At 39.2% G+C, this 236,851-nt stretch overlaps 4 protein-coding genes across 9 annotated transcripts; 3 read left to right on the forward strand and 1 right to left on the reverse strand.

Moving 5' to 3' along the window:
• Positions 1-1,203: 1,203 nt before the first annotated feature.
• Positions 1,204-161,921, forward strand: KIAA1549 (KIAA1549 ortholog). 5 transcript variants are annotated; one of them, XM_058189915.1, is made up of 20 exons: positions 1,204-2,347; positions 80,284-82,932; positions 84,681-84,769; positions 101,532-101,709; positions 103,566-103,696; positions 104,130-104,313; positions 109,027-109,086; positions 113,269-113,414; positions 116,445-116,622; positions 120,596-120,777; positions 132,843-133,045; positions 136,387-136,511; positions 144,342-144,547; positions 146,515-146,738; positions 147,926-148,070; positions 150,184-150,477; positions 151,302-151,354; positions 152,079-152,227; positions 155,129-155,283; positions 159,022-161,921. In XM_058189915.1, exons 1-20 carry the CDS (start codon positions 2,170-2,172, stop codon positions 159,274-159,276), a joined length of 5,784 nt encoding a protein of 1,927 aa, XP_058045898.1. In that variant the 5' UTR covers positions 1,204-2,169; the 3' UTR covers positions 159,277-161,921. The 5 variants fall into 5 exon arrangements, with proteins under 5 accessions (XP_058045898.1, XP_058045899.1, XP_058045901.1 ...); XM_058189916.1 differs by having other exon boundaries at positions 152,082-152,227; XM_058189918.1 differs by having other exon boundaries at positions 1,204-2,149.
• Positions 161,922-164,634: 2,713 nt separating this feature from the next.
• TMEM213 (transmembrane protein 213) lies at positions 164,635-168,244 on the reverse strand. The gene is made up of 3 exons (XM_058189934.1): positions 168,170-168,244; positions 165,848-165,883; positions 164,635-164,904 (listed from the first exon to the last, which is right to left on the reverse strand). Exons 1-3 carry the CDS (start codon positions 168,240-168,242, stop codon positions 164,744-164,746), a joined length of 270 nt encoding a protein of 89 aa, XP_058045917.1. The 5' UTR covers positions 168,243-168,244; the 3' UTR covers positions 164,635-164,743.
• A 7,267-nt stretch (positions 168,245-175,511) lies between these two features.
• Positions 175,512-176,160, forward strand: LOC131201756 (uncharacterized protein K02A2.6-like; the record flags this gene model as incomplete). Its single annotated transcript, XM_058189933.1, has 1 exon — positions 175,512-176,160. A coding segment is annotated over exon 1 (582 nt), but the record flags the coding sequence as incomplete, so codon positions are not given.
• An 8,802-nt stretch (positions 176,161-184,962) lies between these two features.
• Positions 184,963-221,972, forward strand: ATP6V0A4 (ATPase H+ transporting V0 subunit a4). Of its 2 annotated transcripts, none has more exons than XM_058189924.1 (20): positions 184,963-185,079; positions 189,118-189,196; positions 190,807-190,901; positions 192,120-192,245; positions 193,353-193,447; positions 194,547-194,673; positions 194,817-194,899; positions 198,075-198,168; positions 198,931-199,143; positions 201,877-202,027; positions 204,370-204,509; positions 205,582-205,739; positions 206,844-206,937; positions 209,001-209,119; positions 210,984-211,200; positions 214,442-214,575; positions 218,028-218,133; positions 218,496-218,613; positions 220,627-220,798; positions 221,740-221,972. In XM_058189924.1, exons 1-20 carry the CDS (start codon positions 184,963-184,965, stop codon positions 221,828-221,830), a joined length of 2,529 nt encoding a protein of 842 aa, XP_058045907.1. In that variant the 3' UTR covers positions 221,831-221,972. The 2 variants fall into 2 exon arrangements, with proteins under 2 accessions (XP_058045907.1, XP_058045906.1); XM_058189923.1 differs by having other exon boundaries at positions 214,442-214,549; positions 218,002-218,133.
• The last annotated feature ends 14,879 nt before the right edge of the window (positions 221,973-236,851 follow it).

Below are 236,851 nucleotides of genomic sequence, written 5' to 3' on the forward strand. Positions count from 1 at the left end.
GTTTCTCCGTGTGATAGATGTGAGTATATGCATAATGTTGTATTTATTTATTTTGTCATGTTTATGTAGTATATAGTGGAAGTGGAGATCTTTTGAGAGCTGCATGCAACATTTCATTTTAATGTATGCCGATCAGTGTACATTCAAAGTGATAATAAAGTCATTCTACATTTAAGTCTAAGACAGGCACATTGGGATTTTTTTCAAAACATTAAGTGAGCAAGGTCCCAAAGATGCTTTTTCATAAGGCAATTGGTCTTACTTTGGGTTTTTTTCCTTGAAGACGTTTCGCTTCTCATCCATTCAGGACTGAAGAAACTTCTTGGATGAGAAGCGAAACGTCTTCAACGAAAAACAAAGTGCAGATGCCTTTTGAAAAAAAAAAGCCACTTTTGGGGCTACCATGACCTGAATGACAGACTCTCCATAGGCATTTAGCAAGGGGAGCGCTGTAAAGACGTCCATTCGGATGGTTCCGCCTATCCCCAGTTGCGCTCCGTCTTTTGTTCCTTTGCAAACCGAGGGGGCAGAAGAGCGAAGGCTTCGGATAAGATCTCAGGGGAAAAAAAGTGAAGCCTTCCCCACCCCAAACCAACTTCAACTGGCGGGCAGGAGGCGTTCTTCCTTCTCTTTCTATTCCCCCGCTTCCCACGCAGGCGCCCCTTTACTCCCCCTCGCTGAGACCCTGCCCGGCTTCTGGCCGCTGCGAAACCCGCTTTCCCTTTTCGCCGTCCGGCTTAGCGGACGGAACTGCAACGGGAAGAGGAAAAGCGAGAAGCAGGGTGGATGGGCGGAGTTCGGCCTTTGTGACGCCACCGCGATCTCGCCTTGCCTCGCCGGCTTCCCCCCCCCCTCCACCCTTGCTTTCCTCTCTCTCTGTCTTTTTTGTTCGTTTTGTTAATGAAAAACTGTCCCGCGCTCCGCCCCAGCGCGTGCTCGCCGGGAATTGCCCAGCCGAGGAGTTGGTGCGTCCGGCGCGCGCGCGCTCTCTCCCGCCTTTCTTAGCCACTGCCCGGTCTGCGCTCCCACTGTCCCGCTGCACCACCACCCCCGCCCAGCGCCGCGCGCGCGCGCTCGTCCAGCCACCAGCGCGCGCGCAGGTGCTTTCCAAGCCTCGCCTCGCCTCGCCCCCTCCCCGCCCCCGCCTCCTTGTCTCCGCTTTCTCCTCCGCCCCCTCCCCCTCGCCGCCGAAAAAGCGTCACTGGGAAGCTGGAGGGTGGGCTCTTGGAAGAGAAGGAGGGCGCAGGGAAGACAAAATGAGGGAGGCTTCCCGTTAGCTGCAGGAGCGCCGCCGCCGCTGCTCCATCCCACGTGAAGAGTCGGGAAAGGCCAAGAAGCAACCGCAAGCAGCCGGTCCTTCTCTCTCTCTCTCTCTCTCTCTCTCTCCTCTTCCTCGACTCTGGAAAAGCAAGAACCCTGGACGGCCGGAATAGATCCGCCGGCTGACTTTTTCTCCGGCCTCTGCCTCTCCCGCTTTTCCAGCTCCTCTTCTGGCATTTGCGGTCCCCGGCTGTACCGAGGAAGGGGCCTCGTCTCCCGCGCCCTGGCCGCTGCTTGCCTTCCGCCGCGCCGCTTCTCCCGGCTTTGGCTTGCAGCTCCCTTCCCCATCCCAGTGCGGGGGCTTCCTTTCTCTCTTCTCTGCCCTCCCCCCTCTCCACGCCCGCCGTCCAAGTCTGAATCCCTCCGGCTTCTTTCTGAACTGCCGCTCTGCCTTCTCCACCTCTTGCGAGTGGTCTGGCTTCGTCCATCCTTTCGCGCCGGTTCCTCCCTCCCTCCCAACGTCTCCTTGGAACGGGATACACGAATCCACACCCCGCCCTTTTAACGTAGGAGAAGCTCCTTTCACTTTATTGCTCTCCCCCCCCTTTATTTTTTTCTCTTTTCAATAGTGCAGGTTCTCCCTTCACTTGTTCGGATCCTGCCTGCTCCCTCCAAGAGGTTCCGTCTCTTCTCCCTTGGGTCACTTGCCAGCTTTTCCAGATTTGCGGCTTTCTCCTGCAATTTGACAGCCAAGGAAACGGGGGTAGATGTGGGGAACCCCCCCACCTCCCCATGCTTTCGATGACTGACTGCCTGACCGTTGGTTGTTGGATGCCCAGAGGAGAAAGTGGACAGCCCACTCAGTGATTTCATCTGAGAGATGCCGGAGGTGGCCGAGATAATGACTTGATGTTTGGTTTTGCCATGGATGGGTTGAGATGCTTCATGGTTGCCTTGGTCACACTGCTCCTCTATTGCCCAGGTCCACCTTGGTGCACTGCCCGACACCTGGTGCTTTGGACAGGGTTCCCGGTATTGCTGCCCATCTTGCTGTCGGTGCCGGCAACTCTGACTTCCCCAGTAGCAGGTAAGGGGACAGAAAAGGTTGTCCTCCAGTCGCAGGTTTCGGCTTCCAGGCTTCAGTATCTCTTTTCAGCTTCTTTTGTTGAGCCTGCAATTAAGGTTCCTTTTTATGTCTTAGGAAAAGGCTTGTTGTTTTACCTTCCCGGCAGAGATTGTAGCCAAAGGCTTTTTTAGAATCATTCCCATCTTTCCCATCCTGCCTTCATTTGCAGGACAGTTTTAAATGATGGTTTCTCCACCAAATAAAAGTATTTCTGGAATACCATATGGATTTGCAACTGTGAGGATGTAGAACAATTAGGGTTATGCCTCTCATTTTTTATGTGTATCGTGGAAAGGAAATCTATTTGCCTTTTGCTGGGCTTGTATGGTTAAATCTGAGAAATACTTTCTTTTGAAAATTGTTTTTACAAAGGCAATATATTCTTTCATTTGCCATCCTTCTGTGTGTGTGGAAAGGGTAGGAGGCCCTGTCTGTTGGAATGGATAAGGAGTGGCTTGCTGCTTGTAATTGAATTGTGTTTGGAAAATGGATATGCCCCTAAAAACTAATATATCTACATTAACAATGTGTTTGGTATTTGCTTTGTTTTATGGAACGGTGAAGGATTTTTCAAAATAAGTGCTTAGGTGTTTGGAAAGGTCTTCGTATTGGCTTCTACGATTCTGGGTGCATTTATTTTCAGCTCATTGTAGAATCAGAAGGGCTGGAAATGAGACCCATATATAACTGTACAATTAAACCTTGTTCACATTTGTGTGTTCAAATGGATCTGGTTTTGAAACCACTCATTCTAGTTTGTTAGCATTAAACTGCAAGGCTATTTTATTTTGCTTTCTACTTATAGTAGACTTTGAAATCCAGCTGGGTAATTGAATTATATAAGTGGTCTAAATAAAGTAAATAGATCATAAAGGTGGCAAACATATTATCTAAACAATTTCCATTTCTAGAAAGATTCCTTCCTTCTTTCCTCCTTGACTGCCTGTCTGCCTGCCTGTCTCATAAAAAGAAAATACCATAGGAAAACCTTATTACAAACTTTCACGTGAGCTGAAGTTCAGCACACCTGGAGGGTACTAAGAGAGGGCACTAAGATGGGGAAGTCTGATTTATCTAAAAGTTCAATTACTTCCAGGTACATTTGCTTGCCAATTGAAACAGTTTTTATTGGCATGTGTGTACTGATAAAAGTGATGTTGGTAAGATGTTGGCTTTCTCTAGAACTGAACTCCCGTCATCATATCTCCACTTGGAAAGTTCTTTTTCAGCAAATGGTAGAAAAAAAAGGTATCAGACTTTTATTGAAAATTGAATTATCGCAATACCTAAGCCTTCTCAGTTACAGTTGATGACTTGTTTGAATGTTATGCTTAATCACAGAATCAGTAATATTATGTCGCTGTTCTAAATACTAAGAAACAACATTGGAAGACAGCTGGGGAAATCAGAGTTGGATTCTCAGGATTTATAGTACCTTCAGGATTGAAAAAAATCAAGTTGGAACTCTGAGAAAGGGCAATTTCTTACTCTGGAAATTGAGGTGGATTTAAAAAAAATGTAACACCAAGGTGGATTGTGATTTGATTCCTAGGGAAGGAATCAGGTTGGGAAAGAGATCAAGTGGTTCAACATGTGTTGAGCTATGGTTTAGATATGAAATTGATATAATTGATTGAATAACCATTGTTAATTGCTGCAATTAATGCAATTAGGCATAACATATAGCATGATATAGATTAGAATAATGTGGTTCGCTCAACATGTTAAGCCAAAAGCAAGTAAACTTCTTGACACAATGGGTTTGCATGAACAAGGATTGTTCCTTGTGGACATTTGTACACTTCGTTAGATTCAGAGACATTCTTGCTGTCCCGTTTCTAGCTGAATAGAATATACTAAGTGAAAGATATGTCAAGAGATTCTGCAGTTTGGGGAGTATGGACATCTTTTAAAATCGCCTTGTCTTAATTATTATGCACATTTATCATTTGTATATACTATCGTCCCTTGGAAATGGTACATTGAGGCGGAACAGGTTGACTAAAATTTGGAATCTACAGATCTACCTTATCTGAAACCATGTTGGAGAAGGCTGACTTATATATCCTACTGTTTGACAAACTGACAAGACTTCTAAGATCTCTTGCAAAAAGAATGGCTGGCATTCTTCAGGTCTGCCAGACAATTTACTTCATTCAGGTTTTAACACGCTTCAGGTGTTGCAGTCATTATTCAACCGGTGCAGCCTTTACTGAGGTCTACTAGACAAGTTCAGCAAGAATGATTAAATTTTACCAGCACATTTATCCTAGTTCTTTCCTTTCTCCCTGTTATGTCAGGATTAACTGTTCTGCACTGACATTTTTTCCTTCTCCAAAGTACACTGTCTTCTATGTTGTTACACGTTTTCCTGTCTGCAGTCAAGAGAGGTGGAGCTGCAATAGGAGTTGAAAAGGTGATTTGTGGAAAATGTGTTTGGATGCATTCTGGGAATTAGTTTGACACCCGTTCTCAAATACACTCTCTTCCTTGCCTCCTTTTCTAAGCAGATCTGAATCTTTTTTCCATTAAGGAGGTATTGATATCTTTATAGTCATCTATTACTGGAAACGTGATTCTGTTTAGGAGAACTTGAATACCCTGATTTTGAAAAAAAATCACTTGATTTGCCCAGAGAAGTAGGTTTCAAAAAAAGATTTTTAAATTGACTGAAAAGCCTTATCTTAAAATGACTGAAAAGCCTTATCTACATTTTGAATTATCCTACTGATAATTTTTTCCAGACGTCACAGTTTTACTTTTTTCAGCAAATAGATTTTTTTAAATATATGCAGGTGGATTTTTTTCTCTTGGCTTTGTAAGTATAAACATGGCACTTGTTGAGTTATTACAATATCATTGTTATTAATATTACTTTAAAAAACTCTTCTGTGTTCTTGTTAGAGTATTATAATCATATATTTCTTTTGCATATTGTTCTAAGTGTTCTGCAAGAATTGTTCCATTATACAAGGATATTGTCAGTTTTAAAACAAGATATTTATTCTGCTATCTAATTTGCACTAAGGGTAAAATTATCTTCTGTTTTAACCTATTTAGCAAAAGTAGTAGGTTAGATATTAGATTGGTTAGCTTATCAATCCTTCAAGTTTTTCAAAACTAGTTGATATTGTAATAATTATAATGGCCTTCAAATGAAGCCATTGGTAGTAGCAATATTTCCTTCCTTCCTTCCTTCCTTCCTTCCTTCCTTCCTTCCTTCCTTCCTTCCTTCCTTCCTTCCTTCCATCCTTCCATCCATCCATCCACCCTTCCTTCGATTTACATGCCACTCCAATAGACTGTGTTGTGTGACCAACTTATGTTCCTACTTCTTTTAAAGATTAAAATCACTGGGAAGTAACTAGATCAGGGGTCGGCAACCTTAAACACTCAAAGAGCTCCAAAGGTTCTAACCGGAAGCCACCCCCTTCAATTCTTGAGGTGACCAGAAGTCCATTTCCCCCACCATAGAATCTCCTCCTAGCGCAGCGTCCTTTTTCCTCTGCCAACCAGAAGTCCGGTTTGCCCACCATAGAGTCTCCTCCTAGCATGGCATCCTTTTTCCTCTACCTGTCCTAACCGAAAACCCTATCAATTGTTGAGCTGACCGGCGAAAAGGAGCCGCAGCAGAGGGATGAAAGAGCCACTTGCAGCTCCAGAGCCGACCCCTGAACTAGATAAACAAACGATGTTATATAGTAAATATCCTATGTTGCAGGACCATTGTATGTCATTAATATATCTACTGAAACTGGACAGTACTTAGACAAATATTCAAATCAGGATAAGGAATATGTTTATAATATCAAAGTAACAATGTACGATGAGTGGGAATTGTATCTGTAGTTATGTTAAAATATTTATGGAAATGACAAAGCCAGATGGTCGCACTGTGTCCATTGTTTTAATGTTTATTTAATAAAAAAATAATTTTTTTTTTTAAAAATATTTTTTTAACCGGTACATAGGAATTATTTAACACAGGTAGTCCTCGATTTCTAACCATTCATTTAGTGATCATTCACAGTTACAATGGCACTGAAAAAAGTGAATTACAACCACTCCTCACCCTTAAATCCTTTACAGCATCCCCACAATCACATAATCATAATTCAGGTCCTTGGCAACTGAAGTATATTTATGATGGTTGCAGCAGGGTCATGGGCTAGCCATCTACTATCTTCTCATCCGGCTTTGGCACACAAAGACAGTGAGGGAAGCTGGATTGGCTTTGATTCGCTTAACTGCAGAGATTCGCTTAACAACCATGACAAAAAAGGTCACAGCATCAGGCCAGGCTCACTCAACAACCACCTTACTTATCAAGGTAGTTCTGGTCCTGGTTGTGAGGATAAGTACTACCTGTATAAATATTACAATGTATTTGGTCCAAAATCTATTGAAACAAAGCTATGCATATCTTTCATGGTGGAATTGTTTGCTTAGAAGAGCAGATTCTTTGCCTCTTTTTAGACTAGCAAGATAATTTAATTCGAAAACTAACTAGAAGTTAAGACATTTCTAAAGCAAAGGTTGGCATGTAATTAATTGAATGTAACAGCATGCCTCCCCTGACATTGACAGTAAATTTCCCTGCACTGGGTGCCTGTGCTTGTTATTTGCATAATAATATAATTTTGAATAAGCATGTGGTTATATGCTTTGAACATTAAAATATGTCCATATTGCACTACCAATCATTTCACTATTTTATAAAGACATATTTTTCTATTAACATTTGAACTGGAAATATGGAGTTTCTCTTCCCCCAGGGTTTTGTAGGAGAATAATTACTTCAGGACCAAACAACTTTTTAAAAATTACCTGTAATTTAGTTTTTCTGATTTTTTTAAAATAAATGAATTTTAATTTTGCAATTTGTTTTTAAGCATTATTGGTTTTACTATGATGGTTTTATTTAGGGCTGTTTTATTGCTCTTTTGTAAATTACCCTCAGCTTTCATGAAAGAAAAAGAATAAATTAGTAAAATAAACAATAATAATAATAATAGGAAGCAGTGGTTTGAGCCAAGAAAGAAATGAAACAGAGAATATGGGTGTTTAAAAATTACCCCAAGACTTAATGTGAATGATTAAATCAAAGGCTACTATTTATGGGTGAACCAAACCAATGCTTTTATTAGTTATATATGCAGTTTTTTAAAAATTACATGTGTAGTAGTTACTATTTATATGACTACAATGAATTATTTTAAATCAGATTAATTTAAAGGAATTAAATTTAAAATCCTTAAATAAACCTCTGATACTTGTTATTAATTTTTATCCATGGTTTTTAAACATTCAGTCTGGCCCTTGATTAAAAAAAATCCTGAACTTAGTTTGAAAACTTTTATTATACAGTAAAACAGATTATGGTGAACCATAATTAAGAGAAGGGAACATTTCACAACAATAAAGTTTTAAGGTAATGAAATCCCCTGATACAACTCTACTTTTGCTTTGACAATTATAAGTTGATCCTGTAGCCCAGGGGTCTCCAACCTTGGCAACTTTAAGACTTGTGGACTTCAGCTTTGCTGGCTGAGGAATTCTGGGAGTTGAAGTCCACAAGTCTTAAAGTTGCCAAGGTTGGAGACCCCTGCTCCAGCCCATGGGTGTTAAATTCAATCGCATCACGTGATGTATTGTGACGTATTGTGATGTTTTTTGCCTTTGTGGAGCCAGGGTGGGCATGGCCTACATGTGACGCATCCGGCCTGCGGACCACCAGTTTGACAGGCCAGCTCTAGCCTCAGGGTTGAGTCCTTTATAAACTTCGTATCTGATGTCTCCAGTACTTCTGTCCATCTCTATAAACTGCAGATCATTTCAGTGGGAAGATCCCATCACATTAAATGGTTCTCTCAGCTGAGCAAAGCATCCAGAGGGCAACTTAATTCAGAATGATTTTCATATGTATCTCTCCTTCCTATCAGTATTAGGAGGCATTTGAGCAAACTGACTGAAACAGACAATCAAAAAACAAGGTGGAATAGGCAGATTTTAGGGAAAGTTGATCCACCATCACCCAATCTTTGGTACTTCTGTTTCCAATGGAAAAGATTCACTCCACTGTCTGCTTATAGGCAGCTTTTATGTATGTTGAGCCTTTGATTTCATCTCTCAAACTAAACTGTGGGAAAAGTGGAAGCCTCTTTCATTGCCCAGTTCATGTTCGACTGATACGAAATCAACAGATGCTGCATTCGGTTCTGAGGAAATAAAAATCATCATATTTAACGAGCTAAATATAAACATTTCTATATCATTCCCATTTTAAAAAGCCCTCAAAAGTACTACACAATGGATCTTATTTCCAATTAAGCATATATTGTGCTATAATAAAGCTATCATTTAGGTCATTGAGTTATCTTTTGTTTCAAAGATAGTTTTATCCTCTTATTTATAATGAGCCACAATGTAGCTCTCAATTTTGATCTGTTATAGCAGTTTTGCTACTACAAGAGATCACCCCGTGATAATCAAGGTGTACATTGCTTAAGATGGGTAACTTAGATTGATCCTTGAGATGTCTAAAATACCCCAAGTGATATAAAATGCAATAATATCGCCAATTAATTATTAGGTATTCACTGTCTCCTCATGACACACTGCTGCTAATCTGTTTACCTAATAGTTGAGCCAGGAAGCATCATTTGAAACAAAAACAACCTTTTTTGTAAACTCTTACATTTTTGTTATTCTTCTGTGTATGATTTCTAAAGCTTAACAATCTCATAGCTGACTACTAATCTCTTGGCTTCATTTATATTCCATCTTTCTTCCAGCATCTCAAGACAATATACTTTTATATATATAGATAGTGATAGGTTTTATACATTGTGCTAAGCTATCATTTTGTTAACCTTGGTTGTTTACCAAGTCACAGCTGATTATCTTTGCATCTTTTACTATTCATAAACTGTAATTTAGAAACCCCCATGCTTGCATCCATGCACAACCTGGTAAAAACTAATTGGTGGTTCAACGAAACTGTAAACCAAATCAGTGATGGGCTCAAAGTGTCCCAGAAAAACTCTGTAGCTGAAGGGAGTTTTGAATCTGGATCTCCACAGTTCTAGATTGCAGCATGTATCTAGCTATGATTTTATTTTTCATTCTCCCCGTATTTTTGTCTCTGAATTTTTCAATCAGGGTACTTTATCAACCAGAATCACATGTAGAACCTCCTTTGTGAAAACAAATAACCAGTTTTGCTTTATGAAACTGACCTTTATATCCCGTTCAAATGGAAGGAAAACGAGAACTTGAAAGATTGCAATAAGGTATTCTTCATACACTCTTTGCTGAGTGTAACCCTGTTACATTAGAGCAATTGGTTTGTCTGGAGAATTTCCTACAGAGAAGGTCATTAACACAGCATGGAGCTGAGCTGTAGGATGGACCTTGCTTGGCATTAAAGGCAACAGCAAAATCACAGAAGTTTAAAGTAGTGTATCATCAAAAGTGTGTACCATCCCATTGCGTGTTCTGAAGTATCCATTCTTCTGAAGAACGTGGTGTCAGCATCCTTTGATTTGCTGATCTTAACAAAACATTCCATTTAAGGATCATTTTGATTTGCAAAGGGAGACAAAAGAATCATCAACAAAAGCAGATATCCTCTGCCCCCTTCTTTCAGTCATTGTCTTAGAGTCAAAAAAAGGAGCACCCACAATTCTTTTCTTGACAGCCATGCACACACAAAGCATCCCTGTCGGAGACTACAAAGCAAGATTTATCATTGACAGTTGGCTGTAGACTAATAAAGGTGCTCATGGGAAGTTTATATTTTAGGCTGGGCTTTCAGTTCACGAATGTCCATCTTGTTGGGGATTTGATAGCACCGAACTAGTTAAAATCCCTCTTTCTTTGACAAAGGGACCGCTGCCATCAAATCTATCTCTTGAACACATGGCATTCTTTTGTTTCTGCCTTGTTTGCATAGTGACGATAAAGTTAGGTTGTCAAAGATAGAATTTACATTTGTATAGATCACAGTGACCGGCTTGGTTTGCTGCACCAAAAATCAGGCTCTTGTTGGAAAAATTTAATTTCAGCATAATAAATGATTAAATTATTTCAGAAAGAATAGCTTGCTGCGCATCGGACTCTAAAGCGTGTGATTAGTCCTCACTTTTTTGTCTGAAACATGCACACATTCAAATGTATTTTCCCTTGATCATGGCTGAGTCCTCTTGATGTGGAGCGATCTATCTTTCTGAATCAAAGATACCCACCATAAGGGATTTTACATATTAAATGTGCCCTCAAAAATGTGAGACTGGGAAAAGAGCTGGCTGGAATCACAGAAGTCTAAGGAACAATTGCCACGTATTTGAAACCTTATGGCAAGATACAGTAATTGGCTGATATATATATGTGATGTATGTGCTACTACCATGTCTTTTTTTCTTCTGAGATTGGAAATAGAATGTGCATAGTTCCTGTTTTGCAGACAGATTCAACTCTTTAAAGCAACTGCAACTTTTCCTAGGTCATATAATCCCAGGAAAAGTGTTGAGGTATTGCAGAATGTCGCAGTGGTGAAATGTAAAATTTGTTACTACTGGTTCTGTGGGCGTGACTTGTGGGGGTGGGGGTGGGGGTGGTAATGTGACTGGGTGGGCATGGCCAACTTTATTATTTTTTTTACTTTTGAAAGCATTTTTTCTACAACCTTTTTGGCTGAAGAAGTTGTAAAAAATGCTTTTAAGAGGCTCTGATGATCCCAGCTAAGTTGCCTGATCGTCAGAGGTTTTTTTTTTACTTTTAAAAGCATTTTTTCGGCTGAAGAAAAAAATGCTTTTAAAAGTAAAAAAAAAAACCCACCTCTAATGATTGCATGGCTCAGCTGGCCGGGGGGGACGACCACCCGCCGCCATCACTACCGGATTGGGTGATCTGGTCTGAACCAGGAGCATTTCACCCCTGGAATGTGTCCATGCATGACTGAAAACCCCCTTTTTACTATCAGCCTAGAAGATTTTAAGCCCTGCAGAGCCCTAATGTGAATTCATTTGCCAGTGATTTCATACCACTTAAAATCAAATCTAGAAACATGAGACTTGAATTTTAGAACTTCCTGTGCATGTTTCCTTCTTTAAGAACTTGTAAATAACAGAACATATGCTTTGGTAGAACCGGTTTTGTTACTATTATTTTCGTTGATATTTTATTATTTGGATAAATTTTTGGGCTTTCTTGTCCTCTTATCTAGAATTTATTTATTTATATTTTGTACTTTTCAACTGCCCATCTGCTTCGGAGAGAGGCTCTGGATGGTGGACAGTTTAATCAATAAAATTAATCATTGAAATCAGAACAATTTAAGATAAAAAAGATTTTAAATTATGAAACAAAAAGTTTCAAAAGAGAAGAATTCCAAGATGGTTGAATGAGCAGTTGTTAATACAGGTGTGGTGGGGTTCTCATGGGGCAGGCCAACCCCATGGTTGTGTGGGTCCCCGTGTCCCCTCATGCAAGGCTACACAGCCCAGTTTTGACCCCTTTGCAGCAGAGCAAGAGACTGGGGACTTTCCTCATGTCTGAGGTCAAGATATTCCACAACGCAGTGGCAGTGGCAGAGAAGGCTCAGTTCCTAGACCCCAGCAGCTAAAATTCTTTGACTGATAGAGTCTGCAACATATCTTCCCTGCCTGAATGATTGGGACAGGCTATCAATATTGTAAAATTACTACATACATGTTGTTAAAGTAATGCCGTCTCTCTCCTATACTCAAAAAATATATGTGCGCACACACATGGTTGGTTGAACATGCCTAGTATTCATTGTACCTATTTATTTTTGAGAATATTGTTCTACCAAAACACCTGGATACTAAATCCTATTATTTATTTATTAAGGTATTTCGTCCATGTATGTCTTTCCCTTTCTTCTGGGAGTTCCAGGCACTATACAAACAGGTTTCCTTTAGTTTTCTCCCCCAAAGAAAAGATCTTTGAAGTGGACAGTGTCAAAGGCAAATGTCTGGCTCTAAGTTGTCCAGTCAGCTTTGTGGTCAAGTAGGGAACTGAACTTGGGTCTCTGCTATCCAAGCTGAACTATTTAATTGCTATACTGGCTTTCAGGAAACATCTTAGATCTCCATTTTAAGTAAGGATTGCATTGTGAGTCCTGTAATTTAAGTTCTATAGAAATTTACAAATCTGTGGAATTTTGTGGTGTCCTAACCTTTCCCCCTTCCAACCTAAGATGGCCAAAAGTAGCTTTCTGAAATCATGGGCTTTTCTAAATTTGTGGACATCATTCGCAGGCACAGCCTGACTATGCAGAGAATGCTTTTTGTCTTGGAGCAGATGAGTTTCGTAGAGAGTTGAGGCCAGCTGTGAAGTGTTTTGAGTAAAAGCAAACTATCCATCAAAGATTTCTTAAGTCTTCTATTACAGTGGACGGTGTCTAAAATAAATGGTATGTAACAAGGTTCTGGTATCATATGTGCACAGAACTTCTCAGCTGTCAGGATGGCCATCTTTATCGGTTACACTTTGTATATAGTGTATCCTGGTATGAGATTTCTTCTTAATTTAGTGGCTGCTGTGGGCCATGGGAAAGGATTGAATTACATACAATATAAACCATATTCTAGAGTTCAGCATCTGTCCAAATTCCAGATTCTGTTCATATAAATTACAATGGTAGGTAGCCTTTATTTTGAAAATCTAGCTTTTCACTTGTGTTTTGTAGTGAATTATTCAGCTTCTTATGTCAAATAAGGATGTGATACTGATATTTTGGCATATTTTAAAAGTTCGATCTTTTGCCTTCAATTTTATTCAATAAAATCAAAATTCACATTATTTTTTTAAAATCTGTGAAATTTGTATTCAATTTTTTTTTTTTTAGAAATTCAAGAGGAACTGCCTTTTGCATCAAAAAAGAAATCATAGCCATGTTGCCATGAGGAAAAAAGAACCCCAAAGCCATTTTTGAGTAATCACTTAATTAAGAACAGGAAGTGGCACAAAGGAGTGCAAGGTTTTGAGTTCTTCAGAATTGATCAGACAGGATTATATTTACTAGTGGACATTTCTGGTCCTGACTAGGTGTTGGAGGTAGAGAATATTTTCTGCTATAGGAGCATATAGTAAAGGTAAAGGTTCCCCTCGAACATACGTGCTAGTTGTTCCCGACTCTAGGGGGTGGTGCTCATCTCCATTTCAAAGCCGAAGAGCCAGCCCTGTCCGAAGACGTCTCCATGGTCATGTGACCGGCATAACTAAATGCCAAAGGCACACGGAACGCTGTTACCTTCCCACCAAAGGTGGTCCCTATTTTTCTACTTGCATTTTTTACGTGCTTTCAAACTGCTAGGTTGGCAGAAGCTGGGACAAGTAATGGGAACTCACCCCGTTACGCGGCACTAGGGATTCGAATTGCTGAACTGCTGACCTTTCGATCGACAAGCTCAGTGTCTTAGCCACTGAGCCACTGCATCTCTTTTAAGAGCATATAACAGAATGAAAAAAAAATTATGATAAAACTTTGATTCTCTATGGAAGCATTGAGAAAAACAATCAGTTTGGTCATGCAAAACAATATGATGTGCTCAGATTTCTCATTTATTTATTTCCCCCCCTTTTTATTTTTACAAATAATTCGAAATGGCAAATGTATCTAACACTTCCTCCTTTTATTTCCCCCTGATAACAACAACCCTGGTGGCACAGTGGTTGGAATGCAGTATTGCAGGCTAACTCTGCCTACAATCTGGAGTTCGACCCCGATGGGCTCAAGATTGACTCAGCCTTCCATCCTTTCAAGGTTGGTAAAATGAGGACCCAGATTGTGGGGGGCAACGTGCTTACTCTGTAAACTGTTCAGAGTGTGCTGTAAGTCAGTGTTCCCCAACTTTTCCGGACCGGTGGACCAGCAATGGCGGCAGTGGTAGGGTGGGGGGTAGAGGGGATGGTTTTGTATACCTGCTGCTTTCACAAATGTGCCCACCACTTCCATGGCCCAGTTCTGAATGGGCAGTGGCTCAGCACCGGGCCATAGACTGGGGATTGGGGACCTCCACTATGGAGAGGAATATAGGTAACCTGTAAGATGGTTTGGGCTGAAAAACTGGCTCAAATTCACCTAGCTAAGACTATATTACTCTTGCTAATGTATCTGTGTTAAATGTGTGGAATTCGCAGCTTGTTAGATGCTACTGACCCAGAATTTCCAGCACTTCCAATCATGATTGAGTACCAAAAAAACCCCTCTATAGTGTGGTCCCACACCTCAAGGGTCACATATTCTCCAGTCCTACAGTACAGCTGATTGCCTTGAGAACCAAGATGCTCTACCACATTACAGTACTGGTCCCCTATAAATAGAAATGTATAACATAGCCAAAATAATTCAGGTCTACCTTGTCTTTTTCATTTCAACAACTCCTGCTAATTTGAAAAGGCTAGGACTGACAAAAGTAGTTATTTTTCACTGGAGGATAGTCTAATTTAGCTGTATAGCTTGTCATCTCTTTTGATGTTCACTTCCATAAGAATCTCACATAACTTTATAGGCTGGAAATTTTATTGGTATATGACAGTATCTTGCTTTGAGCTACTTTCCAAATATAGTTGTTACTGATGACACAATTTTTGCCTGTGGTACAGAACAGAGTATACATAACACACTGAAGTGATCTAGGTTTTGGTAGTATGTAGAGTTTGAGGCCTTAATAGTGTTAATTATTGCAGGCAATTAATGTCACACTCATCAAATTGTAGATCATCTACAAGTTCAGTTTTTAAAAATGTGATGTATGTTGTTGTTAGTCGTGAAGTCATGTCCAACCTATTGCGACCCCATGGACAACTTTCCTCCAGGCCTTTCTGTCCTCTACCATCCCCCGGAGACTGCTTCAGCATCCAGCCACCTCGTTCTCTTTCGTCCCATTCTTCTTTTGTCCTCAATTGTTCCCAGCTCTTCTCCAGAGAATCCTTCCTTCTCATTAGGTGGCCAAAGTATTTGAGTTTCATCTTCAGGATTTGGCCTTCTAAAGAGCAATCAGGGTTGGTCTCCTCTAGGATTGACTGGTTTGATCTCCTTACAGTGTGATGTATGTTACACATATGTAAAAAGTTAACATAGAAGAAATCCCCATTTACTTCAACAGAGCTTACACTGCTTGGGTGAGCACATACTCCAGATTTAAATATGTGCTGATAATTGCAGGATGAATAATTGGAATTTCTTGACTATTTGTCAGGCTTCAGGCCATCTGATCCTGGAACAAGCAATGTTTCAAGAACACATCCTTTGATAAAGTCTTGATAAAGTCTTTTGTCATCTGTCCAATGTAGGAACTGAGAGCTTCTCTCTTTGAGGCAGGAGGACCTTTTGATACCTCTATAGTGTTGCTGTAATGGGCCACTCTTTATTTCTGACCTTACCTGATTGCAGGTGTTTGTTTGACATGAAATAAACAGCGCAAATCCCTGAAGTATATTGTAGTGCAGTCTTCCTCCAATCCAATATATGCAGCTCTCCACAACAAATGATCAAATTTTTTTATACTGCTTTGCATAATTCATTGTAAATGTAGCATCTGAATATTCATTTCCAACATACAAGAGGTGGCAAGTTGATTAAACTGCCAGTGTTTATTACAGGTGGTCCTTAGATAATGATCACTTGTTCAGTGACTGTTCAAACCTACAGTGCTGCTGAACAAGGGGGACTTATGATGGGTCTTAAAGTTTCATTTGGCATAGCACCCCCACAGTCATGTGATTGCAATCCAGATGTGTGGCATACAGTTCACATTTCCAACTCTCACAACATCCAGTGGTCACGTGACCACTATTTGCAAACTTCCTTTCCAGCTCCCCACAAGCAAAGTCAATGGAGAAATTGAGAGGAAGCTAAAAGATGTGATCAAATGAGGTTCTTGCTTAATGACCTGCAATGATTAGCAATGGAAATTCCAGTCTCCATTACCATCGCTAAGCAAAGAATTTTACTTCTGGCATTATTACATAAATACATATTCCCAGTACATCTCTGCCTAATGTTTTCTGAATATTCCAGCAATTGGTACCTGAAATGAGAAAGTTGTTATTGTGTTTGTCAGATTGAGCTGCAGTTGAAGCCATTTAAAATTCAGAACTGGATTTGAATTACTATGGAACTATTGTTTATTATAGAGTTTATACCTTTTTTTTTTGGTTTATTCCCATGCTCATGGTTTAATTTCATCATTCATTTCTCAATACAGAATTACAAACTTTTTCTAACGTCCCCAAATGCTTTAAATATGTGCCAAATAAATTATTGGATTAAAAAAAAACATTGGATGGCTGACACTGGCTTTTTAATAAATAAATAAATGCTGGTCTTGAAGCAAAAATAACTGGAAAATTATTCTCAGTTCAGGCTGAATTAGTACAAAGCAATCTATTTTGCCATCCTATTTTTTCTTGATGGTAGAAATAATCCCAATACTCTCTATGGATTACTTAGTGAAGTTTAAGTTATATGTTATATTTTAAACCATCCAAATCAAAAACCCCAGACAGTCATTTAACGTATTAAAGAAAATTCCCATTCATTACTTTGGCAATCTATTACAAGGGAATTACGGCCATCAAAATTAACTGGCCTCATGGATTCCCAGTGGCTTTTGTTGATCTGCAGCTAAATGAATTGTTTAGATTTGTATCCCTATATTTAGCAGGTTTTTCTTTTTTTTTCGCTGAGGTGGACAGTTTTTTTTTCTATTAGACATGGGTGGAATTTTTATTAGGCAGACCTAGTCTGGTTAATATTTTCCTTACCGTCAACTTAAATCTTCATAGTTACAGTGACAGCATTAAGAAGTATCAGCACTTCATAGGAAATTTGTTTGGCACCCTTATGTTTCATGGTGGGCTGTCTGCCTCTTCACTCACTCCTCCAATTAATTCTTCTCATTCTTTGCTGCCTTGGAATTCTTGCAATCAAAATATTGCAAATAAGGACTTATGTCAAAGCTCTTGCATGTTCTGAGAACAAAAGACACCATCAATTATCTAGTCAACATTCAGAGGGAGGGGCAGGCTGTAACAACACACCCTTCCCTTAAAATTATAAATATGGCTTTCACTAGAACAAAAAGAAGAGATGGTACAAATACTTTGTTGCTGATAACTATTTGCATCTAAACATAGATTCTGATAAATGACATCTGCATGGATGGTCAAAGCAAGGAGTGAGTCCTTTTCTCTCCTACTTTGTGTGTTCTCGTAGATTTGGCCACTTTTTACAAAAAAATATTATTATTATTTACTTCATTCATTAAGCATGAAACTCAGTCAACTGAACATTCAAAACTGCATCACAAATACCACTGACTGGTGCTGATGGTTGATACGGGTTGCTGCCAGCATCCTAGGTTATTATTATCATTATTAAAATTATTATAAAATTAGTACACAAAATTATCCACTCTAATGTCCTCCTACCTGTCAATGACTACTTCAGCGTCAAGCGCGATAATACACGAGCACACAATAAATACAAACTCAAGGTAAACCGCTCCAAACTCAATTGCGGAAAATACGACTTCAGCAGCGGAGTGGTCAATGCCTAGAATGCACTACCTGACTCTGTTGTTACATCCTCAAACCCCCAAAACTTCAACCTTAAACTGTCTACTGTCGGCCTCACCCCATTCCTAAAAGGTCTGTAAGGGGCATGCATAAGCGCGCCAATGTGCCTTCGGTCCCTGGCCTACTGTCCCCATTTATTCGTACCCATTTCCTGTGTTCATATCCATGTTTATACTTATTTCTGTTATCACATACATGTTTGACAAACCAAATAAATAAATAAAATAAAACTTTTCTGTAATTGTAACATGTTGCTTGGTACTCAGAGTTATCCTCCCAGTGTAGGCTTGAGCACCGTTTGGGAAAATAAAAGAGATTGAGTGGGACAGGGAGAAATCATAAGAAAAGAGGGATTTTTCTCTTTCTGGCCCTTTAGGCTAACATTGCCTTTCCTTTCAAAGAAAAACTGAAAAATGTTTCTGGTGGTTAAGTTTGGAAACTCCTTTTTACTAATGCCTGAGACTCAGGGATGTTTGGTAAAGGAGCCGCTGCTGATTTTTACTCCGCTAGTCCTTCCTGACTATAGGGGATAGTGCTGATTTTCATTTCAAGGCCATTGAGCCAGTACTGTTCAAAGGCTTTTCCATGGTCATGTGGCCAGCATGATGTCATAGAACACTGTTATCTTCAGTGGTGGGATTCAATTTTTTTTTTACTACCAGTTCTGGCTTGGTGGGCGTGGCTTGGTGAGCATGGCAGGGGAAGGATACTGTAAAATCTCCATTCCCTCTCCACTCCAGGGAAGGTTACTGCAAAATCCCCATTTCCTCCCAATTAGCTCCCAATTGGAAGGCACAGAATAGTCAGAGGTGGTATTTACCGGTTCTCTGAAATACTCAAAATTTCCACTACTGCTTTTCCAGAACTGGTTAAAACCTGCTGAATACCACCTTCCTACCAAAATGGTACCTGTTTATCTACTCACATTTGCATGCTAGGTTAGCAGGAGCTGGAGCGAGGACGGGAACTTGCCCCATCACATGGCATTCGGGTCTTGAACTTGGGCTACCGGCTTTCCAGCCAACAAGCCCAGTGTTTTAACCACTGAGCCACTGCACCATCCTTCTGGGATTTGAAAGAGAGACATAAATATTGTGCTAAAGAGTGAATTAAAAGATTGGATCAAATTTTTTCTAATTTGATCTAGCATACTAACACCGCTTAGATAATATAGATGACTCTAGTAGTTTTCTGTGAAACCCCCATGTGCAAACATGCAGCATCTTCTATATGCCTTCTGTATTCCTGTATTCCAGGAAATTCAGAATATTTGAGTCTTATGGCACAGAATATCTAGGTCTTTTTGCTGTAAAACAATTGATTCCCAGAGTTAACTGGCTATGAATTTTTGCTTCCATATTTAAGCATTGCTAGGCTGAGAATCCTTGGTCTATCCTTGGGGAGCTCCTGCAGCCCATCACAATGATCAGTCTTGTTTCATGTTCGTTATAAAATTAATGTACTCTATATTGAATAAAAGGCTTTGGAATGATGATAATCTTGAGCTGATCCTTGCACATAATGAGGGAGGTTGGCTCTTTTTCTTTCTCTTTATCCCATTCCCTTGTTATTGTTTTTTGTTCTGTTTTTGCCCTTTTTTTTAAATTTGGAGAGTGGCTGCCAGCATATCGTTCAAAGGTAACTTTTTGATCCAAAAACTTCACAACCTAGATTTAATCGAGAAGTTTGGCTGAATACCAAAAATAAAGCAAAGAATTCAGTGACAAAGGAAAAATTCTTAACCCCAGAGGTCATTGACAGCTTCAGGAAATTATTAGATAGAGAGTATTTCTCAGCAAAAATAATTTGACACGATTAGAGCTAGGAAATTCTGTCTGAACTCAGGGTACGTAAAACTGTAGGTCCCTTCACTCTGAGTTCTGTTAGTTTACTGGATGGCTGTAATAGACATTTGCTTTATATACTGAATTAGATACTTAACAATATGGCAGTGTTGCATTAAATACTATTATTGTTATAATACTTGTTCAACACATTTTAAAATTGCCTTTCAGACAGAGGTGTAGAGAGTAAATATTAGAAATTCAAGAGAAGGAAAGTGAAAATCACTGCTCTTTCCTCAGTTTTAGCAGTTAGAGATTGCCAGATATTAACAGAAGGTTTATTATAACCAAAAGGTTTAAATTACAGGGCTAATAATTATATTAATGTGATTACAGCTAGTCCTTTACCTATGACCACAATGGAGCCCAAAAGAAAAAAGCTACATTATTTCAACAGACTTCCTTGTACGTGTCTATTTTTTTCTTAATTTTTCTTAATATCACATAGTAATTAATTTTACAAAGTGAACTTTCTGTCTGTGATAACTCCATGGGCAGGTGTATGTTTCTCTTATTTTTTAAAAAAGAAGAGGCTTGTCCCTTTCCACTCACCCAAATATTAAATAAAGATTATTTTGATACAACTTTCATCTCTAAAAGTAGAAAAGCTACTTGTCTATAATGGGGCAACTGTTTAACAGAAGCATTACCAAATATGAACCTGGGCTTACAAGCATAGACATCCATTCCAATGATGGCAAAGTTATGGAACGTGTATCATGATGATACAGTGTAGTGTCAGGCCCTTCACATTTGTGTTGCAGTATCATACACCCATGCCTAAGGACTAGAGTTTGTATCACAACAGTCACCTCTGGCTACAGGTCACATTTACAATCCCAGCGGCCAAATATTTGATCAGACAGAGATTTCCAAACATTTCTAGCTGAATTCATTTAGAGGTTCTTTAGATCAGTGGTCACCAACTGGTGGTCCGCGAGAAAATTTTGGTGGTCCACTGAAAAATTATTTGCATTTTTTATATTGCACTAAATCAGGGGTCCTCAAACTATGGCCCCTGCGCCGGATACGTGCAATGAACGTTTTTGTTGCTGCAGAGAATCTCCTCCTTCAGGGTCTTTTTCTGTGGGTCGGAGGAGGGCAGAAATTCTGACTTGGGGTCTGCTTCAGCCTCCTGGTGCCAGGGTTTGGGTGAAGGCTGGAGGGAAGTGCCGCTGGTGACGAAGAGCCGGAGGTCCTCATTTCAGTGGGACTGCATCATGGCCTGGAACTGGCTGACCATCTCAGCCTGCTAAGCCTCCAGGTGCCGCTACTTGGCCTTACACTCCTGCAGGTCTTCCCTCTCCTTGGAAAGCCTATGCTCATAGTCCTCAGTGAGGTGCTTCTACTGAGCCTCCTTCTCGGTCAAATTCAGTATGAACTGAGCTGTTTTGCCAACTCTTTCTCATGGTGGCTGCTTTGTGCAACAACTCCTTGCTGTTGGGGCCATAAGGAGCCCGGGCAGGGAGGTGAGAAGTGGCTGGGAGGGGAGGGGCCTGTAGAGGCCGGCGACGCACCCCTCAATGTGAGTGACATCGAGTTGACCACACCCACTCAGTCACATGACCACCTAGCCACGCCCACCCAGCCAGTCATTAGGCAGATCATACTAGTGGTCCGCAGGATTTAAAATTATGAATTTAGTGGTCCCTGAAGTCCGAAAGGTTGGTGACCCCTGCTTCAGACAATTAATCTGTTTTTTTTTTACAATAATTTTTTTAAGAATTACAAATTAAAAGATAAAACTATTACAAAGTAAAAGAAATGAAAAATAGAAATGAAAAAAATAGAAAGAAAAATAGGAAAAAAGAACAGATTAAGAACACAGTAAAGAAAAGAAACATAAAAATGGTTTCTGTCCTCATCACAAATGTAAAGAATTTTAGTAACTTATCACTTTCTCTTAAAATACAGGTGGTCTTGTCTTCCCACATCCCATCTCTTGTCTATAAACAAATCCTTATTGCGTCCATCTGTTCAGACTTGATCAGACTCGGTTTTTTAGACCATCACTCTAAATGAATTTGTCTGAAGGTCCTCCCACAGAACTGAATATCATTAAGGATGGGGTTGATGTGTGTGAATAATAATCTCTTCACAATGTACGAAATGTCTAAAGGAGGTTTCTACCAATATGGTTAGAAGGGCTTTTTCTGCAATACAAAAGTAGCTGTCTTACTATGAGTTTAGGTCAAGAATAGCACTTTTCTCATGTGATTTGAGTGGATGAGGGACTAGAAAACAATGTGCCTGGAAGTGGACAGGGAAATGAGGGAAATGAAAAGGGAAACAAGAAAGGAAAGGGAAAGCAAGTGATAAAAGTGATGGATGAGATGAAAGGGATTATTGGAATGTTCTTTGAAGAGTTCAAACTTATTGCTAAAAGAAGGTCAACATTGATCCATACAATAATCAAAAGGGAAACTTCAGTGCTTAATTAACTAGCTGGGAAAACAAAGGCAGAATTTTAAATGTTCAAATCTTGCTTCCTGCTCATTTTAAAAATAGTTTCTTGAGAAACTGGATTTGCATGTTAAAAAAATCAATTTGGGTTTGACTTGGTGTTACTTTTAAATAAATCATCTACTTAGATTAAATATTGTTTTTAATGTTAAGCATAGGGGTAAATTATATACATATTTTTTTTAAAAACTGTTTTTGTGGTACTACTTTAAGAGTTGAGTCAGTTTCCTCTTACGTGAAATGAAATTTTGAGCAGATGGTTTTTGATTTTATGGAGGTTTTATGAGGAAAGGCAATTTTTTCTCTGCTGCTGTTGGAGGCTGATTGAACCATCATGTTATATGATCAGTAACCCTGCCAAGGAGTAAAATGTTGCTGTTTTTATAAATGATTTATGAAGTTTTATTTAAAAAATAAAGATCAGACTGACTTGGTCCTTGATGGCATTCAGGGAAAGCTAAAAACTGAACCATTTCCAAGAGAATTCTAACTAGCTAGGGAGTTTTACCCATCTTTTATTTTTACCTTGTTGCTTACTGATTTTTCATCTTGAATTACTATATTTTAAATTGTTTACTGTATTCTAAGACTTATACTGTGGATGATTTAATGTTTCTATCTCATATGAATTCTCTGCTGAGAATTGGTGAGATAGAAACCGAATGAATGGATGAATAAATAATCCCATCATGATGAATAGAGCTATATTGGTTTTCAGTTCATATATATGTTGTGCTTAAGAGTCTAATGAAAGTGCTGTCAGAATGGTATATTCAGTCTTCCATCCATAAAGTTCTCTGAGAGCTTAATGTGTTACTCACATCTGAAGAGTTCCAATAAGAAACTGGTCATGCGGTGCCTCCTAGTGGCCAGAGAAAGTGAGTGCACTGTAGTAAACTATTTTATTTCATATTTAGAACACTCCAAAAGATTCTGTTGGGAGATTTTGAAGTAGAAGAGACCTTTGATTTTACTTCAGTGTTTCCCAATCTGGACATCTTTTGTGAACTGTGGACTTCAACTCCCAGTAGGGTGAAACTGGAAAATATATGGCAACAATTATTGAATCAAATTAACTCAAATGGACTTACTTACAAATACCCATGATTCTTGTGGGAATGAAATTTGAGAATGTTGGTCTGCTGCAGTGCCACCATGCATGAGAACCACGTTGGTCTATTGGTTAAGGCAGCAGGTTAGAAAGCAGATTATGAGTTCAACTCCCATCTTAGCCATGAAAGCCAGCTGTATGACTTGGGAGATAAGTCCCAACCCAACTTATCTCCCAGGGTTGTTGTTGTTGTGAGGAAAATAGGAGGATGAAGGTGTGTTGGATATGTTCATCATCTCGAATTATTTGCAAAAATAATAAAGGTGGAAATATAAATAAATGCCTTCAAACTACACCTTGCAGAAACCCTTAGGTTGCATAGTACAGGGGAAGAGGGGAAGGTATAACCTTGCCCTCTTTCCTGCTCCCTGTGGCCCCTGTTCCCAATTGACTAATAGTCCTGATAGGTGAGCAGCCATCGGCCATTTTGGAAGCAAGATTGAAATTTAACAGCAGCGGCTTTTGAGACAAAGATGAACGAACAACTTGGATGCCTGCTGGAGAGGTAGCTCTGGTTGGTGGGTGTAACAGTCGATGCATAAGCCTTCATCCCCCCTGGAGGAGGCCCTTGGGGACATGGCAGAATAGGGAATGGGGGTGCAGTTTTCCTCGCAGTCTGTGGTTCTCTTGGAATGGGACATTTAGGCACCAAACATTGGTCATGCCCTCTTCACTCCCAGCCATCTGCCTCAGCCATGTCACAGCTGCCTTTCCTCCTCCTCTGCCCCTCCCTTGGTGATTCTCTACCGCCAATGGCCCCCTGGACATCCACCCCCAGCCTTTGGTCCCGGCTCATTTCCCCAGGGACCGTTTGATCTGGGCCTTTTCCACCACAGGACAACCGCGATCACATGCTCCCCAACAGCCCCATCAGTAAGAAGCAGCCGCAAGGATTGCCAGGAGGGCTGCCAGCCCCCCCCAGTCCCTGTGATCGTCCCACCCACTGCCAATTGCCCGCTATCCCCCTAGCACCATTATGGGTGTATGTGTGTTGATACCTATATCAGAATATGGCAGTCTAGGAGCAATTATTAACCAATGAAGTTGCCTTATAACAATTATTCCTTTTGATTTTTTCTGTCTCTCTATTGTCTACACTGATTGGCAGTAGTGCTCCATTGTTGAGATAGAGAGAGAAAAAATTGAAAATGGAATCCAATACAAAGCGTATGAGCTACAACTTTTGGACTGTACAATTGCAAAGCAAGCTTTAAAATTTGGATACTTTTTTATTTATGGTCACTTCTGTTGCGTGTGGTTATTACTCATTAAGACAACATTTGTTTCCATGCTGAGATAATCTGAGTTTCTCCACTGAAAATTCTTGACTAGTGTTTCTGCCAAAGCGTTCTTTGTTAGTTAATAAAAGAGTGGATTATTCTAAAGAGTTCTTCCTGCTTAATCCTGCAGTATCAAAATGCTTCTAGTTGCTCTTTGGTTTGAAGCAAAAAATAAAAAAAACAGAATTGAAATATATTAAATCGTTTTATTATTTATTCTGCATTTTGTGGTCATAGTCATTTACCTCTGGTTCAAGCTGCCAAAAATCAACATGCACATTGTATTTTTTAAAAGAATATATTTTTAAAGAAAATAACAGACATTGGAATGTAGGTATTTTAGAACATATTGTATATTTACTTAACTGGTGTGTTCCTACTGTTTGTTCATTATTTTAAACAGAGCATTTAAAAGAAAAGTGCACTCTTGAATTGATGAGTATGAATTACTTAATGGCCACAATTTCTTGTGAATTACCTCACTTAATGGCCACAATTTCTTCTCTTCCCACTGCGGTTGTTAAACAGAGTATGTAGTACTTCAGGAGATGGGGGACATCCCAACTCACATGCAGTCCTGGGCTTGCCCCCCTTTCAGGCACTTTTGTACAGCTGCCCACCTTGCTGGTTCACATACCGTTGGACTGAAAAACAACCAATCCACCATGCCACTTTGCTATATAGAGACCTTGTGCCATGCTGGAAGAGGGCGCCATTTTGACAGTTGCCAAAATTCTCAAATCATGATAATTGCAGCTACTCCAAAATGGTGTGAATCAGTCTCTGTATAGGTTGTCTCTGCGACAGTCTGCTGGTTCACTTTGGGAAAGGCGATCTTCAGAAAAAGTAAGTGAAGCAAGTGTAGGAGATGACCAGGGTGAGCCTGAGGGTGGAGTCAAATGTGTCATCAGTCATAAGTCCCTGTGTGCCCACAAGAGATCTGTCAGTCCACCTTGAATTCCTTTGATTCCTATCTACTGCCAATTTGTTTTGCCCGTTAATAGCTCAGATTATTATTTTTTTGTAAAAAGTTTTTTTATTGTTTTATATACAAACAAACACATAATACACCAGTCATTCCGTGTGTCATCTCGGTGTTTCTTCAGTGACTTCTTCTTGTTCTCCTCCTATCTTCCTTTTTTACAACATCACTCGCACAATACAATATTTTTATTATATCATTCTCTTATTTAATTATTCATTTATATCTATTTTCTAACCAATGATAAAATTGTCCCCATATCTTAAAATATTCTGTATCTTCTCTTTCTTTATCAAAATTAATCTGTTCATTTCTGCACATTCTAAGATTTTTTTTAATCACTTCTCCTTCCGAAGGGATTTTCTCTGTTTTCCATCTTTGTGCAAATACTATCCTTGCTGTAGTTATTCAAAATCAAAATCAAAATAATCAAAAATAGCTCAGATTCTTGTAGAGAACTTAAGCTTGCAATAAATCTTTAGAGTCATTTGAACTGCCTGAATCTCCTGATTTCCCCAGTGCTTGACAGCAAGGTGTGATAAGGGGGGAGGAGGGCATAGAGTGGGAGATCATTCTGGTTGGGAAGTAGGCTCAAAGGACCCAGGAAAGAGGTATGGGGACGGGGGAGATAGCAAGTGGGGGCAGCTGCAATATCGCTGCAGTTGGCAGGTGGCATACAAAGCACTCAAGTTTTCTTGATGTGACCATGGGTACAGATCATAAGTCTCTTTGTTCAGCACCATTGTAATTTTGAATGGTTGCTGAACCAATAGTCATAACTCAAGAACTACATGTAACCCTTTCTATAATCCTTTGAAATGTTAATAAAATGATCCAATCATCTCTAAAACAATTATGTTTTTTAAGCCATTACTGTTATCATCACTATTTGTTTGGTTTATATTATACCTTTCTTTCAAGAGTTTAAGGCAGCTTATTTGCCAAGTAGTCTTCATTTTATCTCCAGAATATCACCATAGTGAAACATATTAGGCTGGTAAGTCTGACAAGAGTTGACTCAGTGACTTTCCATAACTAGAGGTTAGCTTTTAGTCCTAATTCAACATCTTAACCCTTATAGTTGTAATTTTATTTAGTGTCTTATCTTACTTATTTGTTCTTAATTTTATTATTTTGTATTTTTAATTTGTTATAGTATAAATCTTCACAAAATAATTCATTCAGGCTCATTTACACACACTCGCTAATGTTCATAATAATGGGCTTCCGGTGGTTTCGTTTTCCCCGAGGAGGACGCCTGGAATGGCGTCCTGAACTGAGATTCTGTAAAAGCTGGTGAAACAGCGGGAGAACGGCTGTTAGCCAGCTTCAAAGCTTTTCTCTGGGTGAAAGAGATTAGCCAGAGTGGCTGGAGAGCAGAAGATTGCCCCAGGGGCTCTGCTTTCTTATGCAGAGTCTCGGAGGGCTGCCTGCATAACCCAGCCCCACTCCAGACTCGGCTCGATCCTGTTAATTAAGCAGGACAAGAGGAAAACGCCCACCTCTGCTCAATTGATTCCGTTTTGAATAACTTCAAGCAGACGGGACAAATACAAGTGATCGATTACTGGGGAAGCAAGAAGAGAGCTGACTTCTACTCCTTTTTAAAAGGGGAAAACTTTTTCTCACTTGAACTTAGTGAAGGAAGAAATGGCGTCTGAGAGGAAGTGGATTGGAGGCTGCTTGTGAGAGAAAGCGAAGTTCGTCTTTGTGGATTTTAGCTGAATAGAAGCTTTCCAGAGGAGGCAAGGTGAAAGTTTTTATTTTACAACTTTAATTGGAGACTTTTTGAGACTTTGAGATTTTATAATTCTAATTAGAGACTTTACTTAAATTAAAATGGCTTCTAAGCCACCAAAAGCTCCCATGACGAGAAGGGGGTCTGAAACTAATTTAGAAGATATATTAAAGGAACAGAACAGAGTTTCTGAAGAGCGATTTAAAGAAATTATGAATAATATTCATGGTGTGAAGGATCAACTTAGGGAAGAAATTAAAGAGACTAATAAAAAAATTAGAGAAGATTTATTGATGGTTTTTCAAGGTTTGGCAAAAAATTTGGAAGTAATGGAGGATAAAGTGGAAGTAATTAGTCAAGCAAATCAGTATTTGGATAATAAAGTTGGAGAGCTTCAAAATAAAGTGGATAAAAATGAGGATCATGTGGTGGTATTGCAATATAGAGCGTTGGAGAAGGCTTTGGGAAGTAGGCTCAAAGGACCCAGGAAAGAGGTATGGGGCGGGGGAGATAGCAAATCGGGGCAGCTGCAATATCCCTGCAGTTGGCAGGTGGCATACCAAGCACTCAAGTTTTCTTGATGTGACCATGGGTACAGATCATAAGTCTCTTTGTTCAGCACCATTGTAATTTTGAATGGTTGCTGAACCAATAGTCATAACTCAAGAACTACATGTAACCCTTTCTATAATCCTTTGAAATGTTAATAAAATGATCCAATCACCTCTAAAACAATTATGTTTTTTAAGCCATTACTGTTATCATCACTATTTGTTTGGTTTATATTATACCTTTCTTTCAAGAGTTTAAGGCAGCTTATTTGCAAAGTAGTCTTCATTTTATCTCCAGAATATCACCATAGTGAAACATATTAGGCTGGTAAGTCTGACAAGAGTTGACTCAGTGACTTTCCATAACTAGAGGTTAGCTTTTAGTCCTAATTCAACATCTTAACCCTTATAGTTGTAATTTTATTTAGTGTCTTATCTTACTTATTTGTTCTTAATTTTATTATTTTGTATTTTTAATTTGTTATAGTATAAATCTTCACAAAATAATTCATTCAGGCTCATTTACACACACTCGCTAATGTTCATAATAATGGGCTTCCGGTGGTTTCGTTTTCCCCGAGGAGGACGCCTGGAATGGCGTCCTGAACTGAGATTCTGTAAAAGCTGGTGAAACAGCGGGAGAACGGCTGTTAGCCAGCTTCAAAGCTTTTCTCTGGGTGAAAGAGATTAGCCAGAGTGGCTGGAGAGCAGAAGATTGCCCCAGGGGCTCTGCTTTCTTATGCAGAGTCTCGGAGGGCTGCCTGCATAACCCAGCCCCACTCCAGACTCGGCTCGATCCTGTTAATTAAGCAGGACAAGAGGAAAACGCCCACCTCTGCTCAATTGATTCCGTTTTGAATAACTTCAAGCAGACGGGACAAATACAAGTGATCGATTACTGGGGAAGCAAGAAGAGAGCTGACTTCTACTCCTTTTTAAAGGGAAAACTTTTCTCACTTGAACTTAGTGAAGGAAGAAATGGCGTCTGAGAGGAAGTGGATTGGAGGCTGCTTGTGAGAGAAAGCGAAGTTCGTCTTTGTGGATTTTAGCTGAATAGAAGCTTTCCAGAGGAGGCAAGGTGAAAGTTTTATTTTACAACTTTAATTGGAGACTTTTTGAGACTTTGAGATTTTATAATTCTAATTAGAGACTTTACTTAAAATAAAATGGCTTCTAAGCCACCAAAAGCTCCCATGACGAGAAGGGGGTCTGAAACTAATTTAGAAGATATATTAAAGGAACAGAACAGAGTTTCTGAAGAGCGATTTAAAGAAATTATGAATAATATTCATGGTGTGAAGGATCAACTTAGGGAAGAAATTAAAGAGACTAATAAAAAAATTAGAGAAGATTTATTGATGGTTTTTCAAGGTTTGGCAAAAAATTTGGAAGTAATGGAGGATAAAGTGGAAGTAATTAGTCAAGCAAATCAGTATTTGGATAATAAAGTTGGAGAGCTTCAAAATAAAGTGGATAAAAATGAGGATCATGTGGTGGTATTGCAATATAGAGCGTTGGAGAAGGCTTTGAGAATTAGGGGTCTTCAAGACCGAAAGGAAGAAGACCTTAAAAAAGTTATATCAGAAGCCCTAGCTGAAATGTTAGGCATGGACCCTCGAGAAGTTGATTTTCAAATTGATAAGGCATACAGGGTTAATTCTTGGGTAGCGAGGCAGAAAAAGCTCCCAAGAGATATTGTAATTTTTTTTTTAACTTCTACAATAAGAAATCAGATTTTGCAAGCTACATACCAAAAGAAATTGCAAATAGCAGAACAGGAGGTGTTGGTTTTGAAAGAGATCCCTGCTAAAATGTTAAAGGATAGAAGGATTTTAGGTTTTTACACAAGAGCTTAAGAAGCATCAGATTCAATATAGATGGGAGGTTCCAATTGGTTTAACAGTATTTTTTCAAGGCAGGAGATATCGAATTGATACTGAATTGAAAGCAAAAGATTTTCTTTTTAATGTATTGAAAGTGGATGTAGAAACAGTGGATAAAAGTCTTCAAGAGAAACAGAGTGGGAAGCTGAAACTGCACCTGTGATATCAGTACCTCAAGAACAATCTCAAGAACAAAGAGTGACAAGGGAGCTATTAGGCGTAAGGAGATGGAGGAACGACTTCAAAGACAAGAACGGATTCTACTACTGAAGCTGTGGGAGGAGCCAAGTCAAGAGTGAGGGTCTTCAGCTAATTGCTCAGAAGCTTCAAGAGGCCAGAGATGGCAAATAAATTTTGACATGGAATGTTAATGGTTTAAATTCAGCACAGAAAAGAAGAAAAATATTCCATTATTTGAAACAATTTAAAATGATGTGATATGTTTGCAAGAGACACATATAAAATTATCAGATCAGAAATATTTGATTAATTCAAATTAGGTAAACATTTTGTTTCTTCTGCTCGAATAAGAAAAATGGTATAGTTATATATTTGAAGAAAAATATATCAAGTAAATTAATTGAAACGGACATTCAAGGAAGATATATTGCTATTGAATTGATTTTAGAAGGAAAAAAGACACTTGTGATTGGCATATATGCACCTAATCAACAACAAGAAAATTTTATAAATTGTTACATGAAAATTGACTTTTGGGACTATAAAACATTTATTATATTAGGGATTGGAATGGTGTAATGGACATTAGAAAAGATAAAAGAACTCTTTCTAAGATAATTCCTATGCATGCAAAATTGCCTAAATCTTTTTTTGATTTGATGGAAGATTTTGAGTTGAAAGATATATGGAGAAGGCAGAATTTTGATGATAGAGATTATACTTATTTTTCGGATAGGCATCAATCTTTTCACGTATTGATTTTATATTAATTACCAATGACTTGCTTTCTAGGGTTAGGAAAACAAAGATATTTCCAAGGTGTTTAACTGATCATAGTATGGATGGAGTTGCAATATGAAGGTGGAAGAAGATCATGGAGAATAAATGAAAATTTGTTTAGATATGAGGATAATGTAAATCAATGTAAAAACAAATGAAAGAATTTTGATTATAATTTGGGAAAGGAACTTGATAGAAATGGTGTGGGACGAGCAAGGCCTTTATGAGAGGAAACTTGATATATATTAATAGTAGACAGAGGAGAAAACTACAAAAACAGCGTAGGGATTTAGAAGAGGAAATTCAGAGGAAACAACAATTATTGGTACATAATCCACATGATTTAAAAACTATTGAGGCGATAAAGATATTACAGAGTCAATTTAATATGTTAATGGCAGACCAGGTGGCAACCAATATACAATATGCTAAACATAATACTTTTTGTAATGCCAATAAATCAGGGAGCTAATGTTCATAATTAACTTTTTATATAAATAAAATAAGATGTTGAATTTACTGAAGGTATTTCTATTCTTGGGCCTTTTTCAGATCTTCTATTTCTTCTAAATATAGGTTCCCATTTCAACTATGTTTGTGGCATAATCCACCAGATGTTTATACTACAGAACTAACATTTGTTTTATAAAGTGGGCTTTGATGTGTTCCTTTGCCCTCAAACTATGGATTAAAAAAACATGCACTATTTTCACCTTGTGCGTTCCCTTGTGGTCAGGAGATTGTTCCAGAATAGTTACATTTTTATGTAGAAAAAAGCAGCTATTCAGAATTTGCCTAAATGTATAGTTTGCTTCCATTTCTTCCTTCACTGAGAATGTGAGAAAATAATGTTTTTAATACTGAATATGGCAATAAATTGATTGGCTATGTGCCATCAAGATTATGCTGACTCTCAGCAGTCACATAGATTTTCTCTAGAAGGATTTGTTCCCACCCTGATTCTTCATGTCTTCCAGTGGTGGAACTATTGCTGGTGGTCTTTGAAATAAGCTTGCTTGAATTTCTTTTTTTTTTTATAAACAAGACCCTTATATGAGACTGTTGCTTCCAACAAGTGAATAGGGCTGCCTCTTAAATCAGTTTGCAGACAGCTGTTTCTAATCAAAGATTTACTTCCTTGCTAGGCAAGGAGACTCATAGAAGTCTCTGCTCTGTTTTCCTCTATTCACTGGGTGCAGGGGTTGGAAGGCCTGATATTATCCTCATCTGACAGCTGTTCCATCTGTTCCAGCTGCTCAGGTGGTGCCTATGTTTGATCAGGCTGTGGTGATTTTTGTCTTTGTATGTCCTGGGACTGATATTCCTCAGGATCTGCTGGAACAGCTTCACATTCAGAGTCTGATTCCTGGGTCATGACAGCATGAAACCTTTCCTAGTATTTTTTGGTCCTCTTTTGAATTTGAGTATAATATTTGGTTTTACTGCTGCAATTTTATTTGAAGTTTTGTTTGGGCTGGTAGTTGTATTTTTTAAAAAAACTACTATATTTTTTGAGAAATAAAGCCTTCATTTTTGAGAACTGTCAGCATAATCCAGGATTATTCAGTCTGAGAACTTCAAAATGCATTGGATTATGCCTCCCAGAAGAAATAACATAATTGCCAGTTTTGTGGGAAAAATGTGGAGCATCCTAAATAAAATTTAGTCAAGGGGAATATTCTGCTAGATGGCATGAATAAATCTGTAGAGATGATATGAGTACAGGAAAAAGTGATTGGGCCTTTTTGGAGATTCCAACTAAATAAGGCGGCTAAAAATTTGGTGAATATCTGCTTATCTCTTTATTTCAAAATATATGACTGAACATATCTATTCATACTGTATATACAAATGGCAATTAAACAGACATTAATTATATGATTGTTATTAAATTTTTTAGAGCTGCTTGAAATAAAGTAAAAAGAATTATAGAGTAGCACTGAAAAAATATAAAGTTATGTATAATATGTGTCCTGAGAAAAAGATAGTTGCAAAGAATGTAAATAGAAGGACTAATAGAACAGTTAAGAATGAAAGTGGGAGAGAAAATGCAGAGTAATTTTGATAGAAATAAGGAATTGTTTTGGAAGACAGTAACGAGGGAAATAAATATAATTAAACAATTTGGTATGAAACTGAGAGAAACCTGTATTTAATTTTAAATGATACTATGATATATCAAATAAATTAAATGTATCAAAGTAGTTAAAGTTAAATATCAAAGAAGCTATTAGTGTAACTTTCCAAGGAAAACTGATGAAAAGAAAGACATGTTAGAAAGATAGTTATAAGATACTTGTTGCAAGGAATTAATATTTGTCAGGAGACACAAAAATGGCTCTGTATTGGATCATGTAAAGCCAATGCTCTCTATTTTCCATAATAGCAATAATAATAATATCTCAAGTAATCCAACAATGTCTTGCATAGAATTTAGACAAAAGAGTTTCTCAACTCTTTGCCAAGAAGCTACTGTAAATCATGTGCTTTTCCCACCAGAAAGGAAGGACAGATTTTTGGGGTTTCTTCTGTGATATAAACTTGTCAAACTGGGAGTAAAAATACTGCCAGAGTAATCCCTGGGAATATTGTATGCAATAGCTTGGCTCAAGCATTCAGAGGAGTTAAGAAAGGTTTTTTTTCACACTGCCTTCAAAGAAGCACCTGCTGCTTTGCAACTCCCTCACCCATTCAAGGCTGTGGAAGGAAGAAAGGAAAGCAGGCAAGGAACGGAGATAAACAATATACCGTATATACTGAATATAAGCGATCCGATAAGCCGAGGTCCCCAATTTTACCCCAAAAACTGGGGTAAACTGGGGACTCGAGTAGCGAGGTGGGAATGAGGCAGCTACCGTCGGGAAACCTCCTCCCTCAGCCGAGAAGGTTGGCGGCTCCCGCCCGCCCTCTCACTGCACCGCAGGGCTTCCCGCGCTAATGCAAAAGCCCGCCAAGTTTGCGCCATCCGGTATAATGTGAAAAAGAAGAAAAAAACCTCGATGAGTATATACTGAGTATAAACCGAGGACGTTTTCAGCACAAAACGTGCTGAAAACTCGCTTATACTCGAATATATCTGAAGCTGGCAATCAGCACTATTCCATAAATGGCTCAAGAAAACCTTCAATGAAGTGGACATAGACACATGGAGAAAATGGTTGCCAAAGACTCCTCATGCAGTCACTGTAAGACTGAAGTTAGTTTCCACACACCCATAAAGAAAATTGTTCCTGACATTAAAATTATATGAATTTTCTGAATATTGATAGTTCTTTTAATCTGCTCTTTAGATTTGCTTCTATTCTTCTCACTTCAGTCATTTGCCAACAATTATATCTTTTGAAGACTTGTTTAGTTTATTAAAGCCTTTTAAAGAGAGTATTTTTGTGGGATTTTGTGGTTAGTTTACCATAAGAATATGTTCTATAACAGGGGTCTCCAACCTTGGCAACTTTAAAACTTGTGGGCTTCAACTTCCAGAGTCCAGCAAAGCTGGCTGAGGAATTCTGGGAGTTGAAGTCCACAAATTTTAAAGTCGCCAAGGTTGGAGACCTCTGTTCTATAATGCTGGCATCTCCTCTTTAACTCCCTGCACTGAACAAATTGATTGCACAAGTGGGATGTCCAGTCTCTCTAGAAGTCAAAATTAGAATGTTGACCAAAGCAAATTCATTTCTCTAACAATTGCTCAACTCTTTTTTTGTCCAACTAGAGTTGAGTAATTTGTCCCAAGTTTCTTTTTGAAATGTCTGAAATCACCTGCATGGGAAGGTTATTTTGGGGGTCAGATGAAGGAAATCATTTCCCAACTGGTACAACTTTAAGTGATCTCAGCAGTAGGCTGTGGGTGAGATGGAGACAACATGATAAAGACATGGTCCTCCTCAGAAACATTCAGTGAAGAACCTTTTGTCCTGTGGAATAAGAATGCAAAGATAAGCCTATTGTTAGATCATATCTGGTCTTACATAAACCAGACATCCCCAATTCATTTTTCTGAGGTGATTTGTAAGTCAGACAATGGTTTGTTAACATGATGTTATTGGATGTTGTTGAAAAAGTCTCAGTGAGTCAGGTCTGGTTAATTCTTCAAGAGAAAACTTGTCAGGAGATTCCCAAGATCCCAAATAAACAAGATTGGAAAGTAAAAAGACAAAGAAAGCAAGAGGAAGCCACTCATATATGTTTGCTGAGAAAAGTATATGAACAGTGTCTGGGAAGTTCAACGTTACCTTTGAGTTTTATTCTTACTTTGGTCCTCCTACAAAGATAGTTTTAGCAGATTCCTGTGGTGCAGCTGCAGAGATGTGAATAAAAATGACCTGGCTTGATTTAGTCAGGGTGAGGAGAACCCAGAGCAATGATCCAAGAATCCTTTGCAAATAAGTCAGCCAACTGTGTATTCTTGTTCTCATACGTTCCAACTGATAAAGAAATAGCAGTTATTGGAACAGATTAAAAAGATTAATATAGATAAAATTTATAAGAAGTGACTTGGTCAACACTCTGTTCATAAAATACGTATGATGAAAGAAAAAAAATTAATAAAACTTGTTTACCAAAAAAAAAGAGAGAAAAGAAATAGCAGTTATCCAAACAGTGAGCAGAGGCAAATTGCCTTGCCTTCATAAAAGAAGCCAAAACACTCTCTTGAAAAAGCAGTAGAGAAAAGAAAGGGTTGAACCACCTGAATTCTTGAATTGTAACTTTAACCCTCTATTAATACTAAATACTATTAATTATAGCTCTCAGATCTTTGCTTTTGAGATGAACAATTTCCAGCAGAGACTTTTCAGAGAAATCTGAATTCATACCATACACTACACTAAGCCATGGTTTAATATAACCATAATTTGGTTAACAACCCATAATAGCATGTTTTCTTTCAATCACTGCTAATACACTGAGGGCCTCGTGGCTGGTAGATCTGAAACAAGAAGTATATGGGCCTGGAATTGTGTGGCACAATGCTTCAGGGTGATAAATATTCAGTGTATGGATAGTGCTAAATGGATTTTATCCTCAATATATCTTTGGTGATTTGCCAATGGAAAGAAAAATCATTTTAAAATTGTTATCATTCAGAGGTAATCTACATTATTTCAATGATCATCACAATCCATATTGTATTTTTGTGGTTAACTTTGAGAATTTTATGAGTTGGTTGCTCTTATGGATTTATTATAATATGACTTCTTATCTTTTAGTGTCCTTTAAAAAAAGAAAGACTTTAATATCATTTTTTATTTGAAAGTTTTTATAATGAAGCACTTCATAAGAAAACCATGGAAATGATCTTGTTCTACAATTATGAATTATAAATTTAGAACAACATTATTTTACGCTGCTATGTTTGAGATATAAAGATATATTAATTAAGAATTTATTCCCCATTGGTTGTATTTGTAGCTAAGCAATTGATTTGGGACAGTAACAAGGAAATAAATATAAATAAAATAAGATGTTGAATTTACTGAAGGTATTTCTATTCTTGGGCCTTTTTCAGATCTTCTATTTCTTCTAAATATAGGTTCCCATTTCAACTATGTTTGTGGCATAATCCACCAGATGTTTATACTACAGAACTAACATTTGTTTTATAAAGTGGGCTTTGATGTGTTCCTTTGCCCTCAAACTATGGATCAAAAAAACATGCACTATTTTCACCTTGTGCGTTCCCTTGTGGTCAGGAGATTGTTCCAGAATAGTTACATTTTTATGTAGAAAAAAGCAGCTATTCAGAATTTGCCTAAATGTATAGTTTGCTTCCATTTCTTCCTTCACTGAGAATGTGAGAAAATAATGTTTTTAATACTGAATATGGCAATAAATTGATTGGCTATGTGCCATCAAGATTATGCTGACTCTCAGCAGTCACATAGATTTTCTCTAGAAGGATTTGTTCCCACCCTGATTCTTCATGTCTTCCAGTGGTGGAACTATTGCTGGTGGTCTCTGAAATAAGCTTGCTTGAATTTCTTTTTTTTTTATAAACAAGACCCTTATATGAGACTGTTGCTTCCAACAAGTGAATAGGGCTGCCTCTTAAATCAGTTTGCAGACAGCTGTTTCTAATCAAAGATTTACTTCCTTGCTAGGCAAGGAGACTCATAGAAGTCTCTGCTCTGTTTTCCTCTATTCACTGGGTGCAGGGGTTGGAAGGCCTGATATTATCCTCATCTGACAGCTGTTCCATCTGTTCCAGCTGCTCAGGTGGTGCCTATGTTTGATCAGGCTGTGGTGATTTTTGTCTTTGTATGTCCTGGGACTGATATTCCTCAGGATCTGCTGGAACAGCTTCACATTCAGAGTCTGATTCCTGGGTCATGACAGCATGAAACCTTTCCTAGTATTTTTTGGTCCTCTTTTGAATTTGAGTATAATATTTGGTTTTACTGCTGCAATTTTATTTGAAGTTTTGTTTGGGCTGGTAGTTGTATTTTTTAAAAAAACTACTATATTTTTTGAGAAATAAAGCCTTCATTTTTGAGAAATAAAGCCTTCATTTTTGAGAAATAAAGCCTTCATTTTTGAGAAATAAAGCCTTCATTTTTGAGAAATAAAGCCTTCATTTTTGAGAAATAAAGCCTTCATTTTTGAGAAATAAAGCCTTCATTTTTGAGAAATAAAGCCTTCATTTTTGAGAAATAAAGCCTTCATTTTTGAGAAATAAAGCCTTCATTTTTGAGAAATAAAGCCTTCATTTTTGAGAAATAAAGCCTTCATTTTTGAGAAATAAAGCCTTCATTTTTGAGAAATAAAGCCTTCATTTTTGAGAAATAAAGCCTTCATTTTTGAGAAATAAAGCCTTCATTTTTGAGAAATAAACCCTTCATTTTTGAGAACTGTCAGCATAATCCAGGATTATTCAGTCTGAGAACTTCAAAATGCGTTGGATTATGCCTCCCGGAAGAAATAACATAATTGCCAGTTTTGTGGGAAAAATGTGGAACATTCTAAATAAAATCTAGTCAAGGGGAATATTCTGCTAGATGGCATCAATAAATTGATTGGCTATGTGCCATCAAGATTATGCTGACTCTCAGCAGTCACATAGATTTTCTCTAGAAGGATTTGTTCCCACCCTGATTCTTCATGTCTTCCAGTGGTGGAACTATTGCTGGTGGTCTCTGAAATAAGCTTGCTTGAATTTCTTTTTTTTTTATAAACAAGACCCTTATATGAGACTGTTGCTTCCAACAAGTGAATAGGGCTGCCTCTTAAATCAGTTTGCAGACAGCTGTTTCTAATCAAAGATTTACTTCCTTGCTAGGCAAGGAGACTCATAGAAGTCTCTGCTCTGTTTTCCTCTATTCACTGGGTGCAGGGGTTGGAAGGCCTGATATTATCCTCATCTGACAGCTGTTCCATCTGTTCCAGCTGCTCAGGTGGTGCCTATGTTTGATCAGGCTGTGGTGATTTTTGTCTTTGTATGTCCTGGGACTGATATTCCTCAGGATCTGCTGGAACAGCTTCACATTCAGAGTCTGATTCCTGGGTCATGACAGCATGAAACCTTTCCTAGAATTTTTTGGTCCTCTTTTGAATTTGAGTATAATATTTGGTTTTACTGCTGCAATTTTATTTGAAGTTTTGTTTGGGCTGGTAGTTGTATTTTTTAAAAAAACTACTATATTTTTGAGAACTGTCAGCATAATCCAGGATTATTCAGTCTGAGAAAAGATAGTTGCAAAGAATGTAAATAGAAGGACTAATAGAACAGTTAAGAATGAAAGTGGGAGAGAAAATGCAGAGTAATTTTGATAGAAATAAGGAATTGTTTTGGAAGACAGTAACAAGGGAAATAAATATAATTAAACAATTTGGTATGAAACTGAGAGAAACCTGTATTTAATTTTAAATGATACTATGATATATCAAATAAATTAAATGTATCAAAGTAGTTAAAGTTAAATATCAAAGAAGCTATTAGTGTAACTTTCCAAAGAAAACTGATGAAAAGAAAGACATGTTAGAAAGATAGTTATAAGATACCTGTTGCAAGGAATTAATATTTGTCAGGAGACACAAAAATGGCTCTGTATTGGATCATGTAAAGCCAATGCTCTTTATTTCCCATAATAGCAATAATAATAATATCTCAAGTAATCCAACAATGTCTTGCATAGAATTTAGACAAAAGAGTTTCTCAACTCTTTGCCAAGAAGCTACTGTAAATCATGTGCTTTTCCCACCAGAAAGGAAGGACAGATTTTTGGGGTTTCTTCTGTGATATAAACTTGTCAAACTGGGAGTAAAAATACTGCCAGAGTAATCCCTGGGAATATTGTATGCAATAGCTTGGCTCAAGCATTCAGAGGAGTTAAGAAAGGTTTTTTTTCACACTGCCTTCAAAGAAGCACCTGCTGCTTTGCAACTCCCTCACCCATTCAAGGCTGTGGAAGGAAGAAAGGAAAGCAGGCAAGGAACGGAGATAAACAATATAGCTGGCAATCAGCACTATTCCATAAATGGCTCAAGAAAACCTTCAATGAAGTGGACATAGACACATGGAGAAAATGGTTGCCAAAGACTCCTCATGCAGTCACTGTAAGACTGAAGTTAGTTTCCACACACCCATAAAGAAAATTGTTCCTGACATTAAAATTATATGAATTTTCTGAATATTGATAGTTCTTTTAATCTGCTCTTTAGATTTGCTTCTATTCTTCTCACTTCAGTCATTTGCCAACAATTATATCTTTTGAAGACTTGTTTAGTTTATTAAAGCCTTTTAAAGAGAGTATTTTTGGTCCTCTTTGAATTTGAGTATAATATTTGGTTTTACTGCTGCAATTTTATTTGAAGTTTTGTTTGGGCTGGTAGTTGTATTTTTAAAGAAAATAACAGACATTGGAATCTAGGTATTTTAGAACATATTGTATATTTACTTAACTGGTGTGTTCCTACTGTTTGTTCATTATTTTAAACAGAGCATTTAAAAGAAAAGTGCACTCTTGAATTGATGAGTATGAATTACTTAATGGCCACAATTTCTTGTGAATTACCTCACTTAATGGCCACAATTTCTTGTGAATTACCTCACTTAATGGCCACAATTTCTTGTGAATTACCTCACTTAATGGCCACAATTTCTTGTGAATTACCTCACTTAATGGCCACAATTTCTTGTGAATTACCTCACTTAATGGCCACAATTTCTTGTGAATTACCTCACTTAATGGCCACAATTTCTTGTGAATTACCTCACTTAATGGCCACAATTTCTTGTGAATTACCTCACTTAATGGCCACAATTTCTTGTGAATTACCTCACTTAATGGCCACAATTTCTTGTGAATTACCTCACTTAATGGCCACAATTTCTTGTGAATTACCTCACTTAATGGCCACAATTTCTTGTGAATTACCTCACTTAATGGCCACAATTTCTTGTGAATTACCTCACTTAATGGCCACAATTTCTTGTGAATTACCTCACTTAATGGCCACAATTTCTTCTCTTCCCACTGCGGTTGTTAAACAGAGTATGTAGTACTTCAGGAGATGGGGACATCCCAACTCACATGCGGTCCTGGGCTTGCCCCTTTCAGGCACTTTTGTACAGCTTCCCACCTTGCTGGTTCACTTTGGGAAAGGCGATCTTCAGAAAAGTAAGTGAAGCAAGTGTAGGAGATGACCAGGGTGAGCCTGAGGGTGGAGTCAAATGTGTCATCAGTCATAAGTCCCTGTGTGCCCACAAGAGATCTGTCAGTCCACCTTGAATTCCTTTGATTCCTATCTACTGCCAATTTGTTTTGCCCGTTAATAGCTCAGATTCTTGTAGAGGACTTAAGCTTGCAATAAATCTGTAGAGATGATATGAGTACAGGAAAAAGTGATTGGGCCTTTTGGAGATTACAACTAAATAAGGCAGCTAAAATTTAGTGAATATCTGCTTATCTCTTTATTTCCCATAATAGCAATAATAATAATATCTCAAGTAATCCAACAATGTCTTGCATAGAATTTAGACAAAAGAGTTTCTCAACTCTTTGCCAAGAAGCTACTGTAAATCATGTGCTTTTCCCACCAGAAAGGAAGGACAGATTTTTGGGGTTTCTTCTGTGATATAAACTTGTCAAACTGGGAGTAAAAATACTGCCAGAGTAATCCCTGGGAATATTGTATGCAATAGCTTGGCTCAAGCATTCAGAGGAGTTAAGAAAGGTTTTTTTTCACACTGCCTTCAAAGAAGCACCTGCTGCTTTGCAACTCCCTCACCCATTCAAGGCTGTGGAAGGAAGAAAGGAAAGCAGGCAAGGAACGGAGATAAACAATATACCGTATATACTCGAATATAAGCGATCCGAGTATAAGCCGAGGTCCCCAATTTTACCCCAAAAACTGGGGTAAACTGGGGACTCGAGTATAAGCCGAGGGTGGAAATGAGGCAGCTACCGGTCGGGAAACCTCCTCCCTCAGCCGAGAAGGTTGGCGGCTCCCCCGCCCCGCCCTCTCACTGCACCGGCAGGGCTTCCCCGCGCTAATGCAAAAGCCCGCCAAGTTTGCGCCATCCGGTATAATGTGAAAAAAAGAAGAAAAAAACCTGAGAGTATATACTCGAGTATAAGCCGAGGGGACGTTTTTCAGCACAAAAAACGTGCTGAAAAACTCGGCTTATACTCGAGTATATACGGTAGCTGGCAATCAGCACTATTCCATAAATGGCTCAAGAAAACCTTCAATGAAGTGGACATAGACACATGGAGAAAATGGTTGCCAAAGACTCCTCATGCAGTCACTGTAAGACTGAAGTTAGTTTCCACACATCCATAAAGAAAATTGTTCCTGACATTAAAATTATATGAATTTTCTGAATATTGATAGTTCTTTTAATCTGCTCTTTGGATTTGCTTCTATTCTTCTCACTTCAGTCATTTGCCAACAATTATATCTTTTGAAGACTTGTTTAGTTTATTAAAGCCTTTTAAAGAGAGTATTTTTGTGGGATTTTGTGGTTAGTTTCCCATAATAGCAATAATAATAATATCTCAAGTAATCCAACAATGTCTTGCATAGAATTTAGACAAAAGAGTTTCTCAACTCTTTTGTCCAACTAGAGTTGAGTAATTTGTCCCAAGTTTCTTTTTGAAATGTCTGAAATCACCTGCATGGGAAGGTTATTTTGGGGGTCAGATGAAGGAAATCATTTCCCAACTGGTACAACTTTAAGTGATCTCAGCAGTAGGCTGTGGGTGAGATGGAGACAACATGATAAAGACATGGTCCTCCTCAGAAACATTCAGTGAAGAACCTTTTGTCCTGTGGAATAAGAATGCAAAGATAAGCCTATTGTTAGATCATATCTGGTCTTACATAAACCAGACATCCCCAATTCATTTTTCTGAGGTGATTTGTAAGTCAGACAATGGTTTGTTAACATGATGTTATTGGATGTTGTTGAAAAGTCTCAGTGAGTCAGGTCTGGTTAATTCTTCAAGAGAAAACTTGTCAGGAGACACAAAATGGCTCTGTATTGGATCATGTAAAGCCAATGCTCTTTATTTCCCATAATAGCAATAATAATAATATCTCAAGTAATCCAACAATGTCTTGCATAGAATTTAGACAAAAGAGTTTCTCAACTCTTTGCCAAGAAGCTACTGTAAATCATGTGCTTTTCCCACCAGAAAGGAAGGACAGATTTTTGGGGTTTCTTCTGTGATATAAACTTGTCAAACTGGGAGTAAAAATACTGCCAGAGTAATCCCTGGGAATATTGTATGCAATAGCTTGGCTCAAGCATTCAGAGGAGTTAAGAAAGGTTTTTTTTCACACTGCCTTCAAAGAAGCACCTGCTGCTTTGCAACTCCCTCACCCATTCAAGGCTGTGGAAGGAAGAAAGGAAAGCAGGCAAGGAACGGAGATAAACAATATACCGTATATACTCGAATATAAGCCGATCCGAGTATAAGCCGAGGTCCCCAATTTTACCCCAAAAAACTGGGGTAAACTGGGGACTCGAGTATAAGCCGAGGGTGGGAAATGAGGCAGCTACCGGTCGGGGAAACCCTCCCTCCCTCAGCCGAAAAGGTTGGCGGCTCCCCCGCCCCGCCCTCTCACTGCACCGGCAGGGCTTCCCCGCGCTAATGCAAAAGCCCGCCAAGTTTGCGCCATCCGGTATAATGTGAAAAAAAGAAGAAAAAAAAAACTCAAGTATAAGCCGAGGGGACGTTTTTCAGCACAAAAAACGTGCTGAAAAACTCGGCTTATACTCGAGTATATACGGTAGCTGGCAATCAGCACTATTCCATAAATGGCTCAAGAAAACCTTCAATGAAGTGGACATAGACACATGGAGAAAATGGTTGCCAAAGACTCCTCATGCAGTCACTGTAAGACTGAAGTTAGTTTCCACACATCCATAAAGAAAATTGTTCCTGACATTAAAATTATATGAATTTTCTGAATATTGATAGTTCTTTTAATCTGCTCTTTGGATTTGCTTCTATTCTTCTCACTTCAGTCATTTGCCAACAATTATATCTTTTGAAGACTTGTTTAGTTTATTAAAGCCTTTTAAAGAGAGTATTTTTGTGGGATTTTGTGGTTAGTTTACCATAAATAGAATAAAATTCTATTCTATTCTATAAGAATATGTTCTATAACAGGGGTCTCCAACCTTGGCAACTTTAAAACTTGTGGGCTTCAACTTCCAGAGTCCAGCAAAGCTGGCTGAGGAATTCTGGGAGTTGAAGTCCACAAATTTTAAAGTCGCCAAGGTTGGAGACCTCTGTTCTATAATGTCGGCATCTCCTCTTTAACTCCCTGCACTGAACAAATTGATTGCACAAGTGGGATGTCCAGTCTCTCTAGAAGTCAAAATTAGAATGTTGACCAAAGCAAATTCATTTCTCTAACAATTGCTCAACTCTTTTTTGTCCAACTAGAGTTGAGTAATTTGTCCCAAGTTTCTTTTTGAAATGTCTGAAATCACCTGCATGGGAAGGTTATTTTGGGGGTCAGATGAAGGAAATCATTTCCCAACTGGTACAACTTTAAGTGATCTCAGCAGTAGGCTGTGGGTGAGATGGAGACAACATGATAAAGACATGGTCCTCCTCAGAAACATTCAGTGAAGAACCTTTTGTCCTGTGGAATAAGAATGCAAAGATAAGCCTATTGTTAGATCATATCTGGTCTTACATAAACCAGACATCCCCAATTCATTTTTCTGAGGTGATTTGTAAGTCAGACAATGGTTTGTTAACATGATGTTATTGGATGTTGTTGAAAAAGTCTCAGTGAGTCAGGTCTGGTTAATTCTTCAAGAGAAAACTTGTCAGGAGATTCCCAAGATCCCAAATAAACAAGATTGGAAAGTAAAAAGACAAAGAAAGCAAGAGGAAGCCACTCATATATGTTTGCTGAGAAAAGTATATGAACAGTGTCTGGGAAGTTCAACTTTACCTTTGAGTTTTATTCTTACTTTGGTCCTCCTACAAAGATAGTTTTAGTAGATTCCTGTGGTGCAGCTGCAGAGATGTGAATAAAAATGACCTGGCTTGATTTAGTCAGGGTGAGGAGAACCCAGAGCAATGATCCAAGAATCCTTTGCAAATAAGTCAGCCAACTGTGTATTCTTGTTCTCATACGTTCCAACTGATAAAGAAATAGCAGTTATTGGAATAGATTAAAAAGATTAATATAGATAAAATTTATAAGAAGTGACCTGGTCAACACTCTGTTCATAAAATACGTATGATGAAAGAAAAAAAATTAATAAAACTTGTTTACCAAAAAAAGAGAGAGAAAAGAAATAGCAGTTATCCAAACAGTGAGCAGAGGCAAATTGCCTTGCCTTCATAAAAGAAGCCAAAACACTCTCTTGAAAAAGCAGTAGAGAAAAGAAAGGGTTGAACCACCTGAATTCTTGAATTGTAACTTTAACCCTCTATTAATACTAAATACTATTAATTATAGCTCTCAGATCTTTGCTTTTGAGATGAACAATTTCCAGCAGAGACTTTTCAGAGAAATCTGAATTCATACCGTACACTACACTAAGCCACGGTTTAATTTAACCATAATTTGGTTAACAACCCATAATAGCATGTTTTCTTTCAATCACTGCTAATACACTGAGGGCCTCGTGGCTGGTAGATCTGAAACAAGAAATATATGGGCCTGGAATTGTGTGGCACAATGCTTCAGGGTGATAAATATTCAGTGTATGGATAGTGCTAAATGGATTTTATCCTCAATATATCTTTGGTGATTTGCCAATGGAAAGAAAAATCATTTTAAAATTGTTATCATTCAGAGGTAATTACATTATTTCAATGATCATCACAATCCATATTGTATTTTTGTGGTTAACTTTGAGAATTTTATGAGTTGGTTGCTCTTATGGATTTATTATAATATGACTTCTTATCTTTTAGTGTCCTTTAAAAAAAGAAAGACTTTGACTTCCTGTTTGGCACCGTAGGTGATGGCGGTGATCTTTACGATCACCAACCTCTGGATTATGTGGAATCGCTAGGACAGCTTAAATCTGCTGTCCAGCGGTTCGGAAAACCCCCTCTTCGGGAGAAGGAGAAGGGGTGAGCTGAGGGCAGAGGTTGAATTTCCCTAAAGCCCCTGAGAAAAAAGGGGTTTGAAGGGTTAAGTTCCCTCCAGCAACCCGAAGAGCTCCAGATCCGAGGATTCTTCTGCTTTGGCGGAACCAATCACCACGACCAAACGCCGAGATTTATTTTGGACAATAAAGGATTATACCGGACAGAACGAAAGTGGGAGAACTTTAAGCAAGTAGCCAAGCCGATTCCCCGATACTTTGTAACAAGCTTGAAAACAGCAAGAAAATGGAGGCGAATTGTTAACAAGTTAACGAGTGGAAAGCGAAAGTGATACTTTCAGCGTGTGCCTCTGCAGTTGGTAATTTGCATGTTACTTGCTGCTTTAACTCTTTGCTGCCTGCTGATAGAATCTAGGGAGATTTTTTAAATACTGCTTTAAAAGACTGTGTTTCTCAGAAGTTAAGAAGATTTAAAGTGAATATTAAGTTGGAAATAAATAAATAAATAATTTTATAGAAGATGGCAGCCAAACAATTAAAGTCTATTGTAACAAAGAGCTCTGGAACTTTATCAGCTGGTGCCTCTCCAGCTCATACAGCAGAGACTAGAACATTGAATTTAGAGGCGTTACAAGAGAACTTAAAAGGCTTTATAGAAAAAAAATTTAAAGTTATAACTGATGAGATGTCTGAAATGAAAGAGCAGATATCAGAAATTCAAGTGGGAAATAAAGAAGTTAAAGAAGGATTTGTAATGGCAGTACAAAGTTTGGCAACGAATGTGATTTTATTGGAAGAGGAGGTTGAAGTAATTAAGCAACATAATTCAAAATTAGAAAATAAAATGGATGAATTTCAAAGTAAAATGGAAAAGACAGAGGATGAAATAGTTTTGATACAATACAGAAATATGGAATTTGCTCTTAGAATCCGAGGTTTGAAAGAAAATAAGGAAGAGAATTTAAGGGAATTTTTCTGAAGTATTTGCTGAGATATTAGCAGCTCGTCCAGCAGATGTGGCTTATCAAATTGAAAAATATATCGTGTGAATTCTTGGATAGCAAGGCAAAAAAAGTTGCCAAGGGATGTTGTTATTTATTTTACAAACAGAATAGTGAGAAATCAGATTTTGCAAGCTTCATATAAGGGGGAGAAGATTCAGATTGCTGGTCAAGATATCTTGATATTAAAGGAAATTCCACCAAAAATGTTAAGGGCTAGGAAGGAATTTGCCTTCCTGGTGAATGAACTTAAAAAACATCAGATTGAATATAGATGGGATATTCCAACTGGTATAATAGTATATTATGCAGGGAAAGTACATCGTTTCAATACGGTTGGAAAAGCAAGAGAATTTTATGTTGAGGTATTAAAAGTTGGAAGTCTTCCCCCATTGGAAGCTAGAAGAAGGGAGGCTGAAGTGAAGGAAAGAGAAGTGAAGCAGGTACAAGAACAGATTGTGATGGAAGAAGATTTATTACAAGTGTTGGAAATACCTACGACGGGTTTAGATTCAAAAGAACAAAGGTTGACTAGAGCTGCTGCTAAACGCAAGGAACAAGAGATGAAGGCACAACAACAACTGGCAACTACTACAGTGGAAACAGTGGGAGGAGCAAGGCCTAAAGTAAAATGTGATCTGCGGCTGGTGTTCCAAAAGTTTCCTTTGGCCGATAATGGCAATTAAACTATTATCTTGGAATGTTAATGGCCTGAATTCACCGCAGAAGAGAAGGAAAGTATTTCATTATTTGAAATAATTTAAAATGACATTACCTGTTTACAAGAAACACATATTAGATCTTGCTAAATGTTGGAGATGCGATTGTGAAGATGCTACTTATTACCATATATGGTGGACTTGTAAAAAAGTTAAAGTATTTTGGATTAAAGGCTGGTGGATCATGCAGAATATTTTGAAAAAGAAGATTAATTCTTTCTACTAGGAATAATTATGGACTATACAGCTATAGAGACTAAATGGATTTTGAACTTAATAACAGTCGCAAGACTTTTGATTGCTCAGTATTGGAAGAAAGAAGAATTACCTACAATCGAAGAATGGACAAAACAAAACAACAAATGGACACTCAAAGTATCAAATCTGGCAGAGATGACAAAAATCTCCGCTTACTTGAAAGACTATATACTAGAAAAATATATTTTAGAATGGAAAATGTGGATTGATTATATTTAAAATAAGTATCAGATAAAAAAAAAAAAATATCGAATAGCATATGAGTAAATTTAGGAAATATTTTGTATTAGATATATTTTTGAAGGAGAGGGGAATTGAGAGTGTGACTAAGTGTGGTGTGACTAAAGATTATAATTTAGGAATTATTTTGGATTATGATTGTTAGTTTTGATACCCTGCATTTTGTTCTGGGAAGTCGGGGTGGGGGTGGGGGTAAGGGGAGGGAATTGGGGGTTTGGTAGAGATGGAGTGATGGTTAATGTACAGGGATTATTGAAGAAATATAATTAATGTAGGGTCGGGTCTGCATAGTTACCATTTTAGAACGGTGGGGAGGAGAAAAGAGAGAGTAGGAGGTAGGAAAGAGGAGAAGAGGAAGGAAGAGGGATAGTAGAGGGAGAAGGAAGGTGTAGGGTGGAGGGAGGAGTGGATGTAGATAAGAGAAGGAGAGGAAGGTTTGGAAAGTAAAAGAAGGTAGAAGAGGGAAGAGTGTTAAAAAGGGTGGTGGTGACTGGGCAAGCCCGACTAATTGTATATAACTGTACATTGGATGAATTATTTGATATGATTGTAAAAATAAAACTTTTTATAAAAAAAAAAAAAAAAAAAAGAAAGACTTTAATATCATTTTTTATTTGAAAGTTTTTATAATGAAGCACTTCATAAGAAAACCATGGAAATGATCTTGTTCTACAATTATGAATTATAAATTTAGAACAACATTATTTTCCGCTGCTATGTTTGAGATATAAAGATATATTAATTAAGAATTTATTCCCCATTGGTTGTATTTGTAGCTAAGCAATTGATTTGGGACAGTATGGACAATATTAAGTGGCTTGTTTAATGACATGCTCATGTTGCATTAATATTCACATAATCTTAAATTCATTCTAACTAATAACAACGTAAGTTGAGTGTGTAGTTCTCTGAATTACAGATCATACTGAATTCTTCTGAGTTACTTCATACTTCATTTTTATCTGTCCTCAGTAATAGTATTCCTGATCAGGGGATTTTCCCTTTTATGTTACAGGCAGTATTAATTCCTACATTGACATTGACATGCATTCTGCGATTTCCTGCATGCCGAATTAATTTGTGTTGGATTCATAGGACTTTGGCTTGTCTTATTAGGATGGATCAAACTGAGTTTATTTGAGGGTTCCGTTTTCTTCTCTTCTCTTCTTCTGCTGTCTCAGTATCTAACTTGGCAGCTTTTCAAAGTTTTATTATACCTTTATTACTTTGAAAGAGAGTTTCTTTAGATCTTATTTTAGAACATTTTATGACAGCCTTTCCCAGTTTAATGGTCTTCATGGGTGTCTGACTGTACCCTCCACTTCCATACCATACATTTGATGCTGATGTAGTTGTAGCTGTCTGCAGGGCAACTGGGAAATTTGGCATATGGGTAACATCTTGTGCCTTTACCATAGATTCCACTACAGGTAGTCCTTAACTTACGATCACAATTTGAGCCTAAAATTTATGTTGCTAAGTGATAAATTTGTTAAGTGAGTTTTGTAACTTAACATTCATTAAGTGATTCGTTGCAGTGGTTAAATTAATGACATGGTTGTGAAGTGAAGCTTGTTTCCCCCATTGACTTTGCTTGTCAGAAGTTTGCAAAAGTTGATGACGTGATCCTTGGACACTGCAACCATCATAAATGCGAGTCAGTTGTCAAGCATCCAAATGTAAATCATGACACCATGGGGATGCTGCAGCAGTCATAAGTGTGAAAAATGATCATACGACACTTTTTTTTCAGTGCCCTTGTAACTGAATGGTCACTAAGTGAACTATTGTACGTCGAGGATTGCCTGTATTAATATCTGTACAGAGGAAGTATAATTCTTGTCTTTCAGTTTGTCATTCACCATGCCTTGAAAACGTTCCTGACACCATTTTAGTGAACTTACTAATATAAAGAACTATGTTCAGGAGAAAATAGCACTTAGCAATAGCACTTAGACTTATATACTGCTTTACAGTGCTTTACAGCCTTCTCTAAGCGGTTTACAGAGTCAGCATATTGCCCCAAACAATCTGGGTCCTCATTTTACCGACCTCAGAAGGATGGAAGGCTGAGTCAACCTTGAGCCTGGTGAGATTTGAACTGCTAAATTGCAGGCAGCCAGCAGGCTGCAGTTGTAGCCTGTAGTACTGCACTCTAACCACTGCACCACCATGGTTTTTTTTAACCAACTGGGTTGTCTGAATATCAATAGCACATAGACTTATATACCACTCCACAGTGCTTTACAGCCCTCTCTAAGCAGTTTACAGAGTCAGCATATTTCCCCCAACAATCTGGGACTTCATTTTACCAACCTCGGAAGGATGGAAGGCTGAGTCAACCTTGAACTGGTCTTGCATCTGATCCCATCCTCAAAGAACTGTAGCTTCAGTTTTTAAAATGCTCTCTGAAAGAGTCAACAGATGGATGAGTAACACAAACCTGCTCTGTATATCATGTAAGGAATGCTACTAAGTGGTGTTAAAGAAAGACAATGCCTCTAGTCTTTCAGACCATCCTGGTAGGTATTATCTATGAGCAAAGAATAGTTACAGGTAATGCCAGCTGCTCTGCTTGATCTTGAATGAAAGAACCATTCAGTGAGTTGTGCTAAATTATCTTTGGCTTTCAATTTGATCTTAAATAAATTTTGCAGGCATTTATTTTGTCTTCAAATGAATATATGCATTGTTTATGCCTCATAGGGGACTTTGATCTTCTGAGTTTTCTGCCAGGATATAATTGTATTCTGCATTAAAATCTGTAATTCTTATTCTGAATAATTTTTCAATTATTGGATACTGGAAACAGTCATAAATGAGATGCAGTACTATCCTAGGGAATTACATTTTTAATTCCTGGTCTACACTTATTTACAGATGCCATGTTTCAAATTTGGTGTAAGGAAGTGTCACTCTAATGGTGTAAATGTTTGCATGGATGCAATTACTAAATAAAGTCTTTAAATTAGTAGAATGTAAAGATACACCTTTCATATATATTATACATCTGCTTTCAGAACTGATAGTAAAAAAATCCTTCTGACTTAACAGATTTCTTTAAATAATATCTTCAGCTCTTTGGAAAGTCAAGTTTTTGCAAGTTTGGATTCTTAGCGTCTGCCTTAAAGAAATATCAATATTAAAAAATCCTAAAATATTAAAGTGCATAACTCTCTGTAAATGGAGGAAACAGAATCTCTCAAGAAAGACAACTTAAAGTATCAGTGAGGAGTAAAGAAAATAAGTATTTCCACAGTTCCTGGAGTGTGTTCAATCAAGAGGAAAGCGAAAGGCCTGTACAATTAGTTCTCAGGTTACTACAGTAATTGGGACTGTAATTTCTGTCATTAAGCAATGCAGTTGTGAAGCGAAACAAAGCCACTGTACAAAAGCTGTTACACTTATCCACAAAACCACTACCGTAAAAATCCAAGCCACTTGTTCAAATGTATATATGTCATAATTTTTAAGTCAAGCGGAGTAGTTTTCATACAATACTAAACAGTATTGTGAAACATTTGTTGACATGCACCATTCAGTAGTAGTATGGATTCTGAAAAGGTACAAAAGAAGTAGTATTGAAAATAATGACTAATTTATGCAACTGTCTTTTTTGGAAGCGCTGAATCCTTAAATACTGGTACTTGACAGCTGCAATAAATTTAATTTATTTGGGGGTTTTAGTCAGCAGGCTAGACAGAACTTGTTGGGCTATTCTATAGTATTCTATAATTAAAAACCATTCTGAAAAACTAGAATAGTTTTCTCCAACCTTACTTCAGATGGATCAGACTTCTTTAATGGGCGCATTTAGAGAAGATTAAAATATAAAATTGAACAATAAAAATGGATGCACTCTTTATTGTTTTGATAACACAATATCCATCAGCCATCACCCATCTCCTTCCACTTATGACTATATGACTGTAAGTTTGTTGCCTATATCCTTACAATTTATATTGACTGTTTCCTAATACAATTTGATTGCTTATTTGTACCCTATGACTATCATTAAGTGATACCTTATGATTCTTGATGAACGTGTCTTTTCTTTTATGTACACTGAGAGCATATGCACCAAGACAAATTCCTTGTGTGTCCAATCACACTTGGCCAATAAAAAATTCTATTCTATTCTATTCTATTCTATTCTATTCTATTCTATTCTATTCTATTCTATTCTATTCTAAAATATCTGTAAAAATAAAATATCCCGCATAATTGGTTAATATTTGTTTCTTATGAATAACAATTATGTATTACTAAATTTGTAGACCACTGTTTTCCAGTGTTTATTTAGCATGTATAGACTCTATTCAAATTCTAAAATCTGCCTTTTAAGTTTATCTTTAAGTGATCCTCCTTTTGGTTCATCTGTAAAGGTTTAAATTACAAATAATTTGATCACAATTATCTTTCTCCCCAGGCTACAATGTAAATATGTTGCCAGCTTCACAATGGTCTTATTTTTTTGCAATACCTTGCATTAATGGCCTGCCAAGGGCATTGTGGGAAATTAAAAGGGCAACTTCTAACTCATTATATTGTTAACAAGGGGCTAAAGGAACTGCATAACTATTTTAATGTGAGAGACAAAAGGAGAGGCCAAGTAGAGAGTTAAATTGGCCCAGACAATTGGAAGGAGTTTAGTTGGTTTGCTTTTCTTAATTTATTCATTTGTGCCTCCTCCTATTATTCTGTTCAGCTTGTTTCTAAGAATATTTAATTGTACAAATTGGGCATAAAACAGAATAAAAGAGAAAGGGGGATCTGTATATTGCATGATTCTGATGGTACCTTTAGGCTGGTTCAGTGGTCGGCTTCTAATTTTATTTTATACAACGGCAGACATTGGAAGATAAACCCTCTTGATGTAATATCCTTATCTGCAGTTCCACTCCAGGGTGAACGTTTCTTCCAAATAACTGTACTTTAAGACTCTTACGACTGTATATTAGAGCATGGTGGGGATTATATTTTAAAATACTCTGAAAGATTTATTAAGCTGTGAATGAAAACTCACCCACTCTCACATGGCTCTTGATTTGAAGAAAGATATACAAGTAGAATAAAAAATAATTTGTAACAGTCTGGTGAGTTTGTAATCATTAATATACTGTCCCCATTTAAACACATTGTTATGTATGTTTGGTGCAACTGAAGAATACTTAATATTAAAAAAAATACTTCAGAATGTTTTAATAATAAATACTTTCTATAAGTATGCACTAAAAAGTATGCAATTTAGCATTAGTAAATTATCCATTATTATTGTGATAGCAGTTGGCATTTCACGAAAGCTTATGCAATTCCAGGCTTGCACTCTGGATATAAAGAAATTGCTTCATTTGTGCTGTGTTTCTGTTTTGTAGGAATCAGTAGAGTTTATATTAAATTATAGGCTACTTTAACCATTACATCTTGCAATTTTTAAAACATGTTGAAAATTGGTCCAAATCTGATACTTTAGGCGCAAAGCCAGATCTTGAGCTAGTCACACTCCCTCATCCCTAGGACGGAGGCAATGGCAAACAACTAATGAAGTTTTATCAAGCAAATTTAAGGGACTTGTCCAGGAAGTCTCCAGGAATCAACACTGACTCAAAGGCACACAAAAAAAATAGTTATGATAAATAACCTCAAAACAATAACAGTTATTATGTATGACAGAAGGGGTGAATTTAATTGTTATCCTCTTGATGCTGGATGAGCTATAACATAGAGGTCAGATGTGTAGATAATTGCAAGGTACATCCTGCTCAACAGCATAACCTTACTCACGTTTCTGGTTAGGAAGATGATGATGATTCCCTGTTTTTTTCTACATAAGCCTAGAATAAAAACAGTTTATCAAAATGAAATTCATTAATAAAACTCCAATAATAGAAGCAGTAAGGATCCAAATATCAGATTTGCATTTTGAAATGCTAGCATTTTATTATTAAACAATGAATGCTTGTTTAAGTTAATGCTCTACTTAAATGCTGGAAATGAAGGAATCAAATCTAGCAACCTGGAAGGTCATATAACATGGGGGCTGCTACGGAGGAGAAGATATTATCCTTATTGTTGGATAAATATCTGATGTTGGTAGAGCAATGAGGCTCTAAAGCAGAGGTGTCAAACTCGCAGCGTCACATTATCATGTGACATACTGTGATTCCCCCCCCCTTTTGCTAAACCAGGGGTGGGCGTGGCCAGTGTGCAATGCATCTGGGTTGCAGGCTGCAAGTTTTTTTTTGTTTTTTTTATTTACATTTATATCCCGCCCTTCTCCGAAGACTCAGGGTGGCTTACAATGTATAAGGCAATAGTCTCATTCTATTTGTATATTTACAAAGTCAACTTATTGCCCCCCCAACAATCTGGGTCCTCATTTTACCTACCTTATAAAGGATGGAAGGCTGAGTCAACCTCGGGCCGGGCTTGAACCTGCAGTAATTGCAGGCTGCTGTGTTCTAATAACAGGCTTCTAACAGCCTGAGCTATTACGGCCCTTGCTCTAGAACAAGGAGGAGAATGAGCAGAGAATAGCTTAAAATATTTGTCTCTGGCTTAACCAATAGACTTCTTAAATATTTACAGCATAAAGAAGCACAGGGAAAAAAGAATTTGAAGGGAATATTATAGGGCAAATCTGACAATATGTACATTGATAATAAAAGCCTAATTACATTCGGGCAAAAATGGCTGTCTTATATTCAACACATTACATAACAAGGCAAATTTTGAAATAGAGTTAAGAAACCAATCAAAACCAATAGATAAAATGATTTAAATAGCTACTACTGATAGCCTTCAAATGTTTAGAGTACCTATATTTGGGAGTCATTAACAATTGGAAATAAAGAGAAGGGAAGGGGAGAATGCATTTACCAGAATTGATTTTTCCCCAGAACATTTTTAGTTATATTTTATTACTAATTGTTTATCTTCTACTTTGCTTTTTTATCTTTATTCTTTTTATGATTGCAGTTTAAATAATACGTGAAAACCTACAGTTTATCATTTCCTTGACATCTTGACATTTTTATTTACTTAAGACACCAAGGAAAATGGTATCCACTCTCCACTTTCTTTCAGAAACAAAACAGAGGTGCCTTTTTATTCTTGTATGATTGAGGTTTAAATAATGTGGCAAGACTTATCTTTTTGGCATCCTGATATTTTTATTTACTTAGACACCAGGGAAAATAGCACCCACTTTCTACTCTTGTCCATTTTCTTTCAGAAACAACACAGATGTGACGTATTTTTCGGAGTATAAGACGCACTGGCGTATAACCTTAGTTTTTGGGGAGGAAAATTAGAAAAAAGTTGATTGGCAGGCGGATCGGCCTCCTGGAATTCCCCCAATCAGCTGTTCCAGAGGTGAATTTTAGCAACAGGTTCCTAGGTTGTGAGCTCTGTGTTTTGCTTTTTTTTTTTGCTTTTTTCTTCTTTTTTTTCTGCCTCTGAAACTTCTGAAACTCTGTTTCAGAAAAAACTTTTTTTCTGACTCTGAAAGCCTCCAAAACAGAGCTTCAGAAAAAAGCCTCTGAAGCTCTGTTTGGGGACTTTTTTTTCTGAAGCTTCATTTCTGATGCTTTTTTCAGCCTCTGAAACCTCCTTTTGAGAAGCTGGGTGGGGCTACATTTGGAGTATAAGACACACCCAGATTTTCACCCTCTTTTTTTGGGGGGAAAAAGGTGCGTTTTATACTCCGAAAAATACGGTACCTTCTTCATTAGAGCTTGATCTGTACTAACAGGTTTTATCATGATAACTATGGGCATTTTCTCCATACCAGCATTGTTCTGTTTATTGATGAAATTATTTTCTAGAAATTACAATCCAATACCAAAAAATAATTTAACATTTGGAAGAAATGGTGGCGTTCATTAGGTTTGCATGTTCTTCACTCTCTTTCCTTCTCCCATGTGGCTAGGAAGTAGATTTAGTAGCTATTGTTTCTACTTAACTGCTCTTTGCTAAACTGGGTTGTTCAAGATGCAGAAAACATAGCTTGAAGTTACTTGTTTGAAGTAAGTTGTTGTTATCTTTAATCTCAGTTTGTTGCACCAGATGGCACAGTAAGCCATGGTTAACTGAAAATTAAAATTTCCATCTTCCCTTTGGAAATTATGAAGCTTATATAAGGTTCTCCAAAATTTATTTCTGTGCACATGCACTCTTACCAAACTTGGTGCCTTCTAGTATACAGGAATATATCCAGCATCCAGTATAAAGCAGGGGTGAAATCCAGCAGGTTCTGACAGGTTCTGCAGAACCGGTACCGAAATTTTGAGTAGTTCAGAGAACCGGCAAATGCCACCTCTGGCTGGCCCCAGAGTGGGATGGGAATGGGGATTTTGCAATATCCTTCCCCCAGGAGTGGGGAGGGAATGGGGATCCCCTGCCATGCCCACCAAGCCACGCCCACCAAGCCATGCCTACCAAATCATATCCCCAAGCAATGCCCACAGAACCAGTAATAAAAAAATTTGGATTTCGCCACTGGTATACAGTATACAGGAATATATAGGATGGTATATTCCGTAACCATCCATGCTGATTATAGCTGGGATGATAGGAGTTTCAATAGAATATATCTGAAAGTACCAGGTTAGGAAAGACTGCACTAAATTCTGGTTTTAGTAGATACATGAACGGAATGTTATTAATATACCTTTACTTCAGCCATCCCAGTTTCTGAGAATGCTGTGATTAATTCTATTATATGCTTGATTTTCTATTTTTCAGCTATGTATTTTTCAGAGAGAGTAGTTCAGTCAAAGTTCATGAGTTAAATAATATTGACAGACAGAAGTAAATTCCAGGGAAATATTTAAAAATAATGCTTTGTCCTTATACCCAGATTGGTCAAGAGTATGTTAATCTTACTTTACAAGATCTGTTGCTTTTCTTTTGTTACTATTAATGTAATTCTTTAGTGGAATAAACTGATTCTGAAGATTTAAGGAAACTGCTCTGAACACAATGCTTGCTTCAGTATTCTTAAAAAAAAACCTTGCAAAGTGGCTTAGTGCTACTTTGTACTTAGTGCTTTGTACCTTGTACTTTATGCTACTAACCAAGTGCTCCATTGCCAAAGTAACAACCCAACTTCCCACAAGAGAACTGTGTAACAGCATTATTCAGACCAATAGAAATGCACTGAAGCAACTCAGGACACATACACACAAAAGGGAACAAACCACCTATACAACATTGTCCAACAAAATGGATACTATCACAATTTTTATCAAAAAGGGGCTACTCAGCTTACTATAGCACAGCCAAAACAAACTATGAAAAGAGTAACATTACATCAAAAACATTTTGAAAACAACCAACTGCCCAGGATCACTGCAGTATATAAATCAACAAACCTACCAGTTGCCTTAAGCCATAAAAAGGGAAGGAAAACAATGAAACAATGTTAAAAGCGCTTTCATAAAAGGATGCTTTCATTTTCTCTCTGTAGTTTGACTGACTTTAGCGGAATTTTTTAAACGCAGTTTGTCCCAGTCTGGTGATTTCTTGATACATTGAATAATTGGAGGGTGCATGGTTGAGGAACGCGGTCTAGTATTTCTAGATTTTTTTAAAACGCACACATGCACACAGTGGTATATTGTATATAATACATTGAATAAAAGATATATTTCCTGACTTTTTTAAAGAAGAAAATAGCTACTATGGAAAATGATTCTGTCTTTTAATTTTAATTGTTATGACTACAAGTTTTGCAAGCTGAAATCTGTTGAGTTCTGTGTGCTGTGGAGCACACAGGGAACCAGGCTGTCGAGGCTGTTTTTGTGATGAATAGAGTTGTAAAATGAACCATCTGTAAAGCTTTCACTATACAGACTTTTCTAATAATGAAGCATTATTTTGGAATCATGAAATTACTAGAGAAAAAGGCAATGAGTTTTTCTCTGTCTCCTTCATTTGCTAGAAAGTGATGTCATATTCCCAGTGATAGTGATACTGTCAGTGGTCTCTGAAGAGTCAGAACAACAGCCAGAACTTGCTCCAAAGATGATTTAAAGATGAGAAATAAAATCTATCGCAATCGTCTATTTTTAAAAAAAATATAAAATTCATGTTGCCTGCTGTAGAATGTTTGGGCTGGGTCTTTTCTCTTCTTCAGCCATATAATTTGTGTTTTCCAAAAGACAGAGCATTCTAGTGTATAATTCATTCCTAATTTTATGACTATAATAATATTATTTTATGATAATGATGATGATATTATGGTATATAGAGTTGGCTTTATTTAAAAAGAATCTGCCTTCCACCAGAGATCTTTGCTTGGAAATATTAAGAAATCACTGTTTTTTTCTCTGTTGCTGATGGCAACCTTCTAGGATAAAAATAAAAAATGATTACCAGATATGACAAATAGGAATTATTCCTAGATGATGTTATCACTTCTTTGTGATAATCTCTAAATCTACAAGGTATATTAGAAAGCCGAGTTATTCAGATGTCCTTAATGTCTTTGAGAAACCACTAGGTAGAGGATAAGAATATTTGGGAAGGGCTGCAGTTGAGGGAATTGTTTACAGAATAAAAGGAAGGCTAAAGGGTTTTTTAAAACCTATTTTTCCTTAAAGAACTTTGTCAAAGAAGCTTGCCTCTAAGATAATTCAGGAAATTCCAGGGAGGGCCAGAACATATGTACCACTCTGTGTGTAAAAACAACAAGAAGAATAAAGCAATTTACAAAACTGAAATGATACAAAGACTGTTTTACAATAGAAAGCCATGGGACTACGTTCTTAGCAATTGCAACATTGGAGATGTTGAATGCAGGCCAGGATTACAAAAGCCCATATCAAGAATGACCGATCTTGGGGTCCTGCTGTTGGCATTACATGAGTTACATCTCCATTTTGTTTTAACTATGGGTACATAGTAGTTGAGATGTTCCAACAAATAATTGGGTTTTATGCCATTTAGCACTTTTTTAAGTCAAGAGCAAACATTTGCAATAGGCTTAGAACTGAATTGGCAGCAAAAGGAAAGAATGAGTAATAATATGGATTTGAACAACACATTATTCAGCAATCAGGCACTGTCATTTTATACCAGATGATGTCTCCTGACCTTCTGTAAGGAGTCTATGCATTCTTTGTGAACCAAAGCTATAGAAAATCCTACATTAGTTCTGCTTAGGGACTACGTACATAGTACTAATAATTAGTGATGTTCAAAATGTTTCAGGAAACAACTGTTCCAATTTCAATGGAAATCTATCACTGATGATGTTACCTAGTTAGGGTATTGAAACGTCTGCAAGAAAACAAGCAAGCTCAGAGAGCACCAAGGACCCCTTAATGCAAATCTAGTACAAAAGTGAAATAGCCCTGATTTGAACTCTTACACAATCATTTTAGAACTTTAGTTGACACAATCAACTTAGAACTAAGGAGAAACTTCCTGACAGAACAATTAATCAGTGGAACAACTTGTTTCCAGAAGTTGTGAATGCTCCAACACTGGAAGTTTTTAAGAAGATGTTGGATAACCATTTGTCTGAAGTGGTGTAGGGTTTCCTGCCTAAGCAAGGGGGTTGGACTAGAAGACCTCCAAGGTCCCTTCCAACTCTGTTCTTCTATTCTATTTGCCACAGAACTGTTTGGAACATGGAATAATTCTTGAATAACCAAGACAGGATCTGGACCTTTCCAGTAACAATCTACTTCAAACTTGAAACATTTTGGAAATCTCTACTAATAGCATTCTGATTTATTGATCTATGAGCCCTTTACTCTTGGGGAGGATAGGCACTTAACAAGTTATCTTTTCCTGTCATGAGGATACATGTTCTCCAAAATTGTCAATTGATATATCTGTGATCCTCTTTTTCTCTAAATCAGGGGTGTCAAACTCGCAACCACACATTATTGTCATGTGATATGACAATATCACATGATATTGTCGCTAAAATTTCGCTAAAATGGGGGTGGTATGGCCAGCATGTGACCCATCTGGCCCGCAGGCCCTGAGTTTGACACCCCTGCTGTAAATAAAGCATGGATTTATGAACTCAAGTATTTTAGGTAAAATGGTGATTAATTGAAAATGTTATTCAGACCAGGCAAAATGCATTTCTCTGGAATTAAATGGCAGATGCTCTTTTCAGCGACTTCTACATATTATCTTTACATTGTAATTATATTCCTCATCAAGTTTACTTACAAATCTGACTGAACGGCAAAACGGCAAATTTTGAAAAGATCACATGACAATATAGCTAAATTTTAATGACCATCTTTGTTATGCCATCTGAGTCTTAGTAAATTATGAATAACTCGGAAAGGTACTAGTGAACTGAACAGGTATGTTAGGCCTCTAATAGCAGCTTCAATTAGAACTAGGTAATCCCTAAGAGCAAGTAGATAATTCCCAAGAGTTCTGATTAGTAAGATTTATTTATAAGGCGATTAAAGTAACAACAGCAATATTGAGCTCTCCGTTTTCAAATGTTCCAATTGGGATAGAAATGTTTTGTTTCTTTATTTCTTTTCCTCATTCACTTTTTACATAAAAGGGAGAAGCTGTGTCTTTCTGCAAAGCAGGGAGAAATCAACCCTACTACTTCTTTTGAAAGTGGCTATTTGACTTTATTTTCGTCAGGGAACCATCACCTAAAAATATTCTTACAAGTTTTCAGGTGACTTGGCAGAATGGAAGAATGTGGTTGTTCAGAACCAATATTATTTAATTGAAATAGCCATTGGATCATTGTCTTTACATATTTCGTGCAAAAGAGATTGGTGTATTTTTAAAAGTTCTGATATCTGTGCAAACAGTATCTGGTTGTCTGTATAAAAAGTGATTTTAAAAAAATTATTTAATGCCAGTAAAAGTATATGATAGCATGGAGAGTTTAGACAAGTCAAGTATTTGAAGTTGTGAATGCCAAAGTGAACATTACATTTACATGTAGTTCTTTGCTTACAACCTATTTCTTAATAACTGTTCGAAGTTACAGTGGACTTCAAAAATCTGCAAGTAATCCCCAACTTACAACCACATCTGAGCCCAGAATTATTGTTGTGAAGCTTCTTGGATGAGAAGCGAAACGTCTTCAAAGAGAAACCAGAAAGTCCAGTTCTCTCTTGAAAAAGCACCTTTAGGACAACCATGACCGGGATGACTGAGAATCTGCATAGACTAATACCTTATGTAATTAACTACTGCAGTTTGCTATCAGTACAGCAAAAAATATTGGAAGGAAATATTGAGGTCATGTAGAGCAATTCCTGCTTAATCTGAGATCTGGAAGATGTGATTCAAGCATTTTTTAAAGTCCAACATCTTCCAATTTGCCAAAAGTATTTATTGTTGATATATCTCATGACATTTAGCCAAAATCTGTTTCCTTGAAATTTTCTTCTTACCAGCTTTATTTCTATCTTCTGGAGCAATAAAATATTTGCTTGGCAGCCAGTCAGCAATCAGTTCATATCTCCTTTATCTTCTCTTTACCAGATTACCCAGTCCTTATTAAACTTGATCATTTAGAAACAAGTTTTTAAAATGCCACAAATGCTGAAGATTCTATATATAAAATTCCACCATATTTGCCCAACTTTGCATATAATCACATCCATAAAGCAGGGAACAATCATAGGAGATAGCTGAACTATCTTGCATTTTAAGATATCACACAAGGCATGGGGATATTAATATATTAAACAGCAGATGGGAATTTGATTTGCTAAAGGAAACATTTCACAATTTAAAAAAAAGTAATAATTCCACATTTGCTTAGATGTTATAAAAAGTAGAGAGAGAGAAAAGAATACACTTATCCTTCATTTTATACTTGTATCAATTTGGAATTTATTTCAGAGCTACTGGCTTATGGGGATATATATATCCTAGCAGAAGACAAAGAACTTCCATAATGCTTCCAAAATAACTGGAATTAAGCTCAACTTGAGGGTATCTTTACTTTTTAAATGAACCTTTGTGACACCTTTGATGTTTTAACAGGATTATTTTGTCCTAAAGTTTTCTCGACTACAGTTCACCTCGTTGTGTCTTGACTCCTTTGATTTTTTCCTTTATTTTAGGAATCTTTTTATGTTTTACAATAACTTTTCAGGCAGAAGCTCAAGTGAGAATTGCTTGCAAATTATTTATTGACTTGAAGAGAGACAAATTATTTGTTCCTGTTTTTTGTATTACTTCCTTAAACTAAACCTTTTAAAGCCTTAGGAATTTGAAGTACAGGTACATTTTCAAATGGTCATGTAAGTTTTTTGCAATTGCCTTGGACATTTTTTTTAAAGGTAAAGGTAAAGGTTCCCCTCGCACATATGTGCTAGTCGTTCCTGACTCTAGGCGGCAGTGCTCATCTCCGTTTCTAAGCCGAAGAGCCAGCACTGTCCGAAGATGTCTCCATGATCATGTGGCCAGCATGACTCAATGCCAAAGGTGCACGGAACACTGTTACCTTCCCACCAAAGGTGGTCCCTATTTTTCTACTTGCATTTTTTACATGCTTTCGAACTGCTAGGTTGGCAGAAGCTGGGACAAGTAACGGGAGTTCACCCCATTATGCGGCACTAGAGATTCGAACCACTGAACTGCTGACCTTTCAATTGACAAGCTCAGCATCTTAGCCACTGAGCCACCGTATCCCTCTATTTAAATGAAGTCAAATTTTCTTGTAGCAGTAGAGTTTACATTTCATTTACAATGTTTCCCCCCACTGCTTTATAAAAATGTTTATATATTGGTGCAAATTATAATAGACAGTTATTGAATCTTAAAAAAAAGAATAATGTTGTCAAGAAATAGCTAAAGTTGGGAAGAAGATTTGCCTATCATTTCATTAGTCAGATAAAGGAAGTTCTCATCACAAGCTTAGGACACCGCCTATGATAAAATGAAGATGCAAAGAATTGGAAGAAGAAACATTTCAGATTAGTAGAATACATGCAAAAATTATATTTATACCAGCATATCAAATGATCAGTATTGAGTTTTTGTATCTTTTTTTAAAAAAAACAAAATTTCCATCCTAGGGCAAAAGTTAACATTCTGAAGGAACATTAGGATGTTCCTTGTTCACCACATTGAAAAAAAATGAGAAATTCTGAGAAATTCTCTTCTGCTTTGAAATAATTTCTAAAGCAAATTCCCTTTCATCATGTTGGTTGAGAACTGATAGAAAAAAATCCAGGTATTTTCTGCATAGAGCTAATTTAAAATACATTTTTGTAATAAATGATAAGCAAACAATATAAAGAAAATAGCTATTTAAATCCAGAAAAACAAAGCAGTTCAGATAGTCATCACTTACAAACATAACTGAGCCCAAAATTTCTGTTGCTAGGTGAGACATGTGTTAAGTGAATTTGGCCCCATTTTATGATTTTTTTTGCCACAGTTGTTAAGTGAATTTCTGCAGTTGTTAAATTAGTAACTCGCAAGCTTTCCTGACCTACTCTCGAATTGCCATAGGCAGGAGGATGGGAAATAGCGCCTTGCAGCTGCACCTAGGAATTCACACCTCAGTCAAAACAAAACATACCCTAGCCAGCCGAAGTCAAGGCCATCTCAACGGAGACCTGCAACAGCCGGAGGGAGTGACTTATGACCCACGAAATTGCTTCATTGGGGAATCTGACTGGTGACACACCTTGGGGGGAGAGGGTGACGGGGTCATACGCAAGGCGCAAACTAGATGAAGTCAGAGCTGGCTTCACTTAGGTCGTGCCGACATGCCGCTCCTAATAAACAACTGGATTTTTCTTGCAAAGTGGCTTGAGGCTCCTGATTTTATTAGGGCATTGGTTGGAACCCTGGCATAACCTGGTTCTTAAGTGAACCCAGCCTCCCAATTGACTTTGCTCATCAGAAGATCGCAAAAGAGGATTGTGTGACCCTGGGACACTGCAACCGTCATAAATATGAAGCAGTTGCCAAGCGTCTGAATTTTGATCCTGTGACCATGGGGATTCTGCAACGGTCATAAGTGTGAAAAATCACTATAAGTCCTTTTTTCAGTACTGTTGTAATTTCGAACCATCACTAAGTGAAATGTTGTAAGTCGAAGACTACCTGTAATTTATGAGATTTATGAAATCAAAAGCTCTCTACAATGTGACTGGAAAGGAAGGGCAAATCTTTGTCAGGAATAAATTCTGTGATTGTTCCTATCAGTAAATAGAGCCTCTGTTTAGTGTTTGCTATTGGATCTTTGGTAAGAGTAGTGACCAGAATTTCAAGAGCTTTCTTGAGACCTGTGTAGTTCATATAAATGTAGTTATGCTTGGCAACTGTACATACATTTATTTGATTTTTGTAGCCACCCATCTCAACATGTGAGCCATGGTGATGCAATGGTTAGAATGCAGTATTGCAAACCAACTCTGCTCGCAGTCTGGAATTCAATCCTCACTGGTTCAAGGTTGACTCAGCCTTCCATTCTTTCAAGGTCGGTAAAATGAGGACCTAGATTTTGGGGTGCAATATGCTGACTCTAAACCGCTTAGAGAGGTCTGTTAAGCACTATGAAGCGGTGTATAAATCTAAGTGTTATCGCTATTGCTATTTTTCCTTTACTTACTATTCCCATGGTTAAAATTGAAGTGATTTGAAATAACTGCAAAGGCACACAAATCCGTTATTACAGTAGCATCTCCATCCCAGAGGTGCATTAAGGTATCCAGGAATATTAGCTGAGTGATCTGTGCTATGGTTCACCTTGAGGATCTTAAACTGGGTCAGTTCTGTTAGGAATTAAACTGAGAGCCTGTGATTTTATATATGACTCACCCACCCTCCAAGGGCTACCATTGATCTCACTCATCGTCCCTGGTTCTCTGTTGAATCTTTTAGAACAGAGTAAAAAGTGGTTTCAAACTCTTTTAAAAAAGAGTTTGTTTTTTAAACATCTTTTTAAAAAAAATATGTTTGTGATCTTCTATAGAACTTCTGATTGCACGTTGATTTTGAATGTTGGCTTCTTCCTTTCTGCTGATCTTGCTATGTGACTCGCCTTATGGTTCAATCTTGACAGATCGAACTAGTTAGTTTTCGTATTTAAATGGACTTCTTTCCAATCCAATCCATAAGGCATGCCTACATTTGCCAAGGTTGGCAGTGGAGTGGCAGAGGGATACTCCTCTATATATGTGGTTTAGCACATAAACTTTTCTCTAATGTATAAAGAGGGATTTTTGCATTCTTTTCTTCTTTATCCTCTTACTGAATTTTGTTTTGCTTTATAATACCAGCAGTTAGGCTTGCAAAAAAATAGACTCTATAACCTGATCAGAAACCTTGAGTAATTCTACCAAATCTTTCTGTACCAACACCAATTTTATTTCGTCAATTAATGGATGAGCACCATTCCTAAAATGCTTTTTGCATGTGGATGAAAACCTTTTAGTGCAGAACGTTCATTAGCTGTAGCCATGTGACTTGAAAGTGTATAAACTCTAAAATTAATAGACTGTGATATATTGTAGTAGGATTGTCAAGTTATCCAGCATTCTACCATTAATCATCTTTTTTTTAAGTAGAGGTGTTTGTCAGACCACCATGGGAGAATCAGATTAGTGAAGCACCAATATTAAATAGATAAGCATTTCCAAACGTCTTTCCAGCAGTTTTATTAAAGATTATATTATACAAAATATTTCCAAACTTTTTATGTCTTATAAGCAGTTTAAGCCAGCACACTTTACTTTGAAGCATGGCTGAACTGTCTACTACAGTGTTCAAAAAAGAGCTGAGCTACCAAAATTTCTTTTTGAATATTTCACATCAGTGAGGATTTTGTTAGGCATCCTTCTTGCTTTTAAGATTAGAAGTTAAGATTGCCTCTTCTGTAATATGGAGGGAATTGACTATAACAGGGGTCTCCAACCTTGGCAACTTTAAGCCTGGTGGACTTCAACTCCCAGAATTCCCCAGTCAGCTTTGCTCCAGGTTAAAGTTGCCAAGGTTGGAGACCCCTGGACTATAATATTTATGCATGGCTGGCTGAGTCTATCCTCCAGATCAGCGGTTCTCAACCTGTGGGTCGAGACCCCGTTGGGGGTCGAATGACGATTTGCCAGGGGTCGCCTAAAACCATCGGAAATATGGGAAGTATACTTGCGAGTTGAAGAATCACACTCCAATGGTTGACTTCACAAGCCAACCGCAGGCTCTTCAAATTGCTAGCCGAATTTGGCTTCAGGCGTGATCAATTAAAAAAGAGAGAAATCTTTGCTCTGATGTCTCCCTCTCAAGCCAGCTGCAATCCCTCCCAATCGCTAGCCTAATCTGGCTTCAGGCGCGATAAACTTAACAGGGGAGGAATCTCCGCTTTAATGCCTCCGTCCTCAAGGCAATCGCAAGCAGTTCAGATCGCTAGCCAATATGGCTTCAGGCGCGATAAATTCAAAACAAAAATAATTTTACGGTTGGGGGTCGCCACATCATGGGGAATTGTATTAAAGGGGTCGCCACATCATGGGGAATTGTGTTAAAGGGGTCGCAGCACTATAAAGGTTGAGAACCACTGCTCCAGATTCTCCAGTCACTCTTTACCATTGCAGGCCTTGGAATGCAGGAAGGAAATAGGGATTATCACTGCTCTCACTCTCTCCAGTTGACCACTAGATTATTTAGTAGAGTGGTTCCCAACCTTTGTGGCCTGTGGGCCTGGCTGGAGAGGGAGGGAGGAACCAGGCTGTGTGACATACACATGAACAGTCTCGCTAATGCAAGAGAAGAGACGACTTTGCAGCACAGGCTTGGCTCTTTCAGGCTTTTTGCAAAGGAACAGAAGGCCTAAAGCATCGTGAGATTGTTCCCCCGAAGCCTTTCGGCCATTTGCAAAAGCTTTTGGTATGGAGAAGAGAAGCCTTGGGACAGTAGTGAAATTCAAATTTTTTTTACTACCGGTTCTGTGGCCGTGGCTTGGTGGGCGTGGTGTGGCTTGGGCATGGCTTGGAGGGTGTGTCAGGGGCAGGATACTGCAAAATCTCCATTCCCTCCCCACTCCTGGGGGAAGGATACTGAAAAATCTCCATTCCCACCCCACTGTGGGACCAGCCAGAGGTGGTACTTGCTGGTTCTCTGAGCTACTCAAAATTTTTGCTACTGGTTCTCCAGAACCTGTCAGAACCTGCTGGATTTCATCTCTGCTTTGGGGGCTTGGTCTTGTGCTCCTTCAGACTCACTGAGGCTGCTCGGCACTCCAAAACCAGATGGGGTATCCTGCACAGGCAGCCTCAGTGTGTCAGCGAAGCTGAACAGGGTGCACTCATCCCTCTGCTCACTTTTGGAGATTGGGAGCGGGTGGCTTGGCGGCCCAACTGGGGGGAGAGAGGGGAACCGACCCGCCTGAGCAATGGGCCGGCGCACACGCACTGCTCCATTCACACAAGAGAGAAGCCCTTGGGGCACCGCTCACATGAGTGGTGCTGTGAGCACCGATGTCTGCCGCTCACATGAGTGGCATGCATGCACACCAGCATACCCCTCACATGGCCCAATTGTGAATAGGCCACGGCCCCATAGTGGGCTGCACCCTACAGGTTGAGGACCCCTGATTTAGTAGTTCCCTTGCAATATGCAGGTCAGGAAACAACAAAAGTCATATCAGCCCCGCCCCCCCCCCCAAGTAAAATCATCATCATCCATTGCTACCCACTATATTTCCAGAATATATGCTACACATTTCTCTGTTTGCAGAAAAACCCAAATGCAAGCAGTTTTCATAGAGGGTTACTTTTCAATGCCAACTGTGATGATGAAAAGAGAACATGCTTGCAATTTTGCAGTGAGTGGTTTTCCCAGTATTTGTGATATTGTTGCATATTCCTCTGTGGTGACTTGAATGAAAGAAGATACACACACACACACACACACACACATATATTCTGAGGTTTTTGCGGGTGTTTGTATGTAGGTCTTTGGTTATTCGGGTTTTCTTCCGCGTAAAATTGGAAGTGTCTTGGCGACGTTTCGACGAAGTCTCATTCGTCATCTTCAGGCTTCAGCTTCGTGCTTTTGGGATGTATGCAGCTCACCAGCTCAAATCCCCCTGCAACTCAGACTAATCTGAGCACAACCAAGCCCCCACCCAAATAGGACACACCCCCAGCCAATCAGAGCACACAAAAAACCCCATCCAATCAGAGCACAGCCAAGCTCCCACCCAATCAGTTCAAACCCCCACTAGCAGTTAAAAAGGAAGAAATAGCTGCAATCACATATTGCTCCCAGAAGCACGAAGCTGAAGCCTGAAGATGACGAATGAGACTTCATCGAAATGTCGCCAAGACACTTCCAATTTTACGCGGGAGAAAACCCGAATAACCAAAGACCTACATATACATACATACATACATACATACATACATACATATATATATATATTTATTTTCTAAGCAATGCCTACAGGTAGGCACCATAAATAAACGGTTAAAAGTTGCTTTGTGAGTAGGGGAGGAGATGGAGACATTTCTGAAGCAACAGGAGCTCCTCTTCACACAAAAGAGGAAAAAGAAAAATTGTTAGTATTCAACCAATCCATAAGACAATAATTTGAAGGGGGAGAAGCAAAATAAAGAAAAAATCCAGTAGTAACCCAACATTTTGCAGCCAGTTGTACACTACTGAAGAGAAGGAGAAATAGAATCATCACTTCATTTTAATTTCCTTCGTTGTGATTATTGGACATGCAGGAACAGTTAAGAAAGTGAAGAACTTCCCAAAAAAGTCAGAACAATCTCAGTTGCATTTAAAGTGGAATCAGAAGTATAATGGAGACTTTTTGTGGCTATTTGAAACAAAAATTCTGAATGATTGCTGTCATGGGAGTGTTATGAAGCGATCAAGTCTTTGTTCTCCTTTCGTTACATCCGTCGAAGGTGAAGAGCTGGGAGGTAGAATGAGGCTTCTTGACAAATAGGAAAACATACAATCCATACATTTTGCAGAATTTTATTGCTATAAATAGGGAAATACATTTTTTCAGCATTTTCAGCTAATTTTCAGCATTTTCAGCCATCACAACATACGTGCACACTTCAAACCCAAGAATACACTAAGGCAGAAGCTTGGCCACCCAAGGATAAAACATCCAGACACAAACTGAGCAACATGGTATATGCAGTACAATGCAGTGAGCCATGTGCAGATCTGTACTTTGAGGAAACAAAAAAAAAATCATTCATAAACACATGGCACAATTTAGGAGAACAAACCCAGCAGGACTAGATTCAGCAGTTCATCTGTATTTAAAAGACAAAGGCCAATCTTTTGAAGTCCACATTTTGGACAGAGAGGACCGCTGGTTTGAAAGAGGTCAAAGAGGCCATCTTTATCAAAATTGAACAGCCCTTTCTCAACAAAGGGGGAGGGATATGACATAATCTATCTCCAGTCTACAACACTGTCCTTTCAACAGTTCCAAGAAGGCTCCACACCCATTTGCACTACTCAGGTGACCTTGACAACACAAATAAACCTCCTTAACGACTCACTAAAAGAATGCAAATGGCCAGCTGCCTGCAAGGAGTATAAATCCTTCCATTCCTCACCATCCAGCCAGAGCTGAAGAAGCTTCTTGGATGAGAAGCGAAATGTCTTCAGGGAAAAACAAAGAAAGTCCAGTTGCCTCTTGAAAAGCACCTTTGGGACAACCAGGATCTGGATGACTGAGAATCTCCATAGACATTTTCAGCTAGAGCACAGCTCAGTTAGCTGTCAGTTAGCTCAGCTGCTGAACCTAGGGGATGGGATGGGAATGGAGTTTCAGAACTGAAATGATGCAAACTTGTGCATCAAGTGCCATGATAGCGCTATATCTTATAGGGTTCATATGACCTGCAGTGAAAATATCAAGGTGATAATAATAAGAGGCAATGGCAAGCCATTTCTGAAAAGCCTTGGAGAAAACCAGTTTGGTCAAGTGGCTAGACAGTGGGAGATCATGAATTCCAGTCCCACCTTAGGCGTTAAACCTGGCTGAGTGATTTTGGGTCAGTCAGAAGGGCCGCACATGTTCTGCCACATTTTCACTGGCAGAAGCACCGTGGGCTGGTCCTTTACTGTTTCCAGGGTAGCCCTGCGGGTCAGATCTAAGTACCCTGCGGGACGGATCCGGCACCCGGGCCTTGAATTTGACACCCCTATAGTAGAAGGATGAGGCAGCAGGTGAGGGAAAGACCTTGCTTGGTAGCCTAGCAAACTGCTGCTTGTGGAAATAAAAAAAATCAGAATAATCGATATAGTCTGAACTGTTGAGAGGACTGCTGTCATTTTGTAATTGAACCTTTTCGTCCAAGAATGCTACACATTCTGTGATTCAGGTACATGAATTAGGTTAGCTTTTGATAGGAACGAGACATGAATAAACACAGTTCCTTCCAAGTGTAGGAAGGCCTGTCTCTATATTTGTTCATGAAGAATACTTTTCCAATATAACGAAAGATCTATTACATGTCAGGTAAATAATTGAAGTGGTGCTGCTGGAAATCCTAAACCCAAGGTCATATTGGAGATGATGCAAGGAATGCAGGATAAAGGACAGGCTGTAACCAGTAAAAGGGACCGGCTGCGAAAGCCTCAAACAGTAGACATAGTCAAAAACGTTCACATGATACCTTGCCTGTTCCTGCTCTCATCACTGGGTGAAATAAGAGGCTATTATATTTCGCATGCCTACTAGCCATCTGTTATAACAAGACTGTATTGAACAGAGAGCAGCTTTTAAAAGGCATCTTTTATCCAAGGTCCAGTTAGCATTCTTTGCACAAAATTGAGGTGAATTAATCTATTCCTGACCATTTTCTCTATTGTTTCCTTCTCCACCCCCCCACAAATGCACATTCAATTAGGGCAAAGGTCTCTGTTTTCCTCAAACTTTAATCTATGATTGACAAGCAGCCATTTTACAGTCTCTACTGTTGTAAACATAAATATATATATCCATGGGAAAAATAATGAATTATTGTTGAACATGGCAAGCAAATATACACCTGGATTTTTTTTTCTCATTTGTCACATTAAAATAAATACAAACCCTATTAGCTTTGGGCTGATTATTCCATAAAACATAAGGGAAATACTTGTTTTTGAAATCTAGTTCGTTCTTAGAATGTGTATATTATAAGCTCTTATTACGAACTAGAAGTTTAAGCTGTTTATTCAAAGGACGCAACTAGTCCAAAGTATGGAAACACGAGATGAAGAATTAGTGTAGGTTATCTTGTTTCAAGTGGAAAATGCTGACAGCTGTGATCAAGCTCGCTTTAATGTATAATGGCAGGTTCAGGCTGGTTGAGAAGGTTGTGCTATTCTTTGGCAATTTTCTTTTCTATGAAATAACATGAAAAATAACCTTGTGTTTCCTTTTATACTTTTGAGCATATTATTAAACAAGAATGAAAGAAGCTGAAGGGGGTGACTAAAAACGACAAGAAGATCCAGTTCATGTTGGGTCCATCATGGAAGTTAAATCCCTTATGCTGTCATGGGATGGGGTGGGGATTTTAGGGTATATGGGTTTTTTATGTTGTGGATGTTACTGGTGTAAGCTTCTTGAAGTCACCTGTGCTTGAGTTGGGTGTCAACATATAATTTTATTTAATAAATAATAAATAAATACTTCATTCATCATGATCCAGATTTAACTGGCCTTTGTGTACCAATTATTGATTTTTTAGAAATCACAGATTCTAGTTTTCTTTTTTAATGAGCAATTTGGTGCAAAAATTGGTAAAGATGACCAAAAAAGGTACAAGCACTGGATATAATTGGTGTGAATTAAAATGTTTGGAGATAATTTGCTATAAGAAAGTGCTAAAAATAGGGGGAAACAGAAGGTAATCAATTGCACGTGCACTTTTCTAAAATGCATCTCTAATTTTCCTCCTCAAGTGTCTGTGTTGCATTGTACATCTATATAGTTATAATCTAGCTTCATGTCTATTTAGGTTTCTGTGCAGTTTGGCTATTAATTTTGAAAATGCATGAACAGGATTTGTTGAAACTCATGAATGTGGCAGTGTAGATGGTAGCAATATTCTTACAAAAATCTCTTGTGTTGAGCTAGGAGCACCTGCAGAGTCCTTAACTATTAGGATAAAATAAGACGGTATTTCCAAGTCTACTAGGTTACACCATTCCACTACTTTCCTTAACTGTTCTGTAATTTCAGACTGTAGGTAATTTGCAAAGCTGAAAAGAAGGCAGCAGCAATCCAATTCTATGTTATTTTCCCAGAAGAGAACATGGAAGTGTTCCATGCAGTCACCAGAAACTGAACTGAATTTGTAGGAGACACTCTCTTTTATTTATTAGCCTGTAACATTCTGTTCCCATAACTCATAGTTCTCTTTTGTATTTTGCCCTTAGACATAGTCTAAATAGAATAGAATAGAATTTTATTGGCCAAGTGTGATTGGACACACAAGGAATTTGTCTTGGTGCATATGCTCTCAGTGTACATAAAAGAAAAGATACGTTCATCAAGGTACAACATTTACAACACAATTGATGATCAATATATCAATATAAATCATAAGGATTGCCAGCAACAAGTTATAGTCATACAGTCATAAGTGGAAAGAGATTGGTGATGGGAACTATGAAACGATTAATAGTAGTGCAGATTCAGTAAATAGTCTGACTGTTGAGGGAATTATTTGTTTAGCAGAGTGATGGCCTTCGGGAAAAAACTGTTCTTGTGTCTAGTTGTTCTGGTGTGCAGTGCTCTATAGCGTCGTTTTGAGGGTAGGAGTTGAAACAGTTTATGTCCAGGATGCGAGGGATCTGCAAATATTTTCACGGCCCTCTTCTTGATTCGTGCAGTATACAGGTCCTCAATGGAAGGCAGGTTGGTAACAATTATTTTTTCTGCAGTTCTCATTATCCTCTGAAGTCTGTGTTTTTCTTGTTGGGTTGCAGAACCGAACCAGATAAACATAAACACATAAACACATAAACATAAACACATAAACATAAACACATAAACATAAACACATAAACACATAAATACAATATAAAAACAATTAAAAAACTTATTCTATAAGCCCGTTATTAAAATATAAAAATAAAACCCAATTAAAACCCATAAATTTAAAATCTAGCTCAGTCCTGCACAATTAAATAGGTATGTTTTAAGCCCGCGGCGGAAGGTCCGAAGGTCCGAAAGCTGACGAAGTCCGGGGGGTAGTTCGTTCCAGAGGGTGGGAGCCCCCACAGAGAAGGCCCTTCCCCTGGGCGTCGCCAGACGACATTGCCTCGCTGACGGCACCCTGAGGAGACCCTCTCTATGAGAGCGCACGGGTCGGTGAGAGGTATTCGGTAGCAGTAGGCGGTCCCGTAAATAACCCGGCCCAATGCCATGGAGCGCTTTAAAGGTGGTCACCAAAACCTTGAAGCGCACCCGGAAGGCCACAGGTAGCCAGTGCAGTCTGCGCAGGATGGGTGTCATGCGGGAGCCACGAGGGGCTCCATCTATCACCCGCGCAGCCGCATTCTGGACTAACTGTAGCCTCCGGATGCCCTTCAAGGGGAGCCCCATGTAGAGAGCATTGCAGTAATCCAGGCGAGACGTCACGAGTGCGTGGGTGACCGTGCATAGGGCATCCCGGTCCAGAAAGGGGCGCAACTGGCGTACCAGGCAAACCTGGTAGAACGCTCTCCTGGAGACGGCCGTCAAATGATCTTCTAGAGACAGCCGTTCATCCAGGAGGACGCCTAAGTTGCGAACCCTCTCCATCGGGGCCACTGACTCGCCACCGATGGTCAGCCGCGGATTTAGCTGACTGTACCGGGATGCCGGCATCCACAGCCACTCTGTCTTGGCGGGATTAATGAGCAATTTGGTGCAAAAATTGGTAAAGATGACCAAAAAAGGTACACGCACTGGATATAATTGGTGTGAATTAAAATGTTTGGAGATAATTTGCTATAAGAAAGTGCTAAAAATAGGGGGAAACAGAAGGTAATCAATTGCACGTGCACTTTTCTAAAATGCATCTCTAATATTCCTCCTCAAGTGTCTGTGTTGCATTGTACATCTATATAGTTATAATCTAGCTTCATGTCTATTTAGGTTTCTGTGCAGTTTGGCTATTAATTTTGAAAATGCATGAACAGGATCTGTTGAAACTCATGAATGTGGCAGTGTAGATGGTAGCAATATTCTTACAAAAATCTCTTGTGTTGAGCTAGGAGCACCTGCAGAGTCCTTAACTATTAGGATAAAATAAGACGGTATTTCCAAGTCTACTAGGTTACACCATTCCACTACTTTCCTTAACTGTTCTGTAATTTCAGACTGTAGGTAATTTGCAAAGCTGAAAAGAAGGCAGCAGCAATCCAATTCTATGTTATTTTCCCAGAAGAGAACATGGAAGTGTTCCATGCAGTCACCAGAAACTGAACTGAATTTGTAGGAGACACTCTCTTTTATTTATTAGCCTGTAACATTCTGTTCCCATAACTCATAGTTCTCTTTTGTATTTTGCCCTTAGACATAGTCTAAATAGAATAGAATAGAATTTTTATTGGCCAAGTGTGATTGGACACACAAGGAATTTGTCTTGGTGCATATGCTCTCAGTGTACATAAAAGAAAAGATACGTTCATCAAGGTACAACATTTACAACACAATTGATGATCAATATATCAATATAAATCATAAGGATTGCCAGCAACAAGTTATAGTCATACAGTCATAAGTGGAAAGAGATTGGTGATGGGAACTATGAAACGATTAATAGTAGTGCAGATTCAGTAAATAGTCTGACAGTGTTGATGGAATTATTTGTTTAGCAGAGTGATGGCCTTCGGGAAAAAACTGTTCTTGTGTCTAGTTGTTCTGGTGTGCAGTGCTCTATAGCGTCGTTTTGAGGGTAGGAGTTGAAACAGTTTATGTCCAGGATGCGAGGGATCTGCAAATATTTTCACGGCCTCTTCTTGATTCGTGCAGTATACAGGTCCTCAATGGAAGGCAAGTTGGTAGCAATTATTTTTCTGCAGTTCTAATTATCCTCTGAAGTCTGTGTTTTTCTTGTTGGGTTGCAGAACCGAACCAGACAGTTATAGAGGTGCAAATGACAGACTCAATAATTCCTCTGTAGAACTGGATCAGCAGCTCCTTGGGCAGTTTGAGCTTACTGAGTTGGCGCAGAAAGAACATTCTTTGTTGTCCTTTTTTAATGATGTTTTTGATGTTAGCTGTCCATTTGAGATCTTGCGATATGATAGAACCCAGAAATTTGAAGGTTTCTACTGTTGATACTGTGTTGTCAAGTATTGTGAGAGGTGGAAGTATGGAAGGGTTTTTCCTAAAATCTACCACCATTTCTACGGTTTTGAGTGTGTTCAGTTCCAGATTGTTTTGGTTGCACCACAAGGCTAGTCGTTCGACCTCTCGTCTATATGCGGATTCGTCATTGTCTCGAATGAGAGCAATCACTGTTGTGTCATCTGCGAACTTCAGTAGCTTAACAAATGGATCATTGGAGATGCAGTCATTGGTATACAGAGAGAAGAGAAGTGGGGAGAGCACACAGCCTTGGGGGGCCCCTGTGCTAATTGTACAGGTATTTGATGTGATCTTGCTTAGCTTCACCTGCTGCTTCCTGTTTGTTAGGAAGCTTGTGATCCACTTACAAGTCTGTTCCGGTACCTGTAGCTGGTTTAGCTTAGTTAGAAGAATGTCTGGAATGATGGTATTGAATGCTGAACTAAAGTCTACAAAAGGACCCTTGCATAGGTCTTTGGAGACTCAAGATGTTGTAGGATGTAGTGCAGAGCCATATTAACAGCATCATCTGTTGATCTATTTGCTCGGTATGCAAATTGCAAGGGGTCTAAAAGCGGATTCGTGATGGTTTTCAGGTAGGAAAGCACTAGCCTTTCAAAGGTTTTCATGACTACAGATGTTAGAGCAACTGGTCTGTAGTCATTCAGTTCCTTGATGGTGGGCTTCTTCGGCACTGGGATGATGGTAGAGCGTTTGAAGCAAGAAGGAACATAGCACATCTCTAGTGATTTATTGAAAATATGGGTGAAGATGGGGCCAATTGGTCAGCACAGACTTTTAAGCAAGAAGGAGTTATCTTGTCTGGGCCTGGAGCTTTTCCTGGCTTTTGTCTGTGAAATAGGTCCTGCACTTCCTTTTCTGTGATCACTAGGGGTTGTGAACCCAATGAAATGGGGTCAGTTGTAGGAGGCTTGGCTGTTGTTGCTGTGTCTGAGATGGGGGTTGTGGAGATAGGTGGCTGTAGTTTCCTTTCAAACCTGCAGTAAAACTCATTCAGGTCATCTGCCAGTTGTTGATTACCTTCAGCCTGGGAAGGAGGTTTGCCATAGCCGGTGATATTTTTAAGAGTTTTCCACATGTTTGCTGGTTCATTTGCTGAAAATTGATTCTTTAGCTTTTCAGAGTAGCTTCTTTTGCTGCTCTTATCTCCCTTGTTAGTGCATTTCTGGCCTGATTGTACAGCATTTTATCACCTTTTCTGTAGGCTTCCTCTTTGGAATGTCGTAGCTGCTTAAGTTTAGGTGTAAACCAAGGTTTGTTATTACTGTGTATTCGCAAGTTCCTTGTAGGTACATAGGTCTTCACAGAAGCTGACATATGATGTTACAGTATCTGTGAGTTCATCCAGGTCTGCAGAGGGATCTGCAAATATTTTCACGGCCCTCTTCTTGATTCGTGCAGTATACAGGTCCTCAATGGAAGGCAGGTTGGTAGCAATTATTTTTCTGCAGTTCTAATTATCCTCTGAAGTCTGTGTTTTTCTTGTTGGGTTGCAGAACCAAACAGACAGTTATAGAGGTGCAAATGACAGACTCAATAATTCCTCTGTAGAATTGGATCAGCAGCTCCTTGGGCAGTTTGAGCTTACTGAGTTGGCGCAGAAAGAACATTCTTTGTTGTCATTTTTTAATGATGTTTTTGATGTTAGCTGTCCATTTGAGATCTTGCGATATGATAGAACCCAGAAATTTGAAGGTTTCTACTGTTGATACTGTGTTGTCAAGTATTGTGAGAGGTGGAAGTATGGAAGGGTTTCTCCTAAAGTCTACCACCATTTCTACGGTTTTGAGTGTGTTCAGTTCCAGATTGTTTTGGTTGCACCACAAGGCTAGTCGTTCGACCTCTCGTCTATATGCGGATTCGTCATTGTCTCGAATGAGACCAATCACTGTTGTGTCATCTGCAAACTTCAGTAGTGTCGTGTCCCACTCCTCCGCTGACGGCTGGGTCCGGGAAATCCGAATCAGGCTTGCCTCTGCAGCTCTGCCCAAAGTCCTAGCAAAGTCCTCAGAGCAGGCAGGAGACCAGTAAGTGACTTCAGCAAGATAAGTTTGACTTTTGCCTGACTCAGAGACTGCCAGAAAGTAGCTCCTTTATATAGGCCATGGGGTGTAGCTCCATGACTCAGCACTCATTAAGGCCTGCCCCTCCCTTCCCTCTGTTGCCTCCGCCTCTCCAATCTTCTGATGCGAGGGTCACTCCAATCAGCTGTTCTTGGGAGTAAACCCTCCTCAGGCTCACCTGCTGTGGATGAGGGGGAGGTATAGGGCCTCATGGAGTCAGGGCTGGGGCAGGAGATGCTCCTTCTTCTGCAGTTTGTGGGGCATGGAGCCAGGACTTGGGCTCCTCAGTGTTGGGGAGCACAAGACACAACAAGTAGCTTAATAGATGGATCATTGGAGATGCAGTCATTGGTATACAGAGAGAAGAGAAGTGGGGAGAGCACACAGCCTTGGGGGGCTCCTGTGCTAATTGTACAGGTATTTGATGTGATCTTGCTTAGCTTCACCTGCTGCTTCCTGTTTGTTAGGAAGCTTGTGATCCACTTACAAGCCTGTTCCGGTACCTGTAGCTGGTTTAGCTTAGTTAGAAGAATGTCTGGAATGATGGTATTGAATGCTGAACTAAAGTCTACAAAAAGGACCCTTGCATAGGTCTTTGGAGACTCAAGATGTTGTAGGATGTAGTGCAGAGCCATATTAACAGCATCATCTGTTGATCTATTTGCTCGGTATGCAAATTGCAAGGGGTCTAACAGCGGATCCGTGATGGTTTTCAGGTAGGAAAGCACTAGCCTTTCAAAGGTTTTCATGACTACAGATGTTAAAGCAACTGGTCTGTAGTCATTCAGTTCCTTGATGGTGGGCTTCTTCGGCACTGGGATGATGGTAGAGCGTTTGAAGCAAGAAGGAACATAACACATCTCTAGTGATTTATTGAAAATATGGGTGAAGATGGGGTCCAATTGGTCAGCACAGACTTTTAAGCAAGAAGGAGTTATCTTGTCTGGGCCTGGAGCTTTTCCTGGCTTTTGTCTGTGAAATAGGTCCTGCACTTCCTTTTCTGTGATCACTAGGGGTTGTGAACCCAATGAAATGGGGTCAGTTGTAGGAGGCTTGGCTGTTGTTGGTGTGTCTGAGATGGGGGTTGTGGAGATAAATTTACTGAAAACCCAAATCTTTTGATGTCCATTGTGGGATTTTAGGCAAAGAGGTGAAAATGTATCATAAAGAGCCAGTGTGTTATAGTTGTGTTAGCTCTTTAGGTAGTCCAGACAAGAAACACTGCTAGGAATATCAGCACTATTTTTATTGTAAAACTGTGGGTCTTCCTCCTGTCTTCCAAGGTCATTCCTATATCATAACAATAGCACTTAGACTTATATACTGCTTCACAGTGCTTTACAGCGATTTATAGAATCTCTAAACGGTTTACAGAATCAGTATATTGTCCCCAACAATCTGGATCCTCATTTTACCAACCTTGGAAGGATAGAGGGCTGAGTCAATCTTGAGGTGGTGAGAATTGAACTGCCAACCTGCTGGCAGCCGGCAGTCAGTAGAAGTAGCCCGCAGTATTGCATTCTAACCACTGTGCCACCACAGCTCCATCATAAGTGGCTAAGGTGGATTGGCACCTGAGAGACCCAGATCCTATTTACCTTCAGCCACAGAAGTTCTGTAGATATATTTTGTTCAACCTACTTTACAGGTTTGTTGTGAGGGAAAAGTAGGCAGAGGCAATGCAATGTATGCCCCTTGAACTCCTGTATGAAAAATAGAATATAATTTTAACAAATAATTTGCTTTAGGAAATGAGTACTGTTTTTCCATCCTAATCTTTTTAATTATAAAATGAGCAATTTCTAATTTTTTTTAATAACTGAACCAATCACAGTTGGACTTTAAAAGATCAGACAAAACATGTATAGATTTTATTAAGAATGGACCTTATATTTAACTCTTCTTATAGACATGACAATATGTTCTTTCCATTCCCACCAGAGGTCTTAACAGAAGAGCGGTTCAGTGTAAGTTGGAATATATGCCATTGTTTTCCCATTCTGATTTTGTTCTTAAGTAGCAAATGGCTATTCCTAGGGAAACTTTTCCATATAGATTTATTTGCTGAGGAATCCAATGCATTTCTGGATTGCCAGGCTTCTTCTTCACTCCAAATGAAATGTTGCCTTTGAACAAATCCAATTCTTCCACCTAGACTTTTTTCCCCCCAAGGACAAAAATCAATACTAGTAGAACTGCTTTTCAGGGAGGTATTATTGACTTGTTATCCTCCACTGTCAGTGTGTGTAGTGGGAGAATAATAATGGGGGCTGGGGTGGGGGGAGAGAGAGACTAATTCCACCATAGAAGATAAAGTTGACCAGCTGAATTGTTAGTTTCAGACCTTTGCCAAACTTAGCAGGTTTCAAGAAAGACCAAATTGAAAACTATCAGACAAGCAGAAAATGACTAATAGTCCTCCAATTTCTCAGGATCTGGGAAATACTTTGTGTTTGCCATATAATCTAGTCCTGAAATCTCATTAGCTGAAGAAAGAAAGCCTACACCATTTGGAATATCTGCCTTTCTACATTTTCTTCACTCATTAATGCCAATAAATAACATGAAGCTAGAAAAGAAAAAGAATGTGTTGAATGTAGACTATGCAAATGAGACTATGTCATTTATGAGTTTGGAATTTTTCCTAAAATAGTTTAATAGTATTATGTAGGTTATAAAACGTATTTAAATGTACTTGCAAAATTCAGATACAAGTGATGTGTTGATTAGGCTTTCATCTTCTGCTATGCTCTCTCTTTTTTAAGAATATTTTTTTTCTTGGGAAAGCAGAAACTGAGTGGAGAAATATGTGGAATGGAGTATAAGCATACTTCCTGAAGTAGTAAAGCTCATATTTTATAATTACATCTTCAGCTTATGTGGAAGAGCAATGCTGATAAGAAGACCTGACCAATGCTAATTGTCAACTGACTGTATTACCTTTCAATGTAATACATCATATGTGACTCTGAAGATTCAAGAGCTCCCTTAATCTTTGCAAAAAGATTTTTTTTTAAATTTACATTTATATCCCGCCCTTCTCCGAAGACTCAGGGCAGCTTACACTATGTCAAGCAATAGTCTTCATCCATTTGTATATTATATACAAAGTCAACTTATTGCCCCCAACAATCTGGCTCCTCATTTTACCTACCTTATAAAGGATGGAAGGCTGAGTCAACCTTGACTTCATGAACACGGTAGCCTTGGAAGCAGCAAATTTTGAGGATTATTGCATATATGTATAATTTCTACATAGACAACCTAACAGCTCTTGGGTTAGTGAATCATTGTAGCATTTTGACACTTTAGAGTGACGCTATCAACTTTATCTAACCTAATTATTAACACTCTTGTTTTCTTTTTTTCTTTTTAGATGACATCTATTTGGAGCAGCAAAACTTTTCTTCTCTTTTGCTGAGTCAAAGCCCTGTGGGCAACAAGACACACACAGCCTTAACAGAAAGCACCAGAGATTCCAGGGCAAACACAGAGTTCCCAGAGTTGTCATCACCACTAACCACTCCTTTTGAAATGACCTCATTGGACCAAGAAGGGGGGAGCAGAGCCTCAGTTCAACAAAATGGACCAGCACTGGATTTTTCAGTAACAAGCAATGAAGCCATCTTAAGTGACGATAGTTTTATTAGTTTAATTTCAAATGCACAACAAACTCCTTCACTGAAGTCTTTTGTAGAAGACGATCATTTAGGTTCCTACCCAATAAAGCCAACTAAAGAAACACTACAGACGTTATTGTTAGCACCTTCACTAGCTGTCTCCTCTTTGCCACTTGATTATGTGGGAACATTGCAGGCAACATCACAAAGGGCTGCCTTTGTCCCCCATATTTCTCTCCCGCACTTGAAGTCTTTTGATGGGACGAGTATTAATCTGACTCCATACAGAGACTTGCTCATGCCTCAGACTGACTTACATTCTGTTGCATCAGAAACGGCAGATGCAAGTATTGCAAAAGAAGGGGAGAGTTTGCCATCTTATTTCTCTTCAGCTTCTTTGCTTTTTGATACTACTGTAGAACAGTCACCTACATATCACAACACACAAAGAACTTACACATATCCTGAAGCTCACTATAGTATTAATAGCAGTTTAACTGGAACACTGGGTCCAAAATATTCATCTGTTGTAAGCATTCCTATTTCATTAACAGGGGCAACTATGTTTTCAACCCACTTTCTTTTTGTTTATCCTCATACCATTTCCAACACAGAGGCACCTGCTTTCAATACTCCTTTTAATGAGATGTTTTTTACACATGAACTGTCCCAGAAATTCTCCAGAAATTCCGCATCAATTTTTCCCAGCTACTCAGAAAACAAACTCAGTGATTCCAAAAGTCCAGTGCCTTTCACTGAACCATATACATCATGTTTGTACTGTGACTTAATCTCGGTTTCTCCAGAATCATTTTTTTCAATGCGACCCACAGAAAATGAGGTGGGTTCAGGTGAGTACGGTGAGACACTCTCATTCATGGTCTCTGATGTAAAGAGTGTTGCAACACTTACATCAGAAATGAGTGATCTCTTCGACATGCCTGAACCACCTCCTGAAATCTTTGATACTAGTTTTCCATCAAGACCTGTTGTTTTACTTTCTTCAAGATTTACTGAACTCTCTGAGTCAAATTCTATGGAAATTAGCCTTAAAAGTATATTTACATCCATTTCCCCTTCCCAGTTCTATAGCCAGTCTTCTGAAATTATATCATTGGAAAACAGTCTGGTTAATTTCTCCTATCCTGTGTCCGAATTAGTTACAGTAGAATCTAGTACAGGTGTTATGGAAAAATCATTTTCGAAAGTGGCTACAATTTCTCCAGAATCTATCTTCATGGAGAATGTGAGTATGCCTTCCATGACAATGAGGAATTCAATCCTGCTAGAAACATCTGAATTTATGCCGTCAGAAACAACACATTTATTTGGCACTGCACTAGATTATTCTGCCATAGAAGATTCAGCTATCAGTAGGTCAGACATAGTATCCAGCCTTTCATTCAGACCCTTTCCCCCTGAGCCAACTAACCTGTCCCATTTATCATCTGCCACAGATACATCTTTTCTAACAATGCCAAGTGATTTATCAACATCTTTACCTCATATTTTGCCCACACTCCTTCCATCATCTGTGCTTTTTGACAATTCAGCTGGATGGAGTTCAGTTGAGCAACCAGCTATTAACATCACTAATGTGGTGTCTTCTCAAGTCTCTTCATGGCAAAGTTCATTTTTTAATTCAAGCTCATCTTCTTTTCCAGTTACGCACAGTTCTGCAATGATGCCATCATCACATTTCTATATGAACTCCTCAGTCTTACTAGAACCAACATCAATCTTGATGGTAGAATCTGAATTTTATTTTACCTCAGCTTTCACAGAAGCTACCTCTCACTTTGAGTCTTATTTCACTATTGATACCATGTCAACACAGCAGCTACCTGTGTCAGTTTCACAGCCTGTTTTCACCAGCAACATCTATGGGGATAATACACATGTGAGCTTGTGGTTCACAACATTGCAGTCAACCCCTGTCTTAACTTCTTCACCTCTTTTGTTAACTACAGCTATCATTGAAGATAGTGGTGCTACTGCTAATTTCAGTCCATTTTCTTCCTTCCATGAGATACCTTCTACCACAGATTTTTTAAAAACCACTCCTTATACACCGTTGTCCACAAATATGAACAGCAGTGTAATTTCACCTACTGGACCAATGGTTGTAGAGACATCTTCATCTGTGAATACTGCAGTTGAATCTGATGTTCTAACAAAAACTAGCATGACTGAGCATATTAGTATGACAGCTTTTACTGCCACCACTTCCAGTAGCAAAATAGGACTTACTTCAGTTACCAGCAGCACATTAAGTTCATCTACATCCTCTTCAACCACTATCTGGACCTCTACACAGGTCACAGTGGCAACCATTCCAGCTACCACAACTAAACAGCCTTATGTTTGCGACATTACAGTCCCCGATAAATATTTGGTAACAACTGGTAAGATTTTTTCTTATAGATATTTCTTATTAAACATATATTTATACTGGACTTCTATGGTGTTATAGTAGAGGAAAATGAACTGATATGATGGACTGCAAATCTCTTGAACAATGCTCTAACTTTGCTGCTGTAATAATTTGTTATTTTTTTCATAGAATCTATACTAGTATTTCTATTACTTAAAATAATGTACCTAATAGAGATTGACTGGAGAATAGAACATTCTGGAGAACTTTTAAAATATTCATTGAGACTATGCTAAACTTCTTTTGGACCAGTCCATTCCTAAAATGCTTCAGCAGTTTCTGGGAGTATATTAGAAGTACGGTAACTTGATTTGTCCTAGATTTGGAGTTCTGGATGAAATAAACTTGTTCTGGGGTTGTGTAACCTTCTACCCGCTTCAAACCAGTTCCAGTTTGGATGACTCGATTCCAGTTTGATTCACTTCCAAATGATAAACTTTCTTCCATTTAATTTCCAAAAAATCAACCTTCCCTAAGCTGCTATCCTCTGGCATGTTGGAACTGCAATTTCCAGAACTCTATGCTAACATTTTAGACACTGCAGTTCCAATACAATGGGATGGTTCTAAATTAATAAGGTTGCTGAAATGCATATTATTATCTTTTGTCTCATTTAAAAGTGTTAAAAATATATAGAATTCAATCAAAAAAAGGGACAGGCTTAGCTATCAGGATGCATTATGAAATGCTTCATAGAAGTAAGATAATTGTTAATCCTAAATTTGCAGTCTTGTTTAACTGGATGCTAGAGGAATAATCTCTAGCCCTATTTGTTTGTATGAGTGTTGAGGACTCGGCCAAAGCTTGCATGTTTAAATATATGTTTAGAAATCCAGTGGTGGGTGGGGGAGACCAATTCTAAGTTCAGTATGTGTCAGAAACAGGGATATCTTTGTTTAGCAGCTAATTGCTTTCCCAATTTTTCATTTCAGCAGCAATTTTTTATACTAAGTTATGTGGCTGCCTGAACAAACTTTGTGTAGGTAGTGCTTCCTTACAATACATCTATAGGCCTGTCATCAGGGAGGACAACTAGCTCTGGCTGACTCGCTCTGGCTGATTTGCCCCAGTTGTCTCACTCTGGTTGACTCACTATGGCTGACTTGCCACAGCCAACTCACTGCACAACAATTCACCATGAGACAATTCAAGACAGGATAATTCAAGACAGGGGCAAGTGAATTGCAGTGGGCCTTGTCTTCTTTAGGTTCAAGGTTCAAGCCTAAGCAAGACAAGGCCTACTGCAATTCACCTGTCCCTCTCTTGATTTATTATTCTGCATTGAATTGTCCCATGGTGAGTTAACCTGCAGCAAGTTAGCTGTGGTGAGCCAGCCAGGCAAGTTGTCCCATTCCAATCAGAGAAAAAGCAATGAATAGGAAGGAATAGAAGCACGGTAAAAGTGATGATACAGTCAGTAGCAGCAGCAGCAGCAGCACTAGTAGAACTTAAGAAATTGGTCTTTGTCCTGTCTCAGATGTGAGTCTTTTTGGATGGTTAGCACTTTGTGGTTATATATCTTTGTTTGGTCTCTAAAATGAGAAATAGCTCTAGGGCTTGCATTTCTTAACAGTAATGCTATTGTTATTTTCATAGAGAAAATTAATTCCTCCCAGTTCTCTTGTTACCCCACTATCTGAACTGTTGCATCTAAATCTATATATACTTCTGATTAGCATCTAATACTTCTAATGCTTCTTTATTGCTTTGTCTTTTCAGTGCTAGCACGGAAATCTGTAGTACAAAATATCAGTGAATCCATCAAAGAACTCCTGAAAAATGAATTTAGGAGAATGGTAGAACTAGAGGTAAGTGATAGACAGTTTGCTCTGTGAAGATCATTATATGAGTTAAAGACATTTTCATAGAAATAACTGATGAAGGTGATGGTAGCTTGGATATTAACTGATAACCGACAACTGAATCCTAAGGGCCTCTTCGGTTGGTGCCATGTATTATGATGGGTGTGGCCTATTCTTTGCTGATCCTAGAAACCTCAGAACAAGCTCTTGAATCTGCTTCTGTGAATATTATTAAAATAATCAATAAAATTAGTGAAGTTCTACTTTACAAAACAAACCATTGCTAGATTTTTCCCCCCCCAGGGTAGCAATAAAAAGTGGGATGTGATTATAATTTGCAGAAATATATAGTTGCAACCCATAGACCGTAGATTGTATCTACGGTTGAAATTCAGGGGCAAAAACATCCATTTTCAGTGGTATCATATTCCTGTCCTCCCCCCCTTTAAAATAATTGATTAGCTGCTTTCCAAAGTTCCCTTTTCTCTAATGAACTGAAATACTTTGGCTTTGCCTGCTTTGATTACACCATTGTGTCATTTGTTATACCTCCTGCAAATCTTGGTGTCTGAAAAAATGGTTGATCCAGTTTTGTGTAGAGGTTAAGGTACCAGGCTACAGACTGGGAGTCCATGAATCCTAGCCCTTCCTTAGCTACGATGCCAGTTGGGTGACCTTAGGCCATTCAGTTTCTTTCAATCCTAGGCAGAAGGCAATGGCAAACCACTTCTGAAATCTTGCCAGGAAAACTGCGGGACCTATCTAGGCAGTTGCCAGAAGGCACTGTCCCAAAGGCACACACATATATCTTGGTATCTGGAAAAAAAAAGATTTCTGATGTAGCACATTCACTGTTGTGTGTTTTGTTGCTTAGAGTTAAGTCTCATGGTAATGCAGAATAGTAGAAAACCACGGGGATTAGAGAGCACAGATAGAGGAAGTTATTTTTATAGGAGCAACAAAAGATGCTTCGTAAAGACCATTTGCCATCCTATATTAAGAAGAAGAAAAAAACAGGAGAACGGAGAACAATCTTAAGGATGCACTCTTTGTTGCATCAGTGCTTTCTTCATAAGAATGACAACTCTATCTTATAAGATAGAAAAGAAAGTAGATGAGAGGCATTTGAAAGTATGAAAAAATACTCTGCTTGAAAACAGCAAAGAATTCTGAGATATCTGGCAATTAAAAGATACATGTATTGAAATCTGATCACCAGTTCTTAGCTGTATTAACCATCTGATTCCCAATAGATTAAAATATTGCAAATACAAATGTTATTCTTAGTAGAAGTATTGAATATGGATATATTTTCCCCTTTTTGTATTGATAATGGGTAAGTCTGGATTCTACATAATACCTTTTCATTTGTGATTCAAACCTCAGCTGAACATTAAAATCTAAAAACCTGTTTTAGCAGGTTACTGATATCTTTAATGGCCAGAATCAGAACAAAACAAATGAAGCTTAATTTAGATGCTTCTGATCACCTGAGAAGCAGACTAGAGAATAGAAATTCAAATTACGTTGGGTGGAATTTCTTAAACTTCTGGATTTAACCTTGGGTGGAGTTCCAGATTTCAGAAATGTTTAGAAGTCTGTTTGCACAGCTAAGGTTAGCTCATTAGATGCACATATTTCTTCAATAATGTGTCAACATTACCAAGTTCTAATGTAACAAACACTCTTTGAAAAAGGTTCTTGGAAACTTCCTCTGGCACAAATGTCTATGGTCTAAATGTTAAACTGGGATTAGTTATAGGAAGGAAAGAAAAATGTCCCCAACATTTTAATTTACATCATTCTATTTCTGAGCAAAATTCAAACTCCTGGTTATAGGGTATTTGAAAATTTATGTTCCATTATATAAGCCTGGCTGCAAGTCACTGTCTCTAAAATTTGCCCTTTTTCTTTAATGAAAGCTGGAAATTGGTATTATAGTTTGGTTGAGGGTCATTTGTGCTCCTACTTATCTACCTTTATGGATGCTCATTATTGTTGATGATATTGCTGGAATTCCAACTCTTTAAAGCAACCTGATCCTTTTTTTTTCAAAAATCAAATCAAATTCAGGAATCCTGTACTGCCCAAATATAAGTAGACATGTATCTAACATTTATGTACGATATAAAAAGATACACAAATTAATGTAAGCTGCAGCAAGAATAGGTAGTGTGGAGTCCATTAGGCATTAGTGTAAGTCTTCCATAGCACTAATTTTCTGAAAACACTTGATGTATGTCCTGCCAGCCCTATAAGATTATCTGCCCTTGATCTCCCCTTGAGCACATTCCATCATTCAAATTTGTAAACAGAATTGAACAAATATTTTTGAAACCCTTGTTTGATTGTTCCTCGTGCATACCTGTATACCCAGTTTCCCCTTGATTTATATTGCAAGCTTCTGATGACTAACATTTGAGCTCCAATCAATTCACAGGTCTGCTGCACTTTTTAACCAATGATACCCATAATCTTCCATGCTTGGTCTGTCCTCTAGAAATCATTTATCTTAAAGCAAGAAGTCATATTTCTGTGCACTTAACTCATGTTTGCTATATGATTGAATGGTATCATTGCCTGCTTTCTCTCTTGGGCAGAGAAGAGTTTCCATTCCTAATTACAGCAAGGTAAATCTCGACTGCTCTCACCTCCCTCAAGAAAGAGACTTATGTCTTGCAATGGAATTTTGCCAAGATAGCTATGTTTTGAAATTAACTGCTGTGCAGCTTAATAACCTCCACTAATGACTTGTTGTCAGATGGCTTGGAAATGCATTCCCTAGTGTGAAACTCTTGCAAACAAAGTTGGCTTGCTGTTAAATTTTCTAGACGAATTGGTTTATGTAAAGTACAATTCAGTGCTAAATGTTTCTGTGGATTCCATGGTTTTGCTTTTCCATAGTCCTTTACATTTTGTGTGATGGCTTACAAAATGTTTTCTTTTATTTGCGGTTGTGCAAGAGAATCATATTTTTTAATGCAACACCAATTCATACTTTAGAAGACACAAACATGTGTGGCTCCAATTTACCATTAATGATTCAGCCTTAACATAAGAAGCATAAAATATGCAAAGTTGTAACCTTTTATTACAACAGTGCCGGGCAGAGAAAAGTAATGCAAATCTCTTAGACTCAGCAAGTCTTTACCGTGATTAAGAAAATTTATTTATTTATTTATTTTATTTATTTATTTTGTCAGTGTATATATAAGCATTGACATGTAACAACTATATAATATATAAGCATATATATGAGCATAAGTATGTAATAACTATATTAATTAGATATAATGAAAGGGAATAATAGGACAGGAACGGCAGGCACGTTTGTGCTCTTATGCACGCCCCTTACAGACCTCTTAGGAATGGGGTGAGGTCAATGGTAGACAGTTTTTGGTTAAAGCTTTTGGGATTTTGAGAAGAGACCACAGAGTCAGGTAGTGAGTTCCAAGTGTTAATAACTCTGTTACAGAAGTCATATTTTCTGCAATCAAGATTGAAGCGGTTTACATTAAGTTTAAATCTATTGTTTGCTCTTGTATTGTTGCAATTGAAGCTGAAGTAGTCTTCAACAGGAAGGACATTGCAATAGATGATTCTATGAGTTAAACACAGGTCCTGTCGGAGGCGGCGGAGTTCTAAGTTTTCTAAACCCAGGATTTCAAGTCTGGTGGCATAAGGTATTTTGTTGTATTCAGAGGAGTGGAGAACTCTTCTTGTAAAATATTTCTGGACACGTTCAATTGTATTGATGTCTGAAATGTGGTATGGGTTCCAGACAGGCAAGTTGTATGCAAGAATTGGTCTAGCAATTGTTTTATATGCTCTGGTTAGTAGTGTAGTGTTTTTGGAAAAGAAGCTACGCAAGATTAGGTTTATAACTCTTAGAGCATTTTTTGCTATGTAGTTGCAGTGGGCTTTGGCACTTAGATCATTTGATATGAAAACTCCAAGGTCTTTAACAGAGTGGGGATCATCTGTCCATCAAGCTTGTACTTAGTGTTTGGGTTCTTTTTTCCAATATGTAAGACTGAGCATTTGCTGGTTGAGATTTGGAGTTGTTTTAGACCATTCGGATACAAAGTCAAGGTCTTTTTGAAGGGTAGTTGTATTGCTGGTGGTGTTAAATAGTTTGACATCCTCAGCAAGGAGAACACAATTACTTGTGATATGGTCACAGAGATCATTAATGTATAATATGAAAAGCGTTGGTCCAAGAACGCTGCCTTGGGGAACGCCATTTTTGACAGGAAGAGCATTGCCAATTTTGACCACTTCTTGTCTGTTTGACAGGAAAGCAGTTATCCAATTGTGGAGGGGGTCCTGAAATGTCGTAGGATTTTAGTTTTAGGAGAAGTTTATCATGTACTACTGAGTGAAAAGCTTTACAGAAGTCTATGTAGATTGCATCTATTGATTTGCCTTGATCAAGATTTGTAGTCTATATGTTTTTGCAGTGGAGAAGTTGTAAGTTACATGATAATTTTTTTCTGAAACCAAATTGTTTATTAGAGAGTAGGTTGTTTGCTTCGAGGTGGAGGGTAATGGATTGGTTGATGATAGATTCCATTACTTTGCAGGTGACGCAGCATAGAGATATCGGTCTGTAATTTTCAACTAGGCTGGGGTCTCCTTTTTTGAAGATAGGGATGACTGTGGCTAGTGACCAAAGTTTGGAAAGGGAACTGGTTGTGAAAGCTTTTTCAAAGATTATGCTTAGGGATTCTGCTATATTAGTGGAAAGCTTTTTTAAGAAGTATGCACATAGTCCATCAGGCCCAATAGATAGAGATGGTTTCAGTTTGTGAAGAGCTTTTTCAACATTGTCTTCTGTGAAGTCTGTATGTGTTTTATATTATATTATATTATATTATATTCGTCATCTTCAGGCTAGGTGTTTACAGCCGTGCTTCTGGAGAAAAGCTGTAAACACCTAGCCTGAAAAATGACAAATATTCGTTGAAGCGTCGCCAAGACACTTCCAATTTTATGCGGAGAAAACCTGAATAACCAAAGACCTACATATATATATGTGTGTGTGTGTGTGTGTGTGTGAGAGAGAGAGGTTACATTAAAAAGTCATCAATTGATAATATGTAGAAATATTATTTTATTATTGTTGTTACTTGATTTATATACGCCCTATCTCCCAAAGGACTCAGGGCGGTTCACAGGCATATAAAACATCAATATCAATATACAAATTAAAATAATCCTTAAAAACTTATTCTAGCGCGGAATTATTAAAAATAGAAATATAAATATTAAATATAAATATTAAAATCAATTTAAAACCCTCTAAATTTAAAATCTAAGCCATGATCTCTTTTAAAACATTTATTGTAGCTGTTACCAGAGTTCAATCACCTGCAATGGGAAGTCATGACTATGAGAAAAGTGTGCCATAGTGTCAAAACACAAGAGTCTACAATGCAAAAGCTGCATTTAGGCATTAGTGAAAACATGTACAAAGTGTGCATGGAATGCTTGTTAATATAGTAGCAACTAACTTAAGCCATATGAGTCCAGGAAAAAAAAAATCACACTTCATTAAGTAGTTGCTATCCATCTTTGACATGAGCATTCCCCTGGATTCTAAAGTTGTGTTTTCCCCTTTGAACCTGGATTGCTGTATAGCAACCTTCCCTTTATGTTTAAGTGCAGATCCCAAACCTTCTGACAACACCTGGAAAAAACAGGGGATGAAAATTGAGAAGCCGCAGCAATATACTGAACAGATCGGCTGGAACGTTCTGGGGTGCTGATGCTAACACCTACAAATAACAGCCTTGGCTTTGGTTTATTCACAGCTAAATATTATGCCAGTATGTAGCTTAACAGTGCCCATGCCCAAATGATTGATATCCAACTCCGCCAGATAATGTGTATCATCTCTGGCACATTGCATCTCAGTCCTGTGCACTGGTTACCAGTACTTAGCAATAGAATACTGTCCCACATTAGAATACAACAAGCTCTCGTCCCGATATGTTCAAAGATGCTGTACAACAAGGCCCTCCTATTCACAGGACAATGCAGCCCATCAAAAGATAGACATCTTGTAGGCCACATGGAAAAAGGCTGTTCACTTAACATCTACCCAATTTAACCCTGAGAATGCCTAAAGAGAGGAATGGTCAAGGTACCTTCTTGTGACCTGACCATTGGTGATTCCTCTCTCAAACCACCTGGTTTTAACCTGCCTCTCTCTCTGGTTAATATTGGACAAAATTTGGTGTGATACTGGAAGAAGTGCCTCTGCTTCAGTGGGGATGGATATATTTTCCCTTTTGTATTGATAATGGGTAAGTCTGGATTCTACATAATACCTTTTCATTTGTGATTCAAACCTCAGCTGAACATTAAAATCTAAAAACCTGTTTTAGCAGGTTACTGATATCTTTAATGGCCAGAATCAGAACAAAACAAATGAAGCTTAATTTAGATGCTTCTGATCACCTGAGAAGCAGACTAGAGAATAGAAATTCAAATTACGTTGGGTGGAATTTCTTAAACTTCTGGATTTAACCTTGGGTGGAGTTCCAGATTTCAGAAATGTTTAGAAGTCTGTTTGCACAGCTAAGGTTAGCTCATTAGATGCACATATTTCTTCAATAATGTGTCAACATTACCAAGTTCTAATGTAACAAACACTCTTTGAAAAAGGTTCTTGGAAACTTCCTCTGGCACAAATGTCTATGGTCTAAATGTTAAACTGGGATTAGTTATAGGAAGGAAAGAAAAATGTCCCCAACACTTTAATTTACATCATTCTATTTCTGAGCAAAATTCAAACTCCTGGTTATAGGGTATTTGAAAATTTATGTTCCATTATATAAGCCTGGCTGCAAGTCACTGTCTCTAAAATGAGAAATAGCTCTAGGGCTTGCATTTCTTAACAGTAATGCTATTGTTATTTTCATAGAAATAACTGATGAAGGTGATGGTAGCTTGGATATTAACTGATAACCGACAACTGAATCCTAAGGGCCTCTTCGGTTGGTGCCATGTATTATGATGGGTGTGGCCTATTCTTTGCTGATCCTAGAAGCCTCAGAACAAGCTCTTGAGTCTGCTTCTGTGAATATTATTAAAATAATCAATAAAATTAGTGTTCTACTTTACAAAACAAACCATTGCTAGATTTTTTTTCCCCCAGGGTAGCAATAAAAAGTGGGATGTGATTATAATTTGCAGAAATATATAGTTGCAACCCATAGACCGTAGATTGTATCTACGGTTGAAATTCAGGGGCAAAAACATCCATTTTCAGTGGTATCATATTCCTGTCCTCCCCCCCCTTTAAAATAATTGATTAGCTGCTTTCCAAAGTTCCCTTTTCTCTAATGAACTGAAATACTTTGGCTTTGCCTGCTTTGATTACACCATTGTGTCATTTGTTATACCTCCTGCAAATCTTGGTGTCTGAAAAAATGGTTGATCCAGTTTTGTGTAGAGGTTAAGGTACCAGGCTACAGACTGGGAGTCCATGAATCCTAGCCCTTCCTTAGCTACGATGCCAGTTGGGTGACCTTAGGCCATTCAGTTTCTTTCAATCCTAGGCAGAAGGCAATGGCAAACCACTTCTGAAATCTTGCCAGGAAAACTGCGGGACCTATCTAGGCAGTTGCCAGAAGGCACTGTCCCAAAGGCACACACATATATCTTGGTATCTGGAAAAAAAAAGATTTCTGATGTAGCACATTCACTGTTGTGTGTTTTGTTGCTTAGAGTTAAGTCTCATGGTAATGCAGAATAGTAGAAAACCACGGGGATTAGAGAGCACAGATAGAGGAAGTTATTTTTATAGGAGCAACAAAAGATGCTTCAGAAAGACCATTTGCCATCCTATATTAAGAAGAAGAAAAAAACAGGAGAATGGAGAACAATCTTAAGGATGCACTCTTTGTTGCATCAGTGCTTTCTTCATAAGAATGACAACTCTATCTTATAAGATAGAAAAGAAAGTAGATGAGAGGCATTTGAAAGTATGAAAAATACTCTGCTTGAAAACAGCAAAGAATTCTGAGATATCTGGCAATTAAAAGATACATGTATTGAAATCTGATCACCAGTTCTTAGCTGTATTAACCATCTGATTCCCAATAGATTAAAATATTGCAAATACAAATGTTATTCTTAGTAGAAGTATTGAATATGGATATATTTTCCCCTTTGTATTGATAATGGGTAAGTCTGGATTCTACATAATACCTTTTCATTTGTGATTCAAACCTCAGCTGAACATTAAAATCTAAGCCAGTCCTGCACAGATGAATAAATGTGTCTTGAGCTCATGACGGAAGGTTCAAGGTCAGGAAGTTGACGGAGTCCTGGGGAGTTCGTTCCAGAGGTGGGAGCCCCACAGAAGGCCCTTCCTGGGCGTCGCCAGCGACACTGCCTAGCTGACGGCACCCTGAGGAGTCCCTCTCTGTGAGAGCGCACGGGTCGGTGAGAGGTATCTGGTCGCAGTAGGCGGTCCCGTAGATAACCCGGCCCTATGCCATGGAGCGCTTTAAAGGTGGTCACCAAAACCTTGAAGCGCACCGGAAGGCCACAGGTAGCCAGTGCAGCCTGCGCAGGATGGTGTTATCACGGGAGCCACGAGGCTCCCTCTATCACCAGCAGCCGCATTCTGAACTAACTGCAGCCTCCGGATGCCCTTCAAGGAAGCCCCATGTAGAGGCGTTGCAGTAATCCAGGCGAGGCGTCACAAGGCGTGGTGACCGTGCAAGGCCTCCCGGTCCAGAAAGGCGCAACTGGCGCACCAGGCGAACCTGGTGAACGCTCTCCTGGAGCGGCCGTCAAATGATCTTCTAGAGACAGCCGCTCATCCAGGAGGACGCCTAAGTTGCGCACCCTCTCCATCGGGGCCAATGACTCGCCACCGATGGTCAGCCGTGGATTTAGCTGACTGTGCGGGATGCGGCATCCACAGCCACTCTGTCTTGGAGGATTGAGCTTGAGCCTGTTTCTCCCCATCCAGACCCGTCGGCCTCCAGGCACCGGGACAGCACTTGATAACCGTTGGGGTGGTCCGGTGTGGAGTACAGCTGGGTGTCATCCGGCGTACAGCTGGTACCTCACACGAACCACTGATGATCTCACCCAGCGGCTTCATGTAGATGTTGAACAGAAGGCGAGAGGATCGATCCCCGCGGCACCCCACAAGTGAGGGGCCTCGGGCCGACCTCTGCCCCTGTCAACACCGACTGCGACGGTCGGAGATAGGAGGAGAACCACCGATAAGCGGTGCCTCCCACTCCCAATCCCTCCAACCGGCGCAGCAGGATACCATGGTCGATGGTATCGAAAGCCGCTGAGAGGTCTAATAGGACCAGGGCAGAGGAACAACCCCTATCCCTGGCCCTCCAGAGATCATCCACCAACGCGACCAAAGCACGACCACGACCACGAAGCCAAACAACAGCAATGCAGCGCACTAGCTCAAATCCCCCTGCAACTCAGACTAATCTGAGCACAACCAATCCCCCACCCAAACAGGACACACCCCCATCCAATCAGAGCACATTCCATCACTCAAATTTGTAAACAGAATTGAACAAATATTTTTGAAACCCTTGTTTGATTGTTCCTCGCATACCTGTATACCCAGTTTCCCTTGATTTATATTGCAAGCTTCTGATGACTAACATTTGAGCTCCAATCAATTCACAGGTCTGCTGCACTTTTTAACCAATGATACCCATAATCTTCCATGCTTGGTCTGTCCTCTAGAAATCATTTATCTTAAAGCAAGAAGTCATATTTCTGTGCACTTAACTCATGTTTGCTATATGATTGAATGGTATCATTGCCTGCTTTCTCTTGGGCAGAGAAAAGTAATGCAAATCTCTTAGACTCAGCAAGTCTTTACCATGATTAAGAAAATTAATTTTTTATTTATTTTGTCAGTGTATATATAAGCATATATATGAGCATAAGTATGTAATAACTATATTAATTAGATATAATGAAAGGGAATAATAGGACAGGAACGTTAGGCATGTTTGTGCTCTTATGCACACCCCTTACAGACCTCTTAGGAATGGGGTGAGGTCAATGGTAGACAGTTTTTGGTTAAAGCTTTTTCGAAGATTATGCTTAGGGGTTCTGCTATATTAGTGGAAAGTTTTTTTAAGAAGTATGCACATAGGCCATCAGGTCCAATAGATAGAGATGGTTTCAGTTTGTGAAGAGCTTTTCAACATTGTCTTCTGTGAAGTCTATATGTGTTCTATGAGATAGAAAAATGCCCATATAGCATGAACAAACGAGATGATACCTCCCGCCTACCAGCCATTTGGAAACCCGCCCTTATTGACAAACGAGTCCCTAACACGAGAAATGACACCAGACCCACACTCACGAGGTCCACACAGGATGTCACCATCGCACATCCACCCAGAAAGCAGACCCAAACCCACACTGATCATGAAGCATGACCAAGGACCAGAAGCCAGACCGCAGCTGCAACATTAGCCATTTCAAACCAATCCAATCCATACATGCAGCACACTGACACCCACTATGAAGATGTATTTATTTATTTTGTCAGTGTATATATAAGCATTGACACGTAACAACTATATAATATATAAGCATTGACACGTAACAACTATATAATATATAAGCATTGACACGTAACAACTATATAATATATAAGCATATATATGAGGTTACATTAAAAAAGTCATCAATTGATAATATGTAGAAATATTATTTTATTATTGTTATTATAGGAATATGACAGAGCCTTGGGGATTAGGTTAGTCTGCAAAAGGAACGGGGAGAGGGAGTAAGTAATTTAAGATGGATAATTATGGAATCATAATGGTCATATAAATCTATGGTCCTGTTGTAAGATAATTAATTCACAGATAGAGGATTTATTTATGTAAGTTTAGAAGAGGTTGAACATTCTAGATTTCATTTCAAAGAAAGAATGATGCAACAAAAATCTTAAGCCAAAACTGTTTACATATCAAACGGTTAAGGCATGATCCTTCTTTTAAAACATTTATTGTAGCTGTTACCAGAGTTCAATCACCTGGCTTAATGGGAGGTCATGACTATGAGAAAAGTGTGCCACAGTGTCTAAACCCAGGATTTCAAGTCTGGTGGCATAAGGTATCAGAGGAGTGGAGAACTCTTCTTGTAAAATATTTCTGGACACGTTCAATTGTATTGATGTCTGAAATGTGGTATGGGTTCCACACAGGCGAGCTGTATTCTAGAATTGGTCTAGCAAATGTTTTATATGCTCTGGTTAGTAGTGTTTTTGGAGAAGAAGCTACACAAGATTAGGTTTACAACTCTTAGAGCCGTTTTTGCTATGTAGTTGCAGTGGGCTTTGGCACTTAGATCATTTGATATGAAAACTCCAAGGTCTTTAACAGGGTGAGGGTCATCTGTAAGGTAATGTCCATCAAGCTTGTACTTAGTGTTTGGGTTCTTTTTTCCAATATGTAAGACTGGGCATTTGCTGGTTGAGATTTGGGGTTGTTTTAGACTATTCAGATACAAAGTCAAGGTTAAGGTAGTTGTATTCTTGGTGGTGTTAAATAGTTTGACATCGTCAGCAAAGAGAACACAATTACTTGTGATATGGTCACAGAGATCATTAATGTATAATATGAAGAGCGTTGGTCCAAGAACGCTGCCTTGGGGAATGCCACTCTTGACAGGAATAGGAGTTGATAGAGCATTGCCAATTTTGACCATTTGTTGTCTGTTTGACAGGAAAGCAGTTATCCAATTGTGGAGGGGTCCTGAAATGCCGTAGAATTTTAGTTTTAGGAGAAGTTTATCATGTACTACTGAGTCAAAAGCTTTATAGAAGTCTATGTGGATTGCATCTATTGTTTTGCCTTGATCAAGATTTGTAGTCCATATGTTTTTGCAGTGGAGAAGTTGTAAGTTACATGATAATTTTTTTTTGAAACCAAATTGTTTATTAGAGAGTAGGTTTTTACTTCGAGGTGGAGGGTAATGGATTGGTTGATGATAGGTTCCATTACTTTGCAAGTGACGCAGCATAGAGTATATATGTCTGTAATTTTCAACTAGGCTTTTTATAAGATAGGGATGACTGTGGCTAGTGACCAAAGTTTGGGAAGGGAACTGGTTGTGAAAGCTTTATCAAAGATTATGCTTAGAGGTTCTGCTATATTAGTGGAAAGTTTTTTTAAGAAGTATGCACATAGTCCATCAGGCCAAATAGATAGGGACGGTTTCAGTTTGTGAAGAGCTTTTTCAACATTGTCTTCTGTGAAGTCTATATGTGTTTTATATTATATTATATTATATTATATTCGTCATCTTCAGGCTAGGTGTTTACAGCTTCGTGCTTCTAGGAGAAAAGCTGTAAACACCTAGCCAGAAGATGACAAATGGGATTTCGTTGAAACGTCGCCAAGAGACTTCCAATTTTACGCGGGAGAAAACCCGAATAACCAAAGACCTACATATATATATATGTGTGTATGTGTGTGTGTGAGAGAGAGAGAGGTTACATTAAAAAAAGTCATCAATTGATAATATGTAGAAATATTATTTTATTATTGTTGTTACTATAGGAATATGACAGAGCCTTGGGGATTAGGTTAGTCTGCAAAAGGAACGGGGAGAGGGAGTAAGTAATTTAAGATGGATAATTATGGAATCATAATGGTCATATAAATCTATGGTCCTGTTGTAAGATAATTAATTCACAGATAGAGGATTTATTTATGTAAGTTTAGAAGAGGTTGAACATTCTAGATTTCATTTCAAAGAAAGAATGATGCAACAAAAATCTTAAGCCAAAACTGTTTACATATCAAACGGTTAAGGCATGATCCTTCTTTTAAAACATTTATTGTAGCTGTTACCAGAGTTCAATCACCTGGCTTAATGGGAGGTCATGACTATGAGAAAAGTGTGCCACAGTGTCTAAACCCAGGATTTCAAGTCTGGTGGCATAAGGTATCAGAGGAGTGGAGAACTCTTCTTGTAAAATATTTCTGGACACGTTCAATTGTATTGATGTCTGAAATGTGGTATGGGTTCCACACAGGCGAGCTGTATTCTAGAATTGGTCTAGCAAATGTTTTATATGCTCTGGTTAGTAGTGTTTTTGGAGAAGAAGCTACACAAGATTAGGTTTACAACTCTTAGAGCCGTTTTTGCTATGTAGTTGCAGTGGGCTTTAGCACTTAGATCATTTAATATGAAAACTCCAAGGTCTTTAACAGAGTGGGGTTCATCTGTAAGGTAATGTCCATCAAGCTTGTACTTAGTGTTTGGGTTCTTTTTTTCCAAGATGTAAGACTAAGCATTTGCTGGTTGAGATTTGGAGTTGTTTTAGACTATTCAGATACAAAGTCAAGGTTAAGGTAGTTGTATTCTTGGTGGTGTTAAATAGTTTGACATCGTCAGCAAAGAGAACACAATTACTTGTGATATGGTCACAGAGATCATTAATGTATAATATGAAGAGCGTTGGTCCAAGAACGCTGCCTTGGGGAACGCCATTTTTGACAGGAAGAGCATTGCCAATTTTGACCACTTGTTGTCTGTTTGACAGGAAAGCAGTTACCCAATTGTGGAGGGGTCCTGAAATGCCGTAGGATTTTAGTTTTAGGAGAAGTTTATCATGTACTACTGAGTCAAAAGCTTTACAGAAGTCTATGTAGATTGCATTTATTGATTTACCTTGATCAAGATTTGTAATCCATATGTTTTTGCAGTGGAGAAGTTGTAAGTTACATGATAATTTTTTTCTGAAACCAAATTGTTTATTAGAGAGTAGGTTGTTTGCGTCGAGGTGGAGGGTAATGGATTAGTTGATGATAGATTCCATTACTTTGCAGGTGACGCAGCATAGAGATATCGGTCTGTAATTTTCAACTAGGCTGGGGTCTCCTTTTTTGAAGATAGGGATGACTGTAGCTAGTGACCAAAGTTTGGGAAGGGAACTGGTCGTGAAAGCTTTTTCGAAGATTACGCTTAGGGGTTCTGCTATATTAATGGAAAGTTTTTTTAAAAAGTATGCACATAGTCCATCAGGCCCAATAGATAGAGATGGTTTCAGTTTGTGAAGAGCTTTTTCAACATTGTCTTCTGTGAAGTCTGTATGTGTTTTATATTATATTATATTATATTATATTCGTCATCTTCAGGCTAGGTGTTTACAGCTTCGTGCTTCTAGGAGAAAAGCTGTAAACACCTAGCCTGAAGATGACAAATGGGATTTCGTTGAAACGTCGCCAAGACACTTCCAATTTTATGCGGGAGAAAACCCGAATAACCAAAGACCTACATATATATGTGTGTGTGTGTGTGTGTGTGTGAGAGAGAGAGAGGTTACATTAAAAAAAGTCATCAATTGATAATATGTAGAAATATTATTTTATTATTGTTGTTACTATAGGAATATGACAGAGCCTTGGGGATTAGGTTAGTCTGCAAAAGGAACGGGGAGAGGGAGTAAGTAATTTAAGATGGATAATTATGGAATCATAATGGTCATATAAATCTATAGTCCTGTTGTAAGATAATTAATTCACAGATAGAGGATTTATTTATGTAAGTTTAGAAGAGGTTGAACATTCTAGATTTCATTTCAAAGAAAGAAATGATGCAACAAAAATCTTAAGCCAAAACTGTTTACATATCAAACGGTTAAGGCATGATCCTTCTTTTAAAACATTTATTGTAGCTGTTACCAGAGTTCAATCACCTGGCTTAATGGGAAGTCATGACTATGAGAAAAGTGTGCCATAGTGTCAAAACACAAGAGTCTACAATGCAAAAGCTGCATTTAGGCATTAGTGAAAACATGTACAAAGTGTGCATGGGAATGCTTGTTAATATGAGTAGCAACTTTAAGCCATATGAGTCCAGGAAAAAAAAATCACACTTCATTAAGTAGTTGCTATCCATCTTTGACATGAGCATTCCCCTGCATTCTAAAGTTGTCTTTTCCCCTTTGAACCTGAATTGCTGTATAGCAACCTTCCCTTTATGTTTAAGTGCAGATCCCAAACCTTCTGACAACACCTGGAAAAAACAGGGGATGAAAATTGAGAAGCCGCAGCAATATACTGAACAGATCGGCTGGAACGTTCTGGGGTGCTGATGCTAACACCCTACAAATAACAGCCTTGGCTTTGGTTTATTCCACAGCTAAATATTATGCCAGTATGTAGCTTAACAGTGCCCATGCCCAAATGATTGATATCCAACTCCGCCAGATAATGTGTATCATCTCTGGCACATTGCATCTCAGTCCTGTGCACTGGTTACCAGTACTTAGCAATATCATACTGCCCCATATTAGAAGACAACAAGCTCTCGTCCCGATATGTTCAAAGATGCTGTACAACAAGGCCCTCCCTATTCACAGGACAATGCGCAGCCCATCAAAAGATAGACATCTTGTAGGCCACATGGAAAAAGGCTATTCACTTAACATCTACCCAGTTTAATCCTGAGACTGCCTGGAAAGAGGAATGGTCCAAGGTACCTTCTTGTGACCTGACCATTGGTGATTCCTCTCTCAAACCACCTGGTTTTAACCTGCCTCTCTCTGTCTGGTTGATATTGAACAAAATTTGGTGTGATACTGGAAGAAGTGCCTCTGCTTCAGTGGGGATGAAAAGATTTCCCTTGTTGTGGTTGTGGTGCTGATATGCAAACTATTAAACATATTGTGCAAGATTGCTCATGACATGTGTTCTCTAGTTCAGGGGTCCCCAACCTTTCGGACCCCAGGGACCACTAAATTCATAATTTTAAATTCCGCGGACCACTAATATTATCTGCCTAATGACTGGCTGGATGGGCATGGCTAGGTGGTCATATGACTGGGTGGGTGTGGCCAACTTGATGTCACTCATATTGAGGGGCACCTCGACAGCCTCTATTCACACTTCCCCTCCCAGCCACTCCTCCCCACCCGGGCTCCTTAGGGCCCCAACAGAAAGCACTTGTTGGAGCTAAGCAGCCACCATGAGAAAGAGTTGACAAAACACCTCAGTTCAAATTGGATCTGACCGAGAAGGAGGATCAGTAGAAGCACCTCACTGAGGACTTCAAGCATAGGAGACCTAAGGGAGTGCAAGGCCAGGTACAGGCGCCTGGAGGCTCAGTGGGCTGAAATGGTCAGCCAGTTCCAGGCCATGATGCAGTCCCACTAGAACAAGGTCCTCTGGCTCTTTGCCACCAGTGGCACTTTCCTCCAGCCTTTGCCCAAAGCCCTGCATTAGGAGACCAAAGCAGATCTCAAGTTGGAATTTGATCCACACAAAAAGACCCCGAAGGGGGATATTCTCTGCAGCAACACAAACATTCATTGCATGTATCTGTCCCAGGGGCCGTAGTTTGAGGACCCCTGATTTAGTGCAATATAAAAAATGCAAATAATTTTCTGCAGACCACCAAAATTTTCTCGCGGACCACCAGTGGTCCAAGACCACCAGTTGGTGACCACTGCTCTAGTTTTCTAGAAGACCTGCACAAAGCAGTGCCAGAGGTGATCGCCTAGAAAACTGAATTGGACATCCAGTTACGAGACCACTGCCATACCCCTATAGAAGTTTTGTATAAAATTATGTGGATTGTGTGTTTACTTCTCTTCTGTCATGTTCTCATCATACGCTAATAGTGGCTGAAGACATTCATTACCACAACTATTGCACAGAAATCTTTCTATAAAAAGATGATGTGGTACAGAAAATAGTGCTACTTTTAGGGATTTAAAACTCTCTTATTTTTAATATAGGTGTATACACTTTCTCCCAAATTCTCTTTTCTGGTGACCTCGGGGCCTTTTGTTTACACGGCAATTGCTGTCATCAATGTATTGGTGAACAGCAGCCTTCTTTATGGTGAAACACCTCTCATTTCATCGCTGCAACCATCTCTTCCTGCTCCTGCTCTCCAGTTCCGAGTGCAAACTGGTAAGCCCCATCACCTTTGTACTGTTTCTGTGCTGATAAAGGATCATGGACTTTTGATGATCCAAGATTTGTTGAAGGGAAGACACTTGAAGCACAATTTAGGATTAATACACTTCAAATCTAAGATGTGTGCATCTGTTCAAAAATAATATTATTTAGATCTCCTCCTATTGGTAGGAAAATCGGTGTATACATGAAAAGTGGAGAATAGAAGTTATTTTCTCCATGGTGAGTTCCTATATCTGTGTTGGTGAACCTATGGAACGCGTGCTGGAAGCAGCAGGCAGAACCATCCCTCATGGGACATGCGGCCTTACTGGCTCCTCTTTCACATTCCTGTGCGCACATGTGTGCCAGTCAGCTGGCTTTCGTGCATGCGGGAGTGTCGTGTCCCACTCCTCCGCTGACGGCCGGGTCAGGGAAATCCGAATCAGGCTTGCCTCTGCAGCTCTGCCCAAAGTCCTAGCAAAGTCCTCAGAGCAGGCAGGAGACCAGTAAGTGACTTCAGCAAGATAAGTTCGACTTTTGCCTGACTCAGAGACTGCCAGAAAGCAGATCCTTTATATAGGCCATGGGGTGTGGCTCCATGACTCAGCACTCATTAAGGCCTGCCTCCTTCCTTCTGTTGCCTCCGCCTATCCAATCTTCTGATGCGAGGGTCACTCCAATCAGCTGTTGGTAATAAACCCTCCTCAGGCTCACATGCTGTGGAGGAGGGGGAGGGGTCTAGCTGCTCCGTTTGCCTGGGCATGGAGTCAGGGCTGGAGCCGGGAGGTGCTCCTTCTTCTGCAGTTTGTCTGGGCATGGAGCCAGGACTGGGGCCGGGAGGCATACATTCCTCCGTGTTCGGGAGCAGATAAGAAGGCCCCGGCTGCTCTGAGGGCGGGCAAGACACAACAGGGAGCATTGAAACCTGGAAGAGCAGTATTCTGTCATGCATGTTCGTGCCAGCACCCGAACTTCTGGGTTTCCGTTGCGTGCATGCACAATGGCCGGCTGTTTGTCGGGCCGCCTCCATGCCAGAAACTGGAAGTTTGGGTGCCGGCGCTTGCATGCACGATGGAACGCTGCTCTTCTGCGTTTTGGCACTCCTGCACACACGGTCCAGACGGGATGGTTTTGCAGGCCATTTCCGGCATGCATGTCGGCACACAGTGACGTGAAAGGTTAACCATCACTGTCCTATATATTAGTTCATTACCTGCAATTTTCATTCACCTGGTGATGATCTTTTTAACAACATTTGGAGGTCCCTAGGCTGAAGGCTTCATTAGCCCAGAGCATTCTTTTGTCCCTAATGGATAATACAAGCATGACTGATAGAATCAGTGGAAGGACATGCAGTAGTGTAACCATTAGTATAGATATAGCAAGATGCTAGAGAAATGAGGATGAGTCTACAATAACTTGCATTAGATTAGTTATTAGTATTCATTATCTTATGTACATGACTAGGTGACATAAATTAGATAATTAAAAACTGTGTTTTAGATTTTACTTGAGGGGTGAATTATAGAATCGGAATACCAAATAAAGTATTGATATTGCTTGGATTTCCATAATATACTGGACCAGAATGTGGCATGTTTGATTCTGGCTAGCATATTGTATGAACTTAGCCATTGCAGATTATAAATCATGGTGTATTATTTAAAATGTTATGCAGATCCAACCATTTGTGGGTTTTTTCCCATTAAATCATGATGTAACCATGATGTTTGAAACAGGTCACTGGGGCTAAAGACTTCTCCTACCTTCCAAACTTAAAATAGATTTCCCATTCAAGCTTTGTCATCTCTAGCCAGAATTACTAAACTTAAATCTAGTAACACAAACATTTAATTTTCTACTTCTAGTCCTTCAATTTGTACCTCGAAGTATTGACATTGGGTTCTGTAACTTCAGCCAGCGCATTGAAAAAGGACTGAGGTTTGCCTTTGAGGAGGTGAGAAAGCATCATCAGGATATTTCCAACTTCACTGTGCAGGTGAGACAAGCATCTCCTGAAATAGAAACTGTGTACTTCTCTTTTTTTTTTTTTTTTGCATTTATATCCCGCCCTTCTCCGAAGACTCAGGGTGGCTTACACTATGTCAAGCAATAGTCTTCATCCATTTGTATATTATATACAAAGTCAACTTATTGCCCCCAACAATCTGGGTCCTCATTTTACCTACCTTATAAAGGATGGAAGGCTGAGTCAACCTTGGGCCTGGTGGGACTTGAACCTGCAATAATTGCAAGCAGCTTCTGTTAATAACAGACTGCATTAGCCTGTTGAGCCACTAGGCTCAACTCTCTCCTCTGCTTTCCCCGATGCTGAATTTCACGGTGATACTAACCATAGAGATGTTGATGATTATTATGCCGGCTACATGCTGAAATGTTTTCAAAAGTTCTTTCCAACATGGTCTTTTCAGATACTAAATATAACTCTGGGTCAGCCTAAAGCAGTGTTTCGACAAGGCCCTGTGCAAATTATATTTGCCATTCGAGAGAAGCGTGGGTTCCTGAATGGGTCTGAAGTTAGCGAACTGCTAAGAAACCTGTCTGTAGTGGAGTTCAGTTTTTACCTGGGCTTTCCAGTGCAGCACATTGCAGAACGTGAGTAAACTTGAAGTTATTTTTATTTTATCTATTAATTAAATTTATGTCATCTCATAAGAAGTGCTCTGGGCAGCATACAATATTTAATAAAAAAAATTTGAAACAGTCATTTAAAAATCAGCATTAAAATAGAGATTAATTAGAACTAAACTATGTTAAAATCCCCAAGCACAGAAAGAATGAGTATATACACCTTAGTAGAGGAGCCATCTAACAAATCTTCAATTCCCTAGGCATAACCAAAGCTTAAGAATCTTCAGAACATCAAAAGGGATGGAGCTGACCAATTTTTTTTGGGAGGGGGGGAATGTTTCAAAAAGCTAGCACCATGGAAGAAAATGCCCACCACCTGGAACCCACCAAATATAGCTTCCTGGCAGATGGTATTCATAGCATGCTCTCTGTCAGATCTAATGGGCCAGGTTGATATAATTGGAGAGAGATGGTCCCTCATACAGCCCAGTCCCATGTCATAAAGGGCTTTAAAAGTTAAAATTATCAACTTGAATTGGACCAAGAAGCAAACTGGACCAATGTAGCATCACAGGGGTCCATTACTGTTGGAAGTTCAAATCTACATTAAATGAACTGTGTCAGTAATGATTTTCCACTCCCTGTGCTCCCCAGTGCATTCATTAACACCGATGGGGTTACTCAGGAATAGGGGAGACCATGGAAGGCCTAATGCAGGTACAGCCCACCTGAATTGGGGCCCCCAAGGCCTCCCCCACCCTCTGAAATATCCTGTGCTCTGCTTCCTGCCCCTTGGGTTCCCCAAGCCCTATAGGCCTTCTCCTACTCCACTCCATCACAGTCGCACACTTACCTTTCAAAGCTATCCAGAGCTTCAACTTCCTGAGCTTTGGATATCTTCATGAACAATTGGTTACTGGGGTGGGTGGGGAGGAGGGTCTGAACCAGGGATGAAATCCAGCAGGTTCTGATAGGTTCTGGAGAACCAGTAGCGGAAATTTTGAGTAGTTTGGAGAACCGGTAGTGGAAATTTTGAGTAGTTTGAAGAACTGGTAAATACCACCTCTGGCTGGCCCCAGAGTGGGGTGGGAATGGAGATTTTGCAGTATCCTTCCTTTGCCATGTCCACCAAGCCACACCACGCCCACCAAGCCACGCCCACAGAACTGGTAGTAAAAAAAAAATAGATTTCACCACCGGTCTGAACTCCAGTAGGTTGGTAACGTAGACCCAATGCCTGTGGGTACCCAGCAGCGCAGGATGAGGGAAAATAGGAGGGTGGGAATACCACAGAATCCCTGTGATCAGTCATAAGGGTGAATAATCATGAGGTACTGCAGGGGTTATTTGGAAATGGATATCCATATAACATTTTGGGGGGGGGGGCGTGTTGTAACTTTGAATGGTCGTTAAATGGCCTGTCGTACGTCAAGGACTACCTGTATGTGTCGTTCAAGGAGCACACATAACTGCCCCTTCCACTGAATATGGCATCAGCTGAAGCTTCTAATTTGTTTGTTTGTTTGTTTGTTTAATATCCTACCTTAATTTTATATATACATATAAACAACTCAAGGTGACAAATATATCTCCTTCTTCCTCCTGTTTCCCCCACAGCAACAATCTTGTGAAGTATGGTACGTTGGGTTGAGTGAGAGTAACTGGCCCAAGGTCATCCAACTGGCTTTCATGGCTAAGATGGAACTAAAATCTAAATCTCCCGATTTCTAACCTGGCGCCTTAATTACAGACCAAAGTGGCTCTTCAAAGATAGCTCATGTAGAACATATTACAATGGTCCAGTCTGTATATGATGAGCATATGAGTGACTGAGGAGACCCTCTTGATCCAGGAACAGACAACTGGGGCACATCCTAAAGCTGTGCCAAGGCCCTCCTAGTCACAACTGCCACCTGATCCACAACCCAGAGTCATGAGTCTAGTAGGACACCAAAATTGTGCACTGGCAAGTGTGACTCAAAACTGGCACCAAGGATATTGCCTAAATGAAATAAACTGAACAAATAAAAATATCTGGGATATTATTTGCTACGTTGAACATTTCTTACTCCTGGCATCTTAAATCATGAAGTTCTAAAATTAGGTTTCTATCTTAGCTATCTTGCTAATGTCATAATTTTAAAATTGCCACATTTGCCTTTAGCAAAGGTCAGTGTTCTTCCCTCTGCAGTTCTATTTGGAAGAGTCCACAAAAGGCCTAGTTTGCAACTCCTTGCCTTGTAGTAAGAGTGCTAAGCAAGGACACTTTGAGTCATGTATTTCACTGTTGCTCATTTTATAGGGACTGAGGAAGCGTAGCCAGTGGTGGGCTCCGAATTTTTTAGCAACTGGTTCTCTGCTCTAATGACTGGCTGGGTGGGAGTCATGTGACTGAGTGGGCATGGCCAACTCTACGTCACTTGTGTGGGTGGTACCTGTATGGGACAGGCAGGGTTGGGGAGGGAATCCAGGGATCTCCGGTGGGGGCGGGATGGCAGGAAAGAAAGATCCAACCTGTTTGTGTTTTTGTGTGTGAGAGAGAGAAAGAGAGAGAGAGTGCATCAAGCTAGATTGGGAAAGCTGGCTACGAGAGGAAGAGAAACTGGGTAAGATGGACCCAGACACTTCCTGGGTCCCCTCATCTCAGAAGCAACAACCTCACACTCTCCCCTCTCTGCTAGCCCCCTTCTTCACATAGGATCACCCAGAAGTGGAGACGGAAAGGGAGAAGGGGGCAGTGTTGTGACCCAAGCCCAGGTACATAGTAGGCAACTCAGTCAGTGTAAAAACAAACTTTATTCGAACAGCTGAGAATTGCTTCATTCTCAGCGTAGTTCAACTAAATTAAAGCAAATTCCTCCCAACACAGTTCCTCAGTTCTATCACAAACCTTGGTCCAATTAGGCAAACTGCCAAAGGTTTATCTTGGGAAAAGTTCAGAAGACACCAATACAAAACAAATGCAACAAGACGAAGCTATCAACGTTGTTTTCCGGCAAAGAGTCCAAATGCTGATGCTGGTCTTTTAAGCCTTATGGGAGGGGCCAATAATCTCTTGGCCCTACTCCTGAGTCGTCCTCTTTGCTTGAGTTGCTCTTGCCTTCTGGCAGATCTTCTCAAGTTTTCTTCTCTTCCTGTTCCTCTGCCTCACTACTGTCAGTCTCTGGAGGCTCTGGAGTCTGCACCTCACTCCCCGATGGCCCTGGCCCCACCTCAGCCTCTGACACAGAGCCCTCATCCGGGCTTCCCCAGACTCCAGGACTGGCCCACACTCTTCCTTAGCCTCATCGCTGTCTGACTTGGTTGTCAGCTCCGCAGGCTGCTGGTGGACCACAACAGGCAGTGGCAGTTGCTAGCATTGAGGGAAGAGTGCCACACATAAATGGGAGCACACAGAAACGCCACCCCCTTCTCCCTCTCTGTCTCTGTTGCTGGGTGAAGAAGAGGGGAAGTGTGTAAGGTTGCTGCTTCTGGGAGGAAGGGACACATCTGGGTCTGGCTCAACAAGCTTCTCTTCCTCTCACAGCAAGCTTTTTTGGACTGTTTTCAGGCAATTTTCAGGCAGTTTTGGGACCAATTTCAGGCCATTTGGGGGCTGATTTCAGGCCAGGAAAACAGCCAAAAAATGGCCTGAAAACGGCCCCCCAAATGAGCCAAAAATGGGTGGGGGCGGGGTCAGCCAGTGGTCCAATTTGCCGGTTGTCCGAACCTCTCAGAATCAGAACTGGTTTGGCCGAACTGGTCTGAACCTGCAGCAGCCCAACTCTGAGCATAGCTGATTCATCCTGTTCTTCAGAGAATTCCAAGTTGGAAGCCTTACCACATTATCTACTTGAAGCTAATTTGTATTTTGATATCACCTTTAGAGTATTGATTTTGTATCTCTTTATGTATAACATGCCTGTGAGATTATCTGGCTATAGTTTGTTATCTTGGTCTTCTGCTTTATTTTAGTTGTAAACTGGTTGTTAGCCATGAAAAAACATTACCAAAGTATATTTAATTACTTTTAATTGCATATAAATTAAATTAAATTTAGTTTATGTCCTAGCTCGGTCTAATTCTTGGCCCCAATTCCCAGCATGACCTCTAAACCTAAGTGCAGTCTTCATCCCAATAAGGACAGACAGCTGGATGCACAGCTCTGCTTAGGAACTGTGATGCATTAATTTTTCATTTTAGCCTTCGGCCCCCGAAGTACCTTTATCATTACATCACTTTGCCAGTTTTTTATTCCATTTGGGGGAAAAAATAAAGTAGTAAGATTAATTTTAGGTCAAAAAAAGGGAATAAAGAATACATTATTTCATCATAGAATTTTACACATTGAATCAGATACTATTAATGTTCAATGCCAATTTGTATATACACGTACCAAATTCCAGAAAATAATACGTTTAGGCAGCCACTGTGTTTGTCTAGACAGGACGCCTAGCCATTATGTGCAACTTGTTAATTTTATACAGTACAATTTCTTCCCCTCTCTGGTATTTCCTAATATGAAAGCATATAATAGCTCTGTGGGATTTTAATTAATTTAGTTTAATGGTCAGAACATAAAACTGGCGGTAATTATTATCTTGGTCAATTGATTTTTCCCTAGGATGGTGGCCAAGTTATTTCACTGTTTTACTATGAATTATAAAATGCTCTCTTGATTCTGGTTTGTTGTCTCTCTGGGTTTTCTTTTTATATGTATTTCTTTACCCCTTCTCTCACTTTTTTAAATTTTTCCAGCTGTTTATTACCCCCAACTGAACACATCACAATTGATGAAATCTTCCTGGGTAAGAACAGGTATGTAACATAACTGAATAATCTCTCCACGTGATACTATCAGAGTAATAGAGAATATATAATTAATATTTCCTTGTATTTTTCAAATGCCGATATGAATAGCAATGGCCAAAGTCTCCTTTGCTCTCTTTGAAGTTAATGCAAAGGTGATCAACTAAGATTTCAGTAATGGTCTCCATTATCCATCTTTCCTTTCACTGATTCTTCCTCTTTTACTGACCATTGGCCAAGGGAATAATGTTAGCCAGTTGGAGGAATAGCACAATAGCTGTTGTACATAGCCTTTTAGCCTATGATACTTTCTGAATCTGGTCCAATGATTGTCTAATTATGAAACTCCTTTCATAGATCAAAGTGACAGAGTGAAGAAACATTCAAAATTTATGGCACAAGAAGTATGCTTTAATTCCCTAGAAGAGAAAATTTATCCTGAACCTTCTCAGCTGAATTATTTCTCAGTACATATTATTATAATTTCTATTTTTTTCAGGCCCGATAATGATCAAACATCCAGAAATAGAAGATATAACTGTCTGTGAGGCATAGCATAAAGTACTTGCTGTAGGACCACTGCCAGATATTTTAATTTAGTTACAGATGCTCATTTGTCTCTGTAATGTGTAATTATGTGAAGTCACAATGTATACAGCGTATATATCTGCACTTTACACCATGTGAACAAGAGAGCTGATGATGCTGATGCTGAAGGCAAGAAGATTTTGATCAAAAAGCCTATAATCAAAATATTGTGCAGTTGCCTTTCACATCCTAGGTCAAAAAGGAAATGGAAGAAATCCATAATAACATAGGAGTGGGAGGAAGAAACATAACATTTAAACTCTGGGTCGGATATAAATATGACTTGATTCCAGATTGGTGATCTTCATTACTAGAGCTTCTTTGATATCTGTTATCAAAGCGGCTTATTTTTTTGGACCTATATTCTTCACTGTTCCTTTCCAAACTCCTGAATTTTCAGAAAATAAATTTTCTAGAATAGACATTTCTTTCTGTACATGAATGAAGCTTTGACAGCCTGCCACTGTGAGGGGTTGATGAAATCGATCATCATAATGTCAAGATACAGGATGAGTAATGCCACATCATGACAGAGGGAGAAACTGAGTAGAAACTCCTTATTCTTTGAAACGCGTAACTCCATACTCAAAATAACAAGAATCATTTTTGCTTTTTTTTTTTTTTGGTGAAGAACATCCTTTCACATGTAAAAAATGTATAGTGAAATATGTGGGTGTAAAATATTATTTTTCAGCACATAGCAGACTACATTTGTGTATCTTTGAATTATACTAGATATAGTATAACATGCTTTGAGAGAAAGACAGTGCAGTGTGATATGATTAGAATAAACATTAAATTTTAGGCTGACAATATATTTTTACCAAATCCTGGACAGCCCTGTGATCGTTTAAGAAGAGTATATAAACTCAAAAAATCATAAATTCAAAAAAAAAAATGTGGCAAATAGTAAATTCAGTACGTCAATATTTATTTACCTAAGCAGATAAATAGAATGACTATGGGCAGTCAAAAAAGCAGCAGGTGCGGAAGTGACTTCTGGCTTCCCCATTGACTTTGTTTATTAGAAATCATGATCGGATGACCACGGGGATACTGCAGTTGCCACAATTTTGCAAATAAAACTGGTCTGAACATTGTGAAAATTTCAATTCCACAGGAGTAATGGCTCCCAGAATTTTTATACATTTTTTAAAGTTAGCAGATTTTAGGTACCTTGATTCAAAAACTGTATGTATGTATAATACATAGTTTGGGCTAACCCAGAGGTCAGCAACCCGCAGCTCTGGAATCGCATGTGGCTCTTTCACCCCTCTGCTATGGCTCCCTGTTGCTCAATATATGTGTCACAACTGCCAATATGAGACACCTGCAGGCACACAATTTATTGAGCTTTTAGACCCCTGGTATGCCAAGCATGGATAAACCCAAGAAAAGAAAAATTTCAGAAGAAAACAGAATGTTTAATTCAACTACATATCCTAGTTTTGTGGCCGCTCAGGAAATAGTCAGGTACGGGAAGCATTTTGTGGCTCCCGGTATTTTCTTTTCTTTGGGAAATGGGTCCAAATGGCTCTTTGAGTGTTTAAGGTTGCCAACCCTTGGGCTAACCTGAGGGTACAGACAGACAAAAAGATAAATACAATGAGAGTTTTAGCTGTGTTATGTGCTCCTGGCTACTTTCCTTCATGATCAGAGGCAAGATCACTTTACCAATAACCAGCCAAAACACAGCAAAGGCCTTTTGTTTTGTTTATTGCAACAAACGGGGAGAGAAGCTTTTCAAAGCGTTCTCTCTAAAGTTCCAACCCAAAATATTCCCTTCTTTATGCAACCCTGTCCCAGCCGCCATATCCTTCCTCGTTCCCTATTGGCTGAGATACTATGAGGCTACTTTTTTCCCGACCACCTCCTACATATTTCTTGTTACCTTCCTTAAACATACTAAATCATACATCACGTGTACATCAAAATTAGCAGATAATACAGTATATGCAAGGTTTATCAAATAATATTAATCAGTTCATTAGTTGTCTGTTTTGAGTTATTTTATGGATTCTTAGAACAATAGATTTTTTCTGTTTTTCAGTTTTAGCTTTGCCTTTCCTGTTTTCCAATTTAGTTAATTTTCGCTGGCTAGCCATTTCCTCTTGCAGCTGTTTTTACAGCTTGTATTCTTCCATTTCTCACTCTGAAAACCCAGCTAATTTTTGCCTATATGTCTATCTTACATCCTCCTTTTATGCTACCATTTTTTGCTCACATCCATTGTAGATTCCTGGGCAGGCTTCATTTTCTACTCAGTAAGTTTCCATTACACACAGATTCAATTTTAAATTTTCCTTTCACTATTAAATTTTGAACACCATTCACTTAATCCTATCAGCAGTAAATACATAAGTTCTGAATAATGAATCATTCATTTACTGGGAGAGTTCCTGATATGAACAAATATGCAAGGAAGTATTAGTAAGGTTGAACTACTGACAGCAGTATTTGTGTTCACTCTTTAGTGGTCCTGTTTTGCATTAAACAGTTTCATGATTTAAAAAAGTAACTTGGAAGGCAGGCACTGCAAATGTCCCTACTGGTTTGCAAAAATCACAAAAATGATGAGGCAGGTAAATTTAAACATCTGCATGGCAGAAAAACATCTATTTCAAAGAGTAATTCCAATGATGTAATTCTTAGAGCCAAAGCTAAGAGCTAATTAGCTCTATGAAGGATCAATAGAGAAAATACCTAGTAGGTATGCAAAGTGAATTTTAGGAAAAAGATCTGAGAAGTAAAAAGTACAATTTATTATCCTTTAGTGCATGGTGTCAAATTGTATCACGTGATGTCACATGACATTGTAATATTCAAAACCAGATTCTTCATGAAGTACTTCCTGATGTAACAGTTAGCAAAGATATATTTGTCATTTCCCAAATAATAAATCTTTTTTTACCATTTTGAATATTATTCTAATGACAAGAAATTGTTCTGACCCAGGCTTCCCCAAAAACCACAAAGCAGAATCCTAGTCCTGACAAAACCCCTTTTATTAAACAAACAGTGAATTCCTCTCATTCACCTTCAGCAAAGTCTTTCAAGGGAGAATTTACAGTCACAAACCTTATCTGGCTTGGAGAGCTGCCAGGCCGATATCTTCAAAACTTGGCAAGGAGCCTCGGAGAGTCACAAACCAATTAGGCGAACTAATTGTCTCCTGCAAACTCCACTCCCCTTTCGCTCCTCTTTTATTCCCTCTGGGAGGGGCCATTCATTGTCCACCTATGGCCTTACTCCCAAGTCGACCCTTGTTCTTTAGCTGTTCCCTTCGTCTGGCAACTCTGCACATGCACACACTGGGAACAGACTCCAGCTGTTCATCTGCCACACTGATGTCTGACTCTGAAGGCAGCTGATGCCCTGGCCCCCTCTCTGCCTCCGACGCAGAGCCCTCATCAGAGCCTTCCCCAGACTCCAGGATTGGCCCATGTTCCTCCCCAACCTCCTCACTGTCCGAATCTGCTGCCAGCTCCACTGGCGGCCACAACAGAAATGTGTAGTTTACCTATGATGTCAAGGTGAACATTTCAAGCATCTTTTAAAACCATACTTTTTTTATTTCCTATTTGAATGCTTATTTCAACTTAGTTGTTCTGGGAGTTGTCAACCAGAAAGTTGAAGAGGAAGTTTTTCAGGCTGAGATGGAACGAAAGCTAGCCCTTTTGTTGAATGAGGCTACCGGCCGAGGGCGGAGATGGAGAAGAGCAACTTTTGCTGGAAAGAACGTTGTGCAGGTATTTCAAAGAAAATGGGAGTGAAGCTTAAGTTGGGAAAGACATCAATAGCAGTAATTTTTGGAGTAAAACATCATTATCATCACCATCAACTCTTTTTATCTTTCTCATGCCCCAAATGCTTTGAATTTCATTTTATTGATGCTGCTTTTTCGTTTTTTGGGGCTTAAACAGTATTAACTGAGACATGCGTAAGCAGAATTTGAATTAATTAGGCTGAATAGGGGTTTGTTTCACGTTGTTCTTTTATTAGTGTTCAGTAAATGATTTTTTTTCTTGTTATTCTTTGGCTTTCTCGGCTGTTATTCTCAACTCCTCTCATTCTCCAAAGATAGTAAGATGATGTCAGGATTATTTTTCTCCTTAGCACATTGTCATCTACAGTTGCATTAGAAAATAGAATAATGTGAATGTTTCCATGAACAGAAGTTGACAATCAGAAAAACTATAACTGTTAGTAAGATAACTGTAGAAAAATGTGGTTTTTCTTATTTTCCCCCTTAGCCATGGAAGAGGGAGAATGAAGAAAAGAGAGGGGAGGGAACAAAAGGTTTGGAGAATGGAAGTGTTTCCAGTTTTTCCTCTGGGTTTCTTGATGTGTGCAAAACTATGAGCAGATGGTTTTTTAGATTTCAGTCTTGGACCACAAGCCATCTTTCATATTTAAATTTAATGTCGGTATTCAGACTTGCTATTAAGTATTCATAACTAATTTGCAAATATTTCCACATTGATGAAACTTGGCAAATATTTTTGCATTGGTGTTTTTTTTTTTAAAGCCCTTCTCAATTTATTTCTTCTTCAGGGTTTAAGTTTCCATTTCTGAGTTGTGATGTTAGATTTTATGTTCTATTGACTCTGGATTTTACATTAGATTTGTTAGTAATTTGCCCTGAGCGTCTTAGGCAAACTTGGTTGAAAAACAGATGAATACTCTTCCTTTCTGAATTTTAACCAATTTTGCATCTATTCTTCTGACATTATCTTGTGTTTTATGTATTACCTGGGTAATTGTCTGTCATTGGCTTCGTCTAAACACAAAGATAATAGTTTAATTTTCTGTGAATGACCTTGCTCGCCTCTTCCCTCTCCTGCTCCTATGACAATATGAAGGAGACTGGAAGCAACCATTTTCAATCTTAAAGTAATTATGGTTCATAATTGCATCAAAACCAAGAAATGTAGTAAATCACAACTAGAATCTACCATTTATTTTTGATTCAATAAACTGGAAGGTCCTCATTTGAATATTGACCATATTTGAGTACAAAAGACAGTAATTTGTTTAAATCAGAAAGTAGATTATTGAAGCAACGTCCTTATAGTTTTGCTAGCATATGGAGAGGGGATTTAGAAAATTTAAAGCAGGATGTTGCATACCACTGCCAGCATTTTACCATTACATATTGTTTCCCTTAGCAAGTGAGTGCCTTCCATAAAGAACACTGAGGTATAGCCTCCCACTGTTGGTATTGTATAAGTATTGTATTATATAAATATTCCTATACACAGATATTCTTGAAAATAAAGGTGATGAAGCCTGGAGCTTTCCTCTGAAGCATACTAGCTTTTGCTTTTTAAAAAAAAGAGTATTAAAATATTTATTTCTTGTTTTAATACTAACACAATATAAAAGTCTTTGCCTAGAGCTACGAAATAAAATTTCACATGGAATCAATTGGGCATCAAAAAAATTATGTGTGGTCACTTGGTGTCTTAAGAAATAAATTAGGGACTCCAGCTTTAAAACAGTTGTTTCATATCAGCTTGTTTCAAACAAACCATACTTAATATTAATTGAAGTTGGACAAAACAAAAAATGGGCTAAAAATCAAATAAATTGAAAAGCTAAGGAGCAAAATAAAAATGGAAGTAAGAGTGCTCAGGTGTTCGGCTCAGCCATGCTGGAGAGGAGGAAGGCAGGGTAGAAGTCCAAGATTTTATTTACATGATGCTAAGCTCAAAGTGGCTCCTGGGTGCTTGTGGATATAATTTTTAGTGCCCTTTGGGCTTATTGCCTCACCTGATTTTTATATTTTTTAATTTGTAAAAAAATGGAAACCCTGGGACCCTGCAAAATTAGACATCCGTCTTTATCTTCTTTATTTCCAACCTAGACTGTTTTGGGATCCTAAACAAAAAATAAAAATGATGGGTGATTGTAAACCACTGCTCTCTTTGGCAGCACATTCACCTATCAAAAAGGGGGGGGGAAAGTAAGCAGTGATTGGTGTGTGCTAGAGGAGGTGTACAGGTAGTCCTCAACTTACGACCATAATTGAGACCAAAATCTCTGTGGGTTTTTTTGTTTTTTTTTTACATTTATATCCCGCCCTTTTCCGAAGACTCAGGGCGGCTTACAGTGTATAAGGCAATTTCACTGTTGACATTTGTTAAGTGTGCTTTGCCCTATTTTAGGACCTTTCTTGCCACGGTTAAGTGAAGAACTGCAGTTGTTAAGTGACTCACACGGTTGTTAAGTGAACCTGGCTTCCCATTTGATTTTGTTTGTCAGAAGGTCATAGAAGGTGATCACATGACACCAGGACATTGTTATAAATATTAATGAATTTTAATCATGTAACCATGGGGATATTGCAATAGTCATAAGGGTGGAAAAACAATCATAAATCACTTTTTTCAGTGCTGTAGTAATTTCAAACATTCACTAAAAGAACTGTTGTAAGTCAAGGACAACCAGTATTCCCTGTGATTTTATAAACAGATTAAACCCTCCTTCAAATTCTTTTTTTTTTACAGCAATCACAATATATTCTAAAATTCCAAAACCCTACCACTCCAAAAAGTGTTGTTTTTGTGAACCTTTTTGCTAAAGTATGTGACATTCAAACATAGCCAATGGCTATCATCCAAATAGACAATGACCTATCTCACCCCAAAGAATGGGGCGTCAGTGATCCAAGTCCATGACCCAAGTCACCCCAAAGTATGAGATGGCAAAACATAATGAAAATGGAGTCCTTCACATTTCTAGCATGGTTTTTAATTGAAATTCTCGTGCCTTTTCAGATGGTGAATTTGTCACGCTTAGAGGAAGCCGACAGCCCAATTATGCTGGTCTATTTTGTGGAAGATCAAGATGGGGAAAGACTCAGTGCTGCGAGGGCATCAGATTTGATTAATAGGGTGGATATCCAGAAGGCTGCCATCATCCTGGGTTATCGCATTCAGGGTCCAGTGGCTCAGCGTGAGTCTCCAAAGAAATAGAATAATAAGTAATCCTTGCAGTATGTTCAAGAAAACAGTCTATGTGCATACAATTTTGTGGGGAACTGCTTGTGTGTGTGCCAATGTTTCAACTTCTATGATGTGGAGAATTTTAACACCTCTGTTTCCCTGGACTCTGTGGAAGTGTAATATTCTCCTCACAACGCAAAGAGGTGTTACATAACAGTTCCCTACGTGGTTAATTGCTCACTATGGTAACTGTTTACTCAATGCTTTCTGGAGACACAGCAACCTAAATTTCTTGCAGCAACACGCACGCACATCATCTTCAAATGTTTTATAGTAGGTTGAGGATTACGTCATTAACATTAAGTATTATGTCCCCGTGAACTGTATTTTGCCATAATAGATTGGTTGGTTTTTAAGGCTTCACGGTGCTTTTGTTCTCTGTATTCGATTATTTTCTAATTTCACTCTGAAGTTGTGACTACAGTAGTACAAATAAGAGAGGAGGCATATGCAAAGCTGAGAAACTGAGCTATGTTCAAATTAAAAATGACTTTAAACATTAGGGATGTGTAGACTGAACAGATTTCCAAATTTGGAAGTGTTTAATATCATTGAAATCAGTGTTTCTCAACCTTGACAATTTTAAGATACATCGACATCAACTCCCAGGATTCCCCAGCCAGCATGCTGGTTAAGAAACACTGATTTGCAGTGTTTGGTTAGATAACTCCTTAAGGTAAACACTCCTTACTTATTTGTTCAGGACCTGTTTTCTTTTCATCAAGAAACTTCCTTTGAGAAAATAACTGCATATTTCCTGCAGTCTTGGGGGAGAAAGGGAAGGCATGGACAAAACCAATACGATTGTAAGAAACTCCCCTGCAATGTCTTCTGATCTAGGACGGTTGCTTCTTCTGGGTTCTCCAGCAAGGATCTTCCTCACTGGAAGAAAGGCATGTGCCAAACAAGCTGTTCTCTGTGTCTGCTACTCTTGCAGCAAGGAAAAACTAATAACGTCCAGGGTAGGAGTTAGAAAAGAACATTATTGGGGCTATTACAGAGGTGGTATTCAGCAGGTTCTGACCAGTTCTGGAGAACTGGTAGCGGAAATTTTGAGTAGTTTGGAGAAGCTGTAAATATCACCTCTGACTGGCCCCATCCCCATCTATTCTCTGCCTCCTGGGTCCCAGCTGTTTGGTAGAAAATGAGGATTTTGCTATAACTTTCCCCTGGAGTGGGGAGGGAATGGAGATTTTATAGTATCCTTCCCCTGTCATGCCCACCAAGCCACGCCCACAGAACCAGTAGTAAAAAAAATTGAATCCCACCACTGGGCTGTTACTTCATTAAGCAGAATTTCCTAATATCACTCCACCAGCTACGTGAGTTGGCTTGGATTTCCACCGGAACTGAATCTAGTCTCCCATGCCTGCTTTAGGAGATTTACTTTTCTTTTATTATTTTAGGCGGATACCATCCTTTCTTCCAGAAGTTCATGGTAGAGATATGGTTTCTCCTTCCCTTTGATTGTTAACAGTAGCTCTGTAATGATTGTCAGATTGATCGACAGTAACTCCTCCATAGTCATGACTAGCTTCCCAGCAGAAATTAATCTTACCACCCTAAACCAGCTTTCCCTCAGTGATGCCCTTCAGATACTATAGGTACCATGTCACACAACAAGAAGAGCATATAAAGGAAATCTGACTGTAGGCCCTTTAGCACCTTGTCTAGTTTGGCCAATGAGTATTGTTTACATTGATATGGCTAACTTGGTGGTGTGCATCACATTTTTATGCATAGATTTATTCTATCTTTCCCAGTAAGTCTGCATGAAAACTCATAAAAATGTTTGTACATATATTCTCACGATATATACATGCTGAGCAAGTACTTTCCCTAATATATGCCTTTTTGGTATATAATTTTTCTTAATGGATCAAAAAAAAAAATGAGGAAACCCAGTTCAAATAGCTTAGACTTTACAAAGATTCTCAAGACTCTTTGTCCTACAGCCATTGCAGTTACTTTGACTGATTCCCAGACACAGAATATTTCTGTTATGAGCACAATGGAACTCATTTTCCCATAATTCTGTTTGGTGGCTTATATGTAGATATTTACGAAAACACTGTAGCACTTCAACTTTTCCAGATATGGAAGGGGAGAATGAGTGTTATGCTTTTAGCACTGAATGCTAGCACTTATTATATCAGAACATAATATATGAAGTATTTATAGCTAGCTTATTTTTTCTTTAGGGACAGTAATAGATTTCCTGCAAGATTGCAATTTATCAGCATATGTTCTTATATAAACTATTGAAATTGGTATGGTATGTAGTTTTTATAAATCCTCTATTTGTATGAGCATTTAAGAAAAATAGCAAATATGTGCAATTTTTGTAAAGATATTGCAATGTTCATCTTGTTCAGAATTCTACAGGTTGCTTTCAGTCTTACAATACATTAATATTTATATAACATGGTTTTAAAAACAAGTTTATGTTATTCGATATTTATGAATTTCCCTTTGAGCAAATTCTTTAATAAGATGAGAAATTAAACCATTGAGATTATTTTCTGAGGTACAGTTTGCAACTTATAGCCAGATTTAAATCCTGTTGTAAAGGCTGCTAATAGGTATAAAAATTTCAGATAGAAATTCCTTCCCTCAATCCTTTTTATCCAATTGATTATATCTTAGTTGATCATACATTTTTGTACAATCTTCCAGATGTCTGTGAACTTTAAATCCCAATGTCTATGGAGATTCTCAGTCATGCAGGTCATGATTGCCCCAAAGGTGCTTTTTCAAGAGGCAACTGGACTTTCTGGTTTTTGAAGACGTTTCACTTCTCATCCAAGCTTGTGTCTTCAACGAAAAACCAGAACATCCAGTTGCTTCTTGAAAAAGCATCTTTGGGATTTTAAAGTCCCAATACATTCCAACCAGCTGAGGGCTAGGAATTCTGGGAGTTGTAACCCCAATTCATTTGGACAGGATGTGTTTCAGAAAACTGCTCACCCATATAAATATGGCATACTGTCAAAACCAAAGTATAAAATGCTGAATGCCAGGAATTTTCTTGTGTTGTTATGGCAAGTTTCTCTAAACTGACCTTGCTGAGAACTGATTGAAGGCTGGATATCTGCAAGAAAGCCATGTCTGAGAAGATAAAGGCAGTGTAAGAAACCACAAATATAAGAAAAGCTTTGTTGGATCTGACCAAGAACCCATCTAGTTCTATATTCTGTGCAGTGTTTCCAGTTGTAATGCTCAGAAGCATAAACTAAAACATAAGAACATTCCACTGTTTCATCCTAGCAGTAGGTAGGATATCACTTCCATGATAACAGATACTGTATTATAACAGATGTTCAGATATTAAAGAGACAAGCTCAGTTCTTTTGCCCCAGTTTGAGCTGTATATACCCATCTGTGCATTCACCTTCTTATATAATTGTCTATGGAGATTCTCAATCATCCAGGTCATGGTTGTCTATAGGTGCTTTTTCAAGAGACAACTGGACTTTCTAGTTTTTGTTCTTCAGCTTCTAGGATGGGAAGTGAAACGACTTCAAAGAAAGAAACAGGAATTCCAGCTGCCTCTTGAAAAAGCACCTTTGGGACAACCATGACTTGGATGACTGAGAATCTCCATAGACATTTAGCTTCTTATATAATTGTTAACAATTTACTGAATGTGAGAACTAGATGAAGTGAGATTGCAGTGGATAGCCACAAACTCTGGTTAGCTTCTGACCTTGCCTTTGACCTCAGGATATTTATCTCACTGGCAGTTCTCTCATATATCAGGAAAACATCAGTTGGAAAAGGTTGGCAGAGTGATTACATGAGACTGAAGTACTAAATGTTTATGCCTGATAAATGTATTTTATATGTTAACACTTTAACGCTATGATTAAACACTTCTAGAATTCAGTACATAAATGCTAACCTTTTCCCAATCCCCTTGATAGCTGTAGATCAAGTCAAAGAACATCCTCCTGAATCTCAGAATAATCTATGGATTATTGTTGGCGTTGCAGTCCCTGTAGCTGTGGTGCTGTTGATAATCATAATTTTATACTGGAAGCTTTGCCGCACAGACAAACTTGAGTTTCAACCAGATACCATGAGCAACATACAGCAGCGTCAGAAGGTATGGATTGGAGACATGGGAATGTTCTAAAATGCCTAGGTGTTTTGTGACTTGCTAACAACTATTAAGAGTATTCTTATAAAATGGCTGCCATTATCTGTTCATAAATGGAAGGACATAAAATGCTTATTTTGCAGAATGCAAGCTAGTGAAGCTAAGCATTTATGGTCTAGAGTTTGCAAGGCTGTTATGTAATAGATAATACCTTCTAAAAATTATTTCAAGAAAGTTCTTTAGGAATAAGGAAACCTACTGCATGTTAACAAAATTAGTTGTCATTAATTAACATTTGACATATAGAGGGAATGGACATACTTTTTGTGAGGTCTGTGTATTATTTAACAGCATAAATTTACAGTATAAATTTAATATTAATATTTGTAAGAAATTAAAAAAGAGTGAACACCTTCTAACTATATCACAAAATTTTGGCAATTGCTGAAAAACGATAGAACCAACTCCTGCCTTTTTATTGATTAAGTCTATTTTGAGAAGTTGTCCTCCAAATATCCCCATTATTATGTAATGTTTTATTATTTCTTCTTTTTATGTTTTGTATTCTGAACTACCTAGAATCACAAAATTGAGATGGTCAATCACTGTATTGTAAATTGTAAAATAGGAACAATACAGGTAAATCAAAGGCAATATTTTTTCTACAAAACATGGATTTTTTTTTTTATTGGCCAAGTGTGATTGGACACACAAGGAATTTGTCTTGGTGCATATGCTCTCAGTGTACATAAAAGAAAAGATACGTTCATCAAGGTACAACATTTACAACACAATTGATGATCAATATATCAATGTAAATCATAAGGATTGCCAGCAACAAGTTATAGTCATACAGTCATAAGTGGAAAGAGATTGGTGATGGGAACTATGAAACGATTAATAGTAGTGCAGATTCAGTAAATAGTTCAACAGTGTTGAGGGAATTATTTGTTTAGCAGAGTGATGGCCTTCGGGAAAAAACTGTTCTTGTGTCTAGTTGTTCTGGTGTGCGGTGCTCTATAGCGTCGTTTTGAGGGTAGGAGTTGAAACAGTTTATGTCCAGGATGCGAGGGGTCTGCAAATATTTTCACGGCCCTCTTCTTGATTCGTGCAGTATACAGGTCCTCAATGGAAGGCAGGTTGGTAGCAATTATTTTTTCTGCAGTTCTAATTATCCTCTGAAGTCTGTTGATGATCTTGAGCTCACTCATAAGTGACATGGCCTCGCCCACTTTGTGTAAAGCCTTGCTCACTGTTCTCCTCCCATCTTCCCCAAAAGTTTAAATATAGATGCAAAGGTTGCCTTGTGCAGATCTAGTTCATATTTTCAGACCAATCCTCACCTGCATCATAAGAGCATTATTATTACCTCTAGTAATATGGACTCTGGAGCCTTTCAGAATTGCCTTCTTTTTATACAGATTATGACTTATAGTGAGGAAGCTAGATCTGAGAGCTGTTCCATTTTGCACAATTTGATAGGTCTGGAAATATTACTGCCCTCCTGTTTACAGGAATTGGTTTGCTGTAGAAGTGTTTTCTCCACTTCGTATTTCATATTTTCACTATGTTTCATTAATCATGGGAAAAATGAGCGAAGTTGAAAGTGATTGGGATTTTGTTGGAAAGCTAGGTAGGTTTTCTTTTCAGAAGAGAAGAAGAAAAATCTACAATAACTTTTGCCTTTGATGACTTTTACACCATTGACTTGTGTAGTCTCTGCTTTACAATGCTTGTGCTAAAAATAGAAATCAGTCTAAGAATAAGGCTTAAATGCTAAAATGCAATTTTATGTTTATATAAGTTAAATACTATCCAAACTGCTTTGAGAAGTGCCCATAAGCCATCAGTAACATACATTAAATTCTTTGAAAGCAATAGCAATAGCACTTAGACTTATATACTGCTTCATAGTGCTTTACAGCCTTCTCTAAGCAGCTTACAGAGTCAGCATATTGCCCCCAACAATCTGGGTCCTCATTTTACTCACCTCGGAAGGATGAAAGGCTCAGTCAACCTTGAGCCAGTGAGAATCAAACTCCTGGAGTGAGCAGTGAGTTAACCTGCAGTACTGCATTTTAACCATTGCGCCACCATGGCTCTAGAGCACGGGTCTCCAACCTTGTCAACTTTAAGACTTGTGGACTTCAACTCCCAGAGTTCCTCAGCCAGCAGTCCTCAAATCTTAAAGTTGACAAGGTTGGAGACCCCTGCTGTAGAGTACTGCATTATGCATTTAATTGCATTTCATGAGCTTGTGAAAAGTCTTCCCACTTATGGTACCCATCAGTATAGCATAAATCAATGGCAGGTGGATTTCAGCCCTCTCAAGGTTGGAAAAATGTATTTAGTTTGAAGCATGACAAAATTGATATAGGAACTTTAAACTGAATCTTGCGGGGGTTGGAAATTAAAACCCCTGAAGTAAGACGCTCAGATAAAGTGGTTTCTATTAGAGAAAGAAATGGAATTATAAAGAACTTTAAATATATGATGTTTTGGTTATTTATACCTTTCCAAAATTGAACTGCTCTTTGGACAAACCATTGTCCTTTACTAACCAGTTGTCTAATTTTTAAGAGATGCCTGGCATACAAATTTGTTAATTATTCTTAAAATCGTCTGCTTGAATGATAATTGGCCAGATATAGTTGACTTTCTTTTTCTTTTTTTTTATAAACAGGCACAGTGATTGATAGAATTCAATCCTAGCGAAGTGGAAGAGAATAATCTATGTGTTTAAATAAATACTAGTCAAACCTGGTATTAACCAGTCTGAATGTGCCTTTAGTAGTTAGCCAGAATCAGTTCTCCCCAGTGCTTTATCCTTTTCAGTTATTGGATAAATTTGGAGGTGACATCGAGATCCAGTCTGGAATATATTCTAGATTTAGCTCTGGAGACGTTGAAATAAGGAAGGCATCACTGCAGGATTTGGCAGTGGGCACAGTCTTCTGGGTTGAAGAATATTCTCCAAAAAACCCTTTCAAGATTTTTTGAGACGATCAGTCAAAAAAGAATCTCGAAAGTGAATAATCACAGAATATATCTGCCTTTTAATTTTATTCTTATTTTCATGTTAAAGCAACAGGGAGTATTCGACATACTCTGTGCCTGAGTGTTGCTAAACTCTGCTTTGCAAAAAGAAGTAGAAACAGTCTTGAATCGCTTTCAGGACACAGTTGGAAGGAATAAGTTAAAAATAGTTCAAGGTGGGGAAAATGAGTCAGAATTATTTGGAATCTATTTGGAGGGAGGAAAGGCAGCAACATAAAACATGGGAGTGAGTTTCTGAGATGGAAGCAATGCAATGGTCCTAATTGCTTCAGTGATTTCATCACAGACCAATCTCTCTGAGCCTTTTTAGTTGAATAGTTGCATAAAAGGCACATAAAATGTTAATAATCCACTCTGCTGTGAGTCATCTTGTTTTCCCCCCCTGCTGAGCTTTGACTGGATGTGATCTCCATCGTCATACTGAATAAGAATGTTGTTTCCTTGGAAAATGAGAACAATTCAGCAGCAACATCTGTAAATAACCACAGTTTTATTTTCTCCATGTCTAGCTTGTAAATTGAATTTATTAAATTAAGGGGTCAATATAGGTGACTGTTTAAGTCTGGTTGTGCGTGTACACATCCATGCTTACGTAAAATCCTAACTTCAAAGGTTCTTTTTCAATTCATGAGCTTTCATTGGAAATCAGCTGTCACATATACCAAGGCTAATCTATCTATTCCCCCAGGTCCCACCTTCGAGTTGGTTAGGACTGTGACCTTCTTCCTCTAACAGTTTTTTTTTAAATTTATCAATTGATTAGTCTCACAAATGGGGCAATAAATTAAGTAATATGAAAAAAAAACTTGTCAAGTACTCGTTTAACTTTGTTAACAATATTAACAAAGTAAAAATAAGCACATAATTAGAGAAATCTGGAAATGGTAATTATTACTTTTATATAAAATAATCACTGATTTGTGAGTATGACCTCAGGTTTTTAGTTGTGTATGTATCATATAAACCAGCGGTCACCAACTGGTGGTCCGTGGACCACTGGTGGTCCGTGAGAAAAATTATTTCTATTTTTAATATTGCAGTAAATCAGGGGTTCTCAAACTATGGCCTCTGGGACGGATATGTGCAATGAACGTTTGTGTTGCTGCAGAGAGTCTCCCCCTTCAGGGTCTTTTTGTGTGGGTCGGAGAGGGGCAGAAATTCCAACTTGGGGCCTGCTTCAGCCTCCTGGCTTTGGGCGAAGGCTGGAGGGAAGCGCCAGTGGTGGCGAAGAGCTGGAGGGCCTTGTTCCAGTAGGACTGCATCATGGCCTGGAACTGGCTGACCATCTCAGCCTGCTGAGCCGCCAGGTACCTGTACTTGGCCTTGCACTCCCACAGGTCTTCCCTCTGCTTGGAAAGCCTATGCTCGTAGTCCTCAGTGAGGTTCTCCTGTTGAGCCTCCTTCTCGGTTAGATCCAATTTTAACTGAGCTGTTTTGCCAACTCTTTCTCATGGTGGCTGCTTAGCTCCAACAACTGCTTCTTGTTGGGGCCCTAAGGAGCTGGCAGGGGAGGTGCGAGGAGAGGCCGGCAACGTGCCCCTCGACGTGAGTGACATCAAGTTGGCCACACCCACCCAGTCACATGACCACCTAGCCACACCCACCCAGCCGATCATTAGGCAGATCATCTTAGTGGTCCACGGGATTTAAAATTATGAAGTTAGTGGTCCCTGAGGTCCGAAAAGTTGGGGACCCCTGATATAAACCAAAGCTTCATTCTTTTCTAGAACAAAAGGAAGGTGAGGGGAATCAGTATCAGTAACAGAGTTGGAAGGGACCTTGGAGGTCATCTAGTCCAACTCCCTGCTCACCCAGGAGACCTGTACTAGGGATTTGAACTGCCGACCTTTCTGATCGACAAGCTCAGTTTTTAGCCACTGAGCTTCCTAGTCAGGCTCACCATTATGTTTTCTTCTGACTCTGGCTCAAAGATTCTCATTGTATTTCCTACCAAAGGGATTCTTTTGGGTCACTAAGGAATGCATGTAATTATCTTGTTTTTTCATTCTTTCTTTGTTTCCTTGAAGAATTACAGCAGGCATCACCTGAATATACGGAAACCTCTGAAAAGAGGTCAACTTTATCTCTTGATACACAAAAGAGATCTACACACTACCTGAGTGGGTTGAGTACAGGGGTGAAATGCAGCAGGTTCTAACTGGTAGCAGAAATTTTGAGTAGTTTGGAGAACCAGCAAATACCACCTCTGTCTGGTCCCAGAGTGGGGTAGGAATGGGGATTTTGCAGTATCCTTCCCCTGGAGTGGGGTGGAAATGGAGATTTTGCAGTATCCTTCCCTTGCCACGCCCACCAAGCCACACCCACCAAGCCACACCCATACAACCGGTAGTAAAAAAAAATGGATTTCACCATGGGCTGAGTGGTATTTGTAAGGGTATATAGATATTATCCTCACTTCCCAAGATTTGAAGATTACCTTTGAAAATTAAAGAGACTAGGAACAGACTAGCAGTATTACGTTTGTTGTCTCTAAAAAGCCATGGAGGATGATTATCAAGAAATTCCTTTGGGAATTCTTTCTTTTGAGCAAACTCATGCAAAGATGGACTAATTCAGCATTAAAATCTCCAAGCAATATAATTATGGCTTGAGGATACAGTATGGATATATTACTTCTAATGTCCAATAGTCAGAATTATAATACAGGGCTGTGTTTGGAGGAATATTAATTCAAACTCCTGATATCCAAATTTCACAACTAGAAAGTATGAGAACTTCTCTTCGTTATATAGTTTCTCCCTGATACCATTGCAATTCTTGTTTAATATAGATACATAGTCTATCAGAGGGTCACTCCTTATTCTTTGTTTTTTCAAGTGAGGGAAGCCCATCCCTGAAAGCCTGGTATTTATACTAATTTATATTTATACTAATTTATATTTATCCTAATTCATCCTATTCTAAAGGGCATGCATAAGAGCACAAGCGTGCCTACAGTTCCTGTCCTATTGTTTCCTTTCATTATATCCAATTAATATAGTTATTACATACTTCTGCTTATATATATGCTTATATATTGTATAGTTATTTCATGCTTATGCTTATATATACTGTTGTGACAAAATAAACAAATAAAATAAAATAAAATAAAGTTAGCCAGGCTTCCTGGATGGCTATTAACATCAACTTTAGATAAGAAATTCATTAGTCAACCACTTCTTTCTAGCCAGCTATGTTTCAAGTTTCAAGACTCACTGGAGAAGAGCCTAATGCTGGGAAAGATTGAGGGCAAAAGAATGGGACGACGGAGAATTAGGTGGCTGGCTGGAGTCACTGAAGCAGTAGGCGTGATCTTAAACGGACTCCAGAGGATGGTAGAGGATAGGAAGGCCTGGAGGAACATTGTCCATGGGGTTGCGATGGGTTGGACACGACTTCGCAACTAACAACAACAACATTTCAAGTCACAATTTGTATGGGACTTCCGTCAGCAAGATATTCTGACTGGGTGGGTTATCTAGGGAATAAGGGTACCCAATGTCAAATTGTTTTTGGAGCTAGATCAATAATCACTATACTTCCTCTGTAAACACAATTATTATAGAGTTCAATATTCAAGCTAGGATATAGAATCATTTAGTGACTTTCCACTTATCATTTCAGTACTAGTACTTTGCTTTGGAAGCTTTAATTTTCTGAGGATGTGATTAAGGGACATCAAGAGTTAAAGCATCTCCCCTCCATCTTAAAAGCCCTCCCCCCTCCTCTTTTTTTTAAATATTCCTGCCTGACATCTCTCTGTCACCAGCAAACATGCACACTGGTCTTCTTCAACTGTGTGTACTAGCATTTTTGCCAGGTCATAAATTCACTAAGACAATTTTACTGGGTCTCTAGAGCTTCTCAGAGATTAGCTGCCAGAGCTGAAATATTACTATTCCTGTGATCAAACGTACAAAAGCTCTCTCATTAAGCAACCTGCTCTGGCAGTGTTTTTATCAGTATATGTATCAAAATAGAGTAAATGGTTTTTTCTATGTAACTGTGCATATAGTGTGTAGATAAAACATACACATTTAAATACACACAAACATCAAGGTACGCCTTTATAGGTAATTGTCTATATAATAATTATATATATAATCATGCCAAATTACTATGTATTGTCATGAAATTATGAAGCTAGTTTTTCCTTGGGAGTTCCCCATATCAAAACAAGTTATCTTATGTTCAACCGGAATCTGAAAATAACATTTAACACAGTGGTGTTCAGCATATGTGGGACTGATTGGGGTACATTATAGGGGTGATACTGCAATATACCCCGTTTCCCTGAAAATAGATCCCAACTGGAAAATAAGTCCTAGCATGATTTTTCATGATGCTCATAATATAACCCCCAAAATAAGCCCTAGTTAAGATTGTCAGCCAGATGGATGCATTTAGTACCTATTTCCCCCAAAATAAGATCTAACCAGAAAATAAGCCCTAATGCATCTTTTGGAGCAAAAATTAATATAAGACCTGGTCTTATTTTCGGGAAAACACAGTAATTTCATCATATTTTATTTATCTATATATTAAATTATTGTATTTTATTCCAATTTCATTTTAAATCATATTCCAATTTCATTTTAAATCGTATTTTATTCCAATTCTATTTTAAATTCTTTTTATCAGATTTTAGTAATAATTTGTGTCTGGAACTCTGCACTTTGTTATGGCCCAAGGGCTAATTAATAAAGTAAACTGAAACTTTCTTGAGGGTTCTGTGATCATGTGTGGCAAGGATTATCTAAAAGCAAAATTGCCTCCTAGCCCAGCTTCTGTATTTAATTTTAAATGGAGGTAGTCAAATGTTTTTGAAGGCTTTTGATAGTCATCTGAATTGTTATTCTAAATTCCTTTGGGGATAACAAATTTCTGAAAACTAAGCAGAGACCGGGTTGGTTAATGTAAAGTAGGAAAGCATCAATTTGGCTACCTTCAGATCCCCTTCCAAACATTGCCTGTGAATTACACTTCCTAATGTGAGAGAAGAGTAATATTAGTAAATAAGTGGAAAATAATCATAATAGTAAAAGGGGAGTGATGGCTCAGTGGTTAAAGATGCTGAGTTATCAGCTGAAAAGCTGACAGCCCAGGTTTGACGCCTGAGCGCCACACAACAGGGTGACCTCCCATTGCTTTCCCCAGCTCCTGCAAGCCTAGCAGTTTGAAAACATGCATATGCGAGTAGATAAATAGGTACCACTTCAGTGAGAAGGTAACAGCATTCCGTGTACCTTGGTGTAATGCCATGCTGACCATATGACCATGGAAGTGTCTTTGGACAACACTGGCTCCCCCAGCTAAGAAACAGAGATGAGCACTGCCCCCTAGAATTGGACAGCTTTAATCATAATACTGGTACTTCATTAAAAGTTTCTTCAATATCATTTTGGTTCTGACTCTGCCATTTTTGGCTACTCTGAGTTCAATTATGGCTGTCAGCCAGAGCAAGATTGTGCAAAGATTTAAGAAAGACTCATTCAAGGTCACTCATAAAGAGAAATTATACAGTAAAAAATTGTGAAATCACGAATACCTGGAAGTATATTTATGCATTTATTTGGAACTGTTAAGAGGCTTATGTGCTACTGATTGGTTCTCACCTCTCTGCCTTCCCCACTCCTGCAGATCTAATTCAATGTCCAGTCGTGACTCTCATGCTCTTTATCACATCTCTTTCAGAAGGCCCATTTCTCTGCATGTTTTATATTGCTTACAGGTGCATGCATTTCTTTCATCAGACATGATGATTCTGAATTGTTAATCCTCTATCAGACTCTGTAGCCTCAGATACGGGATTAGGGAAAGAAAGATATGTCATTGCTGAAGGCTTCTACAAAAGGCATCTCAGTAATCTTTAGTCACTGAGATACAGTACCGTAATCTCATTGAATTGCAATTTCTGTTTGAGCCATTTCAGCACTTTGAGTTACAATTTAATTTACAAAGCCCTTAATGGCTTGGGGCTGGGATATTTATACATAATACTTCCTCAACCTATCTAAATGTATCTGTCATAGGTCTTAAGTCTACCTGTAGATCTTAGTAATGCTGTTTGGGGGATCATGTCCTTTGTTTTAGAACTATATCTATGAACAGCTGCTCTGGACTCAGCTGACTATACAAAAGGATTCTTTATTATACATAGTAAGATCAACGTGTTTATGGATTGAGGTGACTGATTTTGGCAAAGCTTGAAGGGCCACAGATTGTTACAATTTGGGGAGTCAGCAGTCTATCTTCCTTTGAGTGCAGCCAATAAAAATGAGCAAGGGGAGATATACCTCTTTCCTAGCCAATACCATGCACAATATGAATCAAAAATGAAAAATGGAAGCAAGGGAGATAAGCAAATAGTTTTGCTCTACAATGGCCTTCTCTGACTTACTGCCATGTAGTAATTACTGCCATATTTTAGACTACAACTCCCATCAACCTCAAACTTTTTGGTCACTCATGGCAAGTACTGAAGTCCCTGGATTGGATAGCATTTTGATGGGAGAGTTTAACATATTATGTGTTCACTGTTTATTATTAATAGTAATAATAGTACATGCATGTATTATCTAGTATTGCATTGTGGTAAAGCTGTGGTGGCACAGTGGTTAGAGTGCAGTACTTCTACTGACTGCCGGCTGCTTGCAATTTGGCAGTTCAAATCTCACCAAGCTCAAGGTTGATTCAATCTTCTATCCTTCCAAAGTGGGTAAAATGAGGACCCAAATTGTTGAGGGCAATAGGCTGACTCTGTAAACCGCTTAGAGAGGGCTGTACGTAAGTCTAAGTGCTATTGCTAAAAGGATTGCTTAACTGGGACTCCCTGGTTCAAGTTCAGCATTTTAACTATACCACACTAGCTATTTGTATAGATTTTCAAATATAGTAGGCTGCCTAATTGGAAAGCCAGAAACACCACCACTGTCAACAGATGTAGATATGTCACAGAATTGTATTATTGTCTTGCTATTATCCTAAAATCATAATGTTTTGTAATATAACAGCAAATAGAAAGTACCTTTCCCTTCAAAGCTTTTTATCTCCATCTGCTGGTTTAAACTTGTCAGTAGAATGCCCTACAACTTGACCAGTTTTAATAACCTCCTTCAAGGTGGCACCTTCCACATACATTGTAATTTACTAGTATGCACAAAAAGCATTCTGGAAATTGCAGTCCCAGTGTCAGGTTGGAAGAGGTTGTGTGACAACATGATTATGGTGATATACTTTACTCAATAAGAGCAGTTTTGATGCTTAGCTGAGAAATAAACATTCTGCGTTTTATAAAAACAAATAGAACCTTTAAACTGAGCATTCTATGTGTTTATTTACATTGCTATGTTTTGGGGAATCTTAACTCCTCTTTGAACAAACATGGATTTTGTTAGTATAGGAAAAAATGGTGTGAACAAACGAAGGGCTACAGAAGCAAGAAATAACCAAAGCAGAGGTATTAGGCACAATAAATCAGGAAGCAATGAAGTTCAAATGACTACATATTGCATGTTAACATTCTCTACAAGAATTGGAACTACTAACAGTCAAAGCAAATTGGCAGTAGATGAGAGTCAGCAGAATTCAAGGTGGGCTCGACCAGTGGTCACCAACTGGTGGTCTGTGAGAAAATTTTGGTGGTCCGTAGAAAAATTATTTGCATTTTTTATATTGCACTAAATCAGGGGTCCTCAAACTATGGCCCCTGGGCCGGATACGCGCAATGAACGTTTTTGTTGCTGCAGAGAATCTCCCCCTTTAGGGTCTTTTTCTGTGGGTCGGAGGGGGCAGAAATTCTGACTTGAAGGCTGGAGGGAAGTGCCGCTGGTGACGAAGAGCCAAAGATCCTTATTCCAGTGGGACTGCATCATGGCCTGGAACTGGCTGACCATCTCAGCCTGCTAAGCCTCCAGGTGCCGCTACTTGGCCTTGCACCCGCAGGTGTTCCCTCTGCTTGGAAAACCTATGTTTGTAATCCTCAGTGAGGTGCTTCTACTGAGCCTCCTTCTCGGTCAGATCCAATTTGAACTGAGCTGTTTTGCCAACTCTTTCTCATGGTGGCTGCTTTGCTGCAACAACTGCTTCCTGTTGGGGCCATAAGGAGCCCGGGCAGGGAGGTGAGAAGTGGCTGGGAGGGGAGGGACCAGTAGAGGCCGGCGAGGCACCCCTCAATGTGAATGACATCAAGTTGGCCACACCCACTCAGTCACATGACCACCTAGCCACACCCACCCAGCCGGTCATTAGGTCCACAGGATTTATAACTATGAATTTAGTGGTCCCTGAAGTCCGAAAGGTTGGTGACCCCTGGGCTAGACAGCCTGAACTTCGATCTCTTGTGGGTTCAAAGGGACTCAAGACTGATGATGAGCTAGGCCCCACCTTTGGGCACCTTGGTCATTTCCTACAAGAGGGTGTACATTCAGGAGCACAATATTCACATTTAGTAGGAATCTCACTGAAACGGAGTCTGTTTCATCTTTTCAGTACAATTTGATCTATAAAGATCATTCATTTCAATCTTTTTTCCCCTATGAGATGTCTTTAAATGAGCCTTTCCTAAAATTGATGCTCTGCAGAAGCTCTAAACTACAGTTTCCAGGAAAAGTACCATAACTCTGGAAGCATCAAGCTGGGGAAAGCTTTGATCATACTAGGCAGATCACTCTAGTTTATGTCATTTTATAATGACACTGCTTCCAGGGATATTTCTGGACAATTAAATATCCTCAAAAAGCTGTCGATTGAGCAGCAGTCATAGTGAATTTTTAATTTTCTGTGACCTAAATTCAAACTGAGCATATCACTGAGCTGCCTCAGATTTTCCTTATTAGGATCATTCTTTCACTTTCCCAGGAGTGCCCACATTTCTATTCATTTTACTTATTACTCTGCAGGCCTTTTGATTCATTTTAACTTGCATACTTATAGTGTCAGCTCAGGATTGCTATTTTTTTGGTCTTAATAATCTTCATTTTTTTCTTTCTTTCTTTTTTCTTTTTGCACTTTAGCTACAAGCTCCTAGCGTAAAAGGCTTTGATTTCGCAAAGCAGCATTTAGGCCAGCATAACAAGGATGACATCCTGATCATACATGAACCAACTCCTCTGCCAGGACCAATTAAAGATACCACACCTTCTGAAAATGGTGACCTGCCAAGCCCCAAGACCAAGTTATCTTCAAAGCCTTCCAAGAATGTCCGACATAGAGGGAGGTCAGTTCAGAGGATGAGAAATTGCTCAGCACATTTGAAAATTAATTCACTGTGAGGGGTTTATTTTATTCTTTGAAACTTTTTCCTCAGTTTGAATAGGGTTTTTTTTTTTGCTCAAGAATATTTTTTATGTAAGCCCACAAGGATTTGTTTCCTAGGCTCAATTCTGGGTTCTGGGTTCCAAATTTTGTGGATTTTTTTTCAGACTACATGTGTTGAATGCACCAATGGCATGACTTTGGGGCATCAAGTTCTGATGTGAAGTAATAATGTTCCTACCGGTAAACTTTCTGAAGTTTCCAGATGGTTCAACAGCCTTCTCCAATGTGATTCACTCCTAATATGTAGAGAGATTCCATAATTATCCCAAATAGCCATGGCTGATACAGATCTTCTTATATAATTAAAGGGAAGTGTATACACTTCTTCATTCCACTACTTAATGACTAGTTCTGCTGACTTCTCTGCGTTGTATATGGAGATCCTTTCAGCATTTGGTTCTTTGAGCTTGAAAGCTCACTACCCTGCATTTGGTGTTCGACCTTCACTGAAAATGGAGGATCCATTATGTAAATTATTTTATACACATATCCCCAAATGGAAGCTTAAAAAATGAAAATAAGAACTTTGAAAGCAATCATTACACCAAAATGCAGTTATTCATACTGGTTAAAAAAGAAAGAGTACAACAAATATTAAATCAATTTTAAAACAGTAAGAACAGAAATGTATTGTAGATTCAAACAGCAAAAGTCAAATTATATCACAACCTACATTAAAATGTTTATCAAAAATCAAAGCCCTTACTGGATGTCTGCGGGTTTCTGAAGATATCATTTCCACGAATATATTCTACTTGTTACATCTATAATTGACAATTAGTTATTTATCCCATGAATCTATCTCATCCTTATACATGGAGCAATATTTTTTGCAAAGCAGTTCAAAGCATTTGAAAGGGGCATTTGAAAGTGTATTGACACAGACAAAGCCCTTAATGGTTTTGTAAAAAGCATTAAACCTTGTTCTTGGGGAGTTCCAGCAAAGTACATATCCATGCATGTGTGCACATGACTAAGGAAGCTTCCAAAGCAGCTATGTCTTAAAGTTGCTAAGGTTGGAGACCCCTACACTAAAGTTCAAGAAATCATAGCTTAGTTTGAAGGGAAAGTTTATTCTCTCCATCTTTAACTATGTCACGGGGGATAAAAAAAGGGATTCACCTTATCCTAGATAAGTCAAGAGTCTTGAGATTGAGCAACATGTAAACATTCTAAAATAAATACATTATAAATTACATATCAACTTTTCCCATCTTGCTGCCCTCCAAACTCCTTGGAGTTCCATGACCATGGAGGTAACAGATTATGGAAGTTGAAGTCCAGTCAACCAAAAGGGCATCTGATTGGGATAAAAATAATTTAATTCAAAAATAACATAATTTGCCTGGGTCCAAAAACACAGTAGTGGCTCAGTGTGCTGTGCAAGCTGAGTTTAGATGGCTGGGTATACCCCAAAGCTTTTTCTGCAACCCTGGTAAATCAGTTCATTCGCATCATGGGCACGAAAAGGCAGGTTGCCTAGAAAATGACCAGCACCTGTGTTGCTGGTGTCCTCTCCCCACAGCAACATGGGCTATAAAAGCTATGCTGAGAGATGGCTGAGGTGCTGGTGTTGGTGTGCAGGGCAGAGGGAAGGACTCTGTGGAACTAAGGCATCCTGAAACACCCAGAAAGAGATACTTTTATCCAGAAGTACAAGTACAGAAGGGATGCTTGTTGATCAAAAGATTGGCAGTTCAGTGGTTTGAATCCCTAGTGCCATGTAACGGGGTGAGCTCCTGTTACTTGTCCCAGCTTCTGCCAACCTAGCAGTTCGAAAGCATGTAAAAAACACGCAAGTAGAAAAATAGGGACCACCTTTGGTGGGAAAGTAACAGTGTTTCGTGGCGTTTAGTCATTCCGGCCACATGACCACGGAGACATCTTCGGACAGTGCTGGCTCTTCGGCTTTGAAACAGAGATGAGCACCACCCCCTAGAATCAGGAACAACTAGCACATATGTGCAAGGGGAACCTTTACCTTACAGGGCCTTCTCTGTTGGAGCTCCTACGCTCTGGAATGAACTTCCCCCCCCGGTTTACGTCAATTGCCTGATCTTCGGACCTTTCGGCGTGAGCTGAAAACGCACCTATTTATTCAAGCGGGACTGGATTGAAATTTTATTGGGGTATTTATGTTTTAAGATTTTAAATGGTTTTTAAATTTCGGCCACATTATAATATTTCTTTTTAACTTCTTTTTAATGTTTATATATTGAATTTTTACTTGGCTGTACACCGCCCTGAGTCCTCCGGGAGAAGGGCGGTATAAAAATCGAAATAAATAAATAAATAAATAAATAAATAAATGTCAAGACTTCTAAAAGACACAGATACTTTAATACTTTAAAGAGGACTGCTTCATTCATACCATTGTGCTTTGCAGAATCTTTCCTTTCAACTGATTTGTGGAGCGCTTAGTTTGTCTGGAATCTGCTGCTATCCGTATAGTGCAGAGGTGGTATTCAGCAGGTTCTGACCAGTTCTGGAGAACTGGAAGTGGAAATTTTGAGTAGTTCGGAGAACCGGTAAATACCACCTCTGACTGGCCCTGCCCCCATCTATACTCTGCCTCCCGAGTCCCAGCTAATCGGGAGGAAATGGAAATTTTGCAGTAACGTTCCCCTGCCACACCCACCAAGCCATGCCACGCCCACCAAGCCATGCCCACAGAACAGGTAGTAAAAAAATTTGAATCCCACCACTGGTATAGTGAATCATGCATGTTAATGGATGCAATGGAAGGTATAGAAGAAAAGATACTTATTTAAAGGAGAAAGAAATATATTAGTTGTTCATATCTCTTTAATTAACTCAGAGCTAGTTCGCTGTAGTAGATAAGCCATCAGGCTAAAAACTGGAAGAACTATAATTCTAACCTGGTTTTAGGCCTGACGTCAACAGGGCAACCTTGGGCCAGTCATTCTCTCTCAGGCCTTGGAAAACCAGTAGCAATCCATTCCCCAAATTCTCCAAGAATACTGCAGAGACTTGTCCAGAAAATTTACAGGAGTGATTCAAAGGCCCAAATCTCTCTCTCTCTCTCTCTCGCTCTCCCTCCCTCCCTCTCTTTCGTGGACTTTATTTGAAAGCATATAATAATTCATACATTACTGTGGGTAATTGATTAAAATCCACACTCTTTAGTAACCTTATTTATATGCTACTCTATTGTTTATGATATAGTATAAACATGAAACGTACCATTTAATAATAATAATATTGTTTTGGTATATACAGAGTTTCCCCTTCTGATGCTGATTCCACAGTGAGTGAGCACTCGAGTGGCCGAGACACAGGAGATGAGAATGCAAGATCTCAAACAGCTGCCAATGACGTGAAACCTCATCGAGTTAGCAAGCCTGGTAAGTTACATGATATTATACTTCTATATAACATTGAAATAATTTAAAGGAATATAAATACCTATTCATAAATCATAAAATACTACAAGATTGATATTTCTCCTGACCATCATTTGCAAAATACATTGATAGGTCCCTGGCTTGTTTTTTTGTTTTGTTTGTTTTGTTTTGTTTTTTGCTTTGATTGTAAACACAGCAAACACAAAGTGTTCAACAGATTCTTGTGTATTTCACCAATTTTTTTCTGTTCTGGCTATGCTATACAAGTTCATTTTAACCATAGTTCTACCTAAACCAAATAGACCAAATTTCTGGTAAATTTGAATCCTTTTTTATTCCTTTGATAATTTTGTTAACAAATGACTACTAAGAAGCCCTGTATTTATTTATGCAAATAAATGAGAATATTGTGATGGTAACTGTACAAGTGTATAATATTCTGTCCAGACCACATTAGAACATTAGATTAGCTTGCCTGTACATCCAAATTATTTCAGAAGGGTTATGGTATGTCCTTGGTCAAACTGTAGAAATAATTTCCTTGTGTTAACTGCTGTCTCAGAATCCTTCTCAATAACATATTACTTTCCTATCATGATTTGGTGAATTATAATGATATCCTTTGTTTTTTTCCCCTCTGGATGCTATCAGGATTAAATAAAGTGGGTAAGTTTCAAAAAGAATATGAACCTGGACCTAGCAGGTTTAAGCATAGAATGAGAGGTTCTTTATAGAAGTAAATGTTTTTCATTTGGGTATCTTTACTGTGAATGTTGACATGGAACAACTTTATTCTAAATAAATATGTCTATTGGCTCATCAGCTAACAATTTTCCGTGATTATGTGCAGATCTTTCATATGCTTAGCTACTTAACTGAAATTGAATTTCGGATCTTGTGCATGTAAAACCTATGCTTGATCCATAGACTTCCCTTTGTAGCATATTATTGCATGATGCTTTGCTAATGGAGGAGGAATTTAGAAATGCAAGGTAGCTGGAGTGGCGATGGAGGCGTGGCCAACGTCACTGCGGCACAGCGGGGCTCTGGAGGAAACGCCGATATCCCAGCCATTTGGGGGTCTTTTATGGACCATAGCTGTCTTGGAGAGACCACAAAGAAGGGAGGCACGGATCAGCGCGAACAGGGAAGCGGCGAATTCCCTGGAGCACCGACATTAGCCTTCGACTCAGTGGCATGGGAAGACAGTCATTACAGTTGTCACAAGCTAGGGTGGCCACACAAAGAGATCGGAGCAGGAGACGCAATTGAATGGAGTATTCTTACCGGAAAAGTGATTTGCCAACTCATAGGTAAGAAGAAAATTTATTAAAGCTTAAAAAAATCTTCAATTTGAAATCAGCGGCTAAATTGGCATGTGGAAGTACAAATAGAAGATAAATAAAAGTAAAGTTGAACTTTGTAATTAAAGCCCTAAAAAAGACTTTCCATCTGAATTTAAATTTGGATTTGGAAGAGATCAAATACTAAAAGGGACAGAAAATTGAAGGAAAACATCAGCTGCTAACAAAAGGATTAAGACAGGAAGTAATAAATTTTGTGGATTAATAAGTGACATTTTGTTGCTGAAATATTTGTGAATTGGAAAGAGACATCTGCTGGAGAAAAGAAAGTATCACATTATTCAGATCAACGTTGGAAAATCAGGAGGAGGCGTTGTTTCAACAACTGTCTTGAGATTGTAAAAAAATAAGGGAGCGGAACTGATCAAGACTTAAATTGAAATAGCTTAAAAGTATATTTGAATTGGACTTTTCCAGAAACAAAGAAGAAAAGAGATATTATATGGACTTGAATTTGGACTAAATTAAAGTAATAAATTTGGATTTAGACTATATACAAATTAAGATAAATACATTTTAAAAGTTTTTTCTCCTTGTATTGAAAATATGGAGAATTGGGAGGAATTATGGAGATGCTTCAGATGGTCCGAGAGTCTATTAATGGAAACAAACAAGCAGAATTGTGGCTTAAAAATAAAAAAAGAGAAGATGAGGAAATTATGAGATATAATGCTGAAAAAGAAATTAGTGAGGATAATACAGATGATCATATTGGGATTGATAGTGAAAAAATAAAAATGGAGAGAGGGAAAGAAACCTTAAAAAAGAGGGGGGAAGGAAAAAAGAAAAGATTGAGAGGAAAAATTAAAAGAGTTAAAAAAACAGTGAAAAAAACAGATGATTACACTGGGTTTAGCAGTCATAGAATAAAGAGAAGAGGAGGAAATAGAGAAAAATTGAGGGGGAACATTAAAAGAGTAAAAGTCAGAGAAAAGTGGAAAAGAGAATGCAAGAAAGGGAGAAAGAAGATGAAAGAAGGGGAGAAAGGGAGAAAAATATTAAGAGATGGGATCTGGGAGAGACTGAAAGAAAATGGTTAGAAGTAAGAGAAAAATGAATAGAAAAAAAGAAATTAAAGTATGATAGGCTTCCTTTTGTGTGTGTGTTTGACAATGCATGGAATGAGAAAGAATTAAAGTTGATGATTAAGAAATACATTTTAAACATATAAAAGAATGGAAAATCCAGCAGAGGAAATTTGAAATAGCATGGTTTATAAATGAAGATGATTGGAATTAAGATGTAAAAGGGAATTGTTGAAAGAAATATCCATCTGGGTTCAGTTCCAAGTGGGGACAAAGACACTGGAAACATGGAGACTGCTTGGAAAGATGGTTTAATGGTGGTCAGGATCACATGGCTTGAGATCCTGAACAGAAAAGGGCTGAGATCCTGTGTGCTCCCTGGTTTTATGCTTTTTCTGAGCTTTGAACTTTCTGGGGCACAGGAAGAGTACCTTGATTGGTTGTCAGACTCCCAGGGGGTGGGGGTCTTAGCTAGCCTTGTAGGTTGTCCCTCAAGCTTGCCTGAGCCTTGCCATGTGGTGAGTTTCTGTTCTAGATGGGTTCTATTATGATGCAGATGATGGCCCATTAGCAAAGGTGGGGGGTGGCAGGAAGTTGCAGGGAGCTGCTTTGTCTTTAAAACATGTTTCTCCATTTCTCATCCAGGGAAATATATTCTGCCTTTTTAAATATTTTCTAAAATATTTCATTCTTCTAGGAGGGGGGTGGGTGCTAAATTCCTACAGAATAAAATTGAAATGTTAGTAAATGATGTACACTGTTGGAAGGAAAAAATAAGTATTGAATTCTGAATAGAAATGTTAAGAAAATAAGAGGTGGAAAGTTGTACTAATTGATTGTATGATATAAATGGAATAAGATGAAGACAATGTTAAGGTTTAAAATATAGGAGAGGAGGTTTGAAAAATATGTATAATAAATGAGAAAATTGGGGCTAGAGAAAATCTGAGCACTAGAGATATTGAAAATAATACAGCAATGGAGAGAAATAATAAGAAGGAGAGAGATGGAAGGGAGAAGGAGGGAGAGAGAAAGAAGAAAGGGAAGAGGAGGGGAGGTAAGGTAAGGGAAATAAGAGTAGGAGAGAAGGTTAGATAGGGAGGAAGTAGGATGGAGGAGGAGAAAGGAAACGGAAGTAGAGAAAGAGGAGGAGAGGAGAGGAGAAGAAAGTAGGTACGAAGAAAGGAGGGAGGGAAAGGAGTGAAAGGAGAGGAAAAGATTGCTGTGAAAAGGAATGGAGGAAAGACAACCCCGAATATATTTGAAGGATAAAAATTGAAATAGTTAAAAAAAAAGGAATGAAAGGGAATGAATATGAATAAAAATAAAGAAATTAGAAATTGAGGGCAAAAAAAGATGTGATTTAATAAAATGAGCAAGGAAATATTAGGAAATGAATAAAAAACTATGAAAAAATAATATTTTGGCAAAAAGTATAATTAAACAAAATATATTTGAATATTTTGAATTGTATAAGATAAGATATGGTTAATACTCTGTTCATGAATTTTGTATGTGTGGAGGGGGGGAATTAAAAAATCAATAAAAACTTGTACCAAAAAAAAGGTAGCTGGAGTGGTCATTTCTTTACATTCTTTTTGGTGTGTGCTGCTTCTCCACTTTTCAGATTGCCACTCTTGCACAATTTAGCAGGATTAAGCTATCTGTAGGCCTGAGACCAACAGCTGAGGCAGCTTCCCAAGAGAGAGAGAGAGAGGGAGAGAGAGAGAGATTATCAAAGAAAACATGTCTGAAAGAAGATAAGGGGAATGTCAGAAAGAGGGAACAATGGACCCACTTAACTGAGGCCCCACCTCAGTTAAGTAGCTAGGCATATGAAAGATCTAAAGTTTAGGCTATGATCCAGATCTGTTTGCTTAATCTCCTTCCAAAAAGTAAAAAGTTCCCATCCATGTCCTGAATGTTTTAAAATATATTCCTAAAGAAAAGTATTTGCTGTGATTTTATTTGTGCACACTTATGGTCTAACCTCAAACAGACGACTGTGCATAAGCTTTCTCCTCCTGCATTTTATGTGCAGCGGACTTTAAAAGATTCTTAGAAGAGCTTCAGGTGACTTCTGTGAAGCTACAGATTTATGAATAATAGTTGTCTGCATAGAGGTTTTTATTTGTAAAACAGAGGTTTGTAGAGGATCTAGCTTTCCATTATCATGGAACATAAAACCTTAATCCTAAACCTCTGTACATTACTGTTGTAATTATGATGTTCTTGTTACTGTTAAAATCATATTCATCTTTTGACAATAATCTTTATTGCTTCACTTCAGCCAGTCATTTAAGAGTTGTACACGAAACCTTGTTTCAGATGTAAAGCTAAACCATAACTTAAAGGTTTTTTCCACTTCTTCATGATTTAACTGCAAAGTGAAAATTGGAAACGTTTGGTTCTATATTCAGTTGAACCCTCAACTGTGGCTAGTTTAAATTCTGGTTGTTGTTTTAATAATTCAGCTTCATAAAGTAATAACAAGTAGGTTTATTTTAATCAAATGTAACTTAAGACATCATGCTTCTGCAGTTTGTTAAAAGCAAAAGTTAAGTTTCTGGCTTTGTGACCATTTCAAAAAGTGAAAGTTAGAGGCCTTGTATAGAACATTCTTTCCATACATAGTAAAGCCATAGTCTCGTATTTTACTGAGATAGGCGGCTTGCTCTCTCACACTTTTTAATCTTCTTTTGACATCTTCTCAGAATGGCCAAGCATTACTAGAAAAGTCACGTGGCTTTTTTTATTTATTTATTTTTTTTAAAAAAATATTTTTGTCACAACAGTATACACAAACAATTGTCATAGAGAAAACAATATATTTTGAAGAATATTATTCTTCTAGAATACAGCTCGCCTGTTTGGAACCCTCACCACATCTCTGACATCAATACAATTGAACGTGTCCAGAAATATTTTACAAGAAGAGTTCTTCATTCCTCTGAAAACAATAGAATACCCTATCCCACCAGACTTGAAATCCTAGGCTTAGAAAACTTGGAACTCTGTCGCCTTCGACAAGACCTAAGCTTAACTCACAGAATCATCTATTGTAATGTCCTTCCGGTTAAAGACTACTTCAGCTTTAATTGCAATAATACTAGAGCAACTAATAGATTTAAACTTAATGTCAACCGCTTTAATCTAGATTGCAGAAAATATGACTTCTGTAACATAATCATCAGTGCTTGGAACACTTTACCTGACTCTGTGGTCTCTTCCCATAATCCTAAAAGCTTTATCCAAAAACTTTCTACTATTGACTTCACCCCATTCCTAAGAGGACCATAAGCGCACAAACGTGCCTACCCTTCCTGTCCTATTGTTTTTCTTTTCTTCTTTCTATATATATGCTTATACCTCCTTATATTTACCCATATATGTTTATATACTAAATAATCTTTTGTATGATTCCTACATATATTGTTGTGACAAAATATATATATATATATGTAAAAAAATATGCATCAACTATATCAATTTGATATAATGAAGGGAACAATAGGACAGGAACGGTAGGCACTTTTGTGCTCTTATGCACGCCCCTTATAGCCCTCTTAGGAATGGGGTGAGGTCAATAGTAGACAGTTTTTGGTTGAAGATTTTGGGATTTTGAGTAGAGACTATGGAGTCAGGTAATAAGTTCCGAGCATTAACAACTCTGTTACAGAAGTCATATTTTCTGCAATCAAGTTTGAAGCGGTTGACATTTAGCTTGAATCTATTTTTTGCTCTTGTAATATTGCGATTGAAGCTGAAGTAGTCTTTTATAGGAAGGATATTGCAATAGATGATTTTGTGTGTTAAACACAGGTCATGTCGAAGTTGACGGAGTTGTAAGTTTTAAGTTGTAAGTTGTAAGTTTACTGGCAAATACTTATAATTCTAGGAAAGCAATAAAATTTTGGCTTGGGGAGCCATTTTGAATACAGTTAATCAAACTTGTATAGATACATTAACTTGATATTTATGTTGTAAATTAACTCCCACCTCTGGTATTTGTTTTGTTACATAATATAAGAGAACATTGCAGATATATATATATATGGGAAGTGTTGTTCAATGCATTGCAATATTAATTGCACATCTCATTTACAATAATACATAAACTGGCAGCAAACAACACTCCTTACTAGCACAGATGATGTTACCTAGTTAGGGTAATGAAATGCCTGCATGAAAACAAGCAAGCTTAGAGAGCACCAAGGACCCCTCAAAAAATAAATAGTACCATGGTTATTAGGGTAGAAGTAATTTTATTTATATTTTGCCACTAATTTTAGCAATCTGACATATATTTGTGAGTGGTTTCTGTTATTATAAGTAATAGAGATAATGATCTGTTTCCACTGAGGTTTTTTTTTTTTTTTTTGCATTTATATCCCGCCCTTCTCCGAAGACTTAGGGCGGCTTACACTATTTCAAGCAATAGTCTTCATCCATTTGTATACTATATACAAAGTCAACTTATTGCCCCCCAACAATCTGGGTCCTCATTTTACCTATCTTATAAAGGATGGAAGGCTGAGTCAACCTTGGGCCTGGTGGGACTTGAACCTGCAATATTGCAAGCAGTTGCTGTTAATATTAGGCTGCATTAGCCTGTTGCGCCACCAGAGGCCCAGTTCTACGCCAAGGGGATCAGGGTCCAAGTCTCCAGATTATTGAAAGAACAGCCTATGGTATCCCTTTGCATTGTAATGGGTTACAAATTCCATCACCTTAATCGTAGCATATAGGCTGGGGCATACAAATAATCCTTGACTTATAGCCATTCAGTCAAGTTACAACAGTGCAGAACAAATGGTGGTTAAAACTGGTCCTCGGTGTTCTGGTGTCCCAGCACCCCAGTGTCCCAGCATCTCTGGGAACCCTTCCCTAACCCTTCACTGCCTATTTGTGCAGCCTCCCACACTCTCTCATGTTCCTTCACATACTGTTCATGACCCACACCCTCGCATAGCCCCTGACTCCCTCTCCTACCCAATGGCAGACACTTACCTGTTTGCTGGTCTTGGACTTAAAACCTCCTGCTGGCTTCTCCATTGACTTTCTCCCTGCAAACTTCCCATAAGAAAAGAAAATGATAAAGCCAGCAGGAATGGGAGGGAGGAAGGGAGGGAGGGAGGGAGGGAGGGAGATTTTGGATGCTCCCTACCAAGAAAACTCAATGGGGAAGCTGGCAGGAGGTCAGCTCCCACTGCTTTTCTGGCCAAACATGATTGTTCTGTTTTTCTGTTTAGGTAAGGAAATATCTACAAAACAGTGACCTAACGGGACATGGGTTGTCTAGTATTACATTTCAGTGGTACTATTCAAATTATGATTTTCTTTTTGGCTCAGAGTGTTTTGTAAATATCATATGCTGGGATTTGACTATGTTTATTAAACCAATATATTTTTCTCTTTTTATATTTATATTTGTAAACCAGGCCCTCCACAAATCACTAATGGAATGGAGCAGCAATCGTCAGCCTCTATCTTTGAGCATGTAGACCGAATGTCACGATCCTCTGAAATCAGTAGAAGAGTCCCTAGCAAGATCCAGCTGATTGCTATGCAGCCTATCGCAGTGCCTGCAGCACAAAACCAACCCCTTTCGGACCGAGTTGCCGAAACCAACAAAATTAATAAGGAGGTACTCTCCTCTTTCATAGCCTCGCCTTTTATAGCATTCATCTCACAAGAAGAGTAAAATGAAACCAACACAAAATTATAGAAATACCTGGAAGAAAGGAGATACTTTGTTTAGAAGTAAAAAAACAAAAATTAGGCGAGCATTAGGTCTGCTCTCTGGAGCAGGGGTCACCAACCTTGTCAACTTTAAGACTTGTGGACTTCAATTCCCAGAGTCCCATAGCCAGCATTGCCGGGAGTTGAAGTCCACAACTTCTGGGAGTTGAAGTCCACAACTTCTGGGAGTTGAAGTCCACAAGTCTTAAAGTTGACAAGGTTGGAAACCCCTGCTCTGGAGAACGCATTTTATAAATGAGGCCCAACTGAGAGGGTCTCTTCTTGTATCTACTCTGCCTTGCATCCCTTGACAGGAAGAGAATGACCTTCAGTGAGTCCTCTGCCACTTTTACCAAACTATACATCTCAGGATTCTTTGGGAGAAGGTCAGGATGTATATTTAGGACTGTGCGTTACACGGCAGCACTAGGGATTCGAACCGCTGAGCTGCCAACCTTTCGATCGACAAGCTCAACGTCCTAGCCCCTGAGCCACCGCGTCCCTTATTTCAAGAAATAAGAAGGGCCCCAAAATGTAAAGGGAAAAATAACTTGTCGCAAAGGTACTTTTTCAAGAGGCAACTGGACTTCTTTTGTTTTTCCTTGAAGACATTTTGCCTCTCATCCAAGAAACTTCTTCAGTTCTGACTGAATTGTGGAGAATTGCAAGGGATATAAATCCTTCCATTCCCCCACCATTCCGTCAGAGCTGAAGAAGCTTCTTGGATGAGAAGCGAAATGTCTTCAGGGAAAAACCAAGAAAGTCCAGTTGCCTCTTGAAAAAGCACCTTGGGACAACCATGACCTAGACGACTGAGAATCTCCATAGACATGTAAAGATAACCCGGACAATGTTTCCTGTTCTCAACATCAGTGGCTTCTGTGAAAGAATAACCAGGCATGAATCCTGGCCTTGTGGATGAAGCTGAAAAATCGTGTTTTTTTTTCCTTTTTAGATTTCCCATGTGCAGAAAGTTTGTTGCTGTAGTTTCTTATATAAGATTGCTGCCATTTTTCTAGGATACTGTGCTCTGGGGATACATCCAAGTTCCCATATCTGTATGTTTTTCCTATGCTGGAAAAAAAAATCATATAGTCACACTTACTTGCTAAATCTACAAGTCCATAAATACATAACCACATATTCTACCTCTCACTGAGTGAGATAATTATACTTAAATATTTGACAATATCCATTATGTCTTCTTCAGATGGCCCCCTAATTAAAATGCATTAGAAAATTGTTAAATGAGGGAGAGAAAGTAGATTTCAATTCCTGTAATAGCAGATTCTGTGAAGCAAGATCAATATTTTAGTAATGCACATGAAAGTAAGAAACAACAGAAATAAATGTTGGTTTTCTGTACGATTAACTGTTTCGCTTTTGTCTTGTCTCAGTGAGGTTTTGTTGTAGTCGTTCCTCATACAGTGATGCAGGAAAATTACCTGTAATTGGTAAAGAGACATCCAAAACAGAAACACATAAACCCAAATACCATTCTTATCAGACTGATAATTCTTAGCTTTATATAAACACAGTCTTTTTTTTACATAAGCTTTTACCATAGCCCAGATTCTCTCTGATTTCTTTGCTGCTATGCCTCTCCGATAGGTTTCAGGAGATGCAATTTGCATGCTGTTTGTCATGCTCTTGTATTAATATGCTGTGCTCTCTCTTCTTCTGATTGTCCTTGCTGTATGAATCATACAGGGCATGATTTCTTTTTTCCACCTGAAGTTATATACTGGCAAGCATTCAACATTTTCTTCTCATATTTTCTTCTCCTGTCTGATCCATTTTGATCATGTCAGAGGAAAAGCACCATGTTCCAGAAGAGGTTTAATGCATCTCCCTGTTTTATTTTCTTGAAAGATACAAACAGCTCTGAGGCATAAATCTGAGATTGAGCATCACCGTAACAAGATCCGGCTACGTGCCAAGCGCAAAGGACATTATGAATTCCCAATTGTGGATGACGTGGTTATCATCGATACCAAAGAACAGCAGCAGATGTACCGCAAGGCACAGATGCAGATAGATAAAATCTTGGACCCGAGTGGCAACATGCCAACTGTTTTCATAGAACCCAGGAAGAGGTAAGACAGAGAGAGTGAAATTCATTCCCATTAATTTAGAAAATGTGTATATTCCTAAAAATATTAAGAAAATGTGTTAACATATTTTATGTCAGATTCCTAAAATACGAAGAATGTTAAAATATTTTGTGTCATGCCTCATCTATAAATTTCTCACTTGGGAAGGCACAAGGAGAAAATAAATTAAGGCAACAGAATATACTGGACAATAAAAGGAAGCTGTGTGTTCCTTTTCTTAAAATTTGCCTCCCAGATCTGCCAGGGTCTTCAGTTTTCTTGAGCATGGCTTCTCCCTGGTTAATATTAAGATGTACAAATGGGAGATCTATTTCAGGTGCCTTTCTTTCTGATGAATAAAACCTGGCATTTACTACTAACAAGGCCCTCTTAGAGGTGTAATATTGATTACTAAACATTCTTGTTTTTTGGAAACAGATCAATGCTATTCTGTTTGATAGGGCCATCTATTGTGATTTGTTTCCTTGGCCTAGTTTTCTGTGTATTTTAATGAGTTAGCTTTGAATATATATCACAGATCTTAACTATGTTTGCTGTTTGTTTATTCTTATTCTATGCTTACTTTGGAGTCTCTTTTGGCGAGGAGGCAGGATCAACTGATTAAAATGAATAATCTATTAATGTTTTATCAAACCAGTGGGCCGTATAAAATAAGTAGATAAAATGTAAACACCTGCCAAGATACCACCAACAGTTTTGCATTCATGCCAGTACTTGGTTCTTGGTTCATTGGTTCATTTTACAATAATATCTAAACTAGGCCTATCGAATGGAAAACTAAATGAATGTTCTGATTTATTTATTCAAATTTCAGATGATGATGATGATTCCCTTGAGAATTTGGATAAGTGAGAGCATATCACAATTAAGCTAGCTATTTTATGTTTTTTCCATTATATTATTCATGTCCATTCATCTGCCAAAACTTTTGCTGCAGTTGCAAAAACAAAAGCAATAAAAAACAGCCTATAAAACAGGAAGTAGTGATAGGAATAAAAATTCCAAGCCAAACCTTTCTTAGATAGATTGTCTTAAAATTTGCAGAGGCTTAGCTAAAAGATGTTTCACATGCTACAAATTCTTTGAAGTAATGTTTCATGGTATTAAGAACACAATTTAGATAATGCTGGCACATCTTAAGGCATTTAAAGAAACTATTTGTTCTTTAGTTCACGGGCAAAACGATCCCCAAAGCAGCGTCGGAGGCATCAGATGAATGGAAGCCCAATGGATGCAGACAAGGACAGGCTAATCACAACAGACAGTGATGGGACGTATAAAAGGCCTCCGGGTGTCAACAACTCAGCCTACATTGTATGTTTAGAACTTTAAGAAAGCTATACGTGATAATATATCGTAACACCCAACTTGCCTGTAAATGTTGCATGACTGTATGGTGAAGACTGTTAATGTAAAATTGGTTTTTTCGCAGTTATTTGAAGACCCCCAATTTATAGATGTGTCTCAAATCTATTTTCTGTCTTAGAAGGGAAGGCATAACTAGGGCCTCAAAAAAAAGGGGGTTCATGCACTGAGGTACCACTTAGACTTGGAAGCCTAAGCCACAATGTCCAACCCTTTGGTCAGTGCAAGAATTCTAATTAAAACATCCGCCTGGCTGCTATTTCCAGTGAAGGGGAAGTCCTGGTTAACAGCTTTCAATTCTTCGTTTTGGAATCTGTAGCTTAAATCGGTTATTCCTGACCTGTCCCATTCTCTCATGTGATAAAGTTTGAGCTGCCTTCTGGGTGACAAACTATTTGAAGAGTGCCGTCATATCTCCCCCATTCATCTTTTCACAAGGCTAAGAGTTCCCAGTGCAGTTAATCTCCCTTAATAGAATTTACCAGTCCCTAATCTTACTTGTTGCCTGTTTCTTAACTATTCCAATTTTTCTGAATCCTTCCCATTTTTAGCTATCACTGACCAACACGGTTTTCCTCCTACAGTATTCAAAGTGAGGTGTAATCATTGCAGAACAAATATAGCCTTAAATTTTATTTCATACTTGGTTTACAATTGACTTTTTCAATGTTCTGTCTCACAAGTACAGTTTCTTGATCAGATATACTGCACTCAGAATTTAATTTTTTATTCTGATTCCTGAGCATATAACTTTGTATTTGTTCCATTAGTCTTAGCATTCTCTAACTATCAAGGTTGCTTTGAATTTTGTTTTGGTAAACTAGGGTATTTTTGAATGATCTGCATATTTGATAGCTATTCCTTCTTCCTTGTTATTCGAACTGTTACTAAAAATGACTACCAATTTACCACCTCATTGGGTACTTCATAGCTGAGTGTTCCTTGAATAAGATTTTTAAACCATTTCTGTATCTACTTCCTTCTCATTTTATTCAGTCCATATGCAATGAACTTGCTAATCATAATGTCACAGGGAACTTTTTAAAACACTGTGCTGTAGTCTTCCTTCACCTTCCTCACATATTTAAAAAAGTTCACAATCCCAAAATAGTTCTGGCCATATATATTTGCACTCCAGAACTGCTATATCACCATTATTTCTCCATAAATTACATGAGAAGATTAGGAGAAATAGTTGGCTCATTGCTCAGCAAAGAAAGCTCCAACCTGTTCGTACTAGAAGTATTCTTACTTTGTGTTGAATTTATATTTACTGACAAAGAAATAAATTCAACACAAAAAAATAGTTTGTCATGAAAGCGACTGCCTACGAAGGTTCCTGGATTGGGGCTGAAAGGCAAGAGCGGAAGCAGTATGCTCCGTCCCATATTTGGGTAGACCAGGTTGCCCTGATAGACCAGTCTCACCGGAAAAAAACACTTATTCTTTCTTTGGTATTCACATAGTATGAGAAGAGCACAGTGGTGCAGTGGTTAGAGTGCAGTACTGCAGGCTACTTCTGCTGACTGCCGGCTGCCTGCAATTTGGCAGTTCAAATCTCACCAGGCTCAAGGTTAACCCAGCCTTTCACCCTTCTGAGGTCGGCGAAATGAGGACCCAGATTGTTGGGGGCAATAGGCTGACTCTGTAAACCGCTTACAGAGGGCCGTAACGCACTATAAAGCGGTATATAAGTCTAAGTACTATTGCTATTGCTATTCATGTATTTCAGTCATCTGCAAATCTTATTAATAATACTTTGTGTAATGCGCAAAATGTAAAAATATTATCTGTGAGTAGTTAAGGTAGAGGTTATGGAAAACATGCACTCTTCAATTGGTATCTTGGGTACACTGTTTCTTGTATACACTCTCATCTCCAGAGATGAGAGCTGTCATCAGCTCTCATCTCTGGAGAAGGAGATACTGCTAATGATAGTCAGAATGTGCGCAATAAAGTTTGCACAATGTAACACCTAGATGTTGTTACGACAAATTATATCACACCCAAATAATACTTAGATAATGTGTTTGTTCTTGTTCCCCCATCTTTTTCCCCCCAGTCTGATCCTGACCTTCCTGCAGATCCCCAGACACCTTCTTCAACTGAATTGGGAAAATACTCAGGCCTGCCTTCCCATGCTCTCCAGTATGTCCCTCCTCAGCCATCTATTGAAGAGGCTCGGCAAACAATGCATTCTCTCCTGGATGATGCCTTTGCTCTGGTGGCTCCTAGTACTCAAGCATCCATCACCCATCCTGGAGGGTCAGGAGGACAGTCAACAAGCACTCCTGTCCGGGCTCCAAGAGATACCCCCAGCAGTCAGTGGGGGTCACCCTACAGCCAGGCTCACACAGTTAGTAGTCTCATTGATGCTCATCTCAAGAGCTTCCTTGTGAGAAAGAATAGTTCCTTCTATCCTCAAGAATTTTTTTTCCTTCTTCTTCTTCTTCTTAAAGGTATCCTACATTTTCTGCTTCTCAGCGTCTGTCCAATTGTGTCAGAGCTTGGAAGTTAAATAAAATAGGGTCTCATTAGTAGCTGGATGGAAGACATCCAGGAAATTGTTAGGCTAGAAAGTTAAAAAAGATGCAACATTACTTATTTACAATTAACAGAAAATTGAATGATAAAGTCCTTGTGGACATCAGGAATTGAATTCAAGGGCATCTGCATTTATGCTTTAATTGTTAGTATTTAACATTTTGAAAATATGCTTATCAAAATCCTTTCTTTTCTTTTTTTAACCCATTATTGTTTTCTTGTATTTTATTTATATAACATTGTTGTCTTTTCTTTTACTAAGATTGCCATTTTCTGAATATGACTACAGGATGAGGAATTATGGCCCCATTATGATTTGTGGACTTCAACTCCCAGAATTTCATGCTGGCTCAGGAATTCTGGGAGTTCAAGTCCACAAATAATCATAAACACATAAACACACATCATAAAGGGGCCATAGTTTCCCACCTTTGCTGTAATACGTTCCTTGATTTCCTTCTGTAATATGCTGACAAATATTTTGATTTGATAAACATTTTCTTAACTTAAAGTATTCAATATTTGGAAATATTTTACTCTCTTAATTTTTCCTTTTGAGTTCTATTTCACAATATCCTGATTATTTTAGAAGATATTGTCATGGCTTTTTTTTCCTGACATATGGTCTTTTTTCAGAGATACATGGATTTTGGGATGACTCCACCCTCAGCTCCAGGCCTGTTGCAGAGGTACTTTGCTAGTTACTTGATCGTTGTATTTGCAGAAGAATTATTTCTTTTTCTAAGAATAAAATAAAGGTAAAGGTTCCCCTTGCACATATGTGCTAGTCATTCCCGACTCTAGGGGGCGGTGCTCATCTCCATTTCAAAGCCGAAGAGCCAGCACTGTCCAAAGATGTCTCCATGGTCATGTGACCAGCATGACTAAATGCCAAAGGCACATGGAACGTTGTTACCTTCCCACCAAAGGTGGTCCCTATTTTTCTATTGCATTTTTTATGTGCTTTCAAACTGCTAGATTGGCAGAAGCTGGGACAAATAATGGGAGCTTATCCCGTTACGCAGCACTAGGGATTCAAACCGCTGAACTGCCGACCTTTTGATTGACAAGCTCAGTGTCTTAGCCACCGAGGCACCGCGCCCCTATGTTTTCTAAGAATACCTCTTATTTTGAACCAAATTGCAAGCTTGGTAGATGTTACAAGCCAGAGAACACCACCTACATAATTTGGTCCTTTCTCATTCTGCTAACATCTAGTTAATATGTGTTTTGATGCATTTCCTTATCTTTCCAATTATGACAGCCAGGGAACTGAGACATATGTCCACAAATGCATCTTGTAAATGCATGGATAGATAACTACTTAGAGTGAGTAAGACTGAAGCACTGCAAAAGTCTTATTTATGAGTGAATGGATGGATAAAGGAATGTGTTTCATTGTTTTTCTACTAGCAGGCAAAACCTTGGATCGGGGTTTCTTCCATCTGTTGAATTAATACACCCAGATTCACAGCCATCAGATGTCCAGTATTCCACTCGAGGCATCTACCCAGAAGAAATGCCATCAGTGGCACGGCCACGACCAGTTGGAAGCACTGCAGGTAATGATTTCTAAGAAATCATTATTACAAGAAGTCTTTGTCTCCTACAAATTAGCCACAACTCAATGGCTAAGTTAGACCCTAAATTTAAACTATAAAGAAGAGACGTGATTAGTCCCCTTCATCTTAGCTCAGTAAATTGTGGGCCTGGACTGGGGAGAATCTGGATCAAGGATCTCCAACCTTAGCAACTTTAAGACTTGTGGACTTCAACTCCCAGAATTCCTCAGCCAGTTTTGCTGACTGAGGAATTCTGGAAGTTGAAGTCCACAAGTCTTAAAGTTTCCAAGGTTGGAGACCCCTGATCTGGATGACTAAATACACAAACGTTGCACTCCCAGCAAAACAATTCCTCTAAGCCTCTGGGTGAAACTCATCCATATTTGGGGGATGGATTTACTTTTTCTTAATCCAACTCTCTAGTGCAGTTCCAACGTGTGCTTAGACCTATAGTTTGTTTGCATACAATAATGATGTCGAAGAGAAAGCAATAAAAGATTCAAGAACTTCCATAATTCCAAACGTTAGAGATTATCCTTCATCATTATTCCCCCAAGTGGCTTTTGTCATCTGTAAAGGCACAAAAGATTCAACCATGAGCTGGGGGGAGGCAAAGAGTATGGTAGGATTTTATAAGAACCGTCATATTTCCTTGACACAGAAGCACCAGGAAATATGCCTATCGTTCACTTAGAGACAGAGTTAGCTTGTGCAGCCTTCCAGCATGTGTTTTGATTTATTACATGAGGAGATGAAAAGGTTGCCTCAGGAACTAAGTACTTCAACTGCTGTTTCTAACAGATGAAGAGTGGTGACGTCTCTCTTACCTATCAGAAACCAGACCAAGTGAAAAGTGTTAGATTTGCCTTTCCAGATGAGGGCATATTTTATACACACATATAAAAACAATGTTATGTATGGCGTCATACATATGTAAAGCAGCGTGCATGTCTGTAAGACCTTGTTTGGCTGTTGTTGTTTTTTCCTTTCAAAATACAGGTAGTCCTTGACTTAAAACAGTTTGTTTAGTCACCGTCCAAAGATACAACATCACTGAAAAAAAGTGATTAAAAAAATCACGGTTTTTCACACTTACAACCATTGCAGCATCCCATGGTTACCTGATCAAAATTGGGATGCACGGCAGCTGGTTCATATTTATGACGGTTGCTGTGTCTCGAGGACACGTGATCACCTTTTGTGACCTTCAGACAAGCAAAGTCAATGGGGAAGCCAGATTCACTTAGCAACTGTGTTACTAACTTAACAACTACAATGATTCGCTGAACAACTGTGGCAAGAAAGGTCATAAAATGGGGCAAAACTCACTTAGCCAATGTCTCGCTTAGCAACATAAATGTTGGGCTCAATTGTGGTTGTAAGTTGAAGACTACTTACCGTGTTTCTCAATCTGAGCAATCTGAGCATGTGGGCCTGGACTGGGGAATTCCTGTAATCTGAGTCCAAACACCTTAAAGTTTCTAGAAACTTTTAAGAAACACCACTTTAGAATAAACAAAAGAATATACAAAATCATCCCAAATTATGATCTGAGTATGTTTTAAAAGATAAACAGGACAAAATGCCTGTGCATTAACTTAACTAATATTACTGGGTATCGTTTGCATAAAATTAGGACTAGAAACAACTCAGGACTTCAGTCTCGTTCAGGTCAGTATTCTAGGAGACAGTCGGTAAATGCAGTTAAAAGAGTTGCAATAATCACTTCTAACCAGGGGTGGGCTTCAAAATTTTTAGCAAGCGGTTCTCTGCCCGGTTGCTGGGTGGGCGTGGCCACGGTGGATGTGGCCTAGTCGGCCTCCTACACCACAGTGGGGGGGGGGCACTTTTTGTCCTTGCTGGGCTCTGGAGGCTTTTCTCGAGCCTCCAGGAGGGCGAAAACGGCCTTCCCAGGTTTCGGAGGCCCTCTGGAGGCCAGAACTGGACCTGTTTGCGGCCTTCCAGAACTTCCAGTAGGTCCATTTTTTGCCCTCCACAAGCCTCCGTGCACTTATCTGCATCCAAAACTGGCCGCGTGGTGACTCCTGGGAGGGGCGGGAGGGGCAGGGCCAGCCAGAAGTGGGGTTTGGGGGTTCTCCGAACTGCACAGAATCTTAGCTAGAGGTTCTCACAAACTCCTGTGAACCCCCAGCAGCCCAACCCTGCTTTTAACAGAGTTGTCCATACACAGACAGCCCAGTTTCATCCCTCAGAGCTCCTTTTGGGGGGGATTTTTTTTGGGGAGCTTTTGGGATGGTTTTAAAAAGTGAGTTCTTGCAGAGTTTTAAAACTGTAACAGCTGCTCAAAATATTAAGTGGCATTATTTCCTCATTTGTGTGGGGTTTAAAGAGTAAAGGTTGATTGAATCTCAGCCTCACCTTCCATTCACATAAGAATATAGATATAAAAACTGTTCTCCCAAAAAGTGGATGCTGCTTTGACTGTGCAGCTGAGTATCCTAAATTAAGCAAATATTTTCTTATATTGAAGGCAAATTGCTAGCATGAAGTAAATTCTCCTAAACTGCACATTAATGATGATTAAATATTGATAGGTCAGAAGTGTTGCTTTTCTGACCCTTTCTCTTCCCCTCTTCTCTGTTCTACGGCGTTTGCCTTCAGCATGTTCCTTTAAAAAAAAAAAAAGCACACAGAAAATACCCTCCGCTTGAGGGGGGAAAAACCCATATTTAAAAATTTGCATGCCAGCAGATTTTTTTTTTAAATTTATCCTAATTTGTCAATCTTTCCAAAAAGTTAATTGAATCATTTCCCCCCTCCCCTGAGCCCCATTTCTTTGGTTATGTCTTATCTCCCCAATCCTTGTTTCTCAGATTGTTTGCCCCTCACTCTTCTGATGCTGCATGGTAAGATGAAAACAAAACAATATTTGCTTTTAAGGTTCTCAGATACAGCACCTCACTCAGGTGGGAATTGCTAGCAGAATCGGAGGTCAACCAATGGAGATCCCCTCAGGCAGAGCAGGGCATGGCCAGCCAGGGGAACAAGGGTGGCCCCCATACCGTGGAGAGGATGAATTTGCTAGGAGAGAAGCAGTGAGTACTGTGCTTCGTGTTTGAATAGTTTCTGAAGCAGTCTTGTGTTTCCTTAATTCAATTTTTTTAGTTGCTTCTCTGGTTTTTTTTTTAGCTGCTGCTTTGTCTTTTTCGTACTTCAGCCCTTAAACCTCTGCTTTTTTTGTCCTTCTCTTACTCAGTCTTAGCTCTCATCCTTTTATGCCAGGTTAGGCAACTTATTATTTATCAGCACTAGCCAGCATCTAGGGAGCCTCAGGTTCCTCATTTCTCCTTATGCTCTCAGTGAAGATGGCTCCTCTGAACATGTCTTTCTGAAGCTCTGTCAAACCTCACGCACACCTGAAAGAAGATCAAAAATTACTTGGTTGGTGTGACAGAGTATTGTGACTTTCTACCATTGGAAAGACTTCAGACGAGACTGAAAAGGTTTTTTACTGTTACAAAATAAAAGCCATGCCTGGTTGTGTTCTTTTGTGACGTTTTATTTTTGCAAGCTAATTCCATCGGTGCAAAATCCTGTTTTTAGAGCATGGCTTTCTCATTGACATGCATGTTTGAATGATCATGAGTTCCTCTTTGCCCCTCCCTATATGGTAGGGGTATTTCTCATTCATGTTCCTTACAGGCTTGCTCTCCCCTGCGTCAAAGACTATGACTCGCCTCCACCCAGACGATAGTTTCCAAACATATCAAAGGTGTTATGATAGAGGCATTGTTGCTGGTATTTGTACTCCTTTTTGTTTAGCTGCTGTCTTCTCTAATCAAATAGGTTTTATATATTTTTGAAGTACTGTCAAAAGTTACTTGACTCAGAGATATTAGGACTAAACACACTGCGAGCTGTGAAATGTCAGTCATGCCACTGACCTTTATAAAAGGCAGAACTATTGTTTCTTTCTCATATAAATTCTTTTCAGAATTTGTCATAGCAAGCTAGTGATTTTATACATCTCATTGTCTATTCTTCCCTCACTAAAGGAAGGTAATCCTGAAATATATTATTGTCAGCAATGTGGTATTTTTGTACTTTCCGTTCAATCTCCGAGTCAAAATTTCCTTTTTGATTCCTAAGAAATCAAAGAAATAGTAAGACTCAAATAAAAATACAAAACCTAGACCTGATTTTCAAAAGGAAGAGTTTAAATTCTCAGTATTGCTGACAGTCAATCATATATAATGTAAGGAAGAACAGTTGCTCCCAGTTTTGCTGCTTTGAAGTAAACCTCTAGCCAATTTTGTATTATGTAATATGAATTTAACTGATCCAGTGCAACCTTGTATGATACTGTCATACAAAGAATGGGTAAGAAGGGCATTTGCAAGGCCTGCTACATGCAAAAACATACAGCTTTGTTTAACATAATTTGTGTGGGCAGAAAACTTGCTACAAGTAAGACTGGTAAAATGGGCCCTGAATTTTCTGGACCCATCACCTTACTTCATGCTCTAGGCTGCTATGCCCTATAACTCTAAAATAAAAAGCTTCCAAATTAATTGGGAAATAATGGTTCCCAGGCTGGTGAGGCATGCGCCTTGACAAACAGTGAGGAAATAAGAGATCTTAGGTAGTAGAAAGACCAAAACTTGGTTCATTGATACTGTAGAGGCAGAGTCCAAGTCAGTTGTTGTGTCAGTTTGTGTAGAATGAAAGAAATTAGCTGGTGCAGAATCTTTGGATTAATCAGAAAAATCCATTTGACCTTCTCTTATTACTTTCCTTTCTAAACCTGGCAAGTTATGTTTTCTTCTGTGGTTCTCTCAGCAGCTTCTTTCTTTCGGTAATGTAAGGTAATGTTTTCAGTTTTATCCCTACTACACTGGTAGAGCCAGATCTGAAACAGGGCCAAAGTACTTGGCAACTTAAGTCAGTGAACAAGATAGAGTTATTTCCCCCTTTCTATGCACAGAAGCTGACCAAATGGTTTGTTCAATTTCATTACAGTATTGGTTGCAGGGGTTTCACTCTCTGTTTCACCTAAGGGAGGCTGAGCAAATTAAGAAATTAACGTAGCCCTTTCGTACCACATGGTAGACAACTAAAGCATCAAGAACTGCCTGGCTTCAGCCACTCCTTCTGCCTCTGGCCAGTCTTGATATATTTATACCGTGCTCTGAAAGATAGAATTGAATTCCTCCCTCTCACCTGCAGATTCCCACTGGAGTAAACTCTTGGGTGCTTGTTTTCCTCTATCGCAGCACTTAGCTAAGTCTGTCTCTTCTGCATGCCATTGCCATTGTTAATATTGTGGCCTCAGTGTTTCTTTGCAAGTCTGTCCGTCCTTCCTTCCTTCCTTCCTTCCTTCCTTCCTTCCTTCCTTCCTTCCTTCCTTCCTTCCTTCCTTCCTTCCTTCCTTCCTTTTTACTTATTCGGCTCAAGTCTCACCATTTTAATGGATTTATAGATTCCAAGGGGGTAAGTCTCCTTTTTGAAAGCACATGGAGCATTGTTTTGTTGGTACTGATTCTGAAAACTGTAATGTGCCTATAGAAGAGGCTTCTTAACCATTTGTCCTCCTGATATGTTAGATCAGGGGTGTCAAACTCATGTCGTCACGGCAGCGTCACGTAATGTATTGAGACTTCCCCCCCACCCCACCTTCGCTAAACTGGGAATGGGCATGGCCAGCACATGACACATTCGGTCCATGGGCCGGGAGTTTGACAGCCCTGTGTTAGATCAACTTCCATGAGCTGAGGATTAGGGGAATTAAAGCCGGACACATCTAAAAGACATCAGGTTAAACAAAGTTGCTATAGTCCAGGGGTCTGCAAACTTGGCTCTTTTAAGACTTGTGGACTTAAAAGAGCCAAGTTTGCAGACCCCGGCTATAGTCCACAAGGGTATGAAATACCTTTAATTTGAATAAATATGTATTTTCTTTTAATCATAAATGCACATGAATACAAAATATGAATTAGATGGCTAATAAAAGTATGTGGTGCTGTTTCATCATTACGATTAACTTTTGAAGCCATTGTGCACCATGACACTTAAAAAAACTATTGTCTTTAAGCTATTGTGGCATAAGCTTTTGCAGACTTTAAAATCCATTTCATCAGATTCATAAACTCTTAAGTTGATGAGTACAGCTTATACTTACATGGGTAGAAAAGGAAGAAATGTAAAGCAACAAAATCAGAAAACTGGACTTCTTTTTTTAAAAAAATACAATCTGTGACATTTCCAGTTGAGCTTTACATGTATGTAAAATAAAGTGTTTCTAACTATTAGTTCAGAATACAGGCAATTCTGATTTGGTTGGGACCACCAGCAACTCTGTTTTTAAGCTGAAGTAGATGCTAAATTAAATCATGATTGTGTTTATAATCTTACTTCAGTTTTCCTTCAGTTTACAGACCTCAATAGATTTTTAAATACAAGGATTGGTCACAAAGTTACCATTTCATTACTGTCATAACTGCAAATGGTCACAGAATGAGGCAATCATTAAATGAAGATTACCTGTGACCTTTTATTCTTTTCATAAAGTTTATTCTAACCCATAAAAATATATGCCATGTGACATTGTTTTCATAGCAATAGAGCTAATCATCTTCTAACATTTGAGGAATTCTAGAAAGAGGCCAGCAAGACCAAATATTCCTCTAAAAAAACGTTCACTCTTCCAGTTTTGTAGTTCAAATCAAAGGGAGACTTTCTGCGCTCTCTGTCACTGCGTCTTTTTCTGTTTTTCTCCTTCTGTGCCTTTTCATCTTTAAGCTGAACCTGGAATAATGCTCTGTGCCTTTCTCTAGACACATACACCTGGACATCACGAATATTGCTCCTCACCAGTTTTCCAGATGCCGCGGAATTTGGCTCGACAGCCTTCAGCTCCACCTGTTCATCTGCCAGCCAGCAACCAGCAGGGTCCAGGGCTTTGCTACAACACCAGCTCCACTGAGGACCTCCAAACAGGACATTCATCTGCCTCCCTCATCAAAGCAATCCGAGAGGAGCTTCTCCGCCTCTCTCAGAAACAGACCATTGTACAGAACTTCCACAGCTGATTTGTTCTGTCCTTGCAAATTAGCCAATTATCTGCTTCCTGTGGAAGCTCGACTTGCAGGAAAATCAGCAAGAGCCTGCTGTTCTTCTGTCAGAGGAGTAAACATGTACAATACCAGGGATTCATGAAGCAAGAGAAAAGAACTTTTCAGCTGCAGCTGCAGCAGCGGCCAGAGAGATTTCTGTGAATGATAAAAGTTGGGAAGACTCAGCAAATGTTTGACAGACAACCATCTTTTAAACTTTCCACTTTTAAGCGTTTTGGCATTATAATTGTACTTTGACTTAGGAGTGTTCTTTCGTAATTCTGATCTGGAAATTCATATGCTGCAAAGAAGGCAGTACTACCCTCTAAACGACAGTCATTTGAACATGTGAGCCCTTGATTAAGGGAAAAAAAGGCACTTCAGATTAGTGGTAGTTCCTGAGTGGAAATCTCCGGCTGTTGGTGGGGTGTGGGGGGTTATATACTTCTGACATGTTTCTTTTCACATACAATGCAAGTGGTGTTGTTCCTGTGCAAACAATTACTTTAATTAGACCATAGCGAGACATTTCTTGAAGAAAGGACTTGGGAAACTTGCTAAACCAAGAGAATAATCATTGCTTAATATTGCTTCCAAACGGAGCCAATCTTTGAACTTTTCTTGTTGTTCTTCTGGTGCTGAAGCTTCAAAGTGTCCCTTGATCCTGGTGTTTGCAAATGTAAAACGAAGGCCTTTAAAAAGAGAGAGAGAGAGAGAGAGAGAGAGCAGTATGAAGACACAAACGAAGGATATAATCATTTATTCAGGCTGGGGAAACCATTTAATCCTCTTTTTAGAAAATGTACTTGGCACTAATAAGTTATTGATGGACAAGTAGCAGATGGATCAATAAGTGGAGAGACACATCCAGGGCCATTTCACAAGTGACGCAGAGAACATTAAATGTGCATGATGATGGCATTATTGTACATGAATTATTTTCCTTTGGGCTCCCAAAATCCATGTGGGAAATCTTATCATAGATAATATTTAGCAGACATGTGGGTAGCTCCAGGTTTTTTTGTTTTGTCTTTTCCCTTCCTTTGGAAGTGGATGCTTCTAATCTGAAAGGTTGTAATCATACATGATCGGTGATTTAATGCTTCTTGGTGCTGCCTAGAAAACTGAATATGACTTAGTAGTCATTTTAAAGAGGGTCACTGGACTTACGTACTTTTCTGGATCAAAATATTTGAACATTTCATCCTGAAATGTTTTCTCATATAAGTAAATTTCCTTTTCTTGAAAAATGATTGCAAATATATCAGTATAGACCCGCAGATCCAAAGATGTTTGCTTAAATAGAGGCTTCACTTTCAGGAAGGTTATGTAGCACAGAGGTGTCAAACTCAATTTCATTGAGGGCCGCATCAGGGTTGTGTTTGACTTTTTGGGGCTGGGTGGGTGTAGCCAAGGTGGGCATGGCTAGCTCATCATCACTCGTGTTGAGGGCGCCCACCCAAGGTCCGTTTTCACTGGCAGAGGGTTGCAGGAGGACATTGCAGCCTCCTGAGCTCCGTTTTCGCTGGCAGAGGCACTGCAGGCCAATCCTTCGCTGCTTCCAGGGTAGCCCCGCGGGCCAAATCTAAGCACCCTGCAGGACGGACGTGGCCCACAGGCCTTGAGTTTGACACCCCTGTATAGCAGTTTAAAATGGTTTGTCATAGTGAGCAAATTAGGTACCAGATGTTAATATAAAACTCACTTTCCAGTTGCAGCCTCTCTTGAATTTTATAATGAATGCCTAGGGCGTACTGTACCAGCTTAGACAGAAAGAATGGCATTCTTGCTGAGAAAGAAAATGCATGCTAACAAATCTAAAACTGCTGAAAAGGCATTTGCCTGTAGGATACCTGGTACTGCACATATGGTCCTATGAATTTGTGCATTTTTTTTTACTTTTTTAAAAAAGCATAGCATTTTCAGCACCCCGTGTTTTTAGGTATACCTTTTGAAAACATTCAGTGCACAACTGAATGCGTCCCTTGTAATAGCGCTTGAAGGTACTCTTGAGATCACTTGCGAAAGTTCTTCTAGGATCTGAGATTGAGGCTAAAGTTTGGATGGCTAAGCTATTTGTTCATTTGCCAAAGGTCATAAATGTAGAAATGCTACCTGCTTTTTGTACAAGGATAACATAGTGGGATAACATAATGGTTTGAGATGGGCTGAACAGAAAGCCAGCCTGAATGGTATCATATCACCAGCAGTAGTTCATCATAAGCCACACTCTGTTTGGATCTTAACGGAAGTGAAACTAACAAAATTAAAATGATAAAATTCTATTTTAGAATAACAAAAGCTTAATTTCATCATTAGAAGCAGTCTCTGCATTTGTATGTGCTACTACTGACATAGTGGTACAGGCCATTCAGGCACTAGTTCTTACAGGATTTTAATTTTACTGTTTGTTGTGAGATGTAATTTACTGTCATATGGACATTGCTTTAATTATAACCCACGTAATATGAGTGAAAGTTCTAACTAAATTATTTTATTTGTTGGAGTGTATTTTACTTCTGTTCTTAGAGTAAATTAAAGCTAAAGCAGTGGCATAAAGCGTTGTCTGAGTAGGAGTGTGACATCAGTGCATTTATATTCTTGTGGATGCTAATGAATGGTTTTACGGTGTTACATTTTGCCTACCTGATCCTTGAAATTGCATTTCTATTAGGCAGTTTGTCCCTCATTCAAGAATGTTCTCCAAACGCTGTAGAATCAGCATTGTTACCAGCAGGATTTAAGTTAGTTAGGATCATCTTCCCATAAACCTCAATGGGATTATAGGTACTCCTCTTCAGTTATTGATAGAAATTGAGATCAGCGTCTCCATTGCTAAACAGTGTGATCATAAAGTGCAACATCATGTGACCATGCCAACATGTGATAGTTTTGTAAGTCCCAGTTGCTACCTAGGGGAATCCCACAGGCACATGATTGCCTTTTCTGACTCCCTAGCTTTAGTCTGATGGGATTCATGTCAGATTTAAGCTCAAAGATAGATGAAAAGGTGCGATCTCATTGACTTCCCTTCTTTATTTGCTTATACCTTATAGACAGATTCTTGCCAAAGTAAAGCTACAGCCTTTTCTCAGTCATCCAGGTCAGGGGTCTCCAACCTTGGCAGCTTGAAGCCTGTTGGACTTCAACTCCCAGAATTCCCCAGCCAGGCTTAAAGTTGCCAAGGTTGGAGACCCCTGATCCAGGTCATGGTTGTCCCAAAGGTGCTTTTTCAAGAGGCAACTGGACTTTTTGGTTTTTCTTTGAAGACATTTTGCTTCTCATCCAAGAAGCTTCTTCAGCTTCTTGGATGACAAGCAAAATGTCTTCAAAGAGAAACCAGAAAGTCCAGTTGCCTCTTGAAAAATCACCTTTGGGGCTTCTAACCTAATAGATATATCTGAGAGATTCTAGGATATGGTTATCCTCAAACTTTTCGTCACTCCCCCATCCAATTCAGGACTTTGCAGTCCTTTGTTTTGGACCTTTGTATGGAATGTTCTGCCTCCTCTCTGGAAAGCCATCGAGCTGTTGTCAACATCCCTCCTGCCATACATACACACTCCTTCTCCAGCTGCACATTCCATCACAGGAAGACCTTATCTAAACTTGATTAATGACAGTGCTCATCATGCTGTAATGTGGGCAATTTCCCCATGTACAAAAACACTGAAGAGCTTAATCATGTTTTTTAAAACAATATGAAATGGTGCACCCAAATGTAAAAACCCAGTTTCAAAAAAAAATCCATCGTTAGTGAAAAATGTTTTTTTTTCTGAGGTAGGTGAGTATCACACTTCTGATTTCCTACTGGAGTAGTTCCCCTAATTTCAATAAAAAGAGTTTAGCAAGTTCATCCTGGGTTATTGACACATAAAGAAGCCTAAGAAAATTTGTACTCCATACTTTTCCTTCTCAAATTCCCTCTCTTCTATTTCTCATTTGTTAACTTGAAAATATCAGTTTTAAAATTCAGGGCAACTAGACTGTTTAAAAAGGAAAACAAGAAAAAGATAGGATTGCTTAACTCTGTTAAGCAGAGCTGGCAAGGCGAAAGTAGAGAAAGGCAACTCATGTGCAAATAGCCACTTTGGGCCAATGGTTAAGGCACCAGGCTAGAATAGCAATAACACATACCACTTCATAGTGCCAGACAGACAGCATATTTCCTCACAATTTGGGTCATTTTACCAACTTTGGAAGGATAGAAAGCTGAATCAACCTTAAGGCGATCAGGATCGAACCGCTGGCAGTTGGCAGAGTTAGCCTGCAATACTGAATTCTAACCAGTGCGCCACCACTGGTGACTGGGAGACACCAAGAGACTGAGTTGTAGTCCCATTTTAGGTATGAAAAGCGGCTGGGTAATTTTGGACTAGTCACTACCTCTCAGCTCATCTCCCCACATAGGAGTTGTGGGTAAAATAGGACAAAGAACTATTAGGTATATTCACCGCCTTGCGTTATTTATAAAAATAAAGGTGGGATATAAATAAATAAGCAGAACATGAAAAAGGACAGGCCTCTGATCATACAAGCACCACCATTAACTTGAACATTTTGATCCTTCCTGCAGACACAAACATTAAAATGTGGCAACAACTTTCAAGAGGTTTTAGAGGTAAGAATGCTACCCATGACTGGCTGCACAGGCTGGTGCATTTATTGATGAGCTACCACATTGTCACAGAAAAAAAAAGAAGAGATATATAGTATAACCATTCTTTATTACATATGACAACTCTCTTAAGCATGTCTGACATCCTTCCTGGCTTTTTAGGACTATTTTACGCATGCCACAGTTTTCATAACATAATGGAAAGACTCTGGGTTATTAAACAGCACACACAGTAGGGCCATTGAGAAACGAGGAGGAAGAGAATTGAAACACAATTTGGTTGTTTTGCAAGCACCTTGTTTCAGTGTTGGCTATACTACAGTGTTGATATTCCCCAGAACTGAAAACATTGGAATCCCCAGCAAGCTCTGACTAGTTTACATCATCCCTGGCTCAGATTCAGAAAGGGAAAAAGAAAATAAAACTTTAATTTTGATTCCAGTCATGACCCTGACAAATTATCACCATCTGTGTCAGCAGAAGGAAATGTCAGCTAGCTGACTCTTAAGCCACTTAAGAAAGAGGATAAACGGTCCTTTCAGAGATAGCTGTTCAATTCACAACCAGAAGAAAAGGAAATGCACATTCTTGCTTCATAGGACTGCAAATATTTCTGCAAACCAGAGCAGTGGTTCTCTTGTCCGGGGTTGCCAAATTGGGAGCAGGATTAAAACCATAATGCTCTTCGTGGTCGTTTTGGTAGAAAGCACCAATATCCGTATTCTATACTTCAGCAACTTGAATAGTCTAGGTTATTTTTTCCATCCAACTGCCTTTCAAAAGGCATCAAGAAGTATGAGTTGGTTTTACGTAGCATTGTGCTTCCTAATATTTGGATTCATCAGGCCTGAGCTTGGTCATTTTATCAATGCAGAAGATGATAAGGGTGAGAAACCAGAGACTCCAGCCAACCGCTGCAGCAATCCAACCGTACCCATCCATACCAATCTGGCAACAGGTGGCTGCTTCGGAGCAGAATTCAGGATCTGAGGCACAGAAAGAGTATATTACTGTATATCAGAGGTTGAAAAGCATATGCCTTCAATCACCATAAACTAATAATACCTCAAGAGGCTGTGCAAAATTCCAAATTAATTTTTTAGATGTTTCTTTGAAACTTCTAAACTCTACTGAAATCTCTTTTTAATGGTTTTGCTTAGAAAATCAGGGTTTTAGTAGCTAACGTTTTGTGACATTTTTTTTTGTCTTAAAAAGTTTTATTTTGACATTCTTATCCAATAACATATCCAATAACATATTTAATGTACCCTCATATACGTTTTGTGACATTTTAACAAACTATCTGCAATTAGTTCAGTGATTTATCCAAACCCAGAGAACTGATTTGAGCAAATTCTGATTTGGTTAATTTTAATTAAGTGCCATGTAAATGTAACCAAACCAGAGGTGAAATTCAGCAGGTTCTGGAGAATCGGTAGCGGAAATTTTGAGTAGATCAGAGAACCTGCAAATACCACCTCTGGCTGGCCCCAGGAGTGGGGAGGGAATGGAGGTTTTGCAGTATCCTTCCCCTGCCACGCCCACCAAGCCACGCCCACAGAACCAGTAGGGAAAAATTTTGAATTTCACCCCTGAGCCAAACTATAGCCATCCAGAAAGGTGGGACCAGAATGTTTTGTCTCCAATCCATAGGGAGACAGTGGGTTACTCCATCATTATCTGGGTCAGGGGTCTCCAACCTTGGCAACTTTAAGACTTATGGACTTCAACTCCCAGAATTCCTCAGCCAGCTTTGCTGGGTGTTGAAGTCCACAAGTCTTAAAGTTGCCAAGGTTGGAGACCCCTGATCTGGATGACATTAAACTGGTTAGAGAACTTTCCAAAAGAATTACCAAAAATTCTTCCCAAATTTTCCTGACTTAGAAACTTTCATTTCAAAAATGTGCCTCATCAACTCTGAATACTTACGAGAACATGAAAGGTTGGTAGATTCCACTTCCATATCTAGGAGGGGAAAAACAAAATTGTGTATGAAGGCATATATGAGGTGCAATGACAATAAAGTAAACTAAACTAAACTAACATTTCTAGAGGAAACTCAACTTGTAAATCCACACACTCAACCTTGGAAATACTCTAGTGCAGGGGCCAAAGCAAAGCTGGCTGAGGAACTCTGGGAGTTGAAGTCCACAAGTCTTAAAGTTGCCAAGGTTGGAGACTCCTGCTCTAGTGATCATTTGGTCTTAAGAAGGGATTACTCTTTCTATTATTTAATTTCATGAAGTTCCCCACCAGACAGCTAAGATCTATTGCATTGCCCATGTAACACTTTAAATTCTATTTCTTTTTTAATCCCTAAAATGATCCTGCAAGAGAAACCATCAGCTCCCTGGCCTGTTTAAAGATGAGAAGAAAGACCAGAGGAATTCAGTAGGGGGTGGAGGATGGGGATAGGCCCACAGGTTGGTATTACAGACTTAAATTCCCAGCCAGCACTAACATTTATGTAAGACCATAGATTACGCGTAGAAAATCTTTTGACTGCTGCATCTAACTTTATCATTTAGGGAGATTTTGAGGGTTGCAGTAGGTAGGTAGGCAGGGAGGGATTTTTTTAAGTTCTTATTTTCTTGGGAGCTTGTGGGTTTCCTTTTTTATTTTACCATGTTATTTTTATATTAGGGCTTACACAAAAGTCTGCTTCCTACTGTTTCCTCTGCTGAATGGCAAGAGACATCCCACCAGATGTTAGCAATGGAGGTTAAAAGTGGCTTCAGGACTATCGGAAAGGGGCATATTTGGGGCCAGGTTGTTCACCTCAGGCTAAATGGCATAGGATTATAGAGTGCAGGGCTGTACAATGATCCAGATTTTGGGGGGGAGGGATTTTGAATTTGTGTATATATGCATGTTTCACCAGTCTAAAACTCCTTAAACAAAATTGGAAAGTCAGACTTGAAACTGAAATAGAAGGGTGAACTCAGACAAAGATGTAGCTTGTTTAAAAAGAATTGCCAACAATGCAGACTCCAAATCACCTTTTCTTTCTGAATCTAGGTCATCCTAAATCACTAATACAAGGATGTTTATGACAAATTGTACATTTTAATGGCCTTTTAGGCTAGTGAAACTCTTTCCCTTCTTCTACCTTACTTATTTCATCAGCGCTGGCTGGCTGAGATTTTTCTCCATGCTTTTTCCTTCAACCTGCTATCTGAACAAAACTTAGCAAGAACGTTATTCAGACAAAGCACACAGCCTGCCACTGAGCTAGACTTCCATTATATTTGACAGTATTTTGATGTCATCTCTTCATTTTCATTAACAAATGCCTCCCACAGAATGCAAGTTCTTAAATTCTTTTGCAGCCAACTGTAAACAGTATTTTCAGTACCATGCCTTTGCACCTCCAAATTCCAACTGAGATATATTTTGCTCTTTATGAATTAAAAATATGAGAAAAATGACCTAGTCCAAAAAAAAACTTCCTCCTCTTCCTCCTCCTCCTTCAAAGTTTCTGGATTTCAAAAGTATTTCCGTAATATTGGAGGCTGTCTTAGGCACTTAAGAGATCTAGGTACTGCATCTTCTAATTTCTGTTCAGGTTTGGCTGTAAATGAAGGCAGCATTCATAGGAATCTTCAGCTGTTAAATGACTATTTTAATCACTCATTTGCTTAGGAGGTATATCAGATCTACCTGCCCTAGAACTGAGATTATTTAAAAACCAATGAAAAATCTTTTCCTAGCAGCTCCCTATTATCCCACTGCATGCCTTTCTTTTTCTTTCTTCCCTGGCTTTTCCTATCCCAGGGTCTGACAATGTGATCAAACGAACACACTCCTCTGAATTAAGCTTTTTTTCTCCATTATTCTGCATGTCTTCTGCCAAGCCTCAATTTTATGATATGAGTCAAGAGTATAGCCTCTTTTGCTCTCAACGCTTTCCCTTTACAGTCAAGAGGGAAAAAAAAACATTGCTGGGTATTCCCTTAGTTAACCTAGTATGAATTTTCTTCAGAATGAAAAAATGTAATACTTTTCTCCCTTAGAAGCTGGGTTTTTTTTTCAAATTAGTATTTGAAGCTAGAAATAATTTTCAGACAACATTCACCTAAGAGAAAGAAAGAAAACAACAGCAGCAGCAGCAGCACATTTCTAAACACAGCACAGTTATTTTGTAAAAAGTCTCTCCCAAACTCTTATTTCAAAAGGTTCTAAATATGCCATATTCATGCTAATCTCCTAAGCGCAGTGCTAACTATGATAAACCATGAGAGGATTGGTCACCTTTTGAAAATGTGTTCTGGAAAGCTGAAGAGAGCAAAAGAATAGAGAAGGCAATACAGATCAATGGCTCCATTTCAGGAGTTGGGATCCCAGCAGCAACTGTCGTCCTAATGAGTCCCAAAGCTACCAACATCAACCAGCAGTAGAAGGGGAGGACTCAAATGTTGAATCCGGATCTGTGGGTGGAGAAAGTTAATTCCTGCTATGCCTGGACACCTTGAATTCACCTGTAGCCAAAGAGTTTAATTCAAGCAAAACCTCTCCCTGAGGCTGTGCAAGAGTTACAAGGAAGTATGAGGCAGGCAGGAAAGTTAATAACAACAGAATATTCACATTTGTGGCAGTTCTATTTGCACGGGTGGATTTTTAAGGACACGTTGCATTCATTTTGTTGTATCGATTAAAAGGGCATATAAGAAGGAAGGAAGGAACTGGGTTTTGGATGTTTTTAAAAGAGGAGGCCAATTATCCTGGCCCCTACACAGGGAAAGGACCAGGGGTGGGTTCTACTTACCTTTACTACCGGTTCGCATCATGCCCACGCACGCTTGCTCAGCTCGTGCATGCGCGCACTCTTTTGCGCATGTGCAGAAGAGTTTTGATGATGTTTGGGTCAGTGGGCAGAGCCTCCCGCCGGTTTTACTACCGGTTCTATAGAATCAGTGCGAACTGGGGGCAACCCACCACTGGAAAGGACCCCAATTTAGCCTATGAAATGATCAAATGGGTTCTAGTTTTTATTTAAGACAACAATATTAATCAGTTAAAAGCTATCGTGAACTATGTCGGCATTTCAGATTTTTCCATACATTCCTGATTATTGGACAACTAACTTCAGTCAAGAAAAATTGCCATAGCTAAGGGGCAGCAAGAAGATTCGGGGGGGGGGGGGGAACGGAAGGACAACTTAAATAAACCTTTTGCTCCTGGCAGCTTAGCATTTTAGAAAGAGCCTGATGGAGTATTACCTACTAGCTACATTTAAACGCCATCCTTCCTTACTGAATTCACCAGTGACTGTGCTTGCTTGATATATTAAATCATAGAATCATAGGGCTGAAAGGAACCTTGGAGATCTTCTAGTCCAATACCCCACCCAACCCAAGGCAGGAGTACTTATACCACTGCAGACAAATCATTTATTTTTTTTAAACAATGATACTTATTTAAAAAATTGGGTTCTTTTTCCTCCTAAATTCAGCTAAAGCAGGGGTGTCAACCTCAAGGTTGCAGTGCAGTGTCCTAGGGACATGTGATCACCTTTTGTGGCCTTCTAATAAGCAAAGTCAATGGGGAAGCCAGATTCACTTAACGACCGGGTTACTAACTTAATTTCAGTGATTCACTTAACAACTGTGGCCAGAAAAGTCATAAAACGGGGCAAAAAAACTCACCTAACAAATATTTTCCTTAACAACAGAAATGTTGGGCCCAGCTGTGGTCGTATGTTGAGGACTACATTTACCCTCTGTGGCATGTTTTGTTTTTTTTCAAGTATGGATCCAATCTGCTTACATTACATGAGCAAATATTTAACTGTAAATCAAGGCAGAAGAACAAGAACATGTAAATCTAGCTTTTCACCTAATCAAGGTTGCTTTAAGTTTCAAAATTCACAATGCTTGTGACAGCCTCCACCTGACTCCAGAGCGTTATTCTTGTTAGATCTGCCTTTTTGTTTGTTGATATTGTGGCTGGATGAGGATGGTTTGTTCTCCTCTTCCCATGCAGGACACAGTGTCATATTTACACAGCAGTCAAACGGCTAACTGAATGCCACAAAAATAACATTCTTCTTTGAAGCCAGGATCCCTTGATTCCTGGTCTTGTTTTCCAAATAGCCTCCTGTTTTTAATATATACATGCGCACATTCCTATTTGCTAGAAATAAAAATATTTGAAACATTGGGTTTCATCAAAATTCAAAATGCCAATTCAAATGTATATTTCTATTTTTTCCCCCCTGATAATCTTGATTTTTCTCTTGATTTGGCAGTAACATTTGGTATGTTACTTCTCTTGAGTAGTAATATACTCCACACATTGCCAAAAGTGAGGAGGAAGAGAGGGGAGCAACTTTTTTTATATATAAAAAGTTTTTTATTTTATAGAAAAGCATACATTTAAAACAACAGTAATTCCTTCCGTGTGACGTCTCAGTTTTTTCTTCCTGGCTCCATCATTTTATTGTTTCTTCTTTCTTCACCTCAGTTTAAACTATCACCATTTTTCCACAAATACATTATTATCATTTTCTTACATAATTATCCATTGCTTATCTGTACCTTTCTTCTAACCAATGGTAAAATTTATCCCATATCTTAAAATATTCTGAATCCTCTCTTTCTTTAATCATCAAATGAATCTGTTCATTTCTGCACAATCTAAAATTTTTCTAATAATTTCTCCTTTCAGGGGTATTTTCTCTGCTTTCCAATTTTGCGCAAAGACAATTCTTGGTGCTGTAATTACCTGTATAATCAAATAAATATTTTCTTTACTGATTTTCTTTGGTAGAATCTCCAATAAAGAACAACTTTGGTTTTGAGTCAATGTGTTGTTGGGTCATTTCTTCTAACCAACCCTTTATTTTCTCCCAATAGTTTTTGGCTTCCGGGCATGTCCACCACGTATGATAATAAGATCCTGGTAACTGATGACATTTCCAACATTTAGCTGATTTATCTTTAAACATTTTTGCCAGTTTCTCAGGTGGCATATGCCATCTATAAAACATTTTGTATTGATTTGCTTTATATGCAGTGGACATGGTTAATTTAGAATTCCACTCCCATAACTGTTGCTATTTGTCTAGATCTATTGAATATCCAAAATTCAATTTTCTAAGCATCTTCTAAGGAACTAAAGAGGGGTACCAGTTTGCCTGATTCATATATTCAGATGAAAAATTAGAAACAATAATAAGATTAAGTCAACCAGCAGTGGTCTCACATTATGTTACTACTGGTTCGCCTTGCGCGCGCACGCTTGCTTTGTGTGCATGCGTGCCTGGGTCACATAAACCTGCCTTCTGCACATGCGTCCAGCCTTCCATGCATGCACTTTGCTCAAACGTGCACCTTCCCCACATGCGCCCAGCTTCAAAAACATGCCTAAATAGCATGGCATAGAGCTGGGATCGGTGGGCGGGCCCACCCACGATTTCTGCTACTAGTTCGGGTGAACCGGTCCAAACCAGCTGAATACCATCTCTGAAATAAACTCTATCCCAATCTGATTATCTCTTGATTTGTTGAACTTCATTTCCCAACATCACTTCGGTCCCAGTTTGAACATTGATGGGGAAGCTTTAATTTCTTTCTCCAACTCTTGAGTGAAACAGTTTACAGGTAGTCCTCGATTTACAACCACATTTGAGCCCAAAATTTCTGTTGTTAAGTAAGGCATTTGTTAAGTGAGTTTTGCCCCATTTTATGACCTTTCTTGCCGCAGTTGTTAAGTGCATCACTGCAGTTGATGTGTTAGTAACCTAGTTGTTAAGTGAATCTCGTTTCCCCTATTGACTTTGCTTGTCAGAAGGTTGCAATCACATGACCTTGGGACACAGCAACTGTCCTAAGTATGAAGCAGTTGCCAAGTATCTGAATTTTGATTATGGGGATGCTGCAAAGGTCATAACTGTGAAAAACAATCATAAATCCCTTTTTTCAGTGCTGTTGTAACTTCGAATGGTTTCCAAATGAACTGTTGTAAATTGAGGATTACCTGTACACTGTGTTAGCTGTACCCATGTTAAGAGTTGTTATCTTTTAAACTAGTAGCCACGGTGTGTAAAATCAGTACATTGTTACCCTTTAGATAAGAACTAGTCAGATGACCAGGAGTAGATAGGACCTGGGCAGCATTTATTGGCTGCTTCATCCAAGGTGGAGACTCCTTGCACATTCTTGTCCACAAATGTCCATAGGGAGGGTCACAATCTCACGTTGATGGCTACAGTAATGCAATCAAAGCCCACAGAGAGTCCTTGACTTATGAACACAATTGAGCCCAACATTTCTGTAATGTATTAGTGAACTTTGAGAGGGAATTTTGGGCGGGAAAATTGCACGTTGCTGATTGGTTGAAGCCTCAACCAAAAGAGTATTTAAAGAGGGGTTTTTGCCGGTTGTGTTCGCTGGGGTCACAATAAACTAAAGAGCTGTTGTCACTCATTGGTCTCCTGCCTCGTCATTGCCCGAACTTAACATTGGCGACGAGGATGGGATGTTGAGGCAGTGAGATTGGAAAAAAGAGCTGACGGAACCAGGAATTCAAAAACCCAGCCAGTTCTCGAAGGCGGAAAATAGCGATGTCCAGCTACACGCCGCCAGCGCCATTTGACCCAGCAAAGGAGAAATGGGGGTCGTACGTGGCTCGCTTCGAGTGTTTCCTCGAAGCAAACTAACTACAGGGAGTCTCGGACAATCGGAAGCAAGCATACTTCCTGAGCCACTGCGGTCCAGAGGTCTTCGATACGGCGTAGTCACTCTCAGAGCCAACGCCGGTACAATCAGTACCGTGGCAGACACTACAAACAACACTTCGCGCGCACTACGCACCGGTACCCTCAAAGTTCGTCCAACGTTTCGAATTGAGGCAACGGGTAAAGCGAGAAGGCGAATCAATAAGTGTGTACATGGCCGCGTTGAGGAAAGCTGCAAACCACTGTGAGTACAGAGATTTGGAGGATTCCTTACTCGACTCGACACGACTAGAGAAGAAAATATTTACCCAAGTCTACATTGAAGGGGTGCAGTGCCCAATGAAAGTAGACACTGGGTCGTCAATCACAATTATGTCCTGGGACACCATCGTGAGAGACTTGCCAGCGATCGCAAAACATCAGCTACAAACCCAGAAGCTGAGAGTGCAGGACTACCAAGGGAATCGGATCCCTGTTCGAGGAGTCACATCCGTCCAAGTCAAATATGGACAATTCAAAAAGACCCTGCCAATCACCATAGTATACGGAACTCTACCGAGCTTGCTAGGGCTGGACTGGTTCCGAGCTTTGGGCATGGGAGTGACCGGGGTCCACAGGAGCGACGTCATCCTCAGAGACGAACTACTGAAGGAGTTCGAGGACGTATTCAAGGATTGCCTGGGCAAGTACGTGGGGACCCCTATTTCTTTCAACCTTGACCCCCAAGTCGCTCCCATCCGGTTAAAGGCTAGGAGGGTTCCGTTCGCCCTAAAGCCCAAAATTGACCGAGAATTAGACAAGCTAGTAAGCCAGGGAATACTAGTCCCCGTCGATCATGCAAAATGGGAGACACCCATAGTAACCCCAGTCAAACCGGACGGATCGGTCCGGATTTGCGCTGACTACAAAGCAATGCTTAACAAAGCATTGCAGAAAAGTGCATACCCCGTTCCAGTGGTGCAACATTTGCTACACTCATTAGGGCAAGGGCAGGTCTTCGCCAAACTCGATTTGGCCCAAGCCTACCAGCAGCTACCTGTAGATAGCAGCACAGCTGAGGCGCAGACAATTGTCACACACCGCGGGGCTTTCAAATGTACGCGACTCCAGTTCGGAGTTAGCATAGCCCCAGGGCTCTTCCAGAACCTAATGGAGCGATTATTACAGGGCCTGCCAGGAGTGGTACCATACTTCGACAATGTATTGGTATCAGCTGAAAACTTAGAGGAACTCAGGGTAAAACTAAGGAAGGTGTTGGGCATTTTTAGGTCTGCGGGGCTTAAAGTTAAGCTCAACAAATGCCACATTGGGGTGAAATCTGTAGAATTCCTAGGATACCGAATAGACAGGGAAGGGATCCACCCCACGGAGAGCAAGGTACGGGCCATTAGAAAGGCCCCAGCCCCCAAAAATAAAACAGAATTACAGGCATTCTTGGGGCTTGTTAATTTCTATGCGGTATTCTTGAAGAATAAAGCAACAGTAGCCGAACCGCTACATAAGTTGCTAGCAAAGAAAGCTGTGTGGTCCTGGGGCAGAGAAGAGGCTAGGGCATTTGAGGGGGTAAAAAACCTTTTGTCCAGCGATAGCCTCCTCATCCAGTACAATGGCACGTTGCCACTAGTGCTAGTTTGCGATGCTTCACCATATGGGGTGGGGGTGGTGCTCAGCCATAGGTTACCGAATGGAACAGAAGCCCCTATAGCGTATTATTCCTGGACGATGTCCTCTGTGGAAAGGAACTACAGCCAGTTAGATAGGGAAGCGTTGGCCATAGTCATAGGTGAAGAAATTCCACGAATACTTGTTCGGGCGAGATTTCGAGATAGTCACGGACCACAGACCCCTTCTAGGGCTCTTAGCGGGTGACTGCCCAACACCCGTGGCACTTTCTTCCAGGCTGACCCGATGGACTATTTTCCTAGCGGCATACTCCTACAAATTGCTCCACCGCCCAGGAAAAGACTTAGGGCATGCGGACGCTCTGAGCAGATGCCATTTACCAGAGACAATTGAAGACCCCACCCCGGGGACACCCGTCTTGCTAATTGACTCTTTGGATTCTGGCCCAGTCACATCCAAGCAGGTGGCTAGGGCATCTTACAGGGACATTACAATACGGACTGTAATCGGTTGGGTGCTGTTGCGATATTATGCCATATGAACCCCTTTATGAAACTGTTTATAAAATTACTTATGTGCAAATATAAGCATGAGCAAGAAATTGCTTATGTGCAAAAATATCAGCATAGGTAAGTCTGGCTAATTGTTATCATGTAAGCAGAAATCTGTTTGATGCCAAGGTTACAAAGATGTTTGCCAGTAAATGTAGCAACACCTATGAGATAGCCACAGAACATTCCTTCTCTGATAAGGTCAACTTCACAGAGCTTCAAAAGAAGTTTGCTCCTACACACAATTATATGAGATTTATTAGTATGTAGTCAGGATGTCTCAAGATGTATTTCTGTTTGCTGTACCACGTAGGCAAAAAGCGGAGAACAAAGAACCACTTCATGGTAAAACTCCTCCCAAGAATCATGATCTTTCTCCCAAAATCATAGGCTTGTGGATGTGCTTGTAGTCACGTGTTCACGTGTTGAATATATGCTAATATGTAACCACCCCTGCTTACCTTCTGTAACCCACCCCTAACCCCTAATCTTAATAAAAGGGTTGTTTCGAGCTAGCTCGGGGCTCGCTCACCCCCAGGAGAATTGGACTCTGCTTATTCATTTCTCACTCCGTCTGGCCCGGGGATTGGCCAGACCCTTTAAATGGCGAGCCCGCTGGCGCGAGAAAAGCCACAGGGTGCAAGGGGTTGGCCGCTGCGCGGGTGGCGTTCAAAGACTTTCTTGAAAAACGATCAGAACTGTCTGTTCAAGGGGGGTGTCTGTTATGGGGGGATAGGGTAGTTATCCCAGAAAAATTACGCGAAAATGTGTTGGAACTGTTGCATGTGGGCCACCCAGGGATTGTGCGGATGAAGAGTTTAGCGAGGAGTTATGTATGGTGGCCCTTAATGGATAAGGACATCAGTGACAGGGTAGGGAAATGCCAATCCTGCCAAGAGTCGAGGTCGCTACCCCCTACAGCCCCAGTTAGAGAGTGGGAGAAACCCCAGGGGCCATGGTCCAGGATTCACATAGATTTTGCGGGGCCGTTCCATGGGCAGACCTTTTTAATTGTAGTAGATGCCTACTCAAAATGGTTAGAAATAATCCTCATGAAAAGCACAACGGCCGAAGCAGTAATCACAGTCCTAAGGCATCTATTCGTAACACACGGCCTGCCCGACACCCTAGTCTCTGACAACGGCCCGCAATTCACGGCAAACCAGTTTGAGGGGTATTTAGTGGGAGAGGGCATCAGACATGTCCTCTCGGCGCCTTTCCACCCGGCGACGAATGGACTTGCAGAACGTTTCGTTCGGAGCACCAAGGAAGCGCTATCTAGGATAAGTCCAGGCGACTGGCAAACGAAAATAGACACTTTCCTGGCCGTCCAACATAGGACCCCTTGTGTAACAACTGGCCGCAGCCCAGCAGAACTCTTAATGGGCAGGAAACTCAGGTGCCCACTAGACCGACTAAACCCTACTTATACCCCAGACGGGTACAAGGGTATTCAAGGAAAAACCAGGGAAATGACGGTGGGTGACCCAGTATGGGCACACAACTATAGCGAGGGCCCAACATGGTTAAAAGGGGAAATTCTGGGCATAACCGGACCCAAATCATACGTAGTAGACATGGAGGACGGCCGGGTATGGAAACGCCACATAGACCAGTTAAGAAAACGTATACCAAACAAACTAGAAACCAAACAACCAGGCCCTGACTACCAATTGTTTGAATCTGCAGCTGACTCAAACCCGAGGCGAGCGGAGGACTTATCTGATTCCGATGAAGTCCAGCCTTCCTCCTGAAGGCAACAGGAACGACTCAGCCAATAATCCAGGGCCGGATGGCCTAGAGGAGGAGCTGGGAGGAACAAACAGTCCCTCCGACCAGCTCGACTCTCTCCCAGAAAATGAACTGCGCAGGTCAGAAAGAGTTAGGAGACGCCCTGTCTACCTGCGTGACTACGTAGAGAAATAGCATGTAAATATTATGTAAATAGAGGTACAAAGAGTTCTGGGAGGGAAGGAGTGTAATGTATTTTGAACTTTGAGAGGGAATTTTGGGCGGGAAAATTGCACGTTGCTGATTGGTTGAAGCCTCAACCAAAAGAGTATTTAAAGAGGGGTTTTTGCCGGTTGTGTTCGCTGGGGTCACAATAAACTAAAGAGCTGTTGTCACTCACTGGTCTCCTGCCCCGTCATTGCCCGAACTTAACAATTTCCATTGCTGAACATGACTAATTGCTAGGTGAATCGTGCTCTGTTTTATGGCCTTTTTTATGGCCTGCAGTTGTCCCAAAGATGCCTTTTCAGGAGGCAACTTGGACTGTCTTGTTTTTTCTTTGAAGACGTTTCGCTTCTCATCCAAGAAGCTTCTTCAGCTCTGACTGGATAGTGGGGAATGGAAGGATTTATATTCCTTGCAGACAGCTGGTCATCTGCATCCTTTTAGTGAGTTGTTAAGGTCACCTGGAAGTTTATCTGTGTCCTCAGGGTCAATGAGTAGTGTTCCTGGTTTCTGTAGTCTGCAATTTTTTTCTCTGGAAATCCATTCCTACTCCCACACTGTTCAAAGGGTGTTCATTCTTTTGTAACATCTTCAAAGAAAAAACAAGAAAGTCCAGTTGCCCCCTGAAAAAGCACCTTTGGGACAACCCTGACCGGGATGACTGAGACTCTCTACAGACTTTTCTTGAAGTTCTTCACTTGGGCTCATTCATTAGACATGTCAACAGACAGTCAAGAACCGGGAGGCAGAAAGGTCGACCGTTCTCTCCGATTGAGTGCAGACTGATTCTGCAAGCGCAAAGCAATGATACGTTGCCATTTCCAACCTGACACATAACTGCTTTGAAACAGGATTCCTCCTCCATTGATCTACCTCTAAAATAGTATACGGCGATGCTGAAATTGCTTGCAGTTGTAAGCCCTTGCTTATCTTGTCACAGATGAGCATCCCCAGATTAGAAAACCTCTATAACCCATTGTCTCTCCCATCTCTTTCTGTCTTGCTTCACACCTGATAAACACCTTTCCCTGTAACCCAGGGGTGTCAAACTCAATTTCATTGATGACCGCCTCAGGGTTGTGGTTGACCTGGGGGGGGGCGTGGCTGACTGGGTGGGCATGGCCAGTTTGAAGCCACTGCCTGGGCAAGGCCAACTGGGTGAGTGTGGCTGACTGGGTGGGCGTGGCCAGCTTGACGCCACTCCCCAAACTGCTGGCATGTTTCCTCTTTGCATTGGGTAGACTGGGCCGAAGCCATGCTGGCCTGATGTTTTCTCTTCGCAATGGGTAGACCGGGACGAAACGACGCGGGTAGACAGGATGGGTCGGCCCCTTACATTTTCCAGGATGGCCCCATGGGACGGATCTGACCACATCACAAGCTGGATCCGGCTCACGGGCCTTGAGTTTGTCATCCCTGCTGTAACCTCTAATCTGACCCTGGAAGGGAGGGAATGTATCTTTAAAAATATGGCTTGAAAGAGTGCAACAAAGAACATTGGGAGGGAGATGTTTCTTTTAGTTTTCTGCCGATTGAACTTATTTCTTTCTCTCATGTATCTAATTTGGCGCCTTACGCTGAAGAAGTGTGAAGTGGATCTGATGATTTTAAATGACTAAATTATATGCTTCTATAGGTAGCTTCTGACTTCTTCGGAACTGAGAAGTGGTTAATATTTCTCCTAGAGACCCTTTTCTCCAATATAAATCACTTTGCAAAATCTTCTGAATGTATTTTAGATCCTTATGTTTTACTTCCTGTAGTTTTAGATTTCTTCCCAATGGAGACTTCCCTCCTTTTAGATGCCAAAAATTTGGGTAAGATATTTTATGGCCATATCATGGTCTTGGTTTCTTTTCTGATCCAACAATTAGCATTGCCTTTTAATATAGGCAGCAATCTATTCTTTGGACATTTCTATCTGCATTGGTTATGCTTCTTAATCTATACCTTTCATTCTTTTTCCTAATTAAATTACAGCCAAAAAAAAAATGGTGTGTTACAGGACAAAAATGGTGTGTTACAGGACTCAGGCAAGTCTTGAGTTAGTTTTACATATCAGTAAGGTAGACCAAGAAAGGAGCAGAAAGAATATCTAGATTTTTAAGAATAGCTTAACATATAGCAAGGGATATGTGTATCTATGTCTGTCTGAGAGAGAAAATTTTTTGAGGATGAGGGTAAGGCAGCCACTCCTAGTTCTACTTCAACTACAACCAGTGAACAAAAACAGTGTATGGTTTACAAGAAGTCCAGATAGCTCATTTTAAAATAAAAGTAAATAAAATTAAAAATATTGAATGGCTGCAATTTAGAATATAAACGATTGTAATCCAGCATAGCAGGTTCTGCTGTACCCCAAAGAAGCTTGGGATCAAGCTGAGCAATATCCTAAAAATCAACATGCATTTAGGAACACTGCATTTAAAAACTATGGAAGAGCTAAATTAAACTTAAGTCCTCAAATTGGGGAGGAAGAAACATACAGAGGTTGTTCCTCTGTCCTGGTCCTATTAGATCTCTCAGCAGCTTTTGATACCATCGATCATGGTATCCTGCTGCGCCGACTTGGGGGACTTGGAGTGGGGGGCACTGTTCATCAGTGGTTCTCCTCCTACCTCTCCAACCAGTCGCAGACGGTGTTGACGGGGGGACAGAGATCGACCCCAAGACGCCTCTTATGTGGGGTGCCGCAAGGGTCGGTTCTCTCGCCTCTTCTGTTCAACATTTATATGAAGTCGCTGGGTGAGATCATCCGTGGTCTTGGGGTGAGTTGTCATCTATACGCTGATGATACTCAGCTCTATATTTCCACCCCTAACCACCCCAACGAGGCTGTTGAAGTGATGTCCCAGTGCCTGGAGGCCGTACGGGTCTGGATGGGGAGGAACAGACTCAGACTCAATCCCACCAAGACCGAGTGGCTGTGGATGCCGGCGGCCCGGTACAGTCAGCTAATTCCATCACTGACCATTGGGGGCGAACTATTGGCCCCCACGGAAAGGGCTCGTAATCTGGGTGTCCTCCTGGATGCACGGCTGTCTTTAGAAGATCATATGACGGCCGTCGCCAGGGGAGCTTTTCATCAGGTTCGCCTGATACGCCAGTTACGCCCCTTTCTGGATCGGGCTTCCTTATGCACAGTCGCTCATGCCCTTGTTACATCCCGCCTGGACTACTGTAATGCTCTCTACATGGGACTCCCCTTGAAGAGTACCCGGAGACTCCAACTGGTCCAGAATGCGGCTGCACGGGTGATAGAGGGAGCACCTTGTGGCTCCCGTGTAACACTCCTCCTGCATAATCTGCACTGGCTCCCGGTGGTCTTCCGGGTTCACTTCAAGGTACTTGTTATCACCTTTAAAACGCTCCATGGCTTAGGGCCGGGATATTTACGGGACCGCCTACTGCCACCATTAGCCTCTCACCGACCAGTGCGCTCTCACAGAGAGGGCCTCCTCTGGGTGCCGTCAGCTAAGCAGTGTCGGCTGGCGACCTCCAGGGGGAGGGCCTTCTCTGTGGGGGCTCCTACCCTCTGGAACAAGCTCCCTCTGGGGCTTCGTCAACTCCCCGACCTCAGGTCCTTCCGCCGCAAGCTGAAGACGTTGCTGTTTCGAAGAGCAGGACTAGCTTGAACGTAGTTTTAAATTGGGGTTTTTAAATCAGGGTTTTAATCAGGTTTTAAATGGGGTTTTAAATTTGTATTTAAAAGTTTTAGGGCATCAATTGAATTTAATTTTCTATTCTTTTTTGCTGTTTTATATGTATTATATGTTTTCTGTTGTTTTATTGGCTGTGAACCGCCCTGAGTCCTTCGGGAGATGGGCGGTATACAAATATAATAAATAATAATAATAATAATAATAATACATTGAAAAAAAATATATGGACTGAAGTATTGAATTTGTCAGCGCAAATCAGGAACATTTGGATTTTCTTTATTTAATACAAACTTTGCCAAATTCTGAATTCTCCGCTAACAGAAAAGGAAAGAATCTGAGATTAAAAGAGGAAGAATGAAACAGGAAGAATGAAACAGGGAGGTGCCTCCATTTCTATCAAAACTTTATTATGTTGTTTATAGCAACACCTTGCTGCTGACATAACATTATTTATGTTTATCACACAGGTCTCAAGTTGAAAGGTTTTTAGGCAAAGAGTTTGCTCTTGGTTTCTTTATTTTTTCTTTCTTTATTTTTTTTTCTTTTTGCAATTTATGGCTAGCAGGCAGTGTTCTTTTTAGTGCAGTTTGATCCAGTTTTAAGCCACATGTCTAGAAACCTCATGTCATCCCAGTATTTCATTTGCTGCTCTGTTATGCTGGAAGCAGCTTCAGGCTTCTCTGAAACACCCAGAAACAAGAAAAAGGCTGGATAAAGGAGGTGAGATTTTAGCGTGGATATAACCACCACAGTCCTGTGGTGAACTGTGATTTCTCTGCATGTTAGGGCCTACTGCATTTTCCTAAAGAAAATTACTTTAAAATATGACGAATATTTTTCTCTCATGAACAAGATATGATCTCCTTCTCTTTTCTGCAGACATTAAATAATGCAGGCCTTGATCAAATAGCTAAATATATATTTCAAAACCAGCAATTAACACTTGATGGGGCTGGATGTTTAGGCTCTCTAATTGCTAGTGTGCTGATCTAATTATAACTTTAAAATTAAAAAAAAAACCCAACAAATGCCTAGGAGCAATAGATGAATGATATAGATGTGGTTTTAAATAGCGTGATGATTCATTAGTAATGATTGACAAGTGTATCAGTCTGATAATATTTATATTATATGGATTTCTAAGCTTCACCATAATTCACTTGCACTGGAAGCATCTGTGGATATTTGTATTAGGGCAGTTGAGATATTTTCTACTTTAGAATAGTTTCATGCACAGGTAGCAGTGGTTCAGTCTTTGAGCACCTTCTTTGCTTGTTGCATATATTAAATTAAATTTCAAGTTTAGGTAACAGAGATCTAGACAAAAACTGTGGAGAGCTGGTTTTTCATTGGTGGTGTATGGTAGGTTCTTGCAATCCAGAACTGTTTCCCAAGCATATGTGTTGGCTTTCACATATAGCAATAGCACTTAGATTTATATACTGCTTCATAATGCTTTACAACTGCTCTAAGCAGTTTTACAGAATCAGCATATTGCCCACAGGAACCTGGGTCTTCATTTTACTGACCTCGGAAGGATAGAAGGCTGAGTCAACCTTGAGCCTGTCAGGATCAAACTCCTGGCAATGGGCAGAATTAACCTGCAATACTGCATTCTAACTACTGGGATTTCTAACTTTGAGAGCAGTTTCTAGTGACTACAGATTACTTTTTCTTATGGCTATGTTTGAACTCCATGAGATAAAATACCATTAAAACCCTGACATGTTATAAGTTTAAAAAGCAAATACTGAGAAACAGATTAAGCCTGAATTTTGTTTGATTCTGAAGAACAATATACAAACAAAGTTTGGTACTCCTAAAGCAATTTAGACCATGTCTCAAGAAAACTTTAGTTCACAGTCTAAAACAGGGGTCTCCAACCTTGGTCCCTTTAAGACTTGTGGACTTCAACTCCCAGAGTTCCTCAGCCAGCTTGCTGGCTGAGTGACTCTGGGAGTTGAAGTCCACAAGTCTTAAAAGGACCAAGGTTGGAGACCCCTGGTCTAAAAACAAGGAACGTCCCTGACATTTCCTCCCCTCTCCTCTTATTACCTAAGGCCTTAAACTTTCATTGGTTAATTTAGTAATTTCTGCAACAATGGATGAACACCAAGACAAAAGCACGAAGGCAGTGCTTGAAATATTTTTAAATGCCTGCTCTTCACACAAGTATTCTGTATGTACTTGCTGACATTACTGAAAAGCCAACAGTAGATCTTATACTGTGGATCACTATGTTGACAGCATGCCCGTGCTTACAAATTCTACCCAAAAGAATGAAACCTTTAAGATAATATGCACGGTAGGTTCTCCTTTGATGGATGTAGCTCTTGTTTTTATTGAGTTCTGGAGCTTCCCTGTTGCAAGTTTCCCTCCTTTCCTGAAGGGGATGCTGTGCTCACCCATAACCAATTTCCTCCTTCCTTTACTCTCTTCCTTGCAGGAAGACTAGAACAATAAATAGCAGAAGGAAAGGCTTCTAGGAAGGGTTTGAGAAAGAACTAAGCAGCAAGAACCTTCCTCATTTCTGTTTTCTTCCAAGGTTGGTTGGTTTCTTTTAGTTGGTTTCTTTTGACTCTTTAACCAAAACTTGTGGTAGGGAATAATTGAGATAGCAGGTCTGCAAGGATTCCATTCTTTGTCAACCCAACCCATTGCACAGAGCTGTTCTTGCAGAAAAAATAGGAAGAGGGGATACTATGCATGCCACCTCGAGCTCCTGTTCAAAAAAGGCAGGATATAAATTAAATATTAACTGTGAATGATGATAGCATTGCTGTTTCAAATATATTATCCAGTCCTAATCCAAAGCCATGCCTAGCTATGAATACAATGTTAGGGAACTAGACAAGGAGAAAACAAAACTTTCCCCTTTTCCTAGATGTTGTGAATTTGATTGTGAATGCTTGAAACATAGGTTTGTTTTTTTTTAGGTAGCAGACATACCTGTAAACATGCCCTACTGAAAGCAATGGGATATGATTTTGGCCATAGGATCGCAGTCTTTGTTGATTAATGGGTTGCACTTAATGACTCAAAGAAGCCAAGTACTAGGTGGGCTTTTGAGCGCATGGCAATAAGGCCAAGCGCTTATTTCAGGATTCAAAAAAAATATAAGCTTTTACATTAATTTCTCTATTTTATGTCTTGTTTTATGTTGCCTGATAAGTGCAGGCAAACAATATTATATTTTTTTGCCTGCACTTATCAGTGTATAATACTGTTCATGATTTACTCCTAAAACAAGACATAAAGATAGGGAAATTAATGTTGTAAAGCAGGACCACTGTTAAATTCCAATTAAGCTGATTTATTAGTTATGCCTATACACAAGGAATCTGATCAAATAAGCAATCAGCACTAAATTGGTACTAGATAAGAGTTAATGGAATCCAAGGTGGGCTGGGCTTGTGAGAATGTAACTATTCCAGAATGATTCCTCTCTTGACTCCACCCCCTCATGCTCTGCCTCTCCTTCTCCTACAGCTTGTGATCTGAGCTTCAGCTACAATATGCCCCAAGCCTTGTTTCTTAACCTGGTAATTAAAATAAAATAAAATAGATGGACTTCTACTCCAAGAATGGGAATTGAAGTCCACATATCTTAAAGTTGCTAAGACTTTTTTGTATTATGATGTTGAATGAAATGAAAGGTTCCTCTCCAAATTTTAAAATATAGTAGATAATTGTGGGCCTTATAAAGCTGCTGCTGTGGTATACATAACCGGCATTGGTCATTGAGATTTACCTTCTTTTGCTCCTCCAATTTTGCTAGGATGTACTTAGACTGAATAACTTGGTGTATATAAGTTTGTTTGTATTTGTCTGAGTGAGAATGTATGTGTATGTGTGTTTATATGTCTATAGGAATAAATGGGAGCATATTATATATATTTTGAAGTAAACATGTGAAAATAGCTTTTCTTTGCAAGGTTTTGAGATACTACTGCCAGTCTGCATGGAAGGAGTCTGCTCATCTGTTTGCTCCCTATTTTAGGCAACTCAAAAGTTTACAACAGTCATCTTATTTTAATTAGGTGTCTGCTTTTTCTTTTGCGTCTGTGTTGATTCCTGGCAAGTGCCTGGATAAGAGCCTGTCATTTTCTTGGCAAGGCTTTTTGAAAGTGGTATTTGCAGGCCCCTTCCCATGTGACATTCACCGAAGAAGCCTCCTAGAAAAGTGCAGCAGGCCATCCAGTGTTGCCATTGCTTCCCCCAGGCTATTTAGTTGAGCCAAAATAATGACTTGTCCATTATTCAGAACTGATGTTTTCCAGGCTAACCTAAAGCATTTATTGTGTGAACTAATGAGCCAGGTGTTTCTTTCTATCCGTTCCACACAGAGAAGCAGATTGAACCAGAAACTGAATTGAACTTCAGTGTTGCTTCGACCTGAGATGACTAGCACACGCTATCCAGTAATAGAATTGACCTTGCATGGTTTCTGCAGTTTTTCCCCCTACATCAAAAGTAACCCCTTATTGACATGAAAATGCCTTGTGTTATTTAGCATTACTTATATGCATCGCCTTCTGTCTTTCTCCATGTCTTCGCCCCAAGAGAATATGAAAGATGGCATCCATGTTTCGGAGTGAAGAGATGTGTCTGAGGCAACTTTTTCTTCAGGTGGAGTCTGCCTATTGCTGTGTTGCAGAACTTGGAGAACTGGGTTTGGTCCAGTTCAGAGATGTGAGTAGATACTAAAAGTAACCCAGCCTGTACTTCTCAGTACCCATAGAAAGGAGGGGAATGTCATCTACAGCAGCAAGAACGGGGATATTGTAGAGTTTAACGATGCTAGACTAGATCTAGGGAGATCCCTTTGAACTGGAAATGGGACAAATTGCCACAGCCAACTTGCTGCGGCTAACTCGCCACAGCCAACTCACTACAGGAAAACTTGCTGCGGGACAATTTAATAATTCTATTTAATTATTTAAAATAAATAAAAAATATTTTTATTTTTGCCATTTATATTTCATTCTGTCCCTCTTCTTGCATCCTTTCTTTAATGATTCTATTTCCCCATTACTTTAGTATTAGTGTAACTCTTGCTCACAGGACAGCAGTGACTTGTCCTGTGGCGAGATGGCCATGGAAAGTTGTCCTGCAGTGAGTTGGCCGTGACAAGTTGGCTGTGGTGAATTGTCATAGCCCCGTTGAATCTGCCCTCAATTAGTCACTGATTCTCAATGCAGTTTGGCCCCCCAAAATAAATTGAAACCCTCTGGTAAATTGCCCTGAGCACAGAAAAAGACATGGTATAAATTTAATACACAAGAATGACAAGAACTGCAACATTTCTTGAGGGGAAGAAAAAGAGGGGAAGAGAAAGTAGCATTAGAAAAGAAAAAGGAATATTCCAGAGGGAATTATTAACCCCACCCATTTGGGTCTACGTGTTCTGCTACTGTTAGCATGAAACACCCAACAATTTATTTGTAATGGAACATGGTTCTTGATAAAATGAAATGGTGACCTTTGCTTGCGTAATATGCTCTACTCTTGGGAGGTGAAAATGCATCATCTTGAATATTTTATAACCTTGCATAGCAGAATGCTGAGACGAAAGATCAGTAATGACCAGCAAGTTGAGTTTCTGGGAAATTCCTTTATTGCTGATTTTTCTTAAAGTGGGAGGATCTTCAAATATTTGGAGGATAAAACAATATTTCTTAAAATACAACTTTGAAGTCACTAAGAATAAAAAGAATGGGAATGGTATAGTCTTTAAAACCAATTTTGTTAAAAAATTACAAAAAGATGTTTTTTTCGGAATTCTTCTCTGCATTAATGCACTACACAAACAAAACAAACCAATGCATAATCAGGATAGGGAAGAAAGTGTTTGCTTTATACAACATGATATGTAGTGTAGAATATTGGCAAGTTGTTGATTTAGGATGCTTTTCATGGATTGTTCATTAAGTTTGCACTTAGTGTTGTTGTGTTTTTTATAACCAAGCATAATGGATATAGAATAATTACTATTCTAGCCTGTTGGCTTTGTTTTCAGCATGACTCTCTTGAAAGAAGGAAAGTAAAGTAAAATAGTAATTTAAATAGACACTATCAAGTCAGGCCCAGTTTCAGTGACTCTACCATCTTGGCCTGACCCCAATGATAACCACCAGCTGGGTCTTGCAAGGATATTTCCCTGATACCTTCCAAGTTCCGACTACCTGCGTTATTCTTTGTCTCTCCATTTTTCTACTTCTCTCAACTTTGCCAAGCATAGTCTCCTCTAATTATAATAATCTAATAATAATAATAATAATATAATCTAATAATGTAATAATAATACAATATAATGTAATAATATATTAATAATAATATAATCTAATAATAATAATAATATAATTAATAATATAATAATAATAATCTAATTAATAATCTAATAATAATAATAATATAATATAATAATAATATAATCTAATAATGATTCTATGAGTTAAACCTAAGTTTAACTCATAGAATCATCTATTGTAATGTCCTTCCTGTTAAAGACTACTTCAGCTTTAATTGCAATAATACAAGAGCAACCAACAGATTTAAACTTAATGTTAACCGCTTTAATCTAGATTGCAGAAAATATGACTTCTGTAACAGAATCATCAGTGCTTGGAATACTTTACCTGACTCTGTGGTCTCTTCCCATACTCCTAAAAGCTTTAACCAAAAACTTTCTACTATTGACCTCACCCCATTCCTAAGAGGAGCATAAGGGGCGTGCATAAGCGCACAAAGGTGCCTACTGTTCCTATCCTATTGTTTTTTTTCTTTTCTTCTTCATATATATATATATATATATATATATATATATATATATATTTGTTTTCTGAGGTTTTCATGGTGTTTGTATGTAGGTCTTTGGTTATTCGGTTTTCTCCCGTAAAATTGGAAGTGTCTTGGCAACGTTTCAACGAAGTCTCATTCGTCATCTTCAGGCTTCAACCGTGCTTCTGGGAGCAATGTGTGATCGCAGCTGTTTCTTCCTTTTAACTGCTAGTGGGGGTTTGAACTGATTGGGTGGGAGCTTGGCTGTGCTCTGATTGGATGGGTTTTTTTTGTGCTCTGATTGGATGGGGGTGTGTCCTGTGTTGGTGGGGGCTTGGTTGTGCTCAGTTTAGTCTGTGTTGCAGGGGGATTTGAGCTGGTGAGCTGCATAGCTGTTGTTTGGCTTTGTGGTCGTGCTACATCTTCATAGTGGGTGTCAGTCTGCTGCATGTATGGATTGGAGGGGTTTGAAATGGCTAATGTTGCAGCTGCGGTCTGGCTTCTGGTCCTTGGTCGTGCTTCCTGATCAGTGTGGGTTTGGGTCTGCTTTCTGGGTGGATGTGCGGTGGTGACATCCTGTGTGGACCTCGTGAGTGTGGGTCTGGTGTCATTCCTCGTGTTAGGGACTCGTTTGTCAATAAGGGCGGGTTTTCAAATGGCTGGTAGGCGGGAGGTATCATCTCGTTTGTTCATGCTGTGTGGGCGTTTTTCTATCTCAATGGCTTCTCTGATTATTCTGTTGTTAAAGTGTTCAGTTTTGGCGATAGTTCTGGTCTTTTTAAAGTCAATATCATGTCCTGTGACTTTAAAGTGTTGGACCAGGGAAGAAGTTGGTTCCTCTTTTTTGACTGAGTTCTTGTGTTCTTCAATGCGTGCACTTATTCTTCTGTTGGTTTGTCCGATGTATGTGGTGGGGCAGGCGGTGCATGGGATTTCATATACTCCTTGATTTTCTAACTCAATTTTGTCTTTGGGGTTTCTTAGGATGGTGGATATTTTTTGGTTTGTGCAGAATGCTGTCTTGATGTTGTGTTTGTGGAGGATCTTGCTGATTCTGTCTGTGGTGCCTTTTATATATGGGAGGAGGGCTGTGCCGTTTTCTTGTTCTCTGTCTTGGATTTTAGTGGGGGGTTCTTTTTGGATTAGCTTGGTAATCTTATTTCTTTGGAATCCATTGGATGTTAGTTAACTTGCCGTCTGGAGAGCCGAAACACAGACCACCCTCAAGACAGACACGCACACCAACAAACTCCGAAGACTACAAGAACGCCAGAAACAAACCCCTCCCCCTTCACAGCCACACATGAAACAAACAGTGCATAACATCTCAGGTAGGATCCTCACCAAAGCTGAAACCGATATCCTTTCCAAAGGATTCAACTTTGCAGTCACTCCCAAATACATCCCCACCGAAACCATTATATGTGGAGTTGAAACCAGCCTGACCAAAATCAACCCCGATGACGCTAACAAAATCAGACTCGAGATCTCCAACATGAATGACCTACAAAATTATGAATGTGAAACTATCTATATTTCTGTAATCAGTTTAAACTATCATTCGCTAGCTCTGTAGGCCTTTTCTTAAAGAGAAATTCTTCATCTACCGTCTGGTTGCACAATATTTTAGTTATGATATTTTCCATAGTGATACATTAGTTTGAAGAAATAATTTTACTTTGATCTGCTAATGGAGATGTCCAGTTGAATCTTTTGATATGTATTTCCACTAAATCTTCATGGCTTCATTTTTCTTTATTTTCATGTAATCTGATATGCTAGAATAATAATTTCTACAGTTCTTAACCATCAGCCTGGATGGATGGGTGGGTGGGTGGATGATAGATAGATAGATAGATAGATAGATAGATAGATAGATAGATAGATAGATAGATAGAGATAATGTTGCTAATTTGGTTAATCTTTTATTTTTATATGAATTTTCTTTAGTTGAATGCAAACGTGAACAACTTTCAAAGAAGGTTTGTGAATGAAGTTAGAAGATGTGAATCCTTAGAAAGGGTCCTTCGTAAGTAGCTTTTAGTTTATTGAAAAATTAAATGTATTGAGAACTGCTCTTAGTCCAACAATCTCTAGAATGCTTTAGTACACAAAAACAACCATTATTAGTACTTTTTGATGTAGCATTTTAAAAGTCCTCCAGAAATTGAGCAAAAAGTAGAAATAAGGTACAGTATTAATTGGAAGGGAGGCACTGTTTGCCGCAAATCACTATAGACTGGGGATCCCCAACCCCCATCAGTCCATGGCCTGCCAGGAACCAGGCCGCACAAGTGAATGGAACCAGACTGTGAGTGAAACCATGCCACCCCTCCAGTCCATGGAAAAACTGTCCTCTGAAGAACCGGCCCCTGGTGCCCAAAATTTGGGGGCAGCAGCTGTGGACCATGCCTAAGTGAGTAGAAAATCCCAAAGGCAGATTTCAGATTCCTAAAAACGTGTTGTAGTAAAACCTTTTGCTGCAGATCTTGTGGAATCTGCTGATCAGTGCCAACACTAAGGCTTCGTTGCCTAAATAAACTTGGCTTAGAAAAAGTTGCCCCCTATGGGTTAACATTCAAGGATGTCCCAAAGGTGTTTTTTCATTCAAGGATGTAGTTACATGGGACCACATGGGACAATTATCTATGTATGTGTAGGGAGGAAAGTTTAAAAATGTGGTTAGCTTTCTTGGGAACCCACTTTGTAAACCCTTCGCCACCACTCTTCCCAGACCTTTTTTGTTTTTGAAAAAGTTTTGTGATTTTCTGTAGATCCTTGGCAAACTAAGCAATAAAAACAAATATGTTCAACTTTCCGTAGGTTTAACCTACCTGGTTTTTTTATGACAGATGTCTTCTGCCTTGTAAAAATGAAAAGCAGGGCTGCAAATATTTCCTTGTGTTTCTTCCAGTGAGAATAGAATAGAATAGAATAGAATAGAATAGAATAGAATAGAATAGAATAGAATAGAATAGAATTCTTTATTGTCCAAGTGTGATTGGTCACACAAGGAATTTGTCTTTGGTGCATATGCTCTCAGTGTACATAAAAAGAAAAGACATTCGTCAAGAATCATAAGGTACAACACTTAATGATAGTCATAGGGTACAAATAAACAATCAAATCATACTAGGAAACAATCAATATAAATTGTAAGGATACAAGCAACAAAGTTACAGTCATACAGCCGTAAGTGGGAGGAGATGGGTGATAGGAACAATGAGAAGACTAATAGTAATGCAGACTTAGTGAATACTTTGACAGTGTTGAGGGAATTATTTGTTTAGCAGGGTGATGACATTTGGGGAAAAACTGTTCTTGTATCTAGTTGTTCTGGTGCTCTATAGTGTCATTTTGAGGGTAGGAGTTGATTTATACCATTGCCAATTAAGAAAACCAGAAATTTAAAAAGTGTTGCCCTTGACCACTCACAGTCTGGTTGTGCCAGTGATTAATGCAAAGGATATCTCTTTAATGTGATACAATTTGTAACTCCATTTATTAAAGAGGTGAAATTTCGCACAAAACCCTTAATCACCAAAGTTACAACTAACCAAGTTTCATATGGTGTGGAAAAGGCAGCAGGGTGTGCTTTGTGAACTTAGCCAGTGTGTTTCCATTTGTTTTTCCTCCCAGGTTTTCTGGAAGGCGAGATGGGGGAGGAGATCCTGCCTGTCATATATGGGAAATATCCAGACACTCCACCACCACGAGAAATGATTGACTTAGAGGTAGGCTTTGCATGTTTCTGGTTAGAGAAGCATGATAGACAGTTGCAGGAGACGACAATCCAAAATAACATTAAGTCAAGAACTTTATAACACTCAGAATAGTTTGTTTGATATAGAAAATTTATAAATGTGACAGCTTATTCAATTTTGTAGTTCCTAATTGTAGCTCTGGCTTTATCATGTTTTATTCTTCTTAGGCCTACTGCTCTTTCTTTCTTTTCTTTTCTTTTTAAAAAATCATTTTACTATTCTACTGTTATTTCATGGTATGCTCTACGTTATGGTTACAGAAATAGTTGTTTACTTATGGTTCTCATCTTCTCCAGCCAATATAGCCATGCTGGGTGGAGATTATGATACCAATAATCCAATATATTGTGAAGGCACAGATTGGGGATTGTTCTAACTAATACTTAAACCAAGGAGAGTAGGAATTGGGCAAGTACTTCTTTCTCAGTCTTGGTTAACTTAAAAGCTAAGCAGGGTTGCACTTAGTTGGTGTTAGACAGGAGACCAGCAGAGGTGGAATTCACTTACCTTCCTTATCGGTTCGCAAATGTGAGCACACGTGCCTCCTCTGTGCATGCACACGGCTTCCGCGCATGCTGTTTGCTCGTGCATTACATCCAGGCGGGTGAGCAGAGCCTCTCACAGTCACCATTACCGGTTCGCCAGAACTGGCTGAATCCCACCCTTGGACCTCAGGAATACCAGGGTTATAGGCTATCAAGGGAAGGTATAAACACTTCTGGAAAAAACCCCAATGTCAATGAAGTAACAAGAAATCACCGTTGATTCAAATGAATATTTTCTTTTTTTCTATTAGTCTAAACAGACTATGATCAGAAGGGTTAAAGCTGAATGAAGAACAAAAAGTAGAATGACTTGGAAGCTTAGTGCTTAACTATGAGAGCTGTAAAAAAACCACATTAGAATCCCTCCTTGTTTTACCTAACATAGTCAGAAGAAGATTTTCTGGATTTTCCGATAGTTATTTTGCTATCTCCACTTAATTTGTGCCCTTTGTGAATCATTCATACCCAGAAGTAGGGCTGAGATGTTAATATTCACTGCAAAATTGCCTAACATGCTGAGATGCATTTTGAAATGTTTGCTGTATAATAATCCATCTTTAGAGTAATCTATTTTGTCAGCAGTGAAGTGTGTGACAGAATGATTGGACATACAGTACTTCTGTTTCTCTCCGGCTATAAACAGGCTGTCTTGGAGAAACTGGAAGGTGAGTTGGAAGAAGCCAACCAGAACCTGCAGGCATTGAAGCAGAACTTTCTAGAACTCACTGAACTTAAACATCTCCTGAAGAAAACCCAAGACTTCTTTGAGGTGACACAATTTTTGAATACATTCTTGTCATTTCGGTTTAGCTCAACCATCTGAGAGAATTTGGGTTTAGCTCAACCATCTGAGGGACAAACTGTGGGCATTATCATATTTGCAACCTTGAACATCTTGACACTGTTGTCCCTTCTGTCATTGAACAAAACCATGCAAATGCATGCTTCGTTAAACAATACTTTCCCTTTCTCCCCACTCCGGGTGATCACATTGTCCAATTATGAGATGTCCTTTTGTTATGGGAATAGTCCATCTCTTTCTCAAGCACCTGCAGTGGTGACCTTGATGGTTGCATTTCACACACACGTTCTCAGGATTCTATTCCCCCTTCCTTCTCCCTGGCAAGTTGAAAAGTGTTAAGTTTGAAAAAAGCAAAGCAGCTCAATCTCGACAGAATTAACAGAATCTTGCAAGTCTGAAAGTACATCTCTCCCCTCTTACCTCCAAGAAACTAGGGAGGGTCCCTACTGAAACATTTGCCATTCTATGTTCCTTTTATGGATTAAGCTTCCTCATATTTGACCATTGCCCTGACTTCAGCTCTTCCCTTGTCTCCCAAGGTCATTCCCATATACCATTACATCAGCCCCAGCAATGACTCTGGGAATTCTTACTGATCTCCCACCCAAGTGTCAGCTAAGGATGGCTATATGTTGCTGTACCAGCCCTTCCTGGTTAGGAAACCAACTCTTCAGGAATATTAGAGCTTACTTTTGGAAATAGGCTATAGTAACAGAGCCTTGTAAAAATAAACTGTACCTTCTTAGCCTGCCCAAGTCTCTTTCTAAGATATCTTGCTTCCCAGAAAATAAGGCATGTTTCTATCTTCTCTGATGATGTGATTGTTCTTGCTTATTTCCAGTGTTATCTCCCACCTGGTTATGCCCCCATATGCCCTTCCCCAATACAGTGGCCTTCAAAAGCTCTGGATTTAAGCTTCTGTTCATACGCTGGTTAGCCTCTAATATTGCTGTGGTATCTGGAGGATGCTAGCATAGTGAAAGTTGTCCTAAAACCCCAATAAATAATAAAAAGGTCTTGGACTGGCTGAGTTTTGGAATAGGACTTTAAGTTAAGCCTTTCTCCTGCTTTCAGACTGAGACTAATTTGCCTGATGATTTCTTCAATGAAGATACTTCAGGGCTATTGGAATTAAGAAGCACTCCTGCAGCAGTTGCTGCGAAACTGGGGTGAGTATTGTTTCTCTTGTATTGTATCCGCCATATTTATATCTTAGTAATGTAGCCTATGGTTCAAACATCTCACTGAAGTCAACACACTTCCTCCTGGCTGGATGTAGCTGATGGAGAAGAAAATTCTCCATTTAGCATATTTATTTATTTATCAATATTTTCCCTTTCTCCCGGAGCTGGACTGAAGAGGCCTCCATGAGGCAATGAGGATCATATCATTGTAATACTGTATAAGCTCCACACTCTTCGCATATCTATTGCAGTGTTGCATGCATATATGAAAGTGGCTGAGTTTACGGTGTGATGCTGATTTCATCATTTTGCTGAAAGCCTTCAGTCCTATAGCTCCTGCTATAGAAATGCCCATCTCTGCTTGCTACCCAAGCCTTTCTAACCACGCCACTAAATTCTAAATTTTGAGACAAAAAAATGAGAAATGCATGTAGAATAATCCTTACATAGGCTTAGTTAAAAAAATATATATGGGGGAACACCACAACTTCTTCCCCACAAAATATTTATTAATATCTAAAACCTGACCCACTTACATACATTAAGCTAAAGTTAACCTTGTCCTACTACTGCAGGGGTGTCAAACTCAATTTCATTGAGGGCTGCATCAGGGTTTTGGTTGACCTCAGGGGACCAGGGGGGGCATGGCTGACTGGATGGGTGTGGCCAACTGGGTGGGCATGGCCAGCTTGACATCACTCCCCAAACTACTGGCATGTTTCCTCTTTGCACTGGGTAGACCAAGATGGCCTCGCAGGCCGGATCCGACCACATTGCAGGCCAGATGCAGGATGTGACCATCACTCAATTGTAAAGTTCCTCAGAGCATGCCATCCTTTTGCTCCCAAAATTTTCCCATTCTGTTTTAGGATATTTCATGCTGTCTAAGAATGCTGGGAGTTATCAGTCAGTCAGTCATTTTATTTATATTAATAAAATAATCCCAGCACATGCAGAAGGTGCCATGGTGGAGAAGGCCAATCTAGGAACTGGTAGTAGGATTACAATTGGTATAATTCAATAAACTAATTATTTCTACAAGAGTATATTATACAGGGTATTATGTTTGTTTTGCATTCCATAGATTCATAGCTGGTGTGATTAAAAGAGAGAGGCTGGTGACTTTTGAACGTTTGCTGTGGAGAGCCTGCAGGGGAAACATCTATCTGAAGTTCAGTGAAATGGATACGCCCTTGGAAGATCCTGTCACTGTAAGTACTGATAGGTTTTTAGTTTTTTTTCCCCTCAGATCTTCTACCTGGGATAAAATGCTAGGAAATTGCTGGGATTGAATTTGGTTGCCTCTGTGATTATTTTGAAACTGTTTCTCCTTAAATCATCTTTCCTTTCCCAGAAAGAAGAGATGAAAAAGAACATATTCATCATCTTCTATCAAGGGGAACAACTGAGACAGAAAATCAAGAAGATTTGTGAAGGGTGAGAAAGAGCATTTTGACTGTAACTGAAATTAATGAATCTTGAGTTGGTTAATTAATGAAACGTTGAGTTGGCTTTCAGATTGATCTCGGTGGGATCTTAATGCCCACTGTTTTGTCTTGTCATAAACAAGACCCAGCCTGGAAAATTCAAAGTGTAATTAAGTCCAGAGTTGGAACATGCTGATACAATCCAGTTGACTGTGTGAGTTTTAAACCTTTACTCACAACTGCAACTAATTCTTCTGGTAGAGAATTATTGCTTTCACAATTGCTTCTGGTTCTGTAGCTGACTGATATTGAACACGTCTTCCCCAAGGTGCTTTTTCAAGAGGCAATTGGACTTTCTTTGTTTTTCCTTGAAGACGTTTCATTTCTCACCCAAGAAGCTTCCTCAGTTCTAACTGAGAATTTAGATAAGAAGCGTCGGAACTGAAGAAGCTCCTTGGATGAGAAGCGAAACATCTTTAAGGAAAAACAAAGACAGTCCAGTTGCCTCTTGAAAAAGCACCTTTGGTTCAGCCATGACCTGGATGGCTGAAAATCTCCATAGACATATTGACCATGCCCCATTGATTACAAATGTTTGGGGGTGAGGAAAGCTCCTTAAAGAGCCAAAATGATATCATCCATGTCCAAATTGAAGATAAGAGGTCCTCCAGGATTTACAGTAGCTCAGAAAACTTGAAGCACCACATTTCTAAATCCAAACCAATTATTCACAGGTTTAGTGGGATACGAAAAAAATTGTCTTTTTTGGCAAGGGGTGGGAAACGGTGCAAAAATTTTGTTAAAACATGTACAAGAAAACCCCACCTGCTGTTCAATATTCTTTGTCCTATAGAAATTCAAGATTTGAGATTACTGCTAATGTTTCTGTCTCTTGGTGTTTTTTTTTTACTGCATGTTGCTCTTAATTTTAACACTAGAAAAAGTTAAATTAATGTTAAATTTTACCTACCAGATTTATTAAAATGGGAAGCAGTGCAAAAGATAAGCATTTCCCCAAGCCTTCTCTCTTTCAATTGAGGATGCTGAAACACTAATAGGCGTTCTCCAGCAGATTTTATCAATTTCAAAACTCTCCGGTGAATGGTTCATGTGCTTTCCTAGATGAAGGTGTCATTAAAGTAAAAGTGACATTCTGACAGGCAAAACCGGCATGCAAAAGAACTGTGAAAAGATCAAAGCTATCGGGCTGAAACCTTGTCTGTGTCGGGGAGAAGGGAGGGAATGTAGCTTGTGTGGGCTCTTCTAAAGAGAGATATTTTTTCCAAGTACAATTTGAGAAGTTAAAAGTTCAGTTTAAAATATCGGGTGAGCACCTAAAGCTTTTCCTAATGAAAAACTAATCAATATCCTTCAGTTGAGGCTTTGATTTGAATAGATTAGTGGTGAATCCATGCCATGCTTGAAGCTGGAATAATATAGGCATGGATAGCAGTATCAAGGTGGGGTGGAAGAAAAAATATTGTGATGGTAATCCTACCACTGTTGTATGCAGATGTACAAAAGGAGAAAGGTTTGCATGAGCCGTGGTAACACAGTGGTTAGAATGCAGTATTGCAGGCTAATTCTGCTGACTGCCAGAGTTCGATTCTCACTGGCTCAAGGTTGACTCAGCCTTCCATCCTACCAAGGTCAGTAAAATGAATTCCCAGGTTGTTGGGGGCAATAGGCTGACTCTATAAACCACTTAGAGAGGACTGCAAAGCACTTCGAAGGGGTAAAGGTAAAGGTAAAGGTTCCCCTCGCACATACATGCTAGTCGTTGCCGACTCTAGGGGGCAGTGCTCATCTCCGTTTCAAAGCCGAAGAGCCAGCGCTGTCCGAAGACGTCTCCGTGGTCATGTGGCCACGGAGACATCTTCGTGAAGGGGTACATAAGTGCTATTGCTATTGTAATAGTGTGCACATCATCCTGCAAGTTTGATGGTGCCATTGACTGGATAGATAGCACTTCCTTCTTTCCCTCCATATTTAAGTTTTCCTAGTAATGGAAAGTCCAGTCATTCTACACAACAGTGGAACAAATCAATTTGGCTATTAAAATAATCTACTCTAGAAATTATGTAAAAATATATCTTAAACTCCAGTGGTCTGGGCAGCCACTAGTGACATTGTCACCAAGAGCAAAAGGGTAGCGAGGGAAGCGTTATCTGCCTCCTTGTGAGTAAAATATGCTCAGAACACATACATTCCAAACGTTTATACCATAGAAATCTGGTATACTTGTTCATTACAGACGAGAGACTAATAGGGTGGACAATTTGCAGGATTAATAAAAATGAAAAGTCTAGCAAAAGCAAAGCATTTTATTGATTCTAATAACACTCCCAATAGAATATCCCTCATAGTATGTGTGTGTGTTGGTCTTGGCATTTTCGGGTCTTTTCCCGTGTAAGGTTGAAAGTATCTTGGTGACATTTCGACGAAGTCTCACTCATCATCTTCAGGCTGGTGTCCTCGGCTTCGTGCTTCTCGAGCAAAGAGTGGTCGGAGCTGCCGTCTCTCTATAAATACTGGTGGGGAGGTGGGGAGTGTTGCTGTGAGCGGGTTGGTTGGCTGTGTGGTTGCATCCTGATTGGTAGATGGAGTGGGTGTTTGCAGATTGGTCGGCTGTTTCGTAGCATCCTGTGTGGGTGTGGTCCTCGTCTTTTGTTCCTGAGCTTTGGTGTTGTTGCCTCTGAAGTTCTGTATAAGCTCAACCTTACACAAATATATATATATATATATATATGTATGTATGTATGTATGTATGTATGTATGTATGTATGTATGTATTTCTGTTTTGTTAATTTTCTTTCGTTATTAAGTTACGAATCTCTGCACCTGTTATCTAAGGTAGATGAGTCTTTGAAAAGGATGACTCCAAAACATTTCTCCTAAAGAACTTAATGGCCTGATAAGCTCTTAATAGCCCTTACGTCATTTAGCTAGTCAAGTCTTAAGCCATTCAAGACTTACTTTAAAAAGCAATTTTATCTTAAATTGTCCATTAAGCAGTTGGAAGCCAGTGTAGAACTTTCATTGGGAAACTCTATGGGATCTGTGTACCTTGTACTGGATAGCAATCTAGCTCCTGCCTTTTTTAACAATTACAACTTCCATACCTTTATTGTAAAGTGCATTGCAGCAGACACAGTGGCTAGAACCAGGTATTGTTTCTTCATTAGGTTCCGTGCCACTATATATCCCTGTCCCGAATCAGCTGGAGAACGCCGAGAAATGGCTGCTGGCGTGAACACAAGGATTGAAGATCTCAACACAGTAGGTAGTCTTTAGCCTTGCTTGGAGTAACATGGAGTATGCCTTAGGTCAGCATGTGCCGATCCTTAGCAGTTATTGGAGCCCTGGTAGAAGTGAACAGTACGTAGTTCAGATATGTATCCTAGCATCCTTCCTACAGTGCCAGTCAGCAAGCAGTTGGGTTAGAGACCACCCGCCGTGGTCTCTTATAAGGCTTCAGAGCCACATCACTTAGGGCACTATTGTAGATTAAAATGGTAGCTGACAATAAAAATAAAACACCACTGTGGTTGCCATCAGGACTAATAGCAGGTAGAACAATAGGTGAGCATAATGTGGAAGCTGCTGATATGGGATGGGAATGAAATGTAAAAAACTGGAAAATTAGTCAAATGGTCCCAATGCACAGGCCACGCCCACCCACAAAGGGAAAAAGGTCACAGCAACATGACACCGCAAGTTTCGCACCCATGGGGTAGAGCAAATATAAACTATGAATCTAAGCCAGTTCTTTCATCCTACACATGTGTCTGTCTGTAACTGCCAGAATTCCTCAACCAGGAAGTGCATTCTGCAGGGTGGCTGGGGAATTTTAGTATGAATAGAACAGAACAGAACAGAACAGAACAGAACAGAACAGAACAGAACAGAACAGAACAGAACAGAATTCTTTATTGGCCAAGTGTGATTGGACACACAAGGAATTTGTCTTGGTGCATGGTAGTTGTAGCTCATACATACATTTGTTGGGTTCCTAAGCAAAACTTTTGCCCCTACTTACAGGTTATCATCCAAACTGAGTCCCATCGACAGGGCCTATTGAAGGAAGCATCTGCGAACCTGTGGGCCTGGGGAATCAAAGTGAAGAAAATGAAAGCCATCTACCACATCTTGAATTCTTGCAACATTGATGTCACTCAACAGTGTGTCATTGCAGAGATCTGGTTCCCTGTGGTAGATACCCACAGGATAAAAATAGCACTAAATCAAGGAATGGTAAGGAGAATTCTGTCATTCTTAGCAAACAATATTTACTTAGCTGAGTGCCCTGAATCTGTGGCAGAATACTTACTTTGCCTGCAGGAAAATAAAAACTGAGTGAAACTTTGCAGACTTTTCATTACCCAACTAGAGAACATAACTAATACTTTTATTTTATTTATTTATTTATTTATTTTGTCACAACAAATATATAAGCATCACATAAAAAGATTATATAGTATATAAATATATATATGAGGTAATATAATATAATACAATATATATAAGCATCACATAAAAAGATTATATAGTATATAAACATATATATGAAGTAATATAAGGAAGTATAGCCATATATATATAAGAAGAAGAAAAAAAAATAGGACAGGAATGGTAGGCACGTTTCTGCTCTTATACAAGCCCCTTATAGTCCTCTTAGGAATGGGGTGAGGTCAATAGTAGAAAGTTTTTGGTCAAAGCTTTTGGGATTATGGGAAGAGACCACAGAGTCAGGTAATGTGTTCCAAGCGCTGATAACTCTGTTACAGAAGTCATATTTTCTGCAATCTAGATTAAAGCAGTTAACATTAAGTTTAAATCTATTGGTTGCTCTTGTATTATTGCAATTGAAGCTGAAATAGTCTTTAACAGGAAGGGCATTGCAATAGATGATTCTATGAGTTAAACTTAGGTCTTGTCGAAGGTGACGGAGTTCTAAGTTTTCTAAGCCTAGGATTTCAAGTCTGGTGGGATAAGGTATTTTGTTGTTTTCAGAGGAGTGGAGAACTCTTCTTGTAAAATATTTCTGGACATGTTCAATTGTATTGATGTCAGAAATGTGGTGTGGGTTCCAGACAGGCGAGCTGTATTTAAGAATTGGCCTAGCAAATGTTTTATATGCTCTGGTTAGTAGTGTAGTGTTTTTGGAAAAGAAGCTATGCAAGATTAGGTTTACAACTCTTAGAGCCTTTTTTGCTATGTAGTTGCAGTGGGCTTTGGCACTTAGGTCATTTGATATGAAAACTCCAAGGTCTTTGACAGGGTGAGGGTCATCTGTAAGGTAATGTCCATCAAGCATGTACGTAGTGTTTAGGTTCTTTTTTCCAATATGTAAGACTGAGCATTAGCTGGTTGAGATTTCGAGTTGCCAAGTTTTAGACCAAGCGGTTAGATGATCAAGGTCTTTTTGAATGGTAGATGTATTTTTGGTGGTGTTAAATAGTTTGACATCGTCAGCAAAGAGAACACAATTACTTGAGATATGGTCACAAAGATCATTTATGTATAGTATGAAGAGTGTAGGTCCAAGAACACTACCTTGAGGAACGCCAAAAATACTGGATTAATACTAGGTCAAGCAGAAAGCAATACTCTCATCAAGGAACTGCCAGGGAGAAAACCACATCTCCAGCAAAGCTGGCAAGGCAAGCTCCTGTATAGAAACAGGGAGCAAATCCCACATTCTCAGCACTGAAGATATTCCCTTGTTGGACAAGGAAAGCAAACAACCAAGCTCAGAGAGCCCAATGAATCCACAATTCAACCCCCAACTAATATATCCTCTTCTATTAGAAAAAGGACCAGTGGGTGTTGAATACTGCAGAAAGCAAGGAAAATGACCTTAATGGAGATATGTAAGCTCTATTAAGCAAATCAACAAAGGGGTGAAAAAAAAAGTCCGCAACAGAGTGATGATAATTTTGAAGAGACCCCACCAGATACCTGTATACAGGTGTATAAGAAGGAAGAATAGGTACAGCACAGACAGACTTGCAAGATTCTGTTGTTACCACCAAATTTAGTAAATACACTTTTAACCTTTTTGTGGAGTTGATTTCCAGTTCTGGCCTGCTTAGACAGATAATTTATCCCAGTACACCAAATTATTTTTTTTCATGACTGCAGAATAAGGGAGGATCTCCTGGGACTCCACTTCTTAACTCTGTTGGAAGTAGAAAGCTACTGATATATACATTTTGCTATGTACTTAAAAGGGTTCAATCTGGAATAACTAAATCAGGAATAAATAAATAAATGAAAGGGGTTACCTGTATTGTTTTCAGGGGCTCTTTTTTACATAAATACAAGTAATCTAGATTGTTGTTCTAAGTCCCCTGCTCTTTTTAGCTTTTGTCTTTGGTTTATGTGTCTTTCTTTTAGCCTGCTTTTGTCCGATTCTGACATTTCTTGATATTTGCTAATGTTTATTAAACATCAAACTAGCGAAATTGCTTAGCATTTGAGTGGCTTGTATATTTGCTTGGATCTAGATACAGGGATTCCGAGACAGTGTGTTGGACACAAATTAAACTGGAAATAGCCCGCAGTTGTTTTCCAACAGTGGGAAAGACTCCACAAATTCTCACTGACAGCTCCCTAAAGACTTTTTGTTCCCATTATTCTTTGGTAGAAGCTACAGATGTGAATGCAATATACAGCCAATTTTAATACTGTACTGTAAATGTATTTATTTATTTAACTGTTTTGATAACCTAAGACCCAATCTGTTAAGATTCTAGGCAGTAGACCAGTGTTTCTCAACCTTGGCAACTTTAAGCTGTGTGGATTTCAACACTTAGAGTTCCCTAGCCAGCATGGTGGCTGAATAATTCTGGGAGTTGAAGTCCACACAGCTTAAAAGTTGCCAAGGTTGAGAAACACTGCAATAGACTAACAGAAACATGGAGTTGGAAGAAACCATGGATGTAATGACTTGCCAAATTCTAATCATTGTTGACTTGATCTCAGGAACGAAGCGGTTCTACAATCAACCCCATCCTGACTGCTATACAGACCAAGTTGGAACCTCCTACCTTTAACCGAACCAATAAATTCACTGCTGGATTCCAGGCCATTGTAGATGCTTATGGTGTTGGGAATTATAGGGAGATTAACCCAGGTATATGGACTCTTATTTATTTTTGATCCTTTTTTTAAAGATAACAGTGACTTTATTCAAAAATCTTTATGCTGTTTATTTCTTTTATGCCAAATGTATCCACGTGTTAATGATCATTTGGCCCCTTTGGGGTAGATCTTTGGCATATTTGGTCTTAGAAGAGAGGGTCAACCTACTCTCCAAAGTACCTGAAGGCAGGACAAGAAGCAATGGATGGGAACTAACGCAGGAAAGAAGTAACCTAGAAATAAAAAGCAATATCCTGATAGTTACAACAATCAGTCAATGTGGCTTGCCTTCAGAAGTTGTGGGTGCTCTGTTAGTGGAGGTTTTTAAAAAGAGACTGGACAGCCCTTTGCCTGAAATAGTATAAGACCTCCTGATTGACCAGGGGGTTGGACTTGAAGACCTCAAAGGTCTCTTCCAACTCTGTGATTCTATTCTATCCTAATGGTTAAGGCACCTAGCTAGAAAGTAAGAGACCATGAGTTCATGTCCTGCCTTAGCCACAAAAGCCAGATGGGTGACCATGGGCCAGTGACTCTCGCTCAGTCCAACCCGTCTCACAGGGTTGTTGTTCTGGGGAAAATAGGTGGAAAGGGTTTTAGATATGTTTGCCACCTTGAGTTATTTGTAAAAATAATAAAGATAGGAAATAAACAATAAACAAACAAAATATTAGTGCTTCTCTTACAATATACATCTCAGGGGTGGGATTCAGCCGGTTTGGACCGGTTTGGGTGTACCGCTAGCTCTGACGATCAGCTGGGAGAGAACCAGTTCGCTCTGACGATCAGGTGGGCCTGCCCGCCTGCCCCTGCGTGCTTTACTTACCTTTATCCTCTCGGCTGATTCACACAGCAGAGCAGATTGCCGCACCTCAGCTGTGTTAGTCCCCAGAAGTAATGTAGAAGTTTAGTTTTGTCAAAACTGCACATGCATGCACAGCGATCACCGAACCGGTTGTTAAACCGGCAGGATCCCATCACTGTATCCAATATATATCACAGGTAGAACTCAGAGCTAGCCTAGATGAAATTCAGAATAAGGCATTGAAACTTTACATCTTTAAATGTCACTATAAATAATCGATATAGTAATAGACTGCCTGGAAAAAGGCGAAAAAAAGAGAGGATTTTTTGTCTTTTTTGTTTCTATAATTGTCAGAGGCAAGGGTTGTTGTTTTTTTTTGAGATTTTTGAGTATTAAAATTTTTAAAAAGATTGAGAAGTCTTGATCTAAAAAGAGACACATCCATACACCTATTAAGTCCAAATCCTAAAATTTTATAATGTTTTATCTAAAAACATTCAGTTCCAGATATTCATTATAATTACCCATGTTCTATTTTATAGAAGATAATTATAATTGCCACTTATAATTCATTCCCTACTTGGGGTACTTCAACCCAAAGGAAAACATGGTTTTAAATTAACAGCAGTGTATGTTTATGTGTATATGTGTATACATATACCAGTCTATGGAAAACAAGCATAATATACTGTGTAACAGTGCCATCTGTTGATTCCAACTGAGAAGGCATGCTTTAAAATTTTCATTGAAACCCAGTGTATTAGTCTCTGCTCAAGTTTTGGTTAAAAGATGGGTTGGTCCTTACTTAAGTTAGCAGGTTTATCTCTAATTCCCAATTGTAGTCCAATATTTACCTTCTGGCATCAATAGATAAGGAAAATGTTGGAAAGTGTCCATTGCTTCTCAGAAACTTGAGACTTTCACTGTCAGGCAAAAAGATTCTTCGATCCATACGTTGAATATGGAGGCTCCAAAAATTCCTCACCACTCAAAAAAACAAAGGTGTTTGTGAACTGATTTAGAATCTCTTGCTTTTGGGAGCCCTGGAAATAAAATTTGTCCCTTCCACTAAATTAGTTGAGCAGAGAAATGTGATATTGTATTCCTGGCTCTTCTGGAGTGATCCTTAACAGCAAGACTAGGCAGTCAGTGCCTTCAACCAAAGTGGACTTCAATTCTAATTTCAAATTAAATCAAACTGGTATATTAGGTAAGGTGTTGACCTGGAAATCAGGAGTCTATGACTTCTATGTAGTCCCACCTTAAGCATGAAAAACCTTGGCCCGGTCATTATCTCTCAATCCAACCCACTTCATGAGGTTGTTGTTGTGGGGAAAATAGGAGGAGGTAGGAGTATCGATCTGCTATCCATTTTGAGTTGTGTATGACAAAAAGAAAAGAGGCAGGATAACAATTACAATAATTAAAAACATCCATTTTTTTAAATGTTCTCTCACTGAAACATCAACTGATTTGCAATGTGTACATGTTTAACAAGTGATGTGACAGGTTTTTTTTCCTTCCCACAGCCCCCTTCACTATCATTACCTTCCCTTTTTTGTTTGCGGTGATGTTTGGCGATTGTGGTCATGGTACAGTCATGCTGGGCTTTGCACTGTGGATGATCAGCAATGAAAAGGTTTTTATGGCTCAGAAAAGTGACAATGAGGTAGGTAACTTAGGATGGTATCTCAATGCTTATAGCAAGCAGCACTTGAAGTGTTTTATTTATTTATTACCGGTATATTCTACTCTGCCCAATCTCTGAGATTTGTGGGATAGATTACTAAATTCTTTAAATTCTCTAAAAATGTATTTAAAAAATTACAGAAAAAACAATTAAGCAATGAGCGGAAGTCAATCAACCAGTTATCAACTGTTATCAACCAGTTGATTTCAAAGGAAAGGTATTATTTATTAAATTTACCGTATATACTCGAATATAAGCCGATCCGAGTATAAGCCGAGGTCCCCAATTTTACCCCAAAAAACTGGGGTAAACTGGGGACTCGAGTATAAGCCGAGGGAGGGAAATGAGGCAGCTACCGGTCAGGGAAAGCCTCCCTCCCTCAGCCGAGAAGGCTGGCGGCTCCCCCGGCCCGCCCTCTCACTGCACCGGCAGGGCTTCCCCGCGCTAATGCAAAAGCCCGCCAAGTTTGCACCATCCGGTATAATGTGAAAAAAAGAAGAAAAAAAAAAACTCGAGTATAAGCCGTATATACTCGAGTATAAGCCGAGGGGACGTTTTTCAGCACAAAAAACGTGCTGAAAAACTCGGCTTATACTCGAGTATATACGGTATATGCCACGCAACTCACTACCCAAAGTGACTTATAATACGGGCAATATAAAACTGAGAGCAATCCTCTAGAAATGCTGAGAAATACCTTTACCCAGAACTGAAAAGATGTAAAAGGGCCAGTCATACTTCCTGGAGAGGTATTTCATAATCAGAGTCCCATATCTAAGCAGGCTTTCTTCTTGGTCACCCATCTCACTTCTCATGGTGAGAAGAAGGGTCTCCGAAGATGACTCATTTCTTTCCAAAGCAGTAAACAATAGGTGAAGAATTGTTTATGCAGATCTCATCAACCTGATGCCTTCTCAGCTAGCAGGATCAGTTTTGGGAATTGATGTCCCACATTTTTAGAAGACGCCAAATGGAGAAGGGTGCCATAAATGAGGCTGCAGTAAATGTTGTTCCTGATCATCCCTTGATTATATATAATATTCCTGTGCAGATCTGGAACATCTTTTTCAGTGGACGCTACTTGATCCTTCTCATGAGTATCTTCTCCATTTACACTGGCTTTATTTACAATGATTGCTTCTCCAAATCGTTCAACATATTTGGATCTTCTTGGCGTGTCCGCCCCATGTACAACAATGCTGGATGGACGTAAGTGGTAAACAATGCTTGATAATTGCAGAACATAGCAGCTGTATGCTCAGTTTGCTCTTTTATTTTACAATCTCTTTCTGAATTTATCTCTAATGATCTCTAGCGCAACATTTCATATTTCATAAAGGTCTTTAATCAGCAGCTGACTATGAGTAAAAGCAAACAGGAAACAGTAGTTACTAGAAACTTCCCTTAGTTTGATTCAGAAAAGGCATGGCTATAAAATATTTTTTTCTGAGCCAATTCTAAACTTTTGATTCTATCAAGCTCATAATAGAAGCCAAATAGATTTCTCAAATTATTCATAACCCCTAACCCTGAAATACTTCTCTTTGGATGTGGTGGTAGGAATTACAGGTCCCCAAGAGATCTGACCATGCTTATATTTAGGCATCTGAAAATTATTTACCTGCTTAATATAATCTCCATATTCTGGTGTCCGTATTCAAATGCAATGGAAAACTATTTTACATGATCTGTAGAATATTCACTTCTAACCACCAAGGTGACAGAAACATATAAATTGAGGCCTACCATTTTGTACCTTCTGCACCAGACTACATCGAGAAACATAGCACTACTTTTCTTGTAATGAGTGGTAGAGAAGAGTTCTTAAAATCATCATACTCCAAATTTCATCAACTTCACTTAGGGAACGGCATCAACAAAGAACAAAGTAGGATAGTTTATACCAGGGGTCTCCAACCTTAGCAACTTTAAGATTTGTGGACTTCAACTCCCAGAGTTCCTCAAAGCTGGCTGAGGAACTCTGGGAGTTGAAGTCCACAAGTCTTAAAATTGCCAAGGTTGGAGACCCCTGGTTTATACAGTAATAAATACCATTGAAAATGTGACGAGTGACTTTGGCCCCATTGAAGAAAGAGCAAGCTGATTCAACATAGGAAATGAAGGAACGTACACAAATTATATAAGCTGTTTAGTACAGAAGGTCACTTCTGAGCTGTCCGCATAGAAACTGCACAGCCAATGTTTTGGGGTTCAATTTGTTTATATTGTTTTTCTTATGTTATTCATTGGGAGAAAAGGCTATCACATTTCGGTGACAACCTAACAATTTAACATTTTTCTGTTCATCCATAGGGACGAAATTGTTCATGAGAGTGGTGTTCTACAGTTAGATCCAAAAACAAAAGGTGTATATTCCGGAAACCCCTATCCTTTTGGAATTGATCCGGTAATTAGAAATAATTATTTGTCAATTAATAGGAAAAGAGAAGTTAGTAGTGAATGTTGGGACTCCAATTTCGAAGGAAGAAGCCAATAAAGACAGGGCTCCTCAAAAGATTTTTTAAGAGCCAAGACAGTTGTCTTCACTGTCTTTTTTACTACAGATATGCAAACAATTAAACTGTAGGAAGTAGGAAAATGCTTTGTGTATTGACATTTTTTTTTGAAAAAAAAAGGAACAAAAAAATTCTAACATCTTTTTTAACCTCATGTCATGAGGCTTTCTTCCAATAACTAAAGGTAAAGTAAAGGTTCCCCTCGCACATATGCGCTAGTTGTTCCCGACTCTAGGGGGCGGTGCTCATCTCCATTTCAAAACTGAAGAGCCAGCACTGCCCAAAGATGTCTCCATGGTCATGTGGCCGGCATGACTAAATGCCAAATCCCTATTTTCCTACTTGCATGTTTTACATGCTTTCGAACAGCTAGGTTGGCAGAAGCTGAGACAAGTAACCGGAACTCACCCCATTATGTGGCACTAGGGATTCAATCTTTCAAATGACAAGCTCAGTGTCTTAGCCACTGAGCCACCATGTCCCTTAAAAACTCAATATAAATGCCTTATTAAAAGTATCTGAAAAAAAGTATGCAAAAAAGAATCTAAATTAACGTGCAAGGTCAGGAGACTTAGTCCTTACAATACTGGAAATATTCAGTGTTTCTCTTCCAGCTTCGATTTCTGATATTGGTATCTCTGATTATGGGAAAAGACAAAAGACTATTAGACAGTGATTCTTAAAGTGTGATCCTAGGACCCTTGGGTCCCCCAAGACCCTCTCAGGGATATGTTAAATCAAAATTATTTACCAGCCTATACTGAAAAATAATACAATATTAAAACCATCATTAGTGATAGTAGCAGTGAATGCTTCAATTTTAATTTTTAATATGGTAGATATTGATAGGTATAATGTCATCTTATTATAGAAATAGCCCTGACTACAACACAGATTGCCTTTCACTGGTTCATTCTTAAGAAGACTTATAAAATACAAATCGCAAAATAAAAATATTTCAGCAATGCATTATGCACAAATATCTTCCCATCCCATATTTTGTGAATATGTGACATCTTGAATACATTCTGGAAGAACCAGAAATCTATCATTTTCTTTTGAACTTTGAATAGCAACTTATATTAGGCTGAAAGTTTTATCTTACACTTCATTATCCTCAACAAGAACTATGGTTGAGATGCATTTTTATTTAAGTAGAGTTGATTGGCTAAGGGTATGAATGGGAAGATCATTAGCCCCTGAAAATTATATTCTCAAACACTTACTCCTAGCTTGCTGCTTTTCTCTACGGAGAATATACACAGTTTCATGTTTCTAACCTACAATATAGCATTCCTGGAAAAGCTTCACTGATTTTTTTGGGGGGAAAGGATTGTTGTTCAAATAGAAGCAGAGGCATCTGTGTTGTTATAATTGTCAGGGTTCTGATGGATGCCCTAAATAAATCATGAGCCTGGAGCCAAGCTTCAAAAGAAATCCAGTTATTTATTAAGAGTTTCATGTCAGTACTTCCAAGTGAAGCCAACTCTGACCCCATGTAATTTACAACTCAGGCATGACCCTGTTTCCCCCCTCCCCCCAGGGTGTGTCATCAGTCACATTTGCCAACGGAGCAATTTAACTGGTTGTAGAGATCACTCCCCTCTGGCCGCTGTGGGTAACTCTGGGAGACAACCTTGAGAGAGATCTGTCTGGAATGTGCTTTTGTTATTGGCTGCCATGCTGCTTCACCGTTTTCCCATCCTCCTTGCCTATGGCAACTCGAGAGCAGGCCAGGGATGCTTTGCGAGTTGACAATAATAATACAACAAAGTTTTAATGTTTTCTCTCTAAATAAACTTATAACAATTGAACTCTACAGGTTAATTAGGTTCCAATTCTTCACCCTAACAGAGGTGATCTTCAGTCTCCCTGTGTTTCTCCAACGGTAAAAAGAAAGCAAGTTTTATGATTTCACTTGTTTTTTATTCTTTGCTTTCCTTATCTATTTCAGATCTGGAATATTGCCATCAATAAGCTGACTTTCTTGAACTCATACAAAATGAAAATGTCTATCATCATGGGAATCGTACACATGGTTTTTGGAGTGGTACTTAGTCTCTTTAATCATATGTAAGTATTTATCATATGTAATCATATGTAAGACTTTACAGGCACAGCAAATGTTTGGATGATATTCTACTGCACCTGTCCCAATCCACTCCATCTAGATGTCAGAGTGATTGACTTACCTTAGTCTTCCACATACTAATCTTTTATGTTTCCCTACTCCTCCTTTTAGACTTGTTTTTTATATATCTAATTATATATACACGCACACACACGCATATGCAAAGTTTTCATATTTTTTTAGACCCTGATATATATTGTATGGTTTTTAATTGACTGTGCCTCACCTTTCCTTATGGTAGTCTATGGAACAAAAATTTGGTTTATTTTGATTGACTTTCTCTTTTAACAAATTTACTTTTCAATATCACCCAAAGGATGAAAGATAAAGCCTCCCAAATCCTTACGAAACAGGATTGTGCTCATCCCAATTGTTAGGATGAGAGTATGATTTCTTTTATGCCATCCATTTTATTCGACTTCCATGTTCATGATAACTCTAGCCGGATGCCAATGGAAAATGGCTTGTGGACATTGCAGTTCAAAACCTCTGAGGGGTACTAACTCTTTGCAGAGTAGGAAATCTTCGTGTTTCACAACTACAGAACTCCTAGTAGTTGTGTCTTCTGCAATACTGTGGGGGCCGTTGGAAGATGGAATCCCTGTACTTCTGGAAGTCTACAGGTTCACCATAATCTCATTCCTTCCACAGTGACTGCTGAACAGTGTTATTGGCACCTGTGGGACTGTGAGCCAGGCATCTGTTGTGATGTTACAACACCAATCCCATGATTTACGTGGTTGGTCTTTTTTTAAAGAAATTTCCCCAAAGATCCGTGATGGCAAACCTATGGCACGTGTACCCCAGCTAGCACGCAGAACCATATCTGTGAGCACATGAGCGTTGCCCTAGCTCATCTCCAGCGTGCATGCACATGCCGGCCAGCTGATTTTTGGGCCTTCTTGAAGTCGGGAAAGGGGCCGTTTCTGGATTCCGGAGGGCCTCTGGTGGGGAGGCTGTTTTCACCCTCCCCAGGCTCCAAGAAAGCCTTTGTGGGCTGGGGAGGGCGAAAAAAGGGCCCACCGGGCCCACTGGTAACCTTTTTGCCATCACGTGCCAAAAACGGGGAATGCGGAGGGGTTGTGCATGCATGTGCGGGGGGCATTGAATTATGGGTGTGGGCACGCACACGCGTGACACCCCCCCCCACACTCCCCCTGCTTTTGGCACGTAATGGCAAAAAGGTTAGCCATCACTGCCATAGATAATAAGAAAACATTTAAAGAAAGAAAAATATAGTGAACTAAATGTGAAAAGGGAGAGAAAAAGTAGAGAGAAAAGAAGATAGCAAAAAGGAGAAAGAAAATGAAAGACTACAAAATATTACATCTGTGTGTGACTTCCAATCTTCCTCCCAGCAATTATGCATACAGTCCTAATCCAACTTCTCCCTCCAGGATTTCATTGCAATTCCCTTCTTTCCACAACCTATTCTTCCTACTCATCAAAACCACAACCACAAGATCATTTTCTTTCTTATGTAAAAAAAAAAAAAAGCCCATAAGGAATTTCTCATCCTTGATGGAATGTTTGTAATGACTTTTCTCTAATCAAAGAAATCAGTTTATCCAGCTTAGCAAGTTTGTCCATTTCACCCACTATTCCTCCATGCTGGAGAATCCCAAATCTTTCTATCCATAGTTGGTCTGAAATTGGGATATGAATACAGAAAGGCTTGGCTTTGTGTCCTTATGTTATGATACTTGGTTTGGGTCTTTTTTCCCCCTGAGATCACACTATCTCACTAATGGATATTTATATCCACCCCAATAATGCTTTCTTTCTCTTGTTTCATTATTTGTCTAGTTACTTCAAGCAAACGACCAACATTGTCCTGAAATTCATTCCAGAGATGATCTTCATAATCTCCCTATTTGGTTACCTTGTCTTCATGATTATTTTCAAGTGGTGCCGATTTAATGTGTATAGCGTCCAGGAGGCTCCAAGCATCCTCATTCACTTTATCAATATGTTTATGTTTAGCTACAACGATGCAACAAATCCTCCTTTATATGAGCATCAGGTATAAATGTCTATGGAGATTCTCAGTCATCCAGGTCGTGGTTGTCCCAAAGGTGTTTTTTTCAAGTGGCAACTGGACTTCCTGGTTTTTCTTTGAAGACGTTTTGTTTCTCATCCAAGAGGCTTCCTCAGCTCTTGGATGAGAACCAGAAAGTCTAGTTGCCTCTTGAAAAAAGCACCTTTGGGACATCAGGTATAAATGTTTCATCTTCAACTAAGAGTGTCAAATGAAATCTGTCATGCATCTGTTGGTTATGATTCAGTCCTACTCATTTCAGCACACCTATTTAAAGGTGGATGAATTTGGGATATCATCTCTTGTTTTGCTCAAGGAAGTGCATTTCAGTCAACCAAAGAGCAAACATATTATACAACATAATTGAGCCCAAAATTTCTATTGTTAAATGAAACATTTGTTAACTTAGTTTTGCCCCCTTTTACAACTTTTCTTGACACAGTTGTTACGTGAATCATTGCAGTTGATAAGTTACTAATTTGGTTGTTAAATAAATCTGGCTTCCTCATTGACTGTGACCTTGGGACATAGCAATGGTCATAGCATGAACCATTTGCTGAGCATCTGAATTTTGATTTCATGACCATTGGGAATGGGGATACTAAAAAGGTGGTAACCATGGAAAATGGTCATAGGTCACTTTTTTCAGTGCCGTTGTAACTTTGAATGGTCACTAAATGAACTGTTGTGAGTTGAGGACTTCCTGTACATATGAAGAAGAAAATATTTCTTTTTAAAATGGTAGCCTCTGTTAATCCATGTTTTCCCTGAGATACAACCTTGTATTGTGTTAGCGGCAAATACTGAAGTTAACTGATTTAAACTGAAAGAGATTCGGTCAATTTTCTTTAGAGAGACAGGTTATCGAACGGTGACGTCTCTAAACAATATTTTGTATCATATTTCTGTTCAGTTAATCCTAACATATTAGTAAATATGACATAATATCTCAGTTTAGAATTATTACAAATACATCTTGTATTTTGAAGTTTGAAAATGTTCAGGCTTATGAATGTTTTGCGTTTCATGTCTGGACACAAGCACATAATGGCAACATCTGTGTGATGATGCTATTGTCCATATGCTGTCATTTTGGTGTTATGGTAGTTTGCTATAGACAGCGCTGCAGATAAGCATTCAGGATGCAGATATATTGCAATAGCGATATAGATACTAATTCAAGTGTGTAGATATACACCCTAGGACCACATATCAGATTGGGCCTTGGCTTTTTATATAGCAGGGCTGTCAAACTCCTGGCCCGGGGACCGGGTGTGTCACACGCTGGCCACACCCACACCCGGTTTAGCGAAGGGAAAAAAAGTCCCAATACGTCACGTGACACCACCATGACAATGTGAGTTTGACACCTCTGTTATATAGTACAACCCAGCATGGATATCTTGTTTTGTGTTATCAAGTAGCCGTGAGGTGACTCAACAATTTTTCAATTGCTGCAATTTCACTGTAGTTTTCAATAATGTATTTTTATCTATATTTATTGTTAGTGACTTTGAGTTATTTGTTAAGATGGGCATCTGTACAAACTTGTTCAATGAATAAGTGGAGCAAATATCTGGATTCACATAACATGTAAAGCCAAACAAATCCAATTTTGGCTTACCCTGAAACTAACCGAAATTTGGCCATCTTTATATAATGCACCAAGAAAAAAATAGAAAGTCTGCATTCACAGATTTTACAAAATCAAACCCAGCAAATATTTTATAGTTTAAAGCATTATGTCCTATGGAAAGCCAGGCTCAGAGAAACATTATTTATCATAAAAACACATGTTATTTAGCTGGCTTTGGAATCAGTAGCAAAATGATTGGCTAAGCAGGTCATGAGCTGGTTACAAGACTGGGCAGTTGGTATATAATCCTCCACCTACCTGCAGCCTGGATGTTTTATGTCTAATTATGTTTGTAAAAAAAGTAGATATTCAGATCTAATAAATTTTGAATACGCAGGAGGTATAAAGTCATTGTTTAGAGAATAGTTATCAAATAGCCTGTCTTGAAGACATCACTCAAACTGAAGGATAATAATTTAGGCCAGGATATAGAATTAGCATTCAGAGAGAAAGAGAAAAAAATAAGTCAGACAGCACATATTTTCAAATGCAGATGACGAATTGGGTTGTTTACTTACTCAAGGGCGAAATTGCAGTCAGTTTGCTATCTTTGTCTAACCATCTTGCATTCTCTTGAAGCAAACTCAATATCATATCTGTTCATTTGCAGCTGGGAATGTCAAATTGGAAGGGAAATTATTTTCTTCGGATCTGTGGTATTCATGGGAACGGTTCAAAAATCAAGATGGCCTCTGCAACCACATGAATAAAATCCCTGCCCCTTGTTTACGCACACTGAACAACATATTATTAAAAAGGCAGGATTTCAATCACACAACAATTGCTTAATTTTTGTAGAGCCCCATTCCTACCCCTTATGAATACACATGCCTAATTTCTATTTAAAATGTATACTGTACGTTTGATTTATTCCTTTACACTGTGCACTGATTTATTCTGTGCACTGATTTATTCCTTCAGGCGGAGGCTGGCTTGAGAAACCTTTCTCATTCTGACCAAGTTTTATTACATCTAGGTTGTTAGACTCGTTGAAAAAGTCATAAGGCTTCCAGACATCCACTAGATGGCAGCAAAGAGTTAGTGTTCTGTATTGTTCTTTTTTTTTTTTGCTGCCATCTAATGACTATCCAGATTTTTGCATCCCACTTGTGGTAATCCTACTGTAATATCTTTTGTCTGCTTCCGAAGCTTGTGGAGCAAACCATGATAGCTTAGTGCAACTCACAAACCACATACTATTTTTGCATGAAAATATGGTATAAGGCCCAGCTGGACATTTAAATATTCCAGCCACATTGTTATGGGTAACGTGGGTCTCCATCTGATCATGATACTTTTCTGCAAATAAAATCATACTTCAAGTAAGAAACATGCATGCAATTAGCTGCAGCCAGATCATTATGGTTTTCTCATAGCGTATCCTGTGATTATAGCGAAACAGAAATGGATTTCATGTAACTATTAATAGATGTAAAAGAAGGCTGGAGCCTGCAAATCTTTGAAATGGAAAACTTACAGATTTCACACGTTGCACCAACCATTATTTTTTTAGACGTGGTTTGTTGATTAGTTAGATTTATTTGGCTAGAGCATTATATGATAGCATCAATTGTCTTTTTTTTTTTCTAGCAAGAAGTTCAAACTTTCCTGGTCATTTTCGCTTTGATTGCCATACCTTGGATGCTTCTGATTCAGCCTTTTATTATTCGAGCCAAGCATCAGAAAGCTCAGAATAGGGTAAGGAAACGGGTCTTTTCTGCCAAGTGATTGCTACACAAATAAAGACAGAAGACTGGGGCAAAATGTCATAGAAACATTGAATTCTAGAGTTGGAAGGCATCCCAAGAATCATATAAGAGCCACCGTGGCGTGGTGGTTAGAGTGTAGTATTGCAGGCTACTTTTGCTGATCACTGGCTGCCAGCAATTTGGCAGATCAAGTCTCACTAGGCTCAAGGTTGACTCAGCCTTCCATCCAGGGGTGAAATGCTCCCGGTTTGGACCAGATCGCCCGATCCAGTGGTGATGGCAGCAAGTGGTTCGGAGAACCGGTAGTAAAAATCCCTGCCCCCGCCCCCCGATGCCCAGCTGAGCCGCGCGATCAGAGGTTGGTTTTTTTTTATTTTTAAAAGCATTTTTTCTTCGGCCGAAAAAATGCTTTTAAAAGTAAAAAAAAAAGCCTCTGATGATCGCGTGGCTCAGCTGGGATCATCAGAACCCTTTAAAAGCATTTTTTCTACAATCTCTTTGGCCGAAGAGGTTGTAGAAAAAATGCTTTTAAAAGGCTCCACTGGCAATCCCCGCTGCATTGCCTGATCATCAGAGGCTTTTAAAAGGATTTTTTACAACCTCTTCGGCTGAAGAGGTTATTGAAAAAATGCTTTTAAAAGTAAAAAAAAAAAGTTGGCCACAACCACCCAGTCATATTACCCCCCACCCCACCCCACACCAAGCCATCTCCAGAAAACCGGTAGTAACAAATTTTACATTTCACTCCTGCTTCCATCCTTCCAAGGTGGGTAAAATGAGGACCCAGATTGTTTGTTGGGCGCAATATGCTGACTCTGTAAACCGCTTAGAGAAAAGGCTGTAAAGTACTATGAAACAGTAAATAAGTTTAAGTGCTATTGCTATAAGCCAACCTTTTGCAATGTATGGGGAAAAACAGATTAGTAATCAGTGAGAGATAAAAATCCATCCTCTTCTTAAAAACCTTCAGAGCTGGGGAATCCACAGCTACTGTAAGAAGACTGTTCCACTGTTATACAAATATTATCATCAGGAAAGGTTTTTTTAATATTTAAATGACATTTAGGTATCTATAATATTAGAATATAGAATAACAGGGTTGGAAGGAACCTTGGATGTCTTGTCCAATACCTTGCTCGAGCAGGAGACACTATATCACAGGTGTCAAACTCACAGCATCACATTGCTGCCACGTGACGTTTCGTGATGTTTTTTCCCTTCGTGGAGCTGTGGTGGGCGTGGCATGTGACACATCCGGCCCATGGGCCCCCAGTTTGACACTCCTGCACTATATTATTCTGGACAAATGATTATCTAATCTCTTTTTCTTGAAAATCTCCAGTGATAGACAACACACAACTTCTGGACGCAAGCCATTCCACCGATTAATTGTTCTCACTGTCAGGAAGTTTCTCCTTAGATCTAGATTGACTCTCTCTTTAATGATCTTCTATCTGTTATTCCTTATCTTGCCTTCAGGTGCTTTGGAGAATAGATTGACCCTCTGTTCTCTGTGACAAGCCCTCAAGTATTGAAAGACTGCTATCATATTACTATAGTCCAGGGGTGTCAAACTCGCGTCATCACAGCAGCATCACATGATATATTGCAACTTTTTCCCCCTTCACTAAACTGGGCATGGGTGTGTCCAATGCGTGACGCATCTAGCCCATGGGCCGTGAGTTTGACAGCCCTGCTCAAGTCTTTCTCTTTGCTAAACTAGACATACTGAGTTCCCACAACTGTTCATTGTATGATTTAACTCCACACACTTAATCTTTGTTTTTTGTTGCTCTTCTCTGTACTCTTTCTAGAGCCTAAAAATCTTTTTTGTATCACGGTGACCAGAACTGGATACAGTCTTCCAAATGTGGTCTCATTAGTGCAGTATAAAACGATATTATCCCTCTGCTGATGATTGGCTTTTTCTCACACTTATGGGTTGTGCAGCAGAACACTTAAATCCCCCTTGCAATTGAGCAGATGTCACCTGTTTTTTACCTGTGCATTTGTTTTTTTCTTGCCTAAATGTAGAACCTTGCTTTTCTTACCACTGAATTGTATTTTGTTATGTAGTGCTCAGTGTTCAAGTCTGAAGATCCTTCTGTATCTCAAGCCTATCTTCTTTAATATAGCCTTTTATGCACCTGAAGATTCATGAGATTTTTTCCCCTATACCAAATACTGTATTTTTCAGAGTATAAGACACTCTGGAGTATAAGACGCAACTTAGTTTTTGAGGAGAAAAATAGGGGGGGGGGCGGAAATTCTGCCTTGCCTACCAGGTATTCATCTGGCTAGCGTCCTTAGCCTGCTCAGCTTCAGCATATTAATTTGCTGGTTGTGAGCACGCTTTAAAAGACAAGGCAGCAGCTATTCTGGGTTGCCATTTTGGGCTCTGCGCCTCGTGTTTTCAGTCTCCAAATGCTCCATTTGAGAGGCAAGGCTGCAGGGATAGCCAAAGCACATCGCCGCTGATCACTGCCCAAAAACGCAACATGCAGAGGCCTAAAACACAATGTGTAGAGGCTAAAAATGCAATGCGTGGAGGTGGTGATGTGCTTTGGTGATCCCCACAGCCTTGGAAGGGCTCTCAAATGGAGTGTTTGGAGGCTGAAAATGTGAGGCACGGAACCCAAAAATGCAAGCCATTGTCTGTGGCAATCTCTGCAGCCTGGAAGAGGATGCGCAGAGGCCGAATGGTGGGGGCCGGTGAGTGGGCAAGGCTACATTTGGAATATAAGACATACCCAAATTTTCAGCCTCTTTTAGGAGTGTGTCTTATACTCCGAAAAATACGGTACTTCAGATTTCTTCAGCCCATCCATAAAAGATAGGGGAGCTGCAGAAACCATGGCTTGCTTATGCGTTTCATAAATTATGACTTAAATTCCAGCTGGAGGAAGTCAAAACATAGCATTGTATCTGAACCAATATATAGAAATGAGTATATAAGATTGTGATCACAGTTAGCTAGAATCCAATAGGTCATATTTATTATTTTTGTGATCAATACCTTGTCATGTGAATTATAGGCGGTATCCTACACCAGTCAAAATATAGTCCCAAATCTATCTTCATTGGCTAGACCAGGAGTGTCAAACTCGTGGCCCTTGGGCCAGATGCGCCATTCACTAGCCACAACCACCCTCAGTTTAGCGAAGGGGAAAAAAGTTGCAATATGTCATGTGACAACAACATGACAACCTGAATTTGATACCCCTGGACTGGAAGAAGCTCTCCCATGATTCCAAGAAGTGCATGCATGTCTTTTTTCACATCAGATTAGAAATATTGAGGATTTAATGGAGATTTTCTGTATACAAATCATGGGCATTATCATGGATCTTCATTTCTTGATTTGTACAAGTATTGGGGAAAAATATAGGAACTCAAAGGATTATTATTGAATACTGATAATCTCTGTTGGTTTCTCTTAAGTTGGCTTCATCAAGTCTGTCAGAAAGTCCTACGGGTGATATCGAAGTAGAGATGATGGACTCCAACCATTCTGAGAAAACAAATCAAGAAGTTGATAGCGGTGGAGGCCATGGAGGCCATGATCATGAAGAAGTAAGATGTAGGAGTTGGAAGATTTAAAGGAAGGGACAGTGCAACAACTCAACAAATTTAGTATAATTTGGTGGTGGTGTGTATGTGAGGAGAAAGGGGGAAATGCTTAAAATGTTTTGGGGTCCATGGAACTCATTTACAATTTATTTGGAACCCATTTAAGTTTCTAGATGTAGTGGTGTTTAGAACCCATTTACTGTTTCTAGATTTAGTGGTGTTTAGAATAAACTGACTGAAATCAATAGGATTTATTGAAAAATAGCTAAATCAAGTTCCACTTATTGCAGTACAATAGAAATGGGCATATTCACTATAGGAGTATTCAACCGTATTTTCCTTGTTTTTCTAAAACCTCATTGCAGTTCAACTTTGGAGACATCTGTGTGCACCAGGCCATCCACACCATTGAATATTGCTTGGGTTGCATTTCCAATACAGCTTCCTATCTCCGGCTTTGGGCACTTAGCCTGGCCCATGCACGTGAGTTTGCAGCTACTGAGCCTTTTGCCTATGAGAAATAGTTGGACTGGGCCATCAGTTAAAGTACATCAGTATTTGGTATCGACTCAGAACAGCCTTCACCAATCTTGTGCCCACTAATGGTTTGTGGTATAGTTCCCCAAGCATCGTGGACATTGATTATGCTAGATCGGGGTGTCAAACTCGATTTTATTGAGGGCCTCATCAGGGTTGTGTTTCACCTCAGGGGAATGGCATGGTCAGCTTGACGTCACTTATGTGGTGGCCCAAGTGGTCTCCCGGCGAAAATGGGCTCCCAAGCTCCGTTTTCAGCTGGGACAGCTTCCTGCAACCCTCTGCCAGCAAAAATGGAGCTTGGGATGGCCGCATCTGGCCCGTGGGCCTCGAGTTTGACAACCCTATGCTAGATAGACAGGATGGAAGTTGGACAGCACCAGGTTACAGAAGATTCCTAATAATCTCTTTTAATCAGGGTCTTTTCAACCAAAGATTTTAGTTATGTTTTTACAATTTGCTGATTCTTTCAAGATATCAATTAGGTGCTTCTTTTAAGGCCACAAGTAGAGAGATTTGTTCTAACATTTCCCTTGAAATTGCCCTTGAAAACTACACTTTAATGTTGCAGTTATAGGAAAGCACTGATCCAGTGATCTAGATCAGGGGTCTCCAACTTCGGCAACTTTAAGACTTGTGGACTTCAACTCTTTGCTGGCTGAGGTATTATGAGAGTTGAAGTCCACAAGTCTTAAAGTTGCCAAGGTTGGAGACCCCTGATCTAGACTTGATCTAGTTTAGTCACAATGACAAAGAAAACTTGCATCAGTTCCAGGAAGTGAGGGAGCAGCTGCAAGGCACTAAGCAATGTAAAATTAAAACTGGAAAACGAGTCTAGTGAAAGTTTGCAGATTAGGACAAAATTGAATTATCTTGAGCTCTGTTGTGATTCTGCTAATCCCCCCCCCAAAAAAAAGATAATTGTGCACTTTGGTTCTTAGCAATTTTACCCTGAGTTCCTAGTTGTAATTCTTTCCTTGCTGGTAGTTATTTAACAGCTGTTTGAATTTGTGTTTCTAGAGCCCTTCCAGAGCATTGTAATCTTTTATTAGAATAAGGAAGGGTGGTGCTGCAGGGATCAAAAACATTAAATTGTCTCTATTCAGCCTGTGATCCCATGGTCCTAATGGCTGTCTTATATCTCCCCAGTGGACACTTAGTTACAAATATCACTTCAGTCAATGTTTTCCAGCTATCTGCAATACTTGACATTTAGGTCAGACAGAACAAGACCAAGATGCACTAGAGCAGAGGTCTCTCCAACCTTGGCAACTTTAAGACTTGTGGACTTCAACTCCCAGAATTCCTCAGCCAGCAAAGAGTTGAAGTCCACAAGTCTTAAAGTTGCCAGGGTTGGAGACGGGGTGAAATCCAGCAGGTTCTGGAGAACCAGTAGCGGAAATTTTGAGTAGTTTGGAGAACCAGCAAATACTATCTCTGGCTGGCCCCAGAGTGGGGTGGGAATGGAGATTTTGCAATATCCTTCCCCCAGGAGTGGGGAGGGAATGGAGATGTTGCAGTATCGTTCCCCTGCTATGCCCACCAAGCCACGCCCTTCCAAGCCACACCCACAGAACCAGTAGTAAAATAATTTGGATTTCACCACTGGTTGGAGAACCCTGCACTAGAGTGCATAGAACTTAAATTTTGGGTCCTTCTCTGCAGGAATTGAGGGTTTTAAAGAATGAAATAAGTGCCTTAAAAGCCCTCTTTGCATCCACTCCTGAATCAGCCTAATTCTTTTGGGGAGAATGGGAGTTTCATGATCCAAAATGAGTGCCTTAAACCTAAGGCTTGGCACTTAGTAAAAAAAGTCTCCTTTGAGCCAACTCTGTGTCCCCAATGACCTTGAAGCTTCTTGGAATTCAGTTTAGCACTAAGTTCTTCTGCTTTGCAAGGGGATATATAAGCATGCTTCTCTCTTCCATTTTTTTTCTCTTGTGTTCCCTTGTTCTACAGAGCTCTCAGAGGTTCTTTGGCACTTGCTGTTTTCAATAGGCTTTAAAATGACCGGCTGGACAGGGCTCATTGGGATTTTTGTCCTCTTTGCCATATTTGCTACTCTGACAATAGCAATTCTACTCATCATGGAAGGTCTTTCTGCCTTTCTGCATGCACTCCGGCTTCATTGGTAAGTGTGGTTGTATAAGAACTTTAAGGCACAGCTATTTCCTCCTGAGCCAGCCAAAAAAAACCCTCAAACCACAATAACAGGAAGGTACGCATATTTCCTGTAGTGTTTGCAGTGTACCATTCAAAGAATAGTTGAAGTATGCATATAAATATACATGTTATTATGGGTTAAATGCTTGTGAAATATTGATAGGGCCCTAAACTAGAACCATATTGAGTGAGTATGTTGGGAGTTATACAGGGTGGGCTTCAAAAATTTTAGGAAGGGGTTCTCTGCCCGGTTGCTGGGTAGACATAGCCATGTGGGCGTGGCCTAGTCAGCCTCCTGCAGCATGGCGGGAGGAGGGTGTTTTTGTCCTCCCCGGTCTCCGGAGGCTTTTCTCGAGCCTCCGGGAGGGCAAAAACAGCCTCCCCAGGCTCTGGAGGCCCTCTAGAGGACCTTCCTGAACTTCTGGTAGGCCCGTTTTTCACCCTCCCTCAGCCTCCGGGCGCGTCCTGCACTTACCTGGGAAGGGCAGGGAGGGGTGGGCGGGCTGGGGCGGGGCAAGCCAGGAGTGTGATTTGGGGGTTCTCTGAACTGAACAGAATCTTAGCTAAAGGTTCTCCCGAACCCCTGCGAATTATAGTTTAACATATTTGGTAGGTGCAATGTTGTGGGGGGGGGGGGGAACTAGCCTGAAACAATCCCACAACAATAACACCATTCAAGGTGCCTTTCTTAAATGGTGCCAGTATCAATGGAGTAAGTAGTTGGAAACTCTAGCCTTTTTAATTTCTTTTGCACTCCAAAGCTTGTTCCATTGAAGGATATCTTGATTTTATTTTTATTGTACTCTTTCTTTTTTTTTTTTCTTTTTGGCAAACTACCTTTTTTTCCCCCAGAGAAAAATGGGGTTAAAACAATAAACTAAAGAAATTATTTCATCTTTTTCCTATTAGGGTGGAATTCCAGAACAAATTCTATTCTGGTTCTGGCTCTGTTTTTTCACCATTCTCCTTCAAGACCATAATAGAAAGAAAGGAAGAATAGGCTCCTGTTAATGATGCTGAAATCTGAAACGTCTGAGGTTTTTGCTATTCTTTTTCTTGGTGAGCATTTCCTGGAGAAGTAAGAGCCAGAAGGGATACAGAACTTCCCAACTTCCCAGCCAGGACTTCAAACGCCAAATGTGTTGTCAGAGACAAGCATAATAAAACTCTTCTTCTTCCAGATGTGTCGGGACTATGACTCTTCTACTGCTTAAGGATTCTGGAAAAATGTGCTTCTAGCACTTCTGGAGTGTTCTAGATTGGAACCCATTTGCAACCCATTTAGAAAATTAACCCTATCAAACAATTTGAGCAACTAATTAATTAATTCAATTTTAGCAACTTTAAGAGGTATGGACCAGGGATGGGTTCTACTTACCTTCACTACTGGTTTGTAGCGGGATCGCATGCACAGCGGGATCGCATACACATGCGCAGAAGCTTCCTGATGATGGGGTCAGTTGGTGGAGCCTCCCCTGGTTTTACTACCAGTTTGCAAGAACCGGTCCAAACCGGGGTCAACCCACCACTGCTATGGATTTCAACTCTCAGAATTCCCCAACCAGAAGTTGAGATTGAAGTTCACATCTCTTAAAGTTGCTAAGGTGGAGAAACACAGACTTAGAGGCATGTGTAAAATCCCACCATTTTGTCAAAGGGATGAAGAAAGAATTGCGAAAGTTGATGGAAACTTCAACCCTCCCATACATGTATCTGATGTCACAATGCATATACTAAAGGGCAAGGCTTGCATCATGGTCTCACACCACTAATTTCTTCGCTTGCCCCTTTGAGATGGTCTCCAGAACCGGTGATTTGGTTTACAACAAATTTGCAAGCCACATCTTTTATTTTGGGTGCTGATGACTTTACTGAAATTGTTTCTGAGTGCAATATACCATTTAACTCTGCTGGTGTACAAGATCATATGATTAGGTATTCTTCCTTTTAAAAAAAAGCCCTATGAAAATTAAAAAGCAAAGCATATTATGTCTCGATTCACATAACAATTGTCAGATATTCCTCACTTATTGTATTTTTCGGACTATAAGAACCTCCAGACTATAAGATGCATCTAGCTTTTGGGGACAAATACAAGGAAAAAAAATCTGTCTCTGCCTCCCAGCAATTTGCCTCCTTGCACAAACAGCAAACAGCCTGGTTAGCTTGGGAACAGCCAGATTTAGCATGAGCAGCTGATTGGTGGTTGAATCTGCCTCCTGGAATACTGCCTATCAGCTGTTCCAGGCTGGAGGGATCACCGCTGCCACCTATTGCTGCCTCCACGCTCCCCATTTTCAGTCACCGCATGTCCCATTCTAGCTTGCAGGAATCCCCGCCGCCGCGTATCCCTGTCACCTGGAATAGGCCAAAAATGGGGCACGCTGAGGCCAAAAAATGGGGTGCATGGAGGTCAAAAATGGGGCGTGTGGAGGCGGCAATAGGTGGCGGTGGTACCCGCAGCCTGGAATAGCTGACAGGTGGTATTCCGGGAGGCAGATCCAACCGTCAATGCTAAATCAGCCTGTGCTGAAGCTGACCAGGCTGTTTGCTGTTTGCTGCAAGGAGGCAAATTGCTGGGAGGCAGAGGCCGAAGGGTGGGGGCCAAAGGATGGACAGGGCTTCGGCAACATTCACTCTATAAGACGCACAGACATTTCCACTCACTTTTTTGGGGGGGGGGAAGTGCGTCTTATCCACCAAAAAATACGGTAATAAACCATATCTCTGGAGTTATCAGTATGTCCAAAGAAATCTGAATGGTAAATAAGGCATGAAGCAGAATTTTAGTATCGTCACAGGAAAGCAATTGTTCCAACTTTAATTTACCACTATTAGAACTGCTAAGTCTGCTCTTGATTTATATTTTACTTGTTGGAAAAAATGATTGAAACTGTCTCACAATTGTAATAGTACTATCACATATTCAAACAGCATGCTGAAACTCAGAAATGAATATAAAACTAAGGACAAAAACTGCCCATTTGCTTCTCTATCTCTGATACCACATTATGCAAAACTTAAATTCACAACCTAGTGTAAAAGATAACATGTGTGGTTGATGACACCTGTCAGATCTTCCTATTTGCTCCACTCAACTGCTTGTTCTTGGATTTAGTCACAGAACAAAAATAAATTGTTCAAATCATCTTGGTCTCTCACATACAAACACATACATACACCTCTCATGTCAAATTATTCTCTAAAGCACCAGAGGGCAGGACAAGAAACAATGGCTGGAAACTAATCAGAGAAGCAACCTGGAATTGAGGAAAAACTTCCTAACAGTGAGGACAATTAACCTGTGGAACAGCTTGCCTTCAGACATTGTGGGTGCTTCATCACTGGAGGTTTTTCAGAAGAGACTAGATAGTCACTTATCAGAAATAATATAGGTTCTCCTGCTGTAGCAGGGGGCTGGACTAGAAGACCTCCAAGGTCCCTTCCAGCTCTATTATCTATTCTATTCATACCACATGAAGAGCTTCTGAGAAAAGATTTCATTTTTTTTTTAAATTTACATTTATATCCCGCACTTCTCCGAAGACTCAGGGCGGCTTACAGTGTGTAAGGCAATAGTCTCATTCTATTTGTATATTTACAAAGTCAACTTATTGCCCCCCCCCAACAATCTGGGTCCTCATTTTACCTACCTTATAAAGGATGGAAGGCTGAGTCAACCTTGGGCCTGGTGGGATTCGAGCCTGCAGTAATTGCAGGCTGCTGTGTTTTAATAACAGGCTATCTTACAACCTGAGCCACCATGGCCCTTAAGATATGGGATAACAAAGTATTCTTTAAAATTAATCTTTTCACGGTTTTGGGGTTTTTTTTGTATTGGCACCTCAAGAATACAAACAAGGAATGGCAGGCAAGTATTTGGTATATAAACAGGTTTGGCTGTTAGAATCCTTTATTATCGTAATTGCTCCGTAATTTATCATTAACTGGCTAAACGCTTTAATCGGTGATCTGAGTTGAGAGAAATAAGCAAGAACTGTTAGATAAGCAAGAAGGTCTGAAATGTGCCTTAAGTTCTGGGAAACAAGATAGCATTCAGAAGACTCTCTGGCAGGCTACTCTCTGAGTCACTGGAGAATAAGAAGGGGAGGTAAAACACAATTAAGTACAATTAGGCCTGTAAGACTCTGTTATCATAGCCTATGTCAATAAAGTCCTAGTCTTCCCATGGAGTCAGTTTCCTACCCCTGTTCTACTCCAAATGGCTGACCATCAGAAACAAGCTGAGATTATTAGTCATTATGTCTTGAGATCATATTCTGCACATTGCAGCCCAGGGATGTGCATGGTTTAAAAATAACTCAAAATAAGGTGTCCCCTCTCCCCCCCAATTTTTCTAGGGTGACATGATCTGTACTATTCAATGAATAAGTGGGGGGAAAAAAGATGCTTTGATATTTTAAACATCCCATTCAGTGGTGGGTTTCAAATAATTTTATTACTGGTTCTGTGGGTGTGGCTTGGTGGGTGTGGCAGGGGAAGGATACTGTAAAATCTGCATTCCCACCCTACTCCAGGGGAAGGATACTGCAAAATCCCCATTTCCTCCCTATCAGCTGGGACTTGGGAGGCAGGGTCAGCCAGAGGTGGTATTTACCGGTTCTCCGAACTACTCAAAATTTCCTCTACCGGTTCTCCAGAACTGGTCAGAAGCTATTGAAACCCAGCTCTGATCCCATTCCTCGGAACCCTCCCACAGCAACTGGGATTGGAAATTACCAAGAAACAAGACAAAGGATTACTCTAGGCCAGAGCTAGAGTCAGAGTAACTCCCATGGGTATGTTTGCCAATTGCCAGCTTTGGTTGGTGTGTCAATTGCCAACTGCAGTTTTTCCTGGATGTTATAGCTGCAGTTGTTTATGCACTGCTAGCTTCACATTTAGGTTAATGTGCTCTATGTGGGCCAGGACCAGAAGCTGCTACTGTGCAGAATGAATGTAGTTGCCAAATTATTGAGTAGGGCACCTTGTCATGTTCATCTTACACCTCTTTTTCTTTAAAGTTACAACTCAGATACCCTACTGAGTTCAATATTTGGTTTATGCCTTACAAAGAACTAAGCAATTTTGGATCAGGATGCTTCTCAGAGCACCTTTACCATTAAGATTGGATAAGTCACTGAACTCATGAATGTCTTGCTAAATATACCAAGACCCATCTAATATCCTCTTAAGTAGACTTTTTCCTTAGCTATTAACATGGAATTCACTTCCATTTATGCCAATTTCCACTGGAGATAATGAGGTTATTGCCAAGTAACAATCATTACTTGGACAGAGGGTATCCATAGCAGAATGTAATTGAAAATTTGAGAAGCCAGGAAAATGCCGTTCTTCAATGGAAGACAGGTCACCTAAGCACACTCTTTAGCTATCTTGTAACTAAGATAAATAGACAGCCAAGATGGCACAGTAGTTAGAGTGCAGCACTGCAGGCTTCTTCAGCTGACTGCTAGCTGCAGTTTGGCAGTTCAAATCTCACCGGCTCAAGGTTGACTCGGGCTTCCATCCTTCCGAGGTGGTTAAAATGAGGACCCAGATTGTTGGGGGTGATGTACTGACTCTGTAAACCACTTGGAGAGGGCTGTAAAAGCGCACTATGAAGTGGTATATAAATCTAAGTGCTAGTGCTATTGCTATTAATACAAAATCCAACTTTCCAAAATCCACTCCAGAAATATCATTACAACTTATTTCTTTTGTGGGAAGCAAGTATGCAATAGTACTTTCTTTTTCATCGGGGAAATAACCCAGAGCTGAACTCAACAACTCAACTCAACTCAACTCAACAAACATATTGTAAAATGCCTGCAAAGGATAGCTTGATTCACGCACAAAGATGAACATTTGCAGCACCTCGACAATGCCTGATCGACTTCACTCAGAGTTAAACCTTATTATTGGACAAGGAATTGCACCAAGAATGTATTGACCGTCCTCCTTTACATGGTAACCTTATGACAAATACAACATCATATAACTCATGATAAATATAACATCAAATATAACATCAATGAAGTATCTCCATCTGTTTCAATCAACTCTGAATTTTATAGGGCAAATATAATGTGCTCAAAAAAAAAGACAAGCGTTCTTGATGTAATTCTAGTTTTGTATGCGATTTCATTGTTTTCAGAGATTTTCAGATGCAGCTATGTGGGATATTGTTGCAATGGCTTCTTTCCAAATGATCAGAATTTAAGTGGAAAGAAGATTATCTGAAACGGAATATGTTTGTGTACTTTCTGAAAGAAAGGATTTCTTTTATCCTTTCAAATACAGCCTACAGGTTGTATTCGGGTTGCCAAATTTTACAGCTAAATATATATCTGAAACAGGATCCAACCATTTTAGTAGTAGTAGTTTGTCATTGCACCTCGTACAACAAAATTAAATGCCATCTTCAGTGTACATTATACATAAGAAAACTATAAAAATAAAACAAAAGCACACATCCTTCATATTCTATGCAATTTATTTATTTATTTAATTTTTTTATTTTTTGTCAGTCATATGTAAGATAACAGGTAAAAGTATAAACATAATTTGGATACATGAAAAAAGTAAGTAAAAAAGGATATTAGGACAGGGACGGTAGGCACACGGGTGCACTTATGTACGCCCCTTACAAACCTCTTAGGAATGGGATGAGGTCAACCGTAGACAGTTTAAGCTCGAAGTTTTGGGGGTTTGGGGAAGGAACTACAGTGTCAGGTAGTGCATTCCAGGCATTGACCACTCTGTTACTGAAGTCATATTTTCTGCAATCGAGTTTGGAGAGGTGAAGCAGTGGAGGACTTTTCTTGTAAAATATCTCTGAACTCTCTCGATTGTATTTATGTCCAATATGCAGTGCTGGTTCCAGACAAATGAGCTGCATTCAAGAATTGGTCTAGCAAATGTTTTGTATGCTCTAGTTAGTAGTACAATATTACCAGAGAAGAAGCTAAGCAAGATTAGGTTTTATTATTGAGTTGAAAACCCCTGATACTGCATTAATATTGCACTATACAGTACAATTCAATATAATTACTGGTCTGGGATAGAAGCTGTTTTTCCAGCCTGTTTGTCCTTGTTTTTATTGTCCTGTACTGTCTGCCAGATAGTAATAGTTCAAGAAAAGCCAGGGATGAAATAGATTTTTAAGAATGTTTTTGAACTTTCTTAGGTTCTTGCCCCATTGATGAGTAGAATATGTTCCTAAATCTCTGGTTCTAAATTTAAATCTCTAGCCAGAACTGGCCAGAGCTTTTTAATCATCTGATAGAAAGGAAAGGACAGCACCAGAAATCAGCTGATTTATCCCAATTTATTAGATGACTTTTCAGCACTGATGATGGGACATTTTTTAGAACAGCTAGCTACCTAAGATCTCACCTGGAAAAACAACCCGTCCCTGGTGATTGGCAAGGCCCAACAAAGCCTTCATTTCTTTAGAGTCCTGCAAAAAAATCAGGTGGACCAACGGCTGATGATCTCTTTCCATCACTCCACAATAGAAAGTGTCCTCACATACTGCATTTACAGTATGGTACACTGGTTTAACTGCTGCGGACAGGAAGGCACTACAGAGAATGATCAATTCAGCACAAGAGACCATTGGTTGCCCTCTAACACCACTGGATGACATTGCCAGGTCTCGCTGCTTTAGCAGACTAAGGAAGATACTCAGAGATGATTCACACTCTGTGTCTCTCTGCACTTCTACCATCTGGCAGAAAACATCAAAGCATAGCCAACCGAACAAATAGGTTTAAAAATAGTTTCTATCGTTGGGCTGTCAGACTCTTAAACACAACCACAATCATTCCATGCACATCCGGAAACATATGACTAGTTTTTCTTTTTCTTTCTTTTTCTTATTTCCCCTAATTACTTGCATAGGGATTATTCTTTATACTATTTATGTTGTTTGTATTTTTTGTCATGGATTGTACCAGTGAGGCTAAAACCAGTGAGGCTAAAACTATTGACCTCACCCCATTCCTAAGAGGTCTGTAAGGGGCGTGCATAAGAGCACCAGCGTGCCTACCGTTCCTGTCCCAATGTCCCCTTTGATTGTATCCAATTCGTATAGTTATTTTATACTTATGCTTATATATATGCTTATATATCATATAGTTATTTCATGCTTATGCTTATATACACTGTTGTGACAAATAAAATAAAATAAAAAATTTCGTTGTATACATGATGTATGTTAGATTTGATGATGGGAGAGACGGACACAGCTCTTTCAGTAACAACATCTCTTTATTAGTAGACCAGTACAACCCAACAACCTGCTTGTTTGGCAGTGACCCCTTTTATAGACGGCTACCAGACAGCTTAACCAATGAGCTTTAAGTATTTTCCTATCCTTTTTGGAGGACCTGAGTGAAGCTTGTAGCTCACTCCTTATATAAGGGGTCTCCAACCTTGACAACTTTAAGACTTGTGAACTTCAACTCCCAGAATTCCTCAGCCAGCTTTGCTGGCTGAGGTATTCTGGAAGTTGAAGTCCACAAGTCTTAAAGTTGCCAAGGTTGGAGACCCCTGCCTTATATGGTACATAACAATGTACAATGACAATAAAGGCTATACTATATTATACTAAGGATGTTCTGATCTCACAGTATGGCATGGTCTCTGTAAGGGATAAAAAGTAACGACAGACTCAGGAGGAAAATCAGAAACCATTTTCAGGTCCAAATCTGCTTCTTCAGGTGGCCACTTCATTTTACAATTCATACACTTTATTTAATTGTTCACCATCCTGAGTCATATTTTGTGAGATGGGCCACCATATAAAGATGATAAATAGTAAAATAAAATAAAATGTCCTGTGAAGGGGTGAGACAGAATTTTTAAAAATCTTCTCAGTATTATTAAACCTGTTATTCTCAATATGTGCTCCTGTTCTTGGCAGCCAAAATATTTTACTTCCATCCTTTTTTTTCTATTGCTAAAAACATTCACTTTCATCTCTCATTCCATCATCTGGTCTTTCTATATTTGCTCAAAAAGAAGAAATGTCATTGTACAGTAAATTGCTATTCTTGACTGCTGTCCTGTTCAATTAAATGTATAGGTTTGTCCAACTTATCAATGGAATTGAAAATGTATTAAAATTATGCTATATATTTAAATTTGCTGCTCTATACTGATAGACTCCGAACCTTATCTAGCCTTCAGTTTTTGCAGTTTTCCAAATTTGGCAATGTCCTTTACACATGCATACATACGACACCTTTATGAAGCCTCTGAAATGACATGTTGTGATGTGCACTAATATTCTTGAAGAACTGTGGCAAACACGTGCCCTCTGAAAGGCTTGCACAGATGCTTCAAGGACTTTCCTAGGACATCTTTATAAATGTGTACTTGGACAACTGTTTTGCTCCCTCGACTGTCTCACTGGAATTTTTTGTCTGCAGGAGATGTGCAGAAATTTGAGGAAGCCCTTAAATCAGCAATGCCAAGTTTCTGAGGATGTATTGAGCTCAGTTCTTGGGAAATTGTAAACAAAATGTAGGAACCCTTGGAGAAGGCCTCCAGAACAGGACAACAGCAAATACAGAGACAGCATGGATTAAGCCCAAAGGGTCAAGAAAGTATAACAAAGAAAGAATAAGAGGGGGAAAAGAAAAACATGGGCAGACTTATAAGATTCTATTAATCTTATCTCAATAAACTATATTTCTAGTTGTCCTGTGGAGTCTGCTTTCTGTTTTATCTACCCAGGAGGGCTGACAGAAAAAGCACTTATACTTTGGAAAATAAGCACACAAATGTATTCTAATTTTAGGTCATCTTTAAGGAAACATTGCAACAACAGATCAGTAAAATTGAGGAACTGAAAACAAATATACGTGAAAGATTTCACAAAAATAAGAAATGGAGAGAAAAACAGATAGACAGACTCATCCATGTTGCTTTCCAACCATACAAGCTGTATAGACACGACCTTGTAGATCACTCTGTAGATCACTCTGTCAAGGACCTTGGAGTACTCATATTTAAGTGCCAAAGCCCGCTGTAACAACATTGCCAAAAAGACATTAAGAGTTATAAATCTAATCTTGCATAGCTTCTTCTCCGGTAATATCACACTACTAACCAGACCACACAAAACATTTGCTAGACCAATTCTTGAATACAGATCATCTGTCTGGAACTCATACTGCATATCGGACATTAATACAATCGAACTTGTCCAGAAATATTTCACAAGAAGACTCCTCCAGTCCTCTGCTTGCAACAAAATACCTTATGCTACCAGACTTGAAATTCTGGGCCTAGAAAACTTAGAACTACGCCATCTTCGGTATGACCTAAGCGTAGCTCATGAAATTATCTGCTTCAATGTCCTACCTGTCAATGACTACTTCAGCTTCAACCACAACAATACACAAGCAGAGAATAGGTACAAACTTAAAGTGAACAGCTCCAAACTCAATTGCAGAAAATATAACTTCAGCAACAGTGGTCAATGCTTGGAATACGCTGTGGTTTCATCCCAAAATCCCCAAAATTTTAACCTGTCTACTGTTGACCTCATCCCATTCCTAAGAGGTCTGTAAGGGGCGTGCATAAGCGCACCAGCGTGCCTACCATCCCTGTCTTAATGTTTCCTCTACTTGTATCTATTTTATGTATTCAATTCATGCCTATAATTATATAAATTACCTAATACATTCTTGACAAATAAATAAATAAATAAAATAAATTAAAATAAACCAGTTCCCTTCTTAGAAGATTTGCTAAATTCAGACTTGTAACATACAGTGCAAGATATATGTGTGAGCAACGCATTTGCATTATTGCAATTTGACCCTTCTCTGCTTCTTTCTCTGGCTTCTTTTAATCAATCACTGAAATAACAGAGCCATCCTTCTGTGAGAATGCAAAGGCAGCAGTGATATATGGGACTGAAATAGAAATCCCAATTTGCTTTAAAAAAAAAAAAGTAAACCTACAGCAAAAGAGCATACAATTACACACTTGTTAAGAAATTCCTGATTTGGCCACCTGCTCTCTAAGCGGAGGGAAATAATTACTAGGAAGGTCTTAAAACCTGAAACATGAAGAGGCAAAGATGTTATAGTGGGAACTGTACACCTTCAGCCCTGAAGGAAAGCGGTAAACCCAGGTATATTGCATGATTACAGCAAGCACAGTAGAGCTACATATTTGAAAAGGCAAGGGGAGAGCAAGACTTAGCTAATTGTTTGACAAAACAAGGTAAGAAAAATATTCACTGTGGGGATATGAAACAAGTTTGGTCTCTATTTTTTCCCCCTCATTATAAGAACTTAATTTACTTAACTGTATTTAGTAATGATTTTTATGATATTAGTGTAGTGGCAACCCAGTGTTCTCCAGATGTGTTTGGTTACAGCTCTCATCACCTGCAGCTACGACCTGGAGGGCATGAGGTTAGGGCAGGGGTCCCCAGACTTGGCAGCTTTAAGACTTGTGGACTTCAACTCCCAGAATTCTCCAGCCAGAGACGGCTGGAGAATTCTGGGAGTTGAAGTCCACAAGTCTTAAAGCTGCCAAGTTTGAAGACCTCTGGGTTAGGGGAAGGGGATGTAATGTCAGATTGTGAAAAAGAATTGGTCTGGAAATGCAAATCAGCTGCAGACTTTATTGGGTTTCATCTCCCAATCTAATCTACTTACAAGGATGGCTGTGGAGATCAAGTGGGAATGGTGTGATAAATAAAAATGTAAAAAAAGTTGTAAATGTGTACACATTTTTCTGCGATTAATTCCCGTGGAACCCAAGTGCTTTTCTTTATTAAGATATAGGATTACCCTGCATGATAATTCTGGCCACTAAGGAATTCATACATTTGCTAAGTATTGCAAGGTTCTCTCATACTGTTATAATTATCCATCCCTTCAGTAATAATTATTTTGCTATTAGCATTCATTACCATAACTATTGCCATCTGAAATGAGGACTAGCCATTTTATAGGATTTACAGTTTGTTTTGTATAAAGCCCAGGGCGATGTAGTTACTTAGATTTCAAACTGGATTGAATGAAGTGGGCATAATTTACAAAGCAGTCTCCAGTTTAAGTGGAGCTTAGTATTGATCAGCTGGTTCTGTTCTTCAACCGAGGAGTAGCAGCTGACAGCCCTTAAAGAAACTGTCTTTTATATCAGAGATGGAGGAACATTTGGGATCTGGATGTTGATTTTGGGGGTCTTTTTTTTTAAAAAAGTAATTCTTTTTCCAACAGTAGCAGATGAAAAATAGGTGAGCAGGAGAAATTCAGGTGCAAAATAATCTCAGGGAACCAAGTATCATATGTAGTATTGTTCTTAATTTACCATTATCTGAGCCCACAACCTTAAGAAGATTCCTTTATGTCTTCTGTGTAGTTTTTAACTGAATTAAGAGTTTCTACATATAAAACCTCCAAGTAAATTAATGCAAATTGAAAGATGTCTGTGAAGCACCAAAAAGGAACAAATGCTGTGACTGTTGAGGAAGTGGGAACTCAGGATCAGGAGCAAAAGAAAGGTAATCTAGTTTGGTGTTCATCTTCTCTCTCAGTTGTGAGTTCTTGACTAAAATTCCCTCAAAGTCTTAATGATTTCTTAGAACCTTTGAAAGCTCTAAATTCTCTCTCTCCTCAACGTGAAAAGTTGTGAAATTGCCAACAAAATTTAGGCATACTTTAATATTAAGCGTATGGAGCAGTTTTGGGTTGTAGGTGCATAATGTATTCCTGACACTTATAGACAAAATGTGACATACCCAAACTTAGAACATCTTATTGGTGGATGGTCTTTTCTCCCTCTCATAGTTCTCTATCTGAAATCATCTTCTGGTTTCAACCATTCTTACATAAGATTCTTCTTTTGTCCATAAAAAAATCCAATTTAGTAATAAATAGTTATCAGAAAGAAGACAACGGGCCTTGCAAATCCCCGTTGATAGCTTTTGGAGTGCTGATGGAAATAAGGGAAATAGGACATTTAATTGTAGATTTGTGGATAATAGTAACATTAATTATATGTGCATATTAGTGCACATTAGGGGTGCTATTCAGCAGGTTCTGACAGGTTCTGGAGAACCGGTAGCGGAAATTTTGAGTAGTTTGGAGAACCAGCAAATACCACCTCTGGCTGGCCTCAGAGTGGGGTGCGAATGGAGATTTTGCAGTATTCTTTCCCTGGAGTGGGGAGGGAATGGAGATTTTGCAGTATCCTTCCCCTGCCACACCCACCAAGCCACACCACACCCACCAAGCCAGGCCCACAGAACCAGTAGTAAAAAAATTTGAATTCCACCACTGGTGCACATTTCGGGGAAATCTGTATTCTTCCCCTTCTGTGTTTTCGTAATGTTTTCTATGTTTAGGAATAATGAATAAATGCTAATTTATTCTATTTATTCTATTTATTACTATTCTATTTAATATTCTAGAGCAAAAGACCTTTACAGTAGAAGAAGCTGTGGAAACAATTGGTTTTGGGAGATTCCACATTGCACTCTTTATGATCATGGGTAGTACTGGTGTAAGTTTTTTTTTATTAATATTGCACTGAAATTTATTATCATTTCCTAAAACTTTTCCTCTTTGCAGAAATGGCCTCAGTTTTATTGGTTGTTGAGAAGCATTTGAATTTCTTTCAAATTCCATGGTATTGTACATGGTCCATTGTTCTATGATACCAGAGAATTTGTTGCTCTTTTATTATTGTCTTTTCTGTCTCATTGGTTGCCCGCAATTCTGGAACTGGAAACGTTATGAAGGAATTGTCTCTGAGATTTAATGGAAACCTAAAAACCTTGCAGGGGGATGGGCAGGCTGGAGAGATTTTAATGGTGAAGATCAAGACTTTCATACAGCCCTCCACACTTTTGAAAATCACATACAATTTCTTTTCCACGTACAATTTCTTTCCATCACATGGCGTGAAGATGATTGAAAGATCTCAAAGGTACTTTTTTCTTTAAAACGCTGCTTTTTCCTTGAGGAAGAAGTAGAAAATGTTTTGCTTCTCATTCAAAAAGCTTCATCAGTTCTGATGGTGGGGGATTGATGAAGCTTCTTGGATGAAAAGCAAAACATTTTCTTCTTCCTCAAGGAAAAAATAGTCGTCGTTTTTTGAAGGAAAAAAAAAAGCACCTTTGAGACAACTATGACCTGGATGACTGAAAATCCCCACAGATATGATAGAAAGATGCAGAACATTTCAGCATAACACTATGTTTTGATGAAATTTATTGTATTAACACTTCCAAGCACATTGGCTGCTCTTCTCTGTCTTCTTAATGCTTCCTTTAGGGATATTCTGGGACATTCTGAAGTATGAGTCAGAAAGTTATTTGCAGAAAAGCTCTCAATTTTCACCCTTTCACATCTCCTCTACTCTCTAAAAATCTAGGCTGTTTCCAGTTATGCTAAGTGCTAACTAATGTTCAGGCAGTATTCTAATGTATAAAAATGTGGTTCTGACTTCTTCAACAAGGAAGCTGGGGATCCATCGGGCAGCTGTGACAAGCAGGGTGAAGGGCAGGGATTGAAGATAGAGACATGGCCAAGGATTTGAGTATCTATTTATTTATTTATTTTATTTTTTAAATATAAACATTCCATCTTCCATTCAACAGTGTGCCGTCTGGGTACAAATACCTCTGTGCAATAACCATCAAAATTTTCAATAGTATTCATTACATTGATAATAATTCTCTGATCTTACAGTAGTAATATTGATCATAATGAATATGTTCATTTTTCCCTCTTTACATATCTTCTGATAAGAATATAATAATATTAAACTTAATAATCCTAATAGTCATAATAATAACAATCATCATATTGTTTACATCTCTACCTTAACATATTTTCTACATTTCACTAATCTCCTTCTTTTGTTTCTAACTTCCATTTTTATTCTCCAACCATCGATAAAATAATCCCCACGTCATATAATATTCAGTTTGTTCTTTCTCTTTAATTGCAAGTGTTAATCTATTCATTTCTGCATATTCTAATATTTCCCTAATCACATTCTCATCAGTCAGGATCTCTTCACATTTCCAGTTTTGTGCAAATACAATTCTAGTTGCAGTTAATACATGAATGATTAAATATGCATTTCCTTTACTATAAATTTCAGGTAAAATCTCTAACAAAAATATTTCTGGTTTTAAATCAATGTGTTGCTTTGTCATCTTTTCCAGCCATATATGTATTTTTGTCCAATATTTTTTTGCACATTTTACACATGTCCACCACATAAGACCCAGGTATCTGGTGGCATTTCCAACATTTAGCTGACTTATCTTTAAACATCTTTGCCAATCTCTCTGATGCAAAGTGCCATCTGTAAAACATCTTATACAAATTTTCTTTATATGCGGGGACTATCTGTTTATTTTGAATGTGTTTAATCTCTACGGTCACTAGCACTCTCTTGAGTTTGGAACTGTAGGAAACCCAGGAGCTGTAGATTTCAGAATATTGAAATAACATGGAGTTTATAACAGTACTATATGCAGTAGGCATAGGAAATCTGAAATAAGAATTGAAGATTCCCTCTTTGTATCTTGGGTTTGTTGAAAACTATATATTTTTAAAATATTGTTTCATATGTTCATCCCCAAAGGTGATAGAAGCTATGGAAATCATGCTGATTGCTGTAGTGGGTCCTGTCATCCGATGTGAATGGCAGCTTAAAAATTGGCAAGTGGCTTTAGTGACAACAGTGAGTAGAATTTCTACAGTCACATGGTCATTGGGCTAACATTGGGAGAGAAGGTATCAGGACCATTATGAGACAATATAAATCATGTTCCTCAGGCAAATGATTCTGGTCACATTAAAACATCAGCATTATTTGCTTCATCATTATTCCATTTTTTGTTCTGTGCTGATAGAATTTTTTTGTTCAGATTCCAAAAATCCTTTGACCAGTCATGGATATCTTAGGATGTCCTGGGTCAACCTTGGCTCCAAAACCAAACCAAACCAGGTCTCCCAAATAAATAGCCATA

The sequence above is a fragment of the Ahaetulla prasina genome, chromosome 7, assembly GCF_028640845.1.
Source record: "Ahaetulla prasina isolate Xishuangbanna chromosome 7, ASM2864084v1, whole genome shotgun sequence".
Lineage (NCBI taxonomy): Eukaryota > Metazoa > Chordata > Lepidosauria > Squamata > Colubridae > Ahaetulla > Ahaetulla prasina.

Coding starts and splice junctions, on each gene's coding strand:
- KIAA1549 (XM_058189915.1), top strand. CDS start 2,170: ATGTTTGGTTTTGCCATGGATGGGTTGAGATGCTTCATGGTTGCCTTG. Junction 2,348..80,283: donor TCTGACTTCCCCAGTAGCAG/GTAAGGGGACAG, acceptor TTTTCTTTTTAG/ATGACATCTATTTGGAGCAG. Junction 101,710..103,565: donor CCAGTTCCGAGTGCAAACTG/GTAAGCCCCATC, acceptor TTCTACTTCTAG/TCCTTCAATTTGTACCTCGA.
- TMEM213 (XM_058189934.1), bottom strand. CDS start 168,242: ATGGAGCCATTGATCTGTATTGCCTTCTCTATTCTTTTGCTCTCTTCA. Junction 165,884..168,169: donor CCAGAACACATTTTCAAAAG/GTGACCAATCCT, acceptor TTCCCCTCCTAG/ATATGGAAGTGGAATCTACC. Junction 164,905..165,847: donor TACCAACCTTTCATGTTCTC/GTAAGTATTCAG, acceptor TCTGTGCCTCAG/ATCCTGAATTCTGCTCCGAA.
- ATP6V0A4 (XM_058189924.1), top strand. CDS start 184,963: ATGGCATCCATGTTTCGGAGTGAAGAGATGTGTCTGAGGCAACTTTTT. Junction 205,740..206,843: donor TACAACAATGCTGGATGGAC/GTAAGTGGTAAA, acceptor GTTCATCCATAG/GGACGAAATTGTTCATGAGA. Junction 218,134..218,495: donor GAGGCCATGATCATGAAGAA/GTAAGATGTAGG, acceptor ACCTCATTGCAG/TTCAACTTTGGAGACATCTG.